Genomic DNA, 215,106 nt, shown 5'->3' with positions numbered 1-215,106 from the left:
ATGACCTGAGCCGAAGGCAGTCGCTTAACCAACTGAGCCACCCGGGTACCCTCTTTTCTTTTTTTTTTTTTAAAGAAAGGAAACTGGAAACAGTTCAGAGAAGAGAAACAAACATTTTATAAAGAGAAAAGGAACCTTACAACAAAGAGTAAGCGCAACTGGGGTTTGTTGAGTTTACAGAAAAGATATGCTGAAGACCCTTTCTGACCTCCATTCCAAAGAAGGGAGAGAGATGGTCCTACATTAAAACAGATCAGATTGTGTTTGAATGCAGTGGACTATTTTACTGGAACTTTGGAATATGAAGTTCCATTCCTAGGGAGCATCAAGAAGAGAGAACTGACATTCATTCACAGAACTGCTAAGCTGATTTTGAGATTCCCAGTGAGGCACTCAGGCTGGGTTTGTATAGCTCTAGCACCCATTGCAAGGGGCCCGGCGAGGCTGGGAGGCTAGGTCTGTGGTTATGGACTGTTTCTCCCTAGGACAGAGTTATCTTGTCTGAATAAGCCTGTGTGGGGATGAAGCCTAGGTCACTGGCCATATTCTTACCAATATTTTCTAGACTACATTTCCTGGAAAATGAGATTTTGTTTCATTAGTGTCGTTGTGGTGGGGTTGGTGGTGGGAGGTAATGGGGAAGAAAATTGTGTGTCAAATTAGTGATTTGTCCTTTTTAAAAAGATTTTATTTATGCATTTGAGAGAGAGAGAATGAGAGAGAGGGAGCACAAGTAGGGTGAGGGGCAGAGGGAGAAGCAGACTCCCCGCTGAGCAGGGAGCCCAACTTGACGTGGGGCTCCAACCCAGGACTCCAGGATCATGACCTGAGCCGAAGGCAGACACTCAACCAACTGAGCCACCCAGGCGCCCCGTGATTTGGCTTTTTTATGCTCACATTTCAATTTTAGGGATGGACATATGACTTGGCATTTTTCTCTTTTTTCTGTGGTCTAAGCATGTGGGGTTTATAAGCACACAGACGTGAGTTTGAAACAGTGTGGTCTGGGGTGAGTTACTTAACTTCCCTTACCTTTAGTTTTCTCATCTGTGAAAGAGAGATTCCCTATCTGCCTTGCAAGGTGTTTACTGTCTTAACTGAGATATAATGGACACACCACATTGTATTAGTTTCAGCCGTACAACATTGTGATTGGACATGCGTACGCATGGATAATGGTCACCACCATGAGTCTAGTTACCATCTGTCACCTTACAAAGGTAACTGCAATATCATTGACCAGAGTTCCTATGCTGTGTGTTACATCCCCAGGATTTATTTATTTTACACCTGGTGGTTTGCATTTAATCTCCTTCGGCCATTTCACCTCCCCCTGCCCAACAGCCCTCCTCGCCCTGGCAGCCTCTAATCTCACCAGGTTGTCTAGAAGATCCAGTCTCTTGTTCAAGCGGCTGTGCCATTCTTCCTGCTCTTGCTTGCCTCCTACACTCATCGTCTCATGACTAAACTGTAAGCTCTGCCACAGCAGGTAAACTGCAGCAGCATTGCCTCTCACATAAGCGGAAACTCAAGAAAAGTCTGTTGAATAAATTGTCAGACAGTCAATCCTAGGTTAAAATTCTTCAAAAACTCATCAAAACCCACAGGATGATGTTCAAACTCCTTGGAGGGCTGACAAAGCTGTCTGTGGGTCTGCCCCTGCTCACAGATCTAGCTGACACTCGGCCCCTGCTCCCCTCCCAGGGCCAGAGGGCTGCTGCATGGGGGGCTCCCGGATGAAGGGGGAGGCATGGTGCACAGTGGAGAGACCCAGTCATCCTGGAAGAAAAGTCTCTTTTTTCGAATTGACTGGCCTAAAGAGGGGCCTTTTGCAACTTATCCCCCGTGGGAGGACACCGTTTTATAGTTTGCACAAAGGCCCTTGGACAGAGCATCTCTGAGCCCCAGCCAGGAGAGTCCCTCCTGATGCACCCAGCAGTCTGGCCTCTGGGCCTTTAAAGGAGTACCCCAGTCGGTTTCAGCTTAAATATGGCTTCTTCCCCAAAGCCTGACCCCCAGGATCGGGTTAATAATCCCTCAGCACTGCATGCATGCTGTTCTTCTATCATTCATTCACTTACTCAGATTTAGTGACTATCAGGTGCCTGCCAGGCTCTAGCAGCCAACAAGAAGGACACAAGTCCTGTCTCTTGGAGCCGACGACGTATCAGGAGAAGTCATCCTTAAACAAATCGCCGCACACACAAAAAAGTGTTTTGCTTTTAATTTTGCGGGACACCATGGCACTATAGGATGCCGTGAAGGAGAAGACAACTGTGAATACAAATCACACTTCCCAGGCTATGTGGTTAATTGCCTGATTTCTTGCCAGTCTCCCCACTTGACCACAAAGTGCTTGACCTCTAAATCTGGTTTTCTCAGAGCTGAAGCCCCAGAGTTGAGCAGGACACGCTTAATAGGTCCTAAGTGAATTGCCAATGTTACCATCAGGGAACCTGCTTCTGTGGGGCTCTGCATTTGCCCCCCTGTGATAATATGGGGTTTTGGGTATGTGTCTCCTCAATTTTCATTTGTCCCTAAATGGATAGAAATAAGTGGTATACGGGTATGGGGAAAGTCTTGTAAAGCTTGGGGCATTTGCTTTCAGAACACCTGACCCCCCCCCCTCAGCTAGTGAGAAGGTTCACCCCCAGGACCCACGCGCCTTTTCTCTTTCTCTCCCTCCTCAGACGGAAACTCTGGGCTGTCACCCGTTTATGCTTTGCCTGAAGTTCCTTCATTCCAACGCGTCAGCTCTCCCTGCGAGCTTTGTTCTAGTCGTCTTTTCACTGTTGAGCAAGAAAGCTTGAAGGAATTTCAGACAATTGTGAAAAGTTCAGGGGAACGAAGATACCAGCCCCACCACCGACGTGTGCGCATTATGGCCACAAGTGTTTACGTTATCATTATGCAACAGGATGTGCCTTATGCTCCGTAGCTTCTTTTGCATGACTCAAATTCTACAACAAATGCAACTTTTCAATGAAATGATGCCCAGAGTCCAGAAGGCAAATTTGGGTGAGTGATGGTAAGTCAGCACACTGCCGTGGATGCTCGCGGGCCCCTATACAGGAACTGAGTGAGTTCCTCAGCCCGAGCTCTACCACCTGCTGTCCCCTAGTTCTCGAGCACCCAGGGCTCCGGGGCTCAGATGTCTGCCCTCCATTCTGTTCTGTCTGCATCTCAAAGGCACCTTCACGCTGCAATCTGGCATGCATGCCTTATGCCCCAAGACAGCACTTCTAGATTTCCCTGATCCCTGAGGAGTGCAGCCTCTTAGGGATGATGGAGTGAGTGCGTGCGTGTGTGTGTGTGTGTGTGTGTGTGTGCGCTGGGGAGCCCTGTGCAAGAAGACAGAAGCAGTGGGAGGACATAAGCTGATGGAAGAGCATTACAAGGAAGAGCATTTTGGAACTAGGAAATCTCAGTGATTGGTGGTGTAAAATGAGGATGTGAGCACCTGTGTACCAGTGGGTGCTCCTAGAGTCAGTAAGGACTTTTGGACATTGGTGCCAATTATAGACATCAAAGAAGTGATGAAAAAGAAGAAATAGAGTATTTATTTGCATAAATGATCCCCTTATTGTGCATGCCTACTGTGTGTCAGATAATGTGTCCTGTAACTTGTACTGGATTCAATATGGTAACATCCGTACCTATTCATGGAACATAGAGATCAAGAAACAGACCGGAATCAAACACAAGCAAAAGACAGAAGCGCATTTCCTCCAGCCAACACCAGCTTCTGAACAGGTGCATTTAGCCGCAGTGAAGCAGCGCAAACCTCTGTTTGGTCTTGCTTGCTGGGGTGGTGATCTTTCTGGAGGGCTTTTCTGAGGTGTGTTGTCTCTCCCCTTTTCCCTTGGTCCCTCAGTCTCCACTCCCTCCTCTCTACAGCTTATAAAGGTGAGGGTCAGTCAGCCAGGAACAACCCCAAACAATGGGCACCTTCCAAGGGTAAGAACCATTTGTGGAAGCATCAGAGAGCGAGAGGGCTCAGAGACTAAGCCCAGCTACAGGGAGGAAGGTCAAAGAGAGCAAGAGATGCATTTATTTGCTATTTTTAGTAGTGGAAGGAAAAAAACCACAGTAGAAGAGAGAGTCTAGGGGGCGCCTGGGTGGTTCAGTAGGTTAAGCGTCTGCCTTCCAGCTCAGGTCATGATCCCAGGGCCGTGGGATGGAGCCCCATGTCGGGCTCCCTGCTCCGCGGGAAGCCTGCTTCTCCCTCTCCCGCTCCTTGCCACTCCCTCTGCTTGTGCTCTCTCTCTCTGTCTAATAAATAAATAAAATCTTAAAAAGAAAAGAAGAAGAAGAGAGAGCCTAACATAGTGAAAGAAGGCCAGGCCTGTGGAAAATATATTTTTACATGTATGAGGCAGGGATCACGCATTCATGAAACTGTGCACACAAATAGGATAGAAAAAGCGATATGCGATTGATTCGTGCAAATATAACGCTAACTCGCTCTTTATGAAACTCTTCAGAATTTTTTTTAAAGATTTTTATTTATTTATTTGAGAGAGCAAGAGGAAGAACGAGCAGCGGGGAGCAGCAGAGGGAGTGGGAGAAGCAGGCTCCCCGCTGAGCAGGGAGCCAGTCGCGGAGCTCGATCCCAGGACCCTAAGATCATGACCTGAGCCGAAGGCAGGCGCTTAACTGACTGAGCCACACAAGCACCTGAAATTCCTCAAAATTTATGCTTAAATAACATGCAGCACAACCCATTTAGTTACGGAGTGCTGACTGTGTGCTAGGTGTTGGAGAGCCATGATTAGCCAAGCCAGGCAGGGGTTGTGCCCTCCGGGATCTGACAGCTTCCTGGGCCAGCCAGCGATCACCCAGGAGAGAGCCTGCCCCTCCCACGGAGAGTTCCAGGGACCATGCCAGCATCTCAAAAGGTGACTTGCCCTCTTGGAAGGGATAAAAAAGCATCAGGGAAATCTGCCCAAGGGAAATTACATTTCTTGAGAAACAAAATCGTGATGGTCAGGATTACTATCACATTTCATAACAGAGTCCACGTTCCCGGTCCTTCATTTTTTGTTTTAATTTGGCTCTCATAGCCACGAGTCTGCCAGGTGAAACAAGCAACTTGGAGATTCAGTGTTAAGTGTTGGCTTCTGGATTCTGACACATCATTAGAGTTTTAAATATCTAAGATGTGACTTCAGCATTTTGTTTTTTCTTATAACTTTATATGCAAGGTTTTTTTAAATTTTTTTTTTAATCATTTACTTACTTACCCACTCAAAGAATATTTGAGCTCTAGACATAAGGATCACCCTGGTTGTGATCAGAGCACAGATGCTAGTTGGAGACACCAGGTGAGAAGGGAACGTACGAATGAATATATCGCTATAATTGTAGTGAGGGTTTCTCTATGGATCAGCGTTCTTAATTATAGACATGGGATCCATGCTAAGCAATTTAAGCAGAAAGGGATGTATGAAGAGAGACAGCAGTCTTCACATTGTTAAAGTGGCCTAAAGAAACAACCTTGAGGCAAGAATTCCAATACCAATGTCCCAAACCATCCTGCACAAAGAAGCCACAAAAGCAGCCAAGTGAGAATCACATCTCCTCTTCCAGGACGCCAGTCAGTCAAATGAACTCCTCTATCCACCTCTCTCTGCTCATTCAACAGCAGGGCAACAACACCTCCCGCATGTGTGTGTGACAAGCAGCACTCAACTACTTCTAGAACCCAGCTTGAAGGGAACCTGGGAAAGGCAGTTTTAGTCATAGTCCTGGCCTTCTAGAAGGAGATTGGAATGCACTTTGAGGCAACCCACCAATCAGCCGTAGTCACCAAGGGAAAGAGCAGAGAGCTATCAGAAGGAACAGCATGAGAGATCTGCTGTAGGCTGGGTAATAAAGCGAGGCTGTTCTGAGGAAGTTGCTTTTAAAGTGGGTGGAGAGGAAGAAATAAGATTTAGTCAGGGTGTGCAAAGGTCCTGGGGTAGGAATTTGGCAGTGACAGCAAATAAGAAAGTAAAGGAGAGTGAGGGTGGGAAACATAGAACAAGGCCTGAGAACTTTCAGAGAGACGGAGGGGTTGGTTATGCAGGGCCTGGTAGCCCTTCGTACTTTATTCCACTTGCAATGGGAAGCCCTGAGGGGTTGTGATCATGCATTTCATTAACATATTGCATGAATGAACATGTTGTAATTTGTCATTAATGCTCTTGGCTGCAAGAAATGAAATATCTGACTCAAAGCTGCTTGGATATGTTTATTTTTATCACCTAGCAAGAAGCCTAGAGAGAGGCAGTTCCGAGATTGGCTCAGTTGCTGAGGGATGTCCGGGATCTGGGTCAGCTTCTTCATGATCCTTGGGGCTGTTCCCACCTGCTCACAAGACAGTGGCTGCAGTTCCAAGCATCACATGCTTCCTCCGTGGAGAAACCTCTCCTTGGAAATTAGGAAAAGAAAGATATTTTCCTGAATCCCTCAAGTTCCTGTGGTCGGCACGGGGAGCCATTGTTCTGCCGAGCCATAAAATACACCAGAAAAATGATTAGCTGACATTTTCAGACGCTGCAATGGGAGGAAACCCCTGCCAAGAAAGGGGTGGGGATAGGAGTGGCTTTTGATAGGGAGCTAAAGACTGTATTTTATTGCAACACGTTCTCCACACGTACTCGGGTCATCCAAGAGAATGAACATGGCACGGGAGAGACAGCCAGGAGCAAGAGTGATGTTCGCCTAGACCTGCCTGGCTAGACAACGCTAGAAACTCCCCAAGGCGTAGATTGGGGTGGTTAAAATAAATAAATTCATGCTTGTATAAATCAATCATTTTTTTCTTGTGTAATTGTGCTTCCTAGAAACTTTGTTTGTAAATTTATCCATAAGCATGTTCATAGGGTGATGTCAACCAGGGAGGTGGTTCTTGCAATACGCTATGCCTGGACATTAGACATAGGCTTCCCTGCACCCCCGGTGTCCACCAACGGACTTATGGATGATTTCCCTTGGTCTACCAGATGGCTGTTTGACAATTTGCACACATGGGTGTGTGCAAAAGCTGCTTTCCCCTGTCTGACAGGGTGCCCATGTGAGGGGCGTCTACCTGGACAACTGTACTCTTGGCAGTTGGGGTCTATTAAAGATGGATCTTTTCTCGCCATAAGACAAGGAAGAGCATTTTACCCTCCTCCGCTATCTCCATTCTTTCATCATCTCAAAACAGTTCCAAATTTCTCCCTCCCCCATGGTGGGGTTTGGTCATATTTTCCAGTTGTTGTTTGCACAAGAGAGAGGCAGTCAGGCGCACCCCCCAGATTTACGTTATTTTCTGTTTCTTTCTCATGCTCGTTGGAAATATGCTAATGACCCTGCCAGACCCCAAGGCGATGACAAATCTGGAATGTTGTTCTCTTGCCCATTATGATGGAGTGGTAAGTAGTCATCTTCCTCTTTTGTTCTCATCACAGACTTTGCCTGATGTATTCCCAAATCCCTCCACCAAATCCCTGTTCCGGCTGCTCTCCATCTGGGAGAGCAAAGCTTACAGCTGTCTCTGCATCTGACAGTGTAGTTCCACGGCTCCGACCGCAAGATGGGCTTGTGGTTAAGTAGGATAGACTCCACTGGAAAGATTTGTTTGTGAAATATCCAGTTAAGAGGTGCAGAGGGAAGAGGTGGGGGGCAGGGTGGGCAGATGAAGACAGAGGAGAATTTCTCTAAAACCCTTTGGCTAAATTAAAGACAAGATGGTAGGGTCTCATGCTATGTTTTTAAGGTTGCAAAAGGGGTGTTAGCTTTCTTGCTCCCTCCCCTCCTCACTGCAATGAAACTTGAAGCTTTAATGTTCAAACCCAACCTGCCCAGCCCCACCTCTGATTCTGAAGGGAGGGGTGGAGCAGGTAGCAAGCGGGGCAGAGAGGTGGAAAAGGAAGTCTGGCCCAGAGAAGACAGGCCCTGCTCTAAGTGTGATGAGGAGCCTCTGGGAATTTTCAGCAGGACAAAGAAGTATTTTGATTTTCATTTTTAAAAGATTTCTGTGAGGCTAATGGTTAGCTCAAAGTAATGTGTTGGTGAGGATGTTGAGGAACCAGAATCTCCATGTCTTATGTGGGAGTGCAAATTGGTAAAGCCATTTTGGAAAGTCATCTGATGGTATCTACTAAAGCTGGACACATACAGCTTTGACCAAGCAGTTTCACTCCTGTGTCTCTATCTAAGAAAGGAAAATGGCTTTATCCACCAAAAACCATGTACAAGAGCCTTCGCGGCACGTTTATTAACAAGACACCCAAGCTGGAAACAACCCAAATGTCCGTCAGCTATAGAATTGGTAAATAAATGGTGGTGTGGTCACACAAAGATTATAACACAGCAATGGCAAACAACAAGGTACAGCCACGTACAACAGAATGAACTATCTTCACCAACCTAGTGGGGAGGTACCAGCGGCCTAGCACAAAAGAGCATATTCTGTATTCCTCTGCTAACATGAAGTTCAAAAAAGAAAAACGAATCTATAGTAATCGACACCACAAGAGTCATTGTATTTGGGGGTTCTTGCCTGGGAGAGACTGGGAGCAAGCCTTCGGAGTGCTGGAATTGGCTCTCTATCTTCATACAGATGGCCTTTACGTAGGTAAACATACAGATGTAAAAACTGAGTTGAATGCATAAGATTTGAACACCTTACTGAATGTATGTTATACCTCAACAAATACTGTTAAAAGGGGAAAGGAAAATGTAAAAGACTGGTCTGGTTCTATAAAGATACTGTGTGGGCTCAAGAGTAGAAGTGAGGGGGTATTCAGGAATAGCTGGGGACGGAGGTAATGGTTTGCACCAGGTTGGTGGTCAGGAAGGCTCTGCAAATGGGTCAGATTCAGGAGATATTTTCTCATTTGGGACAACAAGCCATGCTAACAGATTTGTGGGATATGAGAGAAAAAGAGAAATCAAGGATGACTCCTAGGTTTGTGGTCTGGGAAACAGTGGAAGGGAGTGCCATCTTTGGACATAGTCAAGACTGAGGAAGTGGATTTGGGACAGGTGGGAGGGTGTAATGCAGAATTCTGTTTTGTGCTTATGTGAGATTAGAGCTTCCCATTGGACATCCAAGCTGAGATGTTAACAGTGGCACATATCAGGGTCACTCAAAGGGATTATAGACCTATTTTGGGGAATTGGCACCATATCCATGGTATTCAAAAGTCATGGGATAGATGAGATCTCCCTGGGGGCTGACTGCAGATAGAGAAGAAGCGAGATCTGAACCCACTGATGCTCAAAGGGCAGGAAGGAAAAGAAGATCCAGAAAGGAGACTGAGGAGGAGCCACAGCAGGTGGGCTGACCTCTGAGATCCACATTGTACACCTGGATCAGCAACACAGCTGTTACCCCTGCCAACATTAGGAGGGTCGTTGGTTTAGTTGTTGCTGAAGTTTGATAAGAACTGAGGGCTGACCATTGGATTTGGTAACATGGAGCTCACCCATGGTCTGGCAATGGTGGTTTCACCAAGTGGGTAAAAACGGATAGGAGTGAAAAAGTGGAGACAATCAGCTTAGATAACTTCTTTTTTTTTTTTTTAAGATTTTTTTATTTATTTGTCAGAGAGAGAGCAAGAGAGCGAGAGAGCACAAGCAGTGGGAGCGGCAGGCAGAGGGAGAAGCAGACTCCCAGCTGAGCAGGGAGCCCAATGAGGGACTCCACCCGACCCAAAGTCAGACACTTAACAAGACTGAGCCTCCCAGGTGCCCCAGCTTAGATAACTTCTTGAGGAGTTTACTATAAAGGAGAAGGGGGAGAAGAATAGGAGAAATTTCTTTTTTTATTATAAGATGGAAATATGATAAACATGTCTGTATGCTAATGAGGAAGATCTGGCAGAGAGGAGGGAAATAATGATATGGGAGGAGGGGAAAACTTTGAGTGAAAACCCTTTAGGTCGGTAAGACAGATGGATACGGTGTCCCGGAAGAGAGGCTGGATTTAGATTGGACCAAGAACAGGTCACCTGTTTTGGCAGGTGGGCAGGCAGAATGTGTGGACACAGGGGCAGGTAGGCTGACTGTTTGGGATCTCTGAACATCATTCTGTTGAACACACACACACACACACACACACACACACACATCACGTAGTTTTCAACCTGTAGAAGAACAGTTTCTTCTCTGGAGCTCTAGTCTCCTAATCCAGGGATCACTTTCAAGTCTGGAGACATCCACATTTTCCCCTCACAGGACACCCAGCCCCTGACACCCAGGTAAGCCCTGAGTCAGCGTGCTTGTGCAGCGGCAAGAAGGAATTGCTCTGAAAATGGGAAAAGCTGTGCCCCACCAGCAGCTTCTCAACACAAGTGCTCCTGGTGGCAGACAGCTCGTAAATTTGATCTGTCTGTGGTCGCACAAGGCATTGTTTTAAACACCAGTGATGGGTGGGGGGGAGTGGATATGCAAAATGCCTGAGGGCTTTCTAGTTCCTTGAAACACTGAAAAGCTTTCCAAATTGATCTCTGTGTTCCGCAGTTGCATCATCTGTAAGATGAAAAAAATCAACTGATCTAGAAGATTCTTTAGCTTTAAAAAAAAAAAATACTGCATTCCTGGGGCACCTGGGTGGCTCAGTTGGCTTAGCCACCGACTCTTGATTTTGGCTCAGGTCATTGATCTCAGGGTGGTGGGATTGATCTCAGGGTGGTGGGATGGAGCCCTACCTGGGGCTCTGAGCTCAGTGAGGAGTCAGCTTGTCCCTCTCCCTCTGCTCCTCCCCTGACTTGCTCTCTCTCAAATAAGTAAATAAAATCTTTGAAAATTAATTAATTAATTAATTAAATTAAAACAATACTGAATTCCTGGGGCACCTGGGTGGCTCAGTAGGTTAAGCGTCAGATTCTTGATTTCGGCTCAGGTCATGATTTCAGAGTTGTGGGATCAGCCCTGCATCGGGCTCCATGCTCAGCACAGTCTGCTTGAAATTCTCTCACTCTTCCTCTCCCCTTGCCCCTCCCCCGTGTGTGTGTGTGTGTGTGTGTGTGTGTGTGCGCGCGCGCGCAAGCGCGCACTCTTTCTCTCTCTCAAATGAACAAATAAAATCTTTAAAAATACGTAAATTAATTAATTAAAAAATACTGAATTCCAAAAATTCAACTGGAGACATCATTATTGAATAACCCAGGAAATTGCTATATTGTATATGTGGATACACAAGCATGTAAATGTGCTCATATATAGGGTAGCATATGATTATTAAATTAATGATACACCTATAAGTACCTGAGAATAGATTTTAAGAGTCATGCCATTTTATACACATCTTGATTGTAAAATTTCTGTAAAATTATAAAATTTATACAAGCTTTAAAGCTTGAGAAAGGTTTCTGGGTAAACATGGTGAAATGACATAGGATTATGGAAATCACTTTCTCAGATACCTATTTAATAAAAATTACATTTGACCCTTAAACAACCCAAGTTAGAACTGTGCAGGTCCACTTACCTGCAGGGTTTTTTTTTTTTTTTTTTAATAAGTATAGTACTGTAAATGTGTTTTCTCTTATGATTTTCTTAATAACACTTTCTGTTCTCTAGCTCACTTTATCGTAAGAATACAATATATAATACATATAACATACAAAATAGGTGTTAATTGAATATTATCAGTATATTATCGGTAAAGTTTTTAGTCAAAAGTAGGTTATTAGTAGTTAAGTTTGAGGGGAGTCAAAGGTTGCATGTGGATTTTTGACTGCACCGTGTAGGGGGATCTGTACCCCTAACACCTGTGTTGTTCAAGACTCAACTCTAGGTTTTGTTTTGTTTTGTTTTAAATTTTATTATGTTATGTTAATCACCATACATTACATCATTAGTTTTTTATTATAGTGTTCTCAACTCTAGTTTTTTAAAAGGTAAACATTTCTGTAGCAGAAACAAAATAAGGAAAAAGCAAAGCATTATTCCATAAACATTAAAAACTAGTGGTCAGGAAAAGAAACAGAATATTCTGGAGGGCCTTGACTCTTAAGTACATCTCCATCCCTGGAAAAGGTACTAAGGAAAGGCCCATCAACATTATGAGAGTCTCATAATACTCCACAATTTGGAGAAAAGTAGACTAAGGGTAATAAAAAAGTCTTAAGACAAACCAAGGAAAAAACAGGATCTAAGGACCTGAAATCTTCCAAAAGGAGGAAGTGAATCCATTACAGTCTAAAACTGAAACATATAGTTAAAAATACAGTGATAACTATAACAGTCAAGTATCCAATCTCTTAAAAGTTTTCATAAACTTTTTCTTGAGTTTAGAGGCATTTTCGTTGGTGAAGAAGTGCTTCATGAAGTTCAGTCAATTCATTCAGGTTAATGCCAGTTTATTTTTCCTCTGTGAAGATTAAATAAAATTAACCATGATTTTAAAAAATAAATAGCCTCGACAGAATTATTATATTTTGAAACAATAATTTGATATGCTGGTCACTTTTTTTTTATTTTAGAGAGAGAGAATGAGAGATAGCACGAGAGGGAAGAGGGTCAGAGGGAGAAGCAGACTCCCTCCCCCAAAGGTAGCTTCTAAATGAGGCATTCTCCAGGGAGTCCCAATGTGGGACTCGATCCCAGGACTCCAGGATCATGACCTGAGCCGAAGGCAGTCGCTTAACCAACTCAGCCACCCAGGCGCCCTGGTCACTTTTTTTTTTTTTTTTTTTTACCAATCTCTTTGTCCATACATTAATCAAACGGTTTAGAACAAATACCAGTCTGCAGACTACATTCCATATTTCATTTAGTCTGCATAGAGTTTTCAAACAATTTTGAGAAAATAGTGTCAAAGTAGGAGAGTTTGATTACAAACGCAAATGCCTCATATCTTCAATGAATCTGAAGGCCTGACAACACAGGGGCCACACTTCTGCTTGGCAACGATCTATTCTACCTGAGTGATGGTACCTGTGCCCTCCAGGGGCGTCCCTCTCCGGCTTGCCATGGCTCCCACCACCCCCTGATCGTCTTTAGCAACGAAGAGAACATTGGCTCCTATTTATCATTTCCCTGCACTGTGGTTTTTCTGAAAGTAGAGAAATATTCCCCAATATCCATGTGGAAAATGCCAAGGGAGATGAAGAAGGTTGAGTGAGTTTTCCACCCAAACCATCTTGATCATTGGTGTTCCTTTTGGTTGCTGAAGGCATTTTGGTCAACATGATAGGCCTAGAATGATGTTCACCAAGCGCCAACACTAATGTCTCTTTTTCCTTTGGGGGATATAATTTTGTGTAGGGGTTACTTTCTTCTTTGTACCTTTTTTTTGCCTTCTTTGATTTTTTTCTTTATGATGAAAGTGTCCCATCTTTATAAAAAAGTATTGGGCATTATTTAAATACATATACACATACATGAATATATTTATATAAACAGACATATACTCATACATAAATATATATGTTTGTGCGCATATATATATAACACAAAGTGGTGATGGGAAAATGATGCAAGTATTCTTGTAAGAAAGTAGAGTACAGACCGTTGGAGATATTCTGTGTACTTTCCCCTGAGTGAGGAAGATAGGTTTTTTCATTATAATCCTCAGACATACCTCCAGGGAATCCTCCCTCTTCCATATCAAGGCAAAGGTAATTTCTTCTTTTTTTTTTTTTTAAGATTTTATTAATTTATTTGAGAGAGAGAGCGCGCAGAGGGAAAGTAAGTGGGAGAAACAGACAGCAGAGCCCAACGCGGAGCTTGATCCCAGGACCCTGGGATCATGACCTGAGCCGAAGGCAGAAGCTTAACTGACTGAGCCACCCAGGCGCCCCCAAAGGTAGCTTCTAAATGAGGCATTCATTTATCAGGCATTAAGACTTCCCAGGCTTGGGCGCCTGGGTGGCACAGTCGTTAAGCATCTGCCTTCGGCTCAGGTCGTGATCCCAGGGTCCTGGAATCGAGCCCCACATCAGGCTCCCTGCTCAGCGGGAAGCCTGCTTCTCCCCCTCCCACTCCCCCTGCTTGTGTTCCCTCTCTCGCTGTGTCTTTCTCCGTCAACTAAATAAATAAAATTTAAAAAAAAAAAAAGAAAAAGAAAAGACTTCCCAGGCTTTCTAAACAACAGCAGAAAATGATATTTTTAATACCATCAAAGGAAAACTTTAAAAAACAGGTCTATTCCAGGGGAAACCACACCTTAATTAGGAAGATTTTTTTTTCTGAAAAAAGATTGACAAGAAACTTAATCTGAATATATAATGAGGTTTTAGTTAAGTTTTATTTGATCAATCTCCCTGGCAGAGGTGTTTAATTTACAAAAGCATATTATTTCCATCTTCAAATTATTCAGTTCAGTCCCCACAGGTTGTATCCAACAAACTAAAAGCTAGAAGATGACAAATGCATGAAGGAATAAAAGCAGCACTTTTCACACCCCTTGTTGCTTTCAAATTATAGTTCTTAACCAACTGAGCCACCCAGGCGCCCTCAAATTATAGTTCTTCATTAGACTTGTTCCTTTGGAAAAAAAAAATCGAACAGTGCTATTGATGTTTTCTATATTATAATTGACCTGAGCGACTATAAACTACTCTAACTAGGGTAAAATGGGTAATAAATAAGAATCACGAAGGATGAAAGCAACAGAGATTGAAATTTCGTGTTTCCAGGATATGATTTGCTTCAAAATGATGCCAGCTAGCTAATCAAAGGACATTTCCCAGTTCGCCAGTTATGGTAAGAAAGTAAGAATTGTTTGGACTGTGGCATAACTTTAGATTTTTTTTTTTATCCATCTTTGCGCTTCCTGTTTGCATTTTCGATTTTGCAGACCGTGTTCTCCCTTCTCTCCCTGGCCCCCTCGTCAGGGACTCTGATTCCTGTCGACTGAGTGCTCAATCATCAGTATCTGACGGGTACCACTTCCCGTTTACCATGACCACCTCTTTGAGTGAGAAGACACATCTTTCTTTGTCCTGAATTAAGGTTTCCTTTTGAGGCTTTATCACCAACTGTTTGACTTCAGATGAATTCCTTAACTTCTCTATTTCTCATATTCCCACAATATGCGATAAAGAGAAAAATATCAATATTGTTTTTACCACACAGGAATATTTTGATTGTATGCATGAGGCAATTACATCCTATCAGATGTAATATGTTAAATACGTATCTGTGCATATTTAATAAGTCAACACATGTAAAGCACTTAGTATCTGACCTACATTGCTCAATTGCTGTTCATGTTCATATAAATAAATCATATTATTTATATATTCATTCAATAAATGCCTCTTGAGTACCTATTCCTATACTGGGTATACATCAGTGAATAAAATAAAAATCTCTTCCCTCATGGAGCTCCATGGAGAAGTCAGCTGATGAAATAAGTGCAATATATAGAATGTTTGGAGGTGATTAACACTATAGAGAAAAATAAAGCAATAAAAGAGAATGAGCAGTGTTGAGGGAGGGTAGGAGGTGATTGGTTTGTAATTTTGAATAAGGTGGCCAGAGACAGCCTTGTTGAGAAGGCGACATTGAAACAAAAACTTGAAGGAAGTAAGGGAAGGAGCAAGGAGAGTATCTGGGAGAACTATGTTCCATGCAGAGGGAACAGCATGTGTGAGGAACAGCAAGAAGACCAAGGTGGCTAAAGCAGAGGGAGGTTGGGTCAAGCAGCAGAAGATTAACCACTCCACATTCTTGAATGCTACACTGATGGCTATAAAATCATATTTATTTATTTATTTATTTATTTATTTATTTATTTATTTAATTTTTAAAGGGCAAGGTGCTTAGTAAGTATTTATCTTCTGCATGGAAACAAGTCAGTTGTCTCAAATTCCATGCCTTCCTCAGTCTCTCATGCTCTACAGAGCCTGGGGAGTGCTCATTAATCAAGAGCACCAAGCAGAAGGACTGGTTTTCACACTGTTAATGAAGCCTCCACAACTAATGTTCAAGAACAAGCTTAATCTAAATCACACCATTCTTTGGAGACCTCCCCTTTAGTTTAGGATGAGCCTTCGGCCCAATCAAAAGCCATAGACAAGGGGTGCCCAGCTGGCTCAGTGCGTGGAGCTTGAGGTTCTTGATCTCGGGGTTGTAGGTTCGACCCTCTCCTTGGGTGAAGAGATTACTTAAGGAAAAATAAAATCCTTAAAAAAAAAAAAAGCCAAGACAAACCTTCCAGTCAACCTACAAATTCAACTATTACCCACTATGCATGGGTTTAACTATAAAACTGTCTTTTGTCTCCCCTCCCCCTCTGAACTATGTCCTTGATTAGAATAATTCTCACCCCTACCATTACTCTGTACATTCAGTGCCTCAGGGCAAGTCATATTAAAATAAAAAGAAAAATGCTAAATCTGCAAACCATATCTTTGTAATTTTTGCCCAAATTTCATTATACATGATGCATTTGGTTAAAGATACATGTATTTTTATGGCTTCCATAAGTTCCTTTGAGTTTTGGTGTTTCGCCACTTACTAGCTATGTGTGACCTTGAGTGAGTTACCTAAGCTCTCTGGGCCTCAGTCACCTCAACTGAAAAATGGGGATGGATATGCCCCCTAAGGTGATTTGGAAGGATTAAAAGAGTAAATATAAACACAGTAATCCCCCGGGACACCTGGATGGCTCAGTAGGTTAAGCATCTGCTTTGCCTCAGGTCACGATCTCGGTCCTGGAATCAAGCCCCCCCCCCCCCCCCCCCCCCCCCCCCGCGTAGGGCTCCCTGCTCAGTGGGGAGTCTGCTTCTCCTTTTCCCTCCGTCCTTCCCCCTGCTCCTGCCCTCAAATAAATTAAATCTTAAATAAATAAATAAATAAATAAATAAATAAATAAATAAATAGAGTAGTCCCCCCTTATCTGCAGGGGGTACATTCCAAAATCCCAGGGGATGCTAGAAATCACAGCTATCACAGAACCCTACGTACACCACATATTTTCCTCCACATATATACCCATTATTAAGTTTACTACATAACTCAGGCACAGTAAGAAATTAATAACTAATAATAAAATAGAACAATGAGAATATACTGTCATGAAGGTTATGTGAATGTGGTCTCTCACAAAATACCTAACTGTACTGTTCTCGCCCTTCTTCTTGTGGTGCTTTGAGATGTGAAGATGTGATGAGATGCAGGGTGGTGGCGGACAGAGGCACGGTGACGCAGCGTCAGGCTCCTGCTGACCTTCTGACGGCGTGTCAGGGGGGAAATCATCTGCTCCGGGATTGCGGGTGACCTCAGGGAACCAGAACGGCAGGAAGTGAGGCCGGGGCTACGGGGAGCCACTGTCCTCACTCAGCTTAGTGACCGGTCTCCAACAACACTACATGAATATTCCTTGTTGTCATGGTCACTGTTATGTTGTTTTTCTGGGGAATCGCTCAAAAGGCAGAGAGACATTAGGTGCTACAAAGCACCCATGTAAACAAATGGAACGTGTAAATCAAAGAAGGAGTGAAATTGATGACTACTCTCCTGTGTCTCCTATCGAAGTATCAATATTAATGAAACATTGACCTAAATCATGATTATAGACTTTCCCTTTTTTTCAGATAATCAGCAATTGCTTCTTAAGAGGCCAGATAGCTATGTTCCTCTTTTTATTATTTGGGAGGGGCATGGCCTCAGAAGGTATTTCTTTTTTTTTAAGATTTATTTATTTATTTGAGAGAGAGACGGGGGGAGGGGCAGAGGGAGAGAATTCTGAAGCCAGACTTCCCATTGAGCATGGAGCCCCACCCAGGGCTCGATCCCACCACCATGAGACCATGACCTAGGCCAAAACCAAGAGTCAGATGCTTAGCCGACTGCACCACCCAGGTGTCCCTCAGAAGGTATTTCTAAAAATGTTTGTCACTTTGTAACATACTGTAGTGGATCATAACGATAATAGTAACAACCATTTGAAGGGTGTTTGCACGGTGTCAGACACTTTAATTTTCAGAATAATCCCAACAGAGATGTTTCCACCGTCCTTATTTTACAGTTGAGGAAGGTGAAGCCCAGAGAGACTGAATCACAGCTAGTGGGCGACATCGCGGAATTCAAATCAGGATCTGTAGTCTCCCACACCTGGCTCCTTAAATCTAGATTCTTAACTGCGAAGTGGTTGTGAAATGCCTGGACAATGGATCAGACTTTCAGTTGGTAGCTGCCATCCGCTTCTAACGTTGTTTCACAGTGGCTAAGGGCAGTTCACCAAGTATTTCTAGAAGAGTGTACAGGCTACAGGAAATAAGTGGAAATCATAGGTCTTTGGGTATATTATTAGGAAATTTAAATAATCTATGGGAAGAGATCAAGGTTGAGGGAAACTATTAAGTGTAATGATGAAAATTTATATTTATGGAGGATTTGTGTGCCATTGTACCGCACAGACGTTTAAAACACAAACAAAGACACGGTCCCTGGCAAGATCTCCTTAATAAAGAGTGGAGTGTGGTTAAATCCATCTTCAGCAGATGCATTACCTTTCGATGTGCATGCTACAGCAATCACTTGTAGGAATTAAGATCACAGGCTGAAATGAAACCACACGACGGGCAATCCAAGTGAGGTACCCTACCAGATTATCCAAGTGCCAGCAATCTCTACACATCAGAGATGATCTATCTTCCTTAAAAATATCAGCAGCATCAGAACAGATTTTTTTAAAATACTGCTGATACTTTGATGTGACATTTTTCCATGGGATCCAATTTCCTCACATTTTACGTGATCAACGTTGGCAAGCCCCTAGGTTTATTAACACGTGGTGTTGACAGGTTAATTACAGGAGAAAATTAGTGCACCTCGGAGACCAGGGGGATCCCTCCTATTTACAATCACTTTTAACTGTAAATGATTTGCTACAGCTTCTCATTCACCTCTTGGGTTAAGGGTTTGGACAACAAGGAAGTCTCATGAAACTCGGGCCTCTTCTCCAGGCTAGGATCTAGCACTGTACCTTTGCTAGTAACTTGGCAAAGACTAATTTGAATGTATAAAACAGTAAAGATGACCGAAACACAGCACACTGGTTTCCTAAGGCAGCAATAACCAAGTGCCATAGTTGAGTGGCTTAACCCTCAAACATTTTTTCTCTCACAGATCTACAGGCAAGAATTCTGAAATCGAGGTGTTGGCAGGGCCATACTTTCCTCTAACAGTGTCTGTATCCAAATTTGCATTTTTTATAAGGACATCAGTCATCTTGGATTAGGACTTACCTTAGTGACCTTATTTTAACTTGAAGATCTTGGGAAAGACCCTGTGTCCAAATAAGGTCACATTCTGAGTTATTTGGGTGTTAGGACTTAAATACAGGAATTTGGATGAATTTGGGTGAGAAAATTCAACCCACAGCACAGAGTGTTACTATCACATTGTCGAAGGCTCCAGCAGCCGGGGTGGGAGTGGGGCGAGGGTAAGAGGCAAGTACTGTGTCATGGTGTAAAATGAGCTCGGGGTCATGCAGACCTGGATACAAATCCTGACCTGGTCATCTGGGAGATGTGGCTTTAGGGAACTTATTGGTATTAATTGCTGAAAGGTAAGTCATAACTCACTATCTTGCAGCTAAAAAAAAAAAAGATCCTTTAAAAAGACACTTATTTTATATGTGTAACAAATACGTAGTTTACAAATACTAACTTACATAATCCTTATGACAAACCTAAAGGGTAGGTACAGTTGCCACACAGAGGGCACACAGAAGTTAAGTAATGTACCCTCAGTCACACAACTAGCAAGAAGCAGGGGCACGCTTCACAATTAGTAGCTTGGCCTAAGACCTAAGGACTAAATCAGCCGAGCCCCTTCTGCTTATTAAAACTGGCCTGATAGGCCCCCTATTGCGTGCAGCAGGTCATGCCCCACTACCTTTGCTCAAAATATTTGACTGGCTTCCCATCTGACTCAGAGGGAAGGCCAGGGTCCTGATGCCGCCCCCAAGGCTGTCAGAGGTCTCACCCCTGTCAGCTTGGGACCTCATCTTTGGTCACTTACCCCATCTCTTCTGCTCCCACCAAACCACTCTTCCCGGACGCTCGGGCACTCTCTGACTCAGCCCTTTGCCTTTTGCTGTTCCCTCTGGCTGTAATGCTCTTCCCATTACAGCTTCCACAGGACTTGCTCCAGCTCTTTGCTCAGAAGACACCCATCTGTCCACCTGGCCACTCTCTCTGCCCCTGCTACTATTTCCTTTCTCTTCATGTCACTCATCCCTGCCTGACATAACATGTTTATTGTTTGTTTGCCTATTGTTTCTCTCCCCGACTCCCAGGGCTTCTGAAGATGGAGTCTTTGTTTGTTTATTCACTGCCGGAATCCCAGCGCTTTGAGACTAGATAGGTAAATCAATGGATTGGGTGATTATCACCAGGCTGATCATGCTTCATAAATAATAATTGCAATTTTTTTTTTTAATGCAGAAACCAAAATTCATTGGAAGTGGCACAGGATTGGGTGGAGAACAAGATGATTTTGGCCGGGGGACTTTTTTTCTTCATCTTTAGGAGACTGCACATCACTGAGATGCACAATGCATCAGGCTTTCCAGATTGTACTGGGACACGGTGCCCGGCATAGAGGAAGTGCTCGGCAGCAGCTGGGGGTTGAGGAAGAAGAGCCAGAGGAGAAAGAGTGAGAAAGGGAAGAAGAACGGGGGGGGGGGGGAGGGAGAAGAAAGGACAGCAAAGGAGAAAGAGAAGGGGAAGGGAGGCAACTTGCTTGGTGCTGGTGACAAAGCCGAAAATCCAGGCCGGGTCCACGAGCAGCCCACGGTCGGGAACCCCGGGACGTGCCCCGTGTCAAAGGTGCAGCATGACAAAACCTCTACTTTTCGCCCGTTTGGTCCTCTGCTTGGAAGAGCGCCCTGAATGTCTCCTTCATTTACCCATTTTTGCAGAGAAGGGATTTTCTCTGAATCCCCGAATACCACTTTTCTAAGCCAGAGTCACACCAAGATCAGCAGAGAAACTTCTTCGACATCCAGTCACCTCCGGAAGCACTCTCAGGTCCTCAGTGGCAGGTGGCACTGGGCAGGTGGCTCAGCCTGGTGTCAATTCATTTTCTCATGGGCTGGCAAAAGTCTAGATCCATTATTTCCTGAAGGGCTTTTTTTTTTTTTTTTTTTTTTTGGTCTCTTCCTGCTGTTCTCAGCAAAGGAAAACAATAGCTTGGGAGTAGCTCTGAGCCTCTGTCACCCCTATAATAATAAACTAGCACATTGGGCAGACTCACCCCACGGAAAGTGCATTTGGGCTTGCAATTCCAAATGTTTAAAAGAAAAATGGGCCAAGCCCAGGTCGTGGTGTCTATGACTAATGAAAACTCTGCTGGCTGCCACTCTCCACTGGTCTGAAATAAGAGCCAGTGTTTAATGGGTAATCATGCTGCAGGGATCCTTCCTCAGCCCTCCCCCAGCATTCCCCCGGTGGAATGCCCTTATCAGCATGAAGAGTCACCACATTCCATACAGATCTTTCTAGCACAGGGAGTGTGAAGCAATGCTGCTATATAAGGTTATTTCCAGCTCCAAAGCTCCATGTGTCAGACCCTTCTGCCCCCTCCCCACCCAAATCAAGAGCAAGAGGGAGAAACTTCTTGGATGAGATTGTTTGGAAGATGGACCGCAAAAATGCAGAAATATGCTGCCATTAATGACGCCTGACATCAGTGTGCATTTGACATCTGAAAACGTATGCCCTTTTTTGGAATCTAGAAAGCCAACTCTTTGCGGTCATGGTTCACACATGTACATTTCACAGGAGGTGCAATTCATAAATGCACATACTCCCATTCACGGTATAGATTTGGGAAGGTACCCAGATGATAATTTCATTTTCCAAAAAACTGAAAGAGGAGTGAGTTCTGATTTCTAGGTAATTTTCTAGTAACTCCAACTTTTCTGACTGTAACTCAGGGTTCACAGTGTAGAGGATGGCTGGAGGGAGGGCAGAGAGAGATTTGGCATCCATCGTATTCAATGCAGGTTGTGGAGTAGAATACATTTACCTTCCATGGGTTAGGTTTTTAAACTTGACATCACAATGAATTTGTGTGTTCTGGGTAGCTACCAGCTCCTCTGTTTCTTCGACAAACACTGATCTGCAGTATACTCTCCTGACATGGAAAGTTTGGCAAGAAAGAAGAGGTGGGCAAAAGAAAAATGATCCAGAAATTTCCTAAGTAAATGACAGGGGATAATTAAGAACTGCAACAATAATACCTAAAACAATCAATGATCTTGCATTACCGGAAACAGAGCAAGAAAATAAGACATGCACTGCAAGTTATTAAATAGAATAAATCTCTCGAAGTAATAAAATACGGAAGAAAAGATTTTCTACGTTAATATGACAGGGAGAAACTTAGCATGTCTGACTTCACAGTGGTTCCATTTCCCTTGCTGCTGTGACCTACAGCTTAGCAACTTCTGCTTAGCCCTGCACGTAGGCATGTTACAGCTAAGATTTGCAAAAACTGCTTTTTCCCCGAAACCTACGTCACCATGAGAGATAAAAAAGTTCATACAGAAATGACTATGCAATGTTTAAGATGAAGAATGACACAACTAGAATCCTGTACCCAAGGACCAACTTGACCAAGAACAAAGAATTTAGACCACCTTCTTCAGATGTCTCCAGATGTCAGTCACCTTTGGACTCCAGCCCCCTCTTGCTTCCCCCTTTGGCTAACATGAAAGAAGCTTGAATTCCATGCTGAGGGAAGATGGTTCTCTGAAGCAATGGTCCACCACCTCTTCGGTTTGCTGGCTTCCCCAGTAAAACCACTTTCCTTGCCCCGACATCTTTCCCTTTGACTTATTGACCTGTTGTAGACGAACAGAATGAGCATGGACTTCGTTACAGTAGAAGATAGTAGAAAATAAACGTTGCCTCCTATAATACCTAAAATTGTTAAAAAAAAATTTTTTTTACTCCTAGGCAATACTAGAAGATAGAGATTTAGATCAAAGTGTTTGTCTAAATCATAAAAATTACAGAAAAAATTGTTTCTTAAGTGTGGAGGATACTACCTTTGGTGGAACTCATTTGGTTTCTTTCCCATTTCCTTTCATCATCCAAGTCAGCAAAAGGTTCTTTTAGTGTCATTTTTGTGAGACCCCCCTCCCCCACACACAGCCATAAAACCAACCTATAAAAAGTTTAGAACAGGATGGGGATCAAAAGAGAAGAAGAAAGCATGCATGATTAGGGAAGTCTCTTAAGGAATTCTCCCCAAATCACTGGTGAAAATTGAAATTATGTGCATTGGAATCCAAATTATTCATCTTCGGAGTCTCCAGTACTACAGACCATGCTTTCTACACGTTCAAAAAATCGTAAATCATTCTATTTAAATGAGTAGAAATGAACTTCTAGAAGGAAAAAACAAAACAAAACAAAACCACACATGTTTGGAAATGCCCAGATTCAGATAAGACCATGAGAAAGCCTGTATGAGTCAACCAAGATTGACGGACCATCTACTAGACACCCATCCCTTCTAGGTGTGTAAACTGCAAGGCCCCCAAAGTCTGATGAACAATAATGTAATCAGTGGTTAGGTATTAACTTCTGTGTTTGTGTCTCTCAGTCTGGGCGAGGCATGTAATGGGCATCTGGCAGATAGGAGGGGCAAAAAGAACATTTGTTGAAGAGGGCGCCTGGGTGGCTCAGTCGGTTAAGCATCTGCCTTTGGCTCAGGTCATGATCCCAGGGTCTTGTGATGGAGCCCCGCATGGGACTCCTTGCTCAGCAGGGAGCCTTCTTCTCCCTCTGCCCTTCCCCCTCCCTTCCTCCCTCTCTCTCTCTCACAAAAATAAATAAATAAAATCTTAAAAAACAAAACAAAACAAAAGTGCTGCCTTAAAAAAATTGTTGGAGAAATGAATAAATAAATCTTTTCTTCACTAAGTTAATGGTTCCAATTTACTTGTTAAGCCTGGTTTCAAGAGCTCCCCCCCATCTAAGTTGCTCTTCTGTAGGTTATCTCTAGCTTCTCAGTGTCCCACTTAAAAAGATGGAGGCCAAGGCTGAGAAAATCACTTTAACCATGACCTGATAAGGCACACTGTGTTATCTCCTGATCAGGACGCTAACCTACCCTTCAAAATTGACTGAGTTTTGTTTAGTTGCCAGGGCACTCTGTGCAGGATCCAAGTGAGTTCATAGTACTCCTCGTGATTATTGTGGATTATGAGCAAGTATGCACTAGGATGGTAAGACTGCACCCTTTTTCTTGGTAGGTTCCTTCCTGAGCCTTTCTGTTGTAGATGTTGAGTATGATCCTGTATTAGTAGTAAGCTTTATTATTTGAACCAAGGAGATGATAAAGTAATCTGAAGAGCCATGAACAATAAGTGATTACAGTTTTGATAACTGTTACAAACTACGAGGACTCTGACCTCAGGGAATAATTCTGGTTGTCTTTGTACTCCAGTGGAGTGACTGCCACATGCAAAGATATACAGGTTTGACCACTTCTTCCAACCTCTATTGTAATATCCTGGTGCCAACCATCATCATCTCTCCCTGTGTTAATACAACAGCCTCTTAACTGGTCTTCTTACTACTGCCATTGGACTCTGTGATGGTTAATTTTATACATCAAATTGGCTGGATCACAGTACCCACATATTTGGTCAAACAGTATTCTAGATTTTCCGTGAAAGTATTTTTTGGATGAGATTCACATTTAAATCAGTAGACTTGGAGTAAAGAAGGTGGCCCTCTGTAATGTAGGGTGGGCCTCACCTAATCAGTTCAAGGCTTTACAAAAAAAGACTGACCTTCTGCAGAGACGAAGCAATTCTGTCAGCCAACTGCTTTCATACTCAAACTTCAACTCTTTCTTACATCTCCAGCCTTCTGGCCAACTCTAGATTTTGGACCTGTGGGCCCCCACAATCATATGAGCCAATTCCTTACAATAAATTTCTCCTATTATATGTATATGAACATCCTACTAATTCTGTTTTTCTGGAGAACCTTGACTAATATAGCCTCCAACAGTCTGTCTTCAATTCAGCCGTCAAAATGATCTTTTAAAAGCCAAGTCAGAACCTGTCCATGCTCTGCTCACAACTCCCCAGTAGGTTCCCCTTCTACTCAGAGAGAAAGCCATGCTTCTTTCAAAGGCCTCTGTATGCTTTGTCCACATTGTACTTCTCTGGTCTAACCTGCTACCCTTGCCCTCACTATTCTGCTGCTTCACACTAGCCTCCCTGCTGTTCTCTAAGGTTCAGATGATTGGCACTTGCTATTCCCCCGCCTACAACATTCTTTCCCCAGAAAGCTGTATGGCTCTCTTCATCTCCTCCACGTTGTTGTTACTTTCTCAGGGAATTCTTCCTTAGTCATTCTGCACCAGCTCTCCTTGCCCTCCTCAGGTAGACTTCTTTTTCTCTGCAGCGCTTGTCACCCCCTAACATGCTCTGTCATTTACTTATTTCCTGCTGGCTCTCTCTTGTCACCACCATCATGGAAGCTGTTGAAGGCAGGGATCTTTGGTTCCCAGCTTTACCTCCAGTAAATATGGAACCAACAAACAAATGGATGAATACTTGGTGCCCTCTCTGAAAAAAATTACTCCATTAAAAAAAATTCTTCAAGAGTCTCCATTTGAACAAAACAAAGCAAGACAGCAAAGACCAACCATGAACCTTCTCCAGTGTTCCATTCTCGGTCCTCTGTCCTTAGCACTCTATACCGGCTTCTTGGGAGATTTGGTCAGAACCCAGGGTTTCAGCCACAATGTACACACAGCCCTGTGTATCATGATCTCTGGACAACCCACTCCTCTGGAGCCTCAGATCCTTTAGGAAAACTGCCTAATACACATCCTTCCTATACGTTTCATAAACATCTCAAACTCAGTGTTTCCAACAGTGAAGCCACTGTCATTCCCCTATGCCTACCTTTCTTGGGTATTCCCTGTATAGGACACCCTCACCCAACCAACTCTAGCTCTAGCCAGAAACGCACGTTCCCTATACCTCCCCCCTCTTCCTCCTTCCCAAGTACACGTTTTCATGAAGTTCTTTCCATTTTACCTCCTAAATCACTCTCAAACCCATATTTTCTTCAGAAGCCCAGTGAAGACCCTCACCGGTTTCTGTTTCTATCACTACCTAACCTCTTAATGGTCCTTCCTTCCTCTTGGCTTTTCCCTTACCCGTCTTAATCCTCTGTGGCCACCAGAAGCAGTCCTTCCAAAATGCAAATCAGATCCTGTTGCACTCCAGCTTAAAACAGTCCCTCGGCTCCCCACAGTGTTAAGAAGTAGAGCCTAAGACCTTTTATGATCCAAAGCCAACCTACCTTTCTCACCTGGTTTGCTGCCACATCCCTCCTCATCTATACTTTCCCCACGCCAGACAGAATGCCGTTCCCAAAGCCCCACCTGGTCAGGCCTTCTTGCCCTTATTTATGCTGATGCTTCTCCATGGAACACCGCGTCTCTTTTATTTACACAGCTAACTTGTACTTGAAAATTCACCTGGTGTAACTCTTGCATCAAGATGATTTAGATACCCTCTCTCAGAGTGAGCCCAGCATTACGTATATACTACTACTAGCACCTAAGCCTCCATTACCCTGAATTGAGGTTGATTTACTTCCTCTGTCTTTCTAAACTTTACAGTTTTGCAAGGGCAAGGAATATGTCTTTATGCATTTTTTTATCCCTCATTCTTAGCTCAGTTCCTGGCATAAAATAAGCATTCAAGAAATCTTATTTAAATGAAAGAGTTGATTATCTTGTCAGTTCCTAGCATAGCATAAAGCTAAATAAATCTTAATTAAATGCAATAAATGGACTGTGACATGCAGGACAGCTTGAGATTAACTAAGAGAGAGGGTACTTTCCCGGGAGCCGGGGAAAAGGGTTCCACCATGGATGGAGTAAGGGCTCCTCCCATATCTCCACTAGGCCTTGCGTTAGAAATGGCAAGAGAGCTTCAGAGCCGTGATGGGGTGGCGAGTGGTGATGGGGGAATAATGTGGAGCAGGGAGTTGTGTCAATGGGACAGCGACTAACCCCAAAGTCACTCTAATGCCAGTTCCCATTAGCGGGAAGAACAGCCGAATAGCAGAGATATTCCAAAGTGGTAGGATAGAGAGAATGAGACCAGGGGCCACAGAGGAGAACTGGAATGCTTACTACCGAGAATGGTCCACATCCAAAAGTCCCTTTTGGAGTAATGATAGGAATGAGCAGACGAAGATTCTCTTGATTCTTTCTTGAGGGCTGAAGAGCCAAAAAATTTATTTTAAGGTGTGTGTAAAGGTGCATGGATTAAGTGTCTAAATATAACGCACCTTTCAAGGACATGACACTCATATCACCTTCTTGTTCTCCCAGAGGAAGAAGAAGCAGACTAAGAGGGTCTGTGTAAACGGGAGTGAAAAGATAATTGTCCGAGTGTAGGAGTGGGTATCAAATTGTGTGATCAACTAAAAATGGGAATGTTATTACTTTCTCCAAGTCATGGACCCAATTTTTTTAGCATAGGTCAAGAACAGAGCTCTACGCAACATGACTTCCTTTCGTTCCACATCGACCCATTAATTCACTCTCCTTGGGACCAGGGGTTCCACACACCACCAATTGTTGTAACTGCCTTAGTTGCAAGACTATTACAAGCAACCTTATCAAGTGACCAGCCGAAATCTGATTACCCTTTGTTTATGGCAGTGGATGAGAACCTTCTGCAAAGACGAATGGTTGGCTATTTGGATAAGTTTCTGAACCTCTGTTTCACCCCGAATAGCTAGAAAATTGTACTAGGAACTTCTTTATATATTCAGATTTGGGATAAGGGTTTCACTGCTTTTTGTTGTTGTTGTTTTTTTTTGTTTTTTGTTTTTAATGTGTAAACCAGGTATCTATGGCATCAATTTAGCAATTTGATTAAAAAGGAAACTAGGAGAATTTAACACAAGCGTTCTTATTGTTCATATTTTGGCTCGAAGTAATCCATGATTTCCCATTCCAAGGACAACCAGTAGAGTGAAAATAATAAGTAAATAATGGAGCCAGACAGATGCATTCTGTGTGGCAACTTTTCTGCTTACCAGCTGTATGAACCCTAGGCAAATTGCTTAACTTCTTTGGGCTTCAGTTTCCTTATCTGTAAAACATGTGTAACACTAATTAATTGTGTTATTGTATAGGGGTGCCTGGCTGGCTCGGTTGGTAGAGCATGTGACTCTTGATCTTGGAGTTGTAAGTTTGAGCCGCACGTTGGATGTAGAGATTACTTTAAAATTAAAAAAAATTTTTTTTAAATATTTTTATTTATTTATTTGAGAGAGAGAAAGTGAGAGAGAGAGAGAGCACATGAGATGGGGGGAGGGTCAGAGGGAGAAGCAGACTCCCTGCCGAGCAGGGACCCCGATGCGGGACTCGATCCAGGGACTCCAGGATCATGACCTGAGCCAAAGGCAGTCGCTTAACCAATGGAGCCACCCAGGCGCCCTAAAATTAAAAAATCTTAAAAAATAAAAAAATAATAATAACATTTAAAAAATGTGTTAATGTGTAGATGAAATTAGATTTAAGTTCTAGAAGAACATGGGCATATTGTGAATTTTTTTCTTAATCGATTGTAAAAATTTTTTAAACTATTGACATCTTGTTTGCGTCATGCTTGGGTATCTTTACAATTCAGAATCCCCACTTCCCCCATTTTGAAGATCTGGATGTTTTCCCATTTCAATTATCTGGCCATTCTATGTTGTCTCTTCACTTCTTCTGCATATATTTATTGAGCACTTACTATATGCCAGGCAATGTTCTAGGCGCTGAGGGTACAGCAGTGAATGAAAGAGATCGTGTCCATGCTCTCATGGAACTGATAATCTAGTAAGTAAATGAGTTCAGTTTTGGAACAAGTGCCAAAGACTACCAATGATTTCATCTCCCAGAAATAAAAAGTTATCCGCAGTTGGATGTGAACGTGTATTTATAACACCTGGATATTCTTGAATGTCTTCCCTTCTATCTTGAGTCCATTTTCCTCTTGAGATTTTGTCTCCCTTTTCCAATCTGAAGATCGTTCTTCTTTGTAGCGAGGACAGAAGGAAAATAGGAGCCGCATAATTCTATCTTCCCTCTCTCGTATGGTGATATTTTGCCTGAATTCCTACACAGTATCTGTCCTTCTTTGTTCTTCTTTGTGCTCTGGACATAGTTTTCAAAGCGTCTTTGTCTTTATCTGACTCATTCCATAGAGGAGTCATGACACTAGCTGGTTTTGCTCCTTTATGTTTGTCTTTGTAGTAAGTCCTTTAAAATCTGAATTTATGAATAAATATCTGAGCTCATCAGAGCCCTCCTGGCTGGCCATATTGGTCTATGTGCTGCCATTCTCTTCACTTAATTTAATTATGTGGTTCATCCTATTTCTCTCTCGAGTCATATACCCTTTTAGATCTCTGGCTAAAGCACTGGATTCTGTATTGGCCTTATTAAAATCTGAGATCATAATGATACTTTAGACCTGTGCCAGTCAATGTTAGCCTATATGCGATATGAGTTCCAGAGGTCACATTTAAATAAGAAAAAGTGAAACAGGCAAAGTTATTCTAATGATATGTTTTATTTAAACTAATATATCCCAAACATTAGCATTTCAACATGCAAATAATTTAAAAATTATCAATGAGATATTTTGCATTCCTTTTTGTGTGTGCAAAGTCCTCAAAATGAGGCATCTATCTTGTATTTACAGTACATCTCAATTCAGACTAGCCCCACTTCACATGTTCGAGAGGCACGTGCTACCATATTGCCCAGCATAGCTGTAGACCAACCACGTGGCGACTATTCATGCTGTTCATACTTCCTTTTAATATTAAATCAATTCCTTTACATCAGTGCATTTGGTTTGTAAAGCTTTAACAAAAGATAAAAGTCCCTTAAGATCTAAAACTGAGCCAGTCTGAAGTAGATTTTTTACTATATTATGAGCTCAAATCTCATGACTTCTGCTTCCTTTCTGTCTCATAATTTGCATATTAATGTACCTGAGAATATCACTTGAAATAATCATCACCTTAGTAGGGGGTCACTAACCATTTCTGCCTCCTCTCTGCTCTGCATTGCATTTCATCTTTAGTGCCTTAGCTTGTCATGAAGATTAAAAAAAAAAGTTGTGGATTAATCTGGTCTTAAAAGATATCAGATAAACAAACAAATTGGAAAATGTTTGATCTCATGAATAAGCAAATAAATGCACAATAAAAGGACAATTGGGAGCTATTTCGCCTATTAAATTAGTGATTTATTTTTAAATGACAACACCTATTGAGAATAAAAGCTTGTAAACTGTTTCCCATGCACTATTGTTGATATTGTCACATCCTTTGAAGAGAAAACCCTTTGACAATGTTAGTCAGTGATATTAAAAATATTTGTTCCATTTGATCCTATAATCATCCTACAGGGAATTTGTTTTATAGAAATTACCAGGGATAGTGACCATGATATTCACATGGAATGTTTACTCCAGGATTATTTATAAAAGCAAAAAGTGAAAACAACCCCAAAGTCCAAAATGGAAATGAGATAAGTAAATCACACTACATTCACTGGGCAACATATTAAATATGTAGTGAAATTATGATTATGGAAAGTTTGCAGCAATTAAAATATAAGAATGGCATGTTAAGTGAAATGCGTAGAGTGAAATTTCATATACATCGAAAAATCTATGAAAATCATATGCAAATCAAAGAAAGATACTAGAGAATAATATCCTAAAATGAAAACAATGGGGATGCTTGGCTGGCTCAGCTGTGGAGCTTGTGACTCTTGATCTCAGAGTTGTGAGTCTGAGTCCCACACTAGGTGCAGAGATTACTTAAAAATAAAATCTTAGGGGCACCTGTGTGGCTCACTCAGTTAAGCGTCTGCCTTTAGCTCAGGTCATGATCCCTGGAGTCCCCATGTTGGGCTCCTTGCTCAGCAGGGAGTCTGCTTCTCCCTCTCTCTCAGTCCCTTCCCCCTACTGCACCCCTCACCCCCACTTCTGCTCTCCCATGCACTGTACTTGCCTTCTCTCTCTTCTAAATAAATAAATAAAATCTTTTTAAAAACATCAGCCCTGTAGCTATGTGCACTGTGTTGGACTTTGGCTAAAATAATCAAATGACATGGAGTGTCAATTTGTGTGCATGTTTTATTGGGTTTTTTGGAATTAGTTGACAATGGAAGATATTTCAACAAATTGATGCCAGTGTACTGACAGCCCTCTTAAACACGTGTGGCTGCTCCGCATCTTGCACACATCAGCTTGCCTCTTAGTTTCCTCTTACACGAAAAGGTGGCTGAGAATCACACTTGACAATTATACTTCTTGGGAATTTTTTAAAACTACTACTGGCATATTAATCCATCTAGTTGTTTCTAAAATTACATTTTTCTGTGCTTTTTTTCTGATTTGGTTATCAAAACACTGAGATTGTCAAGACAAATGAGCGTAACAGCTGTACGTAGTTCTGTGTATAAAAAAGTAAAACATATTGGGCATCATGAGTTTTAAATACTAAAAATAGGGGCCACATTTGTATATCAATCCGTAAGACATTTACTCTGTTGTTATACAACTTTGGTTTTTCATGAGTGAATGAATGTATTCAAGAGATGTTTCCATTCCAACCAAGTTGGAATGTGTCAACACCGACTATCATAGGTGTTGATCGACCAAAGAATAAAATAGAAATGGTACCTCAAGGAGTTTACAGTTTGAGGAGGGGTGTAGAAAAACACTAAACAAGCCAACAAGACAGATAAAGAAATGAAAAACAACTATCTGTGGTTAAGTGTGACTAGAAGGAATTAGGTGCCACAAAAACACAACTAAAAAGGACTCTGCTTTTTTTTAAGGTTTTTATTTAAATTCTAGTTTGTTAACATACAGTGTAATATTGGTTTCAGGTGTACAATATAGTGATTCAACACTTCCATACAACACCTGGTGCTCATCACAAGTGCCCTCCTTAATCCCCTTCACCTGTTTCACCCATCCCCCACCCACCTGCCCTCTGGTAACCGTCGGATTGTTCTCTATAGTTAAGAGTCTGTTCTTGGTTTCTCTCTCTCTCTCTCTCTCTCTCATTTTATCCCCTTTGCTCATTTGTTTTGTTTCTTAAATTCCACATGTGAGTGAAATCACGTGGTATTTGTTTTTCTCTGACTGACTTATTTTGCTTAGCATTATACTCTCTAATTCCATCCATGTCATTGCAAATTTCATTCTTTTTTATAGCTGAGTAATATTTCATTATATATATATCATATCTTCTTTTTTTAAAGATTTTATTTATTTATTTTATACACACACACACACACACACACACACACACACATATATATATATATAGAGAGAGAGAGAGAGAGAAAGAGAGTATGAGCAAGGTGAAGGGCAGAGGGAGAAGCAGACTCCCTGCTGAGCAGGGAGCCTGATGCAGGACTCCAGGATCATGACCTGAGCTGAAGGCAGATGCTTAACCCACTGAGTCACCCAGGCGCCCCTATACTATATCTTCTTTATCCATTCATCAGGTGATGGACACTTGGGCTGTTTCCACAGTTGCTATTCTAGATAACTCTGCTATAAACAGAGTGCATGTATCCCTTTGAATTAGTGTTTTTGTATCCTTTGGGTAAATATCCAGTAGTGCAATTGCTAGATCATAGAGCAGTCCTATTTTTAACTTTTTGAGGAACCTCCATCCTGTTTTCCAGAGTGGCTGCACCAGTTTGCATTCCCACCTACAGTGCACGAGGCTTTCTTTTTCTCCACATCCTTATCAACACCTGTTGTTTCTTCCGTTGTCAATTTCAGCCACTTCGACACGTGTGAGGTAATATCTCATTGTAGCTTTGATTTGTATTTCCTTGATGATCAGTAATGATGAGCATCTATTCATGTGTCTGTTGGCCATCTGTATGTCTTTGGAAAAATGTCTGTTCATGTCTTCTGCCCATTTCTTAATTGGATTATTTGGTTTTGGGGTGTTGAGTTTTACAAGTTCCTTATATATTTTGGATATTAACCCTTTATCAGATATGTCATTTGCAAATATCTTCTCCCATTCCATAGGCTACCTTTCAGTTTTGTTGATTGTTTCCTTCATTGTGCAGCTTCTTATTTTGATGAAGTCCCAATAGTTTATTTTTGCTTTTGTTTCCCTTACCTCAGGGAAATTTGTTTCATTTCTACACACCAATAATGAAGCAGCAGAAAGAGAAATTAAGAAAACAATCCCCTTTAAAATGGCACCAAAAATAACAAGATACCTAGGAATAAACCTACCTCAAAAGGTGAAAGACCTAAACTCTGAAAACTCTATAGCACTGATGAAAAAAATTGAAGACAACACAAAGAAATGGAAAAATCATTCCATGCTCAGGGATTGGAAGAACAAATATTGTTAAAATGTCTATACCACCCAAAGCAATCTGCACATTCAAAGCAATCCTTATCAAAATACCAATAGCATCTTTCACGGAGCTAGAACAAATGATCCTAAAAGTTGTATGGAACCACAAAAGATCCAGAGTAGCCAAAGCAATCTTGAAACAGAAAAGCAAAGCTGGAGACACCACAAGTCTGGACTTCAAGTTAAATTACAAAGCTGCAGTAATCAAAACAGTATGGTACTGGCATAAAAATAGACACATACATCAACAGAACAGAATACAAAACACAGACATAAACTCACAATAATATGGTCAATTACTCTTTGACAAAGCAGGAAAGAATATCCAATGGGAAAAAGTCTCTTCAACAAATGGTGTTGGGAAAACTGGACAGCAACATCCAAAAGAATGAAACGGGACCACTTTCTTACACCAAACACACAGAAAAATTCAAAATGGATTAAAGACGTCTATGTGAGACTTAAAACCATAAAAATCCTAGAAAAGAACACAGGTACTAACTTCTCTGACATCGGCCCTAACAACCTTGTTAGCCCTACTTTTAAGGTGTGGCTTTTCTGAGATGTCAACAGAATGCCTGGAAGAATATCCAGTGAAATGACTCCACTCTGCTCAGAACGCTGGTGCCTCCCTGGACCGTGGAGCCTCCAGCATCCCAGGGCAACTCTGGTCCCTTGGGAGCTCTTCTCTTCAGGTGACCGTGGAGTTCCTCTCTGAGCATGCGCAGGTTCGTATTTGGTGAAAGTGAAAGGAACCTACGTGCAGGTTTCTAGAGATGCTTCTCTGTGCAGCTTTTTTTCCTCTCTGGATCCCCTTCTCCAAAAATTACAGCTGCCTCAGCAGCCCTGATCTCTTGACATCTGTTTTCTCCCCCCAGCAAGATCACTGCTCTCAATCACGGTTAACTCCCTTGTCCTACAGTTTGGAAAGCACGGTAGGCAGAAAGCCAAAGTGAATGTAGAATGTATCCACACCCCTGTTTTCCTTCTTTTAAGAAGGGCAGACCTATGTGGTATATTGTCTGACGTGTGAAAACAGTTACTTCCTATCTTTTGTCCCTCACTACTTAGGTAGTTACATATCCAATACCTGTTACTTGGTCATGTCCGCAACCAAAACTTCCTTCTTTTTTAAATGTTTATCCCAGAAATTTTACTTTAAATGTATGGATTTCGTGTGTGTGTGTGTGTGTGTGTGTGTTTATTATATGATTTATGCACACCTTACACTTTAGTCAGAAATTTTATAAAAATATTTTGAAGACCTCAACTGCTTTTCATTTTTAAATAAGTAATGCTTTCTCTTGGGAAGATTTTGAATGTTGCAATAAAATAATAATACGTGTCACTTCCCAGCTGAACTTTTTACTGTTCTGGGACAATTAAATAATCACTTATAAAAATTTGATTTTTTTTTAGTGGAATTTAAACTTATGAGTCTGTATTTTTTTTTTCTATCCTCTTTCACAGGAACAGAAAAACGCATGCTCACCAAACTCCCTCTGTGAAAACAGATTGATGCACAAAAGGTCTGCAGTTCACATTTAAGAGGCTCTTAAAAGGGAAAAATGGAAGAAACCATCAATAGTCTCATTATTCTAATCATAATGAAATTAAAATGTAAATATAGTCTGCCAGAATGGCATTATTTGTGAATGCCACATGAACAGATGGCAATGAATACATTTCAAAATATACTTTGTGGGCTGTTCTGGAAGAGTGGAATGCAGAGAAGTTTGTGTCTGTATTTAGTGTGATGATGTATGATTTTAAGAAGACGATAAGGAATTTTTTTGTTTGTGCTAGGTGTTATTAACCAGGATTGATATCTAAACATTCTAGATCGCAGATCAGCCCACAAAGTAGAGACAAATGTATCGAATTCTCAATACAAAGGCTTCGAGAGATCCAAAATTAGGATCTTTGCCAAAAATACTTTGCCTCTAGTCTCTTGAAGCCAAAAAAGAAAGGCAATGCCATGTCATCTGTCATTGTCTCCAAGAACAAATGACCTGACAGAATTCTATTCGTCCTCATTTACATTCTGACTCACCCTATCCCCAAAGACTGGGTATCTATGTATCTACGTATTTTATCTGTCAGTGTGTTCGTATTAATAACATGCTTTAGTCTAGTATCTCTGCCACTGCAGTTTCTTAAAGTAATTTGAGTTAATAATCTGAAATTCTCTGTCATTTATTGTCATTAGTGATTTATATTTCAAATTTTTTTCATTATATGGAAAAATATAAGCACTCTACCCTTTGTTTTGTATCACCAATCTCAAGGGATATAACAAAATTATTAAGATATAGTTATTTTTGATCCATATCTGTATATAGGAAATGTGCGCTATAGTGTAATTTTGAGTGGTGGTGGCTAGACAGGTCCAAAATGAGTTGAAATCCCTGTCCAATAATTAAATGATCATATCTTGTAAATGCGAAAAATGATGAAAGGCAGCAAAAAGATTAGGAATCAGGAAATCTGAATTCGAGTCCAAGCAGGACAAGATTAAATTAAGTGATTAAAACTTAGTTATCTCAATTATCTTTTTCATCTAAACTAAGGGCTTTTATCAGAAAGATCACTGTGGAGCACATCTCCACGAACTCCAAAATGCAGCTTGCAACCCAGACGTTTCCAAAGAATATATGATAAACACAAGAGGGTGCTGAAGCCAGAGTTTGCTCCGTGGAAGAGCCATACCCTTTAAATATGCCTTTCCTTCTCTCTCTTTCTCTCATTCTCTCTTTTTCTCAATTAGCTTTCTGAGTGCTTAATGTACCTGATTGATCCTGCGGAGGGCATTAAGATCAGTATAAACAACAGCTTTGCTTTACCATTATTTATGAATCCATTAGTTCTCAAGATTTTCTGCTTCTCGAAATGATTAAAACGAGACTTGGTAGGCTCCTGACGTTTCTTTTGTTTTCCTTTGGCTTAGAACTTGCCAGGAATTTTTAAGAAAGTCATTTCTCTTAGCTGTTCTAGTTGAAAGCCCATTTTCTTTTGAATACATAAATTTCCCCTTTTTAAATATCCAGGGACCATCTTCCCCAGAGACAATATTATATCGCAGTTTGGTCTCTAGCATACTTCTTGCGTTTTCCCTTTAAAAAATCAGGTCTCCTGGGCTAAGATGTACACCCTTTTCTGAGTCACTCGGGAGGGCCACCATCTGAGTGGACACCACATCCCCACAGGAAGCACTCACACGTGTCACGCTCGTTAGTAATCACAAAGAGTTTCTGATGTTAGTAATGACATCTTCTTGGATAGCATGGCTTGTTTTATTAGATGATTCTAATATAGGTCTTCTTTGAGTCTTCCTCACCAAGTTCTTCTGAGTGGGAATGACAGGCATTCCTCTTTAAGAAGAAAGACGAGGAAGCTAAAAGAGTGAATCACAAAGAACGTAAATGATGGAATTGAGGTGAGAATCCATGTTCTACAGCCCCTGGCTCAGGACTCAGTCCAGCGTGCCATCTTTCCTCTCTGAAGAAACAGGCATTTCCTTCAGCCCTGAATTAAAGGGAAAACTTCATTTGACATCTCCATGGAAATACCTTGTTTCATATTAATTCATGTGTGATCAGAACTTTTGCTACTTAGTTGGAAGGAGAATAATAGATCTCAGAGTTGCCAATGATCTGCTAGCCTAAAGATGGGTACACTGATTATGCTTTCTTTTTACTTCACGTCCCTGAGGCATGGCATGAGGAAGCAATTTTAGAGTGTGATTCTTTACTTTTTTGGGGGGGGGGTTAATTTAAATGTAAGGGAAGCTTCAAAGAACAAATGGGGGAAAAATAGTACTGATATTATGTGTGAATTGTTTTTCTCTTTGACTTCTCTGTGTGTCAAGTTCCTAAAACAGATTTCTAAATATCTGCTCTAATCTGCATTTTAAATTGTTTTTCCCTGGGGGCGCCCGGGTGGCTCAGTTGGTTAGGCAACAGACTCTTCATGTCAGCTCAGGTCATGATCTCAGGCTTGTGAGATGGAGTCCTGTGTTGGGCTCTCACTGAGTGCGGAGTCTGCTTAAGATTCTCTCTCTTCTTCTCTGCCTTCCCGCCTCCACCAAGCTCTCTCTTTCTCTCTCTAAAAAAATAAAAATAAATTGTTTTTCGCTTTTGTATCATAATTTTGTTTCCTCTTGTTAATACAGGATGTGCTTGAGTTTTGGGCACCCATGTATGGGCTAATTCCCAAATCTTAGGAGCTGTGAATAAACTACAGGGTAACTGGATTCTTATTCTGGGGATAATAACCTGGGGATTATTATCTGGGGAATCAAGTTTTGGAAGAAGAGATGTGATGTGTTCCATCATTTCTATACCTTGGCTTTTAATCTCGATCATAATCTCAGTCTTTTGGCAGATAAAAAAGTAGCTTCTCTTGGCTCTACGGCAAAATACATTATTGTTATCAAAAGAGAAGAAAAGGATTTTAAGGTGAGTCATCAAGATGTTAGCTTCCATGTTTTAGGACATGGGAAGAACCAAATCTTCACATTGACAAATATAAACTCTTACCTTAACACACTTGTGTTAGCACAATGGCATTCAAAATAATATTCATATGTTCACATTATTGACTTTAGCGAGAGAGTGCTTTGGCATTTGGGTGTATTTCTTTTGGCTCAAGTTATCTACTGGAAGTCCCCAAATACTTTCTTTTGGGTTACCTCAGTTCTTTTCTGCAATAACAGATTGGAGAAAGCTCACAAGCCAAGCTAAACACAGGTAGAATGAGAATTACAAAGTAGTCTACATTCAGAGTATCAGCACTTACCTTGAAATATCTTTGTAGGCCTATGAATCTCACCCACTGCCATCATTGCTTTATACTTATGTGCAGCCTAATGAAGTCACATGTTGTTTGCACTTGTATGTGATGTAGCCTCTCAAGCTCACTCAGCATTAAACAGCATTTATGAAAAGAAAACAAAAAAACTTGCTGCAATTGAAAACAAAGACATGTTCATGTATTAGATTATTAATCTCTTGTGTAAATTTCTGACATTGTAGAGGAAATCTGAATTTTTGAGAAAGAAAAGAATGTGTGGATGTTTCCAGTAAAGACTTAAGGCCAGAGTGTGGCCTAGCACGCTTTCATATCAGAAAATGGAAATTGTCATGTAGGGAAGTTATATGGTATTTATGAAATACAGGAAACACTGAATATCATTCTCATTTTTTTCATGCCAAAACATCTATTTATAATTACTTGTTAAGAAATTTAGAAAACCATAGTAATTCTGGAGAAGCTGACAATTAGAGCAAATCTCTAGGTGATTATTAAATACCTAGCATAAACAGATACGTTTTCCCCCTAAAAATATTGAATGCTTATAATTATAGTTTATAAGAATAAAGGACTCTTTCCTCTCAGTAGACGAAGATTCTAGTTAGTGAATCATTGCAAGTGTATATGCCAAGAAAATAACAGAATTTATTTTAATTTTAAAACACATATGTTCAACTTATCCAATGATGGCCTGAAACCTGGAAGAGAATATTGGTAAAGAACAAGGGAGATAAATATGCATTGAGATGGGCTCAAATTTTTGGGACCCTGTGCAAATATTTATCCATTTTATTCCTCAGTTTCCTTAACTGAAGAGGTGTGCTGACCCCATGGTGCTAAAAAAAAAAAAAAAAAAAAAATTAAATGATAAAAATTCATGTAAAGTACATTAACAGAGTACCTTGCACACTGTTTTTATTTTAATAATTATAATTTAAAAATGCTGTTCAATATCTTGAATGTATATTGGGGTTGATATAAAACTTACTCAAATTCTACCTGTTACATTTCTTAGAAATACTTTCCAGTCCTTTGAAAGAAATTTCATGTCATCGCTCTTGAGCTCTTTATTTTGTTTTCTATCTTAATTTCATTCTCTTACGTGACTTTGACATACACTTTCCTTGGAAGTATTAAAGTGACCACTGTTCTGAGAAAAGGCCAACTAACATCCTTTGTAAATTTCTATTTGAATTTTGGTTTTGTTTACTTGTGTCACAGGAGTACATTTCCTCTTTTTAAAGCATTAAAACATTGCTTGTTAGTAACACTGTCCGGGGAGACACTCATCACCAGGGTGGAACAATAGTTAACAGCAACATTGAAAGCAGCAACAACAGCAGTCTTCACCTTGCTGTGCTATCCTTTCCCAACTCACTCCTCCAGAGGATGTGAAGGAGAAACCTGTTACCTAAAGGGTGGGGCAGCGTTGGTCTACATATTTAAGTAAAGTGGAGCCCATCCTAGTCAAAGGTTATGAGATTGAGGACCCAGTCTGTTCACGCCCCTCTTTGGCTCTGACCATTATGAGGTTATGTAGAACTAAACTCCCCTTTTTGTGGACTGTCCCCAAGGCTTGGATTGTAGAGGAGAGGGGACATGCAGGGGGTAAACATGGTCGGGGATGGTGGAGCAAGACCTCAGCAAGCCCGTTTGGTTGTCGTCCTATTCCATCCGCTCCGTGGTATTATCCGTCAGAGAGCTGACATTTTTTACCCTGTCTATATATTGGCTGGAGCCGTAAAACCCAATGAATGCCCAACCCCAAATGCCTTTGCCATGATCCCCAACTCTTCTTCAGTGATGTCCAGTGCTATGAGTTGTACGTATCATCCTTCCATGCCTTTTGCTATGCTTTTACATAAAGACATATGGCTCCAAACATCTGTACTACATTTGATCATATCTTTTTATATTTTTGATATAAATTGTACCTCTTATATGAATTTTCCTGCAACTGGTTATTTTTATCTCAAGATAGGTCTTGGAGATCTATTCCTCTATTTAATGCTTTCCTTTTTAATTGCGCTGAGTATTCCAGAGCAGGAATATGCTCTAGTTGACGCAGCCATCACTCTATGTAAGGATATTTAGGTTTTTTTAAAATAATTTTTCAATATAGCAAAAAAAAAAAAATCACACAATGTTTCTGTTCAAGTTTCCTTGGTGAGTATTCCTCTATGTGTTCCTTCATACTGAGGGTTGATATGGAGAAGTGGGGAGGGACATAGGTTACATTTTTGGTTCTAATGAATACTGCTAAATTGTTCTTCCCAATGGCTGTATCAACTCAGACCTCTACCAAACACTGCTCCCTCCACAGCCCTGCCCACACTTGATGTTGATTAGGTTTTTAATATTTGCCTATCTAGTAAAAAAAAAAAATCTCATCTTAATTTTCACTTTTCTCATATCTGTTGAAGGTGAACAATTGTAATATATTTGTTGGCCACTTGTATTTTTTCTATGAATTTCTTATTCTTACTCTTTAGATATTTTCCTATTGGCTCTTTTGATTTTTTTTCTTACTGGCTTGCAAAATATTTTAAGTATGTTTTGGGTGAGTATCCTCTGTTAGATATATAAACCAAATCCCTTCCCCATTTGAGTTGTCTTTTTTAACATTTTAATGCTTTTTACATTGAAACAAAGTTTTGCATTTTGATGAAATTGAATTTATGACCCTTCCTGATTTTTGTTTGTAGTTCCTTACCTAAAAGCCCTCTCCTGCCACATGTCATTAATAGAATCTCATATTTTTCCTAGTAAATTTATAATTTCCCTTTTTATAATTATATTTTATATGCCATCTTAAGCATTTCGAGTTAAGTCACCCAAACATAAGCTCAACAAATTAAATTCTTTCAAACATTGTTTATAAAATAATCAAATTCTTTAAAAACATTTAACATTCCAAGCATAACTTTTATAATCTAATCCTCTCAGGTACTTTGAATACTGACTTGGGAGACTGACAAATGAAAAACAAAAACAACCCTAAATATAATATTCCTCCTTATCATTTAGCTAGCTCATTAGAGGTCAAGAGTGAAAATTTCAGAGCACGAAGGGCTGTTTGATTGTCAGCCATTGTCTTCTGGTTTCTTTCTAACTTTAGTTTCCCCAAAATAATACCAATAAGTATAATTGTAAAAAATAATAACGAGACAACTTTGATTGAATGCTTATTATAGGTGAGGCAGATTTGTTACCGAATACCCTAATGAGATGTCATTTGATTTCCTGCTGGTTTCTGAGTTTTGTATTATTATCATCCCCATTTTTTTAGATCAGGAAATTGAGGTATAGGGAGGGTCATTGACCTTCCTGAGTTTAGAAAGCTTGTAAGCCGAGGAGGAAGGAAATAATCTCAGGCACTGTCTTCTTGGGAACCTGTACTAGTAGCCAGTGTCAATGTGGCCACTTTGTATCTTTCTTAAAAAATGTAGAGCATTAAAAAAAAATGGTGGGGATGGGGGGCGCCTGGGTGGCTCAGTTGGTTAAGCATCTGACTCTTGATCTCAGCTCAGGTCTTGATCTCAGGGTCATGAGTTTAATCCCCACGTTGGGCTCCTCGCTGGACGTGGAGCCTACTTAAGGAAAAAAAAAAAAAGATGTAGAGTATTTACCCTCTTTGGACATCATTTTCCTCATTCATTAAATGGGGAGATTGGAGGAGTTAGCTTAAGTTCACTTTTTACATCTAAAATTCAGTGATTCTTAAAAACACACCCAAGACTTAAAATAATAAAGTGACCTAGAATCAAACCATACAGCTCTCTGACAAATCAGCTGTTTCCAATCACTCCTTAACAATCTAATTTGGAGAGCCTCCTGTCCCAACTGGGCGTAACCTTGAAGTTGCAGGCAGTGAAGGCAGCCCCGATTCCAACACAAGGAGAGATGCTAAGAGGCATCAGCCTCCTTCTGTGGGTTTGGGCTCCTCCCAACTCCTGGAGGTTGAATTGTTCTCTAACACCAGTCTCTGGGCAGGCCTGGGCTCTATGGCTGTCCCAGCTGGGATCTTCCTTAAAGAAACCTCTCTGACCCCACTTCCTGCTAGAGTCCACCAAGAAGAAAGAGTAGTGCGCTCATCACCTGAAAATATCACACACACACACACACACACACACACACACCCTTTTTTTTTTTTTTGCCAGCCAACAGCCCATCTTCTTGAGAATGGACAGGAATAACTTCACTTTTTCGAACATATAGAGAGAGGAGTTCATGTAAGCTATTAGAAATAACCTGTTTGGTTTATTCATTTTACTTCTGCCTTGTCTGGTTTTCCTGCAAAGCAAGAATGTTAAAAAACATTTTAAACATAGCACAGCATTTAAAAAATAGTGCAAGTGGGTTTTAGCATAGCACATAGATAAAGATCCGACATTGTCTTGCACATGGTAGGTGCTTCATGAGTACTTTTTGGATGACCTGATATTTGTCTTATTGCAAAGCCTTCAAAATCACTTGAAAACTTTAATAATCAGTGCTAACATTTATTCAGATGCTTCTATGCACCAGAAATTGTTAATTTCTTTACATACTGTCTACTTTAATCTTCCAATAGCCCTTTCAGGTCCATACTTACTATATTTTTAATATAATAAATAAAGTATTATAATAAGTAATTATATTTTGAGATATAATTGACATATAACATTGTGTAAATTTAATGTGTTGATTTGATACATTTATATATTGCAATATGATTGCCCTTGTAGCATTAGCTAACACTTCTATCCAGTCACATAATTAGCATTTCTTTTTTGTGGTAAGAACAGTTAAGTTCCAGTCTCTTAGCAACTCTGAAGTTTACAACACAGTACTGTTGACTATAATCACTGTGCTGTGCATTAGATCTCCAGGACTTATTCACCTACTAGTTGCAATTTCATATCCTTAAACAACATCTACCCAATCCCCCACCCCCCTGCCCTTGGTAAACACCATTCTACTCTCTGTTTATTCGAGTTCTGCGTTTTTAGGTTCCACATATAAGTGAGATCATACAGTATTTGTATTTCTCTGTCTGACTTAAACTCACTCAGCGTAATGTCCTCAAGGTCCATCCATGTTGCTAAATGGCAGGATTTCCTTTCTCATCGCTCCATTATATATATATCTATATATAATAATAATTATATATAAATATCACATTTTCTTGATTCATTCTTCCTTTGATGGACACTTAGATTGGTGCTATATCTTACCTACTGTGAATAATGCTGAAGTAAGCATGGGAGTGCTTACTTCTGCCCTAAATGATAGATGAGAAAATTGAGGAACAGAAAATAAATAATTCGATAACTGGTGAAGTGTCGACTTGGGAATGGAATTTAAGCAATCTGTTCTTTGTTTTTTTTTTTAAGCTTTATTTATTTACTGAGAGAGAGAGTGTGTGAGTGGAAGGGAGGGGCAGAGAGAGAGAGAGGAAGAGAGAGGGAATCTCAAGCAGACTCAGTATTGAGTGTGGAGCCCGACCCGGGGCTCGATCTCATGACCCTGAGATCATGACCTGAGCCCAAATCAAGAGTGTGACGCTTGACCAACTGAGCCACCCAGGCGCCCCTAAGCAATCTGTTCTTAAGATTACTTGTTTCCATATGCACTAAAATGTATTGATAAACAGATAAACTATAGAACATATACTATCTATGCTAATCTATTGCAATGTGTGGCTTATGAACCTTGAGATATTTTTTGCACATACATTCTTTCTTGTTCATACTCCATTTGGTCATAAATTTGTGAGACAATTCACAGCAGTTAGGGATGTAATCACTGGCCACTGAAATAAGCCGAGATTAAACTAAGGTTCATTCTCCAGCCAACAGATCTAAGTGGCCCCCTAACTCTGGACAAAATTTAATGAGATGTGCAGATTTTACCAGTTACATTATATTATAAATCATTTATAAATACATTCAGCATATCACAAATCACTTACAAATACATTCAACGCGTATTCTACATGCTGGAGAGGCAGTTACTTAAGTGGCCACAGTAAAAACAGTAGCCATGAAAGCTTTCAGTGCTTCTAAGAGACAATAATGAAAAGTCTGTCATGAAATTTTTTATCTATTTCAGCTGAAATTGGAAAGAATATATGACTCCACCTATGGAAGAAGCTTTAAATGTTTTGAGGCTGTTTTGTCTTCCAAATCCCTCTTTTTTGGGAAGAATTTAGAAAAATGACAACAAAGAGTTCACAGGAATCTGTTTAGTTACAAAACAAAACAAACAAAACATTTTCCAGGCTAGGCCCCTGGGGTCCCTGTGTCAGTTCTGATCTTTATCTCCTATTTAAAGAACCTTCAGAGCATTGACCTGAAGGCATTCAGGGTTGCTTAAGCATCAAAGAGGATTGATGTACCATGTACTAAACATTTTACAACTATTTCCAACAGAGGCTGAGACAAAGGAAAATATCTTTTATGAAGCATTTCACCTCACGGTCGGTCGTTCACAAAAGGAAGTCATTAGTGATTGGGATCTGAAATTCATTTTTAAAAAGGTGAGTTGTAAAAATTATTTTTCTCCTCAGAGATTACTTTCCGAAATTCAGTTTCTTATACTCAACATTAGGAGTTCAAAAGGTGGTAGCCCCTTGTAGACTGACATGGTGCAAGTTATTTTATCAGAATAGTTAATATACTTTCAATGAAGACTGGATCTTTCAATAATTATGATGGCCATGGTACATGGTTGGTTATAAATGAGCAGACTCTGCATGAAACCTTAAACTACTTCTGGAGAACTACTTCTAGTGAATATGAATGTGGAAGTAACAGAAAAGGTCTCGATGTATAATGAATGTATAAAGATGTTCCAAAATGACTAAATTTAATTGTATCAAAGGATACCACTGCTGAATCAAAACGAGTCTTAACATTTGACCTTACTGGGCAAAACTAAGCCTTGCTATTAGCAAAGAAAACTAAGCATGCCTGGCTAATTGACTGATCTCAAAGCTGGCTTTTCTTTCCATGATTGACCTCCAGGAATGTAAAGTCCTGTTGTCTTTCACCTAACATGGTTTCCTTAGATCCCATTTGGCAACATTCATAGATAAATAACTAAACATACTGTCTTTCAAGTAACTGAAAACGAATGAATGAAAGATGTCTCCAGCAAAAACCAACTACATAACAAATGCCTATTGGTTTTTATAACTTTTTAAAGCCCACAAGTACGTGGACATTATGAAAGGTATCTAATTATTCACTACTATAATCCAGACACCAAAGGTGAGATCTGGAAGAAAATAAGAAAGAGTAAATTCTATGTAGTTGCTTCTATTGGTTTATTCTGAGATACGGAATCATTTGCTATAAGGAGATCAATTTTTTTTTTCTCTCTTACTGGTTCTGTAAAAAGAATTTGTTAATGTCTTCATTTCCTTCTAAATTCCAATCTTTGCTTTCTTTGCATTATATTTAAATAGCATAATTTAAGATATTTTTTAAAAAGTACAATTTGATGCTCCCTCTTGCAGGAGAAATATGTTTAAATAATTTTCTTCTCTATCAAAAGTAACAGACAATTGCTCTATTTCTTTTTGAAAATATTTCTGAAAGGATCAGATTCAGAGACTTTATAATATAATGGTATGCTGTGCTCAAACCATGTCTATATCCAAAACAATGTGAATCTATGTTCAACTTTCCCCTTTCATTTGGCTTTCACCACCATAAGATGTGTAACAAAGACATTTTTCTGAATAATGACTAATAATTGAAACCTAATATACTTTGGAAATTTACATGTTTTATACTTGATTAGGATTGTCACTTTACATTGCTATTTTATCTCCCGCTATTTAAATTAAATATTTCCTCACTAAATATTTTTATGGCTCCTATTATATCAATTATGAGAAAGGGCATATAGAAAGGTTATAAAATCTAATATCTATACAAATATGCATGGCACTGGATGTACTCATTTCAGTCAGAAATTTAAATGGGATGTTTTATGAATACTAAGTAGACTTTCACCTAGAAATGAATACAATACAACCCAATTACTGTAAATCACTACTGAAAAGCAGCATGGTACAGTGGGGAAAAAAGAAAAAAGACTTAGTTTCCAATCTTAGCCTCACTACTTTGTAACCCTTAGGCAATATTCTCAACCATAAAATGGAAATAACATCATATAATATTTGTCGTAATTATCAAAATTAGAAATACTGCATTATACATAAGGTGACTTGTTCATAAAATACTCTATTGAATCCATGGATGACCTCAAAACTTTTGTCTGTATGGATACTTTATTAGTTTAAGTAGGAAAATTTACCTAATTCTGAAAATGAATTTATCATATCCTTTTAAGCCAGGAAATGTTCACTTTTAATTTAGAGTTTCATCCTAATAACCTAAGTCAGCTACATCTTTTCAGCATGGCACAAGGCCTGGGTGGTGGGGAAATAAAGTGTCAAGCTTACCATTCTTCCATCATTACCTCTACGTGCAGCCCCAGGCCTACCAGAATCTAGAGCTTCGAAAGAATAGTTCTTCAGTGTGCTGGAATACAGCCTACATTTCCCACGTGGCCTCAGGCATTATCAGAAGGAGACAACCCTAACTTCTCAGAGAACAAAAGCATAGTGATGAGAACATTTTTGTTCTATGTCATGGGGACTTTTTATTTTAAAAAGGGCCCCAACTACAAAATAAGCAAAACTTGATCTATGACTTGGAGAGAAACATCTGCCTGGTCCTTCTCCCTGCTGTTAGAATATGGCTGGGGTCACGGATCCCCGTTTCTGGGGCTCTTCTCAGTCGTGTCTGCATGTTTCCAGAACAGATATTGCACCGAAGCACCGAAGCACTCGGAAATGGTGTTTTTGTAAAATTTGTTTCAGAACAAAATGGAAAGGAGGATAGTTCGGCAGGCCCTCCCCTGGGCTAGTCCGGATAGACCTTGAAGGATTGGTGGACTACTAGAATTTTTAGTGTTGCAGTCTTCCTTGAAGATATATTCCTCTCTGTCTGGTTATTACGCAAATGTGAGTTTTAGTTTGGGGCCACAAATTCCCACCGGCTGCTTGCTGGGAGGCTAATCCTGGTTTCACACAAAAGGTAATGGAGACCTGGTATTTCCATCACAATGGCCTGCTTTTTTTTTTCATAATCCCCAAACTCTCTCTCCCCTACTGGAAAGACAACTTTATTGTTATTCTTTCTTTCTTTATCATTCATTATTATAACTCTGTATTATTTCTGCTGTTATGACTCTCCTGAAGTGCTTTCTTCGCTGTCATAATGTCCAGGTAGTCCTGCCTCTGGGCCCTCTCAGGAAGGCCCTTCCCAAGGCTTGGCCTCAGGGCCTGATGGCCTCAAAATGTGCTCATTTGTTTCTATATTGTTCAAGCTTGGGGTCCAGAAGTCGCAGTTATGAAGAATACTCCCGTGGTGCTCTGTCCACAAGGGAACAAAGCATGGCCATTTTTGCATGTGGGTCTAACTAATGTATTTCTAATATTCCCAAGACTATGCTTTTTTTTGGGGGGGGGATAAAAATGGCATATACTGAACTTTATATAAATGAAACGGCTACATTTTGAAATAGTTTAATTTTTTCTGTGAAATTTTGTCTTATATCCAGCCCATCTCTCCAGTTGGTCCAATCTTCTTGGACACTGATCCTCATCTGTTTGCATGATCAGTAAATGTCTCCTGTAATTTTATTGAGTCCACCAATTAAGAAGAAATACTGTGGCCAGCTCGGTAATGGATCATGTGTGTCGGCTTTCCATGCGCCCTGTATTACTTCCTTCTCCTCCTCACTTCTCTGGCCTGTTATTGCCAGTTCCTCCCCTAAGTTATTTGCCCATTAAAAAATGACACTCCTTTGCCTACATGAATGACTCTGACCCAGGGAGTGCCCCCTTCACAGAGGAGCCCACACACTTTTTTTTTTTTTAATTTTTATTTATTTGACACACACAGAGAGAGAGAGAGAGCACAAGCAGGGGGAGTGGGAGAGGGAGAAGCAAACTCCCGCTGAGCAGGGAGCCCGATGCAGGACTTGATCCCAGGACCCCGGGATCATGACCCAAGCTGAAGGCAGACGCTTAACCGACCGAGCCACCCGGGTGCCCCAGCCCACACATTTTTAATCGTCTTCAATTCCATCCCTTGTTCTCCACAGTATCACCACGGCTATGTCGGGTGCTTGCTAAACCACTAAAAACGTCTGCTCCGCCTTGATCTTTCTTCCCGCTTCCTGTATCTTCGTTTCTGTGCAACACCATTGTCAGGCAATCCTGGGTTCAATACCAGCTCCTGCACTAGCAGGACGAAGATTCAAAACAAGGAGAGATGCAGCCTTCTTCTCTATAAAATGGGAGAATAACACCTGCCTGGGTTTAAGTGAGATTACAAACAACACATGGCGGTGATAAATATTGGTTGCCCTCTACATCCTCTGTCCATAATGTCCTTCCCTTCTATTGTTTCGGCTTAGTGAAGTCCCTTCAAGGCCAAGCTTAAATGTCACGTGCTCCATAAAGCATTCTCTGATCAATCTAACCAGGAACTCCCCCTTAGATGCACCAATGCTCTTGGTTGTCCAGTAGGCCCCCTTGTCTGTGGCGATATGTTCCAAGACCCTCCCCCCAGTGGACGTGTGAAACCACAGATAGTACTGAACCCTCTATTTGTTGTTTTCTCCAACACATAGATAGCTATGATAAAATTTAATGTTTAAATGAGGCACAGTAAAAGATCAAGAGTAACTATTTTTTTTTAAGATTCTATTTATTTGGGGGGCGTAGAGAGAGCACAAGCAGGGGGAGCAGAAGCAGAGGGAAAAGCAGACGCCCCTCTGAGCAGGGAGCCGGATGTGGGCCTCAATCCTAGGACCCTGGGATCATGACCTGAGCCGAAGACAGACACTTAACCGACTGAGCCACCCAGGTGCCCCGACAGTAACTATTAATAGAACAATTATAATGTACTATAAAAGAAGTTACTTGAATGTGGTCTCTTTCTCTTAAAATAACTTACTGTACCATACTCACCCTTCCCATGATGATGTGTGATGCGATGGAGTGGGGTGAGTGACACAGGCACTGTGGTGAAGCGTTAGGCTACACTCAGCTGCTGAGGATGCGCCAGGGTCGGGGGGGGGGGGGACACCTGCCTCCACCTGAGGTTGACGGCGGGCAACTGCAACCACAGAAAGTGAAACCACCAATAAAGGGGAACTACTCTTCCACTCATGCCTCTTGAGATACTCTGGGTCTCACACTTCCTCTTCTACCAGAACTTAAGCTCCTAGAGGGTAGACACTTATTGGCATTCAATTTGTATCTCCAAAGTGTTCTCTACATTGTTGGTGCTAAGTATTCGGTGAAAGCCTGAGTGAATCTTCTCTTCCATTTAGACTGTTTCCCAGGAACGTGTTTTTTTTTTTAAAGATTTTATTTATGAGAGAGAGTGAGAGTGGGTGTAGGCGCAGGAGAGGGAGAAACTTTAGCCAACTTTGCGCTAAGTCCAGACCCTGATGCGGGGCTTGATCTCATGACCCTGAGATTATGACCTGAGCTGAAACCAAGAGTCTGATGCTCAACCAGCTGAGCCACCCAGGTTCCCCCTACCCAGGTATAATTTTTAAGTAACATAGTCATCTCAGCTATTTCTGTTCTACTGCTTAGCATTACCTCTAAAGTCCCAAATCCCACTCCTCTTTCGAAATACAGCAGTCCCCAACGTACACAAATCGTTCATTCCTTAATAACTTTCTTACCTCTCAAAATGTTTATAGTCTGTGGTTTCTAAGATGTGTGTGGTCTAGTAGTATTTTCTAGTTTATATGGCCTAAGTCTTAGGCAAACATGCTCCTTTGGGGTAGAAAGTGTGCCTTCTGATTTCTTTTGTATCTTCCATTGTACTGGAGTTGGTTGATACTTTAAACAAATGCTGGAACTGGGATGCCTGAGTCTTCTTCAGGCCTGAGACTGGTTCAGGGGACAGGGAATACCCCGGAGCCAGGTTATATCTCTGCTTTAACTCCGAGGTCTACAGTTCCTTCCACAGAACCTTGTATATGCAAGGTTCTAGATGAACCCAATAGAGGTAAGGGCCTCATGACTTTCAGATTATAAAATTTGTAGAGAAAAATATTTTACCATTTTTGCTTTAAATTTGTTCTTTTTTTGTAGTAATAGCAGAGAGTCAAGGTCATTAAAATACTCTAAATAAATATATATATGTATTAATTCTGAATATTAACTAGATAACTTCCCTGAATATTAAATAGAAACTCAAAGTCATGAGAAACCAGTTTGGAAGAAGATTCTTGCCTTAGATTTAGTATCCCGTGTTTAGAATTTATAGATAGTTTTGAGACAAAATTACTTTAATGAAAGTCACCTTTTGGTGTTGCCTACACTTGATCTCAAAAATGTAAGCTTAAGAATAGAAAAGTAAAGAACTACTGATGTTATATTTTGACCCATGCATGCATCAAGAAATACCTTGACAGTCTTCCAACAAAAATAATGAACAGATATCTCCATAAGCCCTGTTAAGCCCTATCATTTAAAATTCAGATCAGAGATTATCTAATAAGAGTGTTATTTATACAGTTCCTATGAAATGAAAGTCATGGCTGTATTATGGGGAAAAAAAAGAAGAGAAACCCAATCTCTTTGTGAAATATCATCAGTTAATTATCATTCTGAAGAAATTAAGTATCATTGTAGCCTAAAGCTTGGGGAATGAAAACAAGTAACTTGAATGCCACTAACTTAGGTTAATTCCACACATTTTCACAAAACAGATACACCAAACTTTAAAAACTAGAAAGATGACCTTTTTTTACTTTTTTTTAAGTAATCTCTACACACCCAGTATGGGGCTTGAACTTGAGACCCTGCTATCAAAGTCACATGTCCTACTGACTGAGCCAGCCAGGTGCCAGGCAGACCTTTGGTTCTTTAGCTATTTTCAACACTTCTGAGAGTGACATTGCAATGGGTTCATACAAGGAGATACTGAAATCGTCTCACATTATGCTTTTCACCTGTTTGGCTAAGAACTTACCACGGGGATTTGCTATGGTCATTGTACTCTAGTTCTCTAGTGACCTGGGTCTTTCATGACAGTTCAAAAGAATAAAAGTCAAATGTAGGCTCACCAGCAATCTGGACTGCATTATTTGAAAGTCACTTAATATTTAAGAATAACAATGCTCCATGGGAAAAGATAACTTTGCAGAGTGTTCAAAATTATTCTTTTATATTTTGTTTATGTGACTATTTCAAAACATAATGGCCCAGACTTGGGTTTCTCACTTAGCTACATATTTCACATGTTAGCAAACTATTTGAATGTCACATTGAAGTATTAAAGTCACTAATATTAAAGGTGTGTGTATAATTTAATGAATCTTGAAAAGTCAAGACTACAAAAGAAGCTTAAGATGTATTATAGCATTATGAAATTCTCAAGGGAGAATCCAAGTATATCACAACATTTGGTATTTGGTTAAATGTAGGAAATTTTTCAAATTAAGAAAATTCTATCTATACAAACTAAAAACCAAAACCAAAACCAAAACCAAAACAGCCCAATCCCAAAATTCTGAGCGTTACTTTTGATTTTAGAGATGTTTACACATACCTAAAATATGATTCTAGAATAAAAATGTTTGCTATACTGTTTTAAAATTTTAGGCAAAGTACAATAAAAAGTGTAATAGAAAGCATGACATCAAGGGAAAACATTAATTTTGAGAAATTTGATGGATAATGGACCTCATTTTCAACAACTATATCAACAGAGCAATGCAATTCTTGTAAGTTTCTAGAATTCTTTTCAAATCTATCTTGGAATAGTTTTGTTTTTCTTTTACTTCCTCACAATCTAGCATGTGTAATGCTTAAGTAATCATCAAATCACTGCAATGGGAACTGTGAATTTTTTCTGAAGGAGTAAAGCTGGTTAAGCCTCCCAGGACAGGACAGAATCATTTCTAAAGAGAGTCACATTAAGTAATTTACAAGTCTGAGTTTGGTTCTTCCGTGAATCTTGGACCCTCTGCGTTTCGGTTTTGGCGGGAGAGCTCTGTGAGCATAATCAGTAGGGCTTCCTCTGAGGGAAAGAAGAGCCGGTGGCTAATGAACAGACCTGAGGGCGGAGCCTGAGAAACCGGTTTCACAGGTCGGGCCTCATCCAAGTTCTCTGGACAATTGTTTTTAACTTATTCTAGGTTTACCACAAACTGTCACACCCACCTTTAGGAACTTTGCCCATGCCAGGCTGTATGCTATACGTATTTTGCAGAAAGTGTTCCTAAGTACTGAACCTTCTGTAAGTTAATAGCTATAAAATGAATGCTCACAAATAAGAAAAACAGGGCTCTCAGTTGTATGGGTTTCAGAGTTTCACGCGGTCGCAACACCAGTAAAGCCCCCATTTCTCAAAACTAGGGGTGGTTTCCACACATGTGACCTATGGCTCTTTTCCGAACACTGATACCGGGTGTATAAAGAAGGCACGACTTAAGCAATGGTAAAGTCAGTAAACAATATTTTACTGAAACATTTCATGACACAGGAAATCTGTCTGAAGTGTAAAGTTACTGTCTTACACAAGAAGGACAGACCCATTTTCAAAGACGAATATGAATACAATAAATATGGAGTTTACATACTAATTTATACACAGAAACTCTGCCCCACAGCCATAAAAATTTATATTTAACAGTGCAACATATAATTTAATCATTTGATTTATTTGACAGGTTTTTTTTTTTTCTAAACACAAATAACTACCTGGTTTTCATGTACATATATAATATATATTTTATGTATATAGATATTCAACAATCTGTACAGCTTCTAAACATAAACTCCTAAAAGGCACAAGTGTCTATACAACATGTACAAAAATGGCCGGAGCGGACACAAAACAACAATTATTGGTCAAAAGTTCATGATTGCACAAAGATTAGTCATGAGTTTATGTCAGAAAAAATGTGCTTTAAGGAAAGAAGGGTTTTCAAAGAAACCTTTGAGTGTTATATAAAAAAAAAACACCACCAAAAAACCAAACGAAACCAGCCCCCCCGCCCCCCGCCGAGCCCCTAGGTCGCTATCACGAGCCTGTCCTCGTCGTCGTCGCTACTCACGTCGCTGAACGGGGCGCTGGCCTGCCTCCGGGGCCGCGCCGCGGGCCTGCGCGCCGCTCTGTCCGTGCAGGGGGCCTGCGGGCCGGGCGGCTCCGGGGCGGCTTCGGGCCGCGCCGGCAGCGGAGGCTCGGCGGCGGCCCCCGGCCGGCCGTGCACGGGCGCGAGTTCAGGCTTGGGCTTCACATGATTCACTGAGGCGGCCTTCCCTGCGTCCACCTTACTGGAGCCATCGGGCCCGGCCGGGGGTCTGGAGGGGGCGGAGGGATCTGGAACTTTTTTTGCATTTGCCCGCTGGACCTGAGGAGACCCCTGAGGAGACGTGGCGCCGCTGCCGGGATGGGCGCTGGCCGCCGAGGCGGGCTGGGGCGGCGCCTCCCGCGCTCTGCTGTGGGCGGGCGGCATCTCGGGGGCGCCCGGCGCGTCGAGCGCCACTTGCCCGACCGAGGGGATTAAGGTAGGCAGCGCGATGTTCACGATCTGGAGGCCCGGAATGTGCGCCTGAGGGGTGGGGCTGCTCTGCGAGGCAGGGTTTGCCGTCAGAACCTGCAGCCCCACGGCGTTCAGGGCGAGCCCCGGGGGGTGCACTTGCGGGGCCACGTTGGTGTTGGCGAGGCCCAAGATGTTGACGGTTTCCATGCTCAGGGACGGCAGCGGCTGCAGGCCTGGGGCACCGAGGGTCGGAAGGCCCGGCATGCGGATTTGGCCAATGGGAATACATGGCACGACGCCGCTTAATTCGGCCACTCCGGCGGCGCGTGTGGTGCCCGAAACTGCCGTGGCGGAATCCCCGGGGGTGCCCACAGTTCTGTGAATGACGGTGACGGCCGGAATCGTCAGCTGCATTGGCCCTGCTTGGATGGGTACAAACGTGGAGTACGTGAGGCCGGCCGGTACCACGTGGATTCCGCCGACCGGAACCATATTGTAGGGCGTCCTGGACTGCTGCTGAGAATGCAGAGGCAGGTGGCTGAACAGATGGGTCTGGGGGGAGGGCAGGCCTGGCGGCGGCTGGAGGCTCACCTGCTGCTTCTGTTCTTGGGCGTCAGGCTGCGGCGAGGCCCCCGAAGGAACCCCCGCTGCTGTCTGGGGGCTGCGCGCGGCCGCAGGAGGAGGAGGCCGTACAGATGCTGCGCTCTGAAAGGCAGGAGACAAAACCCTTTTACAGCACGGCCCTCTCAGTCACTGAGCTGAACTGCTGGCATAAAATCTGTTCTTCCCAACCAGGCGGAAGCATGTATATTTGTATATGAATTACAAGCTCGCTGAAAATGAGGTTTTCATTTTAAGAAATGAATTGCCAACTAAAAAACCCATTATACCTTTAATCTCTATACAAATAACAGCAACACATTTTGTACAATACTTCGCATTTTTCGAACAAATTTCCCGGGTGCTGTCTCATTTATACAGAAACTAACCTTGAGACGTAGCCATAAGTATACCGCTGTTGTTCTGTACCTGTTGTTATTGTTATTATTGCTGGCACCAGCAGCTCTACCCTATTTTAGAGATCAGGGGTTATTGAGGAACTGCAACATGAGTTAGCTATGAATGTCAACTCAAATGGAAAATCAACTGGATTACTCATTTTTGAAATAAAGTGTTGTCATTAATAAAAAAAAGTCTGCAGTTGTTTATTCCCTCGTTCCTTCATTCATAAGTTTATGAAATATCTACTGAAAACCTGATTTCCAGGCACTGGCAGATGTGTCAGTGATTTTAGGCTAGAGAAGCGGAGAGCACAGGTGACCAAATCTGGAAGTCAGGAAAAGGGACAAAGCCTGCCAATCTCCCTCCTGCCCAAGATTATCACCTAAATATTAGCTTTTTCTTGATAATATCTACATTACAGAGCTACATGAACGCATGTACTAATTTAAATACCAAATATAATTTAAGTATTAATGCCATTAAGTTAAATTATATTAATTTAGAATAGTCTCTAGAAATCCGAGCTTGCACAGTCTTTATGTTTCTCCAGGGTCACCTCGCAAACCAAAATCTGCCACATTTAGAAATAAATCCTATGGCCATCATCAATCCGTACTTGAGGCAAGACAAGTGTCAGGGAGATGAATGTATTCGTCAGAGATTTAAACATTCCTCATGAGCCGCACCAGGGGTAAAAGCAGAGACCCATTCACAGCACACGTAGGTCGTGCCTCCGTAGGCCTGTGTCTGGCCCTGAGCTGATTCTCCGGCAGGAAGCTCTCTAAAGCTGCCACAACAATTTGATCATTCAAGCAAACTGAACTTCTTGCTACATTATTTGGGTCACACCAACTCTGCCACAGAAACTGGTAGCTGTCTTGCCGACAGGGGCAAACTGTAAAATGTTTGGATAATTTAGTGCAAATCCATCATATCAATGCCCATGGAAAAAGAACTCAGGGTAAGCACGGAGACAAACAGGTCCCAAGGCTCATATTCCCAAGGGGCACATACATATTTTTTTTCAAATAAACAGAGTTTTAAAGATCCATTTGGTTCTTTCACAGATTTATGATCCAGTATGTGAACTGTGACTAAAATACCTAGCAAGAAGCCAAAAGACATAAATGTCCTTTGCCTTCCAATAAAACAAAAAATTAAGCCTAAACAAACTGATTTAGCCAGAAATAAATAATTTAAGTACATTATTTTCTTAAGTCATTAGAATCCCCCTATTTAACAGGGTAAATGGAAGGAAACCAACAACAAAGCATTTACCTGTGTTAAAGTGATAGTCTTTCCTGCTACAGAACTTCCCAGAATTTCTTCTGAGTCCGGGTAGTCTACAGACATCTGGTGACAAGGGGATCTGGGTGCAGCTTCAGGGGACTGAGAAGAGTCTACGGGAGTCGTTGGTTCTTCTCCGTCTTTTGTTCCACGCTGCCTGGTCTTTGCCGGGGACTCTGTCTTCCTGCTACGGTCTGACTGCACTGTGCTTAGCACGGTCATCTTGGTAGGCAAGGCTCTGGGCAGAACATCCATCGGGTCTGTGTGCACCCCAGAGAAGCAGTCGGCAATCCTGATGTCCTCCACACTCCCAGAATCCTGGAGGCTACTTCTAGATGGAAGGTGTTGCGGGCTGGCCGTAACGGAGGGAGCTGCTGACAAGACAGATTCAGCCTGACTGTCTTCATCATCATCTTCATTTTCATTATCATCCTCATCCGGGCCATCCGATTCTTCAAGGTCATACCCAGACCGCTCGAAACCAAATCTCTGCTTTTCATCTAATAAAAACAACCAAGGGGCTATGTTATAGAATGTTTTGCATGTGGACAAATGCAACCTTTTGTCACTTTTTTTTTTATAAGCTTAGCAATGCTGTGAGGAATAGAACAGACGAGGGCTCTACCCACAAAAAGCCCACAGGTTAGCCGAGGAGAAGAACAGGTCAGTCCGTCAGGAATCAGAGAGGGGAGGTGCTGCCAGAGAGCAGCATGGCCAGGACACTTGTTAGGGATGCGGAACATGAAATGGACCTCGGAAGAGTACACAGGCAAGGGCAATGTATCGAGGAAATCAGAAACAAAGGCCGCAACTATTAAAGAAGACTGAAAGATATACAAAAATTTGACAGAGTTCAACACAATTCTTCCTGAGCGCTCTCTACTTCTTTGTATCTCCTTTTCATTGGACAAATTAAAACAAAACCAAAAAAACCTGATGCCATTTGTATTTGTAAGTGAAATAATTTTATTTAATAATTCTATCAAATATTTGAATTAATAAGTGAATAGTATTTTAGACATGTTTCCGTTGTCCTCTGGGTAGTAATATTCTTTCATATTTAAGACTTCTACTTTTTCTTGTCTTTTTTACTAAGAGAGGTGCTAAATTTTCCCATCATTCTTTCATTATGATTAATTCAACTCCTCACAGGAAGAGGAACGTTAACTAAAAGTCATTCATATCAGCCTCATAAACTCATATGGGACTGTGTTTAACAAAGAATATTCAAGAAGGTCCAGGTTTCAAATAGTTTCAAAATTCTCATGAGCTCATGTGGAACCTGATTTAAAACTTTACCTGTTTAAAAATCTTACAAAATTAAAGGTGCTTTCCCTTAGAAAGCTAATAAACTTTAGAAAGTTAAATGGAGGAAGATGAATGCAAAACCTCTACCCCAATTCTTTGTCAGGAGCCATAATAAAGGAGACATCACACTGTATTTAGCTTAGCTTTGAAACATTCTGCATTTATACATACTTTTTAACATTCTGCTTTTACACATATATTTTGAAGAGGTTTATTTCTTGCATATTCCAAATGGTCTGCATATTAATTTATTTTACTACTCCTTGTACAAAGATAAGTTCTTAGAGAAAAGTCTCAAAGGATGGACACCAAAACATTTGAGGGTGTCCATCAATTATTTCAAGAAGATGGAATGGTTTAGAATTTTTAAGTTGTTTATCTCAAGTACATGTTACTTTTAGAATTAAAACATTCAAGGACAAAACATATGCATGTAGGCTACTTTAAAATGTGATTTCATTTGCTTTTTGCCTTAAGGCTTCTGCTGTTTTGCTATAAAATAACACTGATTTACTGAATCCCACCAAGTGCCCATGCTAGAGATGGAATGGGTGATTTTGGGGTAAATGCCCTGTCTTCCGCCTCACAGATACCTCTCTGCAACCCTATCTGATGTTTGAAATTCTAAAATTGAAGTGTCATTCCCAATTTGAGTTTGCCATAACAGTGCCAAATCAGACATTTTTAGATACTTTTTTTTTTCTCTTAAAGGGGAAAGTTGAAGAAAACCAGAAGACATCAGATGATTAGGAGAACAGGTGACTGGAGAGGGAGGCTGATTTCATCAGAGGTCAGCCCTGCTACGGAGTCTAACTAGGATGAAATTTGCTTTACCTTAAAAACTATTATTCTGTTTTAAAAGAGAACAGTCTTACTTTTATATTTACGACTTCTTCAATATTCCTCGTAAAGCCGAGGTCCTAGTCAATCAAAGAGTCCAAGCTCCAAGCAGAGACCGTGTCTGCAGGAAGAGAGAAGACACCAAGCCTGCATCATCTGAAGTGGATGCAATGGGACACTGGCAGAGGAGTTCAGCTAAACAGCTGACAGGCTGGTTAGAGCCAACTATGGTCTGGCAGGATTGTGTGAATCCTCTGAAGCTGCGCTCTCCTGCAGGCTCTATGCCATGAACCCCATTCAAGTGCTCACAGAAAAGAGCGCTCAGTGTCCACTGTGATGCAGGTCTGGGGGACAGGAGGGGTAGCCATAGAGAAGGGGCAAGACATTCCACCTGGATCCACTCCCCCTCTCCCCACTAGGGAAAAACTACGCCGTGAAGAGAAGGGCACAAGCATTGCTGCCTTCAGGACACTGCTGAAAACTTACTGCATTGGGGAAAGGGGAGGAACAGAAGAAAAAACACAGCTCTACTCCTTGAGGAGTGACAAGATTACCAGCTGAGTCTACCACAGGAGCTGAGGGAGTGGTGGGGAAACACAAGGGCCACAGCCCAGAAACCTAAGAACCTGGTACATGTGGACGACTGAGGCTGAATCAGAACACAGGTGGCTTCCTGTCCTCCTCTTCACCCCTTAATGCCGAGCTAGGACCTCTAAGTGACAGATAACAGCCCAAAACTGCTGGGCAGGTGGCGCCTGGGTGGCTCAGTCGTTAAGCGTCTGCCTTCGGCTCGGGTCATGATCCCAGGGTCCTGGGATCGAGCCCCGCGTCGGGCTCCCCGCTCGGCAGGAAGCCTGCTTCTCCCTCTCCCGCTCCCCCTGCTTGTGTTCCCTCTCTCGCTGTGTCTCTCTCTGTCAAATCAATGAACAAAATCTTTAAAAAAACAAAACAAAACTGCTGGGCAAGGGACAGGAGAAGAACAGGAATGGGGAGAGTGACTCTCACTGAGACACAGTACAAAGGGAAGACCTAAAACTGGGACTGAAACAGGCACTGTTCTCATAATCCACCCAACACCCCAAAGACAAGTTATCTCTGTAGGAATCTGAAGCTTCTGGTGCTGTGGGAGTTGCCATAGCTACAAAAATCTCTCACACCCTGCTGGATTCCTAACTAGAGAAACTCAACACCCGCACTAAAGGCCCTGCAGGAGAGGCACACCCCTTAGGAGGCAGGAAGACTGTCTTATACAAGATGTCTAGCTTTCAACAAAAATTACAAGGCATACAAAAAGGCAGGGAAAAAAAAAACATACTCAGAAGAGAAAAAGCAATCAGAACCAGTTTGATGTGATACAGACATTAGACGTGTCAGAGAATTTAAAATAAATGATGTGTTAAAAGCTCTAATGGGAAAGGTGGACAACCTGCAATGTCCAGTGGGAATTTCAGATGAGACATGCAAACTATGAATGAGAATGAAATGAAATGCTACAAATGAAAAACAAAGTAACAATGACAACAAGAAAATGGTCCAGCCCAGAATTCTGTGCTCACTGGCAATAATTTTCAAAGATGAAGGAGAAATGCAGGATTTCTTAGAAAAACCTAAACTGAGGGGATTCATTGTCAGCAGACCTACTTGACAATAAATGTTAATGTAAGCTCTTTAGGCACAGAGGATATGGTATCAGATGGGAATGTGGATCTACATACACACAAAAATGAAAGCACCAGAGACAGGATAAAGATAAAACTATTTCTCTAAAGTTTTACTTGCTTTCTCTAAAAGACAATCGAAGGTCTACAGCAGTCACGGTGTGCTGTGTGTTTATAGCACCCGTAAATGGAGAAGGTACAAACCTACAGCACAACGGATGGAAAGGAGGAAAGTGACACGCTGTTACAGGGTCTACACTGCCTGTGAAATAATGTAGCATTCTCTGAAGGAAGACACCTACATTTTTTAAAAGTCAAGGAGGAGATAAAACAAAATCATAAAAAATGCTCAATTAAGTCAGAAAGAAAAAAAATAAAAAAACAGCTGGTAATAGATTTTATTCCACTACATGAAAAATTACATTAAAAGGAATGGTCTAACACATGAATTGAAGGAGAGAAATTGCTAGACCGGATTAAAAAAAAGCAAGTGCCAAGTATACATATTGTGTACAAGAAGCCTATTAAATATAAATAGATTGAAAGTAAAGTTTGGAGAAAGATATACCTTACGACATTAATTACAGCTGGAAAAACTAGTATACTAATATCAGACAAAGTAGATTTCAGGACAAAGAATATTATCAAGAATGAACAGGAACATTACATAATGATACAGGGGTTGCCTCACTATGAACACATATAATCCTAAAAGTGTAGCAACTAAATCAGAGCCTTGAGATAAATAAGGCTAAAACTGAAAAAAGTAATAAACCAGTCGACAATTATAGTTGAAGACTTCAACATTCCACTCTCAGTAATTGATGGAACAAGTATACAGAAAGTCAGTAAGAACACAGAAGACCTGAAAAACACTATCAAATAACTTGTCCCAGCTGACAGGTGTAGAACATTCCACCCAACAACAGAATATGCTTTCCTTATAAGTATACATGGAACATTTACCAATATATACCATATTCAGAGCCACAAGGCAAACCTCAACAAATTTAAATTAATACAAGTCATATAGAGTATGTTTTGGATGAAAACAGAATGAAACTAGAAATCAATAATTGAAAGATACCTGAAAATCCCCCAGTATTCCAGATTTACCTAACATATTCCTAAATAATCCTTGGGTCAAAGAAAAAGTCTCAAAGAAAGGTCAGAAATACTCTGAGCTACATGAAAGTTAAAATATAACATGCAAACTGTGGAAGGCAGCTAAAGAAGTGGTTAATGGGAAATTTACTGTATCAAACACTTCTATTAGAAGAGAGGTCTTAAATAAATAATCAGAGTTCTCACCTTTAGAAATTAGAAAAAGAAAACAAAATCAACACCCAAAGCAGGGAGCAGAAAGTAAATAAGAGAGATAAGAATGGAAATAAAGAAGTTGACAAAAGAAAAGCAGAGAAAGTCAATGAAACCAAAATATGGGTCTCTGAAAAAAGAAATAAAATTGATAAATATCAAGTAATACTGGCGAGGAAAAAAAGACAAATTACCAGCATTAGGAAAGAAAAAGGGGCTATTACTACAAACCCATAGATGTTGAAAGGATAATAAAAAAATCTTAATTATTAAGGGGGTACAGTTGGTTAAGCGTCTGCCTTCGGCTTGGGTAGTGATCCCAGGGTCCTGGGATCTAGCCCTCTGTTGGGCTCCCTGCTCAGTGGGGAGCCTGTTTCTCCCTCTCCTCCCCACTCGTGCTCTCTCTCGCTATCTCTCACTCTCAAATAAATAAAATCGTAAAAAAAATCTTGTAAGAACTCTATGACCCACCAATGAACTAGAATTCAAAAATAAAGATACAATACTATTTAAAATAGTACCAAAATAATGAAATCTAAGTATAAATTTAAAAAAGGATCTGTATGTTGGAAACTAGAAAATACTAATTAAAGAAACCAAAGACAAGAAATAAATGAAAAGATATACTATATTCACAGACTGGAAATTTCAGTTTTGTTAAGAAAGGATTTCTCCCCAATTTGATCTATAGATGCAATACAATTCCATTAAAAATCTCGTAAGCATTTTACAGATATTGACAAACTGATTCTAAAATTTCTAGGGGAAAGAAAAGAAACGAGAATAGCCAAAGCCATTTTGGAAAAGAAAAGAAGTTAAAGAACTGAGACCCAAGCTGTGTGGTACTGGCAGAAGGACAGACATATAGGAACCAACAGATGAGTAGAGAGAATCCAGAGATAAAAACCACACAAATATAGTTAGCTAAATTTTGACAAAGGCAGTTCCATGGGGAAAGGACGGTCTTCTCAATAAATGTTGCTGATACAAATGGACATCCACATACAAAAAATGACACATACTTTATACCTGACACAATAACTCAATGTAAATGTAAAATATAAAACTGTAAAACTTCTTCAAGAAAACTGTAGAAAATCTGTGTAACCTTGGAGTAGACAAAGATTTCTTACTATGACATCAAAAGCACAATTTTAAAAAAACTGATAAACTGGGCTTCATTAATATTTTAAAAAAACCCTTTTTTTCTCTGAGAAAAACACTACAAAAAAGAATAAAGACAAGCAGAGACTGCAAGAAAAGCTCTGCAAATCACATTTCTTTTCTTTTTTTTTTTAGATTTTACTTATTTATTTGACGGGGAGATAAAGAGAGAAAGCACAAGTAGGCAGAGCGGCAGGCAGAGGGAGAGGGAGAAGCAGGCCCTCTGCTGAGCAGGGAGCCCGACGTGGGGCTTGATCCCAGGACCCTGGGATCATGACCTGAGTCGAAGGCAGACGCTCAGCCGACTGAGCCACCCAGGCGCCCCTGCAAATCACATTTCTGACAAAGAAATGGTGTCTAGGACATATTTAAAAATATCAAAATTCAACAGTAAGTAAACAAATACCCCACTTCAAAAAATTGGCAAAATTTCTGAACAAACACTTCACCAAAGAAGACATCTGGAAAGCAAAGACCATATGAAAATATGCTCATTATCATCAGTCGAAGAAATGCAAATAAAAACTGCAGTGAAATGCCACTGTACGCCTATTAGAATATTTTTTTCAAAATGTGCTGGTAAGGTAACAGAACACTGGACTCTCACACATTGCTGGTGGGAATGTAAAATGCTACAGACACTTTGAAAACCAGTCTGACCATCTGTTATAAAGCTAAACCTCTACTGGCCATATGACCCAGAGATTCTGCTCCTGGTATCAAACCACGCCGGAATGGAAACTTATATTCACATAAAAACCTGCATGTGAATGTCCTACAGCAGGTTTATCCATATTTGCCAAATACTGGCAGCAATCCAGATCTTTCCACTGGTCTGTGGTAACAAACTACAGCATAGCACATCAATACAATGGAATACTACTCAACAATACAAAAGAAATGATCTAAGTGAAAGAAGTCAGACCCGCAAAGCTACTCATTCTATTATTCTTTTCATACGGCATTCTGGAAAAGGCAAAACTATAGGGAAAAAAAGAGATCAGTGGTTGCTAGGGGTTTTTGGGTAGGGGAAGCAGTTCTCTATAAGGGAATGGCACAGAGAAATTTGGGGGGGGTGATGGAACTCCTCAGTATGGAACTGTGGGGGTGGACATACCATTCTACGCATATGTCAAAGACTGCCATGGAGTGCGCTGAACGCCATGAAGTGAACTTTACAGTATGTCAATAGAAACCTAATCAGCCAGGATGTGGGATGTACCCTAGATGGTATGCAAGCTGAGACAGATGACCCTAACCGAAGTACCAGTGAACCGCATAACCACTCTGAAGGGGTGGGAAGAAAGGTCCCCACCCTGGGTGAGGGTTCTGACCAGATGAGGTGAAGGCTGAAGACAAAACGAACTGCACACACACTGACTGTAAGTGTAAATCTGTTTCTTTTGCAGGTGGGTTAGGATTTCTAAAACTGGTTCATTAATACTAGAGTTGAACAAGGGGCGCCTGTGTGGCTCAGTCGGTTGGGTGTCCGACTCTTGGTTTTGGCTCAGGTCATGATCTCATGGTTCCTGGGATCAAGCCCCATGTCAGGCTCCATGCTCAGCGGGGAGTCTGCTTCAGAGTCTTTCTCTCTCTCTGCCCCTCCCTCTATAATAAATAAATGAATCTTTAAAAAAAGTCCTAGAGTTGAACAAATATGCAAACACAGCGTAGATGGGGACCAGGTTCCTCACTACCAGGGAAAGAAAAAGAGAAGGCTAGAATCAACTGTGTGGACTGGAATTGGGACTAACAGTACGGACTCATGTTTCATTCATGTATATGGCATACGTGTCTGTGTGTGTGTGTGTGTGTGTGTGTGTGTGTGTATACATGCTCCCCCCACAAGATACAGAAATGAATACAGATGTGTGTGGAAGTAGGAGTTAGCATATGTACATATGGTTCCTAACTCTACCCAGTGACGGAGGACAGAGCAATGACAGGTCAGTAGCAATGAACACACCACCTAGTGAGATCTTGGTTTCTAAATACCATTCTCCAGTAGGGGGAACCAGAGGTCCTTGGAGAAATGGTTGATGTCAGGGCTGAAACATTTTGGTGTGTGAGAAAATAAGGAACTTGTTAAGGAAAAAAAAGATGGGGCCCATCAAAAGGGCACAGGAACAGACCTCAAAGAGCTCTCAACGGCCAATGAGAACTTGAGCTACACAATAAAAAACAGTAAGACTGCTCATAACCCAAAGAATAAAATATATATATATCCTTAAGTCCATATGGATGTAAATGAATGAAAGAATGAAAGAACAAATGGAGAAATGGTAACTTCTCCTTGAAGAAAAATTCCAGTTAATAAATCAGAACACCCTAGTAATACTTATCGTAGGCAAGATCCACCAGTGTCTAAACAGGGTATCTGCATAGTCTCAAAGTATATCCCACAAACATTTAATATTTACAAAGGGAACAACAGTAAGTTTACAGCAGAAAGTCCCGGAAGATTAGCCAAGTAAGATAGGTTAACATGACCAGTAATACTTATCGACATAATGACATAATGACTTATGGACATAATCCTGATATGGTAACACTGCCACAAGTCCATTCATGAGCATACACCAGAAAAGCCCGCATTCTACAAAATAACTGATCAGTATTCCCTACAAATGGCACGGTCATGAAAGACATCAGAGACTGAGGAACTCATGAGAGGAGTCTAAGGAGCCATGACTGCCAAGGGCCATGTGGGATTCTGAAGGAGATGCTCAGCCAGAAAAAGGACATCAGTGGAAAAAGTGGTGAAACTCAAGTCACTTCTGTACTTCAGTTACTAATGTTGAGCTGAAGTTAATCTCTTAGTGTTGGCAAACGTTCTGCAGTTCTGCACGATGCTAACATACGGGGAAGCTGGGTGAAGAGTATACAGGAATTCTCTATATGCGCTTTGCAGCTTTTCTGTTAAGATTAAAATTATCTTTTGGAAAGCTGCATAAAACAAACAAACAATCTGCCAGTGCTCCAGGGTCTTTATTTTACTCCCTCAACATCAATATTCTGTCTCATTCAGATAAGCTTGCACAATATCCACTTCCCTGCTGTTCTTACACTCATCAAGACTTCTCTTTCTGATAAACAATTTTCTCTTTCCTATTGTTTAATAGGAAACTATTAATTCTTGAAACCAAATCCAATGCTCCTCTTGGTGAATTTAAAAGCACAGGAAATTTCTCCCCAACACACCATAACCTACATACATGTGTTAAGCTTTTAGCACCTACAACTGTTCCTACCTTGTATCTTGTACCTAGTTTTGCATCTCTTAGTCAGTTATGTATATGGTTCTAGCCACCCGGACTCGAGGAGAATCTGGCTTTGCACTACATACACACCAATACTATTTGATCATAACTAAAACACGCAGTTAAGGACTGGATATTTTCTCAGATAAGGATTAAAAAAATGTAAACTGTAGTTAATTATTTTACAGGGTCAAGCCCACAGCTCACAAGTGTCAGAGCTGAGATTCAAACCCAGGTTTTGTCTGGCTCCTGAGTCTCTGCTAAACGCTCCACATTCAAATGTCCTATTTTATTTATTTTATTTTTTTTAAAGATTTTATTTATTTAATTGACAGAGAGAGACACAGCGAGAGAGGGAACACAAGCAGGGGGAGTGGGAGAGGGAGAAGCAGGCTTCCTGCGGAGCAGGGAGCCTGATGCAGGGCTTGATCCCAGGACCCTGGGATCATGACCTGAGCCGAAGGCAGATGCTTAACGACTGAGCCACCCAGGCGCCCCTCAAATGTCCTATTTTAAAAATCTAACTACAGAGTGACCTGAAAGGTCAACAATAAATTATCAAAATTAAACCAGCTTATAAATATGCATGAGTTGAATGTTTATAGGTACAAAAATTAAGTTTCATATAATTATTTGATTATGAACAGTAGAACATATAAAATGCAATCTCCAAGAAGAATGTAAATAACTCAACCTTTTTAATTTCACAACAAATACACTGCATTTTATAGTGACTATGGAAGTTTAAGAATACTTATAGTATAAATCTTTAAATTATATATATTATGTATACACACACACACACGCAATTTACGTGAAGGATTTAAAAAGAACACCATATATTGTTTAATGGGGAAGGGGTAAAACTATTTGGCTCCATGTTAATCTGATTTTGCCTTGATCACGCCAAGTTTCAGATCAAAGTTGGAGGTATGATGGGTGGGAAGGCCCACAGGGTGGCTTCCCTGGACCTTTCTTTCTCCCTGGACAGAGCCACGGGCCTACAGCTTCAAGGGCCGGGATTCCTTGCTGTAGTTTTCCTTCTCCAGGAGGAGTGAGTAATGTTTATCTCTGCATGTGCTGAGTCCTGAAACTCCTGAAGGGCAAGTTTCCAAGTCTGGAAACCTGAAAATGAACTCTGGATCATTACATATTTGTTAAACAGGGTTGATACTCTAGGGTGACAGACAAAAGAGAAAATGGGTAGCTGAAATGAATGGAAGACAATGGCATCCTTTCAAATACCCATAGTGCCAAGGCAGAGCCTACCAACTCTGTTCTCTTGTTTGGATTCTTGTTAATAAAAGTCCTTTCATACAACTTCACCGTCCCCTTAGCCCTGCTCCTACCCCCAAAGCACACTATCACTACCGCCTCAGAAATCATGCTGACAGAAGACGAAGAAAGGAAAAGTGACTTGTCTGTGATCACCAGCCGGCAAGGGCGAGACCAGAGACTCGTTAACTACTCCAAAGACTTACCATTTAGGACTTTGTGGTACTGTTCACTTTGCTGTAGCACGTTACATTGTGTAAGAACTACCACAGCGTGCCACACAGAGTTCCTGTTACATCCGACCTTGGCAAGCACGTGGCTCGCTGCCTGTTCTCGTCAGTAAAGTTTTCCTGGCATGTAGCAGGCTCAGGGGTTTACAAACTAAGGCAGGCTTTGGTCACAGCCACTAATGTTAGTGGTCATGACAGAGGCTGTATGACCCACGAGACCTGAAATATTCACTATGAGACCCTTTCCAGAAAAAGTCGGCCAACATCCACATTCTGCTATCCTGTTTCAATCTAACAACAGCAGTGATATCAAACTCCTCTTAGCAAGGAAGGTAAGAGACGTCTCTATGGCTAGGAAGCATCGAAGCCAAAATGTGGAACCAGCTTTTCATGTACTTCGGAGTCCTGTCATTATGCCAATGGGATGCATGGCCTTCCTACTATTCTCCTACCATTGTTCTTTTCTTGGTGTGACAATACCAACTGTAACACTCCAGGAGGGTAAAGGCTGTAGCTTACCCCTCCGTGTCCCCCAGGGACCCTAGGACAGATATAAAAAAACCCCACACTTGCTTAACAAATTCATAAATGCGTGGCCCTTACAAGTTCTGTTTCGTTTATGTCCTCCTGGACACATTCCCTGCTCGTAAATTTTTCCAATACTCGGTAAAAATTTATGTAAGTGGAAAATTAATGCCTTTAATTTCTGTGAATTTAAATTCATGAGGGAAAGAAGAGGTAGGCAATGCGGCACTACTGTTTTTCAAAAGTAAACATTTCCATAAACTTCTGTCACCCAGTTTCCCTGAAGATGGAGTTGCAACTCCAGCATGGGTGGGATGAACTGCAGCCTGCCCTCGCATCGCTGCCACAGTGACACCTGCTGGAAGAATCGGATTCACAGGCGGCCAGCACCACCCCCTCCGGGATCCGCATGCTCCTGCTTGTTTTGCTCACACATTTAAGAAATAGTACGTAGAAATCAGACAAACAGCAGCAACTTGGGGGAAAAAAATTCTTTTAAAGCCCACAACTATGGCAATAATAAGCTGTTGTGTTATTTTGCTTGTTTTAAAAGGTGTAAACATCATTAAGAATGTAAGGGGCCAGAGTTTAACGTTCGTTTGCTTCAGGAAGTAAAACCAAAAGACTCGTATCTGTGTCGTTCGTTAATGATATTGACACTTCTTTGTCTTACGTAGAAATCTCCAGAGCTATTATAGTTTCGTAAGTGCACAGAACGTTTTCTTAAAAAGGAGCAAGCCTGCTTTCCCTGAAAATCCCAGTGACAGAAACATACTGTACAGGTTTCATGTCGACAAGAATTTCATTTAGAAAAATTCATTTAATTTTAAGGGCAAATGTGATACAGGTTTTAAATCCTGCGATCTAACGTCACGCCCTTACACACAGTACCCCAGACTTGGGCCCCAGCAAGAACCATGTTTGAAGCTGCACTTGGCCACACTGGATGGTTCTCCCGGTTCGGCAGCCGAGGGCACGTATTAACATCCGAGCACTGCGGCCAGGCACTCTGTCGACAAAAACATTCTTTGGATCAAGGCATGAAAAGCAAATAGCCGGCAGCACGGTTTGTGACACAAAAGGTGCAAACAGGAAAGTATTCACTACTAGCCCAAGGGCACAGGGACAAAACTCCTGAGACTGTCGTTTGGCAAAAAGAAGACGCGCGCCACGTGCAGCTGGCTGGAGGGATGAGACTTTTTGTGAGCACATACTACCATAACTGCAGCTTGAGCTGCTGGTTTTAAACTAAATGGAAACTTCTTTTTAAATGCCAAATGTCCACATTTTAATGGCTGGCTTAGAGAAACTTCTAATTCCTCCTGCTTCATTCAAAAGTAAATGGTTCCTAGCATGTGTAAATTTACTCCCCTTGGAAATTAGCACAAGAATTCATCGGCTGAAAGATAAAATGGGTAGCCTTGCAGCCCACTGTTGCTAAGGGCAGTAAGGAATTGAAAAAATCAAGGGTCTTGGGTCCTTCATCACACCATTTCACAGTGACCTTTAACAAGCCCTCTTTAGCAACCAGAGACATGCACATGACCCCAGGGAAGGACATTCTGAGTATTGTGCTGGTCGGCACAGTAGGGAATGGGTTTAAGATAACTTGAAAAAAAAGACTGAAGATAATGCCAGGAAAATAAATACTAAAGTTAAGGAGAAATAAGCCCAGAGTAAACCTTTGTGGAAAATAGACAAAATGAGGCAGACATAAAGGAATAACTAGATACAGTACTAAGAAGCCTCGGATTTTTGCCAGAAAGCCATAAGCTGACTAAGACATTACCAAATGGTAATAATATTTAAGAAATAAATATTTTGGGGGCCCCTGGGTGGCTCAGTCAGTTAAGCGTCCAACTCTTGATTTCAGTTCAGGTCACGATCTCAGCATTATGAGATCGAGCCCCACGTCTGGCTCTGCACTGAGCATGGAGCCTGCTTAAGATTCTCTCTCTCCCTCTACCCTCCACCCCCTGCACACTCTCTCTCTTAAAAACCCCCAAATTTTCCCTGTAAACCTAAAAGCACTATCCTTGGTATAGGTTTCTGGGCGCTACTCTGCAAAGTCTGGCATTTAGAATCAGATCTCTCAAACAACACCATTGTGGATTATTTTTTTTTCCTTTAAAAACATCTACCCCATTTCTTAGATGTCCAAGGTGATCAAGATTTAAATATATGCAGTAAGTTGTTACACGTCTCGTTAGCATTGACCATCTAAGGGCATGTGACGTTCATTAATGTGTGCCGAATCTAATCGTTTTTTTTTCTTTAAAGATTTTGTTTATTTATTTGAGGGAAAGTGAGAGACAGAGCACGAGTGGAAGGGGAGGGGCAGAGGGAGAAGAAGACTCCCCACTGAGCAGCGAGCCCCATGTGGGGCTCGATCCCAGGACCCTGAGATCATGACCTCAGTCAGCTTAATGCCTGAGCCACCCAGGTGCCCCTCTAATCGTCCTCCTTAAGGCACTGTAGGACTCCACTGCTGGCAGAGCTGCCGCACGGTCAGACGACGAAATATGCAGCGTGGCGATCAAAATTACATAGGAACTTAAATCAGTATCTAGAGAAGACAATGCCAGAAATTTTCATACTGATCAAGCCTCGACATTTTAGAGGAATGGTTTCCCCAAAGACATGGAGCCTCTGAATCTGGCTACTTAATTTTTCTTTAATCACTATATTCTTTAGTGGGCATCTACCATCTATCAGCATTGGTAGTGACAAATTTCAACTGTGTTTAGGTAAAGCTCGGTGACAAAGGACAGTCAGCTGGTGCAGTTTAGTTATTTCAGACTTTCACTTTTCACAGGGCCAGAGCGGCTGTCCCTGGACAACTGCCATTGTGTGGGCATGAAAGGCATCGGAAAAGCCACTGCGATCATTACCTTTTTGAAATAAACATAAAAAAGCTAACCATGAGAGGCGCTGTGGCACCTTCCTGCCAGCCAAACCTCCGCATTTTCCTGAATGTTTACTGTAGACATGCAGCAACAGGATGCCCAGTGTGATTTCTGGCAATACCCCGCGCCAGGGTTTAATATCAGATTTATGCTAGATTACAAATTTGAGAAATGATACCAAGATCGCAGGGTTCCACAAAAGCATCTGATAAAACTGTTCACCATTAAAGAGAAGACAGCAAGTTCTGTGTGCAAAGATCCTACATCACACAATACAATCTGACCCCTCGTTTTCATCTAGTGGGCCAGGAAGATGGAGAACACATGGTCAGGCAGGAATGTCGAGATGGGCAGAGGATCCTATGGGGCATCTAAAGTCTCCCAAGGAACCACTATGTGTCTGATCCCTACACAGGGGAGGCTGTGTGACCAGGGGGACGGGAAACTTCAGTGAGCAAGGATGGGGCAGAGAGGTGAAGCTGGCAGAGAAGATTACTCAATACTGACCAGCTTCAGACCCCTGAGCTTCAGTCTAGCAGGAGGTGTACATTTCAGAATTTAAAACTGCAATACTTGAAAACATTGATTCTCCTTCCTAAAGTCAGCCACTTCATCTGCTACAACTGTATTTCTAATAATTTGTATGTTTCCTGGGGAAAGGAAATTGACAGTAAAGTGAAACCCTTTGTAACAAACTGCTACACTTTATCACATCCTGATGGAGATGATGAGGGCAGGATTTTAAAATATACACAAACATTAAAGCAGGAACAAATCAAGCCCTTACCTTTTATGACAGTGCCTTCTATGGGGAGAATTCTATATCACAGTGACTCCGGGTCACTCTGGTACAGAGCAGAAATTAATTCCAGGGGAAACAATGCTCCCTAATTTAATAAATGCAGAGCAATGTTTCTAAATTATGTATGCATGTATGTATGTATACATACAATTGGATGTCACAAGGGAAAAACCATACCAGACTTCCCACCCAAACTTGTAAACTCCTTCTACTGGGGAATGAGGTATGTTGAAGCACTGAGGTGCTCTCTTTATAAAAACAGCCTTCCAGAAAGAGGCTTTTGCTCCATGGTATTATTTTTTATCGTTGCTGCTGAATGGGACCATCCGCTTAATGAACTCATGCTTCTTTTAGGCATTACAGTCTAATTTCCCACTACAAAATAAAACAGCAGCATCAGGGGGAAAAGAAAAACAAAAGCAAAACAAAAAAGCTCAGCAACGAAAATTCCAGAGTCACGGATTAAAAGCCCTATTATCTTTTCTTTCCTTGTTTCAAAATCACTTGAATAAAATCATCTGGATTGAAAGGTGTTTATGGGCCCAAAGAGGCAATGGCTTTAAATGACTTTAGACGACATTAAAAAAGAAAAAAAATTAAACTTTTTAAATCAAAGGAACACTTTACATATTATGGAATGTTTAACAGAATAAAAATACTAGAAAAGTCATACCAAAGAAATACTGGCTGTCAAGTGTCACAACATCAAGAAATTGGTATAAACTGCCACAGCAGAGGCTCTGATTACATCTGAGGACAAGTGAGTATAGTGGACACCTGGAACCACCGCTCCCGGGCTAAAGCTCCCTTGCATAGTCTGACCTGTTATTGGCCCCCATCAGGTATGCGCCCTGTTCAACTCTCACATCCTGTCCCAGTTACATGCTTAGCACCTGCTCCTTCCTCCTAATCTCAGGGCTTTTGCCCAAGCAACTCTCTCGGTCCAGAATGCTGCCCTCCCTCACCCCTCCTCCTCACCAATACTTTTTCAAATAAAGCAATGTCTGGATAAGTCAGTCCCTTCCCTTTCTTCTGGGACATCCTTAGTCATCCTTCTGCAACCAACCAGGCATCCCCGCTCCTGCCCCGATCCCAACCGAGGCTGACTCGCGCCAACTCTGCCGCCCAGGCAGGGAGCTCCTGAGCCTGAGGGCAGCGGCCATGCACATCACCTACAGCTGCTCAAGGGCTAAATGAATGAATGAACACATCGACAAGAGAAGCAAATTTTCTTCTCTGGAACTACTGACAAACAGATCTTCGTCAATCTGGAGTGATCATCACTGAGGATGGAAAAGCAGAATAGTCAGATAACTTGAATTACCCTCTTGTCTAATGATCGATCCCATGACCAAGAACTAACAAATTAACAAAGAAATGTCATCATGGCTTTGACATTACCTGTGTCTGTGTTACTTAAAAGTAATCTTTACAGGTAGAGGCATTAAATGCTGTATTATAGCTACCATCTGATTTTAGGGAAGGGATTTAACGGAAAACTAACATGTCCAATTCTAAAAGTAATAATAATCAAGAATTTTCTGACAGATTGTAGGTCATTTTTTCCTCCCAGTCCTTCATTAAATCAACAACTATTTACTACCTGTCACTTGCCAGCCACCAGCCTAAGAAGCCGGAGACTGGGCAGTGAACACAAAATCCTTGTCCTCATGTTTTAGTTCCACGAAACACACACACACACACACACACACATGGGATCCTGAACACACTTTAAAGGAAGAGGCAAAAGGGCATCAAGGATGACTTTAAGACGTTTGGTCTAGCAGCTGGAAGGATGGGAGAAGACATTTGGGGAAGTGTGCTTCTTAGATGTAAGGGGTGAATCGGAAGTTTGGGGCACGTCCAACTTGAGGTGCCCATTAGACTCGCCAGTGGGAGTGGTGAGCAGGCGGATGGATGCGCCAGTTTGGAGGGAGTACTGGAATCAGCAGCAGATAGGTGGTATTTACTGTCAGAAAACGGAATGAGATTACCTAGTGAGTGGATATAGACAGAAAAGAAAAGAGACCAGCCACCACAGCCCTGGGGCACTGCATGTAGAGGCCAGTGTTCAACTAGAAAATAGGACCCCCTCCAGACAGGCAGCATCCTACTGCAGGCTTCTGGACTTTCTCCCCGAAAAACACAGACATCTGAAGAACTGTTAAGCAAGATCCCATCTCTAACTACTGCTGATTTAATGGAGAGGGACTTCTTTTCAAAGAATAATAAGACACAAGCTTAGGACACTAATCAAGAAAACACAAAGACGGCAGGCTCTCATTCATCCAACTGGGCAAAATTTAAATTCTTAGAGTATACAGTCAAGGATGTGCAGGGACAGAAACTGTTCTAGAAAACAATTTAAAATTAGAAAGCAAAATTAATTCTCTAGGCATCTACATACAAGGTGGTACTGTTAATGCAAATTCAAAACACAAACCAACCAACCACATACTACTGTTCATGGATATATGAATGTGCATTAAATGAACTGAAAAGCACAGTTAGTGTCTGCCTCTGGGAAGTAGAGTGACCGGCAAAGGTGACCTGATGTGTAATGATGTGCTTGGCTGGTTTTTTCAAAAATACACTGAATTTATGAAAAAGACCTGAGGCAAATTCGAGAAAATATAATAATCAAGTCTGGTGTAAATACATGAGTGCATGTAATAAAACTCTTCATAATATTTTTGTATTTAAAAAAAATAAAAATATTTTTTTAAAAGCACAAAACAGTATAATGAAAAGAAGACCACTGGTATAAAACGACAAATGTTTACTACTTTTATACCTACACTCCAAGTCCATAATAAAGCAAAAGTAGGATATATTTGTTGGCATATTCATAAAGAATTACTAGGCCTCCAGTATGGCCACAGCACTTGGCAAAATCCACCTAGATGCTATAATTTACTATTCAATCAAAACCGTGAAAGAGCTGAGTATGCTACCCATAATTACAGTAATTAAAAAAAAATTTAACCAAGAGAAAAACAAGTAAAACTACCTAGTTTTATCAGAAGATCCCATCTGAATAGGGAATTAGGCTATCAAGTTTGAGTTATAATCTAAAACCTGCTTCAAGTGCTTCTGGAATGAGCTGGGAAATACAAAAAAGAATGGATAGATATGTAAGTCCATCCGTCAGCCAATTTAAACAATACGTAATAATTAATGGAAACCACACTTAATTTTCCTATGCAAATTTAGGATATAAACACTACCTTCTTTTAATTTTAGAGGACTCTAGAGATATTTTACTTAATTTTTATGACATCTTCCTAAAGAAGTAAAACATGTAAATGAGTATATATTGTAGTAATACTTTTTACACTTAGGTTTTTCAGACATTAGTATTTCGCATTTCTACTTTCTTCCTTTTCTAGTTTGTGGGTAATAATAAACTTGCTGAAACTCTTATTCATTCTTCCTAGCTTTTTACTTCTGAATGACTCAATACAATAACAATACAGCAAATAATAATAAAGCAAATAAATAATAGAGCAAATAAAAATATTTTTCTTCGCTTCATTATGGTAGTTAATTTACTGCATGATTGCTAAGAGCAGAAAATAAACCAAATAAAAGCTGTTTACATTAGAAGTGAGTTATAAATAATTCTATTAAATGTGTAAGTGTGTAATTCAATTTCTGACAATTAAAAAATCAGCTTTTAATAAATATGTTCCTAGGACAGAAAAGTTACACTACGTTAATGTGATAGGCACTTTTAAATCCTGATATTGCCATCCCCAAAATGTATCAAAGCATCAAGGTGCCTAAAACACTTAAAAAAGCCCCTTATTGTCCTAAATTTGTTATGACTATCTTTTTCTTCTATCAGGAATCTATCAGTTTATTCCCCAGAGTTAAAGGCAATCCTTTCTGTGTGCTTAAAATACTGAATCGTATCAGCTGTACCACTTAAGATGTGAGTCATTTCTGTTGCATATTTAGAAAAAAATTCAGGGTGATTCATTTAGTATGTTACTGGTTGTCAGGTGGACTAAAACGCGTTTGACTTTTTACCTATATTTTCAATGGTGTCCTCACCATTTTCTCTTTGGAAATTTTCTAGATATCAAACTAATGCATATTAACTAAAACATAGCAAGCAAATAAAGGCCTAATTTAGGGAATGTTTCAAAAAAAGACAACTTTTTAAAGGAAACTTATCTCTTTGGTTGATGAATTCTTGGCTTAAAAAAAAAAACTTACGAAAGAATAATTCTACTCTCTAATGAGTCAGAACAGATGGACAGGTTTATTTTCCCTCAAAATTGGTTAGAGATAAACACTTATATTTGTTGAGCGAACACTGTTAAGAAAACAACCAGTTAACTTTTTCAAAATAACAAACATTTTGGGGATGCAAACAAATGTTTTATTCCACAAACATTTCCAGAGCAGCTGCTCCGTGCAAGGCAGCGCACCATGGGCTGTGGGTGAAGCAAGCATCACTCCTTCATCAATTCTGCTCAGGAGATGCTTAACAATCTCAGTGAGGAGGTAAGGTAATCAGTTGTAGATAATTCAAAAATAAGGCAGAAAGAGATTCAATGCTTTCAGAGAGCAAATGCTAAAATATAAAACACTACAGAAGCTGAGAGAAGGGAAAAGTGGCTTTCCCCAGTGTGGGAAGGGAAAATCAGAGAAGGCTTCATGGCAGCAGTGTATTTGAGCCAGACCTTGAAGGAGAGGAAGATTTTGCCCAGTGCACATGGGGAGCCACGTTTGCATGGGTATTGAAGGCGGGGGGGGGTGTGGTTTAAGGGAGGGTTGGAGAGGTAGAGAGCCAGATCAATGTCATGTAAGCAGGAAATGTAAGCCTTAGGATAGGTGAAAGAAAGAAATGCGAAGTAAGGGTGAGGAAGCAGGTGGACACCAGATTATAGCGGACTTTGAAGATGTGAGGTCAAGCAGCTCATAATTTATCTGGGAGGCCAAATGAAAGACTTCCAGCAGAGTAGTAATATGACCAGACACATGCTTCAGTAAGATGAACATCTGTGGGGATGGATGGATGGGAAGGAAGATAAATTAAAGATGGGAAAACTGATTAGGAGGCTATTGCATCGTGTAAATAAGCAGCAATGACAATAAGAACTAGGAAGTATTAGTGAGAATGAAAAGAAGCATATGGACGCAAAAAAATTGCACATTGTAAATAGCATTTATGAAAAATATGGAATAAAGCCTTACCTGATTCTTCTGTATCTTGTTCATCTATTAAACCTACTGAGACGCCTAAATCCACACATTTCTTGCTATGTGTCTTGGACTTCATGTGTTTTGTCAGATTTCCTTAAGGGAAAAGAATGTTTACTAAGCTTACGTAGTATTATTTTGTTCTTGCATTTGTCAACACTGGCAAATTCCATTCCTATTTCAAGTGAAAGCACAGACTGTGGTTATACAATTCCAAGACTAAAACTTGGACAAACTAAAGTATTGGTATCTATATGTTGTAATAACCTTGCTATTTATTACTAATAACTTCTCTTTCTCAAATCTGCCTCCTCTACTTGGATCATGTCTACTTTTGCCTTTGGTTTCTATTCTCTTGCCCTCATTTATTTCTGAGAACAGTTTATATTTAGTTTAAAGTCCTTTGGAGATTGCACTAAGATCTATGGTTCCTGGAGTCTGAATCCTCCCACATTGCGTCTGCTGGATCTCCCCCATGGTACCTTGTTTCCTTGCATGCTTTGTAGTTTTTATTTTATCTTCAGCCAGACTGTTTCCCATGGAGTATTAAGGACCCTGGATTGTAGAAACATATCTTGGGTCAGTTTTCCAATTGCTTCTACTTGGGAGTTTAGGTTTCAGACCACTAATTCTAGACTGACTATCTATCTATCTATCTATCTATCTATCTATCTATCTATCTATCTATTACTTTATGGCAGAGGTCTGGGGTTTTGCTTTTTTAGCAGGTGCCTTTTCCCCACATGGTCCAAAGTCACTGGGCAGGAGGGCCAGGCTTATATCAGAAGCCTCGGACTCCATTCCAGGATTGACATTAAAACTCCAGGGCTGGGGGAATATATCTGGCTTTGATGTCCCCATGATTTCTTTTTTTTTTTTAATTTTAAATTTATCTGTTTGTTTAATCATTATTATTTTCTAAGTGTCTATTCACTACTATGCTAGCACTGAGTTTCTTTTTTTATTTCTGTTACCTGGGAATTTGCCTTTTTAAATTTCAAGCTTTACTATCTTTTAAAAACTACATTTGGTTGTTATGTCATAAACAGAATTTCTGTTCACTGGGACCTGAGAAAGAATTTCCTGCATTAATTTCCCTTCACCATATTGACTAGAAGTCTCATAATAGTATCTCTAAAGAGGTATTTCCTTTGGCAGCTAAGTATTACCAGGTTAACTGGAAACCACTGGGCACATTTGTCCCAAGTGATTATGAATGCAGGGGGAGACCTCAGATTCTTCTAAGGACACGAAGCAGCTTGAGTGGATAATGCCACATACACACACAAAACTGCCAACAAGGGAAAAGCATCTCTTTTGAGAAAACAAAATCTAAAGACTTAGTTTGGTGAGCAGGGGCAAACTAGTATTTGACAATAAGCATCTAGAAGAGTTAAGAATGTCTGAATCATTGCTCTCAACTCTGGGCTGGCAGTGACTGAAGGGCCGGGGACACGGTTCTATTTACAGAACCTCAGGACCACTGCAAATGCCCTAAGTCCGCGGACCTGGTCACACTTGTTCAAGCCAACTCTTCCACTAGTCAGTATGCAGAGCAACCCAGAGCTCTGTGCTTCAGGGGGGTGGCTCAAGTGTGAGAGGGTGCCTGGACCAGATACTGTCTAGGCCCATCAAACTCCGACTTCTGTAATTCTAGAGGTGACACCTGGCTTACATGGCTTGGCCGTGTCAGATACTTACTTTAAATACACTTAAAAAAAAAAAAAAAAACAACCATGAAGCAAATATGGCAAAATGTTAATGATTAGTAAAAGGTGGTTGGTATATTGGCGTTCATTATACAGATCTCTACTTTCCTGTATGCTTGAAAATTTTCACATTAAAAAGTTGTAAACAAAAATGGCTTGGCCATCTGAATATGAATGTCCACTTACGAGTCAAAGCACTTTCTAATATAATAACAATATTACAAACCAAATTATAAGTTCCACTAATAGTCTCTTTTAAAGTGCTTCTGTTCCCTAAATGGACAGCTATAGAACATTATTTGCTTCTTATAGAAGTTAATGGATAATTGTAATCAGGCAAATTTGGGAATATAAGCTTTTAATAAGCACATTTTCTCATAACTTGAGCTATTACTTATTTTATTAGCCTACTTCTTAAATAAGTTAAAATAAACAAACAATCTGCATTTTAACATGCAAAATATACATATTAAGATGGAAATATCCCCTAGCAATGCTATGAACTTTGGGCATTAATAAGTAAATTTTTTAACAGATTTAATAAACATTAATCTAAACCTTCTGGAAAGCATGTGAGGTTTTGTTTCGGGTTCTGAGGGCAACATATAGAGTGTCTAGCTTTTCTGTGACATAAATGATAGTAAATCCTGCAGAGATGCGAGCTCACTGTACAGTTTCTGCTGACTGACCTTTAAACAGTGAAAACAAATCAATTAAAAGTCCTTTGAAAATGTCCTCATAAAATAAATTAAGAGGACAAATGACGAAGTAGAGATTTATAGGCATTACCATGGGAAGCATCATTTCCTCGCACTGCAGATCATTCACGGGGCAGCATTTCGTTCTCTCTGCATACCCGTATTTATGTAGCACTGTCATTACATCACTATTTCTGTTACCACCAGACACAGCCGATGAGAAGTAGAGCTGCACCAGCTAGGACAACAAAGTAAATCCAGTAGGGCAACATCTACAGCCTCATCTAAAATCAAGTCTCTTATTAGTTAGCTACCTTTAGAAGATACTATGGAATCTGTCTTACAGATAGTCATAGAAGGCAGCCTTCTGCAAGGAAGCTGACCCGTAAAATAAAGAACTGTCATGCTGGGAAGAGGAAAAGACTGAATTTCTAGCATTTTCTTCACCAGTCTCCTTAGTGAGGATAGCTTTCTTCAAATGCGTATTTATTGTGTAATTCCAAAGAATTAGCTGACAAAACAAAACATTTAATGTAAATTCAGATAAGCAGCATATCAGAGGGGCAGAGGACATGAACACTGAAAAGACTGGACGCTCACCCTTCGGGGGTCGTTATGCCCTGTCAGCCTTTTAAGAAACATTCATCTAAAACATGACATAACGCCGTGTTGAGTTATTTCACTAAGATTACTATTTGGTGATTCAGAGTATTTTTCTTTGCCAAGAAGTCTCTGCAGTTTCATTTAGTTTTCCACATCTTAAGTGTTCCTCCCTCTATGGCCCTTATTTTATGAAAATAGTTTTTTTTGAATATTCTGATTCCTTTTCCTCCTTCTGTTGAGAAATAGCCATTTCACATTATACCTTAAGCCTCTATTATTTAGCAAAACTGTTCTGTACTTGGTAATCTTTTATTAGTAACACTGGCCTCTTTCCGGTCTCCTGGTCTCATGTTGGAAAGTAACTGATGTTTCTTAATCACAGGATCAAAACCAGTGAAAGGGCAATAATAAATTGGGTGAAGAGATCAAAGCACTTTCTCTTATCACGGCCTGCACACAAGGCCAGGAGGGGCATCCTGAAACCCACCCTCCATTTCCAGGAGGAGAATCCACATCCCAATGAAAGGACTATAGACCGTGAACCTCCCAATCACTCATGATGTCTTGAAACTCTTCAGTAACATTCAAAGCTAGCTGAAGAACAGTCCCGTTGCTGTTATTTCTATCATTCTGGCTTAGGGGCCTACTGGCTTGTAAAGAGAGTGAATTTGAAGCTGTTTAGCTGCTACCTATTATAATTCTCTTTAAATATCAATAAATACTAGCCAAAAAATGAAATAAATTTTGCTAAATAGTTGATCAATCTTTAAAACAAAAACCCTAAAGACTGCCTATATAATCAGAAAAAAGGTGAATGTTCACTCAAAAGGGAAAAAATAAGTTTCTGTAAAAAAAATGATTATCTTTTTACAGATGTTGCGCTTTCAGGCAGGTAATATTATGATTACATTGTTTTGTTTTAGAGAGATTCTTAGTTTTTAAAGGGTGGTATGGGAAACTAAAGTCTCAAGTAACATATTTTTATATAATGATCACGAGCAAGGAGCCTAATGGAGAAAGTGAGCATTATTTTATAAGTATATTATTTTATACTCATGATATGTAGCAGGGAATCTGAAGAGGGCAAAATTACCTTAACTATAATAAAGACTTACAATTTAAATAAAAACATATAAGGAGTACAAAGAGTACTAAATGTAACTTTAATGACTAGTTCGGAGTTAGGTGCACATTAAATAGTACAACAGAAATTTTGTGAAGCTGAAAGTCAATAGAATTTGGATGAAAAACAAAAAGCATCATGGAAAAAAGAGAAATGGCTATTCATGCCTAAAATTAGATAATAAAACATGAACACAATCATTATAAGTTTACTATAGTTATTATTTAAAAATTTTCTTCAATTTTTTTCGGTTTACTTGTAATCATGAAAATTTCTCTCTTCTTTGGCCCCAAAATATTCTTGAAATGTATTAGTCATCATGTTATTCAAACTCTAACTTGGGGAGTAAAATAAAAAAGGGCAGTTTCTCCTTTTAAAATGTCATATTTATTATATATATTGTAAAAGTGTATAATTAAGAAAACTTTTTTTCCCTCAGAGGTCTAGAGACAGATAAAGAAATAAGACTACCATGTTGACAAGATGTATTTATATTAGTCAATTCAAGCTGCTGCATCCTTGGTCAAAGAGTATGTAAAGCTGGGGCTCAATGTGTATAAAAAGGACCATGAAGTAATGTCATCTCATACCTTTCGTCTTAAAGGAGAAGTTACAGTAAGTGCAGTGGTAGGGGCGGACATCTGTATGGGTCCGTATGTGTTTCTTTAACATACTAGGTTTCTTACAACGTATTCCACATTCTTCACATATGTACTTTCCTCTTCCCCTGCCTCGGACATATACATACTCTTCATTTGATTTATATCTAATTTAAAGAAAAAAAAATAAATAGGAAGATTGGATACTATGTCTTTGAGAAAATATTGATGATTAGAATTCAACTTACAAAATAAAGCAAGTCACAATTTTTATACTCAATCAATACAAATTTTATGCACATATAAGTAACAGAATAGTCCAGGTTTTCGCATCAACACTTAATATGCTAATACCTAATTCTAATCAAGCAACCTTATTCGATACTAGGTTTAATTTTAGCATAGCACTCCCTCCTTCTAAACCACTGGTGCAAAAGTTTTCTTTATTATTAAATTCAATGACAACAACTCTAAGTACTGAAATATTTCCTGGCTTCGCCAGAACTACAATCAGCTTTTACAATGTGTTTTTCTCATTACCAAATACACAAAGGCATCAAAAAGGCAGTGAATTCATCTGACAACAGATTTCCTGAGGCACTCCTTATTGTAAATCGACGTGAAACCCAGAGTTTACTCTGAAAACAGTTCTTTGCTGCCTCCTAGGACCTACAATGTTTCCTAAATATTTTCTTGATCAAATGGAATTATTTAACATGACAATCTAACATATATTTTGCCATGAAGATTCTGTTAATAAGCTGAGAAACCTTGCAACATTTATATAAAATTGGCACTGGTAAGTCTTCATTCACATGAAAGCAAATGTACATTTAAAAAGTATGTTTAAATGTACATTTAAAAAGTAAAATTTGTACTTGCCCTCCATCAAATATTTTAATTCTTCTTGGTTCACTTTTGATTAAGGAATTTTCTTTATCTTGCTCACTGTTAATTTCAGAGGCATCTTTATTGCTGAATTCAACTACTGTGGACTTTTGATTACCTAATGCTCTCTGAAAGGGAAAAAAAAAAAGAGAAACTAATTTAATAAAACTGAAAACACAAACATGCTAATGTTTCACTTGGAAATTAAAACATGGCAGAGAACCATACATGTAGTTAACTTAATGGAATGCATTTCGAGGAAATAACATGTTTACAGGTCATTTGATCTTTCCCCTCCCTCAGCTTTAGTCTCTCTGTTTGCCCACAGCAACCTGCCGAATCGTATGCTGTTTTAAAATCCCACCACAATCCACTGACCAACCGCTCACACTACACTTCATTTCTTAAAGAGCTTTATTCTTTGAAGATGGGAAGGAGCCCGGTCCCCTTTTTGGTATAACACTGTGTCTCATACTCCTGAGAAACAGGACTACACCCCCTTCGCTGGAATGCACTGTAACTGCATTCTGTCAAGCAGAAGCCCCATTTCTCAAGAATCTCCCCTTCTACCATTTGAAGCCATAATTATGCTTCCTCTCTGTATCTTCTCAAAGGTTCCCGAATGCTGATAACTGTGAGAGGCAGGCAGGTCAGAAGTCAGGCTGTGGCCTGATAATAATTATGTCTCTAGGAAAAGGTAACGAACATCAAAATGATAAACAGTATGTGCATTTCCTATGGAAACTTCATAGCAACAGCACCTTAGGATTCCACAGCGACCCCCTTCTCAGCCCCTGCCATTCTCACACATCCTGTGAGGCGGGCAGCACAGGGGTTAGACCCAGTGAAGAAAGCCACTCTCAGGGTGAAGTCGCTTGTCCAAGGTCAAGCTTGACAGCCAAGGCTCAAACTCCCATCCTCTGGCCAAATCCAACTTGAGGCACGACTCTTCTGAGCAAGGGCCCTCTTTACAAACCACATCCTCAAGCAGACAGCTCTGTAGTGACCTGACTTATTACCAGCAAGCAATGAGCGAGCCTGCACCACGGACCGAGGGCCCGCGCAACCTCAGAAAGAGCACCCCGGGGAGCCCCTGTCCTCTCAAGGCCAGGACTAAAGCAAAGCTGCTGGCTCAGGGTCTCAGAAAGGTAGTGCGAGGAGGTAATGGCACGGACCCTGACTGGCAAAAAAATGCATCGGGCTCTTCTTTTCCCGGCAAACACATCGGGTTTCCCCACAATCTGGATGCATACACATACCTTTCCTTGACTTTATACTGTTAACACCAATTCTACTTTTCACCTTCTTTTCAACACCTAATTCCCATTTACCTTTTGCTCACTTTCTTACTATCAAATCTGGCTTCTAGTCACCAGTTACCAATGAGGTAAACACCCAAAAATCCTTATCCCTTCCTTAGGGAAACACCTGTGCTGTTTATATTGCTGATAACCTTGTTTCTCTTAGGAACACCTGTCCATTTACATTACCATCTGGGTTGCGAGTTAACACCAGCACCCAGTCCTCCACAACCACCTGCCCATACAACCCAAGTCACTAGAGATATTAGAACCGCTCAGTTCAGGAACCATGTTCATCTTCATCTTTATGTGACCTTTATTTGACCTCTCCATCTGCCTAATTTTCCTTGAAATTTCCTCCTTTATCTATGTGATCCCACTTTCTCCTAGTCCTCCTCTTTCCTCTCTGAACAACCTCTTTCGGTTTCCTGGGTGGGCTTTCTTTATCCATTCAACCCTTTAAGTAGTAGTGATCCCCAAATCCATCCTGAGCCCTTTTTTCCTTCCACCCTTTCTGAGCAAACTCATGAATTACACCAACGCACCAAGGAATTCCGACACCTTCCACCGGGAGTCCTTGCCTAGCTCCAAATTTAGATACACATTTCCAGAGGCATTTCTACCAAGGCACTTGGTACTGAAGGATAGTCACTTTTCTACAGGCACAGGAACATTCATGAAGCTCTGTTTAAATTCTCATAATCAGGTCTCATCTTCCAAGATTATGATTTAGTTGGTTTAGAGTAAAGTCTGGGCATTTAAAAAGTAAATTCTGAATGGTTTGGATGCACCCTCCTTCGCTGAAAAATGATCAATCTCTCTCTACCACCACGCAAATTCTTTGGTTTTTTCCTGTATTTCCAACTTGAAGGCACATCAGTGTTTCAAACTTACACCTTCTAGCCATGGCAGACTCCTCAGGGTTCTTTAAAACAAACCAAGTTCTTTCTCACTTCCATATCATTTCAGCAGACTATTAAAATTTCTCATTCTTTTTACCTGAAAAAAAAAATTCCTACTTTTTCTTTTTTTTTTTTTTTTTTAAAGACTCAGCTAAAGTATCTCCACTTTTGGAATAGCTTCCCTGTATCCATACCTCCTCAACCTACTGGCAAAGTTAGAGACTTCCTTCTTAAAACTGCATATACCTCCATTATAACTGTGATACTGAAGTATTTCCTTATTGATAAGCATATATGTCTAGGAACCTGTATTATATGCTTGTGAATCTGTGCAGGTCAAGGACTTAATCTCTAATTCTGATTGGCCAGAGTCCAACATGATCCCTATATCTATTTATTCTCATTTCAATGATTTTTCCCATTTTATAAAGCCAGAACTCTACTAAAGCGGATCCCACAAATAACCCAAAGTTACAGTTTTAGGACCTTACTCTACGTCTTGACCAAATCAACTTAATTATCCAGTGTCTGAGTCAGCTATTCTGTGACTCTTCTCTCTAGTACTAAGATGATTCCAACACTGGGCGGGAGTTGAGACTGGCATGGTGAGGGGAGAGGAGTCAGGCGCACAGAGGACAAGTATGAAAGGCTCTCTGCTTGTATTTCAAGACGAAATAGAACACTCTTTGATAAGTCACACCTCTGTTCCCCTGCACTTAGCAGGGACAAAGCATAAACATAATCTCCTCTCACTTAGTATAAGAGAAAGGTGAAAGTAAAACCATGATTCTCTGTACCATTATGTAAGGACTTAAATATTCAGCTCCAGGGCAAGTTATTTTCAAAACGTTTCAAGATAAAATCACCAAAGGATTCCATGTGACCCTTATCAGCATAACTTCCAGGGTAAACTTATCATCCTTTCTTTCAGATAACTTTATACTTACAGAGCACAATTTGTCATTCAAAATTAAGATTTAAGATACAACTTCCAATTAAAACATTTAAAAGCATGAAGACATTGCACAAACTATTTCTGAAGATAAATGATATGTCAAGTACCTTGCTTAAGTTGCTTTTCCACTTGCTCGAATAGACCAATAAATCTGATTTGGAATGGGTAGTTATTGCTTGACAATATAGTGATTTTCCGGTCTTCTGTTTTGAGTTAAGGAGAGAAAGAGCAACTTTTGTAGGCAAACCAAGTGGGTTTGGATTACTGGCACTAACTGTCCAATCGGTGTAGGCTGAAGTTTTCTGGTCATTCTGAGGCAAATGCAATGCCTTCTGCCTCAGTAGGTAACACCATGTAAAGCTGGTTGAGGTCTTCAGGCTGGGGAAAGGCAGCTGCTGTGTCTCTCCCGAGTCAGACACTAAAAGTGTGCTGGTCGTACCTTGACTTCGCTCTGTGATGCTCTCTTTGTCACCTTGAGTTTTAACCCCTGGAGACTTCCTTTCTTGGCTATTGTCTACACGTTCCAAAGGGGAAATGTGAATGTTTTCTGCAGGGACAGGTGAATTTCTCACTGTAAGAGTGAGCGATGTGGAGGACTTGATCTTTTCAAATTCTTGTAGTTCACTTCTAGGTTCTGTAGCTAAAGACTTAGAGTGTTCAGATGACAACTTATCAGCTGGTAAAACATCTGTCAAATTAATAGCCTCACTACTCATTTCAGGTGGAGAAAAAATATCCTGTTCCAATAGCACACCCTCAAGAGGCTCTGTAGTACAAACCTGCCTCACTAAAACGGGTTTCTTCTGTTTATTACCTTCACTAGGCCTTGGACTCAATGGCTCAAAGGGTCTAATCTCTGTCATACAAACAGCCCCATTCTCATCTTTAGCTCGCTTCTGGTGCTTTTCCATGGCAATGTCTAAACTATTTGCTGGGGAAAGCATCCTTTTACTTGAAGCTGAAGATTCTTGCTGGGGGGAAAGTCTACCCACAGACATTTTCTGGGTTATGGACAGGGAATCTGATGGAGAAAAATTCTGGCCCATCTCTGAAAAAGCATTTTCACAAACGAGTTCCTTCTCTGGGTTTGGCAAAGCATTCTGGTGATTTTTTTGCAATTTTGGCATGGAATTTTGTTCTTCGCTGATTGGCACCATGCTACGATTAGCCTGGCAAATTGGCTGGTTGGAGAGATCTTGGGTCACCAGGATCTGTGGCAGAGGTGTGACAGTGGCAAAACAGTATCCTGGAACGTTACTCTGCAGATGCACGGGCAACGCGAACGATGTGGGCACCTTCTGCGCCTGACCACCGAGGGGCCCGAGCTTCAATGGGGGCGGGACACATGAATTAGGCATGGCATCCATTAATTTGGTTGGTAACGCTAATGAAGTCCCACGATGGTCAACTCCAACTGGATCTGAAAGAACTTGCTTTGGCAAAGAAAGTACAGGACTGGAAGAGCAAGACTGGCTTGAAGTGAAAACCTGACAATGAAGTTGGTACTTTGGGGCGAAGCAATCTTTACTTTTAGAAGATACACATAAACTGGGACTTGCATCTGGTTTGACACTCTGTGTAGACACTTGTAGAGACATCTGTGTGTTTTGGTGGCTAAGGGGGGCGTGGATGTGATTTAACAAATTGATACCAAAAAGCTGGTGAACAGGAAAGATGTTAGTAGAGGTGGAACTCAGAGTTTCTGTTCGCTGATCCTTAACTTGAGCCTGGGAGTGCAAAGTGTTTGCAGGAAACTCAGCTAAAGATGCATTAGTGAGCTGAGGGCCCTGAAACGGTGCAGCGTTCACACTGGGAAGAGCAATTGTTTGGAAAGAGGGTGGGTTCACTGCAGACACATGACTGTCTGGAGCTATGTTTAAAGATATCTGCCGCATCAGTGGACCTCTCCTTCTTTCTAAGAGAGGTATGTGCCCAGTGACCCCCATGCCAGAAGGGGACGTCAGGGGCTGCAATTCAACAGGTGGTGTTGTCTGAGGTGGAGTTATACTTCCACAGTCAAATGATTTACTTCTGAAATCAGAGACCTCCATGGATGTTTGCATGCAGCTAATCTGTTCTGAGGCAGCACGCCTCATTTCCCGGTGAGTTCCAGGAACATTAAGGGTATTTGCACCAGCTGGAATCATGAGGAACTCTGCTCTGTTTAGAAAATCGATTTTGGGGGAAGCCTCAGTTTTAGAAATATCCTCTACGTCTAATGAAGCAGAGAAACTGGAAGTGTGGGATAAACTACTCTCCCTACTTAGACTCCTGGACACAGTGGAGTCAAAACTTGATTCTGTTGAAGAATGTTCCATCTCGGCAAGACGGAGCCTCTTCTTTTTGGGTGGCAGTTTCTCCGTTGGTAACTTTGACAAGGTTTCACTACGCTGAGGCCAGCTGAACTTCTCTGATTTTTCCTGATCGTAGCCTTGGGCTTCAAGGTCCCGATCTGGCTCTTCTGTGACCAGAATTTCAGGGACTTGGATGTTGTGCTGCCGGACTAGTCGGGAGGGCTGTCCTAACACATGTCGTTCATTTGAACTCTTTCTCAAACTGTCCTGAAGTTCTCCTCTCAGAGCATCTGATGATAGCACAGGCTGCTGAAGGTGAGATGTAGTCTGAGGAGGATGGCCTTCCTCTGGGGAAATTCCTATTACTTTCGGAGGCCCGGGCTTCACTGTTCTATTCAGCTCCTGGAAGGAAACTGGGGAACCTCTTTCAAAAGACTCAAGCTTGTCAAATGAATTGGGTCTGCTCAGTGAGTTTGTATGCTGAATGACTGAGATTCCAGTTCCATGCCTCTTCAACTCTGTCTTGTCCTGGGCAGCTGAACTTAGGTGTGTCTCCGTGATGGCGGATGGCTTTGGATCCATGGTCTGGTCAGGGCCTCTGGCAACCAATTGGATTTGGGGGGTTTGCAACTGTATATTTCTATGCTGCTGGTCACTTGTTATTGCCATATTATGCTTAGACAGAGTGGAAGTGGGGCCCAGAGAATTCTGAAACGGAAGGCCTTCGGAGCTTTTTGGAGAAGCCCCCCTTTCATTTTGCTGAAGTTCATCGTCATCTCCAACACTTTTCATTTTCCTCCTTTTTCTAATCTGGGGCGTCTGTTCCCACACCCCTGTGGAACCAGCAACTCTGTAGTGCAGAATCTGAGGCTGTGTGCTATTAGGCACGGGGCTGTGTTCAGGTTCTCTCACAGCTACCTTTGTTTTTGGTCCGTGCAACTCCGAACAGTAAAATTTCTTATGGTTTTCAAAATTCTCCAGTTTCCTATACCTGTTTCTACAGGTTTCACACTCAAACATGGTCCCTCGCCCTTGATGGGACTTCTTTTTCTCTAAATGCGAGCCTGGTGCCAAGGACTTGCTCCTTGCTGATACGGCATCACTAGGGGCACCGCATCCTTGATAGCTCTCATCCAAGGACTGTCCAGGACCGAGAAGGTGATTTTCATTTGCTGAAGAGTCTTCGACTGCTGACTGTCTGACGAGGGTCCGGGGATGCGCACTGGGGGGCACAGAAGTGTTAGGTCCCGACACAAAGACATCATCGTAGAAAGCGCCAATTTTGTCATCAAATGACTGACTGCCTCTCAGTGGGTGAGGGGGAGGTATTATGCTCGCAGGTACTGCTGAATAACCTGTGGTAGGCATAGAATTACTTCTTGTAATAGGCAAACAGTCAAGGGAAGGTACAGACAGAAGAAACACTTGCTTTGATTTCTCAGTAGGGGTGAAAGGGGACTTTGGTATATCAGAGCTTGAGCTTGTTCTCCGTCCCATTGGTTTCAAATCAAACTGAAAAGAATCTTTAAAAATGTATGACTTGGGGGAATCGATACTTCCTCGTCGTGAGAGAGAGGTTCTCCGTGGCTTAACACTATCCAGTTGCTTATCATCTACCAAGGCTTCGTTGTCGGAGATAAGCTTTGATATCCGTTCTTCAAGTGTTTTTGTGGCCAAGGGTGGGCGCATCTGACCCGGCAGAAGCAATGCTTTCTCACTTGTTGACAGGGTTGAGGGTGCTGGTGTACTGATACGAGGTGCAGAGGGCCCGTTACTCTTATTTGAGTCTTGTTCCATGGTGGGTAACGTTCTGGTAAAGGGAGTCGGCGGACTCGCCGTCTGGTCAGCACTTTCAGAACGTGAAAAGTAACCAGAATCTGTACTTCCTAAACTTCGAGGACTCAGAAGTTTTCCTTGTTGCTCTTGGGAGCAGTCGGTAGCCTGCTGCCTTTGTAGCTGGGCATGTACCGTTCCTACGTGTGGTTCTTGTTTCCCTTCAGGCTGACTCAGGTCCCCTTTCTGACGGGACTTCTCGTCAGTCTCTAGGGAGGATGCCCAAGCTGAGTGCGACAGGACACTGGTTCCCTGAAGGTCCTTCTGCTTCTGTGCACTAGACAGTTCAGGCTTGGGGTCCGTAAGCTTTGGGCTGTCAACTCTTAAAGGGGACACGCTGACAGGGTGGACCACGACTTTTGGTAACTCCGTCACAGCTTGGGATTCTGAAGCTTTGTCCTGTAGTGAAAAGTCACCCACCGCGTGGTCTGGATTGCTGGGAATGGAACTTGATTTTGGTAAAGCTTCAGAATTTGATATCATTTGCATTATTTGCACAGGCTGCAGGTCCCTGGAGGCTGGGTCATTCTGTCTTTCGTCAGCAGCCCCCTCCTCGTCGCTCTCCCCACTGTCTTCTACATCTGAATGGATACTAAGTGCTTTGGGGGACTCCTGTGACAAGAACAAACCACCAGCATCTGGTTGCAAGACAAGACCCAGTTTGATAGTATGTGCATGGGATTTTTTGTGCTTGTACAGATTGCTTTTAGTCTTAAATGAAAATCCACAGGTCACACAGGGATAGGGCCGCTCGCCAGTATGGGAGCGGATGTGCTTTAAAAGCACGCTAGGCTTTGCACAAGCTCTATTGCAATACTCACAAATATATTTTCCTTGTTTTTTGGGCTTCTGATCTTTCAAAAGAAGATTGCACATTTGCTCCACGCTGTGGTTCACGACAGAGGCGACAGGAGTTGAACTGTAAATTGGCGGGGGGGCTGACTGTGTAGAATGGGCTGGACTTACTGACATCGGTGAAGCAGCATCCATTTGCTGGTTTTGAGGAGTAACCTGAGTTCTACTGGAAGGTGAAGTCAGACCCACAGATGACGTCACTGCTATATGATAAACTTGTTCAAGTTTGGCATTCTCTTGATTTTGCAGGTTCACCAGTGACCTCGTGAAACCTGAACATGCTGGAGGCTGCTGATTTTGTTGGGCAGGTGCGGAAACAAAGTGTTCGTGCTGATTATGTGAATGAGAAACTAGCGGAACCTGCCCGTTCTTCTGAGCAGCAGATACGTGCACGGCAAATGAGGTACAAGGAGAAGGCCGTGGCTCAGAAACAAATTCTTGTGGAGTCTGATCTGGGGCCTCCATTGAGCTGCTGTGTAACTGAGAAGGGGGCCGTACAGTTTTATTTGGTCTCAGTTTTTCTATCTTAACTGCACAAGACGAGCCCTTTTGTGACAAGGTGCTCAGTTCTGGCTCCATTGCTTTCAGTAAGACATCGAATGCGGTGTTTGTGTAAGAGGAAGAAGTAGGACTACGAGTGGAGGAGGTACATTCACTGTGGTCAGTCCTGGTTTGACTTGACAAAGAACCAGAGTCACACGTTGCGTCCAGGAAGTCTAACTTGGCGGGGTCGGAGCCTTCCGATCCCCATCTACGCAGTTCAGATGCATGCTGCAGAAACAAGGGCTTCTTTGGGGAGACAGAGTCTTCAGATTTAGGGGCCCCGGCAACTACCCCAGGTGTTTCTCCATTTTGTTTCATGAACTGCTTCCCGTTTTTTACGGGACTAGGATTCTGTTTCCTGTGAGACTCTGAAGCACTCTGAAGAACAGCAAAAGAGGACTCTTCTGTATTTTGTTTATGTTTCGCCTGAAGGGGATTCCTCAGTGGGGATTTTGGTATTTTTTTCAGGTGATTCTCAGCTACAATCTTTTTTCGTTTCACACCTTTAAGTGACTCTGAAGTTGCTTTAATGCCAGCCTCTAAGATTTCTGTTAAGAAAAAAATTAAAAATATCAATTTGTAAAATGGTATATATACCAACTATATACGTATTTATACATATACATCATAAGAAATGATGTTGAGCAAATCGTTTTTATGCTTTGATCCACTCATTTATAAGATGTTTCCCACTGGTTTTCCCTTTTCAGGATGAATGTAGTGAAGCTAATGATGTACTCTCTGCCTCTTACTAGCCATGCCAAGGAAATGCGTGGAAATGAAAAACTGTAACTCATCATCTGGGGTGAGTAGTTTTTCCCAGTTTCGAGAAAGCATGGAGGTGGGTTATAGGAAAGGTGAAAGCTGCCGGGCTGTCAAAACACATATAAAAACAGAGAAGAGAAACTGTTGAAGGAGCAGTTCCAAACTGTCAGAACATTCAGAAACACAAGAGATTTCTAAAAAATCTGCCCATGCCAAACCCCATCCAAGACCTATGCACCCAGAGGCTTGGTTGGTAGATGGGTTTATTTTGTTATGTTTTACATAGGTTTTGGAATAAGCTTTTATTTTTAGATCAAGTTATTTGTAAAAAAAAAAAAAAAAAAAAAAATCAACAATGTTTGGCACTCCAAAGAAAAATGCGAAAATTCAACGCACAGGCAAAACACCCAGAAATACCACACCAAGTTTTAAAGGGATTCTATACACGATCCTACATATGTCTTAAACAGAAAGAGTAAAATTTAACTTGGTACTTAAAATGAAGCTGAAGTGCAAATAAATGGAAAAACTACACGTAAATCCATATTTCTTTATAGAGACACTACATTCCTAAAAAATTTCTCTTAAGACTTTGAAAAAACATATTTTAAACAGATTTTCTGAACTACAAGTTTCAATTTTAGATGAAGACCAACTCTCTCTCTTTTGTCAAAGTGTATAACATTTACATTCTATTTGCATGGTTATTTTTAAGCTTGGTTTCTCTAGTTGAATTCTAACACTTACTTGGTGCTAAATACATCGATTCTTTTTTTTTTTTTAATTTAATTTATTTATTTGACAGAGAGAGACACAGCGAGAGAGGGAACACAAGCAGGGCAGGGTGGGAGAGGGAGAAGCAGGCTTCCCACCGAGCAGGGAGCTTGATTCAGGGCTCAATCCCAGGACCCCGGGATCATGACCTGAGCCAAAGGCAGACGCTTAATGACTGAGCCACCCAGGCGCCCCTCGATTCTTTCTTTTAAAACTCTGCATGCTCCTTTGCTATCTGGCAGTGATGCTCAAGTGGAAAAGCCTGGAGCTAGCCTGACTGCTGGCCTCCCTTCGGTGGAGAGTATGTTCCTAACAGTCTTTTTCTGAGTTGTGGTCACTCTTCTAAGATTTTGTCAGGTCTCCTTTAACAGGGTTCCTTCTTCTTGTTCAAGGGATGAAGCCCATTCCATCCCGGGTGGGGATGACTCTGCATGTTGGATCAGTATCTAAATCCAAGGACTTTGTTGTCGTCATTGTTGAAGGGAAAGGATGGTGGGGGGATCAGAGAGAATGTCAAGAGAGGGAGGGTACCAGGCCCATCTGAGAAGAACACTGCACTATCGTCCTAGAGCTGGAATTCAAACAAGTTGTGTGCCTCACTACTGACTGTTGCCTTCCCCCCTCTGGTTCTCAAGACTTGGGGCAGGAGCGCGCAGAGCGGACGGGTAAGCCATCTGGCCAGGAATTACAGATAGAAGCCTCCTTGTGGGAACCGATGTGTGGAGCAGAATGAAGCGGCAGACCCTTGGGTCTTCAAGAATGAAGCACCCAGGGTAGTTTTTTTCATTGTGATTAATCTCAAATCGATCCAGTGGCGAGTGACAGGAGTTATTTTCTCCTGGCCCCCCGATCTACAGCAGAGAGCACCATCATCAAACAGTGTGCCTATGGCCACAACATCTGGTATACAGTTACTGTGGGCCACCGAGTTAAGAGGATGCATAGACCAGACCGCCTCAAGGCAGAAGTACAGTCGGGGCAGAGGGTGGGAAGGGGGCAGCTTTTACCAGCAGCACGTGTGCTTTGCAATAACTTTATTAAAGGCAATTTGTTATTATGGTAGACTAAGCTGAGAATTAGAGGATCTGAGAGAAAGACAGACCATGGGACAAGGGGTGGAAGGCAGCGGAAGGACAGTGCCTTGATAACATGCCCACTCTCCACCAGCCAGCACACAGGCCCACCTTCTGCCCCAAGTGTGGACCCTGGTTCATAGCTGCTACCATATGGTTCCAGGGCTGCCGGTGTTTTACTAACACTGGGCCTGGAAATGCTTGCTGCACACAACCCTCTCTCCTTACGCAGTGATAACACAGAGTCCGAGTGGGAAAGGGTGGGAAAGGCTCAAAAATGGAGTCAACCAACTGGTCGGTGTGCTCCTGGAAATGGCTGACAATCGGGCAAAAGCTCTGAGGCCTCACCAGGTCGGATACCCAAACAGAAATTCATGAACACAGACAAATCATGCTGAGGGGACAGACCAAAACTGGCAGCATGGCCACTGGTGGAAGCTTTGATCTGATGGGCTTCATTAAAAAGCCAGTTCTCCATCAGGTAGGTGGTTGGAACAGCCTAGAAAGATCACAAAGGCCACATGACCGGGGACACGTGAATGGTTAGAGAAACAGTTCCCAAGTTCTCTGTAGCTAAGGCACCAGCACTGTGTCTCCCAAGGCACAAGCCTGATAACCATCAGGGCTCCTATATGTTTTGAAGAACACTAAGGAGTGTAGAACAGCACCATCAGCTCGTTTCCAGGATTCCTTCTAGAGAATAATAGAATGAAAACAAACACATCTCCTGGCTCCAGAGAGCATCTGAGTTGCCAGCTAAATATGGCAAAAAATATTCCTAAGGCTGACAGTAGGTATTAGGAACTACAACCTAACAGTATGTTTAAAATCCTGCCTTGGTTGAAGGTCAATCTCTTTTTTCAGATTTACTCAGAGAAACATCAGTGTGAAAAACTTCAGGGTCTTCAGAGTCTTGGGGACACAAGACTATTTGTGCTCTAACAACAGAGAGCATGCTGCATCAAAGAGTAAGGACACCGGGGACACGGAGACCATGTGCAAGGCCTTTCAGGAGTTCATGCAAGGGTGAAAATGCTGCTACCTTGAACTCAGGTAGTGAAGGTGGGCCTCTCAGCTGATCCAAAGCAAGAAAGCCTAAGAAAGGTTTGCCGAAGATTCTGCTGAGTTTCCCATCTTTATCTAGGAGGCCTGAGCTGGTTTGTGAGAGGGGGAGAAAAAAAAGCAACTCACTCTCCATCCCACCAAATCTCAAACTCGATATACATGCGTAGAATTGTAAAGTGTAGCTGCAAATCCAGGACTAGAAATTTTCAACAGAGAAATGGTTAGGCTAATTACAGCAGAGGCACTTAACATTACACATCCATTTAAAATAATTACAAAGATTACACAGCAATACGAAAATTATGATCTATTAAATATAGATGCATATTCTTTTCTTTCCCTAGAGAGAAGTCTGGGCTAGAGGCACAGATTTGGGAGTACACAGAGAGAGTTGTTTTTGTAAAAGGACATACATGATAAGCCAGAGAGAATATACGGTAGACAGAGAAGTCTGACTCAGCACCTTGGGTAATCCCTCTATGTAAGGTGAAGTAGAAATGAGAGGAAACAAGGGGTAATAAGAAAGACAAAACAAAACATGTGACAGTGAAGGGCCCAGGAAGTCAGGGTTTAGAGACTCCAAGAAGGAAGATATGGCCAATAGTGTGTTTTTAAATCTTCCATTCTGAGAAGGAAGAATAAACAGGAGGGTGCTGGGTTGGGTGGTCACTGGGATTAGAAGGATATTGTTACGGTTAAAAACCATTTCACAGAAGGGTAAGGAGGGAGGTGGGGAGGGCATGATGAAGTAAGGGCCTGCAAACACAGAACACCTTCTGAGAAGTGGCTGTGAAGGAAAGGAGAGAGGCAGGGTGTCAGTATCAGCGGAAGAAAAGGACATGGAAGGTTCTTTTGGAATAAGGGGGCGCTGGGTGTGGTTATAAACAGGAAGGAAAAGTCAGCGCGGAGAGACTGAAAATGTAAGACACAACAAATAAATTAATATGAGATAAACAACTATACTAGACACACAGGCACACCTTGTGTCATTGGGCTTCATTTTACTGCACTTCGCAGAGAGTGCCTTTTTTTTCTTTTTTGACAAACTGAAGGTTTATGGCAACCCTGCATCAAGGAAGTTGATCGGTGCCATCTTTCCCGCAGCGTTTCCCACTTCACGTTTCTGTGTCCCATTTCAGTCATTCTCGCAGTATTCCCAACTGTTTTGTTATTGTGATATTTGTTACGGTAGAGATGTGGTCAGTGACGATCGCTCATGGAAAGCACAGAAGGCGGCTAGCATCCCTTAGCAATACAGTATTTTTTAAGTATATCTTTAAGTTTTTTTTTTTTAGGCATAATGCTACTGCACACTTACTAGACTATAGTAGAGCATAAACATCGCTTTTATACACTCTGGGAAACCAAAACATTCACTTGACTCACTTTACTGAGATACTCGCTTTACTGCGATGGTCTGGACCCAAACCTGAACTACCTGTGAGGAACGTCTGTAATCAGGAGGCTACTGCGTAGATGTAGGAACGACTTTTACTTAGCAAGCAACGGGAAGCCTCATTCAGTTCATCTCCACGTTCTTCCCCCCCCTCACGTAATTCAAACATGTAACTTGGCTAAAGAGATGGCATGGCCGTCTGGCTCTGACTACCTTTTTGACCTCCCTTCATAACATTTCCCCCGTAGTCACTATGTTTCAGCCACACCAGTGAACTTTCTGATCTTCCACCAGGCCCGTCTCCTTCCTGCCCCTGGGAATTTGTACTTGCCAGCTCCTGAAAAGCCCTCCCTACTCTCAACTCTTTTAAGCAACTGGACCATTTTCAACCTTTAGAGCCTAATTCTAGGCTGTTCCTGTCTACCCTACCTAAGTAGTTACCCCTACTGCCTACCCACCCTGTTCATTTCCTTCCTAATCTAAATCACAATCTGGAACACCTCGATCACAATCTAAAGGGCCCTACTTATCTATTTACATGTTGTTTTTCTCTACCTTTTGATCAGAATACAAATCTATAAGACACTTTCTTTATTATCCATCTTTATGTATCCAGCCCTTCATAGGTTATCAAAGAAATATTTGCTAACGAAAAAATTCTTGAAGTAAGAAAAAATAAGGGATGGATTTAATATCAGGTGACTGACTAATATAATTCATCACATCAGGAAGACTAACTTAGAAATTCACATGGCCATTCTGAATAAGGGTGAATGATATTTAATAAAATTCAACATCTATTCCTTACTTTAAAAAATAAAGCTAGATGAGTCTGCCTCAAGATGTAGACACTTGAAAAGAATGTTGTTCCCACCATAATAACATGAAAAAGCTAGAGGTAGCACAAAAATCATAACTTTTCTTGAGCCCATCAGAAGTTGAGGTCACAGAGCAACCAAAGCCTGAACTCCATGCAGGGATGCATGAAATGGCTCACCTGGGGCCAAGCAGGGAAAGACATGTGGAAGAAGACATGAAAGCTATTCAAACAAGCAAGAAATATCATCTAAAACTATAACAAACTGTTAAGGGCTGAGCATGGGCTGGATTAGCCTGGCCTCAGATCCAGGGGAATCCACACTCACTCCCAGGCTCTCTCCCGTGAGCCTCCAGCAGGTACTCACCCAGACGGCGGGGTGGGAGACTAGAGAGAGGAGGTCTCCATAGGAGGTGCAAAGGAGGAGGTGCAGCTCCTGGAAAATGCACAGAGCCCAGGGCTCTGAGAGCTCTCATGTGGAACAAAAACCTTAAACTTCAAGCTGCTGGGCAAAGAGCAACAGATGTGTCACACATGTAAACCCCATTGCAGCTTGGGGAAGGATAGAAGAAGAAACCCCTTCTCCTAGGGTAAGTAGGAAACTGTCCTGGGACCAAAATCCCATACCAATAAAATGAGAGGTCTGCTACCATGAGAGATGGTCAGGAAGCACAGGAACTGTCTAAGACTGAGGCTGGAGCAGGACAAGCAAGCAATCCTCACCAACCCCAGCTACCAGCCTGGCAATGAGGAAAGAGCAGCAGCAGTCCACCTGCTAGGACAGGTAAAGAGGTGGAGACTGCCATTCCCAGAATGACACAGGCAGCTAAAGCTGAGCATGGAGCACCAAACTGAGAAAAAACCATCCAGAATCCCAGCCCTTCTATAGGCACAAGGAAATGGCAGGTCATCACTAGAATAATTGGAGGCTGGGGTGGCACATGGCATTTTGGCAACACCAAAATCTAAACCCAGCCCAACTCCTGAACAAACCGCCTCAACTCCCCACCTGATCACCTGAGAGAAGAAAAACATGCCCATTTCCAACGACTAAAAACCACTGACCTCAGTAACTACTGTTATATATATGCAATATCCAAAATTCAATATGATGCAGACACTAATGACCCACTGTCAAGAGACAAAACAATCAGAAGAATCAGACTCAGGGATGATTCAGATCCCAGAACTCTCAGACAGGGAATTAAAATAACTCTAATCAATATGTGCATTCACAAATGGGAATTTAAACACACAGAGAGAGAAGGTCAAATGAAAATGCTAGAAATAAAAGACAAAATAATAGAGACAGGCAAAGCCTTTTACAGACTCATTAGTAGACCTGACAAAACTAAGGAAGATAGGCCAATAAAAATTAACCAAATAGAAATACAAAGAAGAAAAATAGCATGGAAACTAAATAGGACAAAACAAGAACAGTGCATTCAAGACCCATAGGACAATATCAAATGATCTAATGTATAACTGGAATCACAAACAGAAAAGAAAGAACAAATACCACAGTAGAAATAAGTGAAGAAATAACAGCAAGTATTTCTCAAAAATAAACAAACCATAGATCCAAAAAGCATACACAACCCCAACTGGATGAGTAAGAGTAAGAATAAAGAAAGATGAGGGGTGCCTGGGTGGCTCAGTCGTTAAGCATCTGCCTTCAGCTCAGGTCATTGTCCGAGGGTCCTGGGATCGAGCCCCGCATCGGGTTCCCTGCTCTGTGGGAAGCCTGCTTCTCCCTCTCCCACTCCCCCTGCTTGTGTTCCCTCTCTTGCTGTGTCTCTCTCTGTCAAATAAATAAATAAAATCTTAAAAAGAAAAAAGATGAGAGAAAAAGCAAGAAACAAAAGAAAAAGAAAGAAAAAAGGAAAAAACACCTAGACCAATCATATTCGGTGTGCTGAAAACAAAGATAAAGACAAAATCTTGAAGGTACCCAGAAGTTAGAAAAATGTATTACTACACACAGAGAATCAAAGATAAAAATTAAAGCAGACTTCTCAACAGAAACTGTGCAGTGACATTTTCACACTACTGAAAGAAAAAATAAATGGCCAACCCAGAATTCTCCATCAAAAGATAACAGTTTTCAAAAATGAAGGCAAAACAAAGACTTTTACAGAAAAACAAAAGCTGAGAGCATTCACTGCCAGCTGGCCTGTACTGAAATGTTAAAACCTTAATTTGGATCTACATATATAAAGAACTCTGAAAATGCTAACAATAAAAGAACATCTGAAGAATAATTTTTAAAATTCCATCACTGTAAAATATAATGCAGTGTGACCCTGCATTTTCCAATATGGTAGTGTGTTTGGCAAAATAATGGCTCTGCAAAATGTCCACATCCCAATCCCTAAAACTGGAGACTTTGCTCCTTTCACATGTGCCAAGGGGACTTTGTAGACGTGGTAAGATTATAGACATTAAAATGGGGAGAGTATCCTGGATAATCACAGGACCTCTTCAAACTTAACTGACAGAGGAAGATGTGTGTGAGAGAGAGAGAGAGAGGGAGAGATCTCAAGTGTGACAAGCCTGACCAGCTACTGCTGGCTATGGAGACGGAGGAAGGGAGCCAAGATCCAGGGAACAAGGTGGACATTAGAAGCTGGGAAGGCCAGCAAGGACAGGAGGAATTCAGACCCACAGACACAGGAGTTTCATTCGGCCAAAATCTGAATGAGCAAAAGACAGATTCTCCCCTACAGACTCCAGAAAGAAACACAGCCCTGCTAACACCTTGATTATAGCCCAGTGAGACCATGTCAGGTTTCTGCCCTACAAAACTGTTAAGTATTTTTTAAACTAAGTTCATAGTAATTTGTTATGCAGTCATAGGTAACCACTAGGCACATGTAACCTTAAATTTAAAAATGGTCTGCTGCTCAAAAAGGTTAAAAGGACCTACAAAGTATGTTCTCTGACCACAACAAAATTACATGAGAAATAAATAGTAGAAAGATATCTGGAAAACCCCCAAATATTTGGAAATTAAACAACATTATTTCTAAATAGCCTAGGGGTCAGAGAGGAAGTCACAGAGAAATCAGAAAAATCAAAACAAAACTTTAGAGAAGTAGGAAAATACAATAAAGAATATTTACCATGCCCACAATATACAACACTCAAAATCAAACACTAGAGAAATCTCTTTTAAATCATAGGACAATGAGGGGATTTCTGCCATAATCACTATGATTTTTATCAGTTCTCTAGATGATATAGCTAATGCAACAGCAATAAAAAGAAATGAGATATAAATAATGGTAAGAGAGTAGCCTTATTTAATGATAATATAATGGTTTCCTAGAGAACCTATGAGAAATAATCAGAAATCTACTATATCTAAAAAGAGCTCAGGAAGGTAGATATCTCCCCAAAACATAAAAATATCAATCTTGTCATTTGTACCAAAAATACCTAGTTAGAAAATATAATGGCAAGAATATTCTATTTGTAACAGCAACAAAAATAGAAAAATGCCTAGAAATAAATTTGGCACAAAATATTCAAAACATAAAAAAAATTAAACAGTTCTCTGATATGATTAAAAAAAGACTTACAAAACAAAGAAACACACCATGCTCCTGGAAAGAATATTTTGTAGATATCAATTCAGTTGTTTTCAAATTTCTAAACTTTATACAATTTCAAACAATAAAAAAAAAATTGCTTTTTTTTTTTTTTAATGTGACATGACTCTAATCTTCATTTGGGAGAATATTCTAAATTAGATAATAAAATTCTAAAAAAGAATGATATAAGGACACCAACATGGAGAGGGATTAAATGATTAAATAATATTTTCTCAAAATCAGATTAATGGTTAAACGGAAAGCCTATACAAAGATTCCATCGTATATATGCATTTAGTATACAAAAAAGTGGCATATTTCAAAATCCTGAGGAAAGGATGATACAGTTTTTAAATACGTGGGTTTCACACATGGAACCAAAAAGGAAAGTATATCTTGAACAAACACCACATTCCACACTAAGTTCATTAATTCAATGTAAGAAATAAAACCACAGAAAGAAGTGATTTCTGGAAGAACTCTGAGTGTATATAAAAGACTCTTTGGGGAGCTTGGGTGGCTCAGTCGGTTCAGTGTCATACTCTTGTTTTCAGCTCAGATCATGATCTCAGGGTCAAGGGATCAAGCCCAGCGTCGGGCTCCACGCTCAGCAGTCTGCTTGCTCCTTTCCCTCCTTCCACTTGCACACACACTCTCTCTCAAATAAATAAATAAAATCTTTAAAAAAAAGAAAACTCTCTTTTATATATGAAAAAAAGCAAAGGACAAAAAGAAAAATATTGCAATACATAAGGCAGATAACGGGTTGATACTCTAAATATATAAACAACTTTTATAGTAATGGGGAATTAAGTAATTAATTCAAATGATACTCCTCTGAGGATAACAGAATAGCTAAACAAATTATAAATATTATCATATTGAAGGTGCTGAAACAGTAGGAAGATAGTGAAAAGTTAGCGGGCCGCAACAGCTAGGGGAGGATAAAAGTCCAAAAAGGTGAATTCAGCATTTGGGCTCCTTTTGCTCGGGGAAAATTTGTCCAGAGGCAGCAGCTAAATGGCTGAGCAGCTCTTCTGACAATCTAAAAGAGCTAAGGGTATAAATGACAGAATCGAGAGCATGCCATCCATGGAGTCCCTATGGAAATCTACCTGTTCCCAGTTGAGAGCCTGAAGGGCTTCATTCCTAGAAATAAGAGAGAACTGGATGTAGACCAAGCAAGCTTCAAATGAACAGTAACTCACTTCCAGTGGCCAGAAAAATCAAAGATCCCAAAACCGGCTTAAGTTGATATTGGATTGTTAGCTCTCCTAAGAGCCTCGTAGAAGCAAATCAAAATCTTCTCTGGAGAAAGATGTCAACTTAGGCTCCAAACCCATTTCAATAATTTTTAAAATAGAATGTCTAACTATTCGAAGACAACCAGGCGCCTAAGAAAAGAATGAAAGTACCACTATCACAAAGAGATCAATGAGGGTCCAGCATATTGGAATTGATATTCAGAGACTTTAAAATCAAAGTACCTATGCTGTTCATATTAAAAGCATATTGAAAATTCCAGAGGAAAATGGGAAAGTATAAAAAGAGAGCGAGTGTGTTTGAAAAGCCAAATATAAATGACAGAACTGGAAAAATATGAGCAAATTTAGATGGATGGATTTAAGCTTAGATTACTACAGGGAACTGGGAGAAGAGTCAAGAGAAACAACAGGGAATAGAGTACTGGAGACAGAGGTGGCAAAATGGAGACATTCTGAAACGAAGGATGAGTCGAAAAGACTGGAACTGGAATCTCGGAAGGTGAGGACATAAGTAATTGGGCCCTCCTGAATGAAACCCAGGACTCTACAAATTCAAGACTGCCATGGAACAAAAACAAGATAAATACAGAGAAATCACACCTATTCACCTCTCTGTGAAACGGTAAGGCAGAGACGAGGCCCAAAATCTTAAAAGTCTTGGGAAAATACATTAAAATGAAGACAGATTAACCTTCCAATGAGCAATAATTAGACTCACAAGTGACAATTTCAACAGCAGCAATGTGCTCGAGGAGATAAACTGCCAAGCTAGAAGACTCTAGTTTTATACTAAGCAAAAGCATTTTTCCAAGAATGAAAACGAAAGAGACATTTTTTAATAAATGATAGTTGAAGTAATTTGTCACAACAGACCTGCACTAATGGAAAACTAAAGACTATTCTTGAAGTAAAATAAAATTATCCTGGATGGGAAACTGGAGATGTAAGACAAAGAGGGAAAAGTGCGATTAATATGTGGCTAAAGCAAAATGAGCAGCAACTGTGTTGAAAAATAAGAAAGCATACGGAATCCGAATACACGATAATGAGAGCATGTGAATCCAAAGCAGGGGAAGTGGGCTAGCCCCTGTGAGGAAGAACAAGCCCCATGGTGGGAAGTTCGAGAAGTCTGGAGTCAGCAGGGGCACAAAAGCAAGTTCTGAGAGCATCACCGAGCCTCGTTAAGGGCCACCTCGAGCAGAAGACCAGGGCAGCTGTTGGAGCATTCAGTGAAATGTGAGTGGAGTTCTACCAATCAAAGTGGGTTCAAAGGTCTTAATATTCCTAATGGAAGAATACACTGGAAAACAATCAGAGGCCAGCAGCATTCCTGAACAGTAACCTCAGCCCTGACAAGAAAAGAAAGAATAGAATGCTAAGTGGAATCGCATCCCAACTAAGACCCCGAAACATCGGACTAAAGGTTTAAACAATGCAAGAGGCAACATTACTAAACTTTTATAATATTACAGAGAGGCAACAACATACATTAAAAACTCTTCAAAAGACACAGAAATAGAATTATGGGGGAGGGTCGAATTCATTAGCAGGCTATGATGTAGCAAAAAGTCAGGAAAGAGAAACACATAGGTTTTAACACACAAAGAAAATGTCATAAAATACAGACATACTAACTTATAAATCTTGGTTAAAAGAAAACTTTCCTACATAAAGTTTCAAAACTAATTTAAAAACATGGGAGGGTGAAATAGGTGAATGGGGATTAAAAGGACACTTACCGTGATGAGCACTGAGTCAGGTATACAATTGTGGAATCACTATATTATACACTGAAACTAATATAACACTGCATGTTAATTATATTGGAATAAAAAAACACTATGGGATTGGAGTGTAAAGACGGCACAGGAGACCCTTACTGTCACCTAAAGTTCCACATTTTTAAATTCATCATGCACAAATATATTCTCATAAATATGTAATAAAATACTCAACCCCAAACCAGTTCAACTAACAAATTAAGAGCCTAACAGATAATTGCTTATTTAAAGGTATCTGAAAGTAACATAGATCAAAATCTAGCAGATATGGGCAAAATAGGTACTCAAATATTTGTGTAATTAACCACTCAACGGCAAATGAATGCTGTAGGACATTTTTATACATAAAGAGATAATTTGCTAAGCAGTTAATACATGATTTTGGAGAAATAATTAAGATGGTAGGAATATAGAAAAAAAACAAAAATAAAGTTAGACATAAATCAAATTTAAAAAAATTATTTTTAATTTATTTTTTAATTTAATTTATTTATTTGACATAGAGAGCGAGCGAGTGTGCATACAAGCAGGGGGAGCAGCAGAAGGAGAGGGAGAAACAGGCTCTCCGCTGAGCAGGGAGCCCAATGCGGGGCTCGATCCCAGGACCCTGGGATCATGATCTGAGCCGAAGGCAGATGCTGAACCGACTGAGGCAACCAGAGGCCCCTAAAAATTTTTTTAAAGTAGAATAAGTAATACTTACCTTTGAAAAATTCAATTAAATACAAAAATCAGTGTAATCAATAATAAAGCTCTTAGATACTGAAAAAGGGTATGGTAAAAAAACAGAAAAAGCATTCAAAATTATAAGAAGAGAATATTATATTCCATCTGATGATATCTGGAAACTTGAATAACATATAGAATGTAACAAGTTATAAATCAAGTTGATCCAAGAAGGTGAAAACTTGAACAGACCTCTAACTGAGGAAGAATGTAAGACCTGAATATGAATATGGTCCTCTCCTTCCACACACTCAAACTTCCAGGTAACCTTTCCAGATGATTAAATATAAGGAAAGCTACCCAATACAATCAATATAGTCCTGTCAGATCAACATAATTAATATTTTAGGCCAATCTCAGCATGCAGGGCGTGGACATTCGTGCACCTGTTTAAAATCACAAACTGTCCTAGACTCTTCATACTCTCCCACTCCGTCCACTCAGTTAACAGAGGGAAGCCTGGCTTTAAGTCCTGGCTCTATCAATCACCAGCTCCGTGACCTTAGACATGTACAGTTACTGTGTAGATAATGGCACTGCACAGGGCTGCGAGGGGGTAACGCATGTAGGAAGCACAGTGTGATGCTTGAAACCTCGACTTCCGTTCTAATACCACCATTGCTACTGTTGATGGTAATGATGATGATATTATTATATCAAAAACATCCTATTATTATTATATTATTTCATCATGGATTGCAATTATATTACTAGAACAAAATGGCTCAACCAGTATTACAACATTTATTTTCTATAATACTGAGTAGCTGGAATTAACTCCAGTATTCTATTTTAGCTCCAGTGAAACCAAATTTTTAATACACTTCTAATAAAAACATCATAAACACATATTTTAATTGATGTCTTGTAATAAGTTTATAAAAGAGCCAACATTATTCTAACATTCTATGTTATTAGAATATAAAATAAAAACTTTTTTAAATACACTGAACACTATCAGAATAGAGTATTAAATTAACATAAAAAATAAAATAATACTTAATCTCTTTTAGAAATATGTCCTTAAGAAATGACAAGGTAATGACACTGGGTGACAAGTTTATTTTTCTGCAAAAAGTTTCAGCTGCTAAAATGCTCTGTCTTATTCAAAAGGAAGACAACGAGACTGTTGTTCTAAATACATTTCTCTGTATAATCCTTTGCTTGCTTAATTACTTAAGGAGATGATTTTGAACATCTTTTTGTTCTTTTGGAAGAAATGTAATCCTTAAAAATTTGTTACAGCAAGCTACATTTTTGTTTCAAAAGAAAGCATTTCCAGTGGTCTGTACCTTTTTTAGCTTCCTCATCCATAGATAATCTAACATAGAATCCTTTTATCAATTTCATGGCAATGTTCATAGTATACTTGTTTTGAAAGTCTCTAAATCATCTGGACATAAAAGTTCTGCTTTGCTGACTGCCATTTCTCCTCTGGGGGATTATGTAGGATCAGAAGAACTTTTCAGGTGTGTATACTTTTTTGGTCACTGATTTCATTGTATTATGGTCAGCTTGAAGACAGATTTGGTATTATTTCAGTCCTCCTAAATTTACTGATAAATTGTTTCATGGCCTCAGTTATGGCCTATCTTGGAGAATCTTATATGCACAGTGGAGAACATGTGTCTTCTACTCTTGTAGGGTGGAATATTATATAGATGTCTGTTAGGTCCAACAGGTTAATTGGGCTGTTCAAGTCTTCTATTGACTTGCTGACCTTCTGCCTAGCTGTCCCGTCATTATGGAAAGTGAGGTACTGAGGTCTCCAACCACACTGACGAATTGTCTATTTGATCCTTCATTTCTGTCAGTTTTGCTTCATGTGTTTTGGGGTGCTGTTGTTAGGTAGATATGTGTTTTTAACTTGTTATGTCTTCCTGACGGATTCACTCTTTTATCTTTAGAAAATACCTGTTTATACACACACACACACACACATATGTATTTATTTTAAAGATTTATTTATTTATTTGGAGGGGGGAAGGGGCAGAGGGAGAGGAGCAGCAAGAATCTCAAGCAGACTCCCTGCTGAGGGTGGAGCTCAGTGCAGGGCTTGATCTCACAACCCTGAGATCATGACCTGAGCCGAAATCATGAGTTGGATGCTTAACTGAGCCACCCAGGTGCCCCACCCCTATTTATATTTTAAGTCTCTTTGTCTAATATTAATACAACTACTTGGCTTTATGTTGGTTGTTTACATATTCTTTTCCTAGCCTTTTATTTTCAATCTAGTTGCGTCTTTGAATCTAGTGTATCTCAGTGTAGGCAGCATATAGTTGGATCTTGTTTTTTTAACCAGTCAACCATCTCTGCCTTTTGATGGGATTATTTAATCAATTCCCATGTAATGTTATTATTGCCATTGCCGGGTTCATATCTGCCATTTTGCATTGTTTTCTATATAGCTTATATCTTTCTTGTTCCTCCACTTCTCCTTTCTTCTATATTAAGTGAATACTTCCTAGCATAACATTTTAATTTCTTCAATGATTTTTTTCACTACTTTTTTTGAGTTATTTTCTTTGTAGTGCTCTCGGGCTTACCTTACGTTCTAACTTATCAGCATCTACTTCAGATTTATACCAATTCCAGTACCGTATGAAAATGTTTTGCCTCTATAGCTCTATTCTCTTTCCCCCTTTTTGTCATATTATTGTTATACAACATCACGTTCACAAATATTCCACTCCAACAAAATACTGCTCTAATTATTACTTTACATAACTTATGTCTTTCAAGATGCCACTAAAAAAGGAAACCGAGTATATAGTTACAGATTTGTTATAGTAACCTTATTTATGATTTTGATAAGTACTTTTCCTTACTTCTAAAGACCACCTCAGAGAAACTCATCCTCTCTAGCTAGGTTATCGAAGAAGGTAGAAAAGTAACAATTGAGATGAGACGTGATGAAATAAGTATATTTTCTATTTTTATAAGTTGTTCTAATGTGTAATGATATGGCCTGTGCAAAAAGTGTGAGCTGGAGAAGCGTAAGATAAAAATCTCAGTGTTGCTTAACAAAAGAGCTGACACTGAAAATAAAACCAAATATCTGGATGTACTTTTGCAGGTTTAAGAAGGTCACCTGGTAGAAGGCTGATTCAGCCTTCCACTCAATAAGTTTACAAGACAGTCAGATTTCCCAGCCTTGAAGGTCATTCAGGTTGGTATCCTTCTGGTTCCCTTTCATAAGATTCCAAAAATCCTGGCGATTTTTCTAAGAAAATTCTACACTAGGGACTGGGGCCCATGTCGCTCTAGGTCTTACTCTTCCTATAGTTGAATCCACAAGAAAAATACAGCAAGATGATAATTTCTCTGAGGAATATGTGCTTAAAACCGTCCTATTAAATAGTTAAGAATTTTGTAAGCTACACAACCATTGGTAGCTTGGAATCGGCCACGGTAGGAGTATTTTCACCAAACTGCAAACGCCGTCAACTGTTCCCTCCTTTCCCCCAGGGACCAGCACGTGACTGACCCTGAGCTTAAACAAGATAAAAGAAAAAAAGTTTAAATTGAGGCTAATGCTATTACTGAGACAAGAAAGTATAAAATCTATTTGATAACCACTTCTACCACAAAGGCTCTTGAGGTTGCAGTGTTGAACCTTCAGAAGTCTGAAATCCTCAAGTTTTCATTCAGAACATCATAACCTCCCACCAGGTCAACTAATGTGTAATTATATTACCAAAGTATACAAAGAATGGGTTTAGTCATACTGTTTAGATAAAGTCATGAGAAAGGATTCATTTGCAGTAGCTGTCCATAGTCACTTGGGGTTAGAGGAAAGCTTTTGTTTTTGTTAGGGAGATATACATAAATGAGTTCTGTATATCACTGCAGATATATACAATTAAATTATACAGGTAATTTAATATAATAAAACATTTATTTCAGATATACTATCGAGGTTATAGCAGAAATAAAAAATACCTACGTAGCCACACTCAAAAAAAAAAAATAGAAGAAATTAATAGTACATGTTGTCTAAAAGTCCTGCCTGTAATGTGAAGGAAGCCATTCTTCTCTCTCACTCACCTACCCACCCATCTTCATTTATTCAGCAAATGTTTGCCAAATGCCTACTGTATGCACTAGGAACTGGAGCCAAGTGTGGGGGATGGGGGGAGACAGTGGGCAAAACTGAACTGGAGGAATCACAGGAGACTGACTGGTGAGGCTGGGTGAGCAGACGAGGGGCGGAGCATAGTGAGATGAGGTCTCACGGGCGCCATGTTTTGGAGCAGTCTTCATGCCAAGAGCCACAGAAAGCCATGAAGGGGTTTTGTTAAACAGTTTCTAATAGGTGATAGGCCTGCAGAAATCAACACACCCATAGCAACACCCCCCCTTCCCTGCTCCTGTGCAGGGAGTGTGCCGCACTCCCCACACAACCTGTTCTGCACTCTGCTCGAATCTGCTTCCCCACTTCAACATCAGCCTCTGTGCAGACGTCACAACCTACGTTCGTTCTCAGTCCAACATTCTTCAGCCCTCTTCATACTTTCCCTCACTCATCCACAGAATCTCATTTGTGGCTTCCAAATCTTTTCTTGAAGGAAAGACTTTATTCTTTGCTTGGTGCTCAGGACAAAACTCTAAGTCATTATCCTTCAAAATTTGAAATTCTTCTCAGATGCAGCCCAGCCCAATAAAACACACTCTGAAGCATGAAACTGACAAAAGAATATCATATCTGGGTTAAATGATACTTTGTGATTTCCAAAACTGTTCGTATTTTAATTTTTAAATTTATCTTCCAGAGTTTCTCCCAGTTGTTTAATCCATTTTCAATTGATTCTGCCTCCCCTCACTTTTATTTTCCATTCTTCCTTCCCTGGAATTATATGCCTCACTTTCATGCCACACGTCTAGTGCCTTCTCTCATCTGTGGAAAGAGAGAAGAACAAGTCTCTGTAGGCAAGAGATACCTGAGCTCACTACCGTTTTGTTCCTTTTGCCCCACACATAGATCACAGCAGCCAAGTGGAGAAATGCCTAACTAAATCAAGAATAACACACACTATCCTTTTAAGTCACCCTGAAACATTATTTACATAGAAAATACGGAGGTGTATGTATGAGGTCAGTTACCCAAGAAGCAAAGACAGTAAGCTGAACATAACCTGTTTTTGTCCTCTTATCATTCTTCGATGAATTCCCAAGTGAACCAACAGAAAAAGATCCATTCCTTTGTTTTTCACAGTTCTTAGGGACGCTGTCCTCAAAGCAGCTCAAATCCACATATCACCATCTGAACCACTTCACCTCTCTTACCACAAAATGAAGCACTGGACGTAAGTACATATTCTGTAGACTCTCAAAAAAACGTGTTTGTTTTAATCTCCCTGAAATCAGGATTCATTCTGTAGTCAATTATAAGAGCACTGTGTCATGATTTAATGGGCAGTGACTTTCCCTTTCTAAATGGTTCATGAAATCATTGTGCATCTCACAATCAACAGCATCTTGAAGTCAATGGAATACGCAATAAAAGTGCAAAAGAATGCAAGCCTGTGATATCCTATGAATCCTATAAAATGAAAATCTTGTTAACTACTTAAGTCTCAGATTTAATGAATGATTCCTCAACAGATAGTAATCAGCAACAGAATTTTCTAACAGTAAAATATTAAGGATTTTGCCTCTTGCATTTCATGGGAAACAAAGTGTTGGTTTTTCTGCATTTTTTTAAAAAAAAAGGTTTATTTATTTATTTATTTGAGAGAGAGAGAAAGTGCAGGAGGGGCAGAGGGAGAGAGGGAGAGAATCCCAAGCAGAGTCCACGCTGAGCACGGAGCCTGATCAGCAGCTTGACGCAGCCTTGATCTCATGACGCTGAGATCACAACCTGAGCAGAAACCAAGAGTTGGTTACCTAACCGACTGCGCCACCCAGGCGCCCCCAGTTTTTTTTTTTTGCATTTAAACACCATGAGTACAGAATATTTAAAGACATTTATCTTACACTAATGTACTAAAAAATGCTTTATGTTATTTATCATTGTGCAAATCATCTTCTATATGGCTAGCAGTCTATCTGAAAGGCAATCATCTCTTAGGATTTGGTATTTTTAAATCTCAAAATATTGACAGGATTGACATGATACCCTTAAGTCACACATATTGAACAAATAAAATACTAATCTTCCTATAATTCAAATTAGCATCCTCCATTATACTCAGAGAATACTTCATGAAACCTTAATGTTTAAATCTAAAATTCCAAGAAATAAATTATTAAAAAATGACTTTTTCCCCTAAAAAAAAAACCCAGAAAATCTGTTGCTCTTTTCCCAAGGGAAATTTGTTAGGCACTGCTGCCAGTCTACCGAAAACCTCATGAATTTTGATTCTATCCATTCAGATTTCACAATAATTTGGCAAGAGCACTAAAGTTAGAAGTTATCCTTTTATGGGTTAGACTTTTTCTTTCCTACCTATTTCCCAGGGCTACAAAGAATGGCTGACACATAATACAAATTTATTGAATAAAAGAATGAACGAAAAACCTTACAAGAAAAACATGAGTTTTTTAGGGCATTTAAGAAAAAAGCAGAATTTATAGATGTTTTTATTTAAAATAAACATCCATTAACATGCTTATCTAAATACATTATTTCCCAGCAATTAATTTATAAACCTAAGGACCACAACTTGTCAAGAGTACATACGTAACTAGTAAGTATTACTATACACTAAAGTAATAAAACTTCATTCCTTTAAAATACTCTGAAGTTCAGACATCTCAATGAAAGAGTACACTAGCCTCTCCTCTGGCAGGGAACTTTCATTTTGTAAATTGTTAATGCCCTTCTAGGTTTATTGCATTTTGATGATGCTAAGTTTTTTGTGTTTTTTTTTTTTTAAAGATTTTATTTATTTGTTAGAGAGAGAGAGCGTGGGCGAGAGAGAGTGGGGGAGAGAGAGTGAGGGAGAGAGAGTGAGCAAGGGTACAAGCAGGGGGAGCTGCAGGCTCCCTGCTGAGCAAGGAGCCTGATGTGGGACTCGATCCCAGGACCCTGGGATCATGACCTGAGCCGAAGGCAGACACTTAACTGACTGAGCCACCCAGGCGTCCCGATGCTAAGTTTTGTTCTAGTGCACAAACTTGCTCCCAGACTATTTTTAAAACATTTTAATCTTCCCTTAGATTGCATTAATATTGTTATTTTAATTTACTAAAATCAGCCCAAATTTTCCAAAATGCCACTTCAATTTTAATCTTACTCAGGAAGAACTTCATCGCCCCTAATCTAAGAACAAACCCTTCTATTAAGTATACTTAGTAGAATTTTTAAGGAAGAGAGTGTCTTTAGCATTCAAGCATAATCTTATTAACATAAAATAGTATCACAAATCAGCCTTCATTTTTAAAAATAGCATGTGTGGTATTTAAAACAGAAAAAACATGGGAGTATTTTTTGTCCTCCTGGCAAACTTACTCCTATTGTCCTCCTGGCAAGCTTAAAAAAAAAAGACATTTAGTAAAGTAGGTGAGCAAACTCTAGGTTTCTTATTTACACACTAATTAGAGTTCCACAATCTAGTTTTTTGCTCATTAGTCTGTCACTCTCACTTCAGAATTATGCAGGCTAGTTTTACACAGAAACCTAACTTCCCTCCAGCTTCCCTAGATAACAGGAGGGTAATTCCTGGGCATATATTATGCCTATGTTAACAAAAATCCTACTTGTCAAGTGCCTCCACGGAGCAAGTCTAAAACCACTAGCTATTTCAGCAAAGCAGATTCCTCACCATGTTTCTTAAGCCACATAACCTACACAGACATGTGTCTTAGGACCTCATTACTCTCGTATACAAGGAAAAATGGATGATTAACAGAAATTATTGTTTACATAAATCAACTTTCTGGGGGCTGGAGTTTAAAAAGTCAGAGTGATACCACCATGCTGAAAGAAAGTACTGGCATTACGGGGGCGATTTCAGGATTTTGCTGTGAATTACTGTGAAACATTCCAATGCAAGCTGACCTACAATCTCCACCTTTTTCTAGACCCAACTGGCTGAATCCTATTTTTCCTGAGTTATCACAGTGTTTTTAAAGGAGGTGACTGCTATCATAATCTCATCACTCAACGGGTAATTTAGAACAGGACTATCACAGATTCAACTACCACTGGACCACAGCAATCACCCAGTTATAATGCAGGACAATGTTAGAACAGCACAGTCCAAGCCAAGGACTTGAAACCTCCTCATGCCACTTTCTGCTTGCACTCTCTGGGGGTACTGTTCTTTGACATCTTTCAACTTCAGCTATTTAATCTCTGTAACATGGTAAATTTAGAAAGTGCTGAATTCTGAATTTCTAGCATAAAATCTAGGAGCATTTTTGTAGTACATTCCCTGAAATTTTTGATTACACAGTGTTCAGAAACAGAGCGAATTGTTTTTAGAAATACAAACTAGTTTAAAAAAAAACAGTTAACTGGGTATTTACCCCAAAGATACAAATGTAGGGATCTGAAGGTGTATGTGCACCCCAATGTTTATAGCAGCAATGTCCAAAATAGCCAAACTGTGGAAAGAGCCAAGATGTCCATCGACAGATGAATGGATAAAGAAGATGTGGTATATATACACAATGGAATATTATGCAGCCATCAAAAGGAATGAGAGCTTGCCATTTGCAACAACGTGGATGGAACTGGAGGGTGTTATGCTGAATGAAATAAGTCAATCAGAGAAAGACATGTATCATATGACCTCACTGATATGAGGAATTCTTAATCTCAGGAAACAAACTGAAGGTTGCTGGAGTGGTGGGGGGGTGGGAGGGATGGGGTAGCTGGGTGACAGACATTGGGTAGCGTATGTGCTATGGTGAGCACTGTGAATTGTGCAAGACTGTTGAATCACAGATCTGTACCTCTGAAACAAATAATGCAATATATGTTAAGAAAAAAAAAGAAGAAGAAGAAGATAGCAGGAGGGGAAGAATGAAGGGGGGGAAATTGGAGGGGGAGACCAACCATGAGAGACGATGGACTCTGAAAAACAAACTGAGGGTTCTAGAGGGGAGGGGGGTGGGGGGATGGGTTAGCCTGGTGATGGGTATTAAAGAGGGCACATTCTGCGTGGAGCACTGGGTGTTATGCACAAACAATGAATCATGGAACACTACATCCAAAACTAATGATGTAATGTATGGTGATTAACCTAACGATAAAAAAATTAAAAAAAAAAAAACAGTTAATGTAACAATGCAAATAAGTGAGAAATCACTAACAAAAACATAAAATCCCCAACAATGTGGGGGAAAAAAAATTCTGTCAAGAGGGTCAAAGAAGAAACTGGCATAGAAATTAGTGAAAGCAACAAATATGACATTATGTACAATGTAATAAAGCAATACACAGAAAGTAATAAAATAGCTCAGTGATTGGAATAGGAAAGAATAAAGGCTTAAAATAAGTTAACCCAAATTCCAACTTTAAGAAATGTGATAACAGAATAAACCCAAAGAAAAAGAGGAAAGAATATAATAAAAAGCAAAACTTAATGAAATTAAAAGGATAATACAATATGAAGAAAATCAGAAGTTGGTATAACAATAAGGAAGTGAAACAGATAAGCCTCTGGAAAGACTAATCAAGAAAGAGAGAAAAAGCACAAATGAACAAAATTAACAATGAAAAAATCCAGTAGCAATGAAAGAGACTCACAGAATACAACCAATGACTTTTTGCCAATAAATGTGAATACCTGACAGAATGTATACACTGTAACAAATATGTAACTTACTATCTGATTGAACAAAAAGAAAGCTTGAGCAGAACCCTGTTATTATATACACTGATTTGATACTTAAAAATCTACCCTCAATCCCTCTTGAAGGTCAAAATATATAGTAAGACCTTCCTATAAAGCTATCATTCCAATATTAATCACATCCATGGGAATCAAGAGAACAGTTCTCATATCTCCTCTGTTAAGCTAGTATAATTCTGAGACAGATCAGGCAAGGAAACTTATAAGAAAATAAAACCATTATCTCTTGAACATGGATACAGAATTCTTCAACAAATATTAACAAATTAAATCTAGAAGTATGTTTAAAAAGACAAACATCAAGACTAAACTGGTTTTATTACAAGAATGCAAGTGAAGTTTATTTATTTTATTTATTTATTTTTTTAGATTTTATTTATTTATTTGACAGAGAGAGACAGCGAGAGCAGGAACACAAGCAGGGGGAGTGGGAGAGAGAGAAGCAGGCTTCCTGCTGAGCAGGGAGCCTGATGTGGGACTCGAATGCAAGTGAAGTTTAAACACTAGAAGGAAAGGAGGAAGACCAGAAGATCAGCTCTACATATGAAGAAAAAGCATTTGATTAAAAAAAGAACCACTTATGATTCTTTTAAAAATCTCAATAAATCAAAAAGATAACCTCCTTAAGCTACTAAAAAAAAAAAAAAAAAAAAAAAACAAAACCTCTAAATTAAAAAAAAAAAAAAAAAAAAAAAAAAAACTGACCCCAGCCTCCCAAATAAAGACTTCAAACATTTTAATGGTGAAATATTAGAAGCATTCCCTTTAAAATCAAGAACAAGTCAAGGATGCCAACACTACCATTCTTTTGATATTTTACTGAGCCAACTGGGTAAAACAAGAAAATAAATAAAAGAACAATGATTTAAAAAAGAAAGAAACAAAACTTTCATTACTTCCAGCTGATATGACTGTTTACGAGAAAATCTAAAGCATCTGCAGACAAATTTTCAGAATGAATGATTCAGCCAAGTGGCTGGATACAAGATGAATATACAAAAAAATACATCGCATTTCTATTTGTCAACAAGAACTAGAAAACAATTGCACATATATATATACATACAATCAATGAAGTCAGCAAAAAAAAAAGTTCCAACAAAAATTCAATAAAATAAATACAAGACCCATATGGAAAAAATTGTAAGACATTAAAGAAAACACATGTATCAAAAATATGCTATTTTTATAGATAGCAAGCCTGAAAATTGTGACAACAGTCAGTTTGCCCCCAATTCAACGTAATCCCAAAGAAGGTCCCAACATATTCTCTTAAAGGGTGATTCTAAAATTTTAAATGGATGAGCAAAAAACTAGACATAGTCAAAATACTTCAGGAATTTGCCCTACTATACTGTATATTAAAACATAAAGTGAAGTAATTAATACACTGTGATTATTAACCCACGGATACATAAACAGAACAGAACAGAGAACCAAGAAACAAACCCATACATATAAGGAAAATTGGTATGAAACAGAGAGTAAAGGGAAATCCACTCAATACACATTCAGGGACTGGGCACCTGGGCGGCTCAGTCGGTTAAGCGTCTGCCTTCAGATCAGGTCATGATGCCAGGGTCCTGGGATCAAGCCCCACGTCAGGCTCCCTGCTCAGCGGGAGCCTGCTTCTCCCTCTCCTCCCCGCTTGTGATCTCTCTCACTATCTCTGTCACTATCTCTCTCAAATAAAATAAATAAAATTAAAAAAAATACATGTTCAGGGACAAAAAAACCAAAAAACCAAAAAACAAAACAAAAAGAACCCCCACAAAACTGAAACCCTGATACCGTATTTTTTTAAAAAATCAACTCCAGATGGATTTTTTTTATCTGAATGTGAAAGGCTTTTTTAAGAAGAAAATAGAGAAAAAAATATGTGTGACTTTGTGGTAGGGAAGAATATAAGACAAACAAGTAAGTTTAGAAATCCCCAAAACAAAAAAATACTAATCATAAAAGAAAAAGCCTAATAGTTTGGTAATATTAAAATCAAGAGCTTCTGTTTACTAAAAGGCACTTTAAATAAAGTAAAAAATTAAGCCCAAAACTAAAGCACATAACATGAATAAAGGACCGTTATCCAAGATATATTAAGAAAAAAATAAAGATTTTCAAAATGCATAAGAGATACTAATAAGCATTTCAAGAAGGTGGAATACAAATGAAGACATGTTTAATGTTACTACTAATTAGGGAAAAATAAATCGAGAGCAGGACAAAATACTATTTTTTTACCCAACTAGAAAAAATAAAAGGGTTGACACTCCAAGCACAAAATGAATTCTTAGACACTATTATACTCCCTATTATACGCCCTGGAAAACTCACAGATGTGCACTAGGATAGGAGAATATTCACAGTCGCACTGTTTGTGACAGCAAAAAGGTAGAAATAACTCAAATCCATCAACAAGAGAATGGAGGCACATATTGTTTCATAGAATAAAATATTACAGCAATAAAAAGAAATAGCTACATGCAACATGTATACCTTTTAAAAACAATGTTGAGTGAAAAAGGTGTTAAAATTATACAATATAATTTTATTTTTAAAGCTCAAACACAGGCAAAACTAAAAAGTGTAATTATTTTCATGAAGCATTAACACAATGAACACAAAGTTGAAGAGGTAAATACCTCAACAGAGCAGACAGTGGGATGAAACAGAGCCTAGCATGCAGGTTGATGATGCAACAGTATTGACAATGCACCAGTTCTTACTTACACTGGGTAGTGGAATCAAAGAGCACAATGTTATTTTTATGCTATGTAATATGTCATATCTATTAATTTATAGGTATCAAATATTGTATGATAAAAATTTTAAACTATTAAAATTAAAACTTAGACAAAGAAAGCACATGAAAGCTCTCCTGAGAAACTGATCTATTTATTTCTCCCAAGCTTATTTTATAACATACTCCATTCTCACATCTGTGACATTCACTATTTATTTTATTTAAATCCCACGCAATAATTTTAGGAATAGTGTCAAATACAATGGATGCTAAGAATAAGTAAAGAGCACTGTAAGGAAGAATATAATGACATTATGGAGAATTATGTGAATGTTACATGTTCTCTTTATCCCCAAACCGATTAAAATCAAAATAAATCAAAGTCATCTAATTTTCATTCATATGCAGAAAGAATAAAAGAAATACATTAACATAATTTAGTGTCCTTCTTTATTTTATTGGTGTGTAATGGGCCAAGTCACTTTCTTTGCCACCATATTAAACAGATTAATCCTTACTTAAAATGTTAGAAAACAATACAGATCTATCAACGAGCAAGGTTTATTTTTAAAAAAAATTTTTGTAAGGGCCTGCCATTAACGTAGATGCTTCTGGAGATAAATTAGTTACTTGTCCTAATTGTAAAAATAAAGGAAAGGGGAGAAAGATCCACAGATAAGTTAAGGACTACACTATCTTCTATGGAAGCAAAGCCTTAGAACCATGAGCATTGTAGAAAAATAACCAGATGTAGAAGAAAAAGTCAAACTTTCAGGGGGAAAAAAACAAAAGCATCTTGAAAGAATAGTGAAAAAGTGATCTGTCCTAGGTGACTCATCTTAATAAAAATAATAAACAACAAGTTTTCAAGTACCTTATTTGAAGAAGTGAATTTCCTTAAATAAAATAGGCAGCTCAGCAAAGATCTGAGAAATCTTAACACTTTTACTACTCAAAGATTTTCTCTCACATTGTTAAAGACAAACTGATATTATTCCTTAATTATATTTGAGGGAAAAGCTGTTTTATTTTTAATTTGCCCAGAATGTGTACGTAAAAATGAAAGCCAAGTGGTAATTCTAGGCAGTGAATTGCACAGAACAATTCTCACTTGGTATTCATCCTAGGTCTTAAATAAATGTAGCCTGCCAAATGTAGCCCACTAGATTATTCTGAACCTCATTATCCAATTTCTTTTTCTAGAACCTTTGTTCCATTTCCTCCTTCCTATCAGGCATTTAGTTCACTGTTCTTAAAACTCTGCCACTGGAGTGAGAAAGAAGGAAAAGGAAAACAAGCACACATTTATTTTTCCACTTGAAGCAGCTCTAAACCATTACTGGATGTAAAAAATCTCTGACAGCCTGCGTGTCTTAAATGCTTTCTGTCTACAGCGATGGGGGAAGGGATCTTTAGTCAACCACTGGAAGGGACAGCATGGCTACAGCAACTTCTCTGTTCTTTCTAGACTTTTTAGCAAGAATGTCATTAACTGTGCCTATTTGTTATGGACTTTCCAGATTGCAGGGAAGAAGGGGGTGGGAGAAAAGGAAAACGGAGAAGAGAGACACTTCAAGGTTGCTGCACATCACAACCTAATATTCAGACCAACCCCAAACCATCTTGAAGGGTCATAGGTTGGCCCAAGGGATGGAGAACCTGCATAGCCAGAAATATTTCTACTAAAGACACCTAGCTAGCTAAGAACCTAACTAGATTAAAAAGAAGAAGAAGAAGAAGAAGAAGATATAAGGAAGACAAGGAAATAATAAATCATGAAATATAAATGCTACAAAGGGAGATTTAATTATGTCCTTTTAATCAATTTTTCTCATTAACATATAGGGTTAGAACACTATCCACCTCACACTGTTTTCCCCTCTGCACTGGCTGGTTTATAGTGAATGTATTTATTCCAGTTACCTGGAAAAGTAACCAGTGTGTTTTCTATGATAACAATCAATTTTTGCCTTTAAACTTCTTATTTTTTATACAAAATTATAACTAACCATTATAACTAATAAAAAACACAAAGCCATATAAATAAACGTTAATCTTCCTCAGCCCCTTTCTCCACCATTATATGTTTGTGCATAGTCCTTGCAAACTTTGTCCAAACCTGTACAATCTTACGTACGAGTATGTGTGTAAATATGTATGTGTTCACGGGTATACCTTTGTCATTTGACTGAACAAAGAAACTGAGATATTTTATAAGCTACAGTGCAATTTCACTTTCCTCACTCAGCAATAATCATCGCCATCAATCGAAATAATACTTCTTAAAAAGGTATATAATGTATCTGAAAATATGAATGTATTACAATTTATTCAACTATTTTCCCACTGACTAGCATTCATATTATTTTATTTGTCTTAGGCTTTTGTCATTACAAAAAAAATACTGCATCACAAGAACACACATAGGCACATATATGTGTAAACAGCCATCATTAGTCTTTATATTTGTACTTTTTTTTGCTATGGGACAGTCTCATAAACAGGACTTTCAAAAGACCGGCAACAATCTTTCATAATCCTACCAGCAATATATAAATACATGGGAAACAGTTACAGAACATGCTACATAGCTAAAGCATTTCATAAAGCAGAGCCCATATACTTTCAGGTATCGTTAGTCTAAGGTGATTTTTAATTTTGTGATACGTTTACATTGATAGATTTATAAGGCTGTGATTATAAGGCAGCTGTATAGGAATCACTGTTAAGAATACAGTCTATATTGCGGTTGAGTTTAATTTACCTTTTTTTGACACTTCTGCCCCATTAAGTTCTTTTTGTGCTTCTTCAATTTTGTCTAAGAAAAACAAAGAAATTTTACAAATCATCATACACAAATAAGAATACAGAAAAACAAACATACTACTAATACATGGTGACTGATACATAGTAATAAATATTTATTGAATGAATTATTTGTGAAATAAATATGTGTAAACTGTCAAAAAAATGACAGATTTATTTCCTCATTTTAAAATTGAATTTCTTCTTTCAATCATGTCTTGGTCACAAGGACCACTTCCACTTAATTAATGTTTCCATAATGCAAATAATGAGCACATTTCAGAACTGAACTATCGTTAAAAAATGTCTAGGTGCCTAAAACTACCTAAAAATAAAACTTTCCTTATGAAGACATACAAATGCCCAACAAGGATTTTATTAGAGAGATATAACAAACGCCCACTAGCTTAGAAACAAGTCTAATCCAAGTTCACAGACGGCCTGAGACCTATGCCAAACATGGAAGAACCAGGAAATAAATGAAATGAGGAGCCGAAGAGGAGCTTCAATTAATACCCACCCATCTTGCCAAGCCCTGGTAACAGGATGGTCATTTACGAAGTGTGAGGGTAGCGAACTGCATTAAAGAGATCCTATGTTCAAAGTAATGACCACAGAACTGTTACACAGGAACCAGTTTTGAAGGAGCAGGTGTAACCCAGAAGTGATACCTAACAAGGCCCTGGGAGGCTGCCCCAGGAGCGGATAGGAGAGGGAGCCAAGTGGGGGCCCTGAGCTGACAGCTCTTAGATCTGAGGCTCTGAGCACCACTGGATCGTGTAAAAAAAGCACGTGTTCTACCTTGGCTAACAATTAATTTAAATTTTGTAAGAATGCACTTATTTGATGATCATGACAATAACCCGTTCCAAGTTTAATACAGGGGTCTAAGTGCTTGTGATAACGGCAGAAGCTACAAAATTCCCAGGGAACTATTTTGTATGGAAATGAATACACAACCAATAATTATGTAATGTTATAGTTAGTCCATGGAAGTACCATTTAAAAGCTTTCAAAATATTGGTACTTCAGGCATTTATGCCTTCGGGGATCCACCTCCAGTCCCTAAAATGGTTTCCAAAGCCACCCCTACACCACCACTGGCCACTGATGAACCTCAGAAATGCATCTTTTCCAAACAAATAAAAGACTCAGATCCCACCACAGGCCCTCGAAACCCTGGTCCGCCTGCTGCTTCTCTCGTCAACCTTGCCGGGAAAGCCAGAAACTCAGAGAACCTCCAATTTACTGACCAAACTTCTTTTAATTGCATATTGATCCACGTAGCCTACAAAATAAAGGCAGAGTGGGAGGAGCAGAATAAAGGAGACAAGCTAGTCTGAGATATTAGACACTATCAGCGTTGGTCAAAAACAACTTAAGTTTTTATCCTGACAAATACATCCCCACAGCAATGTCCTATTTCTTTGCTAATTCTCAGATCCAGAATGAGACATATGAGGAGTAGAGATAACCCATAGAAATAATAAAATTTTTCTTATTTATAAATTTTAATCACTTCTCATGAAATGACAAGTGAAACTGGAAACTGTCCTAAAAAAAACAAACCCAAAAAACAAACAAAAAAACCTCTTATTAAATGCACAAAGTGGATCCTGCCTCAGCAGTAATTTTACTTCAAAGAGAAAAATACCAAATGCAAGGATGAAATCTACGTTAACATAACTAACAAAAGGGCAAGGGCCACTTTTTTTAAAAAATAAAATATACTAACTATACTGTAGACCTTCAAAAATATAAAGAAACAAATCATATAATTTAAATATACAGCTCTCGAGACACATAAAAAGGAAAAAACACTGTTAGTTCTATGCCAGCAATTCACCCAAACTCAAGAACCATAAATAATATGTATGTATATATTCTATATATTCACAGTAGTAATCACTGTGTTTAAGAGTTTATGCACGCATAATTTGGCATTATATAATAAAACAACTGTTTATTAATAGAATCAATTGTGGCTCAAAGCAACAAAAACCCATGACCTAACACATATTTAAAGAACAGTTGCTATTCAGTATATGGAGGTTTGGCTACCTTCTGTTTGCACGTTAACCAAACAAATTCTTAGAAAAATGATCTCAATTTACATGTGATCACAAAACACTACTCTTTGTTCTTAAATTTTCAATTAAGTTGGCTTTTTCTCTGCATAATAACAGTGCATAAATCAGCAGATGTAGGACATCTATGTTAGGGATAAGCATCTACTTAAATGCTTTTACCTAAGGCTCCAGTTCAATAGGTAAATATAATTTTCATGTAGAGGGCTTCTAAGAGCCAATTTTCAAAGCTTCTGCTTCAATTTTTAGAAAAAAAAAGTCCTGTTTATATTTAACCTATGCTCTATGATTCTCCTGGTAAAACAGGGTGTTTTTAGAGACACTCCAAAATCACAGAGAAAGTGGTCATACATTGTATGTACTTAATTGGTTCAGACAAGGCAATTTCCTGTATTTAAAGCAATATTTATCATTTTTTTCACTATGACTCAGAGCAATAAATATATTTTTACATTCCAACCAATTACACATGTGTACTATTATGTGTATACGTAATTCAGAAACAAATTTACCCACACTCCATCCTCTATCTTTTCCTATTAAAAATGAAAAATGCGGCCTTGCCCAACCAGCTACATCGATTTTACGACCCACTGCTGGATTCTGAACCAGATATAAGCAGCAGCTCCCTACACATCTTTTTTACCTTTTACTTTTTTACCCTTTTCCCTTTAGCAAGGCTAACACTTCCCAGCAATAACACAGGATCTCATTATTATAAGCCTTGCCTTGGGGGGCTGGGGCCATTGTTCAGAACAGGATCTCAGATTCGGAGCCATCTCTGTCACCCCCTCCGCAGTGTCACTGTTATCCGAGGTAACAATCTCAGAGAACTACACATTCAGAAATAAACTATAGTTTCTCTGTTGCTGTTGTTTAAATACAAAAATAGATATGCCCACACCATGTTGGTAAATCTAAAGTCAGTAATGCATTCTTATGTAATGAGTTCCTACTGTATTTCAGATGGAATTCTAATTAATTCAATTTTTACTAAATGTACTTGGAGAACCTATCACCTGGAAAAGGCAACATGAATGGATCCATAATCTTTTTTAAGATCCAGCGGGGCCTGTGGCTGAAAGAGTAACAGGCCAGAAGGGAGAGGGTACTTACTAATTGTGTAAGTCATACTTTGGGTCTGCAACTATTAAAAATTTACAACTTTTTATAGATTTTCTTCTCCAATAAAGCACAGAAACCGTTTGTTAATGTTAAAGGGTATGAACAATCTTGTATAACAGCTTACATATTTAAAAACTTTTGTTTGTAAAAAAAATAAAAACTTTTGTTTGTACAAGAAAATGATGCAAAAATACTGTTTCCATCATCTATAAATCATTTTAAAAAGTCTCTTTCTTTGTGAAATGTAATCTGAAACCACTGAGCAAAAACAAAAACAAAAACCAAGGCCTAGAGCCCTTAAGAAACAACCCTTCTTTTAGGGCTCTGGGAAGAAGACTGAATGATTAAAAACAAATCATTTATAACCATAAAGCACTTTTCAAATACAGGTTCATGGTTAAGTTCCTGCTCTCTGGCCATGTCCACCCTGTGGTGAAGTGTGGGGTTCTCCCTCTGCACCACTCCTCGAGAGCCTCAGGATGCAAGACAGCACAGCTCTGGGCACCAACCCACAGAATCCTTAGGATCTGATTCAACCAAAGCTGTGTTTTTATTGTGCTGAATGTCTACCCTGTGTCAGGTACAAGAGATGGGACTAGAGATGGGACAACAAAACAAAACAGAATGGTTTTCCCGGAGGGGCTCACAGATTATCCTTTCAATGATCACTTGGATATCAGTTTCCAGGTAAACATGAAGTCTGAATTCCACTGTGTGCCTAGCAAGGTCCTCAGCCTCCCTCTCTCCCTACTCCCGCTTTCTTTCCTGCTTCAGCCCCACCTCCTATAGGCTCCATCAGATCCCACCCTGTCCCTTCTCCTGGTGGCATCCTTTCAAGATCTCTCCTCCTCCGGGAAACCGTCTCTTAACACCCTCACTCACAGCCTATCACTGCCTTCTCTGTGCCACCACCAAACCTTGCATGTGGAACCCCGTGTCTCTGTGGCGGCACAGCTCATGATCACTAGTCGTAAGGACACTAAGATGGACCTGCGTGATTGGCTGTTTGGATCAATGCTGACAATAACCTGCCGAGACATGGAAGCATCGGTGCATTCTGAAAAGAGGAGAGGATACCTGAACACAGATTTAAAATTGGCACTGGGTGGTTCCACTTAAAAACCCAGCATGTTATCCTCTTTGACATTACAAATGATTTCAACATGTGGGAAGCCATATGGGTACCCTGAAAACACTTGAATCAACTATTTATTACTCCATTTGATCAATGACAAGTGATTTTGACCTTAATTTTACGAGCTCGTCCTTCTCTCCTGCTTTTTGGATGGGCACCTATAAGCCCTGCTCTAACACCACAGGCTCTCCCTCTCCACTGAGCCCTAACAGCACAAAGCCGAAAGGCTAGGAGTAAAATTTTATGAAGTAGATCCTAATGAACTGTAAAAGGCACCTCTATTTACTGAAAGAGATACCATCTGATTGAAAAAGGATCACCATATGTGACTGTACTATTTTTACTACTAAATAAGCATAACTCCTACGTCCTCTCATTACCCATCAGCACAAGCTCCTTACTCTTACTGTTAGCTGCTTGAGCTATTTCAGTAAGACTAAATATATGACAATGATGTAATGTTAAAAACGCATCCAATACCCATAACCATTTACACGTGCTCTTTTAAATGAAAATTATCCCGGTGTTAACTACTAAATCAGCTAAGTAAGCCTACGTTTATGTGCCACACATCTTTGTACCTCTGGACCTCTGTCTTCCAGGAAGATGACACTGTACAATAATGCTGAAAATGATAATCCAGACTAGAATATTTTAAATTGGAAAATACTATCTGAGGTAAACAGGAAAAAAAAAATCAGAGACTCAACTCTGTGCTAATGAATGTGAAAATTCTGATTAATGAGTAAAAAGTTCCAGAAAGCAAAATTACTCAACCTGATCCAGGAAGAGGAAAACTACACTGGTGTAATAACATGGATGAAATTAAGAAAGTTACCAGAGAATAACACAGAATTACCTTACTTACTTACTTTACTTACTTACTTACTTACTTATTTATTTATTTATTTATTTATAGGAGTCGGGGGAGGTAGGGAGAGGGGGAGAATCCCAATCAGGTTCCATGCTCAGGGTGGAGCCCAATGTGAGGCTCGGGGCTTGATCTCACGACCCTGAGATTGTGACCTGAGCTGAAATCAAGAGTCAGATGCTAAACCTACTGAACCACCCACTTGCCCCTAGAATTACTTTTAAAGGTTCCAGGCGTAGATGGTTTTGTGATCAAATTCTTTCTGATTATGAAGAGTAAAGCATTTCCTAAACTGTTTCAGAGCACAGGATAACACAAAAGCTGTTCTAAGTCATCTTATAAAGCTGATAGGATCCTGTTATCAAAATGTGACCAAATGGGCAGAAAAATCAATACCACAGGCAAGTCCCATGTGTGAATACTGATTTAACAATCTGTGTCAAGAAGTACAGGAGCGCCTGGCTGGCTCAGTCGGTAGAGCATGTGGCTCTTGATCTTGGGGTCATAAGTTCCAAGCCCCACATCGGGCATAGGGATTACTTAAAAAATAAAAATAATAAATTTTTTTTAAAAAGAAGTATATTCAAAGTCTGGAAAGCCACATCCAAGTAGGGTATAAAATAAGTATGCAAAGGTATTTCAATATTAGGAAGCATGTTGTTCTAATTTGTAACAGCAACAGGACAAGGGAGGAGGAAAAAGGAAATTTAAAAAACGTACAGAATGTACTTGATCAAATCACATCTTGTTTTTTTAAAGATTTTATTTATTCATTTATTTGACAGAGAGAGAGAGCACAAGCAGGGGTAGAAGAAGAGGGAGAGGGAAGCAGACTCCCCGCTGAGCAGGGAGCCCGACATGGGGCTCGATCCCAGGACCCCGGGATCATGACCTGAGCTGAAGGGAAACGCTTAACCGACGGAGCCACCCAGGCACCCCTAAATCACATCTGTTGTTAGTGTAAGAATGAAACAAAAAACCAACAAATAAAAAATCCTCAACAATAAATAGAAATAGCATAGACTTCACCATATTAACCAAGTATTATTCTAATGAACACCCTAAAACAAAGAAATTGGCCACTAATCTTGTTATCACTTCCCTGAGGACCTAACCCGGTCCCACCTCTGATCTGTACCCCCAGCATGGTGCTCTCGCCCCCAGAGCAGCATTCATTACCGCCAGGTTTTCTGGGATCATTTCTAAAACATTAATACACAGGGTTCATTCAGATGGGAATATATTAGCTCCCACGTGCTGGTGTAAAGATACACAAAGTTGAGCAATCCCACAGGCAGGAACTTTCAGAGGTAAACTAGCAATTCTTGCACATGCTGTAAGGATGTGACCCTAGCCACAGGGGGCTTGGCGGAATGCAGAACGGGGAGAGGTGGCTGTCCCGGCCACAGAAGAGTCCTGAAACACGTCCATGGAAGAGGCACAAGGGCTGAACACAAACAGAAGATGAGTGATCCCACCACAGAGAGAAGCTGAGGGCATTCAGGTAGGGAAGCAGGAGGAGGTGGGAAGGGCAGAGAAGAAAACCAAACAGTGCTGTCAGGAGCTCAGAGCAGTTTGGAAACAAACATGGAGAGAGCAGGTCTAAGGATATGTTATTTGGAAACTACCTTCCTACATACCTAGCAGTTAAAACCATACCACGGAATTGATGGAAGCAAAAACATAACTGGTCTACGAAGTTACTAGGCCACAGGTGTTAAGATCTTTGAAAACTGGCTCATCCTTAATACAGTGATTAAAGTCCTAGAAATCTAGACTGAGACCATACAAGGAATGAGGCAAAGGCCATTCTTCACAGTGCTTTTCATACTAGGGGAAAAAAAAAACTACATCATCTATAGTACCTCACATAAAGTAGGTGTTCAATAAATACCTATTGACTGAATTCTTGAGAAATAAGTAAATTATGGTACCTCCATATGACAGAATATTATAAAACCATTATATTATAGGTTTCTGGAAGGAGGACCTACTGAACCAATACCTACAGAAATGGTGGCCCCAGATTATATAAATGTTAAGAGGTTTGACAAGGGGTTTTAATGGTTGCCTTCCTTCCAGTTAAGAACCACCGGTGGGAATGAGAGGCAGCCCTAGCTGTTAAGGAAGAGGTAGAGTAAAGGAAACCCAAGAAAGAGGCAAAGGGTGGGGGGAAAGGAATGGCTGAAAAAAATGAGGAGACCCAGAAATAATTTTGGTCCCAGAGGTCACGAGAACAGTGTTTCACTGTCAAATCAGGAGATGATGCAGTCAGTAAAGACTGAAAAAGCTTCCACTGGATCGAGCCATTAGGAGGTCCTCGTGATGCCTTGCAAAGTATGTGGTGGCTGGGGGAGGCCAGAGGGCAGAGGGCTGAGACAGCGATGGGACAGGAGGTAGAGAAGAGAACAGAACTGTCTCTCCAAACACTCACTGGAGAAGAAGAGAGGGAACTGGGGAGCCACTGAGAAACACAGGGTCAAGGGAAGGTTGTTCGGTGTGTTTTTCAGAGATGGTATGTCAGGTGAAAAGTCTACTGATGGGAAGGATGAGTTTGAGGGAATGCATATCCAACTGCCTCAATTTTACTGAGATAAGAGGCATGATTGTCTACAAAGAAAAAGGAGCATAGTGTTTCTGTAAGGGGTCTTCAAGACTGGCTATGGTGAGACAAAAGTTACTGACGGGAAAGGAAGAGCTGATCTATTTTAAGTACAAATAAAAGCACTGATGAACAGCGACTAGGGAGATCTGTGAAGTGGAAATCCATGGATATTGGATGGCTCCAATGTGCACAGCAGTGCTATTTATCCTAACAAAGTCTGGCAAGATGGATGAAGAAATGGAGAAGGAATGCCAAATTTGGACTTTTCCAGGGGGAAGGATAAAGAGTTTGGTGAGATGAAAGTCCTGGAGGATGGGTCATCTGATCGGGCAAATACATAAGACGGGCAGTGGTTCAGTGGGCAGTGGCTAGCAAGGAACTGGGAAAGGAGAAGACAGAAGAACACAGGGGCAGAGAACAGGAGCTGAGAGTCCGAGGCCAGCAAATCTGGCTGGAGGTCATGATCGATCTCCGATAAGAGGTTCACGGGTTTGAAAAAGATCCAGAGTAGGGCAGAGATAAAGGTTAACTGGGCACGAACAATCTGTTAATCTAATATGGTAATGAGTCAAGGAAAGGCAAAGATTAGGAACAAAAATATACCACAAGAAAACTCCCAACTGTGAAATGCTTAGCCTTGTTATACTTTTACGTATTCATAAAGGTATACCTTCATAGACTTTGCAAAATTGTTCATTTGCCCTTCTCAGAAAACATGTTTCCATTGTGACACTGAGAAAAAGAGAGTTCAGAGAGAAAAGTAAAAGCTCCATCACACTTTTAAAAAATATGGATCAACTAAATGCCATGTTTCTTCTGTAAGAAAATCATCTTGATATCAAAGCTGACCATGGAAATAAAAATGTATACACACAGTGAGTATGTTACTACTGAACCATCTAAGGCTTTTAAATTATTTTTTGCCTCTTAATAACATGTCATCTGGTTTCACTTTGCAGAGAGTTCCTTAGTCTCTGTCAGCAGAGCTGGGAACTAACCATGTTAGGCCACTGTGTGCAAAATACTTTTAATAGTGGGGTAATTATACCCTTTTACCCCTAGAGGGGGCTGGGAAGGCCACTGGTTTTCACAGTTGAGCACACATTTCCTAAGAAGTAAAAAGCAAAGCAAACTCCCAAAGTCTCCTTCCTGAAGCTCACACAGTTTCAGAACCCACGAGAAGTCTGGCCAAGGAGGTTAAGTTTGATCAAAAGCTCCTTCTTCAGATGGCTGCCAAAGCAATGTGACCAAGGTGGAGTCCCTTAAGTGCCAGCCTTCTAGCTCCTGGCTTACGCTCTTTTATAAGTCGCGGAAAACACCCGAACTCTAGCTGTTGCTCATTTATTACGGGAGTCATTGAAAAAATGAAGGGGGGGAATCGGAGGGGGAGACGAACCATGAGAGATGGACTCTGAAAAACAAACTGAGGGTTCTAGAGGGGGTGGGGTGGGGGACGGGTTAGCCTGGTGATGGGTATTAAGGACGGCACGTACTGAATGGAGCACTGGGTATTATACGCAAACAAGGAATCATGGATCACTACATCAAAAACTAATGATGTACTGTATGGTGATTAACATAACATAATAAAACAAAATTAAAAAAAAAAAAACCTGGGTAGGAAGACTGCAGCCCCTATCAATCAAATCATCACTAAAAGCTTCCCAGGTGATTCTAATATGCAGCCAAATCCGAAAATCAATGTTCTCTAAGTTACAGTTATTATCGGGTCAAGATTCAAAATTGTGTAAAATCCAAGGAGAGTTGGGAAGAAAAAGTCTTATCAGCTGGCTCCTCAGAGCCACTTTTTATCAGATAACAGGGCCGGGCCAGCAACATCACCTGCCTTCCCTGGTTGACACCAGGGAAGATGAGGAAGGGAAAGCTCCAGGCATGCTTCATGGGTAAGGATGTCCAATTCAAGGACACTGCTAACATGCAAAGTCAAAGTAGACGTTCTTAATAAGCATATCACAGACAGATCGACTATTTATTACCAACATGAGCCCTAAACTAGAAGATAAATTTCCAAGCTGAAAAACGTATGTTTGAAAATACAAAAACTATTTAAACATAAGCTCCCGTGTAAAGATGCTAAAAACTGACATGGATCAAGACGGTTTTCTAATAATCACATTAAAATATGTGGCCCGTTTTGGTTCAGATATTATTATTAGAGTATGATAACACTGGTCTCCTCATCCCACTTGATGATTTCTGATGCCCTGAATGGGAGCAGGTAGTCATGGTAACTATGATGGGGAGGCACAGGATTAGGAAGACAGAGCGTTCTTACCCTGAGAGGCTAAATGCCAGGTTCCACTGAACTTGAGTCACTAACCCAGTAATGGATTCACACACATATACATACACGCGTGCACCCCCATGCATACAGACACACACACACACACCGAATTCAGGGGTAAGCCTGTAAATGTAGAGATGGTTGAGAGAGAACCAAGAGGTGAGGCTCTCAAAGTCCAAAGAGAATTCTTCTGGCTTTTCAGGCTGTTTCATCTCAATAACACATACAGTTCTCCCTATAATTTTTTAAAGGCCTTTTATTAAAAAAAAAAAAAAAAAAAGACAGAAAGAAAGAAAAAATGAAGGACTTAGGTGCACGGTGTTGCCATGATCTAGGGCACAGAAACGAAGTGCGGCAAGCTGTACCTGAGGGAAGGCAGGCTGCCCACCTTCTGTATGCCTGAGGGCTCTTCTTGGGAGGCCTCCTTAACCCTCACTGGAAGCCCACTCACCACTCTTTTCCTTATCAGGAACAGTTAATGCTCACAGTATGCCCGCAACGGTGGTAACTCTACTATGAGCTGGGGTAAATAATAGTTTGATGTTTCAGATTTCTGGTTCCACTGGTTCCAATTACTGCAGATACAAATCAATCGATATTCTCTAAGTGAGGAAAATGGGGTGTGAGGGGGGGCAGATGAAGACTAGAAATGTGAGGGAAGAAGGAAAACAGTATTAGAAATAACTGCCCAAACCCCCTTTGGGTATTAGAAGAGTATTTAGAGACTCACAAGACTGAACAGAAAGTACAACTACATTTCTTCTAGAATTCTAAATGGATGTCAGGCCGGCGTAAGAATACTTGGATATTTCGGTTTTCGACTATATACCTGGCAAAGAGCTATGACATGTGGTCTTCCCCTACCTGCCACTGGATTTCTCACCACTGTACCGGCCCCTTCTGCCCATGGAGGCCCCACCACTTGCAAGTCTGGAGGTTATGGTTGCAGTGGTTTGAGCCCTGGCCTAGTTGTTGATACCCAGCACCCTTTCAGCAAGATTCAACTCTGGAAAGACAAACTCCAAGGCAGTACGCCATACCGAAGAGACTCTGAAAAGGCTTCTCTCTGTATGACATTAAGCAGTAACTGCATTCTAATGAAAAAAGAAACAAGAATTTTTTTTCGCCTGTATGCTTACCACAAATTGAGCAGACACAACACACTCATTATCTAATGCACAGGTATGGCCACCTCTCATGGTTGTATTTAAAGTAATTTTATCTGATTTTGTCTTTTGTTTTCTTGTGAAAAGGAGAGACAGAGCAATTAACATGTGAATATTTTGCCTGAAACACATTATTCATTCAAGAAATGTTGACACTGGGGCGCCTGGGTGGGTCAGTTAAGCAACTTTTTGGCTCAGGTTGGGATCTCAGGGTCTTGGCATTGAGCCCCGTGTCAGGCTCCCTGCTAGCGGAGAGTCTGATTCTCCCTCTCCCTCTTCCCCTGCTTGTGCTTGCTCTCATGCTATCTCTCTCATGCTCTCTCAAATAAACAAAATCTTTAGAAAATAAATAAGAAAATAAAGCTTCCATATTCCAAAGTTTAAAAAAACAAAAGAAGCCAATGTTTTTTTAAAAACTACAAGATTACCAAAGTATTATTAATGTATTGTCACAGCATTATAGTTCAAATAATAATCATAAGCAAGAAATGATATATAACAATGTTAAGTAAGTGAAGCAAAGTATCTACAGGCCCAGCACAGAGTAGGCATTCAATAAAGATCACTGGCCCCAGAAATAATCAGAGCCAAGAGGAAATTAAGTAATTTCTGAACTACCACTAGGAGTCAGGTTTGTACACATCAAAGCTGAAAAAGATATCAAAAAGAAAAGAAAATGATTTCTAGAGCTTTGCTATCCGGTGTTCTTAATTCCTTCGGGTGTGGCAGGGGGAAGATAAGAATTTATCTTATCTGATGATAAGAGATGATAAGATGAGAAAACTTTCCAAAATTAGACAAAAAAACCAAACCCAAAGAGTAAAACAATGTATATAGTATATTTCCATTTGTGTCAGAATATAAAAACAAATGTGTGCATGTGTGTGCTTTTTGTATGTGCTGCTGGTGTTTACAGCCACCCCTGAGGAAAGGGGTCCACATAAGAAAGACACATACTTCATTGTATCCTTTAATGTCTTTTCTGTTTGAATCAGTTAATAGTGTGAGATTTACTTATGTTTTGAAATTTAAACAAGAATCTATGGTACAAGAATACAACAATATTTCAACTACACAAATTAACCACTGTTAGCATACTGGCACATCAGATTCCAGGTTATTTTACACACACACACACACACACACACTCTTTTTAAAATGAAATGACATAAGAACTATATAGACACACTGTCTTTTTAAATTGGAGTAGCTTCCTCCTACTCCAATATTGATCTATCACTTTTTCAATGTTTTTCAAAAAAAAAAAAGCTAGTTACTTAAAAAAATAAAACTTCAAAAAGTTTCTATTAAAAAAATCCTTATGACCACTGTGTACCCTCTCCTAGACAGTAACACACACACACACTTTTGCAGGGACCACAGAGACCCTAAACCCAGGTTAAGAACTTCTGACACAGACCTAATCTACACTATTACTATTCTCTTGCATTTTTTTAAAAAAATTTTTTTAATGTTTTATTTATTTATTCATGAGAGTCAGAGGCAGAGGGAGAAGCAGGCTTCCCGCGGAGCAGGGAGCCTGATGCAGGACTCTATCCCAGGACCCTGGGATCATGACCTGAGCCGAAGGCAGACGCTCAACCATCTGAGCCACCCAGGCGCCCCTATTCTTTTGCATTCTAAGTGAACATTCAAAGGTATATTTTCACAGTGATAAAAACAGGTTTTCATTTTTTTATTGTTAAATTTCTCCCCAAATAATTTAACAATGCAGCCCTTACTAGTACAAACTATTCTTTTTTTTTAAAGATTTTATTTATTTATTTGAGAGAGAGAATGAGAGAGAGAGAGAGCACATGAGAGGGGGGAGGGTCAGAGGGAGAAGCAGACTCCCCACTGAGCAGGAAGCCCGATGCGGGACTCGATCCTGGGACTCCAGGATCATGACCTGAGCCGAAGGCAGTCACCCAACCAACTGAGCCACCCAGGCGCCCCTAGTACAAACTATTCCTATGTAGCCATATGAAAAAAAGGGGGGAAAAACAGGTAATTGTAATAAATAATCTGTTCTTTCTCTTAGTTTACCAGTCCCATTATATCTAATTACTCTTTACAGAGCAGAGGAGAGTAGATACCAAAGGAAAAAAAAAATCACTGATCACTGTTCTCAGTACATCAGGCCTTATGCTTGGCACAGTACATTTCATATCATCCTTAGAACCTACCCTGTGCAAAGCTTTGATCTAGCTTCAGTGTCTTCCCTTTGGAGCCCAGGCTCTAGTGGAAATGAAAATACGTTAATCAAGTAAGATATATCAATGTACTCTTTGAGGAAGACGCGGTCGCAGCTGTAGCGGTGCTTTGCACGCCCCGCTCCTGCTCCTGACTCACCGCTGTTCGCTCTCACTGAGGAACAAGTCGGTCAGGAAGCCGCGCCGCAGCCATGGCTTTTAAAGACACCGGGAAGACACCCGTGGAACCGGAGGTGGCGATTCACCGAATTAGAATTACTCTCACCAGCCGCAACGTAAAATCTTTGGAAGAGGTATGTGCTGACTTGATCAGAGGCGCAAAGGAAAAGAATCTCAAAGTGAAAGGACCGGTTTGGATGCCTACCAAGACTCTGAGAATCACTACAAGAAAAACTCCTTGTGGTGAAGGTTCTAAGACCTGGGATCGTTTTCAGATGAGGATCCACAAGCGACTCATTGATCTGCACAGTCCTTCTGAGATTGTTAAGCAGATTACTTCCATCAGTATTGAGCCAGGAGTTGAGGTTGAAGTCACCATTGCAGATGCTTAAATCAACCTTTTTAATAAATTGATTATCAGTTGTTAAAAAAAAAACAACAAAGATATATCAATGTATTAGTACCTATAATATATAGTAAAAAATGGTAACCTCACTATAGCAAAAGGAAGAAAGGACATGAAGCAAAACTCTCATAGTACATGCCCAACTTATAATCCATTTAACTTTTGCTTCCAACAGTGCGTAGTGGAGAGGAATGCACGGTGAGTTCTTCCCCAGCTCCCCTACAACCACAACCAGCTGCCGGTCAACCTGGGACACCGAATTCATGAACCAAAAGGATCAGAGGACTATCTTATTCCTCCGCTACGCCGACTTGGAAGGCTTCCCAGAGTCTCTTAATTCTTTGAATAATCATCTTACTAATACTATAAAAATCTTCCACTCAAAGCAAGAATTTAATTTCTGGCTTCTGGTAATGTCAGAGTGGCTTAAAGGAGACTAACGCCCCGTCAATACAATGAAAGTATGACGAATTATTAAATAAACAGAAAACAAAAACAATTTTTTGTTTAAAAAAAAACCAAAAAAACAAAAAATAAAAGGAAGGTACTGGAGAGTGACCAAGAACAGACAGAATCTGGATGGGATTTGACCTTGGAAGGGTAAGAAGCAAACAAAGTTAAGACCCACTTTTCAATGGCTGTTTCCTGAGGGGCAATCGCCAGTCCGCGAAGAGTATGAATGCAGCAAGCACACAACACCAGTCACACCAGGCTGAGGAGACAGAGGCAGAGTTTGGAACGGCTACAACACCTGGACAGTGAGTGTGGGGGGGGAACCCACAGAGAGCCTCAGACAAAAAAGTCTGGAATCTGTGAACAAGCCCCTCAAATCCCTGGCTGACTCTTGAACTCCTCGTGTGGAGGGTAAGACCTCAAGGAACCTGAAGAAGAGCAACCCAAGGCCAGGCTGAAAAAACCAAGCAAAGTATAACAGCAGCTATCGGCATGAGTACAGGGACACTGAATTTGGAATTCAAGTCCTGTCCTATTAGAAGAGCCAGGTAAACACCTTGTGTTTCCAAGGCCATGCCTTGGAATTAACATCGCATCCTGGACTCAGGGCAAATCAAAGAGACCTACTCTGAAAAGCCTCCACAAGTTTCAGAAAATCTGATAGTATCCTAACTATCTGCTAGTACAAAACAATTTTCAGATCAAGATGACAGAATCCAGACCTCTAAAACGTTATCAACCACACTGTTCTCTATATGACAAAACATTATGAGGAAGGTGAATTGTGAAACTGCTAAAGACAGAGAAGTCAGGAAAAAGAATTAGACCTACAGATAACAAAGATGCTGTAATGAGCAGACAAAAAATTTAAATTAACAAAAAAATGACAAAAAAGAGATGAATCTTGTAAAGGATAAATAGAATTTCAGAACATATATATAAAAACTCTAAAAACTGGAAATAATACCAAGAAAAATGCAGTATCTGAAAAAAAATTCACTGGATGGTATTAAGAGCAGATGAAACACTACAGCAGAAAAAAATAGTGAACTTGAAGACAAATCAAAAGAAATTTTCTAAACTGAAGCAGAGAGGGAAAAAACTGAAAAATAACATAGTTTTAACACCCCATGGAACAGTATCAAATAATCTAACATATATGTAACTAATGTCCCAGAGGGAGAGGAAAGAAAACTGGGAAGAAATAATAGCTGAATTGTTCCTAAATTTGACTAAAACATCAACCTACAGACCCAAGAAGTTCAGTGAGCCCCAAGGAGGACCCCAAAGAGAACAACACATTGGCATGTCCTAGTGCAACTGCAGAATATGGGGGAGGAGTGGCAACAGATTTTTAAAGTGCTACAGAGATGGGGCGCTTGGATGACTCGGTCAGTTAAGCACCCATCTCCTGATTTCAGCTCAGGTTGTGATCTCAGGGTCGGGAGATCAAGCCCCTCATCTGGCTCGCACTGGGTGTGGAGCCTGCCTGGGATCCTCTCTCTCCCTCTGCCCCCCACCCCCCTACCCCCGCTGTCTCTCTGTCTCTCTCAACCAAATAAATAAATAGTAAAGTGCTGAAGAGAAAAAAACTGTCATATTAGAATCTACGTTTGGCAAAATTATCCTTCAAAAATGAAAGCAAATGAAGATATTTTCAGATAAACAAAAGTTGAGAAAATTTGTTACTAATATAAGCAATGCTAAAAGTGGTGATTTAAGCTGCAGGGAAATGATAACAGATAAAAATATGTCTCTAGAGTAGAGGCCAGCAAACTGGTTCCTAAGTCAAATGTAGACCACAACCAGTTTTTGTAAGGCCTGTGCACTATTTTAAATGTTAACAACAACAAAAAAAAAGTGGAGGGAGGACAAGAATAATATGTAATGGAGAAATATATGAGGCTACAAAGCCTAAAATATTTATTATCTGGTCCTTGTCCAAAAAAATCTGCAAACCCCTGATTTATAACAAAGCAGACAGAGGGAGGAAGGAAGAGAGAAGGACAAATAAAAAGACTGTATTTCTCTTTTCTTCAATTAAGACAAACTGACGATTAAAGCAAAAAATAAAACACTATATTATAAGGTTTCTAATATACACAGGAGTAAAATATATGACAAAAACATTTACTCATCTCAAAATGCCCCCAGGCCCAAGGTCATCCCTAAGTAATGAACTCGTACAAATCTGAATCTTAATACCTTTAAGATATTTCATATTATAACCAACATCTTAGACACTAGATTGAAATGATTATTTTTTTAAAAACACAAAACTGAAATAGATGGTTTGTTCCCAACCTATTTTCTGGTACACATTTCAAACAGCGAGCACATTATCAGCTATGGCGATCTTTTGAAAAACTGAGAGCATCCTCTCTTTTTAAATAAATAACGAATTATTTCATTCTATTAAGTACTGGCAGAATGTGAGCTCAAATAACTCTAGGGGAAGTGAAAAAACTTGTGGGAGGGAAAAGCATGAAGAAAGTAGGAATAAGTACTCAGCATGTGGGGCACCGTGAGTAGGTGTGGCATGGCAGAGAGTAAATATGCAGGGTGAAAGGAGAATGTGATGAAAAGAACATATCAAGAAAGTAATCAGAGAGTCTCAAGTGACATGGAAGGTTCAGGTTTGCTGGCTGGGTGAGCCACACCACACATCATAGAGGCAAATGACCTGCTTTCACCCACATCTGTCCACACCTAGCCATGTACACAGATGGCAGAGCAATCATTCTCCTCGCATTTAGGAATCCAGTGATCAATGACCAAATGAACAAATGAATAAATTACCAAAAATGGTTTATTTGGGATGGGAAGTCCATTTGTAGCCATGATAATGAGTTTGGAACATGAGTCCGAGGGGATAAGGGCATATTCCAGAAGAGATACTTGAAGGGAAGCTAAACAGAACTCTACTGACTGGTCAAGGCTGGACATACAGACTTGGAATTAAAAGTCTAGACTTCATGTTTGTTTTAAAGGATTCTGGTTTGTGTTTTTAGCATGTTTAGTCACTAGAGAACACTGAAAGTACTTTGCTCTCATACTATTTCAAATGCATATTCTGTAAATAATACTATTATAAGAATATTTTAAAAATCAGCAATAAGCGGACATAGACATTGACCGAAAGGGTGGGAATCAATGGCAACCTAAAATTCTGCAGGAGGTTTGGGTGGAGCCAAATTTTATCAGTAGTCAGCTCACTAGTAGATGTTTTCCTACTAGTATGGCTTTTGCTTTCAATTTCAGTTTATAATTCTAGGGATTTGGGCAATGACTTGTTGGAATATGAGAATCCTAAATTTAAAAAACATCAGAGGTTCAGACCAGCATACATTATATAATTCAGTTTTTTAAAAATGATGTTGTCATGTCTGCATAAACATTTCTGAAAAAGTGACAAAGAAATTACTATGACTGGGTGCCTCTTAGTATGAGGATAAAGAACAGCGGCAGGAGAAGGGAGAAAAGACAATTTTTTTAAATAGTACATGCTTTTGTACTAGTTGATCTTTAAAAAAAACTAAGTGTATGCATTATTCATATTGAGGACGTATTACTCATTTACTTATCTAGGCATGTATAAAGATATATGTACGTACATGTGTGTAAGTGTGAGTAGCCAAATCAAAACCAGAACTTGAATGCCTCAATTCTCTAACACTATATAAGTACTTACTTACATGCTTAAAAAATTCATATATTGTGTGTATTACATTTATACACATATTAAATATAAACGCATGCGCTCAGATTTTGTTTCAGTATTCTCACTTAAACTTTCTATTATTCCATGTTGTCAAAGTCACTGATGCCAGTCTCCTCCCTGCAAACTGAGGATACATTAACATTTACTGAATGGCAGTAATACCGTTCTAAGTACTGCAACACACTATTCTTTACACTTCCCTTTAACTTATTCAATTCAACACGTTAGGCAAAATACTCAGAGGTCAGATAACAAGTCTGTTTTTCACCTCAAAATAGTCCAATTTGCATCCTTGCCAAAGGGTAATTCCCTCATCAGCAAGAATCAGAGGGTAAAAGGATATGAAAAATTATAAGTAGGTGGTAGAGGGGAGAGAAATAAAGTGAAACAGACAAAGTTTTAACAATTTTAGTCATCAACTACAGATAGAATCTTTAAGGGGGTAATTAGAGTCAAAATAAACCAAAATACCCTAACATTTTGTAATTTATGAAGACCAAGTTAGGGGCCACTATGAATTCCTGCAATCCCTAACACCCTCCACTGTCCTACCAGAGCAGTGGGCTCATTGTAGGCTTGCTTGAAGTCGGCTTCCTCACTAGCCCAGTGGCCCACGAGGGCAGAGACCAGGTAGATGCTGATCAGCCCTGAGTCCCAAGCACAGTGCTGGACACACAGCAGGTCAACTGCCTAATCATCTGGACCCTGGCATCAGACAAATACCGTAAATCCTAACCATTCTGTACTGTATAAAGCTACTTGCAAGTGGGGAAGAATTAAAAATTTGATAACCACAAGTAAAGTAATCTTTCAAAATTTCCAAACTTTGGATTAGCTACATCTTCTAAACAATCCTTACCATCTTCTTCTGTGCTATAAGTGAATAAATGGTCTAGACTAGTAGGTAACTCCATTCAAGAAGTCATTTGACAAAAGCTCCCAATTTTGCATAATGTCACAGATACAAGAGATGAAGTGTACAAAATACAATTATTTCCAGTTACTAATATTCTATGCCATAATTTTTAATGTGAAAGGTATTAACTTCTGAGTGATTTAGGTCATTACAAATATAAAATGGTAAGGAAGTGCAAAAATGAACAGGTGGTCGTCTGTGGGATCCACAGAGTGAACGGCCAATCATGAACTTGAGTTAGCTTTACTGGCCGACACACTCAGAGAGACATTCCCTAAATTGATTTTGAAATGAATAACACAAAATACATCATCAAATCCACTGGTTACATTAAATTATATTTTAGGAAAATAAACTCAAATGATTGAGGCTATTGGCCTGAATGGTCAAACAACAGTTCATACAGTTTGTGTATGTAGATGTGTATAATGGATGATGTGCGTGTGTTTGTGCTACATATATGATGTTATACATATTACTTTATTTGAAATATACCCACATGCCATTACATGCATACATGCCTATGTCCTCTAGTAGTCTTCACTGTTATTGAATAATAACATCTCATATAAGATAATGAGAGCATTGGATCCTTTGCATGTTGAAGTGGTTCTGAATCAGTATTTATTTATTTTTATTTTTTTAAGATTTTTATTTATTTGAGAGAGAGAGAAAGAGAGCGAGCACGAGCAGGGGGTGGGACAGAGGGAGAAGCAGACTCCCTGTTAAGCTGGGAGCCAGACATGGGGCTCGATTCCAGGACCCTGAGATCATAACCTGAGCCAAAGGCAGATGCTTAACCGACTGAGCCACCCATGTACCCCCTGAATCAGTATTTATGATAAATCTTACAATGTATAAAATTCAAATCCAAATCTTTATAATGCAATCACACACACACACACACACACACACACACACACACACAACTCATAGACTTTAAGCAATCAGCACAACTGAAACAATGAACAAATGTCATTTTTTTTCACAAAGGAAGTACTTGGCTAACTCCCACACTTGCAAGGACTCTGGCCAAAAATAACAGTAATTAGACTTGTAACTTCATATGTATGGATCTAATCTAGTCAAGCCAAAAATAGCTTTTTAGTCATTTATCAAGTATTGTCATTTGCTTTAGAGGCTACTGTATTATACAGACCCAGTTAGGCAAATCATGGTGAAAACATGCTAAAATATCGCTAAACTTAAGAAAATGTATAGCTCTTTTCAGTTATAATACTGTAGCACATGAGAGATCACTACGATGTAATTACTTTGGACAGCTAATAAAGTTAACTTTTAAAAACTCTCTAAAACATATGTTAAATAAACTAGCAAAACAGGATTAACACACACACATTTCTTAAAACCAATGGAGACATCGTAAGTTACCTGTTCCAACCCATCATTAGAATCCTTGCTCCTGAAAACCCTCCCCTTGAATGAGCAACACTGTCTTTAAGGGATGCCCACAACGCACATAGCTTGTCCTTCCCCCACCACTGCTGAGAACTCATGGGTGTTCCTTCGGAGAACCGCCTCCCGGTGCTTCCCTTACACCTGCCTGGAAGCCCTCATCCTCCTTCAGAGATTACTGGGGAAAAAGCTATCAATGACAGCAAAAATATTAAGTGTTCACTAGGGGCTAGACACTGTTCTAAGGACTTTGCGTGCACGAACCCATTCAATCCTCACAGAAAACCCACCCAGGAGGAAGGAACTGCCCTCAACCTCCACTCTACAGAGGAGTGAACTGAGGCCCACAGAAGCTGACTTCATAGAGCTAATGAGGAGAAGTGCCAGGTCTGAATCCGGGCAGACTGCCTTCAGAATGTGCCCTTCTTAACACTATACTTCTATTCTCCTACACCGCTTCTATGCGACTGGACTCCGAATCTATGCATGTCAAAACGGCATGCGGCCTGAGCTGGCAATGCTTCATCCTCTCTCATGCTTGATCTAGAATACCGCAGGCTCTTGCAGCCCCCTCCTGAGCCCCAAGGGGGACACTCCAGCACGCACCAACACTAACCACCTCAGCTCCTCTTGCATTAAGTACCTGTGTGTGTCAGGCTTCTTCTTTCATGCCTGTATCGAATCATGCTCAAACCATCGCCTCCATGAGAAAGGTCTACCACAGTCACTCTATCACCCTGACCCCCAGTATGAATCCAGACCTCACCAATGTTTCATCACCAAGCTTCGCCCAACTCTCAGAAACTTCTAATAAATCCAGCAAAGAAGGCTTCTGCCCTTCCTCTACAGCCTACAGAACTTGATTTATTTTGTACGACTGTCTGTAACGAAGTATCTCTCTTCAATGGTATTCAATTGTATCCCATTTACCCATTATTATTAGAGGTCTCATTTATTCCTTAAATTCTCTATTACATGGAAGCCTCTTTTCCATCTCTGCGATTGTTAAGCTACCTGCAGAGAGGAAAACCCATCCCCGCGGCACATGCAGAACTCTAGAAACACAGCATGTGTTCCAATGTGGCTGAATTCTTCTCTGTCAGAGCAAATGAACAGACTAGGGCCCGTGGGGAAGATGACTCAGGATGGAAAATCGAGGTGAAAAAGTCCTTCTCCCAGAGAAAAATAAAGCGACCAATGGCTGACCTAGCTGATCAACAGAACTGGAGTGAGGACTGCGGAGGACAGGAAATGAAAATCAAGAAATGAAGACTCTGTGAAGCTGTCAGAAAAGGTGGCTTCTCTCTTTTCTTTCCTTTTTGCCTTCCCTAGGCCAGACCTATGAACTCCAAGGCCTCAGTTCTGGCGCAAAAAGGAATTTCTACTTTACTATCATAGAAATCACGGACAGACACACTCAGCTACACACAATTTCAACAACATAATTTAGTGGGGGTGGGGGAGAGCTTTTATCATCACTGCTGAGGTAACTGGCATTACAATTCTGTAATTCTAGCATGTAAAGTGTAATTACAACTCTGAGTGACTTTACCTATGCTTATTAACAAAAGTTATTGTTAATCATTAAGTTATACTCCTACGATCTTATTTACTAAAACGGCCTCAGAAAACAGCCTGTTGAGGTTATCTGCTGCATGAAGAGAGAAATTCCACTGGGTTTCCCTGAATGCTGTACCACAGAAAGGGCCTGGGATGTTGTGTCCTCACCCTTTGTAAAACTGATGGTGTACACTGTGCCCACTATGGAGATATGCTGCTTGAAGAAACTTGCAGATTTCAAAATTGTGACTCAAAAGCAAGATAATCATTTGATGTCCAAAAAATTATTTACTTTACAAGTGGCTGCATTCGAGGAGAAAGCTCTGGGGCCAAGGGCAGAAAGCAGGGTAGGGCCAGGCAGGGGGACAGGGACCCAGGAAGAAGCAGCAGTATGTATAGAGGCACGCCACTGGCCAAAAGGGGAGATCTCCCATTTCTCAAGATCACATCCTATAAGGGAAGGCAGATCCTTCAAGTCTTAAATATGCACTCACTTGGCAGTCGCAGACGTAACACTCATGGTTGCCAATATTCACAAAGGTCTAGGACGTTCAGTCACTTCTAACTTTGCTGAGAAACACAGGTGAATCCCATGCTTGGCCACAAAGACACAGAGAGGGCTCCCTCGGCTGGTGAGTTAGTCTTGCACACTGCCCAGCATCCACCTCTCAAACCCTCCTGATTCTTTACTCTTTGTTGTTAGCACTGTAATACTCTAGCAAACCCCAAATCTTCCGATTCTCCCTCCAGAAGGTTCTCCCAACTGTCCCCCCCCACCGACTGGTGCAGGCCCTCACCTCTCACTGAGACCCCTGCCACAGCCTCTGTGCTGGCCTCCATGTCTTCTCATGCCCTTCCCTGTCGGCCAACCCACACTCCACGGGCCGCCACACCCGCCACAACAGCCAGTCTGCTCCCTCACATTATTCTTGCTTACAGCATCTTGGTCTTTTCCATCAAAGTCCTCAACACACTCTGTAATTATATGTTTATTTACTTGATTAACCCCTCTATATCTCTAGTAGTGGTCTTTAGCCAGGGATGATTTTGTCCCCCAAAGGGACATGTCTGGAGATAGTTCTGGAAGTCACAATTGAAGGGGAGGGGTTGCAGCTGCCTTCTAGTGGGTGGAGGCCAGAGATGCTGCTAAACATCCTGCTGACACACAGGGCAGCCCCCACAACAAGGAAGGATTCAGCCCCAAAGGTCCTCAGTGCCGAGGTCGAGAAACCCTGCTGTGTAAGTGGACACGTATTTGAAAGGATATCTGAAAAACGGTTCAGTAGTACTTTAATCATATCCTTTAATCCTCTTTTATTCCATTGCTTCCAAACAGAATAAAATATAATTTTGATTACTATCTTATATTTTAACATTATGAATAATAAGGCATGCTGGCAACTAACAACGAACATGGGGGTCAGGGGGCACAGCCTTCACATTAGCACTAAAATTACTCACATGTATAACCTCTGCTCTGTCCCTTGGCTAACACAATGGAAAGCTAGGATTCCATCCCAGGACACATGAACACAAAGCTTTTCTCCCTAGGCCAGGTTATAGTTTTCACAAGCAAGAAACAATAAAGTGTGGTGGTTACCAACTTTCACGAGTACAAATACTAGTCCCCCCCACTTCTTATCTCTGATATTTGACAAGTGACTCTATCCTCCAAACCTCAGTTTCCTCATCTGTAAAATGGGTAAGAAAACAACACCCACCTCACAAAGTTGCATAAGACTGCGAAGAGGCAACAAGGGGTAATGTTCAGAATAATCCTCAGCTTGGACTTAATACGCTATTGGGGCACCTGGGTGGCTCAGTATCTGACTCTTGGTTTTGGTTCAGGTCATCATTTCACAACCCTGATCTCTGACCCATGATCTCAGAGTCCTGAGATCAGGCTCTGTGCTGGGTACGGTGCTCAGCAGGGAGTCTGCTTGAGATTCTCTCCCTGCCCCTCCCCCATCCCATGTTCTCTTTCTCTCTCTCTCTCTTAAAATAGTAAACGAATCTTTGAAAAAAAAATATTATTTAACAAATATGCAAATATTTTACACTTCATAGCCCTTTGACTTGCATGAGTGATCAAGAAAATGAATTTTGGGTTCCTTGTTGAATCGGCGTACCTTGGAATTAATTTAAAAATTAAGAAAAATAATGAAAATGTCAAATTCACCAATATCTGTACCTAATAACTCACGAGCTTTTGTCTTTAGATATTATGCTTAAAAAGTAAGGAAATGTATTTTTAATATACAATATTCCCAAGACAAAAGGAATAGAAATTTTTAGTAAGCCAAATAAGATTATCATTTAAGGACTAGTTTTATATATATAATCTCCAATAAATATTTATAGAACAATTTCTGAAGTACTCTAACTTGAAACATTTTCCAAGTAAATTCCATACTAAATTTGTGTATTTTACAAATCTTTTCAGAAGCACTGTGTACCACTCTGTATGACACTGTGTATAAATCTGAATAATGCTATCTTACAAAAAAAAACAAAAACACTTGGTTTGGCATTTCTTTCATGGACTAAATTAGGCAATTAGTGGTCATTCTTAAATTAAGTTGTACCATGCATTAAGCAGTCAATGACGGTAACAACCTTACAATGTATTCTTCACCTAAGCCATTTCTGACTCAACTACAAAACAATATTAATATTCATCTCTCATTCAGATTTCATCAGAAAATTAAGAAGTCAAGTTTCTTTAAACTTGGTGAACTTAACACGATATGATTTCCTTAAGAGAAACATATATTTACTTAGAAATACTTTAAACAGTAGTTCTAGTTAAAATTTATCAATCACATTTGTTTTAAAACAAAAGCATTCTCCACAATGATAACCACGAGAAAACAAAAGATTAACATATCTATCATCAGATTCAATTTACCGGTTCTGTGAAGAAAACAAAAAAAGTCCTAAAATGATCACACTACAAACTCATTAACCACAATTCTCTATTTGATTGGAAACTATCCCCCCAAAATACACTGATGACAAAATCCCTAAAATTCATCTGTTAAGATCAAGCACATTCACCTACAAAACACACAACTGATTTTCTTGTACCTGTTAATGGAGAAGAATCCTTACAACTTTTATGGTTTTCATTTCTCCTATATTATCTAGCTACACCGCCCTTTCCTCTGTAAATTAATGACTCCAGGCTAGTAACACATTCATTTCTGGCTGCAGTTTGATCTACCATATTAGATTTTTCTGAGTGTTATTATTCCCATCGGAATTTATTTGACTTACTGTTTATGTCATTTATCTATATGCGAACATGCCAACCGAAGTTAGTTTCCTATGATAACAAGGGTGTACATTTGGGTTAGATCTGTTTAAACTCTTCTAAATCACATCTCATGTGTAAGCAATCGTATGAAGGGTGGGGATACATACAACATTACAATCCTTTCACTTCACACAGAGAATCCACAGGCACGTCCACACACATGGCTGTCACGCCCAGGGGTCTGTGCACAGTCACGTTACCAGCCACGGCAGGTCAGCCAGCCCCCATGAGCTGTGCCGCCGTGGCACACCTGAGCTCCCTGCCCCTCCACGTCACGTTCTGGAGCAGCTCTGAGACGGGAGTCGTGCTCTCAGGCTGGGTCCTGGGAGTCCTCCCCCACTAGCTCTCCATGGCAACCGCAGCTACAGAGAAGCCGGTCCACCTCTTAGGCAAATGAAATGAGGCCACAAATGTCAGCAGTCACAACATCCCCCCTTTCCCTCCCTACTTAATTTCCTTCTTAAAGTAACAGCGGTGCCTTCTTCTTATTTTGCATTGTAGAACACCTTCCACCGTTTAATGGATGGGAAAGCAACTTAGGAGAATCAGAGTTAAAAATCCATCAGTATGACCACTTACATAATATGAGTGAGGACCCAAAGACGATTCTGATTTGCTGAGGTGCATTTACCAAGCCAGCATCCCAGCAAGTCCCCTTTGTATCTGGGCATGCCAGCATTTGAGACAAGAATCCTTTCAGATATTAACCATCCTATAATTTGGCTTTCTCAGAGAAGGACAGAGAGCGAGAGAGAGAGAGAGAGAGAGAGAGAGAGAGAGACTGTCCATTATGATTATTCAGGACTCAGTATTCATTGTTTCCTTTATAAGTTCCTATTTTTATGGAAAAGTCAAGGCTGTTTTTTTACTTTCTGAACCAAATGGCCATTATCTAAATCACTGGCAATACTGACATCAGCAAATGCTCCCTGATCAAAGTGCCTTACATTTTACAGCAGCATGTTGGCTTTAAAAATGATCTTTCTGGAATCCGCATTTACAGCCTGATGGATTCTATAAAAAGGGGGAAGGAATACATCTAGCCCTCCCAAAGACTCTGAGGAATTTTTTTTTTTTAAACAGACATAACAGTTATCAGGATAAATCTAATCATCTAGATTCCTTCCTTCCCACACTAAGGAGACATGACAACTCTACATGCCGGCTTCAGGGATTTCTCAAGTCCAAGCCTAATATCCTGCACATCCTACAGTTACTGAGTAATGATGATCAATTCTTAGGAAGGATTCTGAAGAAATATCAACCCCCCCAACCCTCCAAAGAATAATTAAATTTTATATTCATCATTCTAATCTATTTAGAAAAAGTTGTAATATTAAATATTCAAGAAAGGAGCATCTTAACCAACCCTGAGCATAAGAGGAAACAGTATTAACAAAAATGTCCCAGAGCACGAAAGTCAGGAGATACGCAACTGATAGTAAAACTTTATAATGAGCTATTTCATAAGACTATAATGCAATCCTTAGTTTTTTGAGTCTTAGATAACAGAAAATAAAAGGATACTGAGACAGCGTTTGAAAGTTCCCTTAGTGGGTGACGCTGCGGGGCACCCAGACTAACATCGAGATCCTCCTCTAGGTAACAGACTCATGTGCAGAACTACCAGGAGGGCAAGGAGGAGTATGAGATTTGTTTTCAAGTATCTAGATGACAAATTCCCAACCACTTCAAGTCTCCTCTTTTTAACCAATAATTCTGTGGTCCTCCTGGTAATAATAGCTATACTTTTACTATCTGTTGATATAAGAAGCATTATCAATGATAAAAATATATAAAAGAAATATTCTAAATGGATCTGTAATTCATTAACCACAATCACGTTCACATTCACTGATCTACCTAAAATACAGTAGCATCAGGGGCCCCTGGGTGGCTCAGTCAGTTAAGGGTTCGACTCTTGGTTTCCGCTCAGGTCGTGATCTCAGGGTCATGAGATCAAGCCCTGCATGGGGCTCCACACTCAGTGCGAAGTCTGCCGAAGACCCTCTCTCCCTCCCCTTCTGCCCCTTCCCCCATTCTCTCTCTCTCAAATTAATAAATAAAATCTTATATATATGTAGTACCAAAATATATTAAATGAATAAAAGGTCATCACCAAGTAGAATTTACCTCAGGAATGTAAGGACAGAAAAATCTATTACTACAAGTCACTACATAGACATATTAAGGAACAATGTAAGTATGGAAGCCAATTTGGAGTGATGAGAATTCCATACCGATTCCTAGCAAAATACCCCAAAAGTTATGATTAGAAGATAATTTCTAACACTATGTAAAGAATATCCACCAGAAGCTAACTGCAATCACTGTATTCAACTGTGGACTATAGGAAGCATTCCTGTTAAAGACAGAATTTTACCAGTGATAACTACTTAATACTTCACGAGAGGTTCTGGACAATTTGATAAGAAGAAAAAATTTAGGAGGTATGAAAATTGTAAATGAAGAAACAGAATCATTCATTTGCAGCTGATATAATCTAATTAGAAAAATCCAAGAGAATCAACTGAATTGGTAAGAATGAGTAAGAAAGAATTCAGTCAAGTGGCCATATACAAAGTCAACTTACAAAAATCAGTAAGTACGTTTAAAGTACTTTCAAATACACCACAAACAGAACCAAAAATAGTAGAGAGAGAGAGAGAGAGAGATGGCAAATGTGACAAGATGTAAACAGCTGTGAATTTAAGTGAAGGACACACGGGTATTAATACCTTATTCCTTTTAAGAGTATCACACTCCCTGGGGGCTAAGGTTCCATAAAACATGCTAAGTAAATTCAAGACACTTCCTTCCTCTTCAAATCCTCTCACCCTGCCCAGTTACCTTACTAGCGCTTTGTAGATCCTACTTTACCACCAAATAAATCCTAGGGCATTTAACTTGATTTTTCAGCTCTGTATTCTTAACTTCTGTTTCTTTATTAACTAATCACCTTGTATCTCAGCTTTTCTTCCAAACTTGGGAATCAGATCAAGGCTGAATCTAACATGGACCCCAGATCAACTGTCTATAGCCTTTCTCATCCAATATCTGACTTCTGCTAACTAAACTGCTGAGAAATCAAATGTATATGAACCAAATATTAACTCACCCTTTCCATGAATATTCCACAAAGTACAATTCCCCTAAATGAAGTACAATATCCTCTTATGTCTCACTGTACTAACTTCATAAACAGCGCTGGCCTCACAGGACCTGAGTCTTAGGCACATGTTTACATCATTTTGCTTATTTTGTGCTTAACTTGCTTTGTGAGCAGGCCAATGGTTTTTAATCATGGTGATGAAATCTCATGCTTGGAAACCACAATGCTGGCTAAAAGAATTCAACTTATACCCTGAAATCTGCTAGCTCAGAAGAAAATTCCAGCTCAGAAGTCAAATACTCAACCAAAAGGATTAATGATTTCTTCTCCTCCAGACTGGGTATTTGGTGAGAGCAAAACACATAAATAAAAGGTCTCCATGGTATCCTACGGTTTGTGGCAGCTCCTCAGATAAAGCACAGAGGCTTTCTATTTTAAATAGAAGGCACAAAGGATAATACAATTAATGAGAATGCTTTTAACTGAAGAATTGTCTTTTCCTACCCAGTTCCTCAAGTAGATGTTCTGGTGCTACACTGTAACTTTTGGTTTGTAACAGTTATTACAAGTACAATTCTATAATAATTTAATTATTAGATAATTATTTTTTTAAGATTTTATTTATTTGAGAGTGAGAGAGAGAAAGCATGAGCAGGAGGAGAAGCAGAGGGAGAGGGAGAAGCAGGCTCCCCGCTAAGCAGGGAGCCTGATATGGGGCTCGATCCCAGGACCCTGAGATCATGACTTGAGCCGAAGGCAGATGCTTAGCCAACTGAGCCACCCCCAATTATTAGGTAATTATTTAATATTATACTTTGCAACCAAGCAGTAAGCTCTGTAAGAACAGGAACCCTGTCCCATCTTGGCTTGCCCTATATAGTCTGACTACCCAGCACAAAAATGCTCAATTTATATTTCATGGAAGTGTGAATGAAAGTAGATCAAACTGAAGCTAACAAAGACAACTTTCTAAAACAGGTACTTAAAATGCAAAGATTTTTTTTTCTTAGAATTACTGCAGGATAAACACAAAAATGGAATATTACAATCTTGAATTAGGTTCTCAAATGCTCAGACTTTTTTAAAAAATCTTAATTTGAGAGAGAGCGAGCACGAGAGAGCCTGTGCAAGTCGGGGGGCATGGGCAGAACAAGAGGGAGAGAGGGAACCTCAAGCACATTCCCCGTGGAACGCGGAGTCCCCACATGCAGGGCTTGATCTCAGGACCCTGAGGCGAAATCAAGAGTCGGACGATTAACCGACTGAGACATCCAGGTGCCCCAGATGCTCCGACTTTTTTAAAGATTTTATTTATTTATTTGAGAGAGAGAGAATGAGAGAGAGAGAGCACGAGAGGGAAGAGGGTCAGAGGGAGAAGCAGACTCCCGCTCAGCAGGGAGCCTGATGCGGGACTCGATCCCAGGACTCCAGGATCATGACCTGAGCCGAAGGCAGTCGCCCAACCAACTGAGCCACCCAGGCACCCGATGCTCCGACGTTTTAATGAATAAGCAAGCCATTTTTGATTAAGTAATATGTTACATCATCAAGTCAGGCATGTTAGTTATAAAAGTGGAAAAAAGGGTTCCATGATCACAAATAAATTTATTTATTCCATAAATAAAATGGAAACAAACTAATCATACATCAGCAAGAGATTAAGTCTAACAAATTAATATGAGACAAAATATCACAGTCACGTTTGAAACTGATATCTATAAGGAATTTTAATGACATTTTAAAATACTAGTGGCAGGTATTATCAAAGGGGAACACTATAAAACACATACTATATTATCCCAACTACATTTTAAAATTTATACATATGTAATTATATGTTCAAATTGACAGCTGTTATCACTGGATGTTACAGTTACGAGTGACTATAATTTTTGAGTATGTGGATCTTTCCAATTTTCTGCAAAAAAAATTAATACTTTTTTTTGGTAAATACATCTAAGGAGGGGGAGAGAAGACAGACTATATTCTATTCTTCATATCTTAACTTCCACAGCATAAACATTGGTATCAATCCAATTATTTACACACTCATCAGTAAATAATTCAACTAAATATTAGACTCCAAATATAATACTCCAAGTACCTCAGATTGGTATCACAACCGACTGAGTAAAGTAACTGAATACAGAGCAGACGCTTTCTGTATGTTGCTGAGAGCCATGAGCTGTGAGAGCTAATAGCAGTCAAGTACATTAGACTCTACTTGAAACACAGAGAAGAAAGAGAACCCATTTTTTTCGGATACTAACAAATTGTAGGTCCTATCTCTACATGGAGAAGGGTGAAAATGTACATTCCCCTGGTTATCCTAATTGTGAGATTCTTCACTGATACAAAACAAAACCAAAAAATACCTCTTAAATATGTAACAATCACTATGCACCAAGATGTTCATCATAATAGTATTTATTCTGAAAAAGACACTATATAACACAGCTTGTGCGTTTATCCCTCGTGTTCTTATGTTGTCTCTTGTTTTGTCTGGGGTTTGATAAGGCTGAATGGGGAAAATTGGTGTTCTTTTCTCTCCAAGCATATCCTGGTTGAATCAGTACAAAACCTCCATACACACTCTCCAACCACCAACATTCTGGTTTCGGTCACGACGGAGTCAATTCTGCCCTCAGGGCTACAGAGTCTGAGAACCCCCCCCACACCATCTCCCCAGGGCCTTAGAATATTTCCACTGGTCTCCTGTCCCTAAGATTTTCAAGTATCTATTTAGGTTCTTCTGTTATATCCCACCATTTGGGTTAATTATAATTAAAAATGTTTGCCCACGACAGTCTTTTTTCTCAGTTTACAACATAGTTTAGTCATAGTCTATTTCTATAGTCATAGAAATAGTTTATTTCTATGCTGTTTCTCTTATTTTTACCCTTGATCTTCTAACTTGACCAGGAGAAAAACCCCATTCTTCTCTTAAACCATAAACCGACAGGACAGTTTAATGTTTAAAGAGCAGCAAGCAAAATGTGGCTAGACATGCCTCAGAACATATCCTCATACAAAAGAACAAGCAGTTAGGAAATTTATAAAAATTTTATATCTTATCTTCAAATCTTTATTCTGAAACGTCATTTATAGTAAGGACACATATCCTTTCAGATCTTCCCCCAAAACAGGGACATAAATTAAAGCCGCTGCACAGAAAGTCTCCTGATCTAGAGGGAAATTATGCTATGAAGTATAATAGACACACAGTCCAGTGACAAGAACTGTACAGCTTTTCCAATAATGAAAATAAACTACTTTAAAACCTGTGCCAATGAGAATCCTCACCCCCCACACACACACTCCAAGAAATTAGTGTCTGAGCCTTTGTTGAAAGTGTTCAAAAGGTAACATTTCCTAAGCATTTTGGCAAGCAGTTTTACATCAAAGGTTACAAAGGTTACATCAACTAAAATTTCTAGCTTACAAGTAATTTCCTAGTTTTAATCTGGTGAAATGAGATCCTCTGGTTTCATTTTAGGACAAGAAGAGAAAGTAAATGAGAAAACAGGGTGCACTGGGAATAGCAAGGGTTTTCAAACAAACTGAGGCTCAATCCCTGGTTCTGCCACTTGCTAGCCATGTGACAGTGGGCACAGATTCTAATTCTCACACCTCAACTTTATCATTAAAAAAAAAAAGTCACCTGCCTCCCTAAATGGTTTAATTCCTGAAAGTGATCACTGATGGAATGTACCAGTACAGAGGAGATACTCAATACATGTTAGCTCTCCCTCCCCTCTTCACAAATACAAATTTCTAAAACTGACTAGGGCACCTGGGTGGCTCAGTCGTTAAGTGTCTGCCTTCGGCTCAGGTCATGGTCCCAGGGTCCTGGGATCGAGCTCCACATCGGGCTCCCTGCTCAGCGGGAAGCCTGCTCCCTCTCCCACTCCCCCTGCTTGGTGTTCCCTCTCTCGCTGTGTCTCTCTCTGTCAAATAAATTAAATCTTAAAAAAAAAAATTAAACTGACTAAATAACTTTGTACACGTAAGGATCAGACAGAACTGTTTCAAGCACTATGGGCAGTACATTTAGAACACTAGTTTTGTTTTGCTTTTTAAATAGCGTTTAGTAAAGTTAAAATGCATTAACATAAATCCTCAAATATTACAACATGCTGTACAAAGCTATCTCCAGGAAGCCCTTTAAAGATGTTATTTGCCCACTTTGGGCGCTTCTGGAAATAAGATATGTTTCATGATTTTGGCTTATGCCTTCACTAGAGAAAACATAATATAAAGGGAATGAATAAATACTTTCATAATCTGAATGGCTATATCACGGTTTGTTACCATAGGAAGATGGTTCTTTATGCATCTAATGCTGTGTACCAATAGAAGTTAGAGTTTCCAAATACTGCTTTTGACCCAAAGGCATGTTTCACAAGTTAGCAACAGCTGTTGTAGTCCCTTCGATTTGTATTGGCTAATCACACAGCATGGCATGCTTTACTCATTTGGAAAGTCCCCCACACAGAGCTCCGACTCATTCTGAAACCAGAGAGGACAGTTCCTCCTATAACTCATCTGGGTAAGTTTATATAAAAGAACAGTTTTTCAGAAAGCCACAGAATTTCTCTCCCAAGACTGTTCAAGCATAATTATGGGCAAGTGTAATTATGGAAAAAGAAGCTAACCTAAAGGAAAAAAAAAAAGCACACTGAATGAGAGCTATGAAGGGAAAAAAATCACAACAAAAACTTTAATCCTTCTGTTGAAACAATTTTAGAAATACCCACTCGTGTACCATCCTCCCTTATAACCTCCCCTCCTCACAGGGAAAAAAAACAAAAACAAAAACAATTACAGTCTGTATATTCATTTGTAAAGTATGATCAGGTGAGTTTCCTTTCCTTTGGAAATATAAAGCACAGATCAGGGTACACATACATACGTATGCCAACATTTTTGTATTTTACCTACAAATTATATATGTATATATACACATAAACAATAAAGACAAAAATGGAAGAATAAACCATAACTTTTCTTTGATACATACTAAGTTTTTTTTAATTTAATTTAATTTTATTTTTTTAAGATTTTATTTATTTGACAGAGAGAGCGAGAGCAGGAACACAAGCAGGGGGAGTGGGAGAGGGAGAAGCAGGCTTTCCGCGGAGCAGGGAGCCCGATGCCGGGCTCAATCCCAGGACCCTGGGATCATGACCTGAGCCGAAGGCAGACGCTTAACGACTGAGCCACCCAGGCGCCCTTTATACTAAGTTTTTTTAATTGAGATACACTAGACATATATTACATGATTTGATATATACATATATGTTGTCAAATCGTCAACATAATAATATTATGGTAACATCCATCACCACATAGTTACTAAGTTTTTTTCTTGTGATGAGGTTTTAAGACCTACTCTGTTAGCCACTCTCATATATACAGTATAGTATTATTAACTATAATAGCCTTGCTATGCATTACAACCCATGACTTATTTATTCTATAACAAAAAACTTTGTATCTTTTGACCATCTCCACCCCCCACCTCCAGCAACCACCAATCTGTTCTCTGTATGTATGGACTCACTGTTTTGTGGTTCTTTTAAGATTCCACATATAAGTGAGATCATGTAGTATTTGTCTTTGTCTGACTTATCTCTCCTAGCGTAATACTCTCAAGATCCAACCATGTTGTTGCAAATGGCAAGATTTCATTTGATTTTTTGCCTGCATAATATTCCACTGTATTTATATACTATATCTTCTTTATCCATTCATCCATCAATGGACACGTGGGTTGCTTCCATGTCTTGGCTACTGTAAACAATGCTGCAGTGAGCATGGATAGGCATAGATCTTTTCAATTTATATATTCTCTGGATAAATATCCAGAAGTGGAATTGCTGGATCAATAGCAGTTCTGCTTTTAATTTTTTTTGAGGAAAATAGTATAGACTACTTTCCACAGTGGCCACATCAATTTACGTTCTCACCAACAGTGCACGGGGTTCCCTTTTCTCCACACCCTTGCCAGCATTTGTTTGTCTTTTTGATAATAACCATTCTAGGGGTGCCTGGGTGGCTCAGTCAGTGAAGCGTCTGCCTTCGGTTCAGGTCATGATCCCGAAGTCCTGGGATCGAGTCCCATGTCAGGCTCCCTGCTCAGTGGGGAGTCTGCTTCTCTCTCTGCCCTTCACCCTGCTTGTGCTCTCTCTCTCTCAAATAAATAAATAAAATCTTAAAAAAAAAAAAAGCCATTTTAAAAGGTTTGAGACGGTATCTCACTGTGGTTTTGATTTGCATTTTGTTGTTAATACTGATGTTCAACACCTTTTCATGTAGCTGTTGCCTATCTGTATGTCTTCTTTGGGAAAATGTTTAGCTCCTCTGCCCATTTTTTAAATGGACAGTTTCGTTTTTTGCTATTGAGTTGTATGAGTTCTTTATGTACTTTGGACATTAACCCCTTATCAGATACATAACTCGCAAATATTTTTTCCCATTCTCTAAGTTGCCTATTCATTTTGGGTTTTTTGCTTTTTTGTTTTTGCCTATTCATTTTGTTGATGGTTTCCTCTGCTGCGCAGATTTTTAGTTTGATGTAGTCCCTCCTGTTCATTTTGCTTTTGTTGCTTTTGGTTTGGTATCAGATCCAAAAATCCACTGCCAAGACCAATGTCAAGAAACTAACTGCCTGTTTTCTTCCAGGAGTTTTATGGTTTCAGGTCTTATGTTTAAGTCCTTAAACCATTTTGAACTGGCTTCGGCGTACAGTCTAATATAGCAAGCCATCCAGTTCCATCCTTTTGCATGTGGCTGCCCAGGTTCCCCAGCACCATTTATGCAGAAGACTGTCCGTTCCCCACTGTTTATTCCTACCTCCTTCACCGTAAACTAACTGACTTTGTATGTGTGGGCTTATTTCTGGACTCTCTATTCCATTCAATTCATCTATGTGTCTGCTTTTATGCCATATTATACTGTTCTGATTACTAGAGCTTGGTAATATGGTTTGAGATCTCAAATAAGCTTCCTTTGAGAACAAGGATGCTTATTTAACAAAACTACTCACACTTGCCAGGAAAGCATATACTTATCAGTTAGAAATCCACAAATTCCATCTGTTTTTAAATAAACCTGAATCATCTGTAAATCATACTTCCATCTCTTTTTTTTCCTACACAGAAGTGGTTTTTATTACCTGAGTGAGCAAACAGGAAAATGCCTTCTTCAGCTAATTGTGTCGATTTGTGATCAGAGAAGTGGATGAAGTTCATAGACCAAAAAGCACTGGTGAGATTTTTAAGTTCTATAGTCATTTAAAGAGAAGCAATCAATTCAAGCAGAGTTAACTGGCACAATGGTCTGTACGAAGCCCTACCTACTCCACCAAACACCGGAACCAAGCTGGTCACCCCAGCAGCTACCTGAGGAGGTCAAATACCACTCAGCTCCTCTTCCCCAAGGTGATGACCCACCTGTCAAGCAAATCTTTATTTTATTTATTTATTTGAGAGAGACAGAGAGAGAGAGAGAGAGAGAGAGCATGAACTGGGGGAAGGGCTGAGGGAGGGAAGCAGGCTCCCCGCTGAGCAGGGAGCCCGACTCAGGGCTCGATCCCAGGACCCTGAGATCATGACCTGGACCAAAGGCAGATGCTTAACTGACTGAGCCACCCACGCACTCCCAAGCAAATCTTAAAGAGCAAGAAAGAGTAGGAGAGAGAGGAGGGCAGGCACAGAGAAAACCTTCAGCTAGGAGGCTGCTCGTGATGAGGGGTGTGTGCCTAAATCACCTTTCATCTAAAATACATAATAAATATCATTAAACCCAAATTTCCATATACCAAAATATTTCTACATCTTAACACCTATTTCATGGGTGCTCCTATCATCTGATAATCTAAACCGCATACTAAGTGTTCTGGTTATAAATGCTTTGGGCGTTTCACCCTCCCTACACACACACCTTTTTCTCTAGTCTCACTTCTGCTCTTCTCCTGTGGATAACCAGGAGCTGACTATATGCTAGAATCCAAAATCTTACAATGCACAATGAAGAGTTATTTTAACATTTTTTTTTACACTGGCATTCGGCATTACTGCATTAAAATGCAGTAAGCAGTCAGCGTGTTCAGTACATATCACATAAACACTTTGAAGTTTGCTTTTGGTTTGAACAGAGCAGACTAGTGGTGAGAAAAATAATACCAAAATGTTCCCAAGCAGAAAGAACAGCTTCACCGTTTTTGCTCAAAGGCAAGCCAGTATCTGGGCAGAAAGCATCACAAAACAAGCATGGGGACCAGTTTCACAAAGACTGAGGATATTTTTACTTAAATAGTATTTAAAAAGAGAAAAAACCATTTTTAACTTCTAGAGTTCTTCAACTCAACTGGAAGTGTCTTTTGAAAAACAGGCATTCTATTTTGGACTTTTATAGTGAATTTTCGAATAGAGAGTGTATCCAGGTCTCAATAACAATAGATTCACCATGCATGTTTTGAAATATCCTGTGAATCACAAGTAACGTCTTGATGACCAAAAAAAGAAAAAAAAAAAAAAGGTATGAATTTTGGGAAGGATGTGGATATTTTCGGTTGGAAGACCAGGAGATGTTTGCAGAGAGATGGAGTACTGATAGTATAAGGCATCTCTCCCAAATACTAAATGATCATTTAATGTCTGGGTGACAAAGTTCAAAACATATGATAATTCTTTATTCAAGCAAATTTTCATTTCCTTATCTAAAGATGTGGAAAAATTTAGACTCTCAGGCCCCTTTGACGGGCTGTTTTCAGGAACAACATTGAGATGCCTTCCCATGGCCAGTTGTACACTCTGCACCCCACCCCTGCTCTCACCACTGGGCCTCAGGGTGCCTACAATTCATGACTCTACACGAGGACATCAGCTTAATGAACAGAAAGCCTGGAAAAAGCTGAAAACATCCATGGGCACAAAAGTCCATGTTTCCTCTACAGGAGGTTCCAGGTGTATCCTAACTGCTGAACTAGGGACAGCAGGAGTCAAACACAGAGGGTCTCTGGCCACATCCCTAAACTCTGCAAACTGCTCACGTACCCAGACCTTAAAAAGCAAGGAGAGCACAAACAATGAATCCTGGAACACTATATCAAAAACTAATGATGTAATATATGGTGATTAACATAACAATAAAAAATTTAAAAAAAAAAAAGCAAGGAGAGTGCTGTGGAGAAGTAAAGAGTGCTAGGAGCCCCGAGCGGGGCCTGAAGTTCTCTGGCTGGCCTGCTGAGGAGCCTGCTGAGGAGCCTGCTGAGGAACTGGGTCCACATGACTGCAGGCAGTGTGTATTGGGCCTCAGGGAGCGGTTCGCGAAGATGCCTCCTCCCCGGTGCAAGCAGCAAGAATGAGGCGGCCTGCATGGAATGACCTCAAATTTCACAGACTTAGCGACGAAAACAGAAGGAAGGAGCACCCTCAGACAAGGCCACCGCCAAAGTGGAAGTGAGGGAGAGGCCACACTGCACGACAGCAACAGCTCTGTGGCTCTGAGAGCGTGTGGGAGGAAGCAGAGAGATGGAGTGGGCAGACGCTCTGCCCAAGTGGCTGAAGGACCCACACTGCCCAGGGCTGTCAGGGCTGCCAGGCACCTGCCCCCCGCCCCCCCAGGAGGGAGTGCGGAGAGGTGGCAACTCCCGGGCCTCACATGGTGGTGCCTGGCACTGGGGTGGGGGGGGAGCGCTCCCACTCCAGAGAACCCTGCTCCTTCCCACTCTCCTGAGTGTCACCCCCTGCCCCCAGCACTGTCAGGCCACTGGCCAAGGGCACACCTTGCTGATTCTGACAAAGATCCTGGCAAAGCGCCTCTCCGGGGCCTGGGACCTCACTGCACGAGGCTGCACTTGACACCAGCATGTCCCCAAACTGGTTACCTGAAAGGCATTCAGAATTATGTTACTATGAAGTCATCTACAAATTACGGCGCCAAGTATTTGAATAGCACTTTATGCACTTCGAAGCGCTGTGGCAGTAAGAGGAGGTATAAGGGGAAGACAGACCAGAATTCCACTTTGTCTCCCATGTGATTCCTGTAAGGCCGGTGGCTTCTGGCTCCTTTATGCCTCAGTCTTCCCCTCTCTGAAATGGGGACAACATAATACCAATGTGCTGCAGGACTTTTTGGGAGGATTAAACGAGGTAATGAGATTAAGACAGGTCCAGAAATACAGTAAGAACTCAATGAATGCTGACCATTATCCTTAACCTATACAACATACTATTACTCCATGGTTCAATTTGAAACTACTAGTTAACTTTATAATATCAAAGTGTTTCAAATACACAGAAAAAAGTTTTTTTGAACACAATCTTAGAAGTTCAGATAGGACAACCAAGGTAAAATTTTTCTAGTTTCTGTTTTCCTGAAATTATTTAAAAATTTTTCCCCAGTGAATTCTGGGTTATTTAAATCACATGTATTTCACATCTTCAGTGTTTCTATCAAAAGCTACTTAACACTGTCGAAAATCGCATTCACTTATAAAAAGAAACTTTAAGCATTAAAAATATAAATTACTGGATTTCAAATTGGCAGAATTTAAAAGATGACTGTAAAGCATGGCTTCCCAATGCTTATAAATGTTATAATCAAAATTTTATTAGGCATATTTACACCATTACAGATGTTACAGAAAACCTTTACTAAGCACGCACTGTTAAAATGATAATGTGTTTTTAACTGTTAATAAATGAGGTTTGAGATCTGTTGTAAAAAGGTGTTTACACACTACAAACACCACTAACACACCCTCCGAGGCCTGGGTGGGTCAAGCACCAACATCCATCTCTTACACAGAGGCATGTGCTTCGCTAGCAAGCATTAACTCCAAAGGAGTTGACTAAAGAAATTCAGAGGAGAGGTCCAGGCTGTGCCCACTGCACAGTCCCAGGGGACGCTACTCACACTGTCTTCTGGAGTTGTCAGCGCAATGCCCTGGGCCACCTTTCCACTCTGACAGCACCTTGAAAAACTGGCCTGACTCATGACATGTTAAAGGAAGTCTACGAACCAAATGAATTTCCCTCAACGTGTCAAATAGATTCAACACGCTCCCCCTTCCTTTCAGATGAAGCTAACGTGTCTGCAGCCGATGCTAAGGTAGGAGCAGAGCTGCCCTGTTACTCCATCTACCCACGGAGTCTCCAAGGACCCAGAGCCGAGCTGCTTGTCTGTGATGGGTGATGGATTTGTGGGATCCACGTGCACATGCACCCAATCTCACTTCTGACCTGCGGTATCTAAGAAAATGCCCATCCGCTGACCAGGGTAGGGACAGAAATGGAAAACCAGAAGCCAAGGCCCACACCATGTTTCAGCCCCCTGGTGATCTCAGTAGTCCACTGTTCCCAACAACGTTTTGTTCAGCAATCAGAATATATCTTCCCTTAGGAAAAAAAGTGACACGGGTTGGTGTGTTGACCAGCTCATAAGGCAGCCCATAAATTTGCCCTCCAAAGTAAGAAAATATTAATACAGATCCCAATTATTCATTATAACAATGTTCTGTGGGGAGAGCAAATTCATTTAGCATTCTTACTCAGGAAGCCCGAAGCCCACTTTCCCCGGCTTCCATTCATGGCTTTAGATAGCGGTCTCAATGGGGGCAGGTCACCCTGCACAATGCATCATGTACGTGCTTGGGACATCACACACACACAACTCTTCATTTCCACATTAGTGGAAATGCCACTAATGATCCAGCAAGAAACACTGGGGAGCACCCAATTCACGGGGAACCTGTCTTGCACTGGATATAGAAGCATCAATCACCCCAGTGAAATGGGAGACACTGTCATGTGAGCACTCATGAACATGCAAGCATCGTACGCAACACCTGCCTAGTTCACCAAAACATTAAGGAAACAGAACAGGTAAAAACAGCCTTTGGAATTGAAATTTGGGGTATTTAAGGCAAACATTAACTAATGTTATTTTAAAAAAAATAGTGAAGCCAAACCTACCTTTTTGGAATTTATAACTCACTAAAAAGCTACTGCCACCGAAACAGTATGGTGTCAGCACAGGAATAAGTCAGTCAGTAAACCCAGGCCAGGAGGCCAACTGTATATGGGAAATTATGGCAATTCGTGAGAAGAGGATTCTTCATTTAATAAGCAATCCTGACAAGTTGGTTTTATTTCTGGGGAAAAAAAATAGACTCCCTACGTCACAATATATACAAAAATAACCACAAATAAATTAAAGATCTAAACGTAAGAAATGTCACAGAGGTGCTTGGGTGACCAGTTAAGCATCTGACTTCTGCTCAGGTCAGGATCTCAGGGTCCTAGGATGGAGCCCCACATCGGGCTCTGCGCTCAGCGGGGAGTCTGCTTGCCCTCTGCCCCTCCCCCCCAGCTTGTGCTCTTTCTCTTAATTAATAAAATCTTAAAAAAAAAGGAAATGTCACATTATACTGAATTCAAAGCACCAGTCATGATACAAACTGTGGTTTTGTATGCCACTGAAAAACACACCACCACTTAAACTCTGACACGCTATTAAAACAACACCTGAGATGTGAAGGAGTTAAAAAAAAAAAAAATCTGTGCATCTTAGTATTAATAAAATATAGCATTTCTATTAAAAATAGTAGAAGAAACTTCAGAAGAATACTTGCGTCACGGCAGGTTAGAACAGGAAAAATGCTGATGGATTGGACTATATAAAAGTTTTAAAATTCTGTATAATTAAAAAGTACCGTGAACAGAACTAAAATATAGACTGAGAGAAAACATTTGTAAATGATATGACTAAGTGCTACGACTCCCAAACAGAGAAAGCACTCCTTCAAAGGGAAGAGCAAAAGACCAACAACTAAGAGAGAAAGTGAGTAAAGGGTATGAAGAGGAGGGAAGGTCAAGAGAAGTAACACATTAAGTTGGTTTAAACAAGATAAACCAGTAAGTAGATTGTCGTACATAACGAGGATGTTTACTACAGTAGTTTATAACAAAATCTTACTTCTTAGTACTTAATGTTTCTCATTAGGCCGAAATTTAACGTTAATTAATGATCAATTTAATTTTTCTCTTTAATGGGATAATGAACTAAAAAAGTGAGAGGCACTGTTCTGGATCATTCCTACAGAGTAGAGTTACAAGGATTATCAAAAAAGATTGTATTTAACAAGTCTTCACCTAAACTCTAGACACACTGCAGGTACCTTGAGGTTATCCGGTGGGCTTGTAGTACTTTTAAATGTTGTTAGGGATAACCTAAAATGTTAACTAGCTAACCATTGGTATAATCATCCAAACTATTAAATAACCAAATTCAAATGTTAAACGACCTCTGAACTGTTAAAAATTTTATCTTAGCAATGTATATTTTAAGCAACTCTGCGAATGGTGTGTGTATATAATATTTAAATTTAGTAAGTGTATTCAGTTTTCCCCCAAAATATTCAAAACATGTCCTAACTGAAACAGTCCCAAGTTTCTAAGACAATTGTAAACATATTCAAACGCAAAATTCATTCTTGTCTTTATCCCAGCAATGAAATATTTACACTTGCCTTACAAAGACCCTACCTGACGTTATTTCAACCTCTCACAAATGAAAAACGTTGTCAAGGGACCTGTTTGATTCAGCCGCCTACCTTCCTGTTTTGATTACAATTCTACTTGTCAGTTGGGTCACATTACGAGACAGTTAAAATACCTGACCTGTCTGCTATGGTGCACTCTTATCTTCAAAAATTTAAATCATACAAGTTTTCTGTATCAAGCAAAAAGTTGTAAAATTGAATGAAACAATCAGCATACTGAATATATTACCACTTTTTCCCAAGAGTAATCATTTCTTTCTAGAAAGAGCAAAATAAAATAGTGCATGCAGGATAGGCTCAAAAATCTATGACTAGCTTAAATCAATAGTCAGTATTTTACAAGTTACATATCCACAGATTGCTTTATGAAAGACAGAAGGAAGGCAAGCATCAGACCAATGATCCTTCACTCTTGTGTGGTAGAGCTAAACTCTTGCGAGAAAATGACTTAATTTTACATTTTTCTTATCTTTTAAGAGGATTAACTTCTGTGATCATAAAAGATTTGCACCACCTGGTGGAAAAGCAAAGATTCAAACACAGTTAAATGTGTTTATTATACAGGATTTCTTAGTTCCTCTGGGATCAAAGGCCCTTTTAGGCCCCTGATGAAAGCCCTGGGTCCCCTCCCCTCCCAAAGCAGGCATGTGCATGCATCCTCACAGCAGGTGCACACTCAAACACACAAATAATAAGCACTTTCAACAACTCCTGGATCCAGCAGTAGAAAACATTCATTTTTCTGTTTGTATCTTCTCTTAGCTGCTCAGCATCTGAATCTTCATCCCATAGTTGGGGAATCCGCCACTGGATGGTGGGCGGCCCTCCTTCCTCTCCTCTGCCACATGATGTCCCATGTTCTGGCTGCACAGACAGCCTCCTACCTGTCTATTAAACACAAATATCCACTGTGATGGCCATCCCATATTCTTCCAATGAACTCCTTCTCTGAGTTTCTAGACTTTGCCATCACGAACCCTCACTGCATAATCGTATTTTTTTGCAAGCCTGCCAACTGCCCACCCATGCACCCCACCATCAACCAATCTAACCAACTTCTCTGACTTATTTTACTTTAGCATTATACCCTCTATATTCATCCATGGACCAAATGGAGGTTAAAAAGCTACTGGAAATGAAGATTAGGGAGAACAGGTTACCAGTCACAAAATGCAGAAATACCATTTTTAGAACTGAAGAAGGATTCCTGTAAGCCAACCCCAAAGACAGGCTTGTTTACCAGGACAGCTTCCACATCGCTCTCGTTGATACTTGAGACAACAGGCATGGTTTCAACCAAAGGGGACTGGCCAGCATTTACTGAAGGAAAACTGGTAAAGAAAAAAAGCTTGGCAGCGTAGAAACAAAAGACAAAGCCCATCCATGTCGGTGTGTCTGTGCCTGCTTCCCTTTAGGGGTGCGACATGAAGACAGGTGTTTAGTGCTCTTCAGCAGAGCTGAGCAAGTATTTCAATCTGAAAAAGGGCAATCCTGATTTTTGAAATAGTCTCACATTCCTTGTTTCAATGAAACAGAGACAGACAGATCTAACTCCTTTCAGTTTCAATAAACACACAAGATCAAGAAATGACAAATAATTTGCCCAAGGACACATAGCTAGTTTCCGGTAAGAGGACCCATAGGTAACGATGTTTATTCTAGGTGCAGGTTACCCTGCTGGGCATATGAAACAGAGCATCTATTTTAATCCTCATCACCAACCTGGGATAGATTTATCATACAGACTTTATAATGGACGATGAACCTCAGAAGCTAAATGCCTCAGCCACAGAGCTCTTAAGAGGCAGAGGAGAGGTTCACAGAGTAGAAATTTGTTCATTTCTAAAGTTCATCCTGGTCCCTTCCCTTCCTGGCTTTGGGGTTTAGGGGGGCAGGGCAAGGTTGGGGGGTGGTTCTTAATATTTCATGTATGCTATATACATCTTTGCAGTTGAGTAAAATCTATGGACCTCTTCTTAGAATGCTTTTCTTTTTTCTTTTTTTTTTCATGGTGAATTCTACCTAACTTTATTTTTAATTGAAGTATAATTAACACTGTTATATTAGTTTCAGGTGTACAATATAGTGGTTCAACAATTCTGTACATTAGTCAGTGCTCATCGTGATAAGTGTACTTTTTTTTTTTTTTTGAGAAAGAAAGAGAGAGAGTTACATGAGTGGGGGCAGAGGGAGAAGGAGAAGCAGGCTCCCCCCTGAGCAGGGAGCCCGACGCAGGACTCGATCCCAGGACCCGGAGATCATGACCCGAGCCACAGTCAGATACTTAACCAACTGAGCCACCCAGATGTCCCGGTAAGTGTACTCTCCATCCCCTTCACCTATTTCACTCATTCCTTCCATCCACCTCGCCTCTGCTAACCACCTGTTTGTTCTCTGTATTCAAGAATCTGTTTTTTGTTTCCTTTTTCTCTTTGTCTTGTTTCCAAATTGCATACATGAGTGAAATCATACAGTATTTGTCTTTCTCTGATTTATTTTACTTAGCATTATACCCTCTAGATTCATCCATGTTGTTGCAAATGGCAGGAGTTCATTCTTTTTGATGGCTGAGTAATATTCCACTGTGTGTGTGTGTGTGTGTGTGTGTGTGTGTGTGTGTGTGTGTGTACACATCACATCTTTATTCATTCATCAGTCAATAAACACCTGGATTGTTTCCATATGCTTTTAAGTGCATAAAACATACATAAGGGTTAAAAAAATAAAAGGAAACCAATTATACCAAAATACAGTCCTCAAGTATTAAAAAAAAACACATAAAGAAATGGTAATATCTGTGCTTCTTTATGAAAGCATTAAATAATATCTAATACAGCTACTGTTATTTGCCTTCCACTGAAAGGACATCAATAGATCAAAACATTTAAACATAAAGAATTTGCATGGTGTTGATGTCCTCAGAAACGTATCATGTTCCTTAATTTTTCCCACACAAGATGCTTAAAATAAAAAAGACGAAGAAAAACAATAAATGTCAGGATTTATCACTTAGATTTTATAATGAAGAATTTTTTAAAAAAACAGCAAAACACTGCTACTACCTCTTGCATACACAAAATTATTTCCCATAATATTCAATAAAACTTGTTTTCTAACCACATAAAACTGCATTACCCACGGGGCGCCTGGGTGGCTCAGTCGTTAAGCATCTGCCTTCGGCTCGGGTCATGGTCCCAGGGTCCTGGGATCGAGCCCCACATCCGGCTCCCTGCTCAGTGGGAAGCCTGCTTCTCCCTCTCCCACTCCCCCTGCTTGTGTTCCCTCTCTCGCTGTGTCTCTTTCTGTCAAATAAATAAATAAAATCTTAAAAAAAAAAACTGCATTACCCACAAATATGTTCATATTCAGCTATAACCTGCAGCAATAAACTACAAAGGAAATATAGTTTCATGGATCAGGGGTCAGAAAATTTAATTTTTGCCACCGATTTTTATACAGTCTCAAGAAAATCACAGATCAATGTATGAATGACCAGAGCAGTAAATACACAAAAACACGACATAAATGAGTACTGGTTTTGATTCTGTGCATTCACTTGTGTTTACTGTACAGACAACCAAAAATATTCAACATTTACAGGATGGAGCACGACTAACAAAACAAAGAATGTGTACCGTACTCTCAAAGAAGAAAACACTGCATGAGGTGAAAACACAAGAGTCTTCTTCTTCCATCCTTAGAAACATACACACCCTCCTGTATTCTATACTATACATATATTTTCACATACAGCGAGCATTTTTCATGTTTCCACAGGATCTCAAAACTATCATTTCTTAAGTCTGTTAGTATATAAGATCAATTTACTATTCTACATTAAAGGGCATTCAAGTCACTTCTACTATTTTGCTATTAAAGATTACAGTAAAATTAGTATCTCTGGGATATCTTTTTCCCTCTGACAAATTATTTCTTTGGGATAAATTTCAAGAAATAGAACACCTGGGTGAAGGGGTTTATGCGGAGTATAAACTGAGTATATAAAGAATATAAGAACCTTTAAAACCCCACCATGTCACCAACAACAAATGATTACACCTGTTCCACCAAGGTCAGGCACCCTGAATGCTTTCTTCAAAAAAAATATCAAATACATTGGTAAATAAAAATTATCTCCAGTTTTTACTTCCCCTTTTTATTACTGAGAGTAATTTGTCCACTCACCTACCACCTTTTCTTATATATTAGAATAAGCTACCATTCTAATATTAATTACCATCTCTGAGATAAATCCTTTTATTTTTAGATCTGCTATGCTTTTTATTTCTGAGTTCTAATTCTCCAAACCTGAGAATGTAATCTCTCCAGAGGTCTGGGATGTTCTTTTCCATTTTCTATACTTTTTATATTTTGATTTTCTTTTTATGTCTGCTCTTCAAAGTTTATTTTGCTTTGTGGGGTGAAATTTCAGTATCTTCCCGCCCCCCCCAAGCACCTACTCGTTAATTTCCACATCTTCTTCTAATGATCTTCCCCTGTTTATGGATGTTCACGTATGTATAGGATGATTCCAAAATTACAAATGTTAGCAAATAGGATTTACTTTAGAAATTGATTTTGGAAACAACCAACTTGGCTGATACGCATAGAAGTCCACAGAGCAAGGGATACATGGAAAGTAAAGTGAACTATATGTAATTTTTCAGTGTAGACTTATCTAGATTCACCTGTCAGTAAGTCCTCATAGTTCACCTCTCTGCACTGTCCTTATTATATCATTAAAAAAGAAAACCATGACTGTGATTCTTTCCTAAAACAATAATGCATATAAATGTGAAAAGGATAATGAATTGTTTACATGCTACCTTGTTTCCACTTTCTGTAAGCCCTATCAGCGGAATTCTATAAAAGAAATATAGATACCTTGGGAGAGATTAAGCTGTTATTCAACTGATATACTCCAACTTTATTTAATTTTTCAAATAACAGGAATATACCGAACAGTTGTCACTGTCACAGACTAAACTCACAGATCAGTTTGAGCCAAGACCATACACGCGTCCATACTCACGTGCAGACAGACTCTGCTACATATGCATACACACTTTATTAACTAAAAATAATAATATCCACATCCATGAGGTGTCAGTAGTTCTTCATACATTTGGTACCAACAGCTTGATTCACACAAATGGTATTTTTCCCAAATCTATCTAGCACGTGTCCAGCCCCTGAGCTTACTCGAGCTGTTTCTTGGGGATCTTTTCGTTGAGTGGGATCTTGCACTTGCAAGGGGCTTCCGGTGCCGGGTCAGGTCAGATGCTGCAAGTGGAGCACTCAAGTGGAGAAACCACCCCAAGGGTCCAAGCTGTGCTACTTCACCAAGTCTCTCACCCATGAATTCCTCCTGCCTCTCTTTCCGGCTTTCATGATGAAGGGACATCAGAAATGTATGTGCAGGTCTTGTGCCCTAAAATGGGGACTCAGAGACTTGGTCTCAAATGAACAAGTAAAGAGAATTCTGGAAGGCCGGGGATAGCTTTCCTATCAACCAGAAAGCACTGCTCCCCTTCCCAGTCTCTCCTGGTAGCTCTACTCACCCCATGGCACTCAGCACCTGGGACTTGTTACAGTAGGGGCTTGTCTTACTGCTCCTATTGAAATGCAGGACCTTGGAGGCTGGCATAAATTTATGACAGAGTCCCTTTCATATCCTCCACAGCACTCACAGGGCATAGCGCTTTGCATGGTTTACTTACCAAATGTCCACTGAGTGCACAAGAAAAAATACCCAATCTACACCGAATAAAAAGTTTAAACCTTTATTTCATTTAATAAAACTCTTCTACAATTTTTATCATAAATACTGTTTTTTAAAGCCCGAGAGAACAAAAGTCATAATTTTTATAAACCTGTTACAGACCTGCCTCAAGACGTGCATTTGTATCAGAAGCAACATGCATGTGTAACTCCACACTGTATTCCTGCAACACGTGCAGGTGCTAAAAGACCACTTAATGTTGAAAAATCCATGATTTAACTACAGAACCTTGGCTGTATCATGCATGTTACAGGCATGTGTGGGTTGCCAGATCAGACCTCGCTCCCGGTAGCACACAGCTGCAACTCCAAGGGCAGGGTGACTCCTATAAAACATCTGCATAATCCCATCCACCCTGTACCTGACTTCCTGATTTCACTTTACAACAACAGAGTTCTGCGTCCTGATTTCCTGTGTGTCTAAGTTTTTTAGTTTTTACAATGTCACCATTGTAAAACTTATGGCTCAATTACTTTCTCTTTTTTTAAAAAAATTTATTTATTTGACAGAGAGAAAGCACAAGCAGGGGAGCTACAGGCAGAGGGAGAAGCAGACTCCCCATTGAGCAGGGAACCTGATGTGGGGCTCGATCCCAGGACCCTGAGATCACGACCCGAGCCGAAGGCAGATGCTTCACCGACTGAGCCACCCAGGCTCCCTTTAAGTAGTCTATTTTCCAAGAATTATTCGTGATAAACAGTGTCCACAACACACACATTCTTTGGGAGAAAATTAATGCTTCCAAGAAGAGGCAGTGTCTAGAAATTTCATTTTTTTAAGATTTTATTTATTTATTGGATATATACAGAGAGAGCACAAGTAGGCAGAGAGACGGGGGCAGGCAGAGGGAGAGGAGAAGCAGGCTCCCAACTGAGCAGAGAGCCCGACACGGGGCTCGAGCCCACTGGGATCACAACCTGAGCCAAAGGCAGGCGCTTAACCCCGACTGAGCCACCCAGGTGCCCCAGAAATTTAATTAAAAGCATTACAAACTATTCTGGCATAGAGTGCTCTGACAGTTAAGTAAAATGTTACATAAGAGGAACTGTTAACTTCTCAGCTTTGAAATCATAGGAAAGCATGGCTATTCATAAAAGGCTCTGGATATGCCTTAGTCCAACCATATCCTCTCTCAAACCAAAAATGACATTACAACCTAATGGTGCAACTAAAACCACCACTTCCTCCCTATGGACTTAAATATCAGAGGAGAGAGCCTCCAAAGTTGAATAGAGCGAGCTGTGGTCCAGCAAGATCCAAGAAAATTTCTCTAAAAGTCTTTGATCATCTCTGCTAGAGACTCTGTCTTGCCCCCTCCAATCATATCCTGAGAACACCGAGATAATGATCCACTTTCTTTCATTTTACAGACCTCCCCAAAAGGCAATCTTATACATATGAGCTCATTCACCATAAAGTGGTCATAAAAAGTTTCATTGCCACTTATAAGCACATAAAATTTGGATTTTAGAAAGGAAATCATTGTGAGATATATGGATATCTAGAAAGAGCATTCAACCAAAATGTACTCTGAGGAAAACATACTGTATGCTTCAGTAGTGTATAAAGTACCAAAATTATTCCATAAAAGGAAAAGAAATCTCAGGAAGCAAAGCTAGATAAAGCAAGAAGCAGGTAATCTGAAATAGGAAAGTTACCAAAACTGCATTCCCAACCACAGGCTAACATTTACTGAATACCTACTAAGTTCCAGATGTTTCCCTGATGTTATATTTAATCTCCAGGGAAACTCAATGGGTAGGTATTATTATTCACAAGTGAAGGTGAGGAAACCCAGACTTACAGGGGTCAAAAAGCACTCTGTAAATCACAGACCTGGTAAATCACAGAATCAGCATTCAATCCTGATTGAATATTACATATACACATACACACACACACACACACACACACACACATACACATGTAATAATGAAGTAGGCAGATCTTCTCCCCAAAACACAACTTATGAAGCCAGGCAAACCCAGAAACCACCAGTTTGACATTCTGGAAATCAACCGCAGCCAATCACAAACTGACAAGTGTTTCCTTGTGAGAAGTACTGAACTTCAGGCAGGACCAGCGCAGCACGAGCCCATGTGGTTTCCGCTGGTGCAGTTCCCATCCACTTGCCCCCAGCTCCATCAGTGCAGTCATTCAATGGGAGAGTGGGCTGCGAGATCCGGCAGCTTCACGGCCACCATCAGTCCAGGCCGACTAGATAGGGAGCACTGTCCAAGGGGCAATCCCATCAGCAGAACACAAAGGCCTGAGGCTCTGCTAGTCTGCAGCTAAGGTCCTATGCAGGGCAAGCAAGACACCAAATGGCCGAGATTTAACAAGGAGTTCTGGGAGGTGAGAGAACCACAGTGCACTTGATAAACTCTCTACAGATATCCCAGGTTGACCAGAGATTCTGCATATGCATCGTAGACACCAGAGTGGGCTCATGCCACCCACACATTCCTTGATGATGGAACCTACCCCTATACACACAGTGAAGATGCAAGGGGGTTCAGCTGAAAGTACAAGCCAGGGCAGATGTGAGAACTCCCTGAAATCTGAATGTGCTCCCCAGCCCACACACAGATCCATCAGCAGAGTGAAAGCTCTGCTGACTCGAGGTCAACCGTGGATCAATCACTGGCTGAACACATAACTACGAGCCGCGAGGCTGACCCCTAGGAAACTAGGCTTTAAGGAACAAGAAAACAAACGAACAACAAGCCTGAAGAGACAGCAGCAGCCACACAGTATGGGAGAGACAGTCTTTGCAGATTTAATCCAGGCAAGTTAGTAAAGAAACAAACAGAACAACAACAGCAACAACAAAACACACAAGTGACAAGAATCAATAGGGTTGCTCCAATCTTTCACCTGAAGTGTTGAATATTCAACAAAGAACTTGAGAGACACGAGGAGAGACAAAGTGTGACCCATACTCAGGAAAAAGCAGTCAATATGACCTGTCTTTAGTGTCCCCAAATGTTTGGTTTAACAGATTAAGACTTCAAAGTAGCAATTATATGATATACACATTTAAAGAACTGAAGGAAACAGAAAATTAAAATAAATAAAGAACTGAGGGAAACTATGCTTAAAGAATTAAGATATGATGATAACTCAAGACATAGAGAACCTCAATAAAGAGATATAAATTATAAAAAAAACAGAACCAAATGAAAAATTCTGGAGCTGAAGTGTAAAACAAATGAAATAAAACATTTACTAGAGGGTTCAAAAGCAAATTTGAGCTGGCACAAGAAAAATATCAGTACAGTTGATAATAGCTCTATTGAAATTAGCCAGTCTAAGGAACAGAAGGAAAACAGATGAAAGAAAAATGAACAGAATCTCATGGGCATGTGACATGACGCCAAGTTTTCTTTAAAAAAAAAAAAAAGCAGTGAAAAAAAATCCTCAGAAATAATGGCCTAAAACCTACCAAATTTGATAAAAAAAAAAAATAAACTCCATAACCAAGTTTCAACTCAAAATAGGATAAACACAAAGAGACCCACACCTAAACACAGACTGCTCAAACTGCTGACAAAGAAAAAACCGAAAGCAGCAAGCAAAAAACAATTCATTGTGCACAGAGGAAAAACGAGACACACACACACACACACACACACACACACACACACACACACACACACACACACACACACACACCCCGACTTCTCATCAGAAACAATGGAGGCCAGAAGGCAGTGGAAGGTCCAGGGCGATGAAAGGGGAAAAACACCATCAGCTAAGAATTCTATAGCCAGAAAACTATTTTTCAAAACTGAAAAAGGGGAGGGAAAAAAAAAAAAACTTTTTATTTTTTTTTTTTTTTTAAAGACAATTTGCTGCTAGAAGACCCACCTTATAAAAAATGCTATAGCGAGTCCTTCAGGTTGAATAGAAGTAACACAGAAGATTATCTGAATCCACTGAAGAAATGAAGAGTGTCAGAAATGGTAAAGATATTAGTGGATAGAAGACTTTTACTATTCTCATTTCTTATCTTAAATGTTTTAAAAAACGTAAGAGTGTATAAAGCTGTAATTTAACACTGCATAGGTAGGGTTATAACATGAAAGGATGAAACATTTTTGACAAAAACAGCAATAAAGGAGGAAAAAAAAGAGACAAACTGGATCAAAGTTTCCATGTTTTACGACGGTTCAAGTAGTACTATTCTCAAGTAGACAGGGCTACATTAAGGGACATATTATAATGTCTAGAGCAGCCACTAAGAAAATACTCAAAAATATAGTAAAAACAACAAATGTAACAGAGAAATCAGCACTGTATACCAAAAAATATCTAACGCAAAAGAAGGCAGAGACACACAGAAGAACAAAAGTATGAGGCAAATAGGCGCACCTGGGTGGCAAAGTCAGTTAAGCTCACTCATTCTTGAAGATGTTACTGTAAATGGGAAGCATGTAACTCATTGCTCATATAGCATTAATTCCACTGAAATGTAACAGGTCAACCTCAACTATCAACAGACTCAGACTCTTGGTTTCAGCCCAGGTCATGATCGCAGGGTTGTGGGATCCAGCCCCATGTTGGGGTCTGTGCTCAGTGGTGAGTCGGCTTGAGGATTCTCTCCCTCCCCTGCCGACCCTCCCCCATCCCCCTGCTCCCATTCTCCTCTCTCTCCTTTGCACTCTCAAATAAATAAATCTTTAAAAAAAAAAAGTATGAGACAAATAGAAATTACAAAATAGCAGACATATATCCAACAATAAGCACATCAATGTGAATGGAATGAACACCCCACACAGAAGACAAATGGTCAGGCTGAATAAAAGAGCAATTTCAACACCCTGTCCGCAAGAGACAAACCTTAGGTTCAAAGAATCCAAAGGCTCAAAGTAAAAGGGTAGGGAAAGATATACCATGCAAACAGCAATCCTAAGAGAGCTGGAATCTCTATAATTATGTCAGGTAAAACAGATGTTAACAACCAACTTAAGTGGCATTTATAGAACACTCCAGCTAACTGCAGACTTGGGCATTGATGCTTACAACATTAGTCGTAATAGCCAAAAACTGAAAATAATCCAAATGTCCATCACCTGGATGGACAAATCAAAGGTGATACATTCATATGATAGAATATTACTTAGCAATAAAAGGTAAAAAAAAAAAAAATCCTGACACATGCTACAATGTGTGTGTCTCAAACACATTATGCTAACTGAAAGAAACTAGAGACAAAAGGTGTGATCCCATTCTATTAAAGGTCCAGAAAAGGCAAATGTAAAGACTGACTCCTACCAGGCTCAGGGAAATGTTGGGGGTGATGAACATATTCTAAAACTGGATTGTGGTAAAGGCTGCACGACTCTGTAAATTTACTAAATTTCACTGAACTGTAGGCTTATAATGGGTGAATTTTACCGCACATAAATTATATCTTGAAAAGCTATAAAAAATATATATATTGCACAGTGGTTTCTGAGGCAATAAGCTACTGTCTAGAGACTGAAAAATGTACTCTTTCCACGAAAACTTGGCGAAACTCAATATTCTTGAAGATGTTACTGTAAATGGGAAGCATGTAACTCATTGCTCATATAGCATTAATTCCACCGAAATGTAACAGGTCAACCTAAACTATCAACAGATAGAAGAAGGCCAAATAATGCACTTAACCCCTCTGCTGCAGGCACACATCTGGTTACATATGTAAATTGAATATTATTTCCATGTTCACTCATCAAATGTTTGCACAGCTGGCTGGACTTTCATGTGTAAGCCATTACGGTCTTTGTGTCTTCAACTATAAATTTCTTAAGACAGAGCTGTTGAACTCTACAGTGTGTCTAACCCATCCCAGCAGGGCCTACGGAAGTCCAGGCAGAGGCTTCCAACGTGGCCCTTTGTTTTCACTTCACTTCATGACCACTATGGCTCTGCTTTTCACTGAGAAAGGTCACATGTTAACATACTGAATCTCATACCATTTTTGAGCCACATGCTAACACCAGCAGGTACCACAATAACAAGGCTAATGTTCCAATGTGTCTGTGGAGAATCAGCATTGCTTTGTTTTTGTGAGAGAAGAGAGAGAGAGAGCACAAGTGTGGGGATGGGTAGAGGTGGAGGAAGAATCAGGCTCCCCGCTGAGCAGGGAACCCGATGTAGGGCACAATCCCAGGCCCCTGGGATCATGACCTGAGTGGAAGGCAGACGCTTAATGACTGAGCCACCCAGGCGCCCTGAATCAGCATTGCTTTCAAAAGTGTTTCTCAAACTATTCAAATAGCTACTATGAACTCGACTGAGCCCATTCTTAACGTATTTAAACTTAAGCAAAATAAAGTAAAACAAAACCAGAACATAAAAATATCTTCTGTACTCACTCTCATTCCACTAACCCAAAACCACCAGAAATAAAGAATTACTTGGGAGATTCAAGATGGTGGTGTAGGTAATATTGAGAATTCAGACATTCAGAAATGTAATCACGTTCCCTGAAACTGAAGTACAAATTGTCAGGCCTAATGTGTCAATAGCAGTTATCACGCAGATAACAGGTCCCATTCTCAGCACACCACTCTCAAGTGGTGGGACTGCCTCCCAGGGGCCATTTTTCTGAGGAACAATCCTTCACAAAATGTTTGGTGGCTTTGCCCACAGCACTGGGAATCGTGGCTTATGATATTTTTCTACCACTCTGAGTTACAAATATACAGGTGACTGATGGACACAATACAACTGGAAGAAGGAGAGTGCTCTAACAGAACGGCCCCCTGATGACCCAGGCCTTTTGAGTGGAGACCCATGATCCTGGCATCGGAACATTAAGAACAATTAAATCTTTCTGTCAGGACCAACTCAACTTCTAAGGCTCTCCCTTCACCTTAGAACCAAACGAATGTGAATTCCCTTATCATGCTTGCAGGCAGCAGACCCTAACACACTAAAGCAGCCCCTCTAAGTTCCCCTATTATTCATTCCTACATTCCTCTAAAGATAAATGGAACATTCTTACTCATTCCCAAACATAAATAATCCAGTTCCCCTCGATTTCACAGACAGGGATCAGCAAACTGTGTAAAAGGTTAGATAGCAAATATTCTAGGCTTTCTGAGCCATTTGCAACTACCGCTATAGCAGGAAAGCAGGAACAGACGTATGTAAGTGAGTGGGTGTGGCCGAGTTCCATAAAACCATATTTACAAAAACAGGTGGAAGACTGGGTTTGACCATAAGATTGTGGTTTGCAGACCCCTGACTTAGAATAACCACTGTTTAAAGCTAAAAAAAAATTTACAGATCAACATCACCCCACCCCCAACACCTGCCCACTCCCATGCCTTGTTCTCAAGGAAGAAACTAAATTCAAGTTATTTGCTCAAGGGCATATATTATTCTTTTGCTGGTTTGTTCATATGCATGAAGATGGTTTTCTGAAACAGAGACAGAGACACAGAGACTGCCTCATTCTTTCAACCTATCATCCTTTTCCTGGATATCAACAAATCATACTGACCCTAGGTGGAGGTGTTTTTTAGAATATACTTTATTTTTTACAAGTTTTAGGTTCATAACAAAATTGGGAGGACTGTACAGAGATTTCTCATATACCCCTTTCCTCCACACATGCACAGCCTCTCTTACTACCAACATATCCCACAAGAGCGATAGACTGGTTATAACTGATGAGCTTACATGGACACATCATCACTCAGAGTCCACAGTTTACAGTTCACTCTTGGGGTTGTATATTCTATAGATTTGGACAAATGTATAATGACCTGTACCCACCATTATAGTGCCATAGAGAGTAGTTTCACTGCTCTAAAAATCCTCTGTGGGGAGGTTGTTTTTAAATTTCAAAGTATTAGGGCACCTGGATGGTGCAGTCGGTTAAGTGTCTGGCTCTTGGTTTTGGCTCAGGTGGTGATCGCAGGGTCGTGAGATCCAGCCCCAAGTCGGGCTCCATACTTGGTGCGGAGTGTGCTTCAGATTCTCTCTCCCTCTCCCATTGCCCCTCCCACTTGTGCACCTCATGCTCTCTCTCAAATAAATAAATCTTTAAATTGCAAAATATTATAAGATAGTCTCTAGCCTTTGACATATCTTTTATAAATATTCAACTTACTATAGAAGAACTCAACTGGGTGATTTTATAATTACTGTGAATATAAACTACACATCGAACCTACAAAATTTCCTTTACTCTTCTTCCTTAAAGCTTCAAGTCCATTGAGAAATCCACTCCAATCAAGCAAACTAGACCAAGAACCATTCCTGTATGATTTTTCTCCCCATTCTATCTTCCAGCACAGTCTCAAAACAACTCATTTTCTCTACCAGTCTATCCTTCCTTTCTTTAAAAGCTCATCTCAAAACTCTGCTTCATCCAGGTTTTCATTTGGAAAAAAGTTAACTCCTCCAAGAAGTTATTTTCTGATTGATTTATCTCAACCAGTTTGTTTTTGCTTCATTTTCCCTTTGAGAGTTCCATACTGCAATGTTCCATATTAATCTTAAATGTGTTGCTTTATATTGCCTTTAGATCTTTTTCATATGTTTGGAGACATTTATATGAAAAACCCTCAGAAGGCTAGGTGTGAGGTTTTATTTCTAAGCATAGCATACTAGCATCTTCACTGTTTGTGAAATTAAATGGAAGACTAATAAAGTCTCCCTTTCATTCTTTCATTTGCCCTTCAACTACATCTATATTCTAGAAGAGTCCAAATATGTCTAAAATAGCATACTTTTCCTATATTCTTCTGTACCTACTTATGAGGAAAAATTACAAAATGTTTTCCCCTATATCTTACTTAAATTTTAATGTTTTCACATTAGTTTCCCAAGAAATAGCTTTTAAGGATTTATGTCTAAAATTTCAACTGTTAGTCTGAGACTCCCATTTAACTACAACCATTCTTCTTAAAAATAGAAATACTATACGATCCAGTAATTCCACTACTGGATATTTACCCAAAGAAAACAAAAACAATAATTAGAAAAGACACACAAACCCATGTATTTATTGCAGGATTATTTACAATAGCCAAGATATGAATGCAACCCAAATGTCCACTCATAGATGAATAAAAATATGGTATACATATGCAACATATTACCCAGCCATAAAAAAAAGAACGAAATCTTGCCATTTGTAACAACATGGATGTACCTAGAGTGTATTGTGCTAAGCGAAATTAGGTAGAAAAAGACAAATACCGTAAGATTTCACTTATATGTGGAATCTAAAAAACAAAACTAACAATCAAAAAGCAGAAACAGATCCATAAACACAGAGAACAAACTGGTGGTTGCCAGAGGGGAGGTGCATGGGGGGGATGGGAAAAACCAGTGAAGAGGATTAAAAGGTACAAACTTCCAGTTATAAATGAAGTAAGTCACAGAGACGAAAAGTACAGCATAGGAAATACTGGCAATAATATTGTAATAATGTTGTATGGTGACAGATGGTGACTACACTTATCAAGGTGAGCACTGGGCTATGTCTAGAACTGTCAAATCACTACGTTGAACACCTGAAACTAATAAAACATTGTATGTCAACTACACTTCAAAAGATACATCTTTAAAATGAAAAAACAATTATAAAAAATAAAATACTGTCATTTTCCATTTTAAGCAAGATATCTCTACTTTCAACTACATATTACTAAGTAAATAAATAAGCAAACATCTTTGATGGAACACCTATTCTCTCCCTCTTGAAGAGCTTGGAAATTCCTCTGTTTGTAATAGAAAATCTAGCTTTGAGTAATATATACATCTACAGCTCTGAAATGAATTTCAACAACTAAAGACTTAGAGGGGGAAAAGAAAAGTCCTTCAATTCTGATCTTCTGAGTGACCTCGGCTCTACGTGCAGCACTGGACAAGCTTTATTTTGTAACTGGGATGGAGAGCATTTGCAAGCTCATACTAATCAGGAAAACTGCTATCAACATGAGCAAATATAAGCATGATAGTCAAGAGCAAAGGCACCGGAGACTCCTGGCTGTGGGACCCTGGGCAACCAGCAACTTCTCTGTACCTCATCTCCATGTCTACATAACGGAGGCAATAATAGCCCCTGTCTCACTCAGTTGTTAAGGATTACATGAACAAAGATATTAAAAGCATGTTGAGTAGAGCCTAGCACACAGACCTGTGGACAGATTAGCTCTTTTTACCATAAAAATGATAAAACACAATGTCCCTCTTACCACCAGCCCACAAAGAAACGTAACTATGGGAAGCAGTATGATTTAAAAAAGAAAATTCTAAAGACCCCTCCACAAATATCTCCAATAAGATACAAATAAGCTGCTGAAAGTCAATTCACTTAAACTTCTCTAGCCAACTTTGTCAACTGCAAAATGAGGAAGATGAACTGAATGACTGCCCCGGGCTGTCCTTCCCCCTGTAGAATTTGTAAGGATTCTCCGGGAGAGGCGTATGAGAAGCCAGCAAGAGAGAACTCCCGGACACATCTCTGGCACTGTTCAACCACCTTCTGGGTCCCGGTGCTATGTATCAGCTCAGTTCAGTTTTACTTACTTTTAAACTATCAAACATGGCCCCAACTGAATGTTTAATTTCTATTTGAATACTGCAATATTAAGCAATTACATGCTGATCTGGTCCTTTTCTTTGCTGGCGAATCTTATTAAGAGTTGGAAAATAAGCACATATAACCATACTACCAAATACAGAGCAATAAGTAGGTTTGACTAAATTCATACTCTAACCATATAGGCACACAGAAATATCATATGCACATAAATACCCAAGTACCATAAAAATCCAGCTTGGCATCAATTAAGCAGTAATAACTTTTGACTGGTTCCACTTCACACTTAAAGGACTTCTATTCTAGTTAATTACTTAGCAGCCAACTAGTTTACGATCACTGTATTTTTTTTAAGTACTTTAGCATGGCACCACAGCCTTAGAATTATTTTCTAGAACAAAATTCATCATAGAAAATTTCTAAGAACCTTACATTTTAAATTTATTTTAAAAAGTCGTGCCTGGGGGCACCTAGGTGGCTCAGCTGGTTAAGCATCTGTCTTCAGCTTAGGTCATGACCCCAGGGTCAGGGAGTGGATCCTAGGGTCCTGGGATGGAGCCCTGCATCAGGCTCCCTGCTCAGTGAGGAGTCTACTTGTCCCTCTCTTTCTGACCCTCCCCCCCCCTTGTTCTCTTTCTCTCAAATAAAATCCTAAAAAAAAAAAACACAGTCGCACCTGGCTGGCTCCTTTGGTAGAGCATGCAACTCTTGATCTCACGATTCTAAGTTCGAGCCCCACAGTGGGTATAAAGATTACTTAAATTTATTTTAAAAATTCAAAGTTAATGCAGTGCTACCCCAAATGAAAGCCCCAAAATAAAATCCTAATAGTCAAGAACTTCCTTCTGAAGAATGACTTGAGTATTGAGAAGAAAGGACACTATTTGGTTACAGGTTTTTGCCCTGCAGTGAATAGGGGCTAACATCATTATAAATATCAAGTGCTTTATAGGAATACCTGAGCATCGTTTATAATTTTGGCATATTATTAATATGCAAAACAGTACTGTTAAAATATTTTAAAATAATACTGGAATGAAATAATAAGGCAGTTAATTTATTTGTAAAATATTCTTTTAGATAACACAAGAACCAACTCTGTCCCAGACGTGTTCAAATTACATGGCATTCTAAATGTGGAGCTTAAAAATGTATGTATATAATAGGAGATTTTATACACATTATGTATTTTCCTATTCTATGATAAGATAAAATTATAGCTCATCAGAACACATTTTTGTGCAAAGATGTTCTAAAATAAAATCATTACTCCAATTAATCGTATTATTACACTTTATATTTGCTTTTAAACAGAAAAAAAGCATCTGGTTAATGTTAATAAGCATTCCAAAAGCATCACATAAGCTCTCAATATGAGCTGAAAAATAATGATCTGAAAACAAATGGGAGGCTGGCTTTATGAAATCTAGTCTCCTATTTTTATCCTAGTCAGACAAACTAACAGCTACTTATGTGATAGCTGCTAATAACTTCAATACCTTTCTTAACTTTACCATCAAAAGCTTAACCATACTCTCTTCCTAGCTGCAGTCACCTAGAGTCACCTAAAGCATTTTTTTTTAATAAGCCCTGGGTTGTTTACCCTACAAGATTTCTGACTTCTCAAATCTTAAGGCTGTCAACATAGAACTGCCGACTTGACATTCAAAGATGAAAAACAACGTGCATGAACAGCTGGAATTCCATCTAAAAATCATCAAAATTAGGGGTGCATGGGTGGCTTAAGGTTAAGCGTCTGCCTCCGGCTCAGGTCACTATCCCAGGGTCCTGGGATCGAGTCCCGCATCAGGCTCCCAGCTCAGCGGGGAGCCTGCTTCTCCTTCTCCCTCTGCCTCTCCCCCCTCCACCTGGCACCGCTCCTTCTTTCTTTTGCACACTCTCTAATAAATAAAATCTTGGAAAATAAATAAAAATAAAGTAAATAAAAATCTTCAAAACTAAACTTATCCTACTCATAAGCTCAACAAGACCATCCCCGCAGAACAAGAAAACAGAGATTTTCTTTACGACAGGTGATTGATAAACCCACTGAAGTGGGTCTATGCACTGATAGCAAATGAAAATATTCACATTCATCAGATTACTCCTGAAAACCCACTGGGTTTCCAAGGTCCCACACGAGACAGGGGCATGGGGGTTCAGAAAGCGGTGCCTTCTTAGAACCTAAACACAAGTGTGGGTGCGTCACTTCCATCCTACAGGATCGTGAAGGTTGAACGCATCTAAAAGCAGTTCTGTTACAATAAAACAGAAAACTTCACAATCAGTTTCCTGAGAACTAGATTCAAAACACGAGGTAAGGTTTGAATCTGTCTAAACGGACAAACTGAGGAGGCAGCACTCTGTGAGAACTCCTTCCCAAATTATTTTCTGCAGTGATGGCTCTCTTCCACATCCCAAGCCCTGGATCGCCAGGACCACAAGACCTATCGGTAATTCATGCTGAGCACAATGAAGCAGCATCACACCGCGCTTCCGGGCGGCCTCTGTCTGCAAAGCACATGCAACCAAGAGTTTGGCACAAACCAGTTTTTTAGAGAAAGGGACAACTCTGTACTGAGCGTTTACCTGGTGTCAGGCATCGTGCTAAATGTTGCCATATTACCTAATCTTCACACATTTATCTCTACTTTGCAGAGGAGGAAACCAACACTCACAGCTTGCTCAAGGCCACACAGCAAGCCAATGATAACCTGAGGCCAGACTCTTTACCATTATGATAATTAAATGTACCAAAAAGATAAACTTGAGGACTCCTAGGGCAAAAACTAATGTAAAACAAAAGTTAATACCTAATGACTTGGTTTAGGCGATTAAAATTTTATATTATAACAGGTTTTTTAATCAGAGGCTACCAAATATCACAAGAAGCATTTGCTAATCAAGGTTCAGAAGTGTAAGCAAATTTCGAGAGTACAAATCATCTTTAATCCTCTAGTTTGCTAATAAGCTAACACAAATACATATTTGTTGAACATGGATGGGGTGACTAAAACATGCTCTTTCGACATATAAGTTACACACAGCTAAGAGGATAGATCTGCAGGATAATTATGATGCAGTATCAGAAGTACGGTATTGAATCACAGATCTGTACTTCTGAAACAAATAATACAATATATGTTAAAAAAAAAAAAAAAGAAGATAGCAGGAGGGGAAGAATGAAGGGGGGGATATTGGAGGGGGAGACGAACCATGAGAGACGATGGACTCTGAAAAACAAACTGAGGGTTCTAGAGGGGAGGGGGGTGGGGGGATGGGTTAGCCTGGTGATGGGTATTAAAGAGGGCACGTTCTACGTGGAGCACTGGGTGTTATGCACAAACAATGAATCATGGAACGCTACATCAAAAACTAATGATGTAATGTATGGTGATTAACATAATAAAAAAATTAAAAAAATAAAGGAACCTGGTGATACAAGCAATGGAGATGTATGCTGGCAGGCACGGTGGTGGGGAGGGGCTCAAAGGTGAAGAGAAATCTTTTTTGGCAGAGACATCTCCCATGCAGAATTAAGAAAACAGAGTACAAATGGGAAGGGGAAAGGAATACTTTCCAGAAAGAATAGCAAACACAGAAATGCTGCATCTGCACGCTGAGTTCTTGAGATGGCAGATTATTCATCAGATACACAGGAGAATGAGGAGACCAAACTGTGTCCGAGCCAAACTCAGGACTTTGAACTTCATCTTACAAGGTGATGGGCATCCACAGATCCCATGTGTGGACCTCACCCTTTACTTCTCACATTATAATAAAGCAGTGTGTTCAGAGCCAAATGCACTCAACCAATAAAAATGAAAAACAGCCACACCAAAATTCCCCAAATACATTTTGCTAGAGGTTAAAAAAATTCACCTTTTTGCAAAAGGTTAACACTTGGTATTTTCTACACTGACTTCCAATCTTAAGGTATACAAGTCTTTGAAACCCTAAGCCCAAACTCAACTAAAAAATTTTCTTTCTTCCCCAAAGTTTTGAAAACACATTCACAATAACGACTGGCATAGCAGAAAAACAGCCTTTTCTCTTAAGAGGACTGACATGGAACCCCAGCAAGTCCCCATTTCCTCCATCCAGGTTACCTGAGTCCAAGCAAAGACCAGGGAAAGGGGGGGGTGGCTGTACAGAACGGAATGATTGCTGGTGACGGGGGCACTGCGCTGCTGGCATAGTCATCAGGACCACACGTGGGAGCTCCAGCCCCGGAGTCTGCCACATAGTGGCCAAGAGCCCCTCTCCAGGGAACCCACAATAACATACAAAGCCTTGCTTCTGAATACCAAGTGCTTCCCTCATGCTCTTCAGAAATTCTCATTCACCTTCACAAAGGATATGTCAGTCAGGAAGGGTGCCTGGGTGGCTCAGTCGGTTAAGCATCCGACTCTTAATTTTGGCTCAGAACATGATCTCAGGGTCCTGGGATCGAGCCCCGCGTCGGGCTCTGCGCTCAGCGTGGTCTGCTTGCCCCTTGCCTTCTGCTCCTCCCCCCACTCTCTCTCTCTAAAATAAATAAATAAAATCTTAAAAAAAAAAGAAAAAAGGATATGTCAGTGTTAAACTCTACCCATCTGCTTCGTGCAGACAGGCACCAAAGACAAACGTTCTATCTGGTTTATAGGGCCAAGGGTCAAGACACTAGAATTCAACAAACCCCACTCCTACAATCTGTACAGATTCCCCATCGGTTCTAACTCTCAGTTTTGCCCCAGATTCATATCTTGACCTTAACATATCAGTTCTCATGCTTTTCCACTAAAGAACCTCTAACAGCAGAGAAGTGTAAATTTTACCTTCTACAGGAGCATTGCATGCACGTGCCTCATTTAAATCCGTACAAATTTTGTATATTCATATATGACTTCTATAATACTTTAATATATGAATACACACACACACGCACGTGTGTATACATATTTTCCCCCAAATAAAATTTATATTCCAGAAAGTTAGAATAGGATTACCCTACGGCTTGGCATAGCCTTTGGACTACACCAATACCAGCTGAAGAACAGAATAAATTCAAGAAAGATTGTATTTTAAGAGTTAAAACTGCCATGAAAGCATGATAAACATATAATTGAGTTTAAGTATAAATCTTTTATTACTGGCTTAATTACCCAATACAAGACAAATACTTCACAGACTATTTTCCAAGGAAGCCCGGAAAAGAAGCAATGCACTTAAAGCAGTGTGAGCAACGTGCTCACCAGAGTAAGGTGGGCTGTGCCTGGCTTTCTGGTCTTCTGATTTCCTCTCTCCCCATTTCATAGCTAACTTACGCGGTAGGTCTTCTGCAAGTCAAAGCAGCGGGTGACAGGTGAGGCAAAACAAACATGATATTTCAATGGTCACAGTGAGACACAAAATCAATGCTAAACAATTCATTTTAGCAGCTAATGTTTACTTGCTTTTTTTTTTTTTAAACTGTAAAATCAGTTTCTTCAGGAATAACAGAGGAATTGCAATTCAGGACATACCTGCTTACTTTAACCCCCAACCTGTGCCCAGGGATATAGTCCTCAAATATATTTTAGAAGAGAAGAGGAAATTCTAAGTGTTACACCTTAGCACTTCCTTGCCTGTGTGCCTCTGTTTACAGGAACAGCCTCGCCCTCATCCCTCTCTGCTGAGCAAGCTCCCTGGCTCAGATACGCCTCTCCCATCAAGGGCTGCCCAAGCCTCAGGTCCATCCCCGCGCCCCTGGACCTGGCCAGTCTGCAGGTCCCACCAACGTGGCTTTGGTAGGTTGTCTTGTGCTAATCTACTTTGACCTGCTCTTCGGCGCCTGAGTCATTACTGCCTTAGTGAAGCGACTTTGAAACTCTCAGTGATGGGCCAGAACCGAACTCATTTCAAAATCTCTTAGAAAACTTTAAAAACACCTTAATTTTGGAAAACAAGCCAGCTTTCCTATTCAAAGTTTTAGCTCTGCATATGAAATTTAGACTCAGATTTGGTGGACCCTCAGGATGTGATTTCTAATTCTCCGGCCCCAGTCTCCTACCGTCTCCCTCCCTCCTTGTACCCTGAACGCAACTTTGTATGCTCCAGTAATGGAGAAGGACTTAGACTGGCTCGGATTCCCCAAGGCACTTCATAAGCTCCTACCCCAGGATGAAATGCACTCACCCTGTCTTATCGGCTTCGTGGATAATTTCTCAGCCCTAAGAACCCACTTCAGGTGATACCTTTGCTTCTCTTCCCTTCCCACGCTGCCCCTGCCAAACTGCTCCCCCGCACTGGCCCCACAATCAGGACAGAGTATGACGCCCCACCCCTGTGGAAACTCCATATCTCTGCTCCTCCCTCATGACACGGGCACAGGTGCACGTGTATCCGTCTCCCATCCTCAACTCCATGCTCTTTCAGGGTCCAGGTTTGAGAATCATTTTATCCCTACCTCCTAGACAGGAACAGTTCAATAACGACCTGGCGGGTTGTACATTTGGTACAGACAGGAAAATAGTCTGTGGCCTAACATCTGCATTTCTCTGGATGGCGGTGTGATCTAGAATATTACAAAGTACAAACACCCCTTGTTTTATTGTGCTGTTTTATTGCGTGCTGCAGATGCTGTCTTTTACAAATTAGAGGAGGTTTGTGGCAATCCTGGGTTTAGCAGGCCCAACAGTATTTGCTCACTTCGTGCCTCTGTGTCACATTTTGGTAATTCTCTCAGTCTTTCAAGCTTTTTCATTATTGTTACATTTCCTACGATGATCTGTGATCAGTGATTACAACTTGCTGAAAGCCCAGATGACTAGCATTTTTTAGCAGAAAAGTATTTTTTTAATTCAAGTATGTACATTTGAAAAAACAATGCTATTGCACACTTCAGAGACGACAGCAGAGTGTAAACAAAACTTTTATATTAACTGGGAAACCAAAAAATTCATCTGACTCACTCGATTACGATACTCGCTTTATTGCAGTGTTTGGGAACAGAACTCACAATAACTCCAAGGTATGCCTGTATATATTTTAAATATGAAAAATGTTTACTATTTACAACCTCATAAACAATACTTTAAGATCAATCATGTATTCATTTCAACAAATATCTGGGCTCCTATTAGTTGCCAGGACCTGTGCTAGGCTAAGGCACCCACAAGACCCAGGCTGCTTTTTGCACCCTCTTTAGACAGATGAATTATAAAAGCTGGGCCTAGGACTCCAAATGCCCACCTCAGCTGACACCCAGGAGTGTGAAGACTTTCCTCTAATAGTAAATGAGAAAAAGGACCTACTTTGGGGAGCTCAGGTTCTAGTGAGAAAGACAGGCAAATACGCGGTCAATTCGCAACATTTTCCGTGGGACTCTGAAAAATCAGACTTGGACACACAAGACTCAATGTTCTCCATCTAAATCCTCACCTCATTGAACACCGGTGCTATAATCATCAATCTGAACTTGGTCCGAGGCAGCCACCTACGCCAGCAGAGAGTTCCAGTACTCTTTTAGACAGGAAACACGCTGTTCCAGATTCGAGGCCACAAAATTGACCACGTTTTCAATGATCACCCCAGTGACTGGCCAAATTTATTTAACAAAGAAACACCTCCCGACTAATCTGTTTGATCTTTAAGTTATTTTTTGCCTTGTATGTGCCTGAGAACTTTTTTTCTGTAACAGTAAATATGTCATTAAGATACTTCACTCCTTTGGGGTTTATATTTGCTCTAACTGTTTTTTGCTTATTAGCACTGCTATACCCTTATCTACCAAACTTGAATATAAAAGATAATTGTTCTCCCCAGTTGATATAACACATTAGAACAACATACGTCTCTTGAAACAATTAACTAAAATACGCTTACTTTCCTAAAATTAAAATTTCTCTTCACAGTGAAGGAGCAACACACATTTTTCACCTTTGCATGAAATGTGCAGAGCATGTCATTTTGACTGATTGCTTCCTCATGGAAAATATGGTATATTGCCTCTGAGTTCTGCAAATAATGGTCTGAGTTAATGTCAACTACAACTCTCTTCACTTCTTGATAATCTAACGTATAGAGTTGTACAGAAATAAATCTCAAAAGTCGTATGGGGGAGGGGTTAAAACAAAATCATGTTGGGGTTAAAACAAAATCATGTTGGCAAAGAATATCCAACTATTCATTTCAGATTCCTCCAGGCAAATGCAGTCTCTGTTAAGAGAAAGTAAATCTCTCTCTTTCATGCCCATGCTAGCAGTTGGGAGGGCACTGTAATTTTGTCAAATTTGATTAATTCATTCAACAAATATTTATGAAACATTTCCTGAGAGACGGGAATTGTGCAGGAAAACTGGAAGTGAACGAGAGAAACAGAGCCCTCCGGGTGCTCACCGTGGACCAGGGTCAACATCCAGCAAGCTGCCATTCCTGTCATCCAAGAAATACTTTATTGTAAGATTTACTATAAACCTTACTTCTGTTTCATGAAGAACCCTACCTCTTAGATTTCTGGGATGAATCTGTTTAGTTCGAGGCATCTTCTCTGATTCAGGGGCCCCCCTTTCTTCTTAGAAACTGTAGGAAGAGCAGGTCACAAAAAGGTAGCTCCATAAACTCAACATCCATCAATTAATCCATGTGCTGAAAAAGAAAAAAAAAAAAAAAATCACACTTTACTCTCTTCAAAGGAAAAAGACACTTCAAAAGTCACAGTTTAGTTCAGCACTCACCGAAACCCAACAAAAGATAACCAAGCCAGAGACACCTGCAAAAGCTTACTTACTAACTTTTTATTAACCGTAGGACATCTCATTTTGCTACTCTCTGGGCTTTCTCATTAAGAAAACAGAAAAAGAAAATCACTGTACTTTTATCGAAGAAGAGTGAAAAAGATTCACTCCACTATGTTTTAAAAGTGACATCCCAAGGTACAATTAAAGTATAGCATGAGGCTATAAAAGCGTTATGCTGTATGTAATACGGCCGCTGGTTCATAAGCTTTTTGGGAACAAGGACTGTGTCTCATTCATCTTGTTTTACTGAATTAATTCAGTTAATATATGTGGTTGCTATTGGAGCTGCTCCCCAATTATTCCAGTATTTTCTTCTAGGCTTGTGCCAGGACTATACTTTACACCTCAGCTGTGTTTAGCTACAATGTGTGACCAGTTCTGGCTAATGACCTGTGAGTGGAGGAGACTTGCACTGTTTCCAGGCTGTACCTTTTAGTTACCAAAGCAAAATCCTCCAGCGCTTTCTGTTCCCTCTCCCATGGGACAGGCACTGTTGCAGACAAGTGAGTGCTGCAACAGAGCTGAGCTCTTGCTAACCTACCATGATCACGTGCCATAAACAAGAAACAGACTGTTGTTTCAAGTGGCTGAGGTTTGGGAGTTATTTGTTACTGCAGCATGACCTGGTCTGTCCTGACTTATACATTCTAAAAACAGTGATTGGAAATGCAATATGCCAAAACAATAGTAATTCAAAACCTGATCATCTTCTTCCCAAATCAGCCACCTCTGTCTCCTCTTCCACAAGATCCTCATGGACCCTAGAGCTAAAACTTTAGTTTTAATTTCCTGGAATAAAGCTGATGACGTTAAGCATGAAATTTGTTTCATCACAAAGCAAAGACAGAACAATGGGATAGCAATGCTTTGTTTAAAACTTGTTATATCCAGTACTGTAGAAGAAAGGAGAGAGTACTTACTGAGCCCCTGCAGAGTGCTTATGTAACTGTCTACACATTACCTAATCCAATCTTAATAATAACTGATAAGATAGCTACCATTTAACCACTTTTACAGATAAGAAGATGAGATGGTGAGAGGTTGACTAACCTGCCCATGGTCAGCAACTAAATAATGTGGCACCACATGACTCAGTTATTCTCAGTGCTTACTTCCTCAGCAGAAATAACAGGTATTCTGTGGTTTTATTCAAGAGGCTGTAGAGCACAGAGCACGTGTCTTGATTATGTATTTTGGTGTCAAACCGGACCAGGTTCAAAGCCAGGCTCTATCCCTTACTGTGTGGCCTTGTTCAAGGTACTTAAAACTAGGAAATAGTATCCACCTCACAGGGTTGTTGTAAGGTGTAAACTAAACAATGTAGATGCCCACTGCCTGGCCGACAAAAACACTCAAATATTAGCTCTCCTTAAGAAAGCCTATATGGGAAAGGCTAGACCTAATATCCCTGTATAAGGTTTTAGAAATTTATGATTTCATTACAGCAGAGAAGAAACAGAAGAAGGCCACAATTAACTTCAGTTATTTTATCCCTGATAAGGCTATGTGTGGGCACTGCACAAAATTATTTGCAATTTTTTAACTGCATAGAGAAGAATAAGAAATGATGCGCAAATACTATACAGTTTAGCACCGTGCTAAATGATCTATAAGATATGGTTCCGAACTCCCTGCATTAAAAACATCCACCATCCAATTCACGAAGCTTGATTCAATAGAGAATTCAGAGACATTAGGGCCAAGTAAATTGTATGACTGCTTAACTACATTCCTTGTTAAACTTAAAGCTTTTAAATGGTCACGATATTTGGAACTTTTTAAAGCGTGAACTCCAAATGTAATATAATCACGTGATCCCGTATCAGGAGCATAAATATAAAATACACAAATTCCCAACCAGTAACAGCTCTCTGCTACCCCGCTCCCTGCCTACCCACCGTCCCTGGCTGTCCATCCCATGTTTCAATCCTTGTGAGGGGAAATGAGTACATGCAAAGACAGCGGCTCCAGAGCGACTAGGACGAGTAATAAACCGTCCCTTTGCAGGAAAGAAATAAATACTACACGGAGCAAAAACATGACACGATCAAAAAGCGTAAAGACAGTTGCAAGGAGAAAAAACATGAATGAATGTGGAGGGCGGAGCCTGGGAAAACCCCTCTGCAACGCTGCACTGAACAAAGCGCTTCGCATGCCAGGAGGAGGGGGGAATGGAAGTGCCAGCTCAGGAAGGAGCCCGGAGTGGATGCGGAGAGCAGGAGGAGGAGGAGGAGGAGGACGGGATGAGGCGAGCGCGGCAGCCCTGAGACTCCTCCTCGCCGCCGGCTCCGCCACCGCCCCCTCCCCTCTCCAGCTGCAACTCCTTACCCAGCCCGACCCCGAGGCGAGCCTGAGCCGACCCGCGCCCAAACCCACCGCCCACTTCCCAACTGCTGCAGGCGCGTACTCCCACCCCGGAAAGAAACTACCCAGGTGGCTGGGAGTAAACAGGCACTTAGAGCGAAGAACGAAACGAAAAGAAAGCCACAAAGCCGTGAGGTTGGGAAGCCGAGGCCTGGTCTCCCTCACCCCCCACCCTCTTGCAAAATGCGTCTGCGGCTGGAACGCGGGTGAGGAGGCTGGGTTCCTCCGTACCTGCTCGCCTCGCAGGACCGCAGCTCGGGCCGCTCGCGCGCGGCGAGGGCGCCTAGAAGTGGCAAGTGTCTCCCGCACGCAGCCATCCCCTCTGCAAGGTCGGCGGTTGCACACACACACGCACACACACACACGCGCGCCCGCACGCCCCCCGCCCGCGGAGAGGGAACTGGTCCTGCCCCCCCCCCGGGTCCCCCCCCCCTCCGCCGCCCTCCCAGCTGCAGCGCCCCCGCCGCCGAGCCCGCGCCGAACCTGCTGCCAGGACGCCCGGCGGAGCCGCTGCCGCTGCAGCCGGCCCAGGAGCTGCGCTGCTGATGGCGGCGGCCGCAGCTCGGAATCTCCGCGACCCCCGCGCGGCGGCGGCGGCGGCGGCAGCGGCAGCGCCCGCGCCCGGGATCCCTCCTTCACTTGACAACCCCAAACACAAACATAGCCTCCTCCCGGTGCTGCTCCAGGCCCCCGGGCTCCGTCCCCCTCCCCGCCGCCGCCGCCCCAGCAGCAGCCACACTAGAGGCCGGCGACTGGCACTCACACCACCCAGCGCTGAAATATTAAACAGGGGAGCCGGCCGGGGGGCGGGGGGGAAGCGCGGGGCGCGCGGGCGGGGGCCCGCAGGCGCCGGGCGGGGGAGGCGGCCGCGCTAGCCGGCGCCCCGGGCCGCGGCATGACCGCCGCCGCCGGAGAGGGGGCGGCGGGGGGCCGGGCGGCGAGGCGGGGCGAGCGGCCCCCGGGGCCGTGGGGCCCGGGGCGCGGAGGGCGGGCGCGGGCTTTACCTCTCCCCGGGGCAGAGTAGGGCACGTTTAGCGTCTTTAGGGGCGACGGGAGGAGCGCGGGCCGGGCGGCGTGGGGGAGGGAGGGCGAAGGTCCGAGGCTTTCCCGCGGGTGGGCGGGGCGGCAGGGGATCCCCGGGGGCGGGAGGCGGGGAGGCCGCGAGCTGCGCCGCGCGGGCGGGGGAGGGGGCGTCCCCCAGCGGGGCTCGGCGGGGGAGGGGGGTTCACCCCGCCAGCTCGGAGGCCTAAGTGGACAGGCGCGGCCGGCAGGCGGGCGCAGGGTGGGGACGGGATGGCTACCCCGGTCGGGGCTCGCGTGGAGCCCGGAGCCCCGGGTCTCCCCGGCGGGGCGGGCCCGGGACCGCGCCTCCCCCCACCCCCCCCCACGCTGCCCGCCCCGCGGCTCCGCCCCGCCCGGCCGCCGCAGGGACGGGAGGGGGGACGGGAGGGGGGACGGGAGGGGGGCCGGAGGAGGCGGTGGCGCGGCCCGAGGGGGGGAGGGGCGGGGTTAGGGACGCGAGGGGCGGGAGCCCGGGGTCGCGCCGGCTCGGGGACTGGCGCCCGGCGGGGGCGGAGGGGCGGGCCCAGTCGGTCACGCGGCCCGGGGAAGGCCTGGCCGGGTCGCGCAGTTGGGGGCGGTTGGTCCGGGAAGAGGGGCGGGGACGGGCGGGGCGGTAGTTTCTCTTTACCGTCTCTTTACTTTCTAAAGCAGGATGTGGGCCGGGCCGGTGACGTCATGGGGTCTCCCAGTCCCGCCCCCCGCCCGGGCCGAATGGGGGAGGGGAAAGGAGAGGGGAGGGCGGGGGGGACCCCAAGGGGGTTTCCTCAGCAACGCGTTGAGGGAAGGGGAAAGTAATTGTGAAACTTGAAACTCATTAACTTTGAAAAACAACTTAAAAAAAACTGGGAGGGGGGCAGGGTGTTGGTTTGGAGGGTGGAAGGGGACATATTATTAACCCTGAACTGAAACCACTTCTTGGTGGCGGATGTTCTATTAAAAGACTGAGGGAAGCCAAGGTTATTCCAGAGGCCGCTCCAAAGCCCGCTGGTGGTTCCCAGAGCCGGGGCTGCCAGCGCAGTTAACCCTTGCCTGTCCGCCTGACAGCTTTGGGCAGGGAGAGGAGGGGTCTTTGGGGTCGGAAAGGGAGGTGCGGGGCTGGGCAGCGGACCTGGCTCCCGGGCCGAGGAGAAGAGAAAGGGGGAAGAGGGAGTAATTATCATAAACCAGAGTTTGACCCTTGCTGCTAGAAAGCAGTAGAGGAAGCAAGAAGTGGTAATCTATGGAAGTAAGTCAGGAGGGGCTGGACCAGGCTGGTAAGGAAGGTTTTCGGGGTTAGAACTACTAAAGAATATTAGAAACCGGAGGATCAGAAATTCCACGTGTACACCTAAAGAAGCAGGCAAAGTGACTGGTTTAAGGAGCCACGTTGAACTTGGGAGGAATAAAGCAAAACAAAAAATTTGATGTAGAAGAATTTCTCAGATTAAACCAAACTGCTTTCCCCTTTTAAGGAATAAAAATGCTAAACGACCGTACACCCACTACGCGGGCCATCTGTGCAAACTTGAATTGTTTTGTTCCCTGGGGCTTCCATAAAGACATCTAGGCTTTTCCTGCTAGGGTTGACCCCAAAAATTCCCCTGAGGAAATCCTACCTCTAGTTCACTTGAGCTAAGAAAAGCTTAATGCAACAAAATGGGAATGATTAAAAATGGAATACTCTATAAAGGCGAGCTTGTAACCAAAAGTAAAGTCACGTAAAGGGGGAATATACCTCTTAAAAACTAAATTTGGTCATAAGAGAAAAGATCACCCAACAACTGTCTAAATTTGAAATGATGTTGTTTAGCATACTATACTTCCAACCTGTCAATGAAATAATGCAATCTTTAAATTTTCGATGTGATGTAATCATCTGTCTTTTGTAAAAGTAAATGATATCTAATGGATTGCAATCACAAAAAGTATGTAATGTAACTTCCCAACTGGGCATTTGAATAAAAGATAAATACTCATTTAAATGTTCAAGTATATCTAATCTGCCAGGATAAAGATTAAGGTAGCTTGATAATGATTAATTCTCCTTGGTGTCACTTGCTAAATCAAAATGCTAACTGAATGAATATATCTTTAACCCAATGGTTGGTGAACATAACAAATACACACTGTGAACACAATGTTTATATGGGATTTGGCATTACTGTGCGCTTTCCAACAGATTAAGCATGCAATTTGGAATTATAATAGCTATTTTGCCATTTCAGCTTGTTAAAGAGCTTTTTTCTTAAGTAGAAGACTCACAACTTAATTCCTGAGTGGTAAATCAATATTAAACTTTCCTTTGAAATATATGCAATACGGAACAGTTTCCTATTTCCTAGTTTCGAATTTTCTAAATGCAATTTCTTTTCCTAATTCTGTCTGCAGTTCTAACTTCCTACTTATCAGAACGCAGGGAAATCCAGCTAACCGGTAAAGTAGCTAGTTTCGCCTTGCTTTGTGGCAAATTAAATACAGTTTCTCAAATGGTATCGGAATGTGGGGGGGGAGAATTTTTTTTTAACCAGAAGATAAATGTGAATGGTGAACAGCAGTTTGAACGGTCAAAAACTCTGTTAACAATGGGGGAGGTGATCATACTCAGGAGGGGGGAAAAAAAAAAAGTAGAAGAACGGGGTTCCCAGGGCCCTAGTTCTCTCTAGTTGCATCCCTGCTGGCCGTGTGAACGCTTTGGAGCCCCCCTCGGGGAGTGCGGTTCAAGTGAGGGCAGTGTCATGGTAGGGCTCTGCACACATTTTCCCTGCTGAGCAGTTTTGGGAGAACACAAGTCCACCCTGGGGTTTCGTCGCGGGACCCGGCCGTCCCGCCGCGATCCCCGGGCTCCGCGCCACCACCGCCGTCCGCGCATCCCCAGCCCCGGTTCCCACGCGGCCGCCCGGCCCGGCTCGGGCTCCCCCCTGGCGCGGCCCCGCGGCCCCGGCCCTCCGCCCTGCGCGCGGCCCGGCAGTGCCGCCGCCACGCGGAGATCCCGGAGGTTCCTCCCCGCCGGCCGCCGGGTCACGCCGCCGCCCGTCCCTCCCCTCCGCCCTCCGCCCTCCGCCCTCCGCGCGCGCCGGGCTTTCCCGTCCACCGGCCGAATCCCCTCCTCCTCGGGGCGACCCGGCGACAAAACCTTCCCCCGCTCGCTCTGCCAACTCTGCCCCCACGCCCAGGCTACTGCCAAGCCAGACGCCAGACAAAAGAACGGAGAGAAAACTTACCCGAACTGCAACGCAAAAGTCTGATCCAAAGCTTCCTGGGTTTAACTTTTAATTTTAAAAACAACAAAAGCAGAAACCAAAAGCCTCCTAGGTTGGAAGTGGGCGTGAGAGGAAATGCTAGGGGGAGGCGCTTCATTCCCTCGGCTGCTTTTGCCCCCCCCCCTTTCTGGCCCCTGCCTGGGGCTTTGATGTTATCTAGTGCACCGCCTACGTTGGTTTATACCGTGGGCTCTGTGCCGCGAATGATATACAGATATTTGGCACTTTGTGTGCTGGTTTGAAGAGAGGGAAGCAGGTGGTCACGGTAAAGGATTTCCACTTCTTCCCCCCACACCCCCTCCCCCACCCCTCACCCCCCGCAGTGGGAAAGGACCATTTGCCCCGGGCTATCCTTTGTTACCTGGACCGAAATGAACAGTCCACCAATCCAGGGATCCTGGAGAGCTAGACCATGTGGTATTATCTGTTACACACACACACACACACACACACAAAGGCCTTCTAAATTAGATTCATTTCCCCTCCCCTCTTAGCACAAACTTAGAACAAGGTGGTATTGTATGTTTTCTGAGGCTTTGTTTGCTTTTTAGATCTGTTTTGAAAGTAAATACTATTTCCCTTCTGAGATGGACCTGCAGTCTTGAAGCGACAAGGATATACTTCTGAAGAATCTCCATAATAACATGTCTTTCATGCCCATTCTTATAGATCAGAATATGCCCGCGCCCTCCCCCATCACATTATGGAAAGGTCCTAACTATTGATTTTATCTTAGTTAACTGGACACTAGCAGAAACTGGATATATTTTGACATTAGATTAGCAGTCTCAGGCCATCACAAAGCATTAACAAAGGATGGTTTTGGTTTTTTTCTTTCTTTCTCTCTCTCTCTTTTTTTTTTTTAACAGATTAGTAATCAAGAAGGTTTGTTGTCTGCCATTCAGCCCTAACTGTTCATCCACTTTATGCCAACACCAACCTGTGTTCAAGCCTTGCCCTCTGGGAATTTACAAATTAATGGAGACAGGATAAACACATTGAAAAAAATACCTAGAGGGAAAAAAAGATACAAGAAGAAGCTTATAAACAGAGCCAATTAAAGTTCTACAGAGTTATTTGCATGCTTGCTGAGAGCTTTCTGGATTGGGTGGAGGGCAGGATTATCAGAGAAAGTTCCATCCTGAAGGTGAGTTCTCAGTAGGATTTTGAAGGAGAGAAAGTTCATGGTTTGGCAATGGTCTGAGAACCACATTCCAGGCAAGGGGAATAGCTTGAAGGTGAGAGTAAGTGAACTGTGTGTGATGGTGTTGCTGGCTCGAGCCGAAAGTCACTGCAAATGTGAAACAAGTAGGGTGGCCCTGTAAATGTCACATCCAAACCAGGACACTTGAGAGGGAAAGGGAAGCTATTAATAACTATGCAGATGAGAGACATATACCTGGGCTCTCCTAGTAATTACGAAACAGAATGGGGAGACAACAGACAACCCGGGAAAAGCCTTCTCCGGCATCATTAGGAAGGAATTTGGACATGATACTGCAGTTGGTAGTTCTTTGGAGACATCTGGACTGAGACTGATCTTTTTAAGAAAAATTACGGTCATTGATGGATTTAGGATCTGTCACTGTAGTATTTTTACCAGCAGAAGTAATAAAGTAGTATTTGTATGGACAGAAATTGCTATAGTAGACTTGTATCAGCAACAATGGTAATAATAGTACTTGTATCAGCAGCCAGAGTAATAGTGGCCAGAGAGGTGGTGCTAGTAATTGACAGTTTTTGAGAATTTATGACTTGTCAGTCTTTCCTGTGTAAACTCATTTAATCCTCACTATAAACCCATACATCTGTAGATAGAAAAAGAGGCTTAGAATTGCCAAATAATCTACCTACAACCACAGAGCTAGTATGTGGTAGATACATGCTTGAGGCCCAGAGAATATTGAGATGCTTAAAGCTTGAAGCTTATATTTTGTGAAAAACATTACAGTAGCTCTATCATGATCTACATCTGTGGAAAAAGAAGAAAAAGAAATGAAAAAAAAAGGCCATATTTTCAAGTTTTGAGAAGCTGGTAGATGGTGTGATGAAAATGGGGAAGTCCGGATGGTATGATGGTTGAAGGGGAGAAGAGAAAATGACTAATTTTAACCAAGTCTACTTTTAAGGATGATTTCATTCACATTTATGCCAATACTATTAACCTTACAGGATACGCTCTTACAAGATACCTGGTCTCTAAGGTCATTTAAAAGCACCTAGTCAATGCCAACTAATAGAAGAGTGTATTGAGTATTATTTGGTATACTATCTGCTAAAGGGGGGAAGGAAGACTAGAAATGGCTGATGGGAGTGAGACTTGCAGTTGCTAAAACCATTCTTCATAAACAGTGTCCACGAGCAGAATACTGGGGAACAATGGAAAAAGGCACTGGCATTCAATTTCTTATCTGTGAGCAAAATAGTCCAACTTTATCCATGATCTAACAATGTGGAAACAAGCAAGTGCAATAATCTAAGACATTGTATTAGTCGGCTGGGACGGCTATACAGATTACTGTAGATTGGGCCACTCAAACCTTAGAAGTCTATTTCCTCACAGATCTAGAAGCTGAAAGTCTGACATCAAGGGTCACATGATTTGGTGTCTGGTGAGAGCTCCCTTCCTGGCTTGTAGAGTCTCATCTTCCCCATAGTGTTCACAGGCTGAACGTATATAAATTAAGCATCCTCTGTCTTAGCCTATCTAACCTGTGGATAACCCCTTTCCCTACCCCATACTCTCCATCTCATCACTCTGTTCGTTTCCTTTACAACACCCAGCGCTCTGGAATTATCCTGCTGATTTCCTTGTCTGTTATCTCTCAATCCTCGAGTAGAAAATGAGGGCCATGGGTGAAGGGGGCTTGATTTGTTCCCCACTGAATCCCCAGCACCTGGAACAGTGTTGCAATAAATGTTTGTTGAACAAATGAGCGAGAAAACTGTAACTCCTTTCCACCCGAATGCAATCCCATGAGTTACTTTCAGATCTTGCTTTATTGGTGGCAGGACCTGCTCTCAAGATGGCCCCAAACTAATAGCTTTGTCGTAGACTGAGTCCAGCTCATCTTTCAGTTTGGTTACCAAGGTTTCCATGCCAACTTTACTGTTTTCCTACTTTTGCATTTTCATTCAAACAGCTTGGAATGTTTGTATTTCTGGACTCGATGTCCTATAATACAGTTAAAAGGGATCGGCTTACTTTTGTAGACCAGGGAATGGAAATATAAAGGGGCCATGTGTCTGTACAACATGGTCAAGCTGGCTCCTGGCAGAGCTTGACTGGCGACGCCCGGTCACCCGTTCCTTCATTCTGCACCCTGGTCCTTCTCCTTGTGCATCCTTCCCTGATTCTTGCCACTCCGCTGCCTTTGCTTGCTCTTAATCTTCATGCCCAGATTTTTAAAAAATGTCTCTCATTTGGTATAGTTTTGATTGAGGTTTCATGGCTTGTGCCTTTTTATGTTGAAAGGAAGGAAGGGAAGGAGGGAGAGAAAGAGAGAAAGGTAGGTGTGTGTGTCTCTAAAATTAAGAAAAATATGGCCGAGCAAGGGTTAAAAAAAATGTGATCTATAGGAAAAGCTATTCACCGAGTGTTCCTGGCTAATGCAATCCACGTTCCATACCTTTTCTTCCTGGGTTGCTATAATTGTGGAATTAAATAGGGTTAAAAGTCAGGGATATTCTTAGTGAGAAATAGGGGTTGGGAAAGAATTTCTTAGTAATACCCCTACAGCCCTGGAGAGAATCCACCAGTTTCAGAATCTACTACTAATAACAACATGTATTAAACATTCACAGAGAAAGATAACCTGGTGAGTAGAAGCCTAGACTGCATCCTGGCTCTGCCAGAAGCATGATCTTGGGCAATTTATTTGACCTTCCTGTGCCTCAGTTTACTCATCTGTAAAGTGGATGTAATTGGTGTTGTCATAGAATTATTATGAGGACAATGAGTTGGTATTTCTTTTTGTTTAGATTTATTTATTTATTTGAGAGAGAGAGAGAGAGAGAGTGGGGAGGGGCAGAGGGAGAGAGATTCTTCAAGCAGACTCCCCACTGCGTACGGAGCCCAGCCAGCACGGGGCTCAGTCTCATGACCCATGAGATCATGACCTGAGCCAATAGCAAGAGTTGGACACTAAACTGAGCCTCCCAGGTGCCCCATAAGTTGGTATTTCTGAAGCACTCGGTGCCCGTCACCTAGTTATAACTGCAACACACATAAATGTTGACCAATTCTTTATCGCATTTCCTGCACTGTGCCAAGTGTGCTTAAACATTTATTACCTTTCAGATCTTGAAATAAGTCTCTGGAGATGGAGGAGATGTGATAACTAGGTGTAACATGGTGCCCAGGATGGAATCCTGGGATAGTGAGAGGATATCAGTGGAAAAACTTGGTGGCCTCCAAATAAGGTCTAGAGTTAAGAGTAAATGTACTCGCATTTTTGACAAACAGATCATGTAAAATGTTAACAATGGGGGGAAATGGGTGAGGGTATATGGAAGCTCTCTGTACAATCTTTGCCTGTGTTCTGTAAATCTAAAATAATCCTTGGGTGCCTGGGTGGCTCAGTTGGTTAAGCGACTGCCTTCGGCTCGGGTCATGATCCTGGAGTCCCCGGATCGAGTCCCGCATCGGGCTCCCTGCTCGGCAGGGAGTCTGCTTCTCCCTCTGACCCTCTTCCCTCTCGTGCTCTCTATCTCTCATTCTCTCTCTCTCAAATAAATAAATAAAATCTTTAAAAATAGTTAAATATTCCAAAGTAAAGTTTATTTAAAATAACAATAACCTGCGGGCGCCTTGGTGGCTCAGTCAGTTAAGCATCTGCCTTCAGCTCAGGTCATGATCCCAGGGTCCTGGGATCCAGCCTGGCAGGGGGCGGGGGGCTCCCTGCTCAGCAGGGAGTTTGCTTCTCCCTCTGCTCCTGCCCCCACTTGTGCTTGCTCTCTAGCAAAAATAAATAAATAAAATCTTAAAAAAAAAACAAACCAACCAATAACCTGCTATACAAGTACTATTGTTATCCACATGTTACAAAGGAACTCGGACTTCGAGAGGTCAAATAACATGTCCAACGTACAACCACGTATGGCCTCACAAGGATTCTCACCATCTACAGCAAAGATCACATCCTGAACCTCCAGACCACCCTGCCTCCCACTGAGTCTTTCCTTTGCTCACTCATCTGCTGCAGTGTAGGATCCGGGTGAGCAGGTGGGGCCTACCACAAAAATATACGTTATATTTTCCTACGTGTATTTTGTAATTCAAGTTTAAATATATATATCATATTTATGTATGTATAATATATATGATATATATTATCTCTAGCATTTTTTTCATTTTAATAGGGATCATATCTATAATTACGAAATTCCAGCATCAGCACAGGAGGATATGAGGTGTATAAACCAGCTTCCAGGACAGGATTCAACAGAGCATTCAATGCATTTCATGTTTCCCTTCTAAATCACTGGTTATCTGTAGCCTTTCCTTTCTATAAATTAACTGCCAACCCCTCAACTCCACCCCCAGCTTACAAGTGCCCTCCTTTTCCAAACACAGTTTGATTCCCAATGTTTGCATCCCACACTGATGTCTCTGTTACCCCAGACCTGACCAGGTCCCAAACTCACCAGCTCCTGGCTTTTTAAACACCTTGTTGGGCTCTAAGAAGTTCTTCAGGATGCCTGCTCATTGAATGAAATTGTGCAACTAAATTGCTTCTGGTAAACAACCCTACAACCCGTCAGTTTTTCCTTCCCTAAACTCAGTGCTGTACTATTCTACACTGTTTCATTTAATTTTCTGTTTGCAAAAGCTCATGGTTTAATTTATGATTTTGAGTGTATTGAGATCTTGTTTTCGTGGTGGTTCCTATTATGCCAAAATGCCTATGGGTATCAATATAAAGGAACCCAGGTATCTAGAACCAAAGTCCAAATTGGAGAAAGAGCAATAGACAGAATGAAATGTATAGAGGCTAAGGAAAATGAAACTAATATTAATACACAAGTAAGACATAAGCAAGCAAATGAAAGATAAGAGTAAGCCACTAATAACAGGACAGTAACAACTCATGGTAAACTTTAACATGTTTTGAGTGCTTTTTAAATTTCAGCTATTTTAATTTCTGCAAGAGGAGGTAGAGCTTGGTTTATAGTAGATAATTGGATATGTAACAAGGATTATAATAAGGCATCTAAATAAGGCTGTATATGTGTGTGTGTGCGCACATAGTGAATATCAGCTAACCAGATGGCTGTCTAACCTAAAGACGGCGTAGATATTATGTGTAAGATTTTTTTTTTTTGCTATTAATGGATTATGCACAGGAGGTTTGATAATTATAAAAAATATTGATGCAAGCAGCAAATCTTGTCTTGGCACAGTCGTGGTATATAGTGCTCAGAGCAGGAGTAACAGGACACACACATTTGTCTTCTGCTTGCTACTCGTACAACTGTCGTTCCCAACTGTTGTGGAGCCTTCTGGTTGCAAAATTCCAGCGCTCACATAGTAACAAGAGAGTCAAAACAGTCCCTCCCTCCTGAGCTCTAATCGCACAACAGTTTCGTAACCATGTTCTCTCAGAAAGTTCCATAGTCCAACCCTCTAGAACAAAATAAAATGATTTCCAGAAAGGTAAATCAGACGTTTCCCTCACAGTAGCTCTTCTCTTATTTGTCTTATTCTAAAAGCATAGTTTCTTGGGCCCTAAAGTTTGATTGGGGGGAGGACTGTGTTTAGCTTCTGGATATGCTTCAAAAGTATTTTTTGACTGTCTCAATAACCATTTCTTTTAAGCATAGGTTCTGAGCAACTGATGATCTTATATCCGTTTTGATACCATTAAAACAAATCCACACAGGGTGCCTGGGTGGCTCAGTCGTTGGGCGTCTGCCTTCGGCTCAGGTCATGATCCCGGGGTCCTGGGATCGAGCCCCGCATCGGGCTCCCTGTTCCGCGGGAAGCCTGCTTCTCTCTCTCCCACTCCCCCTGCTTGTGTTCCCTCTCTCGCTGTGTCTCTCTCTGTCAAATAAATAAATAAAATAAAATCTTTAAAAAAACAAACAAACAAATCCACACAATTTTTTTCACTCTAATCTCTAATGACATTTCTTATTAAGAAATCTTTTATTTTCTTATTTAGAAATAAAAAGCATGGTCCCAAACCAATTATCATTCAAAAAAGTTTTCAAACATAAGTTACTTTATGACAGTGGTCTATGATTCATATTCCCAAAAGGCCAAGCTGTTATTCTGCAATAAATCACAAGAAAATATTTTGTGTCCATTCTCACAAATTCAAAGAAAGCCAGAATAAATTTGGGCAGTACTTAAATAAAAAATTCTAGGATGCTGCAGAAATATTAGCAGATGATTTAATAGTATGGGTTTCTTGCTACAAAGATTTCCTTGAGGAAATTTGCTTGATTTTTCTGGTAATCTAAAATATACGGCAGTGTTGGGATATCATGATGGAATACTGACCAGTTGTGTGATGGATAAGTCAAAGGAATCACTCTTTTGGGTTAAACTAAAGATCCTAGGGAGAAAAAAAAAAAAGAAACATTAATGTTTCTTATCACAGCCAAATTATCACATTGCTAATTAGCAAGCTAAGATTAATATGCTAAAATACTAAGGAGCATTTTATAGTATCCTCATCTGTACAATGGGGTGATAATCATAACCTATTTTCTAGGGATGATTTACAGAAGAGCAGAGTGCTTATTAAGTAATTTGAATGTATCTACTTCTATAAAACTATCAAACTAGCTTTTTCTCTTTATCCTTTATGTGCAATGTCTCCTTTATATTATTCTCCCATAAATCTTCATTACACCTCCTTTCTGTCTTCACTTACATTGTAACTGGATCCTCTTAAGCAAACATTTATTCCCATACTTGTAACTATTCCCCCATTCTGCTGCTAGATTTTCTTTTTCTTCTTTGCTTCTGAATTTGGCGTGAATGGCTTATTCTTAAACCCAGAACAATATTATTTTTAGGTTCTGTGAAGTCTGTGAATTGGATACCTGTCCTTTTTCTTCTAGCTCGTATTGCCCTGACACCTGGCGTTTTGAATATAGATTCTCTAACTAAAAACAGATTAGCTCTTTACAACCCCCATAACCCGCAATTTTGACATCATTTCCAACCACATTTTTCTAGTTCCCTCAATTTTTTTTTTAACCAACAACCTCCTGTTTTCCCAGCATCAACTCCTTGCTTTTTTCTCCCACATTTAGAAGATTTGGGATTTCATCAATATTAGCCTAAGATGTAAAGGCCAATGCGATAGGTTTAAAAATATTTTCCTCACCCTTCTTCAGAAGATTGCCAAAGAGGAAAAGCAAGTACACTCTATATTACATTTAATAAAAAGCTGCTCAGTAGTAGATTAATCCAGTGGTAGGTACTCCTGTGTTGCCAATATTAACATTGGAGGGTGTCTGGAGAGAGAACACAGTTGTCCACCAATGCATCAACTTGGAAAAGATAGGGCTGGAGTCCAAACATTCCTAACTTCTCTTAATCAGGCACACCACCCGAATTATCTCCTAAAAATAATGCTTTGAGCATGTAACTCCCCTGCTGAAGGAAGCAAGCAGCTTACTGCTAACTACAAGGTGAAGTCCATATTCTCTAGCTGCATTTGCAGTATTACTGTCAGCTGCTTCCCCCAAAAAATGTCTTCACATTTCAGCTAGAAATGTGAATAGTGGTTCCACTCACTCTTTCTGCAAAAAGTTTCCATGTTTCCAACCATTGTCATTACAGAGAATGCCTGCCTTCTTCCTCTTTGCTCATCCAAACCCTGCAAGTTCTCTAAAATCTCACTAAATTGTCCCTTTTCTGTGATCATTTCATGAAGTGTTTGAACAGGCTCGCGGGAAATTGGCATACTCTCGGTAAGAGAGGTTATCACGTCTGCAACTCTAAGTGCTATGATTGTTTTACTTTTTCTAGGTTTCTATCTTCTGGTCTATATTGTTTAGAATAGACAACTCTGTCTTATTATTCTATATAGCCCTCTCTTTAGTCTCCTTTATTAATCAGTTAATTAATAACCAACTCTGGATGTTATCCATAGTTGTTGTAACCAGATTTTTTTTTTCCTTTTGGTGAAAGACATAGTTAAGTGCTACCTTTTATCACTAACATTGACATCTCACTGAGTTTTAGTTTCTATCTTTAAAGTGACTCTGTGGGACCAGCTCACTACAGTCCATTCTAGATTAAAGAATCTATGATTTTGGAGCACCTGGGTGGCTCAGTCAGTTGAGCATCTGCCCTTAGCTCGGGTCATGACCCCAGGGTCCTCAGATTGAGGTCCCGCGGTGGGCTCCCTGCTCAGCGGGAGCCTGCTTCTCCCTCCGCCCCCCCTCGCCCCCCCCCCTCACGCTCTCTCTGGCTTTCTCTTTCTCAAATGAATAAATAAGATCTTAAAAAAAAAGAACCTATGATTTTGTTGGTTCTACTTCAAAAACTGGTGAATTTTCTAATCTGGTACTTTGTGGTAATATAAACTTTAATCATGGACCTTACTTCTTTAGATTTTCTTTAATCCATTCTCTTACTATGGGCTCTTTCATTCTTTTTCATTATGACCTTGAGATCGATTGTCCAAATCGCATACTATTTCAATATAGACAAACCTTCAACGATCTTCTCTTGCAATATTTAGATTACGTATTCTAGGCTCTTTTCAATCTGAGACATGCAAGATGTGGTTGCATTCACTGCAGAATATTGATTTGAAAACAAAATTGATCAGTGCGTTGGCCCCTTCCTTCTGTACTATAGAAGTTTGTTGTATCTGCAAGAATTATGTGCTAATTTCCCCCAATCTTACTGTAGTTCAGTAAAAATTAAAATTAAAACTGTCTTCTTATATTACTTCTCTTAGAGAATATCGAGGTATAATTAGAGCGTACTGATTGGAAAATTTTCAAAAGGTAGTACCAAAAAAAAGGTGTTTTTGTTTTGTTTTGTTTTTAAACACAAGGTGTTTCCTATGACTGCTTTGAAGTCCTGGCTAGAAGCAGTACCACAAATCCAAAATCTAAATGTTCATTTGATCCTTTGAGAGTTTTCCTTAACTTAAATATTAATAAATCGAAACTATTTTGTAGGTGAGATGATTAAAAATGGTAGTTAAAAGCTGTGGGTCCCATAGAACTGTACCACATGAGGAGTGAACACTCATGTAAACTATGGGCTTTAATTAATAATAACATATCAACGTCAGTCCATCAATTGTAACAAATGTACCAGACCGATGCAAGGAGAAGTAGTTCTCTGCTAAACCTAAAACTGCTCTTAAAAAATAAAATCTAGGGGCACCTGGGTGGCTCAGTGGATTAAGCGTCTGCCTTTGGCTCAGGTCATGGTCTCAGGGTCCTGGGATTGAGTCCCACATTGGGCTCCCTGCTCAGCGGGGAGTCTGCTTCTCCCTCTCCCTCTGCTGCTCCCCCTGCTCCTGCTCATGCTCTCTCTCTCTCTCTCTCTCTCTCTAACCCAAACAATATCTTGGGTGATCTTGACTTTACCTCCGACTTGTGAAACTTCAACTTCCTTGCTGACCAAGGAATTATCCAAGAAAGAACACCCATTTCATAACTTAAAAAGAATGATTTCCTCCCACTAATGACCCAACATGATTGATATTTTTATAATATGAGACAAAAACCTACTAGCCCTGTCATTTGGGCAAGTTATTTCTTTCTTACCTTCAACTTTCTTATTCTGTAATATGGTGATTGCCTATGAAGATGAGTGAGATTGTATGTTTTAAAAAACAACTGTTCAAAAAGCATAATATGTCATATAAACTGTAGTTGCAATATGTTAATATGTTTCGTTGGTCTCAGTGAGCGTGCTTATATTTACACTTGACGGTCCTTCGCATAGTTGGGTCTCTAGCCCTGCCCAGTCTTAGAGACTGGAAACTTGGCTGCTCCCTTTAAACTCCTAACTCCTCCCCCAACCCATTCACTTATCTTGCTTTTAGCAGAAGTCCTTGACTAGCTTGTGGAGAAAGGACTATTAAAACCAGACGCCCCTTACTCCTGATATTGCACCTTCTGCCCTACTGCTCTCTTTCTCTTGAGAAAGTTGAATCTGGGGTGCCTGGGTGACTCAGATGGTTAGGCATCTGCCTTCAGCTTAGGTCATGATCCCAAGGTCCTGGGATAGAGTCCCACATCCGGCTCCCTGCTCAGTGGGGAGGCTGCCTGCTTCTTCCTCTCTCCCTGCCTCTCCCCCTGCTTGTGCTCTCTCTCTCTCTCTCTTTCTCAAATTAATAAATAAAATCTTAAAAAAAAAAAGAGAGAGAAAATGGAATCTGTTCTCCACTTAAGGCCAATGTGCTTCCCCACTGACTGTGCATCCTTTGATCTCCTGAAGTTCTTAACCCATACATTTCCCCCTCTCCTTATTCTTTCTCGTATTCCATAGACTTTTCTTTCTCCAGCTACAAATCTGTTCAAATATCTCCATTCAAAAAAGCTCTACTTGGACTCAGTTTCTCAGCCCAGTGAATATCTTCTTTCTAGTAAGTTTCCTCTTGACCTCTAAACATAAAAGCTTCATCTACACCCATTGCCTGTGTATCCATGTAATGCCCTTTCTTTGTATACATGGCAGTATCTTTCAAGCTCCCAGTACATTAGAAATGGTTTGGTTAAATACACCTCTTACTTGTCTAGCTCTTCATAGTTTACAACATGCTGTCTTATAATTTTGTGAATCATTGTGGGATTTTTAGCTTCATTCTCAGCTCTGTTTTATGTCCCCCATCTTATGGTTTTCTCTTCTTTTGTCCTCAATTTACACTGCCTTCATGCATTTACATATCCTTGAAACGTATCTGGTACCCTTTCAACAACAGGTGAAAGACTTGCTTTCTAATTCCCAATTTTACTAATAAGGCAACATATTCATTAAAGAGTTTTTATGACCTCTGACACTTTAAATGACGGAGAACAGGATTTAAACTCAGATTGCCTGACCCCAAACTTGGTAATTTCTATAAAATCATGGCTAGCTTCTATAATAACTGCTCTATGTTTCTTCCTTTCTATTTTAGTGGCTAATGGATAGAAATCAGACATTTATTTTCCATTTCTAATTAAACTGACATCTCTCATGTTTCCAATCTATCTTGAATTCAGCCATCAAAATTAGACCCATGATAATCCTCTCCTCAAATATTTGCTTATTACTTACAGTCTAAACTCTTAAGTTCCTTAACATGGCATCCAGACCATCTGTTACCAACTCCTAACTTAGCTCTCCAATCTTATCAAGCCATGCATCGAGCAAATGTTTTTGAGTTTTTATTATGTGCCAGGCAGTGTTCTAGGTTTTTGAGAGCACAGTGACAAATCAGGAACCCAAGATCCCTGCTCTCTTGGAATTCACATTGTCATTCTTTGTTCTCCATCATATTGAATGATTTGTAACTCTCCAAACTTGCTGAAACATTTCTTTTTGTCACAATTTTGCTCATGTGAGTACTAGCTATCTGGTCTACCACTTCCTTCAATGCTCGATTCAATTTGCCACATCTAACAGGCAAATCCTGATCCTGTTTCTTTTGTTCTGTAATACGGTGTTCCTTTGCCTCCACACTAGTCTTTTTGTCATCTATTCCTATAAACACGTAAAAACATGTTCCAAGTATCTTTCTTGTTGGCCAACAACATGAGGAAGAAAATCATGTTGTAGTCCTTCCTGTTTACTTTTCCCAAGGCGTTTCACATGGTGTCTTGCACAAGGTAGTCACCTCAATAAATGTTCATTCACAGTGTGATTATATGAATGAATTAAGAAGTAGACAGGTGTTATCTTTGTAAGATAAGTGATCCAACTTAGCCATAGCTCCTGAAATGATTTACTCAAAGACTTTAGGAATACATGTTTTAACCTGAACTTTTTTCTTTTTTAAAAAAATGAATGTACAATTTTTCACTGAAGTTTAAAGAGTCAGGCAGTTATAAGGCATGTTGTGAACAAAAGCTGTTTCCTACCATCTCTGTTTTTCCTACTCTTTAGACACAAATATTTTCAATTATTTCAATCAATTCTTTAATACTTATATTAGTGTGTATATATATATATATATATATGACATAAGCATGTTGCCAATTTGGACTTCAATTTAGACATTATCTTTGACTTCTAACTCTGAAACAAGAAGCTTTATGTCTTTCTCATCTCTACTCCCTCTATCCTGCAGCATCAACAGTTACAATGCCAGCCCCTATGTGCCCCACGTAGGTTATAATTTTGCTTGGATCAACAGTGTTTACACGTACATTATCACCATGACCACATGCAGTACTATGAACACTATTCACAGCTAAACCATATAATGCCTTTTCTTTTTCTTCATTACCCTGGTGAAAGTAATTGCCTAGGTTTTATATTTGCTTGGCTTCCCATGTACTTACTAATTCAATCTAAGATGGTTAAATGCCATCTTAATGCATTCAAGCTCATTCAATATAGTATTAATTTGGTTTTATGGAATAGCTGTCTCCTAGAGTGTTTGACTTGCATTCTGAAGAGTCACCCTTAGTGTGCCGTATCACTGTTTCCATGGGGATCACTTTCCCATCATTCTGGGGATTGCTGTCTCCTATTTCTCAAGTGGGGCACCATTTCTTAGACCCCATGTTTTCGCCTGGTTTACTCCCTTATTTGGGTGATGCTTATCCTCCAGAGTCTTCCTAATAAAAAGTTCGTGGGAAACAAAAAACTAGAGACTCAAAATACTTGAGAATGTCTTTATTCTACCCTTACACTTAATTTATACTTTGTGTAGAGAAGAATTCTAAGATGGAAGTAATTTTTCCTCAGAATTTTGAAGGCATTAATTCATTGTCTCCTAGCTTCCGGCATTACTACTGAGACACTTTATGCCATTCTGAATTTCAGTTCTTCTTATGAAGTCTCTTCTTTCCAGAAAGTTCATAAGATATTCTTTTTATCTCTGGAGTTCTGAAATTTCACAATGGTGTATCTTAGTGTAGATTTATTATTTTCTCTAGTGCTAGGTTTATTTTGATCTGAAGATTTATGTCCTCATGTTTGGGAGAGTACTGAATTATTTCTTTGATGATTTCCCCTTTTCTCTCTCCTCAGTTCTCTCTTTGTGGAACTCCTATCATACAGATGTTGGATCTCTGGGACATGTCTGTTTTTCTTATCTTCTTCCATTTGCTTTTACTTAGGGAGTTCCAGGTCATTATTTTCAGATCTTTTCTCTTAAGCTGGTTAAATTCCATAAAGACTTCCAATTACTGACTTGGAAGTGTGTGTGTGTGTGTGTGTGTGTGTCTGTCTGTCTGTCTGTCTGTGTGTGTCTACCAGTGTTCCTAAATGGAAAGGGCAAAAAATACTGGGAATCTTAGCAGTCATGTAGGCTCACCCCTCTCCCCCTGTTTTTAGTACGATTCCCTCCATGTGTCTGTCTGCAGGAATACATCTCTTCAGTCATCTGCTGGAGTGTGTAGTTGGCCTGTTGCATGGAGTAGAGGAGGGAATCCGGAGGCCCAGCTCCTTTTTAAACCACCCCACTTTCAACTTCCAGAGGTACCGATGATGCCCGTTCCTGAATCATTACTTGAAAGTTTCCCCAAAGATTAGCCTACTTCTCAGCTTTCCCTGCAGCTGGCTTAGGAATTTAGCTTTCCCAAGTCTGCTCCAAGCTTCCAAATTTTTGTAACTCTAGTCTGTCATTTTTGTTTATTTTGTCTTTGTTGGTTTGTGCCTTTTGAAAAAAAAAAACAAAACAAATATGTTTTTCATTTGAGCAGAGGAGGTGTGTTAAATGCTAATAGTTAATCTGCCCCCTTTAATAAAATGTCTTAGGGTATCTGTTCACAAGGAATCAAAGATCCAGATTAATTTTTAATAATGGGTTATTTTTGAACATGAGATTCCATAAAAAGAGAACTTAAAGAAAAGTGTAGTTATTCCTGTAATTCACATTTCCTCTCGGGGGGATGGGGGGAATCTGCTAGGCAGTTACCATAAGTGAGTAAATTTTTAAAAATCCCCACAAATTTTAAAACTTTTTAAAAGCCAAGAACAAATTTTTAAAGTCTTAAATTGTTGTTAATAGTTAAAAAGTATGTCCTGATTCTTATTTTAGTTAGTCTGTTCCCTGTTAAACTGGGCCTTCTGGATTTATGGCCTTTCAACCAGGCCAGCATTGCTGTTCTAAAATATACCTGTGCCTATGAGGTTCCTGCAGGTTAGTTTTTGCTGCTGAGGAAACAATCATTACTAGCACTGAATTTCAATGACTTCCTGGGGGCAAACACCTGGAGGCAATTACCTGTACTTGTCTGCCAGCAGACACAAATATGCTTTAGGATAGAAAAACTGTATGTCTGATTTTCTAAAAAAAAAAATAATAATAAATAAATAAATGAGTCCAGCTCCTTCGTATCAAGTTTTACTTGTGTCTGAATGAAATGCTAGGTTATCCACTCTAGGAATTTATCCTGCAACCTAGTACAGGTTAATCCACCCATTTTGGTGAGCGTAGAACTTCTGATTATCAGAGATTTCCTATTACTCTTTTCCTCCATCTGCTGTCAGAGCTCTTTTGCTCAGGATATGGATCCATGACAGTGAGTGAAGGAAAATCCATAACCTACACATTATGGAAAATGACAACACATTAACTTGAGATTCCTTACTAACAGAATCCCCAGTCAGAGTCCAGGAAGGAGTCAAGGGACATGTAAAGTTATATCACCCTTTATTTTAATATACTTATGAACTTCATAATGTCTTGTAGATCTAGAGATGGTCTAGAAGGATAATCTTGATGATGACCACCACTTTAAACCATGAAAGTTTTGCCCTGGAATTTCAAGGTAGATTTCAATTAAACTTTTAGAAGTATTAGAAATACCATTAAAATACTTTTTAAAGATTTAAAATTGTGTGTACTGAAAATAATGTTTGAATATATTTTTATGATTTTATAGACTGCCACAGCGAGGGTGGGCTCTTAAATTATGTACACAAATGGACCTCAGTTTCTATTCAGTGTAACTTCTAAGTTTTACTTCTTTCTGATTTTGTTCTTATTTCAGGCAAAACTAAAGATGATGAACAAGTTCTGAAGCTTCCTTTGTTGGCATGATCAAATTTCAACAAAAATTTCATTTCTTTCTTTCATTCTTTCTGTCATTTTTACACTTAAAGTATTTTTTAAGTATTTATTTATTTATTATTTATTTATTTATTTCGCTATTTAGAAGTACAGCTACCTGCAGCCTCTAATCCTTATTTCATAGAGGCATTTAACAATTCAGTTCCAAAATACATCTTCTAAATTTCCATTGTACACATTATTAATGCATAAAGTTTCTGTTTTGTTTACTACAGAGCCTTCCTAGAGCTCCTGTCAAATATATTATTGGAAGGCAAATCATATCTTCCCATAGTCTTGGTGTTATAATTAGCTGTTGCATTCCCAAACAAGGACTTGATGTTAAGTAAATCCAGGATATGACCAACAATAGGCTGTACAACTGAAACTATGACCACAACTCTCTTTAATGATTTAAAATACTACGGTGTTTCGTTCCAAGCCCAACAGAACTTTAGAACTGGCCGAAACCTTAGAGATCATTGACTTTAACAGATGGATTTCACAGGTGAAAAAATGGAAACCAAGACCTAGTGACTTTCTTGGGTCACACAGCTAGCTTTCCACTACCAGCTTGGTGTTGCCAAACTTCCTGTTGTCTCCTAAATACAAGATCTGTTGATTTTGACTTAAGGTTCCCTCTTCAGTGTCTGGGCTGATGTCCCAATATTGAGATAGGCTCCAGCTCTTCCCACCTCTCATTGGAGTCGCTTCTAATGTAAATTCTCTTTTGCCTTGAAGATCAGATGATGCCCCTTGGATAAGCATTGACTGATCCTACTTTCCACTGAATTCCTGTGGAATTCACACTTTCAGATGGTATCCGTCACTTCTGAGGTTATATTACCATCATTAAAATACTTGCTTCAACCCCTACTATCTACTTATTTCTTGAGGAAAGAGCCTATATCTGAGTTGTTATGATGATTTTTATATCTCTTAAAACTACTCACAATATTAGACATTCGATACAATTTGTTGAACGAGTGCCTACAAACCTTTGTCAGACTTTTCTGCTAGATTGCATTGTAAGGACAACTCAGGGTTAAGGTGCTTGCAGCACAAAGAATCACCATCTGAAAGTTGCCCGTATTATTTTGTTCTTTTTATTGGGTTCTTGCATTCCTTTAGTCAAATCAGATAGATGTATTATTTGCTATTGGATAACTTGTCATGATAATGACTATACAAAACTGTTTGTGAGATCTTTATCAATAGAAAAGTATTCTTCTCTTGGGATGCCCCAAGGCCATCTACTATCCAAACAAGATTCAGCATTCGCCATTTCTCTTGCTGCTGGCTTGAAATAACTGCCTGAAATTCTCTGGTGTCATTTATCTTTCAGGTCACTGCAGAGGTGTAACCTCTGTGGAATGGTCTACTAGTTCCTTGAGCCAGTTTTATCTCCATATATACCTTCCAGTGACTTTATGCTATGGGTGTTTACCCAGAGGCTGTGGGCTTTCTCTGATCTTCGAGCAGTGGCCACAATGCTATCAAAACAGTCTACTGGCCCATCAACTTTCTCCTGATTACCACTTTATTACTACTAGTTGAAAATAAGGCCCACCAAGCCTTATTGATCAGTGTTAGCCAGTTGGTGGAACTCCCCATCCATAGGATTATCTCCCTATCCCACAGATTGCTAGACTTCTTTAGCCACCAAAGTTAAAACATGAGAAAATCTAAACTTTTTCTTTCTTCCTTTCTTCTGAGTCTAAAAGTTTTGAATAGGGACTTATGTCAGTTAGCTTTTGATGCATCACAAATGACCCAAAATGTAATAGCTTGAAGTAATTATTTATTTAGCCCATGATAGCACAGGTGGTCAGTTTGGCGGGCTTATTTATGCGGTTCTTCTGGTCTTGACTGGGTTCACTTGTGCGTATGGTCAGCTGCTGGGTCGGATGGGAGTTAGTTGCTCTAGGATGGCCTCAGCTAAGATGCTTTATCTCCTTCTGTGGTCTAGCCTCCTCCAGCAGGAGAGCTGGATCTTTATTTGGTGGTTCTGCCAAATTCAAGAGAAAGAACCAAATGCACAAGACTTCATGAGGCCTTGGTTTGGATTTGGGACATGACTGCCATATTTTGCTTGTTGAAGCAAATCAAAAGGCCAGCCTAAATTGGGGAGTAGGAAAACAGACCCCAAATATTAATAGGAGAAATTGTAAAGTCATATAGAAGAAGGGTGCACATTTGATGACAGAAATAATTGCTTCCAATTTTTATACAACTTACCAAGCTTCCAACAAAATGCATCTAGATTACCAATATTGGACAAATACGTTCTTCCATAGGGAAGAACTAATAAGAAACAGTAAAAATCCAGACATAGGAAAAGACTCAGAGTTCAGCGAAGGGGATGAATTTGAGTTAATAAAGTAAATCCCTCTTTCACAACAACTTCTTTATTTACTGCAAGAAACAAAAGGTTATTTTAAAAATCTCTGATCTGTATTCTCAGTATGACCCAAGAATACATCATGTCTGTTCAAATAAGAGCAGGTAGTAATGAAAAGCAAAGAGTCTGAGAATAGGGCAAATAGAATTAAAGTGTTCTAATGTCCTTGCAAGTTCCTGAAAGAATAAAAGTTTTAAGTTAGTACTAGACTTTGGTAAGTCAGGAATGTCTGCTCTAATCTTGAGGTTAATCACTAAAAGAATAATCAGTGAATGTATTACTTCTAAAATAATAGAGAAATCAAAGAATAAGAATAATCAGTCCAAAAGAAGTAAAAAAAATGGAGGGTGGAAAAGAACATAAGTAGACAGGCACCTAAGAAAACACTCAATAAGGTAGTGGATTTGAAAGAATATATTAGTAATTACATCAAGTAAGATGGATCAAATGACCCAATTTAAAGATAAAGATGTTAGACTGAATAAAAATGTAACTCACAGCTGCTTAGATGAAACACATTTAAAACAGGAGGTTGAAAATAAGATAATAGAGAAAAATACACCACATCACCTATCAACCCAAAAAGCTAGTGTCCCCAGAACAATATTGGTCAAATGAAACTTGAAGGCAAAATCCAATCTCTTTACTAGAGACAAAGTGTATGCTTTAATGAGAACATTCCAATTAATAAGGAGGATCTAAAAAAATGTCAATTTACATGTACCCAAATACTGCCCCAAAATATGTAAGGGAAAATTGGCAGAACTAGAACAATAAAACAGGCAAATCTCCCATCATATGCAGAGATTTTAGCATGTCTCTCAATATCGGATAGAACAGATTAAAAGCCAACAAGAATATAGAAAATTTGAGCAGTACAACTGAAAAACTTGATTTGATGAACACATACAAAACACAGGATCCAACAATTGTAGACCACACATTCATTTCAGTCTCATGGGGAACATTTGCCAAATTCAACAATCAAGCAGGCCATAGGGTAAGACTTGAGACATTTGGCTTGAAACCATGCAGTGAATTTTCTCTGAATCGGTACCATTAAATGTAACAACTTGAAAAGATAAATAGAAAATATTCATGTGTTTGGAAATTAAGAAATTAAGGAATACAAATTGACATAACACATGGATCAAAGAAGACATCACGATGAAGATTAGGAAATTATAATAAAATACTGTGCATCAAATTTGTGGGATACAGTTAATGCTATATTTAGAAAGATCTTGGGGCACCTGGGTGGCTCACTTGGTTGAGCATCTGACTCTTGATTTTGGCTCAGGTCATGATCTCAGGGTTGTGAGGTTGAGCCCCGTGTTGGTTGGGTTCTGTGCTGGGCATGGAATCTGCTTAAGATTCTTTCTCTTTCCTTCTCCCTCTCCCCTCACCCCTCTTCACGCATTCTCTCTCTCTCTAAAAAAAAAGAAAAATCTTTATGGCTTAAAATAAGTTAATTAGAAATAATATAGGCTGAAATCAGCAAGCTACACACTCACCTTAAGAAGTTAGACTAGTGAACATTAAGTTAAACTAAAACAATAATAACAATAAGAGGGGGTGTAGTTGGGTGGTGATAAAATCATAGAAGTCATGAAGATTTTTTGGTACTTGCACAAACACAAAGACAGGTCTGAGCTCTAACTTTTCCTTTCTCCAGTGAAGAAGACACTCAGTTGACCCACTCTAGGGTTGGAAGACTTGCCATTTAGAGTCTTGCCGTAAGCAAGCTTGTTTTGCTTAATCTTTGGTGGAAGGACAAGAACCTACTCTTGTGGAAATACATAAAACATCTCTATGCTACCCCAAACTCTATCCATATCCGCTACTCTGCCCCAGCTGGACCAGAAGGCTTGTGAATGAATGATGAAGAAAGGTAAATATTCTTTCCAAAACAGATTTGGGTTGGGACTTGTCTCAAGGATAAATAACAGTCCCTGGATCCCAGTACGTCCTTTGTAACACTGGACCATTCATCCCTCCTCACCTTCAGGGTTTCATTACAGTTCCCTAACAGCCCAGACCTTAAAAGGCAGTGTAGAAATCCAAAGTTTTGAATTGCTGAATAGACACCTCCTCCTCTGAGCCTCTCCAAATGGAGATACAATGCAAGAGATGAGTTCCCAGCAAACTGGCCTGAGTTGGCGGGAGAGAGAAGGAGAAAGGGGGAAAAGCACAGCAAGCAACCCATCCCCTGATCCCATGGCTCCACAGGCTCCATAGAGTTCCTTTGAAGGTGTCCTTGTCCCTTCCTGTCCTCAGTGTCTCAATGCCACTCTTTCACCCCATCCCAAGGGCATTTCCCTGGAGTTTCCTGTATAATTGCTTTTAAAAAAATGCAAATGCATTGTTTATTCTCTAACATCACTGGGCCCTCATTTTCAGATCTTTTTTTATATTGAATTTAACCTTTTGCTAAAAATAAAATTAGAGTGAAATAACAAAAGAAAAAGTAAAGCAGATATTGATAATAGAAAACAAACACCCTATAAAGAAAATCAATGAAACTAAATGCTCTTTGATCAGGAATAAAAGAGAGAGGGCAGAATTAACCAACGTCAGGAGCCAAAAAAAAAGATAAAAGAATTCAATTCTGAAAAGTGATAATGATTATGAAAACATTGAGAAAAGTATTACCCCAGGACATCTCAGTCTTAAGGTCCGACTCTTGATTTCGGCTCAGGTCACGATCTCAGGGTTGTGGGATCGAGCCCCATGTCAGGCTCCATGCTTAGTGGAGAGTCTGCTCAAGATCCTCTCTCTCCCTCTGCCTTACTCCCCCCAAAAATAAATAAATCTTTAAAAAAAAAGCAAAACGTTACCCGAACACTTTTGAAAATGTAGGTGAAATGGACAAATTCTTACAGAAAATATGAAACATAACACAAGGAGAAGTAACACATCTGTATAGTCCTTTTTCTAGTAAAGAAACTGAGCCCATAATCAAAGCCTTCCCATAAGGAAAATTCCCAATAACTTAAAAACAAAAGGACACTGGTTTTTACCAAACTTTTGAAGAAAGAAAAAGAGGGACTATTCACCATTTTATGATGATTAAACCTTGATTAAAACAGCCTTGACTGGAAAACAAAAGCCCAAAGAAAGTATGAGCAA

General features: G+C 40.4%; 2 protein-coding genes and 1 long non-coding RNA gene across 11 annotated transcripts in view; 1 reads left to right on the top strand and 2 right to left on the bottom strand.

Moving 5' to 3' along the window:
- The window catches only part of LOC112838189 (uncharacterized), a 20,044-nt gene extending 2,798 nt beyond the window's left edge, over nt 1–17,246 (bottom strand). The window contains exon 1 of one of the 2 annotated variants that reach the window (XR_012373823.1): nt 17,040–17,246. This is a non-coding gene — a long non-coding RNA (uncharacterized lncRNA). The remainder of the gene's footprint in view (nt 1–17,039) is intronic. The other variant, XR_012373824.1, reaches the window with a different exon arrangement.
- A 35,502-nt stretch (nt 17,247–52,748) lies between these two features.
- Nucleotides 52,749–193,472, bottom strand: HIVEP1 (HIVEP zinc finger 1). 8 transcript variants are annotated; one of them, XM_073877581.1, is made up of 10 exons: nt 189,566–189,835; nt 189,314–189,404; nt 186,424–186,566; nt 119,449–119,502; nt 85,466–91,431; nt 82,195–82,328; nt 81,304–81,479; nt 76,575–76,676; nt 56,076–56,584; nt 52,749–54,500 (listed from the first exon to the last, which is right to left on the bottom strand). In XM_073877581.1, the coding sequence occupies exons 3-10, from the start codon at nt 186,461–186,463 to the stop codon at nt 53,322–53,324; spliced, it is 8,160 nt and encodes a 2,719-aa protein (XP_073733682.1). In that variant the 5' UTR covers nt 186,464–186,566; nt 189,314–189,404; nt 189,566–189,835; the 3' UTR covers nt 52,749–53,321. The 8 variants fall into 8 exon arrangements, with proteins under 8 accessions (XP_073733682.1, XP_025746632.1, XP_025746633.1 ...); XM_025890847.2 differs by lacking the exons at nt 189,314–189,404; nt 189,566–189,835 and adding an exon at nt 193,345–193,472; XM_025890848.2 differs by lacking the exons at nt 189,314–189,404; nt 189,566–189,835 and adding an exon at nt 190,087–190,406.
- On the top strand, nt 133,074–133,585 carry LOC112838112 (small ribosomal subunit protein uS10-like). Its single transcript, XM_073877674.1, has one exon. It carries the CDS (start codon nt 133,188–133,190, stop codon nt 133,545–133,547), a length of 360 nt encoding a protein of 119 aa, XP_073733775.1. The 5' UTR covers nt 133,074–133,187; the 3' UTR covers nt 133,548–133,585.
- Nucleotides 193,473–215,106: the final 21,634 nt, after the last annotated feature.

Source organism: Callorhinus ursinus, unplaced genomic scaffold (genome assembly GCF_003265705.2).
Source record: "Callorhinus ursinus isolate GAN/ISIS: 27379988/994484 unplaced genomic scaffold, GSC_fseal_2.0 scaffold26, whole genome shotgun sequence".
Taxonomy (NCBI): domain Eukaryota; kingdom Metazoa; phylum Chordata; class Mammalia; order Carnivora; family Otariidae; genus Callorhinus; species Callorhinus ursinus.
This window is presented reverse-complemented; position numbering and strand designations above follow the sequence as displayed.

Bases quoted from the DNA above. Each gene is read 5' to 3' on its own strand.
- LOC112838112 (XM_073877674.1), top strand. From the start codon at position 133,188: ATGGCTTTTAAAGACACCGGGAAGACACCCGTGGAACCGGAGGTGGCG.
- HIVEP1 (XM_025890847.2), bottom strand. From the start codon at position 186,463: ATGCCTCGAACTAAACAGATTCATCCCAGAAATCTAAGAG. The intron at 82,329-85,465 runs GTACTTGACATA...TTTCCCTTTCAG, and splicing joins GGAAAAGCAACTTAAGCAAG to AGAGCATTAGGTAATCAAAA. The intron at 76,677-81,303 runs GTATGAGATGAC...TTTTCCCTTAAG, and splicing joins CTTCTCCTTTAAGACGAAAG to GAAATCTGACAAAACACATG.